This window comes from Brienomyrus brachyistius, chromosome 14, assembly GCF_023856365.1.
Source record: "Brienomyrus brachyistius isolate T26 chromosome 14, BBRACH_0.4, whole genome shotgun sequence".
Classification (NCBI taxonomy): Eukaryota; Metazoa; Chordata; class Actinopteri; order Osteoglossiformes; family Mormyridae; genus Brienomyrus; species Brienomyrus brachyistius.
Window position 1 is genome coordinate 14,353,054 of NC_064546.1, and position 288,358 is coordinate 14,641,411.

Here is a 288,358-nt window from a genome sequence, read left to right on the forward strand (position 1 = left end):
CATTTTACATTTCAAAATATTTAAGCTCATATACGGCGATCATTCTTCAGGTCTCCCTCACCCAGAAACCAGTGCCGCTTCCAAAGGACTATGTGTTGCACTCCCCAAAAACATTTGTATGCTTCTGCAAAGGCCATTTGTTTATGTGTCGAAGCTCGCGTGTCGTTCTTGGCCAGCTTTACCCCACCAAGTCGAACTCAAATACACTATAGTATGTATGACAATGTATGGATGGTGTGTATTTTGCAATGGAAGACAGCTCTCTGTTGTGCAAAGCCAAGGGATGAGAAATCTGGTAATAATGGCATGTACAAATAACTAACAACATTAATCCGTTCATTTCCATAAATGCTTATTGTATGCAAGGTAACACCAAGCTATCTCTAGCTAGCTATCACAGGCCCCTTACAAAGACAGATGTGTGCACAGTTATAGATACCACTTCACTGGAAACATACAGTGGTACCTTGGAATACGACCGTTCCAGAAGGCTGTTTGTGTTGCGATTTAGTCGAGGTATCACTATATTGGACAGTAAATGGTAGCCTGAAAATGGTTAAGCAACGTTTAAACTTTACTCACCCATCTTCCATAACTTCCATAAGCTTATTCAGTACAGGGTCACAATGACCCTGGAGTACATGGTAGGAGGCACGGGGCACAAGATAGGGGGACACCCATCAACCTTCAACCTAGTGGTGACAACAGAATCCCACTAGTTTGGGTATCAAAGTTACCCAAAACAAGCATTATCAGAATAGTCTTTGAACAATGTGAAGGTTACACCATTGACAATGATGATGTTTTAAAAAAACAGTGTGTGGTGCTTTTTCCGCTAAAAGGAATCATTTTAAAAACCCAATCTCTTCCCTTCATCCCCTAGCATAATACAATTTAAGTATTTATTTCATAAATAATGCACAATATAAGGTAGAACTGTAGCCTCACCTCTCCAAGCTGTATATTCAGTCTGGGGCGAGTAAGAGGAGGTGAAATTAAAAATTAAATTCTATAATTTTAAGACACATCTGGTAGGGTGGATAGGCTGTTGGCAATAAATGGATTTTAACATTTAATAATATTCTGCATCTGTATGGGGTGGACAATAAATTATATATACAGCTATTTGCTGCAAAATAGGCATGATTGTTGATGTCATTCAACAAGGAGGTACTTGAAAACAATCTGAGCATTTGAATCAGAATTGAAATCTTTACTACCACACATCCAAGGCTGGTGGAAATTTGTGTTGGCACAGCTTGCTACAATTACAGAAACCATGACAATAGACAATTAACAATGAGGCCCAACGTGGACAGAAATAAATACAAACATGCATCAATAGGCATTGCAAAAATACAGATGTAGCCCAAAATTTGGATAAAAAGCAGACGACATAATGCAAAGAGGAGACTTTTCACAGTAATGTGTCAAACACTAGAAACGTAAGACAAGATAATATTTATTTATCCTAGGGGACGAGAAGTGCAGACAAACATACATAATGCAAAATAAGACAAAGCAGAAAGATATTACAGGTAGTACAAGTACACATAATGTAAACAAACTGAAAAAGTACACAAACAGAACATCCTGAGAAAGGATATTAAGGAAATGAATGAATGAATATGTGCAATTGTATGTACAATTAGCATCAGACTTCGCATCTCTTGTTGTAGTGCCTGACGGCAGCAGGTAGGAAAGACCTCCAGTAGGACTTCTTAGAACACTATGGTAGAAACAGATGCTGGTTAAAGGGGCTCCAAGAGAGCAACAATGACATGGATGGGCAGAATTGTTCAAGATGTTGTTAAATTCTGGGAGTTCCCACCAGAGCCTAGAATTGTTAAATACACTTCAAGCAAATGGTAGCTTTCATACCTTTTCTTCTATTCTTAGGCTTGAAACATACTGGCCTTTAATGATAAGATTTAAACAGATGGGGCCCAAACCCAGGAAAGGGGTAGTGATGTAAAAGGAGGGACCAGAATGGAGACATTACAGTAATCTTGAGGATTCTTATCTGATACCGTTTGATGTTGTTCTGTATTGTGTTATTCCCCTTTATCTGTATTGCTTATCAAAGCACCAGCATCACAGCAGCCAATTCAGTTAATTACAACTCCATCATCCATCCATAATCTTTTCAGTTGGGACTGTAACATGCTTGATTTAGAATATGCTTTTGTCCTGGGGCAGTTGAGGTTAAGAGCCTGACTCAATGGTCCAGGGGTGAAATATCTCTGCTAGCCGTGACACTTAAACTACCAACTTTCCAAGTCTTGTACACTTCTCAGTATTGATTGTTGTTTTATTGTATTGTGTTATTGTGGATATTGCATATATTTATCATTCTTGTCAACCCTTTTGTACCGATACACAATGTGTTTCACTTTGAGCAACAACCATCCTGTGTTTTGTGTTGCAACAGTTTGTGTACATTTCTCTGTATACAGACTGAAACCTGAACTGCACCCTATACTGAAAAAAACTAAATATTACTCTACAAAATGGATTTTACGCATATTGTGCCAAATTATGCTTTTAACTTTTGAGGAGAATTATTCCATCAAAGGTGTGGTTGATGTCTAACATTTGAGATATTAATATCTATCACTGGGAGGAGACCCCGAGGAAGACCCAGGACACGCTGGAGAGACTATGTCTTTCGGCTGGCCTGGGAACGCCTCGGGATCCCCACAGAGGAGCTGGATGAAGTGGCCGGGGAGAGGGAAGTCTGGGCCTCCCTGCTGAGATTGCTGCCCCCGCAACCCGACCTCGGATTAAGAGGAAGATGATAGATGGATGGATGGTATCTATAACAAATTAAAATTCATATTTTTTTTTTATCATAAGTTAATTCGGCAACTCCATAGCCAGAAAACAGATTTCACGCAAAATTCATGGCTTTAAACTACTTTAATATATTACTCCATCCTGAAACTGCGGTCATCAAGTGACATACAAAAGGCTTTGCAACTACAGTAATGAAACATCCAAGGATGTATTGTTTGTTTCAGCTGGCAGGTCCTTGATGTCATCCTACCTGCAACAAGTGGATTGGCTGCACACCTTAACAGACATGGGATGATGGAACCGCAGGAACATTTTGGAATTCCCCTTTTTGCATTTTGTATATTCTTGCTATCGCTCAATAACATTTGCTCAGTTTTGGTTTGTGGGTGTGAAGTGTATGGATAGATTGATGTGCGAAGGTTTGTAGTAGCCTGCTGGTTTGGGGCGTTGCCAGACAGCATGATGCGTTGGATACACACCATATCCTAAGGATCCGTGGGGGTTTTCTCTTTCTCTTCTGCGCTTCCCCCTGTTTTTGGATTATCTAGGCGGGCGTTTAGAAATGCTAAGGCTGTGTAGTTAGTGGTGTAGTGGCAAAATTCCTAGTTGTCGTACCGGGGGGGGGGGCATTTTCAATTCCCAATAAGCATACTGGTTTTCTTCTTGTTTATTCTTCTTATCTGGCACTATCCCATCAAAAACATTGCATTGTCCTGATTAGTTTCCTTTTATTTTGTCTGTAGTAAAAAAAAAATATTATATATACAATCAGGTCCATAAATATTGGGACATCGACACAATTCTAATCTTTTTGGCTCTATACACCACCACAATGGATTTGAAATGAAATGAACAAGATGTGCTTTAACTGCAAACTTTCAGCTTTAATTTGAGGGTATTTACATACAAATCAAGTGAACGGTGTAGGAATTACAGCAGTTTGTGTATGTGCCACCCACTTTTTAAGGGACCAAAAGTAATGGGACAAGTGGGTGCTCAGCTGTTCCATGGCCAGGTGTGTGTCATTCTCTCATTATCTTATTTACAAGGAGCAGATAAAAGGTCTAGAGTTCAAGTGTGCTATTTGCATTTGGAATCTGTTGCTGTCAACTCTCAATGTGAGATGCAAAGAGCTGTCACTATCAAGCAACTCAGTGAAGCAAGCCATCATTAGGCTGAAAAATAAAAACGAACCCATCAGAGAGATGGCAAATACATTAGGTGTAGCCAAATCAACTGTTTGGAACATTCTTAAAAAGAAAGATCGCACCGGTGAGCTCAGCAACACCAAAAGAGTTGCAAGACCACGGAATATATATATAGACACACACACACTTCTAACGTCAGGCAAACCAGATTGATTGTTTTTCCTTTCTCTATTAATTTTATGTCACAGCCATTGAGAGCTCCCTAGATTATCTCGAAACAGTCGTAACAACATATTTTGGTTTGAGTGATAAGCGGAAGTGCACACATGTATCTAGCGTGAACCTTTGTCGACTCTTGATGATGGTATACAGTGGTACGGTTGTATAAAAAATGGACAGTTCAAGCAAGTCAGTCATTAAAGGTCAAGACTGCTTATGTTCTAGATGAACTTCGCTATATCTTGGTTTCCAATAATTATTTTTTTTATTTTAAAACATACATGGATATCAACCACATTTGATAAACCACCAATTATCCTTACAGGTGCTTATGTTAAGCCAGTCACCTAAGGTCATCGGAACTCAGCTGAAAACTACAGTACACTGCAGATACCACTGTACTCTTGACGTCTGAGAACCCCGAGTCCTTCTGCAGGAACTGCCCCTCTGAGAAACCTCTACTGCTCCCTACTTCACCGGACTCTCTGCTCTTCTTGGTAAACACGTGAATCTTCCCACGGCCGTGGGCCTCGAATATTCTTCCAGTCTTCTATATTCAATCCCTTAAGTTTCTGTTGGGGCAAGAAAATTCCAGACACGTCGCTTAGAGGATGACTTGCCACAAAAGCAGGAAACTCTTAGAACAGTAGGTAGGTATAACTTGACCTACAGCTATAACAAAATGCTGTGTTGACGATCTAAAACTGCTTAAAAACAAATACACGTCCTTCATTTTACAGTAGTATTTTTAAGTTTATACTTCTTTTAAGAAACCTCATCTGGATCACATTCTGCTTCTGGGGAACTCTGTGTACCTCAAATTCTTCATTCAAGATTGTAGACTGGTTCTGGACATTCACTCTGGCCTCCAGTGCCGGGTCCAGCTGAAAGAAAGGGACAAGTGAGTGCAACATCTAAGAATATGCCTTTCCCAGCAACTCTTTATGGTAGGCCGGTCCATCTAGGTCAGAGGTCACCAACATGGATGCCCCCGAGGATCACGAGTGACCCGCAGACCTGTTCTAAAAATAGCATGACTCACCAGTGAGCAGAGTCTAAAATTTAATTGTATCCTGTTGCTATTCTTCTTTAATCACATTTGCATTTATATAGATTTGAAAATGACAATATCTAAAAATAAAAAACATTTAAATCATGTTTATTATACATGAAGTTTAGATAAGTTTAGGAGGGCGTTTCAAACTGGCAGCCCTTCGTACGGGTCAGTACCCGTGAAGTAGCTCTCAGGTTCAAAAAAAGTTGGTGACCCCTGATCTAGGTAACTATTATATTTACGTTATTTAGCAGACGCTTTTGTTCAAAGTGACATACAAGTACCAGAAAGCAGGTTCAGCAAGTGTTCCTGAACCCAAACCAGGATAAGCGTCCCAGTGTTCAAGGGCCCAATGTTTATATTCTTGTGTCATATAGTGCATATAATCCAGTATTATTTTCAGTACACAATTATCTAAACGTGGCTGAAGTAATCTGAAGACTCCTTTAGCAAGTAGTCAGGGCAGTCAAAGCAAAGAAATACATCTAAACAATGTAACCAGTTTATACTAATTCCATATTAGGGGGAGAAGTAAAAAAAATGTGGTACACGGTGACATGCAACTGATATTTACGACAAGGGATTATTATTATTATTGTCCTTGTTATTATGGTGGTTAACTTTACTATACACTGCCTACTATTGCTTCTTAAATTGCACTATCCTGTATGTCCTTTGCACATTGTCTTGCTGTTTATGTTTCGACTGTGGTCCCTCGGCCTCGCCATTTCATCTCTCTGTATACTTGGATGTATTGGATGTTGGTTGAAATAACAGTGAAGTTCACTTTGACTTTGACTTAACATAAAGTTTCTAAACGTGCAGCCTACAAAAAGATTTCCCTCCGCTATAAAACGGAACCCACGGTTCATTTATACCACCAACAACTTAGACACGTACCTTCTTCTTTATTTTTTGCTCATCGTATCTAATCTGTGTGAATTCCCGAAGTCCAAAGGAGCCTCCTACAACCAGCAGCTGTCAGGCAAAGTGAGAGACGTCACCCACCATACGGATAACATGGATCCTTAATAGCAAAACTCATCACGATAAAAGGCGTCTTTAAAAACAGCCAACTAACGAGATACTCACAACCATCGGGATGCCATATTTAATCGTTTTGTTTTTATGCAGAGCGGTTATTTTTCTCCACATGGCTTTAGTTGTACCAATTTTTCCTCAGTTATTTTTCAACCTGCGTGGTATATATTACACAGAAATTCACAATGACGATACATGGACAGATAGAAATCTAAGAGAAGACCCTGTTTAACGGGAAGCTTTAGCTGTTAAACTGTAAAACAAATAATACCTAAGTGCATGATAACTAAAATAATATGAACTGTATGAGCAGTCGTTAATCTTCAACAGTATTCAAATATATTGCAGTTAAGCACAGAATTGTCATAGACTGATACATACTGAGGTCGTAGTCAATTTCCATGGATTTAACGTGCGTTAAGGGCGAAACCTTATTAAGTCTTAATCATAGTATTTTGTATTCTTGAGCAAAGATAGAAAGTGCAAAACGGATACCAGCATGAATCCAAGATTGAACGCCTGTGTTCCCCACTTCCGGATTTGCGGCCCGCATGCGCGCCGATGTGGCGCATGCGTATACTGGGTTACATTTTACAACGCTGCACGATTTGTACTGCGCAAATGCAAAGAAAAAAAAGCTCCACTTGAGACCATTATAAACCATGGTGTAAAGTCGTAAAACAATATAGCCTACTTTGGGCATCGTTTTAAGATATAATGTGGTGTACGTCTGCGTGAAGCAATCATAATGTGATTATAATCATAATATCCGTCAATATTTTTAAAACACTCAGAGGAATGAAGAGAATTAAATTGGCTTGCTCTCGAAATAAGTATAAAAACAAAGTACACTAGAGATTTTTTTAACTAAAGAGTACCATTGCAAGCATTTCAAATATATATTTTTATATTTCAGAATTTTTGTATGTATGCACTGACTAGCCACATTGTTAAGAACATCATAATAATGCTACTAATAATACTTTATTTCTCCCAGACCAGTCTGTCTTTTTCATGGCAAGGAGTCACCATACTGCTGGCAATATTCCTTAGATTCTTTAAACCAGGCAACATTTTTTCAGTTGTCTAGTGTCCAGTTTCAGCGAGCCTGTGCCCACTTTAGGCTGCGTTTCCTGTTCTTTAGTGAGAGAGGTGTAACCCAATAAAGTATTCTGCTGTTGTAGTGCAGTGGGTTTAATGTGTTGCGCTTCAGAGATGCTTTTATACTCGCCACTGTTGTAACGAGTAGTTGCATTACTGCAGCCTTCCTAGCAGCTTGAACCAGGCTAGCTAGAGGGCTGTGCGCAGTGGCGGCTTAAGGATTAGAGAAGCGCACTTGTAATTGAAAGGTTGCAGGTTTGACTCCCTGACTAACAAAGCAGCTGAAATACCCCGAGCAAGGTATCGCCCCCAAGCACTGCTCCCCGGGTGCTGAATTAGCTACCCTTTGCTACGTCACATTGTCACATATGGGTTAAATGCAAAGAACACATTTTGTTGTTGTGTGCTCTGGTATGTCAACAATGACAACTAATCACTAAAATAAATTCTATTCTCCTGACGGCCCACAAAACTATCACCCACTGTATGTTTCATGTTTTGACGTGACATGGTATATATCACTATATATATTGTGTAAATTCTTGAGACTGTTGTGTGAAAATACCGGATCAGCAGGTTCTGAAATACGTAAAACCACCCCATCTAGCACGTAAAACTCACCATCAAGCTTGAAGTTGCCATGCTATGGTTTGCTTTGTTGGTGACAGAGATGATCTTTACCAACCAGTATGGCCATCACAACAAACTGAAATGGCATGCCAGACTGTCATACTTAGTTGATTGGGGAGTCTTTTAGTATACAACACGATAAGCCAAAATATAATTTTAAACTGTGCAGAACTTATCTGACAAAGATGGTAAGATTATGGTATGATTTTCATAGCTATTTTGCACTATTATTTTCTTCACCTTACCTTTACTCCTATTGTTGCACTGAGCATGTAAAGGACAAAAGAATTTCCCTCGGGATAAATAAAGTTTTTTCTTATCTTATCTTATCTTAAGCAGGCAATTCAATTTAATGATCTGGATTGCAGAATCTCCAGACTTAAATCCCATAGGACTTTCACGGGAGGAATTGGACAGAAGTAAAGTAACTCAACATTCTACATCTTCTAAAATTGAGGAGCTGGGAACATGTCAAATGATTTCATGCTCATCTTTGTGAAGCTGTGTTTAACACTGCTTTGCTACTCCACATTTTATTGTATTGTGCTATATTGTAACATGCTTTGTCATGCTCAAGTATTTTCAGATAACTATTTGTTGAAAAACCCGTTGTCAGATAGTGTAGGCTGCAGTTTGAGTTTATTACATTTCTCACATTTTATAGCATGAAGCAGAAAATGGTAATTTCACAGCTTTAGGTTTCACTTGGCAGAAGTAGAATTTGATGCAGTCACAATCAAGTATATCAGCAGGTTACAATGCTTGAAAATACATCTTAAGACTTTACAGTTACTCATATAGCATACTTATTGAAAATACAGCTGCTTAGTTTGCAAATCACTGCAAATTACATCAAACGCACAAATATTTAATTTCTTCTGTAGAATGGACATTTTACTTCAAAATTAATTTTATCTTTAGTCAAAACGATGCATTGAAAAATATCTAGAATTTCATGGTTAAGAATTTCCGTAGAGATTCCAAAATTGCCTAGAAAGAGTATTTATGATTGTGCAATGAGTCATTAGATGCACAAAAAATTAATAAACTATTATACATTTTTGCAAATTATTGCTTGCATCAACAGATGAAAAAACGATGCATTATTGTACACAAAAACATGAATGAAATATACCACATCCATGAATATCTGTATAGATAGGTAAGCAGTGTGTATGCTAAAAATGAAGCAAAGACAACTGTATCAAAGTCTTAGTCAATTTTTCCCGTGAAACAATTACTGCTGAAATTTAATGTTAGAAGCAAATTGAAATATTTGTATTGACTTCATGAAAAAAATGAACTACAAAAAGTCATTGACATGTAATTCTGAATCTTTTTCAATGTTACTTTACGTTTACTGTAATGGCTCATACTACTTTTTCAATATTCAGAAATGCATCCAAAAAAATAAATAAAAAAATAAAAAAATTTGAAATGTCACTATAGACACAGTCATACTCTGTGGTCGGACAACATTTCATATCTGTAAACTCCCAAATGTTTATTACACCAGGTTAGTCATGCACAAATACAAAACGACACAAGATCAATCTTAGCTACGCTTTTTATAGCTAGTTTGTTCACTTACACAAAATATTTCCAATGTTCTGAATTTGGTCTAAACTGCTCCCTTTTTTCAAAGAAACAAATGCTATAGAATACATATAATGCATTATGCACAATTAGGCTAATCATTTATTAATTATTAAACCAGGGCTCTGTATCACAAAGCTGGGTTTCTTTCTTAACCAGGTGATTTGCCAGATTTAAGGTACCTCAGTTTAAACGGACTATCTTTGTTACCTTACATATATCCCAGACTACCTTAAATATGACAAGTTCTCCATCTACACAAGAAATTAAGCTTCATGATACAGTTCATTATACATCATTTAATAACCCTCATAATGAAGCATCTTGAACCCACGATCATTCCAAGGCTTTTTTGGTGTTTGTCACAGAAACTACAATGTTACATAAATGAATACATGAGATATACTAATTGAAAAAAAAATGTTCACGTCTTAAAAGATAGGTAAAGTTTTGACAGGACTATCTTTTGCTACTCTGTATATTAGTAAACAGAAATACTATTCCATCAGTAGTGCTGTGCCATGTATTTAACATTATAAAAAGTGACCTTTTCCTGTGGGGACCCACAACAATTTCACTTTGAGTTCACAAGATCATAGCTTTAGTATATGTGTACAAACACTATGTTAATAGGAAAAGATACAGAAAACAAGTTAAGGTTATTTAAAAAAAGAACATTATCTAAGAACCTTGCACTGAATAATACTACGGAATAATTAAAAATCTCCACAATCATCCTATTGGTTCCACTTTTTCAAATTATTAGTGGTTCATCCAACGTCAACCACAGATACAGAGGTACAGTATATGAATGCCATTAATACATTGAAGTTGACTTAATTTCTCAGATATAACTTGTCAAAATTCTACTCCTTTGAATATTGGGTCCTGTACAGCTAAATGGAACATAATATAAATTTGTAAATAATATTGTAAATTTCAATTCTATTGAATTTTCCCTTCAGTGCATTAATTCAAAGCACAGTTAGCAATACATATTTGTTCTTAAAAATAATGACTGGCTTGCACATCTAAGAAATATAATTTCATGAAAAAAAAATGCTAAGAACAAATGTTTAAAATTGTAGAGATTATACAAATTAAAACCATTATTTTGAATACAAGGTCATATCAAAATAACATCCATGCATGCATCTTCTAATTACTTATTTATTTTTTGTCATGGGGGGGCCTATTCCATGCAAGAGAGGAAACAAGGCTCATTAAAATGTGCTTTAGTAGTTTCAAAAATTCACACTGAAATCGTGAGAGTAAGAACAAAAAAAGAAATTTGTTAAATCCTGGACACTATAATTTTATGATTGACAAATTCCAAAACAGTAATACACAAATAGTAATTCCAGTTCACAATTCTTTTACTAGTAAACAGATTAATTGTTGGAGACAATGAAACTGGAAGGTCTACATGTAGTTTTCCTGTTTTTGTTTTTTATAACTTGTCTTTGTCCAGTTTCCTAAAATATTTGAAAGAAATTGTGCATGGAGTGAAAACGCAAACCAGTTAAAAAAAAAAAAAAAGATAAAAAAAAAAAAATCAGAAATTCCCAGAATTGTCTCAGCAAAATTATTGTATATTATTTGTTTTTGGTTTCTTTGAAAAAATCTTTTAGTGTTGAGTAGCATTTTTATGAGAGAACCACAATAGGAAAACAGTCAAAATTTAAGCTAAATTGTATGAGAACTTCGAGTAAACACACAAGATTGAAACCAGGAAAATCAATGCCACATTTTATACAGACAAATGATAATTGTAGACTAGAATTTAAAGAACATCCATTTCTTTATATATAATGACTTACTGGACCAGTTTTCTTAAATTGATTTTGGAATGTGTCAGCTTGGCATACACGTGTGTTAAACTACAAGGAAACCTTTGCGAAACTTTTTTCCCCTTGAGTCAGATTGGTGGCGTCTAACGAAAGAATCCTAGTTTTTCACGCAGCCATTCCTCTGTCAAGTCTTCTGTGTTTCGAATTTCAAATACCTAAGAGGAAACAGACACAAATAAATAAATAAAAATAAAATAAAAACACACACACACACACACACCTGATGTAAAAACTAATTACAAGGTGTATTTCAAAATTATGTGGGGAAAAAATATATAAAAATGACAAACCTTGGTCAGCTCTACAGTTTGGACCAACTTGTTTTTACTGCCAGCATACATCATCTGCTGCTCAGGTTTACACCCTAAAATAAATCAATCCCTGGTCAGGCAAACAAAATCAGACTTATTTAAAATCAAGGTTCAATGTTACTTTGTCATAAGCAGCTTTATACATGCACAAAATGCGATGAGACAACGTTTCTCTATGGTCCCGGTGCAACATACGGTAACATGCAGTAAAACTGCACATCACAAACGCCACAAGGTGCGAACACGCAGTAAGATAAATAAAAAGTGCGGTGGGCTGCAAGCTAAAATTTTTGCTGGAACGAAAATATTATTTTAAAATAGCCTTAGACATCATGCTGTCACAATAATGGCGCATCCTAGATGTACAAGTTTAAACCTTACTTACCAGCTGGACTGGAAAAAATGAAACAGAGCGGATAAGAAACGCGGCCATCATCGTGTTGGTATTTGTAACTGTATACCACAAATGTGGGGATGGTTAAAGAAAACCACACTGCTGTTTCATACAAGTAAGACTTTTACTATCAACTGATACTGTAAATTTGTGTATGTTTTAATAGAAAATCTTAAATGGCAACATTTTATACAATACATATTATTGACCTCCAACTCAGTGATTTAATAATGCAGCTGTATAAAAGGATATCTTGGCTGTCTTTCAGGCAGTTCATCCTTTAAGGCATCAGGAGAAATATCCTGGGAAAAAAAATTAAAAATTATACTCCGTAATATTCTTTCGAATGATATATGAATTTGAAACCAAAAATATGCAGTCCATTTTAAGCTTGACAGAAAACACGAGAGCACACACTGTACAAAATGTCGGTCCAGAATATCAGGAGGAAGCTCGACACACACACACACACACACACACACACACACACACACACACACACAGTGGGCTGGGATTCAAACAATTAATAAAATATCTAAATTCTTATTTTACTGAATGTATATACTAAAACACACATATTGCAGTGGGGGAAAAAAAAAACAATGAATTCCTAACAATACCAATGGCAAGGACTCGTGGAATAAAATAACTTTGCCTTCAGTACAGCTTCAGTCCTTCTTGGAATGCTATAAGTCATGCACTGAGTGCATTGGGATATTGGACTGTTCCACAAAAAAGGCCTATTTTTTCCCCATTATATGACCTTGCCCAGCAATCACCAGGTCCCAAGACTCCCATTGCTGGGCTTCCTATTAGGGTTATCATTATCAATTATGTTATTAGTATAGTATTATTCCGTGCAAGGCTCATCCTTGCTTTTTAAGTCACTCATTGAAGAGTTTATGAACAATGTACTTATTTTTAACTCTTTTTCTGTTTTACAAATATTGCAATATTTATCACAAAAAAAAAAAAAAAAAAAACACACTCATTGTCATATTTGAAAAAAAATTCCAATATTGTACCTCCCTAGTCATGGGCGTAAATGACTGGGGGGGATTGTAACTACCCCAATAATCAAAACCAGCCAATACAACTCCCTGGACCTCCTTAAATGGGTGGAGACTTCAACCCCTCCTCCCTCAATACTCAACCCAAAGTTATGCCCTTGGGCCTCGCTCACAAATACCTTTTTTATTTCTAGTCACAACATGCAGATCACCTTGAACCTGTATTTTTTGTCCAAGTCACAATTAAAGCTTGGGTCTTTTTTTTTTTTTGAAACTTATTTTACTTAGTTTATCGTTGTTTTCAGAGTTCGTAACTGCATTAACGCGAGCCTTGTCATAAGCATTACAACGTATCACTCGATCTGTTCATCATGCAGGACCAATAAAGGAGTTTGGTTTGAATTCATTCAGTCTGAAACGAAAGTTCCCATGATGTCATTAATGAAATGACGGCAGTAACCAACTCTCAAGCAAAGATACAGAAACATTACTCGAGCTAAAACGATCGCGAAAATTAGGGGAGTACCAAGAGGTGGGCTTCACTGTAAGCACACAGAGTACACTGAACCTACGACATAGTTCTATCATCTCCAAAATTCAAGAAGTTTTTTGAAAGCTTAGTACTAGGTGGAAAAAAGTGCAAAAAATACATGAGATCCCAACACCTTGGTTAATGCATTATTACAGAAATATCCATGTTTAAAACATTCAGTGAATCCTAATATTAGGATAAAACAGAAAAGCACAGGAGCACTGGTCGTCCACGAATGTCCTGAAACAGCTGATCACTGTCATCACACTGAAAAGAGAACTTAGTCTACACCATGACTTAAAATTTTACTTAAAAATTAACAACCGTGTAACTAATAAACAGGCTGTGACCCAATTTCACTGACAGAAGAGACAGAAAATCAGTGACCTGAAAGGTATGCGATTCTTTAAGAGTCCCTTAAATTTTACCCAACGTACAATAACATCCGTACTAATAACTTACCTCATGTTCCTCATCAAGGATGACAAGCTGCCGGTCCTTGTCAATTTTCACTGAGAGAAAACACAAGGAGGAAACTAAATTTGCTTTCAATCTGAAAAAGCAGCAGTCAAACAAATCCACAAAACAAAATGTACCAAATTAGTAACAGAGTCAATATTATTTTATTAATAACCAATATAAATAGTGATGATGATGAATCATGGAAATGTGTCACAACACAAGTGCATGGAGCCCTACTGCGTATGGGGTAATGTAGCTGTGATCCAAGTCTGCTGGCCCAACAAAACCCATGATACAACAGAAACGGGAATTCAGACCAGCAGACCTTCTTCCATTGCTCCAAGTTAAAATTTGCAATGCTTGTGTAAACACTGCAGGTGCTTTTGACAGTGGAGAGAGATCAGCATGGGCACTGACTGGGCTGCAGTTACGTAGTCCCTTACGAAACAAGGCTAGATGCCCTGTGTGTTGTAACTGAATTTTGATGATCACAGGATAGTATCCATCTTTTGTGGGACAGTAATCCTCCTGTGGGTTTGTGCAATATGGGATTGCCTTTCTTCACTTCCCACATAGTTACGTCCTGGCCGCCAAACATCCCGTTGGTGGATCGTGATTTGAACCTCCTTAGATCATTCTCAGTCTGTATTGACCATGGCTGACCATGACACTCCACAAGCCTGGCAGTTTCGGAGATGCCGTTACTCAGCGGTCTGACCATAATGATTTGGCTCATGTCAAAGTCACTGAGATCTTTCTTTCTTGCCCATTTCTTCAACATGTCGACTACAAATTCCAAATGTTACATTACAGTCTAAGATAGCAGAGACTGAGACACGCAGTATTATTACTAGACAGTCAACATCATTCCCTTCACATAAGAGCAGTCATGGTTTTGTCTCATCAGTTTATTTTATTTATAATATATACCTTTTTTGTTATACCTTTGTTCTTCAAAATACTTCAGCTAATCATAGCTGAATTCTTTATGCACTTACTTATCCTGATCAGAGTTGCACAATGGCCTGAAGCCTAAGCCAGACAGCATAGGGCACAAGGCTGGGATAAGATTAAGCAACAAATGGCTGAACCTAGAATTCAGGAGTAACAGTATGGAATTCCACCTGACAGTGGAAAAAGTGGACCAACCCTCTTGCCTTGAGTTACATGAGGGCTCATGGGAAAATGACGGTAGTCTAGAAGTACTTTGTGGACTGCAAAAGGAATATGACTGCATACATGACCTGGCATATACTGTGGGGGTGCTGCAGGATTACAGGACACTTATGCTGCTACTGCATGGAACTTCGTCCCTGTATGTATGTAGAGAGAGCAGCATCCACATAACTGGCACAATGTCAATAGCGCTTAGAGGGTTTTGGCCTCTGGAGGAGATGCGTCTCCACTGCCGTTTGTGATTTTCGTGAACATGATAAAGCTCAGCCGTGGCAGGAAGGTCATTTAAAATATGAGGTCATAGAACTCTTTTAGAAAAGAGTGGATCAATCTGTTCACGTGAGATTCTCCCCTTAGTGAAGAAGTTTAAGTGCCTCAGAATCCTGTTCACAAATAACAAAAGGAACATGAAATTGACAAGTAGGACGGTTGGGTGCTTACAGTTTTATGGATAACGAATACATTTCCAACAAAATTATTCCATTTAGTTTGTGATTAACATAGCAATAACCAGCATCCCATCCAGGCTGTACCTCAGCTTTTGTGCCCTGTACTGCCTGGGACAGGCTGTAGGTCCAGGCCATTTAGAACACATTTAATCACATAACTATTGTTATTTCAGCGCACCTATACCTGTATTGCATGAGAGGAAATAAGGTTTAAGATCATAGATATAAGCATTAATATGATAAAAGGCATTCTATTTTGATTCGATGCCAGGAATTACTTACTGATTATTGCAGCATTGTTGGTTTGCTTTCGGAATCTGAACTCCCGTAACTTTTTAACCAAATCCCCATCAACATCACACACTACCAAAGATTCACTCTAAGAAAAGAGAGGAAACAAAAAGCTTTTAGGGCAATGCAAAGCACCACCTAGTTATGACAGAGCAGTCTGTACTAGTGATTCATAGATTTTTGTGAAGGACATAAAAAACAAAAACATTAAATATGCATTCAACAAAACAGCTATACATACACAGCATAATAGAGTGCAGCATTACCGTACTCATTTATGTTTCGCCGTTTATTTAAGCCATTCAGGCTGATGAATTTATACAATGACATGTAGGAAATAAAAGCGGAAAAGGGCTGACAATTAAAATTACAGCCACAAGACGAAACGTCGCTTTCAAGCAAGACATGTTACAAAGCCCAAGTCACGGCGTCATGCTTAAGAGACGCAAACATCTGCAATTATCGGGGGAAAAATTTAATACGAATAAAAATTGAACCGCAGAAGTTACAGGTTTTCATAGGCCTGGGATTTATAGGTGGTGGTTACAAAGGCTGACAAGCTTCCAACAGATGGCCAGAAACGTTAGAAGAAAGAAGTCAACCAAGGACGAATCAGTTTCCATGCTGGAATTATTTCCCAGTTTGTAAGAAACCTTATGATAGCTAAATTGCAAGAAATGTGAACAATCACAAAATTCGACATAGCGGCGACTTAGTAGCTAGCTAGCTATCAGTATGTCCAAGCAATTTATTTTGCTTATAAACTCTCGAGCTGGATAGGCTCCTTATTATCATACATGAGTGAATTCTTAACTATGTAGCTAGTTTCGGTAACATATACATTGCTGTCACCGAATAGCCAAGCTGAATATCATTCAATCGTTTTATAAACTTCGCTTATATTGTGCTGGTGGGAGGCGAGCTAACTATGCACCATATTATGTGTGGGGATGTTGCAGAATATGACAATAGACTGGTGTGGCTGCAGTTTACATATAGGCACGGAAAGAAATACCACAATAAACGACAAATTACAAAACATTCAACGGTACAGACCCACGATTTGTATAAATCAGAAGTCGTACGACTTCATAAGCAGAATGAAATATAAGATTTTTGAGCCGTTCGCTGCCGCTTCCTCACGCCACTCACCATTTTCCCGAAGCGCAGACTCAGACTGCTGAGGGCCTCGATCGTACGGAATTCGCCAAGAGTCTTGTGACTTTCATCTGCCCAATGACAACTCAGTAAACGTCCACGTGTCCTGGTACCAGCAGCAGACCCTGCTGCAAAGGCATTACACGTTTTGTATTATTTATTTATTTTTTTGTACATGTTGTTATTTAGAGAAGTTTTATGCACGTTTAATAAAGTCGAAATAGAACATAATTGCGGAAAGTTCAGTAGTTCAAAATAAACACTCTACAGGCATCGACGATGAAAAGTGCATTAGGCTACGCAATTATTAACAGTAATGAAGTTAGTCTTTTGCATTATTATTTTCTCGGTCATATATATAACTGATTTTGAGAAAAACCCACCCTTCTCCTAGACAATGACCAGCTCTCCAACAAATTGAATGAGTTCTTAACCATTTCAAGCAATAAAGGGCAATTCCCAGCTTTTCTTTCCCAACCATTCTCCAACTCAAGTCAAGTCAAGTAGGTTTTATTGTCATTTCAACCATACAGACAGTATATAGAGAAATGAGATAACGTTCCTCCAGGACCATGGTGCAACACAGAGCAGGACAAAGGCAGAGCAACATCATAAGTGCAGACAGGACAGCATACAACATACAGTGCCAATTAACGGTGGTAACATTCTGGATACAGTATTTAAGTTACTGCATGGTAGCAGCGAAGGTTATTTGTGCAAAAATGCTGTGCAAAAATGCCGTGGTATAGAAGAGTGAGGAGTTGAGGCAATAAATAACAATAAATATTATATACAGATGTACAGATGTGTATGTGTGTGTGTGTGTGTGTGTGTGGGGGGGGGGGGGGGTGGGGTATTGTGTTCAATTCCAGTTCAGGAGTCTGATGGCCTGAGGGAAGAAGCTGTTCCCCATTCTAGCAGTGGAGGCCCGTATGCTACGGAACCTTTTGCCAGACGGGAGGAGGGAGAAGAGTGTGTGTGAGGGGTGTGTGGGGTCGTCCACAATGCTGGTGGCTCATCTGCAACTCAAGAAGACAACTCCCCCTCTCCGCCTTAAATGTTTCATGGTTCAAGTTCTGCACTGTCATCCCTATCCGCAGAAAAAAGGCTATGATCAGTGGCCTAAAACAACTACAGGTCTATTGGCTTGATTTCTGCAGTTATGGAAATCTTTATGTGCCTTGTCTTGACCCAAATAAAAGCTGTAACAAACCCTCTGTGTTGATTTCTTGCAGTTTGCATAGAGGGTGAACAGGTCTGTAAATGATGTTGTTAACCTGGCCCGGTACTCTTTACTAGTGCAGCTTAAGACTTCAGGGACTGTTTGCGGACTCCCGCTCAGCTTTTGATACCATCGAACCTGAGCTTCTGAAGATTAAAGTTTCCCTTCTGTAGATGCTGTATTCCACTTATCATTGGATCACAGACTTCCTTACAGACAGAAGACAACAGGTTCAGCTGGGGTAACGTATATGACACCTTAACCTTCAATACTGGTGCTTCCTAAGTCTTGTCATCCCTTCCCTTCAGTCTGTATATCAACAACTACACCGCCAATGACCTTTTAGTAAAAATCCTAAAGTTCGCCAGTGACGATGCTATTTTATACTGTAATAATTGAATGCATGCTGACTTCCTCCAAAACAGTTTGATTCCATCACACCTGAAAGAGTGAGACTGAAAAGCTTATTAGGGACTGCAGAATAACCACCAGCTGCAGTCTGCACTCCCTACAGGACATCCCCAGCAACAGATTCCTAAAATGTACTTTCAAGATGATGTTGGATATTTGTCAACTTGGTCATCACCTCTTATAACCCCTCCCTTCTGGCCCTGAAGACCAGGACATGTAGACTGATCAACAGCTTCTTTCCTGAAGCAGTATCTCTTCTAAATCAGGACAGCCACCCGCATTAACGTTAGAGGAATCCCACTCCCACAGTGCACCCCCCCCCCCCCCCCCCACACATTTATTATAACACCATCTACGAAACTGCACTATACGTGTTACCTGTCTGATGTCATACTGTGCTCTGTGCCACACACACTCAAATTCTTTTTTACGCTTGTCATACCTGGCAAATAAAGTGTTTGACTTGACCTTGTTTATTAACGATAATGTATAGTTTGCTTGTACAATAAATGCTCCATACAATCAAGTGCTTCAGCTTTAGTGTTAGACACTTAACAATTGACAAAAGACAATCTGTGTTATGATATTGCATTTTAAAGTATGGAAGTTATGCTAAATTTTATAAAGAAGAATTCTTTATATTGTAATAATTGTCTTATTCTAGTGTTGTGGTACCCCCCGCGACCCAGTAGGGTAAGCGGTTTGGAAAATGGACGGATGGATAGTGTTGTGGTGAATGCATGCTGCAAGTGACATAAGGTTCTTCATTGATGCTGCTGTATTAAGAGAAGCATTCACATCATACATCCATCCATTTTCCAAACCACTTATCCTACTGGGTAGTGGGGGGTCCGGAGCCTATCCTGGAAGCAATGGGCACAAGGCAGGAAACAACCCAGGATGGGGGGCCAGCCCATCGCAGGGCACACTGACACACCATTCACTCACACATACACACCTATGGGTAATTTAGCAACTCCAATTAGTCTCAGCATGTTTTTGGACTGTGGGGGGAAACCGGAGTACCTGGAGAAAACCCCACGGCGACATGGAGAGAACATGCAAACTCCGCACACATGTAACCCAGGCAGAGACTTGAACCTGGGTCCCAGAGGTGTGAGGCAACAGTGCTAACCACTGCACCACCATGCCGCCCTTTTCACCTCATACACTACAATGAAAACACAATGAATGTTCTGTGTGGTTATTACTCTCTTCCTGTACTATGAATTGATTTTTTTTATTCAAAAAGGTCTTGCTGCAGACTTAACCAAAGCCTCCTCTGAGGGTCAAGAAATGACATAAATGTCCCAGACCCTTCCCCACTGATTTAGACAGATGTATATTTAAAATAGCAAAAAACATTACGAGACAAACATCCTCCAGGTGCAAATTAAGCTAAAGAAGAAATTGTATATAAGGGAATATATGTCAAATTTATGTATATGCCCTAGTACTACCACTGACTCTTTGAGTTCAACCTAAAACATTCCATCATTGTTTACTTTTACATTGTGTGACAGTTGTTAACATGTTTATTTTCCTCTGCACTTTATGTATATATGTACAACCAAAGTATGGCTAATGTTATTATGCGTCACATTGGGCAGTGTATTGAATATGGTTGGCAAAACAAAGCCCCACTTGACTTAGGATAGCAAAAGGCCATCACCCAATAACTGGATTGATCATCGTCTGCTTTTGTTGTCAACACTGTGCGTGCCGAATTTTGCTTGCGTGCCGTCCTCTGGTGCTCTCTTCCAGTCTTGGATAGCCCTCGGATGTAAGTGTTGGGCTCACCTGCTCGCACTTCTGAAGGAGCTGAACCTTGTTATGTATAGTCACAACTGGATCATAAAGTTTAGTCAGTGGGTGTCGACAGGGTCTGTGGGAAAAAGAGTTTGCTGAAGCCTTCCAGCACTGACAAGGTTGCAGGATGGCACCCCGATTCAAGCAACTTTCACAAAAAGTTTGGTTTTTTGACAGAGGAAGGCGGCTGCAATAATGCTTCAGGTGGCCTGTGTGAGTCACTCTCAGTGTTCTACCGTCATCTATTCTTGTTTCCAGCTGGCAGTTTCATATATTTGTAGGAAGGGTATTTTTTTTCATGTGTGGAAAAATCCACTGATTGGAAACCTCTGCACAGACAATGGGAGTGTTTGACTTAGTGAGTTATAACACAATCGATCAGCAATTTACCTTTAATACACATTCAGTTATGTGCGATCCGACTAGTTTTGTTGTAATAACTACGAAAACAAGTACGACACTGTATCGTTAATATTACTCTTTATACCTTTTGCTTGCATCAGCTAGCGGCTGATTCGCAAGCCCGGAGTACTCCATTACTATGACAGCACACCAAGATAGCGGCCGGAGGCGGAGCATAGCGATGGTGACAACGCGAGAGTTTCTGTTGTGACGTCACACAGAATCCCAGAATTCACAGCTCTAATCAAAACATTCAGTTAGCGCCTCCTGTGGAAGTTGGAGGGGAGAGCCGGGGGGTGTTGTTAGTTTGTTCTTATTGTTTTTAAAATTGCCAGACGACACTGAGGTTAAAATATCGCTATTTTTAATATTTATTTTATTGAAAGCTAATAGCTTAAAACCACTGATCGCCAAATTCAAATTAAAACGTGGATAATTCCAGTTAAGGGCTTTTTCAGGCTTCTGTTTTTAGAGCAATTTGCCAAAAACATTTAGATGGCATTTTTGTTCCTAAGCATTCATCGCCTGTATAGAGAGCGATGTCGTAAACTAAAGGGTAAACGTGTGTAGGTAGGCATAGTGAAGTGAATCGGTTTTATGTCGTCGATGCCTTATTTGACTCAGGCCACACAGTTATAGGCAGAGGTGGAAAGAGCCGGCCCAGAGAGGACAAATCCAGACTAAGGTTTTGTTTCAACCAACCACTTGAGGGACTATGACTCTTTATGCTCAACTGGTTTGTTGAAACAAAACCTTAGTCTAGCTTTGTACTTTCTGGACTTGAACATTACACCTCTGGATATAGACATGATTTTTACATTTTTATGCTTTATTTTGAGACTTGTTTGGAACAAGGAAAACGTGTATACACAATAGTTATACTTGCATATTTGTAAACAGGGAAGGAAATACATAGTTGAACTTTGTTTTAACCGCACTGTTTTAATAAGCGTTTCTGGCATGTCACGCGTGGCTTTGACTTAAAACCGAACATTTAGCCCACTTCCCAAAAATGCTGAGATATTTAGTGTTTATCCCCTTTCTGGGATGTTTTTTTTTTGGTCCATAGCACCCAGCCTTTGCATATTTTCTCCATGTTGAGCAACCTTCTTCTTGAGATTCCCCCAGCAATCTAAAGACATGTGATTAGCTGAACTGACATCCCTAATGCGTGTGTATGCTCTGTGACGGGACTGGTATGCTGTTCATCTTGGTGTACTGTACATCTTGTTATAGACTTCAGGAAAACTGTCTCTTTGTACTGGATAAACAGTTATGGTAACTGAATGGGTAACTACAGTGTTTGCATTTAATACACAGCATCATATTTATCCAAGTACAATAACAACATATACTATGGATACCGTCTTGTGTTAAATTTGTTGAGCAAAGATGGCTTTAATTTTTGGAACTAGCAGAATGATTGTATTGACTCAGTAGAAACAGAGACTATAATGAGTCTTTATTAGATTTGGTTATACTGTATTTTATAATCATAAACTGTAGTTTAAACTTGTGTTTAGCAACATGCCCAGATGCTTCGATACATAAAGTGATTAAAATATACAAGTTTAAACATCTATCGCAAATTCTGCATAAAACATAACATTCATGTCAATTCCATACTCAATTATTCACAATATTTTACATGCTACTACCGCACTCCCTATTTTGCTGAAAAATATAATTCCATTCAATTGGCAAATGAACTGTGAACAAAGCACCTATTATAGAAGGGTTAAGCTTTCTACTACATTCTTATATCTACTCCTTCACACTCAGTCTGGACATGATTGCACTCAAAAGGTAACACTGTTTTTACTTTATTGTAAATGCTTTTATTTTGATTTCTGTGTAAAATGTTACTGAACCAGCTTCACAAATTCGGCCAGCAGAGGCAACTGCTGTTTGTCCAGTTTCACCCACTAGGTGGCATTAAAGAGCCTTAATAACTGTACAGCTTAAATCAATTCTGGTTCCTCTGAGAAAGCTACACAACATGGCCTCTCCTGGGAGTTAAACTCTCAAGTCCATATTATAATGACACCACATGCTGCCCCAATGCAAAACATATTTTCACCAATTGAAATTCATCAAGACACTACAGTAGGTTATGCTGCTATACCTGATTTATCAATAAAACATTTCAAAATGTTTGTATCGCTTGTAGGTGAAGCATTTCAAAACTAAGAACTGAAATCATATATTAACCTGCAAAATCATAAGTTATGCTGAGTGAAGTATATAATGCGTAATATTTTGTGAAGGGAGGTGAATTGCTTTTGCATTGTAGGATATGATTACATAAACCACGCAATTATCAATCGCATGCTTAAAAATGTATACAAATATGTGCAAAAGTAATAGGATAATACTTAAATGCTGGTAATGCAGTAGAACAGAAATGCAGTTTACTTGCCTTACCTTTTCATGAATTTGGTTATAAGCACATTCATTACTCTCATCTTATTAACCCAGTTGCTACATGGATTCGAAGACCACACTACATAGTACACAATTAATTTAGGCTGCGGCAGATATTCTTTCTATTTAATGCATCCTGATATGTGGGGGATGGTGGACTCAGGTGATGGAGAACTAGATCATACAGGGGGCCACACTGTGGAGAATGACGTCACCTTCAATACGCAAGAGGGTTACTTCCTCAAGCCCTCCAACCCGATGCTCATACTCCAGCAAATGAGACCCATCCACTGCTACCTTAAACATATCTTCTTCAACCAAGATCTTAAGCTATGGAAAACAAAAATGATTTCATCCACACATTTCAAATAAAGCAGTATATTTGGCAAAACAAGCTGAGTAAATCTCCATACTGTATATATTTAAAGGTTAAAATGACATTAGAAATTACCCAAAACTACAGTAATCACAGAATCTAATAGTAGCACGATGTACATTTGGGAGTTTAGATACTGAACTGGAGAAGCTTGTTAAAGAATAAATTTGATAAAATATATTATTAATATAAATACATTACAGACGCTCCTCTACTTACGAACGAGTTACATTCCGAACGACCGTTCGTAACTTGAAAAGTTCGTAAGTCTTTATTCAACGTCATTTTAAGGGTATACGCAATTACAAAGAACTAGGATGCTGGGAGTACGCACGCTACGCTGCTGCGCGGCGGGAATAGCGGACAGAAGTCATACTAGGCGGAATTCGCGCACAGAAACAAAAAAAAATTATTGATGCTGCGGACAGGAAACGGGAGCCCATGGATTTTGACTTACAGTCCTCTTCATTCGTATGTTTGAAAGTTCGTAAGTAGAGGAGCGCCTGTATATAATTTTAAATGATCTTTACATAAAAACCTACAACAGTAAAATGGATCAATTGGTTTCAGCCAATAGCATACCTCAAAGCGTCTTTCCTCGTCAAAGGGAAACGGTCCTTCCCGCTCCTCTGGTCCCCACTGTCCACCTAGATTTGTATTGCGGACAATGATCCGTTCATTAAATCGAGGGTTAAAATGAAAAGCTACATCTGCCCCTTTCACAAAGTCAACGTGGAATCTGAAAGGACAAGACATGTTTTAGAGAAGAAAGAAACCTACATCAAACATGAATTGTTTCTAAAACCTTATAAGACATAAAATCATTCTGTTACCATTATGTGCTTTTACCAAGACTCCAGATGAGATAATCACATTAGAACTGAAGTCTTATTACTGGTGGCAAATTGGAACTACGCAAACCCTTGATCCTGGCCTAGTTTTCTCTCCATGGAACTGCATGTTGTTTAACATTCCATCCATACATTCATCCAGTTTCCATGACTGCTTAATCCAGTCCTCAGGAACGCACAGACAGTCCATGTGTTTGCTCCCTCCCAGCTCCCAAAATGTGGACTGTCTGGCAGAGAGCAAAATCATGGGCGGACTGTGGGTCCCCGAGGACCGCCTTGGGAAACACTGCAGCCGATCCATATAAGCAATGATCACAAACACAGGGAAACGCCCTGGCAGAGACTTCAGTACATTGCAGTGCAAAAGTCAGTAATAAACTGGGATTCTTTTTTTGCTTGTGTGAAGTTTGGGGATAGAGAACAGGGTCAACTGGCATCCATGAATTTGGTTTTAAGAGCCAAGCTCAAGGACTGAATATTAATATTGTTACTTTGCAGACCATGGTATTTGAACCGGGGGCGGCATGGTGGTGCAATGGTTAGCACTGTTGCCTCACACCTCTGGGACCCAAGTTCGAGTCTCCGCCTGGATCACATGTGCGTGGAGTTTGCATGTTCTCCCCATGTCGTTGTGGGGTTTCCTCCAGGTACTCCGGTTTCCCCCCACAGTCCAAAAACATGGATAATTGGAGTTGCTAAATTGCCCATAGGAATGCATGTGTTAGTGAATGGTGTGTGAGTGTGCCCTGCGATGGGCTGGCCCCCCATCCTGGGTTGTTCCCTGCCTTGTGCCCATTGCTTCCGGGATAGGCTCTGGACCCCCCGCGACCCAGTAGGATAAGCGGTTTGAAAAATGGATGGATGGATGGTATTTGAACCCACAACCTTATAGGTTTGAGCATAGTACCCTAACGTGTTGAGGTACAGCAGATGTAATTAGTACCAATACGACAAGCGCACACAGCTTAATATTAAACTATGCTATTATTGTTACTGATTTCAAGGACATACACTTATTCATCATGCAAGTATGGAGGGAAGGGTGAATTGGAGTACCTCTTTGCGTTTAACATAGGCTCTCCTACTATCGTGATCATAAGACTTGGCATCAACCCTGCCTGCAGAGGCAACTGAAATGGCATTTCCTGAAGGGCAGATTGAAATGAGAATTAACACTTGAACAGAACAAATATTTACAACTATGATCACTGCGACTCTATGATAAATCACCTGACTTAGTGAAGTCTCAAAATACCATTCCTGAAGAAGACAATTTTTCAATTCAGAATTTTAACCCCACAAAACAAATTAAGAATTATAACTGTATATATTCCTGTTAATTACAAACAAAGCAAAGTTGTCTGATCTCGACATTATGAAAGTTCCTTCACATGAAACCCTGGAGAGTATGTTAATTCTTCACAGAGAACACACACACACACACTTTTAGACACACAAACTATGAAAAAGTATGACTAGGGAGGAGAACCCAGAGGATCCCAAGTGAACACTGGAAGAATATGTACCACGCAGACAGATATGGAGCAACACATGTAAGGCCGTAGAACAATCCATTGCACTTCACCCTTTACAAAATGTTATTTTGCAGAGCAAAACAGCCAAGTATGCAAACTGGCACTGATACTGACATATAGCAACAGTAAATTGGTAATTTGAAATGCTACAGCTTTTCCTACCTTTTAGGTCTTGAGTCCAGAAAGCCACTCTAGGTTCCTTATACGCATATATTAACGAGCCACATGGCTAAGTGTCAAAGCTAATTGTCATTCCAAGCAACACCACACTTTAGAATGCCAAATAAATCATATTTTTAATAATAATCATCATAGCATTTCACTCTTTACAGGTCAACTCCAGCATTTCTTTACTATAAATATACCACTCCAAGACATCAAAAAAAAAAAGTTTATCAATAGTAAAGCAATAAACATAATTATACAGTCCTTCTAATTTTCTAATAATTTTCTAACAATAAAGAACATTTTAAATCCCAACTGCCTTCAAATTTGCCCCCCCAAAAAAAACATTACAAGTAACAAGTTGTAAATGGATATCTAAAATCATTACTTGCTATTTATTTACGCGAATACAAATGTCAAGCTAAAATAAACATCCAAAAATAATTTGGCACATGGTATAATTTTTAAATACAAATGCTCTAAGATTTTAACTAAATATGAATAGCAGGTGTAGCCAGTCTTCGCCATCCATCAGCGTGTCTAGTTTTACTCAAAAGTTAACCTGCAATGACTAACATAGCAAGACAGACAAGCAGTGACGTCTTCATCCGAAACAGAGCTGAAGGAAATCAATGCATTCAAAGGTATGGTGGGTTATGTCTAGGCTGAAAGAAAAGAATACAAGTGTTGGGTCTATTATGGTTTCTGGCTTCGGTGCTCAACACTACAGCAATTGCTTGAGAAAACCGGCATTCAAAGCTGATGACATCCTTATAACCTCCACCAAGTGCGAATGACAAAATGAATGTGGTAAAATCAAACATTAACACATCACTGAAACAGCAAAAAAGACTAGTCTGTTACTGAGTTATCGAGAAGCTGGGATATCAAAAGTATGAAAAACACTCACCGGCATTCCCCCAGGAGCAGGCTGTCCCCCAAATGAAGGATTTGGATATCTTCCCATAGGATCTGGGTTGAAAGACCCGGAGTACCCAGGCTGGGTCGGGAAGGGCCCAGGCACACCCCAGGTGCCAGCAGGTATGGGGGGGTAGCCCGCACCCGGGAAGTGAGGGAAAGCACTTGAATCTGTTACTGCTGGGAAGGTTCCAGGATGTCCAGGCCCAAACGCTCCTGCTGACTGCCCACTGGGATAAGGGGGGCTGGGAAAATGTCCCGGAGCAACTCCAGGGCCGGAAGGGAATGATCCAGGAATTCCAGGTAGGTATGGTTGAGCAGATCCTCCTGGAAACTGCCCAGGGGCATTACCCCCAGCTGGGTACTGATTATGGTAAAAAGGCAGCTGTCCCGGAACTCCAGGCCCATGAGAATTTTGGGAACCAGGATGATATCCTCCAGCCATTGAAGGTGTTCCGGGATACTGCCCTGGGACTCCAGAACCTGGGTGATAGTGTCCAGAACTGGTTGGTACAGAAGGATACTGACCTGCAGCCCCGGGAAAAGATGGAGCTGAAGGTTGCGGTGCTCCAGGAGTGACAAAATGTGGGGCTCCAGGGCCAGCTTTAGGCCAGCCAAGATTTTCCGTTTGGCGGTTTGCGCCGCCTGGCATGTGCGATTTGCCGATTTTGGAAGCTTGTCCAGAAGCATCATCATCAATGGCATCAGAAAGCTGAATACAGTAGAGATTAGCACAGGTTATTCATTGGAAAAACATGGTTATAAATTACCACAGAGACATGTCCATCCCAAAATATGTAACTGTGATTAAAATAGTTGTAACCAAACAAATTCAAAAAAAAAAAAAAAACGTATTCAAAATGATACAACTAACGCCACAATACTGCGCCTGTTTATTAAACATAATGAAATCATTTACATTGAACCATTAACAGGAAAATATAATTTCACTTAATTTAAATCGTAAACGTCGAACTCTTTAAATACTCACCGAGAAGTCATCCATGTCCTGAAATAGAAAAGAAAAGTTATACCAAGAAATAAGACTGTACGTTTATATACTAAATTAAATATAGTAGGTCTTAATCGAGTGAATCATATTCGACATTGTACATATCCACATCGCTTCATAGAGAAATTTTGCTGCTGTTCGGCAGTTATGTAACATAAGACGTGGTGCTGTAAAGCACGAATTATGCTGTACTCGATTAGTTACGAACTGCAAGACGCCAGATAATGTTTTAGCTACAGCTACTTCCTCCTTCCTATAAATTAAATCTAGCAACTAACATATTCGCACGCTGTCCACCTTCATTTCGTCCCGAAGCTACTTATAGGAAACGTCATCATTACACAGTAACTTACCCAAGCAAGATACTTTCGTTTCTAAATACTAAGAATGAAAATGATAAAATAATAAAAAAAAATGTGTTAGACACAGGAAGTGCTTCTTTCACTAAGGAAATACACAGCGCCTTCTGACTTTTGTCGGGTATTCCCACCCTCCTCGTTTACGCTTCTCCTCCTTTGAAATGACGCTAGATGGCAAGAATGCTGACGGAACAGCTGGATAAACGCGCGATTACATTGATATTTCAGTAACCAAGCTGCACAGGCAATAAGCACGTCACCTTTAGTCTCTATGTGGTGTAATCAATGCCTATCCCAGGCAGTTTATGACACGGGGCTGGGAATTACCATGGACGTTAGGCAGAAACATTCCACAAATAGACCCTGGTAGTGTGATGCAAAAGTGCTGCCCACCAACTCACCGTACTGCATATAACATTTTGCTCTAGTGTAAAATATAATTTGAAAAATAATGAACATAGGAGCAATGTGTTCCATTGCATCTGTATAATAAGTTTCTAGATAGACCGGTGGAGTGGGATGGTTGCTCAATGCGTAGTTCTGCTGCGTCAGGGTCACTCTCTTGTCTACTCGATCCCTACCTCTCGATGGCAAAATATATTTTCAAATACAAAATCTTAAGCTAAAAAAAACATACGTTGTAAGTCTGCAGAAAGAGATTGGGTGTATGGGGGGTTAATTCGGCCGTTGGTTGATCAGAAAACTGTAAAGACAAGCAAAATGTTTACTTTATTTAACATCGTTTTAACGTTCTGTACACCTCTCATGCTTTGTGGAGCTTCTCGTACAGAGAGGCCAGTTGGGCGGTAATAAAAGCTGGGTTTTTCGGCACAGTCAGAATGTACGTCCCTAATTGCCAATAGAAACGTGTGTTGTTTAAAAGAAACTGAAAACTAATTGAGGAAAGTTTATTTTTGGAACCATATGAAGACTGCGGAACTTTGGCTCCTTGACAGCTGTATTCTTGTGATGAATTATCTGCTTCACTTTTGCTACTGTTTATACAAAGCGTCTGTTGAATAATTTAATGTAAAATTTAATGGGTGTATTTAAATGCTAGTTTGTCAGGTCACGCTTAATTAGATATACAATTTTGTACAAATGTGAAGAAAAAAAGGTTCGTTTTGCAGTCTGAACATGGAATATGAAATGCTAAACAAATCTGTAAAACAAGGCAGTGCCAGAATTATATCAGCCTAAAGTTTAATCCTGAGTTTTATGTTATGTTATATGACTAATAATGTCTGTATGTTTGCAGCTTTATACATCAAAAATAAAAACAACTCACGTATTTAACACAAAATTCCTTAATATTTTGATGCATCTCCTTTTAATCAATTATCTGATTTGAAGCTTTTGAATTAAATGCAGGATTTTGTACTACCCTGCATAAGACATTCGTGTTTTTCACAATCACGATCGACCATACAGTTCCTGTCGAATTCTCTCCTCCCTCACAGTTACACTGACAGGGTATGTAGTATCCATAACGTCTCACCTGTTCCTGATGCAAATTTAGAGTTTATACTAAACTTCAAGTTGATGAGTACAGTGTATTCTTTTAATTATCTCTTCCGTTCCTTCACATGTTCCCATCTGGATTATCCAGTGCAGTCTTTTCCCACTTTATAGGTGGCACTTTATACATATATATGACGCTGCCTATTATTAAGTCTTGTGTTTACTTCCCGTAATACAGTTTTCGTAATATTCAATGGTCCTTAAATGACTTAAATGAGTATGAAATAGTACAGAAAGACAAAACAAAATTCAGCCATTTGTAGGAATACTTATATTCCTTAGTTTGCAAATAGCAAGTTTGTGTGCAGTCTCATTTCTCAAGGTGTTACCTTCTCATCACAATTTACCCTGCCGTAAATATGTAATTATCATTATTTATGTACTTGCAAACATGAATAAATATATTTAGACATGCGGAACTTCCCGAGCTTGCTGCATTTTCCGGGGGAGGGAACCTGCACAAAACCAAACAAAACAATACAGGAAGTGTAGTTCATATCCCGTCCGACAGGGGGCCTATAAACATCAACATTTCCCAGTATCTATTTGCTTGAGTTATGCTGGTTAAAAACCCTGTTTGAGTATACTCAGTTAGCCAAAATCTGCTTAATTTAACATAGCTGTCGCTTGGTAGTAATTATGAACGGTGCTATGCACGACTCGTCCGGTGTGGTGGATATCCAGTTGAAAAGAGGACCAGCTGGTAAGATATACCATACTACGCCATGCACATTTCAGGGTTCTCAACTGTGCTGCCCGCTTCTTAACTGGGCCACCCACTGCTCTCATCAATCTTAACTTTTGCTTAAGGAATTTAAGTCAAAAGGCAGTAGTATAATTAAGTAAAAGACGAAATAATTTCACTTTTAATGAGACAGACATAGATTAATACGTCTCCATTGCCAAGAATGCATGTATTCGTTTTATTTGGTAACTTGGAATGAAAATAGATCATTACTTTTGCATTGTAGTTAACAAATGCAAAGATTGTGGTTATGAATCGCGTAACTTGATATGCTGAGATGTTCCCATGTGAGTATGCTGTTTTACGTAGGCTTTGGCCTTGTTTGGGTTACTTAGAACTGTTATCAGTAATTGTTTCTAAAATGCTTGTAATGCTTGCAAAAAAACTTTTATATTTTCAGGAGAATTATTCGCCTGTGGGAAATGTAATGTTAGCACATATTTACGTTTGCTGTTCATTAAACCTCTAGGGTTTAGCTTGTTTTGAAAGTGAAACTTATTTTAAACAATGGAAACGGTCCCATTTTTGCTAATACATACTGCCGTAACTTGAATACTTTTAAAATGTTATATTATGCATTAATTATTTCCCTTACGATTCAGTTCCTTATGGATGTGGATGTTGTTACTGTGATATAATGTTTGACCCGTTTTTTGAAGGGCACACACACACCCGAACGTTTTTTGCGACCTCAGTTTACTTTCATTATTCTTAAGGTTTGACTGTGTACTCGAATCAACAGAGTTATATTTATATTTCAGTAAGTGGGATATTTGCATAACATGGTTCGATCTTCTAGTTAGTCGTTATTGTACTTTAGACACCTACGTGGCCCAAAAGCAGTTTTGACAGGACAATATAGTGGAAAATAAAAAAAAATTAAATAAAATAAATCACCGAGAAGGGACTTTATCTCCAGCAAGTTTGATATCCAAAACATACAAGCCAAACAAATAGCAGTTTATCAGGTTATACCTGTATGTATCACTGTTAAGTGCTTCAAATTATCGATGAAAAGTGGCACGCATTACATGTGGTTTAATTCTTTTGCATCGAGTGTTTTTTTTTTCTTTTCTCAAACTTCATATGGTTTAAAAAAATATCTTATTGTTCTCATCTTTAAATTGTCATTATCCTGCCTCCTTCGTAGAAATTTAAAGGTTTGCTGATACCTATCAGTATTGTTAAAAAATATATACAAGAAGGTTTGCAAGATTAAAGTTTGAACACTGGACTGTTTAGCTACGCAGCACAAATATTGGTATCTGTTGTTTAATTCGTTTTGTTTGGACATTTGCCTCCTTTTGTACTGTTCCCAGGATTAGGGTTCAACATTGTAGGAGGTGTGGACCAGCAATTTGTGTCAAATGACAGTGGAATCTACGTGGCCAAAATTAAGGAGAATGGTGCAGCTGCACTGGATGGCAGACTACAAGAAGGTGACAAAGTCTTGGCAGTAAGTAACAATGGAGTTATGGTGCATTGTTTTTATGTAGGTAATTTTTAAATATATAAGTTGATGATAATCATAATGTAATTCAGGGGTAGCCAGCACTGACCCTGGAATGCCGGTATCCAGCAGGTCTAGTTTTTTTGATTGAACTTTGAGTCCTAGCTTGTTGTTTATACATTAAATAATACATTAAGTAAAGAGTTGCCATTATAAAGGAAACGCCAATTGTGAAGTGATACGAAGTATCTTGAAGGCAGGTACTTTTAAAAAGGCCTGGTTAATTGAGCAATTGCCATCCAGTCGCGCTTGAACATGTGTATCATTGAGGAGGACCTACCTTGCAGCATGATATTCATTTTTGTCATGTCAAATATGTTTTTTGGTAGAGTTCTGGGGTGAGTTTCCCGAAACCGCCTTAACGCTACGTTGTTCGTAAATTCTATCTTTTAACACAGAACTTACGAACGGCGTAGAGTTAACAAGGCTTCGGGAAACTGATGTCTAACCCATGTCAGTTAAACCCCCTTTAAAATGTACGGTAAATATGAGAACATATTATGTTATGTTCCACGTATATGCAGTATAAATATAATTTGTTTTGTGTGTGTGTGTGTGTGTGCACGCACACGCTTTTTTTTCCAGATTAATGGACACAAATTGGACAACCTATTGCACAGTGCAGCCGTGGACCTTTTCCGATCAGCTGGGGAAAATGTAGAACTACGTGTACAACAGAGGGTAAGAGCATAATTTTGGTATTTCAGGTAATAGTTTCACCACAAAACTTTTGGAAGCGCTATTTATGAAGGATGTAACGAGGGTTTATAATTTAGTTTGAAGTAATTTTGGTTGCCATGGTATTGTAAAACAAACATTTCAGTACAAAATATCATTTGAGTAAAAGCTTCGCCCTGCTATGTTATAGGGGGCACCTTTAATATACTGTGGGAGGCGGCTGGGGGCTTTTTTCAGGCGTTTCAAACATGCATGTTACCTTTCTAACCATAATTTTTTCCAGCTTTATGAGGATGAAGATGATTTGCATTGTTCACTTGCAAAATGTCATTCGTGGCACTTCAGAATTACTTTGATATATAATATGTCACATATGCACTATGGATTGTTACTCCAGTGTCTGAATATCCATTGTGAACACAAATATTTCAGATACTTTTAATGTGGGTCAGATCTATAGTTGCCATAATTTAGTATATTACTTTTTCAGGTCAGTACAGCAGTCAGCAATGCTTCTGAAACACTTATTACTATCACTTAATTTTTGTATTCTAACAAATATAAGAGAATATTGCTCAAGAAGTCCAATATAGAAGCCACACTCTTTGAGATTTGTATTCAGGATATGTTCTCTACTGCGTTAGGGGAGTTCAGAATTGTTTCTTAATAATGAATAAATAACATGCTTTAAATCTTGCTTTTCATTCTACGTAATGTCAAGGAAATTTCATCTTTTTATTCTAGATATAACCTTTTTATTATAGATAAGAAAATGAAATACAGTATAGACGTGTGGTGAGCTATGAGCAAGTGTCTGCTATCTTGTTTACTCTGTCATCTCTTGCTTTATTCCTGTAGCATACGATGCCACTTGTGAATGGCCCTTCACGCTCCCGACCTGATAATGAAGCGTCTTTCTCTGCTCTGGGATTGCTAGGTATAACTTTGGCATCAGTTGTACTCCTCACGTTTGTCTATATGCGCCTTCGACCACAAATGAAGAGGCATTTTTAAATCTCAGAATCCAAGTCATTCACGAGGAGAGAGGATCTTTTCCAGTGACAAAGTTCACATCCCCCCCCCTGCGTTATAGTGCTACGTTCCATGGGTAGGACTCACTAGGTAGAACTGGTTAGTGTCCCAGGGACAGCGATTGAATACAAATAGTTAAGAAACAAATATTCAATTCCAATCTCGGCACGCCCTCCCTTCCCCCAAATCAATGACATGTCATTTTTCTTTTATAAAGTCCAAGATCTAAGAGAGACCCTTTTTCCTGTCAGTTAAGGTTATTTTTGAAGGTACTGGACAGACAAACATGATTTTGTTAGAAACGGTAATTCAGTAGGTTGTGATGAATATACCACATGTACCATGAACCTGCTACATACTGTAAACACACTATTTTCCCCCTGGTGTTTCACATTAACCAAAACGTTTTGGTTCCATTTTTGTCTGAATGTTGATATGAGTTGGTCTAATAAACGGTGTACTCTGTAATTCATTATGGCAAAATGACACTTGCCGATGTTACCTGATAATGAGTTGAGACAACTGCAGTGCAAATGTAATTTTAAAATAGACCAATTTCATATTGAGATGATTTTTTTATTTTTTTTTTAATGTTTCGTTTTGAATGGTACTTGTTGCCACCTCCTGATTGGTTTTGGTGATTAAGTATAAAAATTCTAAAGTTTTGGTATATTTTACAGGTTTCACAGTTTGTGTTGCAATAAGTCATCCTAGACATTAATATGATTGAGTTAGCATAAAGGTTTGATTCACTTAAATTATGTAATTTAATGCTGTTGATAACCTCTTCTGAATTTGACTTATGCTTGATTCACTTTTGGACTTATTCAAAGGTGTTTTCACTCGCACTGATGTCGTCTAGATTCAGTCAAATGGTAATGCAGGAGATCAGTGATATTGTAATATTGTAGGAACAAATTGTTTAAATGTTCATAAGTACTGAGAGCTGTGTTGTACTTTAAATAATTTTGGAGCTGATCATTGAACTTCTCATTTTTATAATATGCAAGGGTTGGCAGTTACACTATAGCTGAATTTGCAGTATATTAAGTAATCAGGTCTTAGTTATGTAAGACCTTATTACTTGAATCTTGTATGAATGAATTTACTCTTGTCACAGATAAATTCTGTGGTTGCTATGATTATAAAGTGATGTTTATGCAGAAGTAATGCCAATTAAACTGAGTAGACATTAAAGCATTCTTGCACTGAATATAATGAAAGTTAGTGAATTTTGCCATGGAAAAATTACTAGTAAATGAAAATGCTTATCCTTCAAATTACTAGTAAACATAAATCCTCAAAGACCAGACGTAGAAATAGCAGTGAACGAGACCGGGTTAGCATTTATTTTATACTATGTTATACAGCAGATCTTTCAAAATCTTTCCTGCACTCGTGTAACTTATTCATAAATTAAAGTTCTGGTGTTGGAGGAAAAATATAACTGTATCTCCAATCTTGATATTCTTTTGGAAATCTATTGGACCTGTCAGCTATATAGATCCAGTAAATAAGACTGTCATTTGTTTTATAAATGTGCTCTTTAAAGATCAAAGAGCAGGGTTAGGATATTGTATTCGTTGAAAGCTTGTATAATTTAATAAATCACTTTTTTTTTTACAGCATTGCTTTGTTCCTTGTTGGTATTTATTTCACTTTTATCGTACAACTGTAGTTCTGCATCTCTAGTATTTATAACTAAAATGAGCTTGTTAGAAATGTAAATCTAATTTTTATGTGATGGTTGAAATGATTATTGGTAAAAACTACCTAGTGCTGCAGTTTCCTTTTGAAGGAAGTCAATTTATTAAGGGTACTGCCAGTGGGAATATAATGGCAGTGGGAATATAATGCATCAGTCCCAGAGGTGGAAAATTCAGGTCCACAACGTAAAAATCCAGACCAAGATTTTGTCTCTGACTTGATTATCAGGCACTTCAAAAGACGTATAAACTGGTAATGCAAAGCTACTTTAATTAGAGACTCTAATTAGAGGTATCCAAACTGTGATGTGCACTACCCCTCCCCCTAGTGGTGTGTGAAGGAGTTGCAGGGGTCTGCAAGTGAGGGGAAAACATCTCTGTGGGGGGAGTTGAGGTGGGGGCGGACCTATTTCAAAATTGCAGCCTTTGGAAATATTAGCAGCAGAGAGACTTTAAATGTCCAAAATTTCCAGGTACTTTGATACGCTGTGTGCACATCCGTCCTGTTGAGCTCCAAGATAAAGTTTATTTGGTGTGTGGACGGTGGGGGTTAAGGACAAATGTATTGTCTTTGGGGGTTGAAAACCACTGTTCTAGAGATATGAAGGTAGTTGCAGTGCTACAAGAATGAGGAATTGTCTGTGCTGTTGCTTAGATCTACGTTTGTGGTTCTTGTACTGATTTTTCTCAAGTCTTCATTTATTTGAGCCCAGTAATGGGATCAATGTATTACAACAAGTGACATATTTGATCAAGGCTAGAATTTAGCTACATATCAGATTTCCTGGATGAATGTTTGTTCTTCGATGCTACACATTCCATGAACACCTCACACAAGAATCCTGTCAGCTGATTTCAACGTTGGCAAAAAATGATTGTTGGAGGGGTGATTTGAAGGAACAGTTTCTGATCTCAGTGGTAAGTCACCAGAACTCTGCACCATTTATCAAACTTGCATCGCTAATTAGACATGCAGGGGCCATACAAGAATTTATTAACATAGCTAACATACCTATGAGGGAACCACTTCTGGAACAAATGCAAGATTTTGTATAACTATCCTTATTCTCCGTGGTTTCATACATTTTTGCTGCTTTGTCAGTAAATGATAGAAAATTTCAAAAGACTGGCATTTGGAAGATTACCCCTTTCCTGTACATTCTTAATCAATTACTGCACAAGTTCAAGCCATAACTCACTGGGGTATAAAAGCAGGCAGACACTGTGTAACACTGTAACACAGTAACCCTTCTGAAACATGAGTTTGATAACCGGAACATGAAGTGTACTGTCAAACAGAAGTGTTTTGGAAATACGAGCCGGACATTGACATGTGCTGATAATGCTGTTTCAGACGGTTTGGAGACCTGGCAGGCCCACTTTTGGCAGCGGTTGCCAAAGTACCAGAAAGTGCATGTAAACATTGGATGGCTCATTGATTTAATGGATCAGAAACAAGCTGATGAGCAACAGCAAAAGACGCATGATTACGTGTGTGTGTGGTGGGGGGAGAAATACGTACATTTGAAATATATACCAAACTCTAAAAACAGCTGGTGTTTTTTGTTTCTGGAAAACACTGCGGACTGAAATCATTAGCGAAAAAGCTTATATTATAGAGATATTCTTTACATTCTTCCATTCCATTATCACCATTATTATTATTATTCCCGCGATATTTACCAGAATTAGCGGTTCGAAAAATCCTCATCATCATTATTATCATTAATAATTTCAATATAAATGTAGCGACCATCTCTGCTGTCAACAACAGCTGATTCCACCGCACCAGTAACGATTACCTCCAAAGGCCATTTCCCCCAGTCACCAGGAAACTGGTGAACTTTGAACTGGGGATGCTACCAACCTTCATCGAAGGTATCTAGCTAGTAGCATACCGATGCCTTCCATCATGTTGGAGTATTTTTGCAAGTGATTTTAAATATTTCCTACAGAAGCCTGTTCAGCGTAGCTGGCTCGCTGTTCTCCGCTTACATTCGGGCAGACGGTGCAGAATAACCAGCGGTACCGATTAGCCGTGTGACTTAACGTCTTACTCGTTTGTAAAACAACCTGAGCATACCGATGCTGCACAGCGGTAGCCGATGAATTAGGAAAAAACGTATAGCAATACTGAATGCATTTTAGTTCTGTAGTAATTCAGAATGCGTATTTTTTGATAAAGGTTTTGTTATGTGCACCGTATACAGCAAAAGTGGGCCAACGTATATGTTGCCTGCAAGAAAAACAATTGTACAGAAAAATCTACGCATTTGAAGGGTGGTTTATGGAGAGCTGCCTGTTGGAACACCGCAACGTTTTATTAATATTTTTGATCATCTTACTAAGTCTGATGTGTAAATGAAAAGGCGAGCTTGTTTACATGGTTAATTGGGATCAATTGCAGATCATAAAAATACGTTAGAATGTTTCACTGCTTCCCAATTAATGCAGGAAATGAACTCCCACGACAGCCTCTCTGCACTTCATGAAAATGGCAAAATGAAAATCTGACCTGAGATTAGTTTTGTAGTGTTTATCACGGACTTGCTTTTTGTCGAGTTTGGACCGCGTTTTTGGACCGCAGTCAGAGCAATAACATTGCAGGCAGTGAACAGACATTTCTCTACCTCCGACTCTGGATTAAACATGGCAAATCAACCTGTTATTCTCAACGTGTATGACATGGTAAGAAATCTATAACAATGTTGTTTGTTTGTTTGTTTGTTTATCATTCACATCCATAATACATTGCATTCGACTGGAATTTCATTGTCACCATTCAGTTATTTTTAATAGTAATTCACAGTTCAGTTTGACTTTTAAATTTGTTTTTACGTATTTTTAATTTCCTCTTAAAATTAAAATGACCTAAACAATTTTGTGCCATACCAAAGAAACATTTTTTTCGTATTAGGGAATGTAATTTAAACCTATACTACAGCAATATTGATATAATTCCAAAAATTCCAACATAAACTTAAGGGGAGCATAAGCTTTAAAATGTAGTTTTGTCTGAGCATGCTGACCTCCTCCAGATCCAATAATTTACTCTCAATGCCATAATTGCGGTTCTGATAAAAGATAAATATTATATATTCTACATACGGTGATGCAATCCAAATATATATATTTTTCACTAAAATTTAATTATATCCTTCGCCATCCAAGAATCTTTTATTCATTTGAAAACTGCTTATTAGTCACTACTAATCATTAGTCACTACTTGAAACATGAAACAACTGAACTATGCAAAATTTGACGGGGTTTTCTCGTTTCTTTAAAATTGTTACCTTAATCGATATTAATCAAATGCAGATCAAGACTAACTGATTTTTTTCATCAGCAATTGATGTTTAAGATACAGATACTTGTTGCAGTTTGCTTTACATGCAGTATGATAATATCATGGTAAGGATGCTTAGTTGTGATTCGCCTGTATCGTCCAACTGAGAGTTATCAGAGTCTTAATATGGGCTGCTCATTAAGCTTAAACCAATCCAGTGTCCAGCTGCAAGGATTATTATGCTCTAGAAGAGGGGGGTCAAACTCCAGTCCTGGGGGGTCAGGGCCCTGTGTAGCTTAGTTCATTCCCTGTTCCACCATAAATGATTCAGCTCAGGAGCTGTGTGGTAATTAGCACAAGGAGGTGGAAGGAGTTCAATTAGGTATGTTAAATGAGAGAGAACCAAAAAATGTGCAGGGCTTCGGCCCCCCAGGACTGGAGTTTGACACCCCTCCTCCAGAAGAATACGATTTTAATATTGCTGTTGGTAAAATATATAGTTTCCTCCTCCTCACCTGTGACCCTGCCCAGGAAAAGTAGATAGATGATGGATGAATGGTTAAATGTGTATGTTTGTATTTTATGATGTATTATTGCACAAAATATACGCTACAGTAGTGGTCAAAATTGTGGAAAACGCCTATCATTTTTGGCATTATGCTATACAAAATTACTACATGAATATTGGTGGTAATGTTTATAAACAAAGAATGTTTAATCATACATTGGATGATTAAGTACGCAACTGGAGCAACAGTTGAATAAAGTTCTATAATCTCTAAAAAATAGTAAATGTTTCTACAGTTTAGACCACTAGTATATATTAGCTTGCACATTAACTCCACGTTTAGGAGGGGACTTAATCAGTAAAAGTTTTAAAATTATTTTTAGACTGAAGTATCTATGAAATACCCAAATTCAACACTGTAAAGAATTCAGAGCATGTAAAATGCAGACACAGTCAAAGCTGTTCTGTCTGGCGTTCAAATAACCAGCACAATTTAAAAAAAATTGTATAATAAAGTAGCAGCATTTAAATTCATAATAACTTTCTGTTCTGTTCTATTACAAATTTACACTAAAATAAAAATGACATTTCTTTTAATAAAAAGAAACACATTGCACAATACATACGTGAGTTCCTCCTTATGAGTTCCTGGCTTACTTTAGTGTTCATTCTGCTTGTTCTGCTGCTGCTAACCTCACAATCTCTTGTGTGTTACCGAATATCCAGTTTCACCCAGCAGTGGCATTGCAACATGACACAATAATCGTTAGGGTGTGTGTATAAAAGGACTGAAGTACGTGTAAGAAATGTGTCGCGATTCGGTGTTTTCAAGAGTAACATTCAACTATCCAGAAAACTAAATAGATGTGATTGTGCCCCCTCACCAGGGGGCAGTGTAAGAAGCGTTTGGTGTATCACCGTAGCTGAAGCGGTTAGAGGTCTCAACGGCGAAAAGGCTGCAGGGATGGGTGAAATTAATCTGCAAATACTGGATGCTTGCATGATTAACTTCTACAGTGTTGCATAGTAGGCTGGGGAAAGTAATACTGTATGTTTTGAAATAATTGATAATGGAAGTCACCTTGGAATCGTTCATCTAACGCCTTTTCTTTTACTTCTAGCTACATTTATCAGCCAGTCTCTAATCTTAGGGCTGAACGTCTAACGGACTTTGAAAAAGCCTGTAGATTAGTCCTATATAGAATTTTACTATTTAGAATCACAACCCAGTTAATAAGCATTTTATTTTTTGGCTTGTTAGATTATATATATGTAAAGTAGCTCCATATTCTTTAGTCTTGTTTTATATTGTGAACAGTCTCAGGGGTGGTGGAATAAAGTCATTTTTTCGAAGGTATGTCACTGTACTCTGTGCACTACATGTAACAGAACTACACGTTGAAATGGTTTTGAGGCTGGAATTGGCTCGCTGTGGTAGTTCTTGTTTTCATCATCAGCAGCTGCATCTTCATGTTCTTCACACTGCTCCTCATTGTAAGGGTAACCAGGAGGTCACACCTCTGTTCGCAAGTTGACTGGGAATTTTAAACCCTCCAGTGTGTCTTGGGTCTCCTGGGACTTCCACCCAGTGGGATCTGCCCAGATCAGCTACCCCAGGATTTGATTGTGGCACCCTTAGCTAAATCTCCCAAATAGAAAGACAAGCAGTTTCTTTCAAGGTCCTGCCAGATGTCTGAACTCCTTATACTGTCACAGAGGGTGAGGCTGTCAACCCTGCAGAGAAACCTAATTTTGGCACATTGTATAGACTTGCATTTTATTCTTTTGACAGTAGGTGACATTTGGGTGGTGGGTGGCTCTGTAGGTTAGGACTCAGATCAAAAGGCTGCAGGTATAAATCCCTTGGATAGTATAGTTGTTTCACCACTGGGCCCTTGAGCAAGGCCTTTAGCCAAAATGTTTCCAGTGACTGGGCAACTCTTCTCTTTAATCCTACAGTATAAGTTGGCTATATCTGCTAACTCAGCTCCCACTTCCTCATCAGTGCTTGCAAAATTGTAGCCATCAGACTGATTCCCTTGTGAATCTCATGTTCTCTCTTGGTTTTACTCATGAACAAGATTCCATGATACTTAAGCTTCATCATTAATGACAGGGTCATGGACCTGAAAACAATGATCCACCCTTTTCTGAGAAAGTTTACCATTGGATAAGGTCTTCTTTCTAATACTTTGGAATTGATTCGCTAAGGGAGACATGGAGAGATGTGATCCTCCTGTAGTCAGAATACATACTTCTTAAAAACAGGGATGACCACCCTTGTTTGCCAGCCAAGAGGTGCTTTATCTGGCTTCAGTGCAACACTGAAGAGGCACATCAACCACGTTACCCTAACAACATCCAGTACAATCAACATTTCTGGATAGCCTTCATCTATCCTTGCAGCTTTTCCATTATAGAGGCCACTAACCACTAGGCCTATGGCAACTTCAGCTGCAGTGATAGACCCTGAAGTTTCCAGTATTGCCTTATAGTGAGAGCAACATATGCACCCACACCCTGTCCTCCTCCTATTTGGCCTCTACAACCTCCTCCCATGCATAAGCTTTTATTTGCAAGTCTTCGCTATGGCTTTTCTGGCTTTTCCATACCTTTCAATGGTCTCAGAAGATCCTGATGCAAGCAGAAAGTTAATCCTCATCAATTTAATAGCTTTCATTATGAATGCTTTCCAGCAGTAGGTCCTATGGTTGCAAGTATTGAGCTGCAAATTACAGTCCATTCAGACTCCAGAACCCTAACCTCACTAGGCGCATTAGATAAGCTATACCATAGATGTGAGTTGAATCCATCTCACACAGAATCTAAAGCCAAATGTTCCCAGCAACCCCTGACTGCTCATCTGGGTTGTCCTGGTTCATCTGTTCTTCTCCACATGTTCTAAGTCCAAATTGCTATTAATTGGGCGTCAGTCGATAGAGAGTCAAATGACCCACTAAAATGTTGATTTTCTCTCTATTTTTTTTTTGCCTATTGTGCTCTGGTACCATGTACGTGATAATCTCTGTGTTTGAACGCGGCGCTTGTTATGGACAATACGTGGCTTATAGAGAACTCCGGTCATAGGTCATGACTTGGGTTCGGACTTGCGCATTCTTCCTAATCATCCTTCTCCAGGTATTTCCATTGTTCCCCACGTTTTGTGATGACGTCTCCCAGTAGGACCACAGGCGATACCCTTTCAATCATTTTATCCACCTGTCTCCAAGAAGGCTGGTTTCTTTGAAGTGCTGTTTGGTGCCTATACATCAGTCACATAGAGACAACTATCTTGTACTAGGTAAAAAGTCTGCTGTATAGACCTCAGGCTGGTACTAATGGGTGTCTACACAGCTACCAGAGTTGAAGAGATTCCACCCCCAGTCAGGAAGTTTGGTTCTAGAGCTCACAACCATATGTGTTGGGAAGGCTAACTTTATATAGCTGATAGATATGTATAGCTGTCTTATAAGGTTACTGCTATGTTTGTAGCATATTGTATTGCTTCACTGCTATCTGGCACTTGCTGCTGGTCTTTCACTGGAATCTCAGCGTAGCTGCACTTATGCATAGTTGGCTTCTTGACAGCTGTTGGCTTGTAATATGCCCCAGTTGTATGTCATGTTGAAATGGTGAGTTTCTGATGACAGTCACAGCGGCACAGAAGCACAGAGGCTCAGCCCGCTGAGCCACTCACTGCCCGTTAATATGTATCAATATTAGAGTCTTATCAGGTATGATTTTGTTTTTCATGTGACTCAGGCACCCCAACTTCATGTGTTGGAAACTTCATAATGTTCTTGTTGCAATTTCCAAGACAAAACCCAGATTCTGTGCTAGTCCTGAGGGAAATGGTTTAACAGTTCTACCATTTAAAAAAAAAAAAAAAAACGATAAACGTGATATAGCTTAGGCATGACACACTGAAATAGCTTAAATAGAATAAAACATGCCTTTTAACTACCATTATGAATCACCCCTTCAAGGGTAAATAGGATTTTGATGTTAAACTATGAGATTCTCTGGGGAAAAAGAAGTGAAAACTACAGATTGGCCATTTGGGAAAAAGTATTATCATGAGAGAAGCCCGTAACTCTTCTTATCATTTAAAGAATCTTATTGGGTTTTTGAGTAGGTTATAATGAGAGCGTGATTGTAATATAGAATATAACAAGATCAAGAATTTTCAGTTCAGCCCCTTTCCTGCTGTTTACCTTTATTGCCTGCTGTTATGACCTTTACCCCTAGATGGGCTATAACAACATAATCCATGAAGAATGTGACGGAAATCTGAACTCGGTGGTCCTGCGCCAATACTCTTCCTTTGAATGTGTACAAATGTACTTCTGGGGCAATGTCATCTTTTTCAGGTATTACTTGTAAGGAGGGGGCATTCTGCAGAATGACAATATACCCACCACAATATTATAAAGATGAGTATTATTTTAATATTGTATTAGTTTTAAAATATCCATCCATCCTTCCATCTGTTGGCTGTCTATTCTGGTCCAGGTTACAAGCTTTTAAAATATAATATTTTTAACTGTCATTTTAAAAGAAGAAACTGATTATTCGCAGGGTGACTTGTTACATTCTGTTACATTTGGAGCCGTATGATTAAATTAATTTAATATGCTTAGCTATCAGTGTATCAGATATGGTTAAAAAATAGCCAGTAATTGAAAACTTAAATGAGAATTTGGTATTTTCATTCAATGCATATCTGGGACTGAAAAGGACTGAAGCTTCTCAATCAGAAGGCCTGTTAAGTGTAACTAATGTAAGATAAAATAAAAATTCCTTGCCAAAAGAAACAAATTATTCTGTTTCTCAATCTTGTAATTGCTTTATTTTTAGTTCTAACATTACAACGCAAAAAAAATGATTCTGATTTCAAAACTTAAAACAAATTACAAATTTTAATTTAGAACAGGGTGACAGTAACCCTAGGGACTGTAGATACAAGCAAGTACAAGGAAAGAAATTCCATGTGCACAGGTGGATAGTTCAGGTTCTGGAAGTAAAAATCCAGATTTTGTTTCAACCAACCAGTTGAGTCCTCTGCGACTGTGACTCTTTATACTCAACTGCAAGCATGTCTGGAGTGGGACATGGTTTTGTGGTCTGATGAGGAGAAGACAGCGATTTTTGGCCAAAATCTGGAGCGCTATATTTAGAGCAAACGTAACACAGCCCATGCCTCAGTTAACACCTTCCCTACAGTGAGGTTTAGTGGCGGGAACATGGTGCTGTAGGGATGGTTTTTATGTTCAGGAACTGGCTATCATGTCAAAAGTGAAGGGGGAATGGATGAAGCCACGTATAGGGAATTATTTAAAAAAAAACCTGCTTTGGTCAGCAAAAAAGTAAAACTTTCAGCAGGAAAGGCCAAAGCAACACAGGAATGGTTAATATGGCCAAAGTACAGATTTTGAACCTGTAGGCAGTCTATGGAATTTCAGTCAACAAGTGACATCCAGCAAACCTGAATGACCTTGAACTTGTCGGCCATGAATAATGGGGGGGGGGGGGGGGGGGATCATTCCTGAAAAATGGTAGATACACAAAAAAGAGCTTTTATTGCAGCAAATGGTAGCTCAGCCAACAGGAACATGTGTGTAGTTTTTAGGGCCGTACTCAACAAGTCAGTTTGGGACCCCTCACCCACCTAGTGTAGTGACTGTTGGTGGCCAACAGGGGGCCCCCAATACACAAGTGCAAATGTTTAGGAGTTGAATACTTCTGTAAGCCACAATTTTCTTTAAAAGCTTTACCTCAAATTTTACTCTGAAATTGCAATTAAAAAACACTGACAGGAAGAATATGTTTATGTATGAATTATACTTTTATTTTAATTATACAGGCAAATCTGATAACTAAGGGGGGTTGAATACTTTTGTAAGCCGCTGTATTTGAGGTAATTTAAAGTGTTAAAAGTTACTTAACCTAATATTTTGTTGAAATATTGTATTTGGTTAATCGAGGATGAATATCAGATTATTTTTTTTTAGTTCTGTTTTTTTTTCAATTTTCATGCCTTTTGTTAATCTATGGATTTTGTTTTTCTTTTTTTAAGTTTAAGCAATATAATTCAGTTACTGATTTTATACAACTTCAACGTGGTTGTTAAAAAACTGAAGCATTATGAATTGAAATTCTGTTCATAATAGAAAACACACATTATTGGTTTTCTTCAGGACTTCCTCCCTGTACATTTTTCATGTCTGGTAGCAGTATTTGCCTTAGAAACAGGTAATAGATTTATCTGGCAAATAATTACATTCTTACCCTAAGAATTACATTAATACCGTCTGATAATAAATCCAAAAATGGTTCATTTGTAACAGATTTTTGTTAAGCTATACCTTTTTGATCTCTTATGTGTGTGTATATAGTATGTTTATATGTATATATATTATAGCTGTCAAAATTAGCGCATTAATTGTTGCCAATAATTTTAAATATTTAATGTTAAAATAAATGAACAAACTGCATTTTGTTTACTTCCTGTGTGTGGGCTGGTCTATGACATTTTTGCTGTGAAACTAACTAGAGCGGTAGGAAAAAGAAAGTGGAAACGCATGAGAGGCCCATTGTAAAAAAATGGCAGAGAAAATTCCGGCCAACTTCAGGGTCATGGGGACGGTGAATAGTTCCGAACGTTGACATTCACGGCATGGAATCAGGTTCATTTCCATTTCCTACCAAGCACTTAAAGCGAAATAACAGATTAAAAAAAAAATTGTTAATGCATTAGTTCCCATTAATATAGTAACTGCAGAGTTTTTGAAAAACATAGTGGTCTCCTATTTTTTTTCTGTGCCTGTGTGTGTGTGTACATAGTTATTTATATATATATATATATATATATATATATATATATATATATATATATATATATATATATATATATATATATATATATAAGAACTGTTATGCGATCTAATAATAATCTTTTGAAGAATTTGGAAATGTTTGTCTAAATGTTAAATGAAAAATAATTGCCAGATTGATATTTTTACGAGCTGATCCCATACGACGACATTATAGATGATCAACTTTCATCTTACAGTATGTTCACTACCTGAATTGTGAACACCTATAAGCACTTGTAATTTTTTTTCTCTCCTTTCTCTGCAGTATTGGATCAATGAGTATACTTCTACTCTGGGTATAGGAGTCTTCCATTCAGGCATCGAGGTCTACGGTAGAGGTACAATCGAAGGTTTTTCTATGGGGTATATTTTGTTTGTGTTATGTCCCTTACAGTGGCTTTATTTTTCGTGCAGTATGATGAGTTGAGACACACTACACTTCCCCTCTAGATACAGATGCTCCTCACTTTATGATGGGTTGGCATAGTCCTCATACTTTGCATTTTGATCTGTTCCCCAGCTAGCAATACGCTGTAAGATACTTTCTAGTGATGCCCGGTGATGGCAGCATCCAGCTGTAGCGACAGCAAGCGTATAAAACATGTCAGTGTTTGACAATGAATGGTGCCATTTTTTTTCCTGTTTGACCAAATTTTCCCAAAGCCCATTATATCTTGCTAAATGCCCAAGTGTGTCATCCTATCACATCCGTATTCAACTTGCGATGAGTTCGTTGGAACTTACCTCCATTGTAAGTCGAGGAGTATCTGTACAGTCATTCATCACCTTATTTTTCCTAACTGCTTATCCAGTGCATGGCAATGATGAGCTTGAACCTTTCCCAAGAGGTACAGGACACGAGGCAGGGTATTCTCGGGATGCTCGCTTACTGCAGGCCAAACAATTGCATTGTGGGAAGAATCCAGAGTACCAGGAGGAAGTCCATGTGAACATCAGGGGTGTTTGCACACGCGGCCATCTTGCCATCTTCTCACTATACCTACATGCAAACTGAATAATACTGTTGGAATGGTCTTGGTAAATCATTCTGAAATATAAATGCCCCTTTAAAATTCATTGTTTCTTTGCTGCTGTTGATTTTTCAAAGTCACTGAAGTTTGCTGCAACCTTGCACATTTTTGGTTGTCTCTGTATTTGAGATTCGTTCATAGTAACACAGTAATTTCTTTAATATCATGATGAGTTGTTACTGTACATTTAGTTTTGTCCATGGCATTAACAATTCATCAAGATCTCATTTCAACAAAATCCTTTTGTTTGCTTAAGCGCCTGTAAAATATTTCATTAGATTAGTGCATTTAAATATTGAAGCAATTTGTCATTTAAAAAGCATTTCTGTGTTTCCATCAGCTGTTAATATCTAAGTGTGACTAAACTGATGAGGCAAATAATCTGCCTCCCAAGGATTACAAAAATGTAACAAACTGGGATATACATGACATCTTTCTACTGATTTGCCCTATTTGTCCAGTGCCCAGCTCCTGTAACTTTTTATTTGAAATAATCATCTGTAATTTTCAGATAGGGACTCATTACTGGGAATTCCAGGAGAGAGCAGTGTTTCTACTGTAATTTTAGGTTTATCTTTGGAATAATTATCCTGCTCAAAAAACTAGATTCCACAGTGCTGGGTCCAGAGCAAAGTTAGTAAGGCTGCATTTGAATTAGTGTGGAGCCATGATCCCCACAAACACGTCATAGATTGAAGGTGCTGTGTGCTACTAGGCTCCTTTCTCAATCCGGGCCAGAGGTTCCATAACAGTGACAGTATACTCAGAAAGTCCCTTCATGGTACGGTATACACATTAGGTACCTTCGGTACAAAACTCTCTCCGTCTTTGACTCTATGCAGGGTTTTCTTTTGTGATTTTGCCACTTGTAAACAAAGGTGATTTGCATTGCAAGAAAGCCCTCATTTGTCTTAATCAATCCACAAAACATCCCCCCCCCTCCCGATGGTCTTGGTAAGTTTCAGTCAGACTTTCTTATGTGCATGGGATGATTTTTTTTTGGCAATTCTGAAAATCCTTTGAGAATTTTTTTACTTTTGATTTGCTTTTTTTCCCCCCTTTTGATCCAGCCTCCTGGGGAATTGGCAGTAGTTTCTTTTGCAGACTTTTCAATAACAGAAACATTCATCTGTGAATCGCTTATCCTGCTCAGTTGCAGGGAGAGTTCTTTAGCCCGCCTGAAGAAGCACTGGGTGCAAAGCTAGGGTTCACCCTGCTTGGCAAGACTGTAAAATGCAAGCCAATGCACTTGGAGATGTGTACGTGGTGCTTTCTGGTAATCCTTTGAGAAATAGCCTTTTTTTTTTTTTACACCCAGCTCCTGGGAAGTTGGCAGTAGTTTGTTTGCCGATTTAAATAACCTTGTCAACCATAAGGCAAGAATACCAAAATCTTTGGAGATTTAAAGCTTTGTAAATGTGTAAATGCTAATGATCATATTTGGCCTTTTATTTCGACTTTGTGCATTTAGTTAAGGTAGGGCAAAGCTGAGGGTATTGTCTCTAAACCAATCTCATCATTTTTAATTATACGCCACATTAATTCTATTCTAATTGCATGCTGGCCTTTTGGGTTTTGAAATAAAAATGCAGATTTTCCACGTTTTTTTACACTCTGTTTTTTTTTTTACTGTAACAGTAAAATATCTATTTGACTTTCGGTGTTAACTTCAGGCAGATACTTTGAATTACATGCACCTTGACATGTAATTCAAAGTGTCATCTGTAAAGCATGTTACTGCTTACTTACTGTTTCAAATTATTATTTTTTTTTTTTATAGATTAGCAAGATATTTTTTAGATGTTTAAATTTAATGCATGATTGCCCATAGTGTGCGAGCTCCAGCTCTGTAGCAGTAGTTTGTGCATAAGCGATTGCAGCTAAGCTTTTCATTCTAGCTTGCGGCTGGCCAAATGTACCTTTTACATTATATAACGTTTTCTCTGCACACACATTCAAAGATCATCTAATTCTTGTCACGACGGCACCTCTGGGACTTGCGCACATGCCGCTCCGTCCAGCGGACAGGTGGGCCTGTTCTTGGTGCGTAACCTTGGATAGCAACCATCTGCCAAATTTCAGAACCGGTGTTTTGGACAGCCAGCCAGCAGGCTGCGGCAGAGCCCCTCCCTCAATGAGCCACGGCTGGAGGCGAGCGAATCACACGAGCCGCTGCCACACCCAGCATCACTTCCCCCCCCTTAAAATAGCCTGCATGAGCTGGAACTTACTGCCTGCATCACTGGCTGTAGTCTACCTGCTCCAACTGGAACAATCCTTCTCCATTTCTTGATTTTTTTTTTCTGTTGCGGGGTTTACCCATCTTTTATTTTCTTATAGACACGCACAGTTCTGCGGTTGGCATGTTACCCTATTCTCCTGGGATATTTCACAATAAATACAGCCGTGGCTGATGCTGTTTAACACATCGTTGCCTGAGTGCTTTTATTTAGATTTGCCCTGTGACAGCTTTTAATAATTTAAAGCAGCTTCTGTGTATTAGCTATTTGAAATGTGTGTACTCTTAAATTAGTATGTACTGTATAACTAGTATGTACTGTAGTACTGTACTGTAGTACACCATATCTGTTCTCCACTTTTTTTAAGCACATTTTTCACCAGAAATGGGATGATGATGATAAACTCTTGCTCTTCCGTCCTCCAAAACCATCCTCCTTGTCTGAATCCCTCTTCTTCCTCTTTAGAGTTTGCATATGGAGGCCATCCATACCCCTTTAGTGGGATCTTTGAGATTACTCCTGGTAACACTGCTGAGCTTGGAGAAACCTTCAAATTCAAGTGAGTATATCATTCTAATCCTTGCAATTGCAGCCCCATAAAAGCCACAATCCTACAGGTTTTAGAAAACTCATTTAGTATTTTAATAATGAATGTGGTTGCAATAAAATATATTCAGTAAAATAAATGTTAATTCTTTGTTTATAACCCAAACACTTTAAATCAGGAAAACTAAATTAAACATTGGGAATATTTATTCATTGTTGTTACAGGCCAGCTTACATAATGTGGTTCAGGCAGAAACCACAAAAATGGTTCAGTTTCTTCTCAGTTTGCCATCACCCTTTATTTACAGAAGTTTTTCAAGTATTTCCAGCTAGACACAGACACAGGACAGGACAAACATGCCATCTCTCCATCTTGCCTGGCCAAAACAATAACCAAAACCCAAATACAACTCCACCAATAACGACTAACCCACAAATAAGAAAAACAATTATCTGCCCTAACACCCTTATGATACCAACAAACACGCCCACCAAACTCTCTTTCGAGTTCCTCTTACTACTTGTCCTCTTTATTGGTCTGGATTTGTACTTTCTGAACCTGAACTTTCCACCTCTGTTTAGTACATGAATGTTTATTTGATGGGTACGGTCCAGCTAGAATGTTTAAAGTTTTACTAATAGAAAATTATTAATACATCATACTTTGCTGGTGAGGTGTAATTCCAGCAGAAAGTGATAAATGGTACTGCTGGAGACAATAAAGAGGACAAGTGGGAAGAGTAAATCAAGAGAGAGTTTGGTGGACGTGTTTGTTTGTATCATAAGGGTGTTAGGGCAGATAATTGTTTTTCTTATTTGTGAGTTAGTCGTTATTGGTGGAGTTAGTATTTGGGTTTTGGTTATTGTTTGGTTATTGTTTGTTCTTTGCAACAAAGTGTCTGAGGTATGTCTGTATCTCCAGAGAGGCCATTGCTTTAGGCACAACAGACTTCACTGAGCATGATATAGACAAGATTATGGAGGAGCTGGGCAAGGAGTTTAAAGGCAACGCCTACCATTTAATGCACAAAAACTGCAACCACTTCTCATCTTCACTTTCTGAGGTTAGTAAAAACTGACAAATCTACTTAATATTAATGCAATATCCTCTTTCGATTGCCTGAGTTTGAGGTCATGGGGGGCTAATTAATCGGGAAATTCTGCCTAGCTGGGAGATTTTGAGAGGAAAGTGAAGTGGCATGTTGACTTCTGGATGCGTCATATTTTTGGAAATCTGGTGTGTCATAACCATGTGTTTCTTCATTTGGTAGCTGCTGTGTGGACAAGAAATTCCTCGTTGGGTGAATCGACTGGCCTACTTCAGTTCCTGCATCCCATTCCTACAAAGCTGCCTACCGAAGGAATGGTTGACCCCAGCTGCCCTTCAAAGCCATATTAGCCTGGGCCTTCATAAAGAGGAGCAGCTAGAGTCCAGCGATGAAGATCTTCCCTCAGCCTCAGGAGCCAGCGTGGGCCCTGGCTCCTCGCACAGCTGCCGCCACACCCGGGTCTGAGCAGCCAGTAACAGATTCACGGGGTCCGTGCTCTCTTTAGGGATGCTCTTCCATTTTTAGACCTGAACTGAGACTCCAGAGCCCCCCCATCCCTGCACTGGACAAGCAGGATGTATGAACGCCCAAATCAAAGAGGCATAAAAAACAGACTGCAAAGGAAATGCATAATTTTTTATGCACACAAATTTTTTGACCCTGCAGATAATGAACTTTACAAACCTTTATTCATATTCTGACAGGTTTCTCGAGAGGTTTAAAAATCAGTGACAGATGGCATAGACAAACCACAGCTCTGTCTTTATTTTCTCTATCTGAGTTTATTAAAACAAGTGTAGTTTGGTAAAAATTACGAGAATATGTTTACAGTTTCTTGTTTTTGTCAAGACTCGCTCATATGGAGCCTGCATGCTCTCCCAGTCCTTGTGTGAGATTCCCTTGGGTACTCTTATCTTCTTCCCGCTATCAAAAGAAATGCGGTTAGATGAATTGGTGATTATAAATTGTTCAGACCATGGGAACAGCCCTGAAATCTATGATACAAGTCAGTTCCAAGCAAGGTCACACCGCCTTTGCTAAATCCAGTAATGGGGAAATCAGCAGTGTGACACTTTATTGCCTTTGTATCTACATATACTTAAATTGTTACAAGCAAGTTTATCATAAAGAATACATGTTTGAAAACAGTTGTACTCTCAGGTGAAGATACTTATTACTCTCATAATCCCAGACATTACAAAAGCCCTTGGAGTCGATGTTAAGCAAATAAGACTATAAAACTATACCAAAATAATCCTCCAGTATTTTAAATTAACTGAAATTTAAATCATAATTATTTTTATTAATGTATTTATTTCTTTTTAATGTTTCAATGGAAATGTTCAGTCTAATCTTTTACGATATTTTATTTGTGATGCCATTTATGTATTTTCCTTTTGTACTGTACAATTTAAAATAGATTGATATACACCTTACTGGTTTAGACCACCAACAATTTTAGAAAATATACTAATTAAAAACGTGCAAACGGTAATCCTCACTGGCAGTTATTTACTCTGCATTTGAATATCAATAGAATTAACTGTTCAGACACACCATTCAATCAAAGAAGAATGACTGTGTTTGTTTCTTTCATCGTAATAAAAAATTATTTTCCGTCCTGCTACCCTTGTTGTGATCACCCTGAGACCTCGGGTAGCATGACGGCTTTTTATTCCCATTTGAAATTAGACATTTTAAGTAACATGGTTAATGCATCACTTTGTAATACTTTAAATACCTTAGCTGTTCCATAGATATTTTGCGTTACAGAGATTATCTTGCATTATCATGAAAATGAGCAGCGTTTGGATCCCACACCATCATCTTAAAAAAATGTAGGTTTATCATCATTAAGGAATACGGTGGTGAATACCAATGTTTACTAACAGCCATTTACACTTTTGCGGAAGTGACGTAAAAGTGAGAAGAGCTTGGGGGTCAGAGCACATGCTCAGCTATAGCATCCACTCAATCAGTTAAGGTGATATACACAGGGCAACTTTTTGCACAATGTTGCCTGGCACTGTCGCTCATGCTCGGGCACTTTGCCACCGAAAATGGGCAACAAATTTCAATCTGGACAATTTCGATCTCAGTGTGCAGCTTTTTGAGATTTTCCAATCAGACCGCAGACCGACTTGGAGCTTCAATGTCCATCTTTCCAGTGTCAGTCTTCCTGACAATAGATCTGTTCTACTCTTATTGGTTGATGCGAACTGTCCGTTGCCTCGATTAGTTGCCTTGCGTCTCTCCTGGTGGCCCGTTTCTGGCAACATTGCTCAAAAAGTTACTCGTGTATAATTGCCTTTACTCTGCTGGCGACAGGATACAAACTCATGACCAGACATGGAACATACTGGAACATACACATACATAACTCACTGGGCTATAACCAATGGCATAACTTTGAATTGAACATTGGGGTCTTGTTCTGTAATTGCAAATCCCTTTAAAAATGCCATGAATATGCTTATGAAAGTTAAAATTCATTAATTGATACATGTAAATGATTGGAAAATTGTCTATAAACACTGTTTACAAGAGCTTTGCTCTCACCTATACATTGGAATATGTGATCATGAAAACTAACGAATTTCTGTGTGCTTGTATAAATTATGAAAGAAGTATTGATTAATGATGAATTACTCTCCTCAGACAAAACCTGGGCAATGATATAGTGGCTAGCATTGTGACACGTGAATCATAGCTTACAGTAAGTATGCAAAACTGATTTCCACACAAAAATGTACCCTGTCATAGTACACCCTTTATTTTATATAAACATGCAGACACACATATACAGACACACACACACGCAGCTTTGTAATTATGTGTTTGTGGGGACCTGAAAAATGGTCCCCACGACGTCAAAATAACAGGTTTTTATCACATTGTGAGGAACATTTAGTTCTACATTATGTAATTCAAACATAATCCATACACACACATATATTCATATATATATATATATATATATATATATATATATATATATGTATTTATATGTATATAGCATTTTGGATTTTTTTTAAACTTCTTAAAAATGTATACATATTTAAGTACATTTTTCCCCTGAGAACTATTTACAGAAATGGGGAAATATGGATGATATTCGTGCGTTTCTTAATTAATCTGCGCTTTAAAAATTCCCCAATTCCGCCGTTAACTCTTCCGTCTCACACTATTGGTTGCGTCATTTGTCGTTCATTCTATATTCACTAGAGCGCTTGTGCATAAAGCGGCTACATTTCCGCGCTCCTGCGAGTAGCTGATCGCCATTTGTACACATCGCTTAAGGACGCCATTTTGCAGCAAACCAGAGGTGATTTAAAAGGAAGAGGTGGGTGAAAATATACTGCGTTTTTATTTATCTTTATTCGGTGTAACGTGGTTTACAGATATAGGAAGCCTTGCACTGTACCTTACGTCTTTCACTAACCATCTGAAAATTAGGTCAAGGAAATTGTACACTTCCTAGTAAACAAACTGCTTGTTAAATGCCTCGTTGTCTTAGCCAGAGTTTCGATCGATAGTAGGTATTTGGATTTAAAATAAAACCATTAATAAAACCAGTGTCACCATATTACGTTTGTCTGGACTCGTGTAGAATTTAATTATATAAAATCGTACTGCAATAAATACATTTTCGATGTGCATTTTTCGTATGAGGCCTACGTAGATTGTTAGCAAAACTAGTTGTCGCTAAATTTATAGCGCTTCAATTTCATACTTTTTAAATATGGATTTCCTTATTTTTTCAGAAAGGATTGAAAAGTAAAACGGACACAGCAGGTACAGGACAGTTCCTAGTTGAATCGTCGTTATTGATGGTTCTTTAGCGGCATGACGGTTTTTTTTAGTTGCATAAACGTCGGCGTCGAATGAGCCTATCGGCAAAATGCCGTATAGTAACAGAATTTTTACTAACGTTATACAAGAGACTAGATTTGTTATATCTATTATATTAAGGCATATGGCTCTGAGCTAATCTGAGGGCAATGTTCCGGCTCTGGAGGGGGTGGTTCGTAAGATTCAGAGGTTCGGATGACTGGGCCGCGATGCACTCCGCTGATAATATGTAGCGTCTTGTATTAACTGGTCAGAAACGAAAGTCCATTTGCACGGAATCTGAGTGTAACATTTCGGAGTGAAGCTGGTTAATCAGTGCTAAGGATTTGCCCCTTTGTATTGAAATGTGCCGATTTCGGAAGTTCTCTTTTGCTTTATATCTGTAATAGCAGCCAAACTCCGTCCTTTTGTTTCGAAACTGACTACCACATGGTTAAAGTAACGACTAGATTTAGTCTCTAGCAAACCATCAAATAACGAATGATAGCTGAAGACAATATGTGTGTTTTTTTTTTTTTTGCTCATATGCTCATCCCTTGATTTATAATGATATTTTATGTGGTCGTATTATAAATTTGAGTACTGTTATATAGGAAGTGTTTCGTTTCCGCATATTCCATTGTACTAGTATGTGGGATTAACAGGCATGGGTAAAAGCAAAGCTTTGGGGGTCTTCATGGCGTCAGTCATTTATTTGGAGCCCCGGAGCATTTTTCAGGGGTTGAGGGTCTTGCTCAGGATCAATCTCCCAGCCACTTTTGTCTGTAATATGGTGGGCATGTGTGATTCTTAAAATGTTAATGTATGTTGATTTTTATTTCTGTCCTTAACATTTTTCTTGTAATTCAGTTTCCAGTGTGAACCTAGTTAAATGTGGTGGTGATGAATTTGGCTTCGCGAAAGATTTCAAGTTTTCTTCTCTTATTGCTTGGCATGACTGAATAAGGGGAAATATTTCATTATAGGGAACCAAATACAGCCTCTAAAGATATGCGGTTTATCAGTGTTACATTGAAGTCCGTATGACATTGTAAGCACTTAGATTTTGTCATGCAATCTCTTGAGTTTAGGTCATATGGTTGCAGAAAAATTAACTTTAATTATAAAGTGAGCTCTTAAGTCTGACAATTTTAAATATTTTTTAAATTAGTTAAAATGTTCCACCATTAATGTTAGTTATAAAAATGCATTTTTATAGTAAGGCAGTGATGTGTTCTCTGCAAATAATGCTCGGTGTGCTCAGATATCAAGATGATCTGGTGTATGTTAACAATGAGTCTTACGTTTACCTCCGATGTTTCACCACATTTTCATGGTTTATTTTGGCTTTAAGTGGATTACAAATTGCAAGCTTTATGTTGTCGTTGGCATGGAAGAGTGAAGGCAAGTTAGCGCATGGCTGTGAGCATGCACGCGACTGAGGCTATTGCCTGTGCCGCTGTCTGTGTGACGTGTGGTGCATGTGTAGAATGGACCGGTTTGGTATTGGAAGTACATGGGACTGACTGGATTTGTGGTCCAGGCTGAGCACGCTGAAGATCGACTGATTTCTGTCACTGGCCAGTTGATCAGTGTATCTCCAGAAGTAGGACACTTAATTTATTCAAGTTGATATCTGTCCTGTTTGGCTCAGTTTAATTCTTGATTTAGAATTGACAAACCATGTAACAATTTTTCTACTGTTTTTGTCTTTGCATAATAACCCCCCCCCTCCCCAGACAATGAGTGGATGTCGTGTCTTCATTGGTCGCCTGAGCCCTCATGCACGAGAAAGGGATGTGGAAAAGTTCTTCAAGGGGTATGGCCGGATAAGGGAGATCAACCTCAAGAATGGATTTGGCTTCGTGGTAAGGCCTTCAAGCGGTATTTTTGCATGGTGCTTAATAAATCTGTCCCGTCTTTTGAAAATTACTCGCTTGTCAGTGGATGGTAACAGCATCTATTTTGATCAATAATAATAGCAAAAATATCAGACCTAATACAGTTGGGTAGTTTTATAATTCATATGAATACTTTTAAATGCCTCTAGCTTTTGAAAATCCCATTTAATAAGTTCATGTATCATTTGTAATAGATGGCTGTTAGGTCTGGGAATCGCATGATGCTAGATTAGTTTGCTTGCCAGCTGGGATAATGAACAGAAGTTTTCCGTCTTCACCATTAATGTGTAAGATATTCAGAAATATCCTGGCAGCTAGCATTGTATCTGTTTAGACATACTTTATTGCTCTTACTTTCTCATACATTCTCAGTAGTGGTTCTAGATTCTCTCCCTGATTTTGTAATATTGTGATTTTGCTGTTGCCCTGCTGGATGCAAGTTTGTTTTGTGTTGGGGGAAAAGCCTACTGTGCTGAAACGAGTAAAATACCACGATTGTTTCTCCGTATGTCTCTTCTATGTTTTTGCAATGACAACTTTGGATTTTTACTTTATGTAGCTCGGATCGGGGAAGTTAATTCGCATCTTTATCAATGTGCAGCTCCACACCCAGATGCATTATAGTCATTTTAATAAGTCACAGGGTTATTGTGTGGGAGGGGATGGGATGGCATATACATCTTGTGGAGTATTGTTCTGTAAGGCTGAATTTATTTTTTTGTTTCATTGCTAACAGTTTCTTATAAAGACCTGAGCTTTTTGTGAGATGCTGATTATATTTTTGCCTTGTTTTAGGAGTTCGATGATCACCGAGATGCTGATGATGCTGTATATGAACTGAATGGAAAAGAGCTTTGCAGTGAACGGTAACACTATCGATGTAGCAGTGTGAAATGAGTAACGTTTCACACGAGCATAAAATGAGTGTCTTTGTCATGAGTACTAAATTGTTAGAAAAAGTTTTCGAATATTTTCTGTGATGTTCCTTCCCAAATTGTGTACTACTTAAAGTATCATTCATCTTTTGTAAGATTTGCAATCTGCTTATAAATTAAACTTGCGTATTTAGCTTAAATCCGCTTCTGTGGTTGTGTACTTGCAGGGTGACAATTGAACATGCACGGTCCCGTAGAGGAAGGGGTGGCGGCGGAGTTGGAGCTGGGTTTGGGCGGTTCTCTCCACGCTTTGGTAGTTACCGCCAACCTCGCAGCAGTGGTTCCAGGTATGACAACCGTTATTCATTGACGAATAACTGCTAATTAACGTAGTTGTTGGATTCAATAGGTTTTGTGAGATTAAGAATATGCAAAAAATGTATTGATAACAGTATTAAAACTAAGCAACAAATACATCACTAAATGTACATACAGGTTCTGATCACTAAATGAACCTGATGTGGGAATCCAAATTTGATTAGGCAGATATATTCCCAAATGTGCATTTCTCTGGAAATGTGTGGTTATTTGTTAAAACGATGTCTGTTCATTTCAGTCTCATGATCAATAACTCTCAGTTGATTACTACTCTTGCGATCTGGATTAAATGCTTCTTTAACGCCCACCTGATTCGTTACTCTCCCAATTCTAGAAAAGTATGGCACTTCCCCCCTTTGTTGAAGTTTTAATACTAATCAAAAAATTATGCAGTTCTACAGAGAACGGCAACAGCGCCACTCTCGTCGGCCACAGCAGAAATGAGTGGAAAAGTATAGCTTGTCCTAGTTAGCTGTTTAGTTAATTATTTGTGGTCTTATCTTGTTTCCACATTACTTTGCTTTATGTATATCAGCTAGGAAATGTCACCTAATGGGAAGCTGTAGCTTCAACTAGCAAGGGATCTACAAGAATAATCTCAACTTTTTTTTTCAAAGCGGGTGGTTTTTGTTGCAGCTTTATGCAAGAGAACAGAAAGAAACCTTTTTAATTTAAGTACTGAGTTCTTGTAGTTGACTCCATGAATTTAAATGCAAAACCGCATGATCATGAGAATTTTTTTTTTCTGCATAAACTCAGCTTCCATTGTGGTAAATATACATGCTCACAAAATAGATGTGCACCACACAAAATGTCGTTCAGTGTAATTTCAATGCAGCAGGGAGCCCCGATTTTGTTTTGTTGGGATTCATTTGTGCCCCCGATAAATACGGTGGTACCTTGACTTACTAGTGTCCGAACCATTGAGTTTTTTGAGGTACGAGCCGTCTCTGTTTTTGCTTTAAGTTGAGAGCTAAATAACGGGTTACGAGCCAGCTTCAGATACCCCATCGCTAGTTGGCGCAGTGAACGCCGCAACATTCGCCCAGCATCCCGTGTCTCGCTCGTTCACTTTAAGAGGTTAACTCGCAGTGGATGGGTTTTTTTATTGAAAACCCCTGCAGGTGAAAATGTGTCGAAATGGGCACAAATCAGCGAATGAGGTTGTTATTCAGTTCAGTTTTTCTCCTCCACCTTCGTCAGCAGTTGTCTGATCTCCAAGGCAAATGCTGTGCATTGTACTTGATAAACCAGTTTATTGCAGCACATCCTATTGTATTGTGGTTTTACAATACTCGTACATATTTTTCTAATTTAGAAACATGTAACAAAAAAAATGCAGTGTTTTTTGCGGTCCGGAACTGATTAATGGCATTTCAATGGGGAAAATTTGATTTGACATGCGAGTCATTTGAGTTACGAGTTCTGTCATGGAACGAATTAAACTCATAAGTCAAGGCACCACTGTAGTTTTAAATTGTATTAAGTTGTGTCCTCCCAATATCTGTCATGCCAGTGCGCCTATGTCATGGGGAGACTAACTTGCTTGGCAGTTTCTGCCTTGCGCTAGTCATATGCACTTTTGGATGTCATCGTCTCATGAGTTGGCTGCATTTCCAGCGACATATCGGAGTTCAGTATAACTGAGCCAGCAGACCTTCCTCGTCTTAATTACACCAGCACGAGAGAGTAGTTAATTGGGAAACGAAAATGTTCTAAAACAACCAATTTATGACTTGACTCTAACCACCTTAGCCATGATTAACATAATATTTACGTTGTTGAACCTCTGCTTGTAGCATGTGGGTTTGACCTTCAGTTAACTCTGTGAACTCCTTCCTTAGATATGGCCCACCTGTGCGCACAGAACACAGGCTCCTTGTCGAGAATCTCTCATCTCGGATCAGCTGGCAGGTGAGGGGACACGTCCATTTGTTTAACAGCAAATCTGTTTGAACAGAATCTATTTAATGACATACCATAGTTTTTTATATAAAGCAGCTTTCGTTAATGACATGAATGTCAGTTATACGGTAAGGGTTTTTTTTTTTATTTGACACATGGAATCAGTAAACCTATGAAGTCGGATGGATTACATTAATGGAATGATCAATTGGCAGAGCAATTTTTATCTTGTATTTAATCTTTACGTCTGATTATGCACAAAGGTTATCTAACCAAGTACATCTTAAACCTTCTGTTTTTTTAACAGCTGCTCTTGTCTGGTTTCTCTTGTTATGGAGTTGCATGCACGGCCCCCCTTCCCATGCTGGGACCCATGTATCGACTGGGCAGGGGAGGTGTCTGATGTGCATAGCGTCTTCTCCTGGTTGTGCCCTGAATAGTGTCCATGTGGTGCCTCTCCCTACACACAGTTGCCGGTGGTCTATATCTTGGCTGGGCCCCATAGCGGGTGAAAGAGGTCTAGCGCAGGATAGCCTTAGGAGGAATGTAGCCACAGTCTGGAGGGTCTGTGGTCTGGCATCCCCGCCTGCAGTTCCCCCCGTCCAACCACGTCCACGCGCTCTCCTGTTTGGGTCTTTTTCTGTTGCTGGCGATGGGGATGTTGACAGCTGGGTGCGTCCCTCCTACTTGCTGTCTGGTTCCGTACTTGTGGAGGTTGGATTCCGAGACAAGGCTACGGTCATTTCTCAAGGGCTTAACACTGCATTGGTTCCGATTTGCTATTTGGACAAGTGGCTGTTTGCTAATGTCTTCCTGGGTATGGAACGGTAAGTAGCCCATAACTCACATGATTGAGTTTTGTTATACCGATGGGGGGAGGGTATAAAACTAGAATGGGGAATGGATTGCTTGTTAAATGGATAATACTATAATTGGCAAAAAAAAATGCAAATTCTCAGCTGGTAATAATTGAGATTTGTCAAGTGCAAGACAAATGCTTGCATGAAGCTCTAAGTTATGCTCTGAAGGTTAGATGAAATTTTTATTTAACTAAATTCATTTGAAAAAATAGCATTTCTCCATTCCTTTTGCATCCCCTGTCCTTATGAACCTATTTTTGGATTTATTTTAACACTGAACTTTATATTTAATCTCAAATTTTGAAGTTGGACTAAATAGGTAAAACATCAGATTCTCAGTGGCGCATCGTCTTTCTCATAGTATTAATTTCCTTGCTCCACCTGCTTGTTAACTAAGCAGATTGGGGATGTTTGAGTAAATGGCACATTTGATTACTTTCGTGGACTTCAGAAGTAGGGCTTGTTGCATATGTGTTTTGTGTATGTGCTGCCTCATCTCATTTTTAAGGTGGATTTTTCTAATTTAAATGAACCTTTTGGTTATAGAAGGTGTGAAGATTTCTTTGTATTATTCCATCTTAATAATTTAATTTATGGCGCAGGACCTGAAAGATTTGATGAGGAAAGTTGGAGAGGTTACTTTTGTGGATGCCCACAGAACCAACAAAAATGAAGGGTAAGTGTGAACCCTAGGTATTTAGTAGAGGACAACGTGACTGTGTATTAGCTTTTAATATTGCTTAATACAAGTAGAACTGGTTAACTACCATGATCCGCTCAAGACTTGCTGGTTCCAGTACCTTTGCCCATTATGTCTTTCTGTCTAACCAGGGTGGTTGAGTTTGCGTCTCACAGCGATATGAAGAATGCTATTGATAAACTAGATGGAACAGAACTGAATGGACGCAAACTGAAGCTCTCTGAGGATCGCAAGAGAAAGTGTGTATTTTTAAATTTCCATTATGCATTGTATCATGATGTAATCTTGCTATTTATTGACAGTCTATTTTGTAGATGACTGGCCAAAATAAAATGAAATTGCTCTTTTTTTTCTTTTCTTTTTTTCCCCCTTCCCTCTTCTTCCTCCTCTTCCCTTATCAAAGTAGGAGTCGCTCTCGGTCCCGCAGCTATTCCCGCTCCAGAAGCCGCTCCCTGTCCCGGTCACGGTCCAAGTCGTTGAGCCAAAGCCGCAGCCATAATCATTCCCGATCACGTTCCCGCTCTTTGACCCGCACTCCAGAGAAGAATTCTAACCGCGCAGCCCCACGCTCCCTGTCCCGCTCTAGGTCTCGCTCTTGCTCTCCGCCCCCACAGAGGAAGAAGTCTCCGTCCCGCTCGCCCTCCGTGACCCAACAGTAAAGCAGGAGAATGAGGAAGACCGTTCTGTGTCCACTGCAGCAGTCCTCAGCGATGCTGCTGTTGTCTGTTGACGAGTGACTGTGACCTGACGTGCCCATATTTCTTTTCTTTCTCAATTAGCAGTGGTGTCATGTCTGCTAGCATGTGACGGCACCATTGAAGTCTGCAATTTTTTTTTTGTTTCTTTTTAAATTTATCTGTAACCCAAGTAAGCAACATTCTCCCTTAGATTGATGGTAATACTTTGAAATAAGACTTTTTTCTATTCTCAGCATCTTCAGGGGCTGTTATGGTCAACTATATGAATTATTTACCTTCATGCAATGTACCCAAATGGATTTCATCTACCCCCCCCCCCACACCTCATAATTACCTTATTTGTGTGGTTTGAAAGTTTGCTATTAATATTGTATATGCAGGTGAGAAATAAATGTAAATGTACCCACTGTAGGCTTGGCTATTTTAATAGTATATTTATTTTAGTCCATGATAGTACTTGATTCTCCTTGCAAATTGGCTGTTTTAAGTTTCTGCTATTGACCGAACTGGAAAATTTAAGGTATGAAGGTAATTATGCATCCTATTCATTTTAAGACTTTGTATTTCATTGCTCTTTATTCCCACGATGAGACCCCCACCATAAGGTAATTGTAATTTAGTAATTTGGTCAGTGTTCGCCTGTAGTTGTACCAGGTGAACTATACCCTATGGACACTAATTTCAAAGTTGTTTGGGTTTAATTTCAGTTGGTTAATCAAACATTGTGAAAGTTGTGTGGGGGAGCTACATTTAAGGTACTGTGCACCAAATAAAGAACTATCTGCTTTGTCACCGTTTTCTGATGCCTTTTGTTTGCTTAGCTGACATTTTGCAGTTATTAAACATCGTTACTGCTGCTGGACTTTCATTCCATACTGTAAATCGGCACCTGGTAACTTGTTTTCCAAACTTGGATGTTTTGTTCGGTGTTTTATAAATGCATAGTTACTTTTTAACCGTTTAATAGCATTTAGTTGTATCTGCGCTTTCGATTTCATCCTCATACGGCAACGGCGGTTCGTGTAAGTCTTGGGCTTTCCAGTAGATGGTGCTATACACTAAATAAAGCGTCTGCAAGTTCGTGATTATTGTGCGTGGCGACCCCTGGAACCATCCCACACCAGAAAATATACACGTAATAAATATGGATTATTTTCCAAGCGGAACCATAGAACAAACGGTGAAGGGCGGCCACTCCTATGAATACCACTGGTCCCTAATGGCCATCCCAATCAAAATTCATATTGGCGCCGCTGGATATACAGCCGCAATTCTTTTCTTGGGCATCTAGTCAGCAAGACTATTCAAAATTGAAACTGAAAAAACTAATTATAGTATTCCGAGATTTAAAAACTGATTCTAGGGTACTAGCCAGCAGCTGCCTTTATAGCGACCAATTGAAACGGATGTCATTGACAATTAAATATAATATACTTAAATCGGGGCACTAACTACTTAAACCGATTTCTATGGAAAGGATGACCACAAACACAGGCTCCAAACGTGGGTTTACTAAAGTGAGCGTGAAATGTTTTGCTCAGTTGGAACCTTTATTGATTCATTTAATGGTGTTTTGTACTTCAAAAGGATTGATTGGTATCTAAATTGCTCCCAGTGTATCTGCCTGTGCTGGATATGTGCTGGACTGGTTTTCTGTCTTGGGTGTATCCTGCCTCGTGCCATGTGATTCCTAGGATAAGCTCTAGTGTCACTGCACAGGACGATATGTACTGTTGGTCCTTGAAAACAGAAAAGAGTGTCCTTTTGTTTATTATGATAGCTGAAACGTTGCGAACAGAATGATTTAGGCCACCTCAGTATTACCTAGCTATTTTTGTATAATTATAAACTAGAAGAGAATGCTTGACATGAAGTAGCAACACTTACGTAATATAACATACAACAAACACGTATAAACGTCGCAATCCCTAATACAAAGAATAGTTTATTTGATCTTTACTATAAATATTCTTTTTAAAATACCGCAGTGGATATTCTCCATATATGCGTAAATGTTACATACTGCAATGTATATGCAATAAGATTTTGCATACATATTCAATGCAAGCAAGCATAAAGAGACGAATATTTAACTGTCAACTGCAGACAAATAAAATGAAAGAAGAAAATGATATGGGATTTGCAGTGTTTCTAGTCACTAGTTGTAGTGACGTTATTTCCTGCTGCTGGTGAGCGTGTGGTGCTGCAGGCTCCTGGAACCTGGGAAATCCGACATGGAAACGACCAGGGAGATGTGAACGTGGTGTCAGGCTATGTGCATTAAACTGCAGCCTAGCAACAAATCCTAATAACAGCTATCGTGCGTTCTCATGAAAGACACATTTAAGTGACTGTATATTTTCCTCGTATTTTTTTCATATAACACCGCTGTTGGTAAAGCTTTGCTATCCTGCACCATGGCGGAGAGAAGTGGACGGCTTAGCTTTCCCGGGAGCGGGGCGCTCAACAGACCCGTACCGATGAACCTGTTCGCCACTTGGGAAATAGATGGTTCGTCACCAAATTGCATTCCAAGGTAACGCTTGTTTCTTTACTCGTAATGGACAGTTTTCTTGCTTGTAGTACGTGTGTGTTTACAGGGTGGCATCGTTTTCTGGAGTGTGCCAGCACTTGTCTTTTCCTATGTGAACAGATGACCACTTTGCAAGCCTGGAAGCTGCTGCCATACAGGCAGCGGGATTCAGATAACAGTTTCAGCGGTACCGCATGGTGACCGTGGCAAAGTCCTGTACGGTGTGGCTTGTTATGGGTTTAATAATGCATGTTAATTAATAAAACTATTTACTCACTTTTGCCTGACGGCAGCGTTATCTAAATTGTGTTCCTACCTATAACCGATATTTGTTTCCCTATGTTCCTAGTCTTTTTTGCCTTGTTTTGGAAACTAGTCTAGTAGTGTTTTTGAATTTCGCCACGAAAGAGTATTCTGTACATTATATTTTATATAGATCTTAAATAATTCGTGTCTTTTCAAAAGTTAGCCCCGATAACCTGAATATTATGGCAGCACGTTGGAGTACTTTACGTCATAGTTAAATAAAAATGCATGTTCCGTTTAACGCGCCTAGGTAAGTCACATATGGGTCAGACTGAGGGTCGATTCTCCCACCAACCTGTCAGAGTTACTACTTGCCCTAATGACTCAGCAGTACAGTTTAAGTATGGTGATTTTCAAAAAGAAACTATTGCTTTCATGGACACTAATTTGTGCAGCATACATTTAAAATACACTTATTTATATTTCGGAGGTTACAATGAAACACTTTAAAGAGTAGAGCATATATTACGAAGCAGTGTGCTGTGCGTTTGAAACCATTCAAACTTTACTATTTCAGACGCGTTTTGCTAGTTCTTAGCCATGCACACAATTGAAGCAATTAATTAATTATGTATTTAACACTATACTCGGAGTAGAGAGCGAGTTGTTGAGAGCGAATGGACTCACTTTTTGCACAATGACGGTATAATAAACAAAACGTTGTCTGATGCAACTAACTTATCTATTAAATCTAACGTAATTTGTCATTATTATGTATTAATTTCGCTGAATTTTTATAGACACAAGAGTACTGAAGATACTAAATAGACAGATCATAACTTATGTGTAACTTAATAAATGCCTCCACAATACTTAACGAGAAACCTGTTTGTATAAAATTCATGGAGACAAACAAGAACCGCAGTGTTATTTCAAATAGTTGCATTTGCCAAAATAGTAACTGTGTATAATTTGCTTATAAATATAATCATCGTGCAAAATAATTTTGTTGTAATTTTGAGTGTTTCTGAAATAGAATGTAATTATCAGCTTCACTGGCTACTATTATACTATGATACAGTCTCACTTGAACTACAGCAATGATTGACAAAGTAAGAGCAGTTACTGTAATCCATGGACGGGGATAGCATTGGCCCCTAAGGAACTGTTACTGGTGCATTAAAACAGGTGCTTTCAATAACGTGTTTCTTCTAAGGTACTTAGATCTTGTGGTCTTAGCTAGTTATGGCTTTTCTTGTTCTACAGCTTTGCCATTCATTTTCGCTTTCTTTGGGGTGTCATATTTTTGACAGTTATAATTTATTTCAGGTGATGCACTGACTGTAATATTCTAAATTAACTTCGTGTGAATATCCTTTTTGTTGTCTTTGGTTAATATATCTTTAATAAAAACATTTATTTTATCCATTTTGCCTTTGTGAGAAAAAATATGTTGCTTCCTTGTTAAAATATTGTCCTTTGGGGTATTGATACCTTGGGCTCAGCTAGGTGGTTACCTATTAAATTATAGGCAAAATGTTTTGAGGCAACTTGATGAAATTGTTATTTCAGGTTATGCAGAGAACTGTGCCATAAAACGTCAAAGAAGAATAAGGACACTAACATCTAAAAAAAAAAAACACTCAAACAAATGTTAAACTGCATCGTTCCTGTGTTGTGCTTCCAGACTACAGATTAGTATTTTGACATGTAATGAGATAATAGCCACATTCCCAGAACTGTGGAGGGAAACACAGTGCCTAGATGCACCCTGATCATTCCGGAAAACACCATACGAGGAGCATGGGCACTGCAGCAACAATTTTTAAAAACACTCTTCAGAATTTGTTTAGTAGCCTCTGGGTAATTGCAGCAGTCTTTATGGCTGCCTTAGTAGCTTAGAAATCTGTTTTCTGGAAGCATAGGTATGTTGCATTTATCTTCAAAAGCTCTGGCAGGATCTTCCAGCTCAATGGCAGCCATGTGTTGTGTTGTCAGATGCAACAGATTTGTTTTATGAGTAATGTAGTAGGAACTGTTCACACAAGTTTTTTTTTTTATTGGCTCTAAATGCTCTACTGTTACATCCCTGCACGAAGGAAGGCTCTTTTGTTGATGGAATAAAACCAGATTTTTTTTTTTACTCAGACAATATATAAAAATTTACATAATGTTCCTAAATCTATTGGCTATTCTGTATTTGACACGTGATTATTGCGATCTCATACAGGTAACTGTATTAATTTGTAGGTTCTAAAAATTCACCCGAGTTTTATATACCCCACGTTAACAGAGAAGAGTCCATTATTTCTGTGGGAGTAAATAAGTTTGGGATTTGTGGTTGAGGTCTTACAAGGAGAAGTATGTGAGTTCATAAAACCGGAGTTTTAGCAGTGAATAGGGCTGGGAAAGTCTTAATTCCTGAAATCTATCCATTGATCAATGTTGATGTTTTGCATGGGAATATACGTCATAGGCAGTGGCACACATAGACTTTTCCAGGGGCAGGTCCTAAAATGGGGGGGATGGGGGGGGGTTCCCCTCGATACATTTTATATGATCATTGGCACTTTCAATCACTCAGACAAAATCAGGCACCCCCAATATCGACCCCAATCCGATCTTTTAATAAATGTTTAAATATACTTACACATACAGTAGGTGTTGGTGCATTATTGGGCTGAATAAGTCTCTCAATATCGCAGTATTCTTCCTTACAGTGTTTGTACAAGTGCCTAATTAGATTTGATATAATTAGTGACACCATGTTGCTACCTCCTCTTGGAAGGATGACGTTGCAGACATTGCAGGTAGCTGTTTGGCCGCTTTGGAGTTTCCAATTTAAAGAATTTCCACACCGCTGAGATCTTAATTGTAATCTCAAGCCCTATGCCTCAGGCTTACTGCAGCGTGTGACTGCACAACTGACGAAAATGAGGCGGACACGGACAATTAAATAGATCGGGCTGTGGTAGCTGAAACCGATCAAATAAAAAGTGCTGGGATTGGCCCCAATTCCGATCTTTGACATCAGCTCGGGGCATCGCCAGTTTAAACCACAGTTAGCTACCATCTCATAACCTTTTGTTTGTTCATATAGATTAGTAACATAAGCGGATTGCCTGACTAATTAACTATATTAGGCACTGACCCTGAATATCTTTTATCCACCACATATAAGAATGATGAGCATGTAGGTCATTAGGTCCTAGTATTAGTTTCTCATCCTTAGATCCAGCCTTTCACGATGCCTTACCCTCCTCTGGATTGGGATAAAGCGGCCAAATTTCAGGTCTATGCTTTTTACACCATGTATTGCTGTCATTAGTAGGGTTTTAGCAATGCAGATAATTCCACATTTTTTCACACAACTGCACCTACTGAGGATAAGGCTCGGTTTAGTGTTGTTTTCTAGCACTCCGGCATATTCTTAGGAACTGCTTATGTAGTACATGAAGAAATAAATGATGGGCCCTTATCAATTCCCATTTATGTAATTGAGCCCGTCTGTGATGTTAATGGGATTCTACCTGTGTCCACTGAGGGACCCGAGTCTGAGTTTTTCCTCCTCACTTGTAAAAACCCAAGTCTTTTTCTGTAAACGGGCCACTAGCTACCTTCACATTATTATTTCATAGGAATCTGAAATGCATATGAGACAGAATTTTAAGCTCATCTACGCTCCTCAACTTAGTGGAGACAATTGCACTTTGCTATTGCCTTGACTTGAGATGGTGTAAAACCTCAACAATGTCATTTTGAGGAACATGTGTTCTCATATGAGAACACATGTTTCCTCTACGTTTCTCATACGTTCCTCTACGTTTCTCATATGAACTAAAATTAAATCCTTAGTTTACTGAATCCCACAATTGTAATAGTGTTGGTAAATTCTGTCATAATTCTGTTGTTATTGAGGCCCGACGGACTCTACTTACAGAGATATGAAGGTACTAATCACAAACCTTTTTATTCACCTTTGATTGACTGCAGGTACTGTATTGTATATAAATAGTCTCCGGCCAGATCCCAGGGTTGGACGTTGATGCTTGCTTTGTTGTCTACTGAGCCATATATAATCTCCAGTGAGATGGGTTCTGGCATCTTTTAAATAAACCTTTTGTAAAATTTGCAGCCATAATTGTCTTGATTCTTTTGCTCTCTGTTAGGTACTCAAGGCTTCCGAACGCTTCGCCTTTGAGATAGGCCTGGCATTCCCTCTGTTAGCTAGTCAAGGCCTCCGAACGCTTCGCCTTTGAGATAGGCCTGGCATTCCCTCTGTTAGCTAGTCAAGGCCTCCGAACGCTTCGCTTTTGAGATAGGCCTGGCATTCTCTCTGTTAGCTAGTCAAGACCTCCGAACGCTTCGCCTTTGAGATAGGCCTGGCATTATCTCTGTTAGCTAGTCAAGGCCTCCGAACGCTTCGCCCTTGAGATAGACCTGGCATTATCTCTGTTAGCTAGTCAAGGCCTCCAAACGCTTCGCCTTTGAGATAGGCCTGGCATTCTCTCTGTTAGCTAGTCAAGGTCTCAGAACGCTTCGCCTTTGAGATAGGCCTGGCATTCTCTCTGTTAGCTAGTCAAGGTCTCAGAACGCTTCGCCTTTGAGATAGGCCTGGCATTCTCTCTGTTAGCTAGTCAAGGTCTCAGAACGCTTCGCCTTTGAGATAGGCCTGGCATTCTGCAATAATGGGAAGGTGCCCAACCATTGTTCAGAAAGAAGCTGTGTTCCGAAACAGAGACGTGATTGAGCAGATACTTGGTTGGCAGCTGGAGTTAGTAGGCTGTCATATTTTGGCCTGTTGGAGGAGAGAGTGCAGAGATGTTGCTTTGAATCCCGGAGGAACACACAGCCTTTTGTCCCACACCTCATGGGCTACTTGCTTCTCAAGAATTTTGAGTAGGACGGAGTCCAAATATAAGTTTTACTGTGCTGTCTTTTGTGTTTATCAGTTAGGTTGAATTTCTCAGTCAGATCTTTGTGTAAATCTGTGTGTTGGTGTGCATTTCTGTATATACTGCATCATTTGTACGTCTGAAAGACAAGACAACCGACTTCCAATTGAGAGCGCACCCTGATGTAGTGTTCTATGACATATATTTGCAAGAAATTTTGAAAATTTCAGAGAAGTATAAAACAGTAAAATAATCTAGTAAATTGCAAACGTCCAAGTCGGTTTCTTTTATTTAGCCTAGTAACTTTGTAAATAACATTATTTGGATTTTGTAATGAAGGCATGTGATGGGTTAGAGCCATTAAATGTAGCTACAAGCAGCTCAGAAAATAAAAGAATCTCTAACATGCCTTCGCTTGCTAGAAGTGCTCAATACTAATTCAATACTTGGCGTCGATTCTGTGAGCACTTGGAAATCCACTGGATAGATGTAACCCCCATTGTTCGGTGAGAAATGACATCATGACTGTGAAAGCCATAACAATGGTTGCTTTTATGGTCATAAAACCATACTGTCTTTATGTGTTCCTGGTGGATGGAGGCATCGTCAACCTGGAAAATTTCATACCCGTTAGAGGAGTAGCGTTTTACCGTAGTGACACACTGTTTTGACGCACTCTGAATTTCTTAACGTTTACCATCCAAGGGGTTGAATGACTCTGAACCATGATGGAAAAATGCAGCTCACAGCATAATGTGCTTCTCTGTAGAAAGTGCTGGAAGCTGTGTGTCTGTCTTGGTGTCCCCCGCACATGAGATCAGATTAACTACTCTGATCATATGACAATTTTACTGCTCACTAAACCTGTGTTCAGCAGTTTTTTTTCCTGCCACAGACACTCCCCCCAAAGTCATTGAGCTCTTCTTTTGGTATAATAGACAGCATGCAGAACACCTGGCCCTGTGTAGTATTGTTCATAAATGCCCGTAAGCATGAATACATTTCTGTTGCTTAACGAGCTTCAGAAAAACACCTGTGCTTTTCTGTGTATTTTGGTTCCCTCATTAACTAAAGTTGTTTTTATTATAAAATCTATTTGATTATCCAGCACTGGGGCACATATTTTTGGACTATAAGCACCTGGAGTGCCCACAGAAAACCCATACAAACACAAGGAGGTCATGACTTTCCCACATATACAGAATGATGATTCTTTCTATGCAAAACAAAAACATAATGTGTTAGGTCACTAGGTGAGAATCTACACATTATTATTAATGATAGCATTTTGTCTGTACACCAGAATTATGTAGTGGTTTTTGCATACTCACTAAAGGGAATTGTAAGTATATAAGGTGCTTCATATAATTTTATATACCTGTCCATATCTTCTTAAAAGAAAGTCATTGAATTTGTTATAAAGATGGAAGCTACCCAGAATACAAGGAACAAGCTTCGGATTTGTGGTTAATAATAATTTCTTTCATTTTATTTTCACTTTCAGTTTCTTACCTGAATGATCACATCCATCTCCATACCCACCCTCTAACATCCATATGAACCTGTTCCATGCAGGGCCTGTGGGGGTGTGGGTTTTTGGGATGACCTCCAATCCTGCGGACTCACTTAGCTGATTGAGAGGTCATCCCAAAAACCCTAACCCATACCACTGGAACAGGTTTTCCACCCCTGCTTTAGACCTTTTCTCAGCTGACTGGAGAGTGCATTCATTTCACAGCAGTGTACATTTGAAGGTGGGTATGGAGATGCAGGTGGGTATGAAGATGATCATTCAACCTTTCCCTACATTTTGACTTTTCTTCTGAATTTGACAGCATTCCTTATCTTTTTCTATTTAATGCTTTATTAATGCTATCTTCTAGAAAATGTTATGTAATTCTTATGAGAATTGCGCTGGCAGGTATATTGCCTGTGGAGTTTCATTTCCTAATACAAGTTATCAGAGAATAAAGTTAATGAAGCAGATATTCCTTATTGTCTTGCATGTCTTAGTAAAATCCATCCATCCATCCATTTTCCAAACCGCTTATCCTACTGGGTCGCGGGGGGTCCGGAGCCTATCCCGGAAGCAATGGGCACGAGGCAGGGAACAACCCAGGATGGGGGGCCAGCCCATCGCAGGGCACACTCACACACCATTCACTCACACAGGCACAACTATGGGCAATTTAGCAAGTCCAATCAGCCTCAGCATGTTTTTGGACTGTGGGGGGAAACCGGAGTACCCGGAGGAAACCCCACGATGACATGGGGAGAACATCCACACACTCCTTGAAACTCCACACACATGTGACCCAGGCGGAGACTCAAACCCAGGTACCAGTGTGAGGCAACAGTGCTGACCACTGCACCACCATGCCGCCCCCATCTTGGTAAAATCCAGAAATAAAATATTTTATTTCCCCCCCTGGCATTTCATCCAGGGTGTCCTCTTTCTCGGTGCCCCGTGTTTGCTGGGATGGGCTCCAAGCTCAGGGTAACCCTGCATGGGATAAGCAGAAGACAGATGAATAATCCGGATGAATAGACCATTCAATAATATGGATTGACTAAGCCAGGGTGCCTCTTTCTGTAATTGCAGAGAACACATGCTGCATGTGTTCTTCTGTGCTGATGCTCACAAGGCATCACTTCCTAAAAGCTTTTCCATCAGTTTGCAAATTTGAAAATTAAATTAAATTACAAATTATTTTTTATTGTGGTTATTATTATTATTATTATTATTATTATTGGTCATAATTTATTTATACTCGTTTAATTTCTATTCATGACTGCTAGCACAAAGGAAATATGTAATTACTCAGAGGTCAAGGTAGGATTTTCATGAATAGAGCTTACCAGATTTATTATTATTATTATTATTATTATTATTATTATTGGTGACTATCATTTCTCCAGGACATTCTGTCTTGTATCCATTCTGCCTCTTGTTTCCTTGTAAATGTTCCCCTTCTTTGCTTTCTTTGCCAGTAACGAGATTTGACACGTTACCTTAACACTTTGACACGTTACCTTAACACTTTGACCTGTACTTTTCATCTTTTGTTTTTTCCCCAGTTCTCCCGGTTTTCTGCCCGTCCACATTTTGCGGCTAATAAGAGCCGCTGCCCTTTGCTTGTGTTTGTCAGCAGGGATGAGGTGTTCAATGAACAATAGAGAAGTGGCATGTCCATGAACTGGGCTCCATTCTGGCAGGTCATATTTCAGGATGAACATTCAGCTCTGGAAAAACTTAACAGACCACACTTACGTTTTCAACTTGACTCATTTCTCAATTTATGGGTATGCACCTGTGTAAAATGTACATATTTTTTTGCAAACTCCAGCTTGGCTCTTCCCTGCTTCTCATTAATGAAGGGCTTCTTCCTGGCTTTATGGGTCTTCAGTCCTGCTTCTAGGAGCCTGACATGAACTGTCCTAGCAGTGCACTTCACACCACTTAATGTTTCCTGTTCTTTTTGAAGGTCATTTGAGGTCATCCTCCGCTTTATGAGGCACTGCCGGATAAGTTGACGGTCATCTCTGGAATTAGAAGGTTGCTTCTGCCCTCTACCTGGCTAGTTTTTCACCATTCCCAGTGTCTCCTGCTTCACCATGTTTTTGTATACTGTGGTCTTAGAAACATTTTATGTTTCTGTTTATAACAAAGCTATCAGAAAAAAAATAGTTGTACTTCGAGTAGTTTTCTCATCCCGTGAGAGCCATCTCATGAGAGCCACAGACACAGACACATGCATATATAGGTGAGAGCAAGTATTAGGGTCAGCCAGGCATTTGAATTGAATTTTCTACTCAAAAAGATTCCTAACCTTTCAAATTACACATCACACCCTAACTTAGTACTTGCAAAGGTGCTTTTTTCATACTATGACATTTCAGAGGATATGTTTTGCGGTAACTAAAAATAAAGCTGGCATCCCTCATCCACATGGACTCATCTGCTTTTCTCTGCACTAGTAATAATAAAACAGTATCTCATCAGGCCATAGGAATAGAATGGAGAAAAGCCCAACGGAATATTTCCAGTTTATCTTTTCTTAAGTGTTTTTGCACACTGCACACTGCACACTGGTTTCAAAACTTCTCAAGCGGTGTCTGCATTTTGAACTGTAGTCGTTGTCTTTTAATGTGGGTTTAAAATAGCTGCCGATCTGGCTTCTCATCCTGTGAATTCACCTCCTCAAAATTCACATCTTGTTAAATCCAATTCTATTTATCTCCAGTGACCAGTGTGTGAATTATCAGGTTTTACAGTGTTGACAGTGGGCATACTCTGGAAGAGGTTTTCTAATCTAAGGCTCATTGACAAGTTGTCCCTCTTGAACTAATCAAAAAGCAGATGTTCTAAAACGTTTGTCGCCCCATCGTTGTCATTCCATTTAACATTCTATCAAAACGGCAGGTCTTGTGGGGTTTACCCAGTATGCAGTGGTCAGTACCAACCGAAAATGATCCAAGGAAGGCCAATTGGTAAACTGGCGACAGGGTCATGGGCACGCAAGGCTCATTGATGCCCGTGGGGAGCGAAGGCTAACCTGTCTGGTCTGATTCCACAGTAGAGCTACTATTAGCACAAACTGCTGAAAAAGTTAATGCTGGCTATAAGACAGGAGGGTGCTACCCCTATAAAGGGATTATGAATGTTTTTTTAGCAGGTTATTAATCAGGTTGTAACACTTTGTAAATCATTACTAAACTACTGTAAACAAGTTATAACACAGTTTTCTTCTTATTAACGAGTTACTACCATTTATAAGTGGCAAAGGGTAGATGTTAGAACACGCAGTGCATCGCAGCCTGCTGTGCATGGAGCTGCATAGCGGCAGACCCAAAGGACGCATGCTTATCCCTGTTTACTGCCAAATGCTCCTACAAGGGGCATCATAACTGCGCCATGGCACAATGGAAGAAGGTGCCCTGGTCTGATGAATCGTGTTTTATATTACATCATGTGGATGGCCTGGTGCGTGTGCCTTGTTGAGTCCTGGTATCCATGTGGATGTTACTTGTAATAAATATTTGTATGTATATTATTGTATCTGTAAGTGTGGGAAATGATGTCAAGAGGGGAATGATGCAGCTTTCTTGTTAACTGCAGTGCTATTCCAGTAAAAATATTTAACAGCAGTTTATCATCAGACACTTTAATACATTTTCACTTTTTATCTCTGTTGAGCCCTTGAAGGATTATTACCACAACTATTAAGGGATTGAATGAATCATCCAGTAGTTATTTTGTGTTGCCTAACATTATTAACGTGATTTTTTTTTTTTTTATGTGAAGCCGAATCCCTCTTCTGTAGTTCATCTTCTGATCTTTTTATATTGATTTTGAAGCAGTGGCACATTTGACTAAAGTGGCGAGTAAAGTGCTGTTCCATTCCTGTGATTAGACCACAAGCATTAACCCATTGAAAGTCATTTACACCGAATTTACTATGATAATTAGGTTAAGAATGCAGTTTAAACAGTTTTAAAATCAAAGTTGTTAAATGTCTGTTCGTCGTAAGCTTGCTGTTAGGTGTATTTAGCTGTGAATACATTGTGGATAAGAGAGTTGGCACAGGCTGGTGAAATGGCTCAGACAGGAGAAACTGCAGATGTGCACAATACAATTGTTCTTTGTGGCAGTATGAACAAACAAGAAAAGTCTGCTGTTCTTTGTTTTCTTTCAAGTTATTCTGGACAGTGTTTCATTGCTGGGCCTGTATAAAACTTAATAATAGTAAAAGATTATTTAAGTTGTATTTTTAAACATATGAAGGCACTGTTCCAAACTGAAGTAGGTCTTTGGATAATATCTAACAATAACTTATTACAAGATCAGTGCGCTACATGTGTGTCATAAGGCTGAAATAGCACCATGGCAGATCAGTGCGGGGCAATTCTTATCGACTTTCTGTGCACTTCTACATACTTCATACAATTTAAATAGATTGTGGAGATGTACGGGCCAATTGGTATAGTTTTAAACAAAAAATCATATAAGCAGGGAATGTGGCCATGTTGGAGATGCAAAGTGAGCTGATTATTTTTTTGTGTCATTTTTCCTCAGTTTATTGCTGGATAGTTGATAAATTATTGAGACAGTCGAGAACTCATTGAAGCCGCGGTAGTGACTGTAAATCAGTGTCATACAAGAAGGCTGTTTCTGGAATGGCAAAAAAACGTCACACTGTGAAGCTTCATTAGTTTTCGTGTTGTTCCTGAGGAGTTTTTCATTGGCAAAAATTGATGCACCTAGCTCTGATGTTAAATATATAACTCGTTCCCCACTAATGTTGTGTGTTTTATCAAAGTACAATTTTTGTTCGCCTTTCGTTCACCAAACTATATTTTGTTCACCATTGTAATATGATTCCTGCAGATTTAACTCAAGCTAATATTACTTGTTTCATTGTTGTTCAGATTATGCAGTCTGACTCTAAAGAAGCTGGTAGTGATGAAGGAGCTGGACAAGGAACTCATCTCTGTCGTGATTGCAGTCAAAATCCAGGTATTCGTCTTACACAGAAATGCATCCTCTAAATATGGTATCCATGTATCCATGAAGATCTTATTTATTTATTTATTGGATTGTGGTCTGCCCAGCTGGTCTCTTGCCACCTGCGCTCGTTTATCGTTTTGTTGTTAGGTGGCTTGTTTGGAACTTTGCATTCCTACGCCAAGGTTTAACTAGTAGCCAATTTAGTTCTCCTCAACCTGTCCTTTTCTCCTTCTTGAAGCCACTATCTGGGGATATTAGTGCTCTCCAGGTGCATGTAATTAAGACTGTGGGTTGCTTCAGGATACTTGACTGTCAATCCACAATGTGGGGGCTGAAACTGGGACAGATGCCCCCTTCCAGGGTGCTGAAGGAGAAGTGCAGCCACCTGTTAATTGGCTGGGCTGCCAATGGACTGCGGATTCTGCAAACAGTGTCATAACACAATATAGAAATGTATCTAAATCTCTCTAATTTTTTCGTATAGTGAAAACCAGGTTTATTTTCGAAGAGTGTTGTCACTGCAAATGGTTGACACTTCCACAGGGTTCGAAAAGGATCTTGAGGTCTCATGAGATTGTATTGCCCCCCAGTGGAGTGGTGGAGACAGACTTGGCTCTGACGTTCTCATTGCAAGTAAGGACAAGGTGTCTGAATGGCATTTAATAGATACTGAAACCGACTATTCAGCTCCGTCTGCTTTTTCTTACCACGATTAAGCAAACTTTCCCCTTTTTTGCTTATTGGCATATTCTTGGCTGTCCAGTACCCTCACTTCTTGAAGCGGGAGGGAAACAAACTGCAGATCATGTTACAGAGACGGAAGAGGTACAAGAATCGCACTATTCTGGGTTATAAGACCTTGGCTGTAGGATCGATTGACATGGCTGAGGTATGTGTTTTAAAAATCTTTTTATTTTGTATGAGTAAAATTTAACTTTCTCCATTTTTAGACTGAATTGCTTCCACGATATGAGGAAGAGGACACTGTCATGACAGAAGTAAACCAGAAAATATTGTTAAAATACCGATGATACCTTCTGGTTTATTTAAATTATATTGTTATTTTCTAACCAAAGTTCTAACTATAATTAGGAAGTTTTGTCACAGACTTTCTTATCAATTTCTTCTATTACATTTTCACTGCCCACATCTTGTCAGATTGTGTTATGGCTTAGTTTGAGCTCATGAATTGACTTATTTACTTTGCACACTCTGTGTTGAACATAATGACTGGGCATTTCTGAAATGCTAGATTTAGATTGTTCATCCTCCCATGCTTAGCCAAAACAACGTGCTGTTGGACCATTGAACATATCACCTAATGGTTTGACAGTGGAATATGTCTATGAAAATAAGAGCAAGCTAAAATTTGGAATAACATTTTCCTGATGTTTCATGTTGGGGAAAAAAGCTACCTAATTTGCATGGAGAAGAGAAAAATCCAGGACATTGCACAGCCCCTTGCAGATCTAATTGGCAACGGGCAGAATGTAAAAACTGATATTTATATAGATATCTGGACCATGGACCAGACTGAGAATAAACACATCTAATCAGGAAGATCACAGGATGCTGTCAATACAAATAATAAAAAATTAGGTTAAATAAAGCTGCTAAAATATTATGGGAATGTAATATATTGTCCCTGTACTCTCTGATGCTCAAATAAATAAACAAACCTATTTGTCGATAATGTAGTATGATATTTGGGAGTTAAAAAAAATAAACATTTTGTTGTGACATATAATGCTAGCATGTTCTTGACCTGGTTCTTCTGGAAATCATTGTGGATTCTTTTGTTTACATGGTTTTAATGTTAATATAAATTTTAATATTATTGGTATTAAATAATATGAATTGATATTCTGTGAAAAATCTTTGCTTGTAAGTTCCTGTTGCTTGACACCTGCTGGTCAATTAATTGCTGAGGTTTATGATTTGTTAAAGCCTCGAGAGAATTTTTAAACTTTCCCAGACTGGCTTCTCTGGAGGTGGTAATATTGGCCCTTTGTAACAACAATGGTATGAAGCTCCAGGCAATATTGTGCCTCTTTTACTGTGCAGTAACCTTCCCAACGTTGTGCCTCCATCCAGGTGATGCAGTATCCCACTGAAGGAAGTCAGGTGCTGCCTTTATGCAGCAACCAGAAAGACATGCTAGGGAAGGTGGCTGAGATCTGGATTTTCTCTTTATCCAGCCAGCCAATTGATCATGAGGAGGTGGCACTACATGAAGGACTGAAGATAAAATGTACAGGTAGACCTGCTGCACCAATATCAAGCACTGCTGTTTTGTACAGATATTCTCTGTCTTGTCTGACGGTCCTAACAAGCTTTGTGAATCTTTTGAAGCAAATGATATTGACTTTCATTTTATACGTTTATATTTTGACCTCAGATAACTACTCAGAAGAGGAATATGAGAGCTTCTCTTCTGAACAGGAAGCCAGCGATGATGCAGTACATGGACAAGTAAGTAAAAAACTGGCGATGTGAATAGTATTCTGTGTTTATGTTACTTTGCTGTGGGTACTCCAGTTTCCGGCCGCAGTCCAAAAGCATGAGGTCAGGTGAATTTGTGTCTATAGATTGCTTATAGTACGTGTGTGTGCGTGTTTATATTTGTATATGCGTGTGTTTGTTTGTTGGTGTGTTTGTTTTTCTTGTTTGTGTGTGTGTTTGTGAGTGCGTGTGTGTTTGTGAGTGCGTGTGTATTTGTGTGTGCATGTGTGTGTTTTTGATTGTTTGTGTGTGTGTTTGTTTTTGTATATGTGTGTGTGCGTGTGTGTGTGTGTGCATGCATGCATGCACGCTCTGCGATGGAGCAGCGTCCCACCCAGGGTGTCCTGCAATTCCAGGAACAGATGATAATATTAGAATAACCAGAATAAGCAGATCTGGCTACGTTTTATAATTTAGGAAAAATCTTAAATGTTGAGGGATAGTTTATTTGAAATTTGTTCAATAAACCAGCTAAAACTGAATAGTATGAATAATATAAATGGGAATAACTTCAATTTATTTTTAAATGCAGAAATTTTGATTTCGTTCCGATTTCAGTTTTTATTCTCTGTCTTCAGGATTTGGAGGATGATGAGTATGATGTGAGAAAACCTAAGAAACAGAGGAGGTCCATAGGAAGAACCACATCTATCACAAGGGTAGGCCTCGTTTGAAGCACATCGCTCTCACTTATTTATGAATCCCATCCGTATTTTAAAGAAGGACATAACCATGCTCTGGCAGCATGTTATGGTGTATTGAGGTTAAAATTTCTAGATGACTTAATTATTATATTTCTTTATTCTTGATATATTTTTGTCCCACTCTCAAAAGAAATTAAGGAGATTTATCAGTAATGATTTTACTCAGAAATTTGGGTTAAAGCTTATTAATTCTGTGCAGTTCATGGAACATCAAATGTTTTGTGTGTTAGTAAGAAGCATCATATTTCTATCATGAGTCATCGATGATATTTAATTTTCTAAAGACGCATCTGAAAACCTCACCTTACTAATGTTTGAATTTTTAAATTGAGTTCTCCTTTATGAGTCTGGATGCTGATGCTTCTGAATAAAATCTTTACCAAAGAGTTCTTAATGTAAAAAATTAACTGAACAAAAAACTTACAGGTCAGCAAAGGTTAACAAGGTAAGTACTTTAATTATCTTATGTGGGTTCTTTAAATGAAGATTATGCTGACTGATATTGACACGTTATACAGTATCTTTATGGAATTTGAAAATGCTGTTGAAAATATATTATTCTTCAGATAAAAATTAACTAGATTCTCTGAATTTGATTTTTCGGTCCATTTGTTTATGGGTGTAAGGGCCAACAAAGTTTACCAGTCAAATTCATAAAACCAGTGAAAACCTTAATCTCTTTTTTTCGGTGATCAAAAATGCGTCATCAGTATAAGGGTAAAACGAAATATATATATATATATATATATATATATATATATATATATATATATATATATTTTAAAGTAAATTAAAATACTTTCTTAAAAAAAAAACAAGTAAATACATCATTTATAAAATATGAGATCCTAGATTGTGAAATACAAATAATGCTTTCAACAAGATAAATCTCTTTAGCAAAGTCATTTTCTGGGTGCTTTTCATGCATGATAATGTGGTTATATGACGGAATTTATTACATATAAGCATATGAAATCAGAGAGACTAACGAAAATTGTTCAGCACATTTTAATTTCTCCTTTCCTTTTATTCCCTGTTTTTCTCTCGCATTTTTATTATATATATATATATATATATATATATATATATATATATATATATATATATATGTATATAATATATAAATATACAGTGTACTATTTATGTGTCCAACTCTATCGTTGTTGGCTGTAGAAACTGTAGCGCAATATGGACAAAAAAGAAAATGGGCATGAATATTTCCATACATGGAGAAAGAATGTGATTTCATTCAAGACTTGATATTCAGTTTTTCTTTCTTTAGCAGCAAAACTTTAAGCAGCGGGTTGTCGCTCTTCTGAAGAGATTCAGAGTGTCAGATGAGGTTTGTAGTTTTATTTGTCTTGTTTTTTTAGTTTAGGCATTTAGCGTTTTTAAATACAATGCATTTCCATTTTCACTGCAGTTTTATTTTTATCCTTCCGAAGGTGCTGGACTCTGAACAGGAGGCAGTTGACCCCCCTCCAGAGGTCGAAGAGGACGTAGACCTGGAGAGTCTGGAGTTTGAAAATCCCAGTGACAGCTGTCCCGAACTGGATGATGATGACAGTGTCCTAAGCACTCCAAAGCCCAAACTCAAGTGAGTTACATTCTTCTGTCTGAGAGTTTATTTTCCTTCTTGCCCATTACCCTCTGGGTTTTGTTTAGTCAGGGCATGCAAAGCTCCTGTGTCATCCAGAATTTCCCGCATGGGATCAATAAGCCTATATCTAGATGACAGCAAGATCTGTGGGGGGAGGAATCGGTGATTCTGAGAGGCCAGAAGGAAGGGTGGATCATGGATGGCAATGTTTTCGTTTGGTCTAAAATCTGGGTTTGACTCACTCCACGTGCAAGCCCACTCTTCTGCTGCAGAATGTCAGTGGTATTTTATTTATTAAATCATTTGTGTCCATTAATGGTTCTCCAATATTAAATGTATAGTAGAAGATTGTGTCTGATTTTCAATGCCCAGATAGATAGATAGATAGATCGATCTTTATTAATCCCTCGGGAAGGTTCCTCTGGGAAATTCTAGTTTCCAGCAGCAGTACACCAGCATATTACAAGTTATAAAAAATACAATAAAAAAAATACAATATAAGAGGAGGAATTTAAAATACAATTACTAAGGTAAGAGCCAACATAAAGATAAGGATACGAGTAGGGAGGGGGGAAAGGGAAAAACTATTCACAATAAAAGGGAAATAGAGGGATTTAGCAGCAGTTGTGTAGAGACACAACTGAGAAATCTACACAAAATCTACAAAAATCTACACAAATCTACACAAAGAGAGTTGTGTAGATACTACAGTTGCCTGCCTTAAAATGGTGAATCTGTTTATGTAAACACATTTTGATTTCTAAACGTGATGTGAGTTGTGATAAATGTACCTAAAATGGTGTTTTATGTGTGAAAGGCGTTTCCTGTTTAGAAAATGCAACACCCGTCTGCATTATAACAAGTCATACACTCTCATAAGTTTATGCAAGAAAAGGGCAGCACGTTGAACTGTGAGTGTTACAAATTCCAATCTGTAACAGACTTGAGATTAGAGGATAACTGCTGGATTTTGGTTATTCTTAAATCATTCTTCTGTTCAGTAGTAGGGCAATGGAACATACAAGTACCACATTTTGTCTGCTAATTAGCAGGCTTGATTTAACTCATTTGAAATCTTTAAAAATTAATTGTTGGTTTTGCAGATAATACCCCATACATTTGAAAGACTTTCTTTCTTTGGGGCGATGAGCAGATTAATGTGCTGTGAGGGTTGGAGGATGGAACTGAAACAGTTTTAGAATTCTTGGGATTTAACGAATTTGAGAGCAGGATAAAGGGACAAAGAGACTGTGGTAATACAAGAGCTGGAATGTAAGGACTAAAATGAAGCTTCTGGTCTTCTTAAAGACTCACATTCTCTCTCATTTTATTGTTCGCAGTAGTTCTCATTCTGTAGCTCTGTCACTAATGCTAGCTACACTATGGATAGCTATGGGTGAGTTGAGGAAGCTGTGTTTTGACTCTCCTCTGCCCCCCGGATCAGTGTTTCTCAATCCGGATCTCAGGGAGCCCTAGATAGTCCACGTTTTTGCTTCCTCCAAGCTCTGTGCCAGACTGTCCACATTTCGATCGAGCAAAAAAGTGGACCATGTGGGGGTCCCTGAGGACTGGGTGGGAACACTGCCCTGGATCCTCCATGCCAACCCCATTCTCACACTCATCCACCACTAGATTTTATTTTTATGTATTGGCTTTGACCCCTAATTGCTTCCTTGTAGAGAAAGTTTACATACCGTTTACATACTGAAATTCAATAACAAAACATACAAATACAGCCCAAAAATAAGCCAGAAATCATGGATTTACATTTGTCAATGTTCTTAACAGTATAGAATTTTCCCAGAGAGGACTTTGATTGTATTGATGTCCTTTCTAGGGTGGCTCAATCCTAAACTGACTTCAAATACTTGTAACTCCTGACCAGGGTGGTTGGAAAATGGCTTTGAAGCCACTTTTCTATGGTGGTCCGGACCCAGAGACAGATCTGAGCGGTTTCATGAAGAATGCTGGTGTCAAAGACACAGGGTGACACCGAAACAGTAGAGCAATAGTAGAGCTAAAAGACAAATGCCTCCTTGTGTGTACCTCCACAGTACATCTGGAGACAGAGAACATTCTTTAGTTTTGCTATCTGAAGGAGTGTTTTGAAGTAGTGGTTACAGTGTCTTAATATGTTTTTAAGCGTTTTTTCCCCCCCTTTTATGTTTACATCTGTGGGAATGGTCTGGTTAATATAAGAAGTAGGCAACCAGAAGAGGGTGAGAGTGTCAAATTAAGAGACTATACCAGGTTTTGAGTCCACACGGCAATCCATTTACTCTTGGAAGTTTAATTTGTGTTGTCAGGATCAACTGAAATGACTGTTGCTATGTGACTGCTGATTATTAGCCATAATAATGAGCAATTACTTGAACCTGTCCCTTTGGATGTTTTCCTCTTGCGGGCTCATAACGTAGACAGATGACTCATAACATAGATAAATAACTTTTATGTATAAAATCTGTCGTTTTTTTCTACTTGTTTGCTGACAGACATTTTTTGTAGTTATGATATAAAAATACTAAGTAATAAAGTTAACCTTTCCTTACCCATATCAAGGTTCGTGAGGCCACCTTTGTGAAATTAGGTGGGTTATGTTACTAAATTTGTCAACGTTTCTGTACTGTAAAAGAGATCCCTGTTGCAACGGAAATTTGGAGTACAAAATGAATGTAACAATGCAGTTTCATGATCCATTTCTGGAAATCTGTTGTGGTATTTTTATTTGAAAAAGAGATACTTCAGTAAACGTTGGTAGAATATATCTGTTCTACAAAATATTAGTGCTGTGAAAATGCTGTAATAGCTGCAGTATACAAATGCAAATTTCAGTTAAATTAATTTTTATGATGCACCTTTCCAAATGTTGGTTGACCCAATGCACTTTTGGCAAACAATCGTGTCACGTAGTAACACACGACAGTTTAGGGTAATAAAGGGTCTAAATGGAGAGTGAATAGGAAGCAGAAGACAATGGAGGAAACAAAACTACATTTTGTAGGGGAAAAACCTCTAGGGGCCAAATCTAGTGGCTCCCCAAACCCTCCTGGGCATGTAAACAATAAACAGGTGAGAAAATAGTGTGTGTTTTAGTCTAGTGCCATCTTGTATTATGTCTTCTGTGCAATATAACCCCAGTGTTTGATCAGCTCTTTCTTTAGCGGACTGCAGGCTAGTCTTCAGGCCTCGACTGAGCAGTATTATTGCATTGTCTGCTGTGTCCATGGCATGAGCTCAGTCGGTGTCTGGCCCGAGTAAAGGGTGTCCAGCTGTACGGAGGAGAGAGCGACAGTTGGTCAGCACAAATGATTGTCGAAACAAATCGACAACAGGCACAAAAACAGCACTATTTGTTGACATAAGGTTAGTATATAAACAGACCGAACATATAAGGTTCCTACAGTTTATTTATGTTTCAGGCCGTACTTCGAGGGACTGTCTCTCTCAAGTTCCCAGACAGAAATTGGCAGCATCCATAGCAATAGCCAACGCGAACCCCCGAGTCCAGTGAGTTCTGTCATTTGATCATTGATGTTGTTTGTCTTGTACAAATACAAATTTGCTGATAACAAATCCAGTGTCCAGTTAACATCATCATTAATTTAATGTGGAAAAAACATCAGTACATTATTGTTCTGCAGGTGTGATCACATTTCATCAGACAGTTTTATCTGGGGCTGATCTCTTCTTGCCACTCTTCTTTCAGATGGATCCCGACAAGGCAAAAATCAGTGCGGCCAAAGTCCAGATGGACAACAGTTCGGATAACATCTCCTTTGTATGCATTCCCAGATTTTTTTTTTCTATTACGAAATATATTTAGAAGTTTAGAGGTTTGTAACTGCCAGTTTCCTTATTTATAATTTTTCTTTTCTGTGACTTTATAGTCTGTACTGAACCAGCAGGAGCACCAAGAAACTCTGTCTCCCAGCACTGAAATAGATTTGGACAGCATGGGCACCTTAGAAATGCTACCCCCTAGTGGCAGGATGACCAAAACAGAATCACTCATTATCCCATCCAGCAAGTAAGTCCTTGTTCCACTTCCTAGTGCCTCTTGATCCATTGTTTATTCTTCATCTCCACCAATCATTGCATTATGTCAGTTTGCTGTCTCCTCCCAGTATAAAAAGCACGCTGCTTTGTCAGCAGTGTCTTCTCAATTTTAGACAGGAGCCAAAGGTAACTGGACGAAGAGGTAGAAGTACTTCCCTCAAAGAGCGACAGCCGAACAGGCCCCAGAACGAAAGGGCTAACAGTCTAGACAATGAACGTTCCCTGGATACTCGCTGCCACCTACAGGTACCAAGAAAAACAACTCTAGCATTAAATTGAAAATTGGTCTGTTGTTGCCTGTGGTTTTATTGTTTTTTAATGAACTAAATGAATGTTTTGCCCCTGCTTCTTATGTGCATGGGTTCCTCCTCATTAGATACCCAGAAAAACTGTTTACGATCAGCTCAACCATATCTTGGTGTTGGATGACCACTTACCAGATAGTATAATACTCATCAATACGTCAGATTGGCAGGGACAGGTGAGAAACTTAGCATTGTTAATTTTTTTCATGGATTATTTCCCTCTTTAGGCTAGTTAAGTTATTCCTCTCTATTCCATTTTATTTCTGCTCCATTTTCAGTACCTGTCAGATGTTCTCCAGAACCATCACCTTCCAGTTGTCTGCACCTGTACTACTGCCGACATCCAGGCTGCTTTTAACACCATTGTCTCACGCATCCAGAGATTGTAAATAAAGTTTTGAATTCTTCGATTTTATTTACATTTTCATATCTTTCTGCCTTCCCCCTTTCTTACCTCAACACTATAGCGGTTCCCAGTCTGTACCTGACAAAAAGGCTTAAAATAGGGTGTTTACATTTATTTATTATGTGGTATACTAGTTATTGGGCTATTTTGGGATAACAATATGACCATGGAGCGCTTTGTCGGAATCTCATATTTGACCATAAACTGAGGGTGTCTCTCTTTTTGCGTTTTTTTTTTCTCCTGGTCAGCTGCAACTGTAATTCCCAGACACCCGTTCCCATCAAAATCGCAGTTGCGGGGGCACAGCACTACCTCAGTGTGGTCTTGCGTCTCTTTGTTGATCACCTGTCCCATAAGACCCCTGACTGGCTGGGTTACATGCGCTTCCTAATTATCCCATTTGGTGAGTTTCGATGGTACTTAAGCAGCGTGTCTGTTAGTTGATTTACAGTCAAGCGTCACCGTTTTCTGTATACACTCAGGTTCCCACGCTGTCTCAAAATACCTGGGCACTATTGATTACCGCTATAATAATCTATTCCAAGATGCGGCCTGGAAAGACCTTTTCCACAAACCCGAGGCTCCAGTAGGAGGTAAGAGTGACTTCCACCACTTACTCCACTCCTGAATAATCTGCATTTAAGGGTATTTAAGGTGTTTTAAAATGTTTTAAAATATTGGAAGTAAGCAATACCTATGATTTTGGCTGATGAGTTCTACCAGAAAATGTGTTAAATTTACTATTGTGTGTTGAATGTTGAGTAGATGGGACTGTGTCTGTGTTTCCCTCTTATCAATAGTTCAGGAAAGTCCAGATGTGGTATCAAGGATCACACAGTACATGGTGGGTGCCAATGGGGCACATCAACTGCCAATTTCTGAGGCTATGCTTACTTACAAGCAGAAAAGGTGGGTTCCTTTTAATATCCTTTCGATTCCTTGAACTGCAGGTCACAGACATGCATAATTCATACATACTTTTTTTGTGAAATGTTTACAATAGTAGCAACCATTTAAATCAATCAGAATTCGGACTCGAGAGATTTATTTTATAATTTTCATTGAAAAATAAGTCCAGTATTCTGAATTGCATGATAAATAAAAATTTTCAATACCAGATTTCATTCCTATCAGTATTGTTTTGTAAGTATACTTACGAAACGAAATGTTTATATACACATCTAAATGACATATAAATGGATACATTCATCTGTTCATCCATTTTGTTGTACATAATGTATCATGTGAAAGATTCCTTGGTACTAAAGAGAACCATTTATGTGCTGCTCTGTCTACAATTATAGCTCTAGGATTTAAACCTACAGGCTCCGGCATTAATGCAATTGGTAATAAAGCTACAGTTTTAACCATCAATGAGACACTGACCTCACTATATGTCCATCTTATGTGTGAGTAATAACTGTTTCTTAATTTGTTTTACATTTGTTTCTTTTTTTTGCTTTCTTTGAAGGAAAAAGAGCTTTCTTTTTGATTTAGCATTAAGGTATTGTGGTCTGCTTGAGTCTAGTTTTCTTCTTGGTGAATTTTTTGAATCATCTCTCCTTTTTGGCAGTCTTTACCCATTTGTCCTCAAGTTCAACATCTTGCACATCTAGAATGCCACCGTAATCGTTTTTAATCTGAAATCTAGGATTGGGGGTTAGGCCACGATATTTGAAATTATCCTGTTTGACTGGAATAATTAACTTGATTTCAAAATGACATTTAATAAAGTCTTGTGATTGACGTAACTTCTGTACATATCTATGGATTAATCAAATGAGAGATTGTGGTGAAGGCTGCCCTTTTATTCTCTTTTATAATCATTTGTCTTCTTTCCCCACTCTGCTTAAAACTGCCTATTCTGCCTGTCTTGTTACACAAAATTTAAGTACTAGAAATATTGATTGCTAAATTTTGAATTAGATGCAAGTGAGATGTATGTACCTTTAGTAATGGAGTTATATACCATGTATACCAACATACACTGACGTTTCATATTCATTTATATATATATATATATATATATATATATATATATAGAGTATGTGTATGTTTTGTACATACATTATTTTGTGTGCATCAGATTGGTATATGAATATGTTTTATTTGTCTCGTTTTTATACAGCTAAATAACTCTTGAACACACATCAGATGTCATTATGATGGGTCATTCCATTCCAACTCACCAGTTCATGTCAAGGATTTTCTTGGGAGGGGGGAAATCATGTGAAAACTAACATTAAGTACACAGGAAAATTCATGGGACCTTACAAAATCCTATAACTCTACTCCAAATACTTTTTTAGTTATAAATTTTTTATTGGCCCTCAGGGTTTTTGAGATTTTTTCTAGGTGTATTCTAAACCGAATGCTTACGAATTCAAATCGCAAATTATCCTCAGGGGTTCTTCTTGGATGTTCAGTATAAATTTCAACCTAATCCAGTGAAAAATAAGCAATTGGGGAGGCTTAGAATACACATACAAATAATCGCAAAAAAGCCAAATTTAAGGAAACTAATACTAAATACTAATAATTAAGTATTTGGACTAGAGCTATATGATTTTGTAAGGTGCCATGAATTTAAGGGAGGTTTTTCTTTTTCCTTTTTTAACGAAACCCCATGACATGAACTGGGAGGTCTGAGCGAGTTTAAATGGAATGAACCTTCTTATAGTTGTCCAAACAGCTTATTGAAGCCTGGCCTTAAGAGACACTTGTGAAAGTGCCTGAACTGCCTTGCTGATTGCTGCTCTGAAGATCGATGGAGCTTTTATTTCCCCAGCTGGTGCTGTGAAATGATTTCTGGAGGCGGTACATTTCGTCCATAGCCTGTAAAATGGGAATGACTTTGGGGTTGGTTTGAAGCCCAGTCCTTGCATGTCCTGTTCTCTGCTTCTTAGACCGTAGTTTAAAATGCCCTGCTTCTGACAAAATGTATAAGGGTTTATTTTTTGTTTTCTGACAATTGGACCCACAGCGGCGAAATTTGACCCAAATCCCCGGGTTGTATTTTAACCATTGAATTAACATAAATGCAATGCATACTTGGTTATTAAAAGTGGACACGATTAATAGTATCTATCTGGGGATTATTTTGAAATGAATGATTCCTGTAATTCCGGCCAAAGCTTACATTCAATCCAAATGCTCACCCTCATACAAACTATGTCATGTCCCTGCCACTGATGCTGACTTCTGGATGCTTGGCCTCTGGGTCATGCTAGGGTTACAGCAGCACCTGATACAATGTAACGATCATAAAACAGAAATTAGCGAGTAAAACTCCTACTTGAAATCTGCCTTGAAAAGACAGCAGAAGGGTTCTCCAAGTTTGTTTTTGTGTTGTCTGTTGGATTTAAGAAGGCCAGACAGAGTGAGTTAACCCTCACAGCACAACTAAAACCACCCTCAAAGACTTCACAGTCAAAACATGTATAATATGGCAAGAAAACACATAGAAACCCTTTCAAAATTGATTTGAGTGCATTTCGATTCTGAATCGAATCTGATCTGGTTTAGGTAGATTGTTACAGAAGCAGAAACTTTTTACTTAACGGTTTTTGACATAGCAAGGATAAACAAGCCAGTTGCTTCTGAAAAATAAAAGACTTGTCTCGGAATGTTATTAATGAAGGAGAGAATTTAAACATCTATCACACAGCACTAAGAGAGGACATTAGTTGCATCTGCTCGAGTTACAGGCAGACTAATCAAAAATCATGTCATTCAGACCGTTTGGGTTGATATCACTCTGGCTGATGTTTGTGGGAGAATTTGACCATGAGAAAGTAGTTTAAAGGTACGAAGAAGAAGAGAATGTATCCTTAGATATCCTTAGATATTCTGTATTTCTTTCTCATATTTGTTTTCATTTAATTATTTTGTATTTTCTCCTCAGCCCAGATGAAGATTCCTGCCAGAAGTTCATACCTTTTATTGGTGTAAGTATGATCAGTCACATATGCATTAGATAACTGGGCAGGTTTTAATACAACATAAGCACCGATCAGACATGACATTAATACCACTGACAGGTGAAATTAATAACATTTATTGTCTCGCTACAATAGCAGATGTCAAGTGAACAGTAAACAGTCAGTTCTTGAAGCTTAATGTGTTGGAAGGAGGAGAAATGGGCAAGCATAAGGATCTGAGCAACTTTGACAAGGGCCCAATTGTGATGGCTACAGGCATCTCCAAAACGGCAGGTCTTGTGAGGGGTTCCTGGTGTGCAGTGGTCAGTACCTACCAAAAGTGGTCCAAGGAAGACCAGCCGGTGAACTGGCACTGGGGTCATGGGCACACAAGGCTCTTTCAAGCATGAGGGGAGCTAAGGCTAGTCTGCCTGGTCTGCTCCCATAGGAGAGCTACTGTAACACAAATTGTTGAAAAGGTTAATACTGGGTATGATATAGAGGTGTCAGAACACACAGTGCATCACAGCTAGTAGCATATGGAGCTGCATAGCTGGAGACTAGTCAGACGTCCCATGTTGACCTCTGGCCACCGCCAAAGGTGCCTACAATGGGCACATGGGCGTCAGAACTGGACCATGGAGCAATGAAAGAAGGTTGCCTGAATGACATTTTTTGTTTTGTCAAGTGGATGGTCAGGTACATATGTGTCATTTGCCTGGGAGGAGATGGCACCAGGATACACTATAAGAAGAAGACAATCCAGAGGAGGTAGAGTGATGCTCTGGGCGATGTTCTGCTGGGACGCCTTGGGTCCTGACATTCATGTGGATGTTGCTTTGACACGTACCACCTACCTAAACATCGTTACAGAACAAGAATGGCAGTGGCCTCTTTCAATAGGATAATGTGCCTTGTTGCCTCACTTCAGCAATTGTTGCGGAATAGTTTGAGGAATGTGAAAGAGAGTTGAAAGGCATTTACTTGGCCTCGAAATTCTACGGATCTCAATCTGATCGAGCAACTACGGGATATGCTGGACAAACAAGTCCGATCCCCGGAGGCCCCACCTCACAACATATGGGACTTAAAGGATCTGTTGCTGACATCTTGGTGCCATATATCACGGGACACTTTCAGAGACCTTGGGGAGACCATGCCCCAATGGATCAGAGCTGTTTTGGGAGTATTAGGCAGGTGGTATTAATGTTATGGCTGATCAGTGCATGGTTTATAAGAAGGCCTTTTTCAGGGTGTTCTTAGCATGGGGAAAAAAAAACATTGGTAAATGAAGGAAAACTGATTTTATTCTGAATCCTCATTAGGTGGTAAAAGTGGGCATGTTAGAGCAATCCTCTGCGACATCAGGTGAGTTACACAAGGGACCAGGGTGGGATAGTCTGAGCTGTGTGAGAAATCAGAGAGATGATTGTGGTTTGCTGTTGTACTGAGACTTTTCACATTTTTTTTTCCTTGCCTTGTTGTCCAGGAGATTCTGATGATGCAGCTCCGTTTGGATCGGGTCTCCTCTCCTCCACACCTCCACAGGTGTCCCCCGCCCTAAAAGAAGCGTCCCCCACCCCCCCTTCGTCCCCTTCTGTTAATACTAGCTTCTGTTCATACAGGTACACAGCCTCATTTACAATCATTCTCATAAACTTATCTATTTCAGAGTAAAATCATGAACCAGCTTAAAGTCCGTCTATGGATTCCTCAGCCTTGTCAGGAGAAAACGGAAATTGCCTTGTGCAAATCTCTCTTTCACATTGGCTTTTATGAGAAACATCTTACCAACTCCCTTCTGGAGAGCCAATAAGATTTAAATTTTGAGTTACGTCAACAACTAAAACAACTCCACAGAAATCCTGTATTAGCTCACCAGCTGGAAGTTCATGATGACCAATGATACGTTTAGAGAGAAAACTGCAGTCCTGCTGAAGTTTCAATAGCGTTGGCTGTTTTATTAGAGATCAAGTATGAACAATCAATAGGTTTACAATAACTACTTGCCAAAAAATTTATTACATGGCTTTGAAGTTAGATTTTAGCAGTTCTAAATTTGCAGTGGATATTGAAGACAGTTGTTTTCATTTTTACTAAATTTTGACATTGAAATGGAAATTTTATAATATATGTAAATAAGAATACCATCCATTTATGTGCTTTATTATTTATGTATTTAATTGCTCCAGCTGATTTATAAACATCTTGTTATATATAATACACAATAAAAAGGTCTTAAAACAATAATTAACAATTTATTGACTTATTCACAGCCAATAATACAGTGAAGGATTATTTGTTGTACCTGAAAATTCTGCATAATGAAATGTGTTGAACATGCTGTTTAGAATTAACTAGCATTCTGTCCAGGGTGACCTTGCATCGTGGTTTCTGGGATAAGATCTCGGCTTGCCTCCACCCTGTGTTAGATAAGCGGTCATCAGATAACAGAAAGCAATGCAATTTAAGTACAAAGAAGCACCTCTAAGCATTAATTGATTAAATATTCAGCCATTCTATTCTTTGTTTCGATTTTGGACTTCATTTGCAAATATTTTAAATGTAATCTATTAAATATATCCACATGTTTGAAGGTCCCATATTTGGTTATTGTATAGCTTCAGGGTAAAGTAGTAGTAATTCAGTAAAACCATTGCATTCTCCAAGAAGCATGTTTTAAACTCATATTTTGACCTTTTCCGTCCTGTGTGGTTGCAGTTCCTCAGGGGGAGGACAGGGGGAGCTAATGGGTCTTCAAGTGGATTACTGGGTGGCTCCCTTGGACAGAAAGAGGGATGTGGAAAAGAAGGATTCTTCATCCAAGAACACGTTGAAGTGCACCTTCCGCTCCCTGCAGGTCAGCCGGTTACCTCTGGGCGGGGCGGAGTACGGCCCCCTGCCTAGCATGTCCATGACCGTGGTTATGAAGGAGAAGAAAAACAAAGGTATGTAACACAGGGGGGAAGCAGTGGTCTTACAGTGTGCAGGAATTAACTTAGTACATTTTTCATTATTCAATTTTGTTATTATTATTGTTATAATTATTATTATTGGGGCCAGCGCAGTGGTGCAGTGGTTAGCACTGTCCCCGCACACTTCTGGACCCTGGATCTAAGTTTCCGCCTGGGTTCCATGTGTGTGGAGTTCGCATGTTCTACCCATGTCATTGTGGGGTTTCCTCTGTGCCCACGGGTTTCACCCCACAGTTCGCAAACCATACTGAGGCTAATTGGAGTTTCCAAATTGCCCATAGGTGTGTGTGGGTGAATGAATGGTGTGTGATTGCGCCCTGCGATGGGCTGGCCCCCCACCCTGGGTTGTTCCCTGCCTCGTGCCCATTGATTCCGGGATAGGCTCCGGACCCCCCGCGCGCGACCCAATAGGATGAGCGGTTTGGAAAATGGATGGATGGATGGATGTTTTATGGGACATATTAACATTAATGCTGGCTGCACCTTAAACTGTAATGTGTTGCTTATTATAAAGAGATTATAAGCACGGTTGGTGGGTGTAATGATGAAAAACTGTTCATCTAAAAGAAATTTTGTTGATTCATTTTGCTACATCTGTGGAAGCTATACGCAGCAGGAGTGTCAAACTCTAGTCCTGGGGGGGGGGCGAAGCCCCGCACATTTTTGGATTTGCACTCATTTAACACACCTGATTCGACTCCTTGTGCTAATTACCACACAGCTCCTGAGCTGAATCATTTGTGGTGGAACAGGGAATGAACTAAGCTACACAGGGCTCCGTTAACTACTGTATATCAAACGATGAAATGTAGCAACTCTGGTTACGCCAGTCTAACGGCGCTGAGTACTAAACATACACATACTATTGCTACGTCCCAAACATTATGGTGCCCTGAAATGGGGGACTGTGTACAAAAAGTGCTGTAGTTTCTATGTGGTGACCCTGAAATATATGCTAATACCCTGAATATGAAACTGTGGATTATTGGGGAAAATCAAAGAAAAATGTTTTTGTGCCAAAAAACTAAGGTATAAGGAGAGAAAATTGACTGCTAAGAAGATAACTGTGGATTCAAGATTTCAACTTGTAGTGGAAAATGCGTATGTGCATTTAGAAGGAAAGTTAACGAACAAAGCAGCAAGATAGGATGACAGGACTACAGCTTTCATTGAAAACAGAGGTTGTGACAACGGGATCAGCAGCTAATCTTAGTGTTGATGGTAAAAACAGCTTTTGCCTCCTTAGAACAAGCATCAACAACAAATGATCGAGCAGTCAGGAAATACATTGCAGACTGGCACTTTGGCAGAGGTGTGATAAAGGGCCTAGAGAAATATCTTCAAAAGTCCTGACAGTTCAAAAAAAAAAAAGATGAGAATTGTTTAGAAAATAGTATGTTCTGTAGCTTTTATGAATGTGAAAGCTGGATACTGAAGTAGCAGGACAGGATGAGTATCGAGGTGTTTGAACTTTGACACTGGTAAAGACTTGAAGACTATAGACCACAAGGAAAAAAACTAAATGGATGTTTGACAAAAATCAAGCCTGAACTTTCAATTGAAGCACAAACGACCAGACTAAAGGTATCTTACTTTGCTCATAATATGAAATGACCCTGAACCTGAATAGAAACCCAAAACACACTTCAAAATTGCAAGAACTGTCTGGTAAAAAGGAAGGTGAAGGACAACTCAAAATAATGACCTCGGGGGTATTGCATAAGGCAGGATTTCTTCATTAGCCAGATAAACCAAATGTAAGGATTGTCCAGTAGGAATTTCACTTACCTGTCTTCCTATTGAAAACACTTTTCTCGTTTTGACTTAAATTACCCCGCTAACTGGGAAACGCTACTTTGTGCAAAACCCCCTGACCTACTTAGTCTAGAGCCTGATCTTAATTTTAAAGAAATTATATGGAATGAACTTGACGGGAGAGTAAACCTTGGTACCTTGGTAATCCTGATTTTGTCGTATATTCTAGTGCTTTTCCCCCAGATATTTACAGATTATATAAATTTTAAAAAACTTAAAAAAAAAAAATTATTTATCTCAATACATGAAAAGCACTTATTTGACAGGTATCACTGTACTACTTATTATTGTTAATGTTGTGGTTGTAGTTTTTTTTTTTGTAGAATTTTAAATACTTGTATACAGTTTCTAACTTTCTGTCTACAGCTTTCTGCAGGTTGGCCCTTGTGGTTCTCTGTATGTCATGTTAATCATAATTTGCCGTGTTCCTTTCATGTCCAGTCATGTTTTTGCCAAAGAAGACTAAGGACAAGGAAGTAGAGTCAAAAAGTCAGGTGATTGAGGGAATCAGCCGCTTGATCTGCACTGCCAAGAATCAACAGACAATGCTTAGGGGTGAGAAACTGGTTTACAACCAATATAAAAAGGTGCATGAGTATTGTATAAAATTTACTTTAAATAGGTTTTAAAAATAACGTAATACTTCTGATAAAACTAAAACTAGAAATAATAGATCAATTAATTGGTTCCACAAATATAACAGTTTTACTTCTGTAGTATAGCTACCGTCAGTTATTGTCAGCACCCACCAAGATGTCCCTTAACACTAATTCCAATGACAATATGAATTTATTTTATTTGACTGTTAATATATTCAAACTTGCAGGTTTTATATATTTTCTGAACATGATCAACTCAACTTTGTCCTCAACTCAACTTCAACTTTAAGCACGAGCATTTTTATATAAAACAATACATTAAAAAACTGAAAATTGCCATTTAATAAATATTTGACCTCTTTGTAATCCTAAATGAACTATCTTCAAAATTCTTACAGAACATATATCTACATATAGATATTTTTTTGCTTTAAAACACCATTTTATCAGGCTTAAATATAACTGAATCTGAAAAGTTCTTGTGCAGTACATTTAAAACAAATAATTAACTAGGAATAATTTCAAGATAAGTCAGCAGTTATTTCTAAACAGTACTTGGCTCTTGTAGTGGTATAAACAGGCAAAGGTACTGAATGTTCCTTGTAATAAAGACAGGTCGTATGTTAAAAAGTGGAAAGTGTATTCTAAGCATATGTAAATGGCAATTAAAAAATGTATATACCTTCTTGTACGTACAAATGCCTATGTCACCAAAGTAATTGTCTACTTTCTTTTGCAGTACTCATTGACGGCATGGAGTGGAATGATGTTAAGTTTTTCCAGCTGGCTGCCCAATGGTCCTCTCATGTCAAACACTTCCCCATTGGCATTTTTGGACATTCCAAAGGCCCATACTAGCACCTTTGGGGTTCAAACCTGGAACTGAAAGTATCCGTCCATGTGCCAGAAGCTTCTACTCTCACCCACACCTACCTCCTTTTGCCTGACCACTCTCCCTTCTCTCTTAATCCCTGCTTTTTAATTCTGTTTTGTTTTTACTTTTGTAAAACCACACTTAGGCAAAACAAAGAATGGAAGGCGTTGCTTTCTATTTCAAGTGACTACCTGGCTTTTTAAAGTTATTCTCTGCTTATGTTTATATATGTTTATATATTTGGAGGGAAAATATTTCTGTAATGAGATCAAATGAATAATTTAAATCCTAACTAGATAATACCCATTTACGAATTGCCTTTTGTGTTGTCATTAATTTGGAGCCATAATCCAGTAAGATTCCTTCTTTGTAGCAAAATATAAAATTCCCTTTGAACTCCTCACAGTTTGGGGAAAGGACGCCAAATTTCTTTTTGTGCAGCAGCATCTCCATACAGGCATTTGTACTCACTGAAATTATGTGACAAACAAAAAATAAATATAGATCTTCATTGCTGTAATTCGTTTGGACACTGAAGGCCTAAATTTTTCAATCTCTATCACGAGGGAAGACCTAGAAATGACACGGTAACGTGTTGAGATTTCTTTTTGTACAAATGGAATTAGTAACGTGTGGCTTGTTCATTTTGCACCATGGCTCAAAAATGATCAAATATATTTTCCCTCATATAGATTATATTGCCAAACAATATTATCTCAATATTGTTCAGCCCATGTTTAACAATATGCCTTTTTCATGGAAAGATATGTAGCACACTTTTATAGAAGGTGTACCTAAAGTATTTTAAAACTTTCAGTATGGATTCAGTAAATGGAGGGTAAGGAAGGTGGATTATTTTCTAGCCTATTGCAGTCGTTTTTCAATGATATCCAGCTTGAAAGGGGAGAGAATTGTGGATTATTGGGCACAAAACCAACTTGTGGTGTATTTATACAGCTTTAGCCATATCTGCTTAACCTTCACAAAGAACATGACTGATGTGTCTGCTTAAACGCTCAATTTACAAATACGTGGAATCATTTGGGAGACTATAATAGCTCACTAGTTTATTACTGTCATACATAAGATGGTTTATGTGATGTTTGCACTGAAAATTTTGTTTTACAGTATTAAGATGGATTTCGTTTATTTAAAAATAGGGAATTATTTTAAGGATTAACCATTAAAAACCTTGATTTGAGCCCAGCTTTGCACTCCTAAAGAACCTTACCCTTCCCCGCCATAGAATTAAACTCCATAAATAAAACTGTCATATAACAGAAGATGCATGTCATTTGAAAGCACAGATAACTTGCCATAGTTGTTTCATTATTATGAGTGTTTAGCTTTATTGTGGTGTTTGATCTGAAAGCAAGGCAAACAAATTCAAAAACTAAGACTAAATTATAAGTACTAAGCACTTAAACGTCACAAAGAAGAAAACATGGTTTTATACGTGTGATATGCCATAAAAACCTTGGAGTAATTTTAGTTCTATAGATGTTCTTGATAAGACTATTTGCGTTTTATTCCTCTTCTAGGGGACGTCATATAGAATTTCTCTAAGAAATACTGTGTAACTTGAAGACTACTACTGTAATCCTTAAATTGGGAATAATAAAACTACACTACACATCTGCGGTCAGTGGATTCTTTGCGTGTGTGTGTGTGTGATGGAGACAAAGGGGATTAATAAAACCAGAAACGGGAATGCACGATTCTAAATATTCCAAATTTAATATGCATATTAAGTTAATACAAAAGTAATACGTCGTTTGAAATGCTGGCTGCCGATAACGTACTGGTGGCTGAAATGGGCAGCGTGCAGCAACACATACGTGGTACTGGGTGTTTTAGTTACGGCACTTGACAGCTGAGTGAAACAGCAAAGCACTTCGCGATCTCCTCACCTGTCTAAACGTGATGCTTGGATGTAACGTAAACGTTGGTGTCAGCTGAGTTAGTGATGTAGGTGGAGGAGGAGGAGGAGAAGAAGAAGGAGGTTTCGCTCACAACAGGAAGTAGACTGGAGTGTTACAACAAACATCATCGCTGGGCTTGGGGGGTAATCTCTCCCATTCCACAATGCACCAGCAAGCGATCGGAACACGGGAACGCTAAACGTTTTTAATAGTTACACAAAGTTTAGGGGGGGGGACGTCTCGGACATTGCGCAGTTTCCAGAAGTGGAGATCGCCGTCTCGGGATCGCTAAGATGAAAGAAATAAAAGGCTGCGGCATGCGGTCCTCCGTGGGATTCCTGTCCCGGAGAAAGATAACCGGACAGCCTCTAATGAAGGAGGAATTCCAGAGACGAAGATTAGCGGGATGTAACAGCTTATACAAGAAGGATATGCTCGGGCATTTCGGCTGCGTTAACGCCATAGAGTTTTCCAACAGCGGCGGAGAATGGCTGGTGTCCGGTACGTTGGCGCGTCTTCCGTCTTCCTTTCTCCTCGCAGTTAGCCGTTAGCATTAGTTTCAAAGGTACCTGGGCATTTGACTCCTGGCATCTAGACATAATGCTTTAGATGTCGTTGACACGTTTTGTCATTCAGTAGTACGCTGACATTGTCAGCCGGGTGTATAAAATGGTAAATGCATTGCTTTTTATACGTTTTCCATACAGGCCGTGCTCGTTTTAGCTGGCTGACTGGCTTTTGATAATGCAAGTGGCTAGCTAGCTATCTAGCTTATCTTGTATAGCAATATAGTTCGTCAAAGATGCTTCTAACTATTTACTTGGGTAATTATTGTTGGAAAGGAGCAGGAGACTTCAAAACAACTAGTTTTCTGAGACTTAGTTCTATGAATATTTGCATGAATATTTATTGCGTCAGTTAGCAGTGTCCACAAACTAAACCGCCAGTACCTGTTATTACTCGTATTAGCCAGGTGTTTTTGTTCTTAAGTAGCAGTTTACTCGAGCAAGATAGTTTTCACGTTGTATTTGTTAAATTGCGTTTCAGGTAGTAATGTTGTCATTCCTGCACATTGGTTACTCAAGAAGTCTACTTCGGGTTTATTCTTTGGTTTTGGCTGAGTAAAGTAATTTCCGGTTTAAATTATGTTTATGCATCAATATTTTAGCTAACAAGGAGACTAGGATGCGGATTACATTACTCTTTAAATACTTCAGCTCAGATTATCATGTACAGAGGTTCAACATTTCATGCTATGGCGAGCTCGTAATTGGGGTGGAGAAACGGTGTAGTTCTCTTATCAAAACTGACACTTGCCTGACGATTAACACATTAAGTCCTTATGCTTAATAAGACTTAATAATGAGTTACGGTGTTTATTATATTGATGACAGCAGTTATGGAATTTAAAGCGAATACATTGTGGGAATTGAATGCTTTTGTTCACACCCCTTTGCTTCGATGTAATTACCGTATTATTTATTTAAATGTCAAGTTTTAAATAGCTGTTTAGGAAAATGGCATCTAAAGGTTCACCATGTGTAGTAAGTATTCAGCCAAACTAACGTCACATAGCAGAACAACGGGAAGTCCAACAACAGCTTCACTATGACCGACGTTGTACAGGTGTCTGGATTGTGTTCAGATAATACAGTCGTTCAATCACTTATATTCCTCCATTTGAAAAGAGATGACGGTTTTGGACACCACATTCCAACATCCTCTGTTTTGGTATCCTACCATCATCTGAGAGTTGACATTTGCAAATAATAAAGCACAATGACAACATAAATAAAGGACATAAAGGAAATGCAGATATACATAGTTTTACATGCTATCTGTCTGTCTGTCTCTGTCTGTCTCTGTCTGTCTCTGTCTGTCTGTCTATCATTAAAATGTTATCTTAAGTCTGCAAAGATCACTGCTGTCATAAGCTACTCATATATATTTCTGCTTACCTTTGTATACAAAACTGTCTTCTTGGGCCATATTCTCGGTTGACAACGGATGTCACCTTTGCACTGCATTATGGCATACATGTAGATTTCTGTACATTTTCTGGACAATGTAATGTACAGTGCATAGTGTGTGTTAATAGTGTACTACATAGTAAATCAGTTTTTTGGGAATGTGGTGTGCAGTTTCTGTAATAGAGAGTGATTCTGAACATAGCCTGGAACCATATACCATATACACATTCCATGAAATCTTAAGCAGAGTGGCACCTGAGATTAACTTTGTGTTCAGTGTGATTGATATCTAGTCTACCTTTGATCCCATAAGATCATTTTCGTGTTTGTCAGACTATTTACTGACTCTTTATTATCCGTTAATGGGGCTGTAGAACCCCCCAACAGCTGAAAAATGATAGGAATGCCTTGTGATTTCTCAGAATAGCCAATTGTTTTTTGCTTCCTAAGTGACTAAAGACTTAACCAGAAAGTCTGTCCTTAGAAGAATCACTGCTTGTAGCATTATAATAATAAACACATTTATTAAGGCATGTATAATACTGTACATATAAAAAACTGACTCATTATAGCGAAAGTGCTCTTTAGTTTAATATAAAGGTTTCCTACTGCTAACTGCACACTTCTGAACTCACTTTACACCAAATACAAGCAAATAATGGATAAATAAAAGAATGACATAATATAAGATTTTGAAATTTACATCAGAATGAAATGTTGGCTTCTGTTTTTTTTTACTTCGGAATGTGTGAAAGACACTGCAGCTGAGGACTATGTTCTTGCACATACACATATCCAGACATTCCGCATTTGGGCTGCTGACATTTTCAGTGCTTAAAAACATAAGTGGTGTTGCCACCCGTTGTATGAATGGTTTCTTTGCAAAATTTGCAGACTACAGTAGATTGGTCCATGTATTCGCAAATACAAACCACTTCCATGCAATCAAAGTTAAAAAAAAAAAATCATTATTCAATGTTCAAATGCAAGAACTCGTGGCCATAGGTGGAAATTAGCAGGAGAACATTTTCAACTGAATTTGAGGAAGCACTTCTTTACACAGCGTGTAGTTAGAGTATGGAATAGTCTTCCTGCTAGTGTAGCGCAAGCTAAAACCTTGAGTTCCTTTAAATCAGAGCTAGATAAGATTTTAACAGCTCTGAGCTGTTAGTTGAGTTCTTTCCAAATGAGCTTGATGGGCCAAATGGCCTCCTCTCGTTTGTAAGTTGTAAGTAGAACCTTTTTTGGAACCAATTTTTCCATATCAGCATGCCGCAAACTATTTATGTGATAGCATAGCTGACCTCTCTGTGAACCCTGTGCTGTTTACTGTGTGAGATATGTACAGTGTTTTTGGTAGTCCGATGGTCTGTGAAGTTTGTTGTTTTTTTTCTTAACCGAGTTAGCTAACTGGTTAAAAAAGATTGTTTTAATTCAAGATATTGCAGCTACGTTTAGATTGACTGAAACAAATCGACAAAGAAGTGAGATATTTAGACAGCACTAAGATGTTATGCAGGCTGACATTGCTTTGTTTCAGACTGTCTATCAGTCTGTTTTTCCTCTAAACATGCAGACATCGTGTGATAGGCACTTGCCGGATTGTTCTGTTGTTATAATGATAGTACTAAGTAGTGCACTTGTAACTGGGCTCCGCTTAGGCACACTTATGCCTAGTCCAGTGTTTCCCAGCCCTTTTCCTGTATTATTTGCCTTCCTTGTATGTTCCTATGTACAACATTGCCGACTGAATGAAAGTAAATGTCGTGCTGTATTGAGGTTCTAGCAATTCCTCTGAAATGTGCTTTGTGGATACAGTTACAGGAGAGCTGTCACAATTACGCGATTAAATCATTCATATCATGAGCACAGCAGACTATCACGGTCCTTGCAATGTGAGGATTGCATGTGCATGAAATTCCATGTTGATATTAACATTGCACATCATGCAAGCCTAGCGATGCGGGTGCCTTTTTGGCAGGCCTGCCAATTTCCCTATACTTTCCAAAAACATTGAACTTAAGTGAACTGAAATCCCTGAACTGACTGAATGTGTGAATGAGTGTGCACTCTGCAGTGTATTTTTGGTTTATGCTTTGCACTAATTGCAATGTATGTATTTATATTATATTAACCTAGGTAGCCAGTGGTCGGAAAAAGCACACTCCTCTGTAAGGTTCATTTTTGCATACAACTCTATAGCTTTTTATTACCATGGATCTCATAAGCTAGTGTTACTCAGACCAGTCCTCGGGGACCCCTAGATAGTCCATGTTTTTGTTCCCTCCCAATTCCCTGGGAAAATGTGGCGTGCCTGAGGACTGGTTTGAGAAACACTATGATTAAGTATTGCAAGCTCTGAATTGTGATATGCTGTAGTGGACTGTCGCTTTAGAGATCAGAAAATGCTGGGTGTAGGTTTAAATGCAAGAGCCTTTTGCAAGTTAGTGGGTAAATGAAGGAAGTAGCTTGTAGGAAGAGTATCTATCAGCGATAGTTGTGGTTGCTGCTGGCTACTGAAACGAGGAAAAGCTCAAATGTATTTGTCAAAATTTATGGTTCAGCCACATGTTTCTCGAGTTTCTGGATCACCCATTGCTGGATTTGCAGCTTTATTTTATTTTGTATGTCATTAGCAATTTTATTTTGCCAGTTAAATGTACTACATACCAGTACATTGAAACTGATCAGTGGGTAAGTGCTTTGTGAAAGGTGTTCGATTTGCACACATCTGTGCAATTCAGTTCATATTGGTATTTAGCCTAGTTTAAGATTTATACAACTTATTGTAGGTCTGTAAGGTAATAAAATTGAAAGCATGCAGAAGAAAATGTATTGATATTTCTTAAAACTTGTTAAACAGCTTAAATTGTTGAAAGAACAATGGGTCTCTATAAATTATAAGATATCGGGCTAAATTCAAGTAAATGCTCTTATTGCGCTATTATTTGTTATCCAAAATGATACCTCGTTGTTTTTTTACTTTTAAATCATTTTGATCATTATATTTCAGTTTTTACTAGAACCTCATAATCGAAAGAGAAAAGAAAAAAATATTGTAATTATGCATTAACGTAAAACATTTGTCTCCTTTTTTAATGTGTGTATGTATAATTCTAAGGAGCTTTTTTGGGGTTAGAAAGTTAATCTTAAAATCAAGAATCAGTTCTCAATACAGAGTATTTCAGTGTCCAAGGTTTTATTCTGGAAAGCTGATAACTGTCTACCTCGTGCACATACTGCAGATTCTGGGGTCCAATTCCACCTTGGAAAAAAAAAAAAAGTGAGAACTTAAAGGGAGAGAGAATATTTGATGCATCTTTCAAATTGACTATACATCTGCTTCTTTTCTATTGTGATTGTAGGAGGGGATGACCGCAGGGTGCTACTCTGGCACATGGAGAAGGCGCTGCATTCCTGCTCAAAACCTCTCAAACTGAAAGGAGAGCACCTTTCTAACATATTCTGCCTGGCCTTTGACAGCACGAACCGACACGTCTTCTCTGGGGGTAAAACTTCTTATGGTCATGGGGCAACTGGGAAGTGTTAATGCTGAATCTTTAATCGTGCATGAAATAGACTTCACTAAAGTCGGCTGCGCTTCCATGTTATGCATGTTTTAATATTGTATTTTTTTTTCTTGAAGGGAACGACGAACAGGTCATTCTTCATGATGTGGAGAGGTAAAAGATTTCCATGATAGTCTGCATCATTCACAATCTGTTGTTGTAGGCCCTAAGGTTACATCATTTAGAAAATATGGCTTTTAAGGATTATGTCACTGAAGTATTTAATTTGTATTTTTAATTAAACTAATGGAGGATTTCTGTCAAAAGTTTCCATGATCGTAGTATTTACTTTCTGTGTGTATTGTACAAAATTGTTCATTCTGTTGTCTCGTGTATTTTTAGGGGTGAAACAGTGAACGTGTTTTTACATGATGATGCAGTCTACGGATTGTCTGTCAGCCCAGTTAATGACAACGTGTTTGCCAGCTCTTCTGATGATGGCCGTGTACTTATATGGGATACACGTGAACCACCGCATGGAGGTACTATATTTAATTTAGAGAATTCATCCATGTCTTGTATGTGTCAAATGCATACATGTGTATTTTATCTGCCTTTGTAGATGTTTATTTTTTTTGTAAACTTCTAGCCTCTTTTAGATGGTATTGTCTATTGAGTGTAATCTCTGCGTCCACTCATCAGCTTCACAATTATCTGTGCAATGGATTTAGATGGCAAAATGCAAGCTCTACATTATATGCAGATGTTAGGCATGTAAAGAAATCACCCAGTTCGTGATTTGGTTTGATTTGTGATACTGGATTCATGATTTGATTTTCCCAAATTTTTTTGGGGAAAAAAATTCAGCAAAAAATGCAACATTTATTTTTCTGATCTTTATTAACTTAAATATTAATGTTAAGTTTAAAAAATACTTTTGTATCATTTTCTTAACCAAAAATAAATTTCAAACATTTGTAAAGGTTGGAGTAAAATATATAGTAGCATATTAACTAAAATATTCCTTTTATTAATGATGAAAAGTTTATAAGAAATAGGCCTTTTTTAAATAATTAGTTCTCCATTCCGTAGAGTTGCAACAATTGGTTGCAAATTATCGCACCTTCTGCTGTCCAAACAATGCAATTAAAGCTCAGAAAACGAATGTGTTGCGTAGCGTAATAATAATTCGAGCTGTTTTGCTGTTCATGTTTTATTTGCATGATTGGAATAATCATAAATCTATACTGCAAGTTATCCTCACACATGCCTAGCACTTGTCACTTTTTTGGTAACAAAATAAGCCAGAATAAGAGTAGATAATGTATGAGCGCACTGCAGAAGCTTTGCTTTTGTGTGGAATTGATATGATATTAACTGATGAACCCAATTCTGTTCTTTGTTGTAGAACCTTTTTGTTTGGCAAACTACCCATCTGCATTCCACAGTGTGATGTTTAACCCAGCAGAACCCAGACTACTGGCCACAGCTAACTCTAAGGAGGGAGTAGGATTGTGGGATATTCGCAAACCACGCAGGTAAATATTGTGCTACTTGTTGAATTAGGCTAGATTTGTGACACGGGGGGTTAAAATTTCGCTAAAATATTTTAATTAGGGAAAAAAAACTTAGCAAACTTTGCCATTATAATTATTATTCCTTTTATAGACTACCTAATACCTAATATATGTTTAAAAATCTGCTTCCAACACACCATAAAAAATCTTAAAAATGCTCACTCAGGGTGAACATGCAATGTCACACACACAGTCTTCAAACTAGAGCTGTCATGATTATTCAGTTAAATTCAATTACTCCGTTATTTAAAAGCATCAATTAAAATTTTCACGATTACTCTGCAGTATGGTGCATAGCAGTTGAGGGTCTAATTGAAGAGCAAAAGCAACAGTTCTGTGGAAGCACTTCACATTAAAAGTGAAGGAAAATGCAGTAGTTTGTAAGTCTTGCGAAGGGGAACTTAAATATCAGCACAGAATGATTGCAGTGCAAAAAAAAATAACACCTTTGGGTTTGATGGACGTAGATACGTGCCATTTGGCCTCACGGAGTAGCCTGGGTTGTTCATGTCGTCACTTTGACTTGAATTGTTTTGCTTAATTTACTTTCTACGATCCCGGTATAAATTAGATTGCTTAGGAGGAAGATATAAATATTTTAGATAGTAAATATTTTCTAAATATAAGTTTATGGGATAATACTAATAGTGATCAAAAGAAGTTAACGTTTATCATGAAGTACCTTGAATGTAGTTTTAGCCTGACCTGGAAGGAAGATTATTTTTTAGGAAGAGATTTTTCCAGTTTACAATAACGGTTTCTGAAAGGCTTGATCATTCTGGGACCTGGCTCCCATGAAGTTGAAACCAGTACAATTTCAGTAGTGTTTTGTCCACTTTGTCTGCAAGGTCCTCTAGGGATTTGTCTGAAGTAAACTGAAATAACTGATCCTTTCTTGAATTGGAGCGCAGGCCCCGGACATGTCCATCAGGGGGAGCCATTGCTTTAACAATTTCAAATTGTATTTACATGTGGCTGCCGTAGAGAGAACTAGTCCAATTTATTCAGATTTATAAACATATTTAACTTTATGATTAGTAATCATTTGTCTTCATATTAATTAGGCATTTAACACATTATGGATTAAAAATATTGACTAGCTGAAGTATAGAATATTCATTGCAGGCATTGCTACACTGATGATAATTGTATTATGATGTATGAGAGTTTTGCTTGTTGGTTCGCTTTCGTGTTTTATCATACCATACCACCTATTTTAAGTTACTAACCTTTTTCTATGCCCTTTGTCTGATTGTTTGCTTTTATTTTTTTGCATTCAGTTCCCTTCTGCGTTATGGGGGCAGTCTCTCTCTCCAAAGTGCCATGAGTGTGCGCTTCAACAGCACAGGCACCCAGCTGTTGGCCCTGCGTCGCCGTCTTCCTCCTGTCTTGTATGAGCTGCATTCTCGTTTGCCCAGCTTTCAGTTTGACAACCAAGGCTACTTCAACTCCTGCACCATGAAAAGCTGCTGCTTCGCTGGCGATCGAGACCAGGTGAGATGAAGAAATGCTCACTTTTTTTTGTTCCTGTTTTTTAAAAAAAAACATGAGCACAGCAACTTTCCAGGGTATTATGAGCATAATCCTAGGCATGTTAAAACCTTTTGTTGTACGTGAAATACTTGCACTAGATGATTAGGTTTGGGTTGATAAATTGGAAAATCATGAGAGGGACATTTAGTTTAAGGCTAATATTTTTCCATTTCCAATGTGACCAAGTTTGTCTACTTCAGAATACATTCGTATATCCATCGCAGTTGTCAGACTTTAATTGAACCACATAGAATATTATATATTTGCTTTTGTCATTCATGCATTATTCCAATGTTTTTTGGGAGAATTGACCCATATATGAATTGAACTGAAATATTTTTTTAATTCTGACATATAATAATCAAATAAACCTCAAATAAAATTACAACGTCAATGTGACTGTCTTAAAACTTTTACGTTTTGTATGAATTCTTAAATATTTCCATAAATTTCTGTAATGAAAAGATGGCATGGGACATGAAATGGCTTTTTGTTGTAATTGTAATTGGTAAGGCTGAACTCTCTCTCTAAATGTTTTAAGCATTCTTTCAGCACCCCACTTCGCTATAATCTGTTGCATTCTCTTTCTCTTCTAATCCTCAAAGCAAACATATATATAGCAAAGAATTTATCTAAAGCTAGATGCCTTATTTATCATAATATCCTTATTAACAAAGGAAAACACTCCATGGTCTTGTATTTAAAAACAATACTGATATCAATCACATGCTTGTAAACTATTCCTTGACTTGCAAACATTGACCTTTGGTATCAAGTCCATTTTGAATAACTTTTATCGGAACAAAAGAACTTCAGCGTTTGTGTCAACTGTTTGCTTTATTCATATGCCCAGGTCTTTTAAGCTTTATAAAGTTTTAATGTTTATTATTATTTTCTGCTTCATTTACATAATAAGATGTTTCTGCAGTTTTGATTGTAGTTCTGAAATTTCCATGGCTGTAGTATTGGAGGAACTTTTTCTGAAATCTCACCGATAATTGTGATCGCTTCTAGTTCTTAATTCATGTTACAGGATAACATGGAAAACGCTTCTAATTAAAATGTAAGAATGCCATCGCATTGGTAATCAGACTGAATATTTCCTTTAAATTCGCCAATTATTTGATCATTCTCACAGTGTAATGGCTTTGTACAAAGTTTATTTTTTTTCCCTCCCTTTTTTCCACCTCGCAGTACATCCTGTCAGGGTCTGACGACTTCAATCTCTATATGTGGAGAATTCCTAAAGACCCAGATGCAGGTGAGCATGAGTGTAGGCCTCTTGTTATGGTTACTGACATGTTTGTGAAACTGATTGTTCTTCCTCTGTTTTTTTTAGGGGGCCCAGGTCGAGTTGTGAATGGAGCGTTTATGATTTTGAAGGGTCACCGCTCTATAGTCAACCAGGTTCGATTTAACCCCCACACGTATATGATCTGTTCTTCAGGTGTGGAAAAAGTAATCAAGGTGAGTGGTGATTGTAGTCAGGTCCACATCATGATAGGTTGCTAAATGATTGACCTATAATTGATTTAAAGTAATACTATATAACTCATCCTGATATGATTCTCCAAATAGCTCAGAGGATTTAACGGAGCCCCTAAGGGGACATGGGAAGAGGAAAATAATTAATAGAACAAAAGTCTTTTGTCAGATCTCGCAAATGTTTTACGTTGTCTTGCAATACATAAATAAATGGACTAATAGCTATAAAACAAAATGACCTAGACGTATCCAGTAAATTGTGCTTTAAGCAATAGACTATGGGGGACAATGTACACCGTTTAATTTTCAGATTATGTATTTTTATGTGTATTAAACTATTTTAAATTCGGACATATTAACATTGATATCACATTAAGTTAATCAGAGTAAATTGTCCTGAATTTTAAACTTTAACCTGTGTGTGTGTGTGTGTGTGTGTGTGTGTGTGTGTGTGTGTCTGTATTTTGTAAATTCTTTGGGCCTTTTCGAATTTTCAGGTGTGGAGTCCATACCAGCAGCCTGAAAGTGTAGGAGACCTTGAAGGGCGTGTGGAGGACAAGTCTCGCAGTTTGTACACTCATGAGGAGTATATCAGCTTGGTCCTCAACAGTGGGAGTGGCTTGTCCCATGACTATGTCAGTCAGTCCATTCAGGAAGATCCTCGCATGATGGCCTTCTTTGATTCACTGGTGCGGCGGGAAATCGAGGGCTGGAGCTCTGACTCGGACAGTGACTTGAGTGAGGGTGCCATCCTACAGCTTCATGCACGAGGGCGACGCCCACTGAGATCTGGTCGAGATGGAGGGAACATCACTGCCCCCACAGGGACCTCTCCTGCCTCAGGCCAACAGAGTGATGACTCCTCTTCCATAGTGGGACCCCATGGGTCAGAGGGAGAGTATAGAGAGGAACTGGAGGGGGAATCTTGGCGAAGTGGGATAGGCCATCAGTCAATGCGATTGATGGATTTGGTCAACGACTCATCAGATTCCAGTGGGTTCTGGCCTGACCCAATGCCCAGACCACGTTCTCCTAGCCCAAGAAACATCTCCAGTTTGTCTAGTCATAGCAGCTCCCCAATTGGGTCAAGCTCCTCAAACACCTCCAGCTCCACTTCTAGTAGTGAAACGGAAGAAGAGGAGCGCCGGAGAGCCAGAACCCGTCAGCGGAATGCCACTAGGAGACGACGCATGCGAATCCCTTGCCACAAAGCGGATCGCTCGGAGTCAGCGCAAACACTATACTCAGGGGTGGATTCTTGCAGTTACCCAAAGATTTCCCTTGAGGATTCATCATCATCATCTTCTTTGGTTGAGGCACAAGATTCAGTGAAGATTGTGCCCCAAGCGACTTCCTCCGCAGACAGGGACAGGCCTCATATTGAGTCAAGAAACCCATACAACTTAAGCCCCATTCCCTCACCAGATAGACTGGGGGGTGAGGTGAGAGCAATCATGGTGACACAGGAGCGAGAATCTGAAGCATCGCCTCCCTTTTCCCATGATGAAAACTTTGATAAGAGAGAGCTCAGGAGTGGGAAAGCAGATGAAGTGGGAATGATCACTGTAGTCTCAGAGACTGCAAAGGAAGGGCAGGATGTTGATCTGGCTCAGAATCACACCGTTCAGTCTTTAGACAGTGCTTGGGGCTCCCCACGGCAGCTGGAGCCAGGGATAAATGGGCAGAAATGCCATGATGTACACGATAGGGACTTGGACCAGAACTCTGGGTCGTCTACATCAAAAGAGAGCGACGGTAAACTTGACATGCAACTTTTTAACTCTAAAACCCGGGAAGAAAAATATCAAGGATCAGCTGTACTGGACACTTCTAAGGGTCTACGCCTGAAACAGACTCGAGTCCAGCTAGAGGGAGTCGATTCTGATGGCTCACCCCCAGAAAAGTTATTCAAGACGTGATGTGATGAATTCTCGTGGGTGGAACGTGGGTGGATTACTCGTCAGGGTTTTTCAGTTTTTGTTTTTAAAAGGAGACTGGTAACATTTAAAATAAGCACTGCAGACCTTTGACGCTATTCATATAGTTTAATGTAAAGAGAGGTACCCTTTATGTTCCATATACCATTTTTTTTTAGACTACACATGTTGATTTTTCAGTGTGTAGGTCAGTCATTTTGGCTGACCATTAAACTAATGCCTGACTTATTGTGCATTAAAATTGTTGGTGTTAATAGAAGTGCTGGCCATAATTATGGTAGTGCATTTGCTAATCCAGTTTTATAATATTTTTGGGATTATTTTATTGTATTTGCTAAAATAAATTTCTTCAAAACTTAGTTGTCCATATGTGGACTGACATCTATAGCTCCCTTGATTTATGCTGAGAAATGAGGAGGTGGTATGGAATCCTAGCAGGAATTTTTGCATATTAGGGGGTGGTTTGTGGTTTATGCTCAGGCTGTTAGAATTGATCCTGCAAAATCCACTACATTGAAACATATTGTCACGGTGTCCGTTTTGAGTTGTGCATTAATAGTTATTTCAGTACTCTGGCAGTAAATTGTTTTATCACTTTCTGCATTCAGGAAGGGTTTGTTGCTCTAAAGAACTGTTGGATAAATGCTCTGTATTGTCTGCGACTGTTTATGAACAGACATTAAATGTTCTTGAAAACTGAGTCATTTTTATTCATGTTTGTTACTTATTTGAATAGGAGCAGATTTAGTGGTCCTGTTAAAGATGTTCAGATATATAACTAAAGATAAGATATAATGGAAGAAATTTGGCTGCTGATATAATACATAATATGAAATTGCACCTAGGATTTAGCTCGTATGCCATCCCTTTCTGCTTCTTGAGAATAAATTGTATCGCGGTATTATCAGTCACAGTTCCCTGCAAAGAACCACACAATTTATTATTAATTGGCTTTGTTTTTTTTTCAGTTTCCCAGCAAAAGGTTTTCATTTTATATTAAGGTAGGTTACATGAATGTCTCTTCTTTTTCAACATCTGGCCTCTTCGATTCCAAATCCCCGAACATCAAGTGACCAAGGTAATTTAAAAATCCTTGGAAGTGATTATACATGTTACAATGAACTTATTCATTAACATGCTATTTTTGTATAACTGATATTTGTGGCTTAACTACTTGTTAATATATGTCTAGACTTTAACATGTGTACTTGTATTTGAAAAGGGCTGTGAAAAATCCAGGTTACCTTATGCCATTCCTGGTGTAAGAATGTTATATGAATTCTTGTTCATTGGAACAGAAAATTGAATGTGAACTGGAGTCCTCGCCGCAGAGCTTCTAGAAAAATGTCATAGGGACGTAAACTTCATCTGAGCAGTGATGTGCTCACTGGCAACCGAAATGTTGCAGCTACACAATGTCTCCAAATATCACCGCTGGCTCAGAGTTAAGTAAAATGAGAGCTCTTTAATTCCTGCGTAATGCATGGAAATTGTTTAATTTATGTAAGTAATATAGCTTAGTATAGTGGATGTATACATCTGGCCCAAGTGTAGTTGCAGTCATCACCAGCTCCTCTGAGAGCCATTTCTGCTGCCAGGCAACCATTCATTAAGTCCTTTTACATATTGTTCATAGGCAACACTGTATGTAGCTGTATCAGATTAGGGGAAGGACCTATCTAAAGGCAGGGAACACACTCCTTAAAGGCTATCTGATCTCTCTAGTATAGATTAAGTGTAAGTGATGGATGGCAATGTTACTTCATTGGCCTCATACATCCATGAGTTTGAATTCCACCTCCTGTCTGTGTGTGTGGTGAGTTGCATGCAGTCCCTGCATCGTGTAGATTTCCCCCCATGGTCAAAAGACCTGTAGTTAGGCTAACTGGCATCTTTACATTGCCTAGTGTATGATTTGCCTAATTTGGTTATCAAATGCTTTTATTTCTCGAGTGTTGTGATGTGCGAATTGGGGAAATAGATCACAAGCATGCAGTCAATTTAGGTGCAAATTGGTGCTGGTTTCTTCTTGTTATTGTATCATCTGGGTCCAAACCCTGTGTGAGTACAACTAATTCCAAGCCATTTTTGTGTGACTTTTGCATAATTGCTTCTCTTAAAGCTTCATCTTTTGTGATAAGTACTTATTGACACTGTGGCAGCTGGAAACCCTTTTAATTTTAAAGTTTTGGCCTCACCCTGGACTAGAAGAGACATGCATAATAGTAGGCTGTAATATACACTAGGGGCCCATGTAGGGTGTAAGGCTTTCTTCGTTGAAGGAATTTGAGAAGTGCCGTAAGGATAGTCTGCCAGTCCTTGCAGACTTCTGCCGCATGTCACTACTAATTTTTGGTACCAAGAGGCAAATTAGGTTATTGCCACGACAAAGAATGATTGAATTACAGATCCTACCCAAGGGGCAAGCAACAGTGATGGCAGGTGTCGCATTAGGTAAGGAGCAAGCAGTCAAAGCGATGGAAGCTGAAGCCAAGGCGGCCTCTTCAGGAGCAAACCTTCAGGGCTCTGGTCCCCTCTTTGGTATTCCCCTTGAGGAGTTTCACTTAGAATTGAAATATCACGCATCAAACGCAGAAAAGAAACTAAAAGCATGTGAGGGTATGAAACTGCAACGGCTAAATGCCCGTTGGCATCTACTCCAGTTTCTACTGCTGCAACATCTGAGGTTTGATGCAAGAAGACTTATTGATCTGGTATCACATTTTTTTGCAGGGACACATGTGGACTTATTGTTTTTTAAATGTTCTGCTGCTTCATTATGCCGATGTAAAGATGTTTAGACTGTTTCTGCAAGGCAAATTAGTTGGGGGAAAGCCCAACAAGTATTTTTTTCCTTTGTACATCAAGCAGTTTGGACTACGGCAATTAGTCACTAATGAGCTAAAGTACTAATGAACTGGTCCCAGAGGCCATTTGGCAGCAGTTCATAAACCATGATAAATCTAGAAAGAAATGCATGTTTTTTTTTCCCTCACAAGCCCGTGAATTCAATTGCTGATTGTATAATAATGAAAAGAAAGCAATCAACAATTGAATAGTATTGCACTATTCCCAACTGCCTTGTTGGGATCTGAGGAATTTGCTAAGTAAATGACAGGAACGGTGTATGAGCCATTCATCTTGGCAGGACTCGTGTCAATAGCCAAGAATGCCAAAACCCAAAAGCCTGTTACAGTATTATGAGAAACTAGTGCTGTTCAGTCTCTTCCATGACTAATTGTGAATTTGATCTTTTAATCCAAGGTATTGAATTGGGTTACTTTGCAATTCACTTGAAGTCAGACTGTCAAGGTGAAGGTACAGATGTAACAGCCAGTTAATGGAGCTTCTTTAAGGCAACGATTTAGCTGATTGAAAGCCAGCCACAGGTTACAGATAAGCCTGATCTCACCATTCGGTCTTCGTAAATGATCTTATTCAAAGCTTTTCTCTGTGTTCCCTGCATATTTGGTTGCATGTGGCAAGTAGATATGACAATGTACTTAAACTATTAGACCTTCCTGAGTTGCAGTAAGTAAGTAATAATGCGCAGTGAGTTATTTTACATACAATACAAAGCACAAGCTGTACAACTTACAAGTGCAGACAGGGTAGAAAATATTTAATGCAGTTTGTTAGACATTATGAGGGCTGGTTCAATAATTTTACAGCTCTAGGAAAAAGCAGTTTAGGTGCCAAGTAGTCTTGGTTCTGAGAAGCTGGTAACATTTCCCAGAAGAATCAGCTGAGTTGGCTTTGCTATTCATCATGACTGTGCTGTGCCTGAGACCGTCATGTATATTTACAGAAGAAAGGCACTTGGTCCTGGTGTTACTTCAGATTGTTGGGTGTACTCTTCCGGCTAGGTTTCCTGGCCTCTATATCATTAAGTGCAAATTAACCTTGATCGTATAGTTTGCACCCCCAATCACAAATATGAAATTTGTATGTCATACTAATACATGTCGAAATCTTAGTTACTTGAGAGGCTAAGAAAAGTGTTTTACCTTTTCTATCATAGAATGCAGGAAGGGACATTTTTCAGTTGATTTAGAAAAACTCCGTCAAGATCTTTCTAAAAATCCTGTTATGCGAAGCTGAGAAACTGTGCTATTAGGCAGATTGAGTGTAAATGTGTAGTGCAGGATGGGTTTGCTGTGTATAGAAGCATTTGTTCTATGTGCTTCCAGTAGCGGAAAAAAGGGAGCAAATTCTTTCTTGGACTTTGATACAGGATGTCAGGGTTGGCAGCGCAGAGAAAAGTCTCTGCTAACTTTAACTCACAGTGAACTTAAAGTTTTCTTGGTTTCTAAAGATGTAACACATAGGTGAAAAAATTTGGTTTTATGTTTAACAGTAATTAATTCTTAATGTGCAAGAGTTTAATGGACACAAATTTGTATAACTCAGATTAATGTCCTAGGTAATGCAGAATAAGTGTTCAGCTTTACCACTTATTTTTGGTGTCTTTGATTCACCCTGGGTTGGCCAAGAAAAAGTTTGTATTTCCAGTGAGTATTAGTTTAAAATAAAATAAACACCCAGTTTAGTATTTGCATTATGGCACAAAAGGTATCAATGTCCTATCAGTCATATTCGTCATTGTAATTCTAAACTCTTTCTGGTCACACGACTTATTAAAAATTATACCATAATGGAAAAAGGGGGGGGGGATATATTGGATATATACGACTTAGCACTCTTTTAACAAATGGAATGCTACCTCTTTAAAGAAAGAATCCACTTATGCGTTAGCGTGTTTCTGCATATAATTTGTGACATCACTTTCAACTATACCCCATTGTAGGTTTTTCCTTATAAGGAAGGGATCTCCAGTTTCATCTTCCGTTGCTTCTAAGAGGCCGAGGTTGCGTTTAGATTGCTTCTCCCACATTAAATGAAGTCGTTTGAGTTTTACCGTACATGGCAGTGAGACTTGACTCTCGGGTGTCTGCATGACTGTACCTGTCTCAACACAGCAATGTCTCTTCGCAATGTCTTAGGAATGTGACATAAATCGATATGATGATTGAGGAGTCAGACTTGGAAACACTTAAATTTGATGTCAAAGCTATGTTTTTAAACGATAACTAATAAATATATATGTCGTTCTTCTCCGCGAGATATTTGATATCATTAATTTCTGCACTGCTTTCACACCAATGTTGCAAATTCTTTCGGTTCAGGTGTTTTGTAGATACTGCCCCTAGTGGAACTTTAATGGAGATGCAGATATATTGCTGTACCACACTTCTTTCGATAGAATGCAGGCGAATTTTAATATTTCAAAAACCGGTTTGTCTCTAGTTCATAAGGTTAATTGAATTTAACTAGGGGCAGAGCATGCTGAATAACAGTCGACAGAGTAAGATTCATTTAACGGTTTTTTAAATCCTAGTCAGTGTTGCAAGAGTATAATATACAATTCTAAGTAACTCCAAAATGTCTTCCTCGTGAAGGTGGCAATCGTAAATGATCATTTGCTGGGTAAATTGAGTTTTCATTTGTGACTGCTCCACGTCTGAAAATTAAAGCCCCATTGGCAATTATTTAACTGTTGTCCATTAATGTGTGATTTGCGGTGTCACTGACATTGCTTCTTAAAGGTAAGCACGACCGATGTATCCGGAACAATAGCCCATGGTCGCACATTTCCTTGGAATCACATTCGCGCGTATTATATTCGGGAGGCAGGAGATGCAAGAGATATCACTGGACAACTGTGACAGTTTCAGGGCGAAGTTCTTTATTCATTATTATTATTATTGTTATTGACTTTAATGTCGCTGAATTGAGGGTTGATTGCAGAATCTCTCTCTTAAATATGTGGTATAGGATAGGATATGAAAAAGATACAGTCAAACATAACGATTTGATGTGAATAGGATATGATTCTATTGGGCTCTGGCTGTATATGTTTTAGTTGTTCCTAAGCTTTTAAAATGAAAAAATATATATTGCAGTGTCATGCAGCAATTGTAACGTGATTGATGTGTCGATTTGTGAAAGTTTTACAATTTTTGGGCAATTTCCATCAAGATATGAGCCGGGCTGGGGGATTTGACTGAATGCAGCAGTATAATAGACACTTGGACCGTATTTGTTCTGAATCGGATTTTCGTTATACCGCTGATGGATGCCATTCTAAACTTTTATCAATGGCTGCATATATTAACATACTATGCAACTCTGGAGCGGCCTGGTCAGCCAATCTATGTTGTCAACCTAGTATTAAACTCTTATACGGACAGCCGAATCAGCCAGTTAAATGCCAGTTATGGGTTAGGGGGGGGCTAAAGAAAACGATGTTTGGACCAATGAGGAAACGCGATTTCTTTTTTTTTTAATTTCAGGCAAAGTTTTGGGTTTTGTTGCCGCTGTCTGTACACTTACGTCCTTGCAAATTTGTAGCTTCTTTGCTAAAGGAAAACCAGTAAGGAAACGAATCGAGTGGACTGTGGAATTCTGGAAAAAAGGATATTACGGAAGAATAATTTAAAGATATCAGTTAGTTTACCCGGAGTGTCGTACGCTCGGTATAATTGTCACAATATAGTCAGTCTGGGTTTGGAATAGTAGGACAACTACAGAAATAGAGGAATCATCATGGATCATTACGAGGCCGATGAAAATGAATACATGCATCAGGAGGACGACTGGGATCGAGATCTTCTTTTGGACCCTGCTTGGGAAAAACAGCAGAGGAAGGTAAGAAAACAGCTCGGCTGCAATTTAACATAGGAAACAAAAGGTGGTTGGAGAAGCAGCTGTGCATCAGACCCGCGGCAGGCTGTAGGTGCTCCCGGGAATAGAATACGGATACTAATGCTATGAGAAAACAGGCAGCAGCTGATTATCATTTCTGTGGAATATGGCAAAGGAATAAACGTGTTAGTATCTGTCACGTGTAGGCTGGCGATCAAGCCACTCAGGCCTTTATATATGAAGTCTTACAGTCCTATAAATCATTACTATGTCCTAAACCGCACATTTTCTAGTGTCCCTGAAAACATTTTAATTCCATTTTTATTTTAGCGCAACGGATTTCATTGTGTATTTCTGACCAGTGCTAACCGCAGACATTCCTGCTCCCCATCACTGAAGTTTGAACTAAATCGGTCATAGAAAATAATCTTTCCATGAAACAGCCAAGCCAAGTTAAACATTCGTCTGTTTAAAGGCATTCCCTTCTCTTTTGCTTCATCAGTGAAACGTTATTGGATTTTATCAATGACGTTTTGCGTGGAAACTACGACATTTCTTTCTTTAAACGTATTAAATGTATATATTTTTTTGTAGTTTTTTGGCAGCATGCGTTCATCCAACGCGTGTTGAAAGCATGTCATTGACTTTTTATTAGCTTGCTTCATGCACGAATAGCGTTTTTCGTGGACCTAGCGAAAGGGCGGTGCGTTGAATCTGAAGGCTGCAGTCTGGCTTCCAGAAGGGGGGAAATGTCCTGGAATTTGAGTAAGCGATGTGGCTTGGGCTGGGCTTGCATGGGAGAGAACTTGCCCAAAAATGGTAATAATCTGCCCCTCTTGCTGCTGTTGGAATACATTTTCCCCTATTGGTTTCTTGTGTTGAAAACGTCGCCTCCTGATTTCCTGAGTTTTATTGCTGCTAGAAAGCTACCGTAGAATATGGGAGGAAGAAAGTAACAAGGCTTCGCGATGTTAGGATTCCAAAGTACCTTTTAAATTTAATTATTTTGTAATTACATATACACTTAAGATTATGTTATGTGGAATTTCATCTATATTCGCACAGTTTTATAAAAATAAGTACAACTACAGAAAGACTAATGCAGACACCCGGTTTACTTAAGTTAATTTATGCTGCCTTTACGTGTAAATCGGATATAGTCGATTTAGCCGATTAGTCGTTCCACTGCAGTTTTTTTCGGCGATTTTTACGGTTACGTCATTTAATAACAGCTGGTTTTAACGCCCGCAAAATACTAAAAATCATGGTTTCACATGAAATAAATGGTAAACATTACAGTTAAGTGCCGCTACCTGCTTCCAGCCCTGTACCACAAATGGGATAGGAGCACTTGACAGATGTTAAAAGGTGTATTTACTGCATGGCATAGGTTTTTGTTGTTGTTTTCCCTTAATAACTGCTTGGGTTCTGTGCAGGCTGGAATAAATCCTTTGTTTCATCTTCATCAATAATAGCACTTCTGTCTTGAGCCAGAATTGGGGGAAAAATATATCAGTTTTAATGCAGAAGATGGCCTTCTTGGAGAAGGTGGAGGAAAACATGTCGTCTGGAACCCTATGCGTATAACCAGCCTCATCATGGAATTTGTTATAAATGGACCGTTTTAATTTAGATAGTATCTGTATTTATTTCTGCACTGGTCTCTTTGATTCAGTACTTTCTTACCCTGTGTAGTCTCCCTTTCTTGACTGTAATTCACTCCCTTCTTGCTGTAAGGGGACACTACATCAACAAGTTGCTGTTGTGCAAGTTTTATTACCCTAAATGCTTTGCTTTCAGATGCTGATGACTCTTTAAAGTAACCATCTCAGATTATTCCCTTTGGGTTTATGCTCTTTGCAAACAGGCAGTCACGGACACTGAATGTCTTGTAAGTGGTCTGAAACAGGTTCCGCCGACTCGATTTGCATATGGATGTGTTGTTTCATTTCCTTTTTGGGAAGGTTTACTTCTGTACAAATTCTTTTGTGAGAATGTACTCCGAAACCTTCTTTTCAAAGCTAACGTTGTGTTCTTATTAATTTTCTTACTCATATTGTGTCATAATGGTTGAACTGCAAGAGAGCACTGTAGTCCTATCTAAGGTACAACGACTGTTTTCAGAAGTACTGGCCGTCCCCTGGGTGAAGAACATCTCACACATATTCAAACCTTTTATAACTTCACTGCAAAAATTCACAAATATGACCATGACAGCTTAGTGACACACTATTAAGGGAATACTAAGGAAGTAGTATATTAGTTTATAGTGTTGTTGTTAAATAGGGAGAACAAGATATTGTAAACTGTCAAAGGGCCAACAAATGAACTCAATAGAAACAAACAAATACATAAAGGAAGTGCTACCAAATTGGCCACATAAGAAATTTACAAATGAGAGGAGGCCATTTGGCCCATCAAGGTCGTTTGGGGAGAATTTAACTAATAGCTCAGAGTTGTTAAAATCTTATCTAGCTCTGATTGAAAGGAATCCAGGGTTTTACCTTGCGCTACACTAACAGGGAGACTATTCCATACTCTAACTACATTTTGTGCTTCCTGAAATTCATTTTAAATTGTTCTCCCACTAATTTCCACTTATGGCCACGAGTTCTAGTATTTAAACTAATATTGAAATAGTCAATTGGCTGAACAGCATCCAGACCTCTTAGAATCTTATATACCTGGATAATGTCCTCCTTAATCTCCTTTACTTGAGGCTAAACAGATTCAGCTCAGCTAACCTCTCCTCATTAGACATTCCTCTAAGACCAGGAATCATTCTCGTTGCCCTACGTTGCACCTTTTCCAAGGCAGCAGTGTCCTTCTTAAGGTATGGCGACCAAACCTGCACACAATATTCTAGGTGGGGTCTTACCGAGGAATTATATAACCATAGCATCAATTCCCTTGACTTAAACTCCACACACATAGAGACGTAACCCAACATTCTATTGGCCTTTTTCATTGCTGCCCCACACTGGCGAGAGTGGGACATGACACATTTACCCAGGCTAACTAGGGATGCACCGATGTGGAAATTCTGACCAATACTGATATATTGTTGTCTAATATCGTCAATACCACTACTCGTAATTGATGAACCTCTGACCTGTTTGCTGAGCGTGGGGATTTGCCACATTTAATAATAAATTACAATCATGCACTGGGCCAGTAGTTTGAGATCTCTCATAAGCAGTGAATGAGTCGAGAAAATGTTGTCCTCCACTACTGACTGATTATTCAGTGCCATCAGCTCTGGAAATTTTTTAGTAGTTGTGTCTTGCAGACCGCAGAATTATTCAGGAATGGTTTGAGGAACATGAAGGGTTTAAGGTGGTGACTTGGGCTTCCAAATTCCCAGAATCCCAAGCATCTGTCAGATGTGTTAAACAAACAAGTCCGATCCATGGAGGCTGGCTCTTCCAGCTTACAGGACTTTAAGGGTCTGCTGCTAGACCACAGGACACCTTCGGAGGTCTTGGGGAATCCATGTCTCAATGGGATAGAGCAGTTTTAGTGACACGAGGGGGACAATTTAATGTTATAGCTGATGTCAGTCATCTCTAAGGCTAGCATTAATTTTTCCTTGGTTAGCTACTTCATAGTCTTGACAGTTGCTACTGTAGCTAGCAAAAGTGAAAAGAGCATAAACCCAAAGGGAATAATCTGAGATAGTTCCTACATGACTCTTTAAAGTAACCATTTTCTTCCACCAAGCTCTGTGCATCTCCCAGCAGAACAAACTACATGATAAATAGCACCAAAACCCTTCTAAAACACATCTTTTTCAGTTTTGGGAGGGAACCGACACATTCTCACGGTAGAAGAGGAACTGTTTTTACACAAGCCGAAACCTTGATCCCAAACATCCTTGGCAAGTCTGTGTAAATGGTGGCATTTGCAGCTTTCCAGTTTGACTGTTTGGAAGAGGCAGACACAGCAAGACAGATGGTAGTGGGATTTGCTTCAAGATCAGTGCTGGAGGCATGACTTCCTGTCATTTTTCTTTCCTGCATTATCATGACAAACACAATTTGGATGTACAGTCCTCTTCCTTCGTATGTCTGAAAGTTCGTAAGTTGGAAGTTCGTAAGTTGAAGAGTGTCTGTATAGTTGAATGCCTTCATTCTCAATAAAAATGTTCTTCTCAGAGTGGTTTTCTGAGTACTGCTGTCTCCTCCCTTATGCATCATTACCTTTCTGTATATCAATATGCGTAAAAGAGAATAAAAAAAAAACTGAGCATTGGTGGGGATACTGGGCCATTGACCATTCTTCATGAGGTCAGAGAAACGCTGCAGGTTGGGAGATGGCAGTGCGCTCGGGGTGGACATGTAGTGCAAGTATAAGCAAGTTACTCACAAATCGCTCATTCCTCCCTTTTGCCCCCACAGTGCGGGTTTTACGCCACGTTGAGGGAAATGATCCCACCCTCATTCTGTAGTAATTAGTGGTCTGCTTACAATTTTCATGGCTGGCTCTGTGGTTTCCTGTGGGGTGATTGTGGCTGCTGTTCAGCAATGTGGTGCTGAACATCTTTCACAAACGTTTGATGGATCCCTGTGCACCTTCAAAATGGCTATAAAGTTTATTCAAAACTCTGAAATGTAGATATCTGTATTCAGTCATGCTCTGCATAACAACGTTTCGTTCAACGCCGGACTGCATATGTGACGGTGATCCCATATGATTATAACGGAGTTCAAAAATTCCTCTCAAGTGACTTAGAGACATAGCACAACATATTGCTCACATGTTTGTGGTGATGCTGGTGTAAACAAACTCACAGTGCTGCCAGTCATATAAAAGTATATTACATACAATTATGTGCAGTACGTAATACTTGTTAATGATAATATACCACTGTTTTTAGTTTGTCTATTATCTGTACTGTAAATTTTATCATTATTTAGCCTATACCGTGTAGCCTAGGTCTGCAGTAGGCTATACCATCTATATTTCCGTAAATATATTCTGTAATGTTCGCACAATGATAAAATGAGATGCATTTCTCAGGATGTATCTCCCATCGTTAAGCCACGCATGATTGTACATTCTGTACACCTTGCATGCATTACTTTTTCTGTATATGATGTCATATAGCTCTGTGAGTGAAGATCCTGTGCTTGTATCTGGAAGGGCGTGGCCTCAAATCCACTGTCAAAAAGGGGGGTAGCGTGTGGCTTGGCAGGCTGGGATGCCTGTGCCTGTGATTGGGAGGTCGCCTGTTCTAATCCCAGGATCGGCTGAGTGATTTTATTGCTGGGCCCCAGAGCTAAGCCCCTTAGTCCCTGAAGCAAAGAGGGGTTTGTCTGACCCTGCCTTTCCGGTTTTTGGATAAAATTGTACGTTAAATATAAAATGCCAATTGTGAAAAATGTAACTGTAGAAAATTGCAATGCATGCAAGGTGTGCAGAATGTTATATGTGTAGTTGTTCCTTTTTGTGGTTGATGCGCTTAAATATTCTGTACACAAAAGTGCAGATTCTCCGCATGTTGTTGGCATGTGGCTTCCACTTAGTGTGGTACACTCTTAACTTGCGTTTTCCAGAGTATTCATGCACCCATTTGGTTATATCCATCACAGGAGCATATCTGAGTTTTAATGCAGTGCCGTCTCGGGGATTAAAGATCATTCAAGCCTCACCCCATCCCTGCTCCCAAACTAAACCCTTTTTAGGATGGGCTTGCCACAACTTTCCTTGGAAGGTGTGGCAGGCATTAAATATGGGATGAGTTTCCAGAAAAAAAGGAGTTGATGGATTTACAAATTATCATCTGTTTTTTTTTTTTTTTTTTTTATCTGCACTTTACTTACTGTGTCAACTTTTTTTGGAATAGAGGATTGTAAATATAATTTAATTAAAATGTGCTTCAAATATAAGGAAAATGAACTGCAACAATAATGCCTAATATTGCATTAAAACAATTAAGTGTTGATAAATGTAACGGTTGTGAGTCAAGTCACACACAGCTGCTGTTTTGACATGGGAATTGTTGTGATTCATCCTAAGTACAAAAAACTTCATATTTTCATGTACTGCCTGTGCTGTTATCAGGCGCCGGCTTAGCTAACGCAAGTTCATCAGTACTGTGGAGATGTTTGTCGCCTGGTAGCACAATCCTATCAGTGAATCTAGGCGCATGGTGCTAGTAGGAGGTTTGTTGTTTGTTTCCTAGGAGTTAAGTTAACCATTTGTTCTCTGTCACGGAGACCAGAGAAGTAGTACTGTACAACCTGTTTTCGCTAAAGGTGCGTTTTGCTGCTTATCAGAAATAAAGGATGTCCTTTGTATCTGCCAATTCCGATGCGGAGCTGATCTTTTAATAGATATTACAATATACATACGCATTAGGAGTGCAATGGCATATGTGTTTGTATCGATTAATGTTCGGTACGGGACTTTCGGTTCGGTACCAAACTAATACAGCAAATGCGGAACCTCCGTGTGTTTTGTGTTTTTCCCTCGAGCAACATTCGGAAAGCGGCGGATGAAGCCGCTCCAGTGTATACGTCCTAACGTGAAGCTGAAAGTTGTTAATGTTAATACAAGTACAGTGCAGGTATTTTTTAAATCCTGCACCGTAATGGATGCAATGGTTGGGTGGTTCCTGCCTTGTGCCAATTGCGATATAATTTTGTTATGCTTCGTATTTTTTAGGCAATATTTCAATTGTAATATGTTCTAATATGAAGCTGAACGTTGCTAATGTGAATACATTCAGGTACAGTCAATTTTCTAAATGTGCACCTTAATGGATATTTTATTTTTGTTTACTTGAGATAATGTTTATTTTGATTTATTTTTTAATTATTTTAGCTTATTAGTAGGTTGCAGCAGTATTGAATTTTTTTTAAGAAAGACCATACTTTGTTCAGTACTTTGTTTAGTTTAATAAAGAAATAAGATATTTATGTTTTGTTTGTTGTATCCCCACTGTACCGAAAATACACACAGTAGGCATTGCTGCATTATCCGTCTGACTAAAGGCCTTTTCAGCGGTGACTGAAAGGATGGATATTTCATTTTCGATTCATATGCTCCTAATAGTCTGTCTGACGTGATGACAAGGGACGTGTGAAGCTGTTTGCAGCTGTTCTAGTTGTTTGTGTTCTTATGTTGGGTTTTCCTTCATTTTTTTAAGGTTTTGTAATATGGCTCTTGGATTATATTAAACTGTGGCTATTTAAAAATTTTTTTTTTTGTGAAATTTACAGACCTATCTAATAGCCAATAAAAATCTAAAAATGATAAACTCCGCTTTCTCCAGCCCTGCAGTTAGCTGATAACAGATGATGTTGCTGCCATGTTTTCAATATTAATTTTGCTTATCCTGAAGTACCATCTGAAACGATCATCGTGAAGTTTATGCTCTTGATGCTTGTCTAGAATTAGATGTATCCAGTACGTTCGCCTTTTATCTCTGTGTTTGCTCAAAAGAAAAAAAAAAGGTAATTTCCGCTGCAAGTGCTTGCCGCTGTTTGAACGGTTTCCTGCGGCATGCCAACCTTTCTTGATCGGTTGTGAAGATGTTGCATCATGTTGATGTGAAAGTTTTTGGTCACCCTGCAGTGGTTGGGTGGTTCCTGCCTTGTGCCAATTATATTACATTAAATTATTTTATATTGTATTTATATTATTATATTGCATGATATTATAAACAATTTCTTGAAGAATTCTCAGATTAATCAGTAGAATACTCAATAGTGTTAATCGATAGTGAAAACCCTAATTTTATGTGACATCAGTTATCGCCAAATTGTTTTGTGGATGTACATTAGACTATCTGGCTTTTAACGTTCATTACTTGGACCTATAGAGATGGTCAAAATCAGAACACTGTAGAGTGTATAAGCATCGGAATGCATTAAGGACTTGTTTGAGGTCCTGCTTTCTCGTGATTCGGTGATCATAAGAAATAAACAGGGAAGCGCTTTGTGTTTAAATGTAATAAATCGGTGAGAATTCCATTTGCAGAACTCAGTGTGACTCCTGTAATTCACAGACATTCACAGCATGGTGCAACTCACACCTTCGGAAAGCAGGGACACAAATTGAGAACATCGAGGAGGACTTTCGGGATGGTCTAAAGCTCATGCTTTTGCTTGAAGTTATCTCAGGTAGGCAAATTTGTTCCATGTCTACATGCAGAGTTGGGTAATTCAGGTCCAGAGAGTAAAAGTCCAGACCGGGATTTTGTTTCAACCAACCAGCTGAGTACTCTGTGATAGTGACTCTTTATGCGCAACTGGTTGGTTGAAACAAAATCTTGGCCTGGACTTTTACTCTCTGGACCTGAAATACCCAACCCCGTCTACATGAACTATATTTGTGTGAAATGAAAGCAGCCATATCTTACTTTCTAAGCCCACTTTAGACAAAATATTGATGCTGTTCTTCTTTACTCATAAAATGTTGACGTGTACCACTTCGTTTACGATCTTTCACAACCTAGGAGAACGGCTGGCTAAGCCAGAGAGGGGGAAGATGCGCGTTCACAAGATCTCTAATGTCAACAAAGCTCTGGATTTTATTGCCAGCAAAGGAGTAAAGTTGGTGTGCATTGGGGCAGAAGGTAAGCTTATTGCAATAAAAAAATAATAAACTGTTTTCTAGAATCACAATTTTTACATTACCTCTTGCTGAGGAGATATTTAGGTAGAAAATTAGATTTTAAAAGAAACTCAAATCAATAATGCATATATCTTGTTTTGTTTATAATTTATGTAGTATGGACTTAGTTTTGTTTTTTAAGTTATTAATATGCACAATAAATATCAGTCTTGTGATTTTAAAAAGGTTATTTTTCAATTTTAATGATTCTATTTTATAATGATCTGGAAAATATTTTAGTTCAGAATAAATCTTCTTAAACTCTAAAGACATTCCTCCTAGTTTTTGTCTGACTTTCCCATCATTCTCATTGTCAAAGTGGCCTCCCGTAAAGGAAACATTAAGCTTAGTTTGAAAAAGCTGACATAACTTTGACCCATTTTGACCAACTCGGTGCTTGATAGATTCGATCTTCACCTCAGCGGCCATGTATATTTTGGCCACATTCTATCATGGAGTTTAACATTTGAGGCACAAGAATGGAAGGCAATACTGTGCAGCCTTAATTGGTTTCAGTGTTGGATTGCAGTTGATCTGGCCTGTTGTCTCCTTTCCATCCGGGGAGTCGATTCTCTTCACAGCCTGGAAAAAGGGCTATTTTACGGCTGCATTAGAACTGATTACCATGTTTCGAGTCTCTTCTTGGGTCTTCAGTCTTGTACCCGGGGAAGAAAAGGAAAGCTTGTAAAGACAGGGGCGATCATGTAGGTGGGGAGTGACAGTAGGAAGTGGTAAGGGCTGAAGTACAGCAAACAAAGGCAATTTAAAGGATCTGTTATGCTTTCAAAAGTATGGCTCACGTTCTGCATTATTGGATTGTATACTGGTCGATTTTATAACCACTTTTTGAAATTGAGGTTTGTAAAACAGTTTATCTTGCAATTCCTTGTTTTTAACTCGCAGGTTATTTTTCATTTACAAAAGGGAATAGTCAGATGCAATTTTGCTCAGATAAATGTTATGGTTTATACTTTTGTCCTTCTTTTCCAACAGAGATTGTTGATGGTAATGCTAAGATGACGCTTGGAATGATCTGGACAATTATTCTCCGGTTTGCAATCCAAGACATTTCTGTTGAAGGTGATTCTTAGCAGACTATTGTGTTCTTTTAAAGAATTCATACATGGAAAAACATCACCGTAAAGTGCTGTAACTGCTCTTACTAAGTTATGTTCCAGTGGTATACATTTTATATATAATATAGCTTATTTTTGATATTTACAGTATTATAACTGCTATCCTCAAAACTCATCATAAATAGCGAGTTTGAATTAAAGTAAAGTATATAGTTGGTAAACAATTGTCCAGCAATTTTCAGCATATTTATACTACATTTGTGATGGCAGACTGGAGGAGCTCCCTGAAATTGAATTACTTTTCTGGGCCCTTGTGTTCGCAGAGACGTCGGCCAAAGAGGGTCTGCTTCTGTGGTGTCAAAGGAAGACGGCGCCTTACAAAAATGTCAACATTCAGAACTTTCACATCAGGTGACGCTTCCTCTTGATTCGAAATCCCAGACATGAGTTTGAAGAAGGCGTAACGGAATTCTTTTGATCCATGTATCTGCAGTTTTCTTGGAAGTAAATTATGAATTAATGACCCAGAAAAGCCAAAATTCTAGTGTTAAGAGAGAATTTATTTTGATGTGCACTTCTGGGCAAAAAACGAGCCAGACCATAACTGCACAACATTAAACTTTGGCCTATTTTTTTTTTACCCTGGAGTGTGTGTACCTTGTCGATTTGCACAAACGCTCTTCAGACATGCATATAAGTGTGTTATTTTCTTGTTTGACTTTCCTAATATGTCTGTTGTGACAGCGATAAAACAGCCTTTGTTCTTCTTTCTAAGCTGGAAAGATGGCTTGGGATTCTGCGCACTCATTCATAGACATCGTCCAGAGCTCATTGACTATGGGAAACTTCGCAAGGTGAGAGAATATGATAGTGGTTCCTGCGGTTCATGAACACAGTCCATTCCAGGAAAACGGTCGGGAACCAATTTGTACGCGAACCAAGGCAATTTTCCCATAAAAAAGCATTGAAATTCGATGAATTTGTTTACATGCCGACCAAATAATAATATTTAATTAATTTTCTGGTTTTTATAGTAAAAACTTTAAAGAAAAACACAATATACTGTGGTAATGGGTGGACCGAGCCGAGAGAGACATGGAGACGGGCTTGCCAGGGAAATCACGCTCTTTATTAACAGTCCTTAACCCCCTGTATTGTTGTTAATGTTAATGGTTGCGTTTCGCTATTGTCGCGCGTGTGTTTGCCCGCGTCTTGTGTGTACCCGGTCCAATCCTCGCATGTATTTAGTGTGTGTAAATCTTCCACCGTGTGTGCATCCTGCAGTTTTGTGTCTTACAACCCGTCTGTGTATTTGGGTTCGGTGCTCGTTGGGTGCCTGTTGTGGTCCTTCTATTTACAATTGCACGCGGGGCATGCTGGGAAATGCTGGGGCATGCTGGGACATGCTGGAACATGCGCCTCGTCGGTGTTACACTAGTATAAAAAAAGGAATCTGGTCGAGGAATCTGTTGGACAGCCAAACTATGCACGCGAACCAATGCATTTTTTTCACTAAATTTTTGGTCGCGAACCAAATTGTTCGTAGACCACAGTGTTCATGAACCACAGACACCACCGTACAAGTAAAACTTTGCCCACATACACAAAATCACACTGATTTATGGTTCAGTAAAAGCCTAAAGAATAAAAAAAATTTATTCTTTAGGCTTTTACTGAACCATAAATCAGTGTGATTTTGTGTATGTGGGCAAAGTTTTACTTGTACGGTTAAAGATTAAAAAGATTAATCTTGACGGAAAATCTGCACAGGTCAAGTTTTTAACATGCACAGCAAGAATTATTCTGACTACATTTATGCAGTATAAGCATGAACTGCCTCTGTATTTCGACAGGATGACCCCATGACCAACCTCAACACAGCATTTGATGTGGCAGAGAAGTACCTGGACATCCCCAAGATGCTGGATGCTGAGGGTAAGGTGGAAATGGAAGAGCTGAATGGAAAATGGTTAGATTGCTACTCGGGTCGATTTTTACTTTTATATTTTTCACACATTTTTTTTTACCTTTTATATATTTGTATGCCGCTTGTCATTATGACAATAAGCATCATGTTTCTTGTCCATGGCACGTACCAATGGGAGCAGTGGGTCAATGAAGTGAATTTAAAATAAACCACAGTACTAACCACAGTACACTCCTCACTTAACGACTGAGTTCCATTCCTATGACTAGGTCTGTAAGCAAATTGGTCGATAAGCGAGGAGCCACCCCTTACTGATATTTCAGACGTACTGTACTGGTAGTGGGGTCTGTGTCAGGCATCTTTAGATAGTGTTTTAATGTCACCTTTGCACCATTTATAGCATTTTTAGTATCTTTATAAATGTTTATACAGTAGTCTACTGTATACTGTAATAAATAGAAAGAAATTATATTAGAAATTAGCTCTAATGTACTTAAGTTTGCATACTGTAAATATAGGTGATAGGAGATTGTGAATGCTAGTGTACGAAATACTGAGCGACTACGGGAGCGAGACTGAGACTGAGACTGGGTGATGTGAGATGAGATGCTTGATGCTGAGATGCCACACTGCTGAGTCCACAACCAAAGTTTTTGTACAGCGTACAATTCCACCTGTTCAGAGAGCTGGTGGTAAGTCTGGGCGGTCGTTAAACAGGTAGGTCGTTAAGTGAGGAGTGTCTGTAAAGAATAAAATAATGGATAAGCGCCACATCCTGCTTTTATTGTATATTCATCATTGCTTGCATTTTCACCTCATTTTATTTCTACTTTTTTGCAGTCACAGTGAATTCTTTTTTTTAATAAGGTACCAATATTAAAAAAAATTCAAAGAAATCAAAGATCATTAAAGAAACCAAAGTCAAAGAAGTTGCGCTCATGTAGTTAAAAATGAAAATTTAGATGCATTTAACTCTTTAAGCCTCACGACTCCACCCTTGACTTGTGTTCTTTATGCAGACATCGTAGGCACTGCCCGCCCAGATGAGAAGGCCATCATGACTTACGTCTCGAGCTTCTACCATGCCTTCTCAGGCGCCCAGAAGGTATCCCAAGATGCACTGGCCTCCTACTTCCCCAGCTCTCTTCTGTGGTCACTGCATTACTATCTCCTATCAGGGCTGTTCTCTTTCTGCAGTGCCGAGCTCTACCTTAATGGGCCACTCTTCTCTTTCCAAATGGTTATAATTACCAACTGCATGATGGGAAATGTGGCATTCTCACAGCAGTGGGCACAAGCAAGTCTCCAATCCAGATCTTTCCTTATACCATACATGTTTTGCTTGTGTCTCACATCCATTATGGCTTTTCCATTATTCAAACACACTCTGCTTTTAGATGAATGCCCAGTAATAAGCACGTTGGAGTAAGAGCTGCACAATGCATTAGAAAACATTGTATGCATTGTCGTCTAAACATAACACCAGGAAATATCAGGTTCATCAAAGGAACTGTGGATAGATTGTTTGTTGCAGGTATTCATTTTTGTGTTTTAATTTTTTTTAAAGAAAAGCAAAATATATCCACAATAGGCTACAGATTCAAACAATCCAGTACAGGCCAAGATGGTACACAAGAGGGATGGATGGAAGGATGGATTGATAGACAAGGGGCAGGCATGTCATACTAGCTTAATAATGAAAGCAAAGCCATAATAGCCTATGGGACAGTAGTAATGGATTTACTTTGTCCACTACTTTGTGTATAGTATTGGAGACTGTGTGTCCACTGCCTTGCCCTACCCGCCTGGTATTTATCGCCTCTGCTCATCTTATTTCTGCATACTTTTACTCTGCACATATTTCTTCCTCTGTTTTCCCCTTCCCCTCTCTCTCTCTCTCTCTTCCCTGGGCAGATCTTATTAGCACCTTGAGACCAGATGAGAAAGCTGTCATGACGTATGTGTCATGTTACTACCATGCATTCTCAGGGAAGCAGAAGGTGAGCTCCACCTAGACCCTGCCTCTGCTCCCGTTACTTTATCCTCCAAGGAGATGATGAAAGGAGCAGCCGTCGTGGTCGTCATCTTACCCATGAGCCATTGTATAAACACAGCTGTGGGCAAACATTTTGTTCCCTAATGGTTTGAATATGGTCTCGGAGTCATATATTCAAGTTGGAGCAATCTCATAGGTTTCCGCAAAAGTCCACGCTCAGTCTGTTTCCTGCTGTCGATTTTAAAAACTTGCACTTACACTCGGAACAAACCGAAAGTGAGATTTATCTAATGGGTGATATATCCAATGTTTTCCCTTCATAATCGTTTTATTGACAATTTGTGAGTAGTAAGCGTAATTTGATGCGATCTTTCTTCGAGTATTAAAGTTCATTCAAGGTTTGTAATGCACTCATGGAGCAGGTTGGTTGGAACACTTTACAAGCTTATTAAGGACTTTGTGTAGGAAAAGCATCTTTGTCTAAGTAGATGTGTTGCTTCTGTCTGCTTTATTTGAGTAGGATTATGTAGCTGTTTCTGATTACAGGCAGTGCTCAACTGGCATTATTCCATTCCCCAAACCCATGCTTAAGTCAAACTTTACACAAGTCAGATTTACGTTCCCATACCATTCAAGACACCTTTATAGCAAAAAAAAAAACACACAAACCAAATATATACCAGTCATACGTATTAAAGAACATACTGAATAAATGGAAAAAAAGTCACAATTTACTTACAGGTGTGTGTCACCTTATTGTGTTAGCACTTCAGTAAACATTGTGTCTTGTTTTTGAGTCTGGATTTGGATGTCGGTTTCAGTCGAGAGCTGCCTGTATTGTATAAGCATTCAATGAACGTTGATATTTTGGTTATTGAGTAACTAACTGACTTTAAGTTGCTCTTAAGTTGATTTGTTTGCAGTGAGTGCTACTTAATTGCACAACACTAGAATCAGATTCGATATCTGTGGCTGATATATCAATTATGTAACTGCCTGGCAAATATAAAGTATTTTCTCACGACACCTGTCACCTAGTTAATTACCCCAGTCCGCTAACTTTGACTATAGAGAGACTGTAGTAACACTAATATCTGAGGGGCTGAAGACCAGGAAACTGGACATGATTTTTTTTTTTCTTTCGATCACTTACTGAGATTCCTTTCATTAAATAAAACAGCTTGATGTTGTCTTGTACCCTATGAATCCCGAGAAGCAACGAGATTTCAGCGAGTCGGCATTGTTTTACTGTCAGTGATACTGCACACCCCCCTAGTTTACCATCCGCTTTTCCTCAGGCAGAGACAGCAGCCAACCGGATCTGCAAGGTTTTGGCAGTGAACCAAGAGAATGAGCAACTGATGGAGGACTACGAGAAACTAGCCAGTGATGTATGTATGTTTCCTACACTTCAATCCATTTAGACTTTTCTCTTATTGTCCTCAGGTATGATTACCAAACTACAATCATTGTATATATATCTTTTGGCGCAATTCCCACCACTGTACCATATAATCCGTTTTCTTTTTTTCAATTCCATCTCTGGCTTTTCCAACCCTGCTCCATCACTTCCTCATCCTTTCAAAAATGTGTGCTTTCCTAGCTGCTGGAATGGATCCGACGTACCATCCCCTGGTTAGAGAACAGAACCCCAGAGAACACGATGCAGGCCATGCAGCAGAAGCTGGAGGACTTCCGGGACTACCGGCGCCTCCATAAACCGCCGAAAGTACAGGAAAAGTGCCAGATGGAGATCAACTTTAATACCCTCCAGACAAAGCTGAGGCTCAGCAACAGACCTGCCTTCATGCCTTCAGAGGGGAAGATGGTCTCGGTAGGAGGCTCCCTCTGCCACATACCGCATGTGTTCTCTGGAAGATGGTTTGCTTTCTGGTTATGTTTGACATAAATATGTGTGAATGTTTGTGAAGTTACTAACCATAATCGCACAAGTACACATAATTTAAATGTAGAAAACAAGGGTTTGCTGTATAGCCCAGCCATTTATGCGTTTCATGCAGGCAAACTGAGCGAAGAAAGCACGGTGTTCTTGGTCTAAGTTGGGAGCTGGGAGGGGGGAAAAGCATGAACTGTCTGCGGTTCCCGAGGACTCGATTGGGGAGTACTGCTTTCTCTCTGCATCAGGACATTTCCAATGCTTGGGTTGGACTGGAAGGCGCTGAGAAAGGCTATGAGGAGTGGCTGTTGAATGAGATCCGCCGGCTAGAGAGACTTGACCATCTGGCTGAGAAGTTTCGTCAGAAAGCTGCCATCCATGAGGCCTGGACTGAAGGTATCAGATCCATCCATCCATAACTGAATAACCACTTATTGGTTTGTGGGGAGCCTGCAGTCTATCCCAGGAAACCAGTGACCCTGAACTGGATGTTAGTTCTTCAGAGTGCACATATACATACCCATATAGTATGGTTCATTTACGGTGTACTCACACGAGCCAATCTGTTTAGTGCCCGTGCACATTTGACCCCCAAAGTCCAGTTCGTTTGACTAGTGTGATCACTCCGTACCACACCCAGGCTTAACCGTGCCCTGGCCCGCTGGACGGTTGGGCCAGAGCATGATTAGTTGGCACGGATGCAGTATGATCACTAGCCGTGCCCAAATACAGAACACAGACATGACATCAGTGTTGCGAGTGACACACACATGGATGCTATGCATGAACTGCACCCGGAAGGAACAAATCATATGGGCTATACAGGTCACTTACAAAATATTTTATCATAAAAGAAGAGTATTGGGGGGGGGGAAGAGGGGGAACTGCATGGATATGCTTTGCTATATGGATCTAGGGAGGCTGCTGTGTTGACTTTCTTCCACTCATCTGCTCCGTAAATACAAAGAAAAAAGCATAAAAACCTGTGGATACAGATGCTAGTTTGATGATATGAACGTGGCCTGTTTGCAGTATTATAAGATCCTGCTATTGTATAAGATCCCTTACAAAAATTACTGACTTGAAGATATGGAGAATATATTTAACTAGCTGATATTTTAGTATTTTTTATAGCATGATGCGTGCAATTCTCATGTAGGGTATAATTGAGTTTGGGCAGTGGTTCAGACACATTGAGTCTACGGGGCTGATTTGGTAGTTAGGATTAGCAATGTCTGTCATAGTGCAATTAGTACTGGTACTAAAGTAATATAATATGGAACAGCTTTCAAAAAGGCGGTACCACAATACCGTCTCAGTACCAGTATCCCAAGCAACACTAGTTTGCACAAACTGTAGCAAGATATTTGGTAAAACATGGGACTTAATTTATACCTGCTACTGGATTTAAACAAAAATCACGTGTTGCATATTTGATAAATCGACGTGTGTCATTCTGCCTAAAACAGCTCCAAATATGTCACAGAATAAAGACATCAATCATTCCATTCTGTTGTGCAATAGCTTCCTATGTTTTCTTCAGCACAAAAAAGTTGCAGCGTCGTGTTCAGGGCAGGATCTGTAAGTGCAATGTGAGTGTAGACCAGCGGGGGAATGGGGGGGGTGCAATATGGCCTTAACTGATTTTTGCTGTCGGAGGAAATGGAAATGGGGGTGCCTTGATGAAAACATGGGGGGGGGGGAGAGATACAAACTCCACATGTAGAACTTGGGGTGGGAGTTGAGCTGCAGCTGTGGAGGTGTGAGGGCACATTTGGGTTTCCTGCAGGTAAGGAGGAGATGCTACAAAAGAGGGACTATGAGACTGCATCACTGTCGGATATCAAGGCCCTGCTGAAGAAGCATGAAGCTTTTGAGAGTGACCTGGCTGCCCATCAGGACAGAGTGGAACAGATCGCAGCCATTGCACAAGAGTTGAAGTAAGAATCCAAAAAAGAATTAAGAAATGGCACTCAAGAGGGTGAAAAGGAGGAAAATATGGACTGAAATAATTATAACGTAGTCTAAATAAATAGATTTTTCCTTGCTGTCCTGATTAAATTTACCATTATAGCTTTTTCAAATTCATAAAAAACAAAAAGACGTATTTAAAAATAATTGTCTGTTTAAAATGAAGTATCTCTTTTCTTTTTCGAGTGAGCTGAACTACTACGATTCTCCCAATGTGAATACCCGTTGCCAGCATATCTGTGACCAGTGGGATGCTCTTGGTGGTCTTACTCAGAAGCGAAGTGAGGCTTTGCAGGTAAGGAAGGATTAAATCAAAATGCCCTGTAACACATCTCTAGTTTAAGTCTCGCTGGAAAGCACTCTCATATTCTCCTTTTAATCCGTTTCATTAACAGACAACAGAAAAGCTCCTGGAAACGATCGACCAGTTGTACCTTGAATTTGCCAAAAGGGCGGCGCCATTTAACAACTGGATGGAGGGGGCCATGGAAGATCTTCAGGACACATTCATTGTCCACACCATTGAGGAGATACAGGTACCTTTGGGAGGACGGTCTCCCCTTGTTTGTGTGAGGTTCCTTTCCCTCTGATCTCCTCCCACAAATCCCAGTGTGGTTTGTGTGGATTGCTGTGTGATGCATGTGCCGCTCTGCTGATTTATGTTCGTGTTGGTGTCAGGGACTCAGCACAGCCCATGAACAGTTTAAAGCTACACTGCCAGAGGCAGACAAGGAGCGACAAGCCATTCTGGGCATACACAATGAGATTGCCAAGATCGTTCAGACATACCACGTGAACATGGCCGGATCAAACCCTTATACAACGATCAACACTCAAGAAATCAATACAAAGTGGGACAAGGTAACAGCTGGGTGATTGTGTGTTTATGCTGTGGGACAGCGTCTGTGTGACTGTTCTCGGTGCAATTATTGTCTTTAGCAAGATAGACTCAGTTCTGTGTGCCTATAAATGGTCCTTCGCTGACTGCTGCTTCGGCTTGCTGACCTGCTCAGGTTCGACAGTTGGTGCCACAGCGTGACCAGGCCTTGAGTGGAGAACACGCTCGGCAGCAGAACAACGAAAGATTGCGGAAACAGTTTGCTAGTCAGGCCAATGTTATTGGGCCATGGATCCAGACCAAAATGGCGGTAGGTGAAATCGGCCTTATCGATTTTAAGGTTACGATTCTTTAAAAAAAAAAAAAAAAAAACATATTTTAATACTTCCATGAATTCCAAATCTGACGTGCCCCGTATCTTTCTTTTGGGATGGTCTTTTCAGGTTTGAAAATTAATCGCCGTCTACCTTGTTGCAGGAAATCGGGCGGATTTCCATTGAGATGCATGGGACCCTGGAGGATCAGTTGACGCATCTTCGGCAATATGAAAAGAGCATCGTGAACTACAAGGCAAAAATTGATCAGCTTGAGGGAGATCACCAGCTTATTCAGGAGGCCCTTATCTTTGACAACAAGCACACTAATTACACCATGGAGGTAAGAAAAATATGGTCTTAAAGTCGATCGGAAAAATGCATTGAAGGGTCTGCAAAGGTTTCTGAAAAATGTCTAAATTTGGTCTTGCTGCCAATCTTCTAAGTGTTCTTTTTCCTTATTATTCCCGTATCTTTACAGCATGTGCGTGTGGGTTGGGAACAGCTCCTTACAACCATTGCTCGCACCATCAATGAAATTGAAAACCAGATCTTGACACGGGATGCCAAGGGTATTAGCCAAGATCAGATGAATGAATTCCGCACTTCCTTCAACCACTTTGACCGGGTGAGTCCCTGATGATGTGAGAAGCAGGAAAAAGCAGATAAGTGTAGCGGTAGAGGAAGCTGTTGTCAGGCATCATTTTTCTGTGACAAAAATGAATTCTTGTATAGAAATTGAATTATCAAAATTTTGTGTACGCGACGGATTTTATGCAGTCATACCGGCACCATTGTGTGTTCGGTTACAAAACGTTACTGCAGAGAATCTGTAATGCCATGGAAGTTAAATTGAAAAGCGGTAATTGTTCTAAAGCAAGGGGTGTACTTTTCTAGGCGTCTGCATATAATTTCCACTCTGAAAACTATTGTTCATGTAAAAATTCGCCCTTTAATAAGAAAATACTTTGTGATAATTCTTGCATTTCCTCCACAAATGAATGTAGACCATATAATTCTTGACCAGACAATGATTCCATACAAAGCCTTATAAAGAACACCGTTACAGATAGGTTTGGGGGAATGTTTGTGTCCACCGTGCACAAGATCCTCCTAGCATGCTCTGTATCTCAGTCTTCATCGTACCTTGTCAAATTGATGGGCACAACGAATAGGAAACACACATCCTTCCATGATTGGGCAATTATGTTTTCCTTGAAATATGATCGCAAAGCTAATTTTGAAGTTAAAAGAAAATAACTTTCACTGTGAGGCCGGTTTTGTCTGCCACTCTGCACATTAACATCTCTGACTGCCCAGGTTTTGTGCCCACTTTCAACATCTTAATGGTTGTGCACTCCCCACCCCCCCACCCCCCTTCCTCTCCATTTTGTGCATGGTTCCTATGGTCCAACAACCTCGTCCCGATCCCAATCGATCTGCATGACGCACTTGGATTTCCCGCCTACTTCCCCACATGACACTTAACTGGCTTTCACCATGTGCACTGCATGCCCGGCGGTGCACCCCCCACCTCCTCCGCCCCCTCCCCCGATGCACTACAATGGCTCTCAGGACCACTCCGGTACTTTGGGCGCTGAGGAGTTCAAAGCCTGCCTGATCAGCCTGGGCTTCGATATCGCCAACGACGCGCAGGTACTGGACACAGCGCCACCCAGTGGGCTCCTCATTTAACTTTTGTTTTCTTTTTGTCTTCATGTCCCTGATCCTCCATTTTCCCTCATCCTCCTTTTTCAACGTTCTACCTTCTTTCTTGCTGTGCTGCTGGTCATCTTTTGGAACCTTTTCCGCTCCTTTCATCTTTTGTTATTCTTTTGATCTTCTTTTGGATCATACCTGTGTTACTTCCCCTGTTCCCCCTGAACTCCACTCTGCTGTCCGCTGCCTCGTTCTGTTTGTTGTTCAACAAACTGTAGAAGAGAACGGGAATGATGGACGCAGAAGACTTCGGAGTCTGCCTTATCTCCATGGGTTATAATCTGGTAAAGCTATGACTTCGCTGTAAATATTCCACTGTATATTCCCCCATATCAAAGTACTGATAAATGGTGCAGTGGATATTCAGGTACAGTATTATATATGCAGAAATCTGTTTTGAAATTCCATCTCAGAAATTAACTTCTAAGACATTTTCATTAGCCAGTAATGAAGGGCCATTTACTAATCTGAAATTGGCAATGAGCATATTTAATCTGATTTTTAGTGGCTCCTCCAATCAAAAGCTCAATTAATTCTGAACTTAGTTGCAACATAAACTATGATGCAGTGGATTTCTAAAACCAATACTGAAAATTACTCATAAAGGAAATTGCTTGTTGAATTCCATCCGCAGGGAGAGGCTGAGTTTGCTCGCATCATGAGCATTGTGGACCCCAACCGGCAGGGTGTCATCACCTTCCAAGCCTTCATTGACTTTATGTCGCGAGAGACTGCTGATACAGACACTGCCGACCAAGTAATGGCCTCTTTCAAGGTGCTGGCTGGAGATAAGGTGAGTTATTCTGTTGTGTTCAGTTGTGCTTGATCAAGATGACAGTTGCAAAGATCTTACACTAATTCATAAATGTTACTATAAATTGAAATGTACATTGTAACTATGTATTCGAAACACATATTGGTATTGTTGAAATCAGTTGATGGGATTTCCATTCGAAGTGTGAAATTTTCAGTTTTTAAAATAGAAATGTTACATTGTATAAAACTTCTATTTCAGTAACCCTATTGGTCTGTTGCCGATTTGTTTTTTTTTTTTTTTTTTTAGAACTACATTCTGGCAGATGAGCTTCGCAGGGAACTGCCCCCTGACCAGGCCGAATACTGCATCGCTCGCATGGCACCTTACTCTGGTCCCGATGCTGCACCTGGGGCTCTTGACTACATGTCCTTCTCAACCGCACTCTACGGGGAAAGTGACCTTTGAGGCCTTCTGCCGCCGTAATCACAATCACCTCCTGTCGCACTGGGACCATCCGTCTCCTACAGCTCATTTTTTCCCCCCTTTTATCACAGCCATTTTATCAGTGTCCCTTCCAGAGTAGTACACCTCAATTTACTGTCTGCTTTTTCTACAATGCCTGCTCCCATGGAACCTGGAGCAGTGATGAACAATCACAAATTACCAATGATGCAAACCGATAACAGTTCATTAATAAAAGATAGAATCATGTCTTTTTTATTCTAAACACAAGTGATTTTTTTTTTTTCGTCATGGTAAACAATATTGATTACTCACTGACTATTGGGATTTGAAATCTACCAATCAATCAACAAAACAATCAATCAAAAAACTGGGAACACGAGAACACAAGTACGGTCAATCAATGGACATGATTTTATGGTCCCCCCCCTTCCCAGCCCCCCCATGGGTCATATGCATTCTATGGTCCATACCCATGGCCACTCCCACCATCATTTTTAATGCTCCCAACTTTCTACCATCTTTCCCTTACTTTGTCCATGACGTACTTGATCCACATCTAATGCAGGAGGTTCTCCAGGTTGACAAAAGGCTGTGAGATTTGCTTTCTTTGCATTTTTATTTTTTTTTTCTTTCAACTGAAAGTTACATATTTTATACAGGAAAAAAAATATTTTCATCACTTGATTAAAAAATGTAAAACAAAAACCACTGGTGTTTTTTTCCCTCCAGACACTTCACTGGCTCCAGAAATGTATTATTGCAATTAGCCTGATAACACATGAGGGAAATGCCACATACATTTGTCTGAAGTCAAGTTCCATCTTCCCTCTGTTATGAGTGTCACGAAAACCAGAACAGAAAGGCATGGATCCAGAGATGCAAGCCCAAGTACGCTTTATTTGCGCAATCAGCCAAGCTAAGGCACCAGAAGGGAGAGGCGAAAGGCAAGATCGAGGGACAGGCAGGCAAGTCGTAAACCGGGGAAGCAATCCGACACAGGGGCACGGGGACGGGACGTGCCGGGCTCAGTGGGGAAAGCTGTTCTGGAACGGGAAGGAAAAACAGGTAAGGTGAAAACACGGGGCAAACAGATCAGGTTAGGAATTCGGGCGAGACAAGAAAGTGCTTGGTAAGGCTAGAAATCATTAGCGCAATACTTCGCGTCTGGCTGTTCTGCCCTGGCTCTCTTTATCCTTTCTTTCATTACGCGTAATCCTCTGCAGCTTGTGGTGCTCGCCTGTGTGGGCGTGACGAGTGCATGCATGAGGAATATCAAACGTTTTTTTTTTAATGAAATATGAATTCTTCACTGACTAGTCGTCTCAAATCTCGCATACTCGGGACAGATGGCTAACTGACCCATAACCTTCAGCTGCATGATGCGTGTCTAAAAAAAAAAAAGGTAGTTTTACAGTAGTTTAAGTATGTGATGTGGTTTTTCCATGAATTGCAGCATCAATTACACAGAGGTACTTGAACATTTACATTCATTTATTTAGAAGCTTTTGTCCAAAGCAAATCCAAGTGAGGCAAATGGTACATTACAAACATTCAGCTGTGAATTATTCAGTGTGATCCTGTCAGTTGTCAGAAAATGTTAACTATTGAAGGATACAAGATTTGTATTGAACAGTACAAAATGGCCTAGTTCATAAACAGTATATGTTGAAACAGTATATATAAACATTTTTGAATACAGGCAGGGGGTGGCTGATATGCTTCATAATTTTAACGAATTGCCAAGACACTAAACAAAACTGTCAAAGGCCAAATTCAGTGATAAAATGAATCACACTTTGGTTTGCTAAATGTTCATGCAGTTAGGCACAAATTTCAGATCTCATTCACTCTTTTTACACAAACGAACATTTTTATTTATGAAACACATTTCTCCATACATTTGCAGCTATGATGCACTGTGCTGATTGGAAAAATGGGGAACACAGGCAGCATAATTTAAATACAAGGAGTACACTAGTCAACTACTCAAAATTTGTTCACACGTGTTTTCAATCAGGTGAACATGAGTTATGCGAGTAGTCACATCACCTTTGGGGCTGTACTGACATGGCGGTCAAGTTGGTGATAATTGTACTGCTAAAAGGAATGACGAGGGCGGGATCTCGATACCAAGACTACAAAGACCAGACTTGTGGTCTTGGCAAAACTGAGGACATACGGATCAAAGTTCAACACCAGCCTCTCATATAGAAGTAAAGCCATGCATGTTCAGAAAAGGTAACCTGTTCCCAGTGCACCAAGCGGGACATGCAAAAGGCTGCACTGACTAATAATTACATGTCTTTTGTAGAAATAACCTTTGTGCTCCCTGGAAGATGCCATGCTCTTCCGTTTGAGGACATATACGGTGACATTAATAGTATTAATAGTGATTTATTGGGCATTCTGGGCTATAACACAAGAAATCTCATTCCATTTTGTTTACCTCAATTGCCTAAGTGTGCAGTGTAGCAGAGGCGATAGTGTAAGTAACTTTTGGCAGGGATGAGGTGATGTAGTGATGGCAATTTATTTTCCCCAGATACAGTGGAAAGAAAATAACAATATAGGGGAAAAGAATGAAAAGAAATATTTGAGCTAAAAGGACCAAAAGCACTGGCAATACACTGCATTTCACGGCTTTAGAAAGACAAACATCTTTTAATTTACGTATGTGCTAAACTTCAAAGTCACGTTACATACCTGAAATTATAATGTTAAACTTAATATTACATTATTTGGAAAATGGGGGGGGGGCACTAATTCGTTGGTGACAGTGCTACACAGATTATCTGATATGCTTTGAGGACACTAACCACAGCCGTATATAGAAATCAGTAAATGCTTGTACTTGTCGCCTTCTGTGTTTTTTTATGCCCAAATGGATAAGTGAGGTGCTTTGTGAGCCCCTTACCTGCGGTGTATCTCTCATCCACCCCCTTGCGGGGTGTCCTTTGGCCGGGAGTGGGAGGTGCAGCAGCTGAGGCTTGCGATCCTCCAAACATGACGCGATCACGCCGTTTCGTACGAATAAGCTGCAGACTATATCCATTCTGCTTCATCCGCATTTCTGCCTGAAACATCCAGGTAAATTACGGGGTTTCGGAGCTAAAGGGAATTAAGCCACCAAGGGCCATTAATGTGTAAAGGGGTGGCAGCGTCGCACTCTGATACGGCTCCGCTTAGAAAATAAAATAATCTATATTTCCTTTTTATTATTTTGATGTGGGATACTTGGGATGGCCAGGTATTTACTAGGGGTGATCTGCATTTCCTTTAAGGTATGTCTGTACACGGTTCGTATGAGTGTTGGTGGGCATACCTGCAGAAAATAACGATATAACTACGACTGGGATAACATTTGGTTCTACGGTATGCAGTGTGATTACAGTCAAGTCCGTTATTGTTGTGTTGCATTCGTAATCACTCATTAGAAAGTAGATAGCTGGTATGTCCTGAACCGTCTAGACATGACACTCAGTCCTAATTTTTTTGGACGTATTTTCCCGTCACCGACTGAGCGATTCGCTTCACACAGCCATTGCAATTGATAGGGAAAGTGCACTTTGTGTGAGAGGCGAGCCTTTCTTGTTCATTACCTCGTTAGGATAACACAGTATAAATCCAGGTCATAGGATCAGTACTGTTTTATTTCTGTTCTCTCTGGGCGTCTCTGCTGCTAAAAAGGGCTGTAGAGCCGACGAACGGAAGATATTCTCGTGCCGTTGTATTGATTACGATCTGTCCGCAGTGTAATTTATCTTAGTTGGGTGCTATTCTAACCACCCAATCACCTTGTTGAGGTGGTATGTTTCGGCATGGTATTGGTTTAGATTTCTGTCAATCAGGTTCTTGTTTATATAGATGTGCCCGCCCCTTTCGCCACTTAAAGAGTTTGGTGAAGAAGCTTCGGTCTATTCCGCCAGTGGCAGAGAACGAACATGTTTGTTGTACATTGAATTCGTGCTGGGACAAGTGTGGTCAGGGGCGTACCCAGAAATTCTGCCCCCGCCCACCTCGACAAAATGTCACCTTGCCCCCCCTCCACCCAAGTGCCCCTGTCAAGTGCTGCCCCCCTGATTCTCCCAGGATATCCTCGCCTCTGCGACGCCCTTGCGTGAGGTAGCGTGCGTGCAGCCAGCGGTAAGTTCCAGTTTAATCGTTTGCACAATGATGTACTGTAGCTGTTCCTTGTTATTCTCGTTAGACTATGTTGTTTGTTAGTGCGTCCGTACAGCAACTGTAATATGTAATCTAAAATGTATATTAACCCAGTTAAAATACTTCTATTCTGTGACTGTTCCTAACCAGAGGTGGAGACTTCAGTTCCAGACAGTACAAATCCAGACCAAGATTTTCTTTCAACCAACCAGTTGAATATAAAATGGCTCAACCAACTGGTTGGTTGAAACAAAATCTTGGTCTGGATTTGTATTCTCTAGAACTGAAATCTCCACCTCTGTCGCTAACACATTAGATAAAGCCGATTATGTGTTATCTGTACTAGTCGAAGTCATTGTTTATTTCATCAACAATACTACTAATGGGAGGAAGAGCCCTATATGGACACAGTTATATTAAAGTTACCTGTTGATATTCTGTTGTATTGAAACATGTGCAATCGCTGTTTATAGTTTATTGTTAGATAATGAATGTGTATAATGCAGTATATAATGTTTATATTTTTATTTCAGAACTTCACACATACTCAGACACACACTCCCATAACAGCAGCTGATGAATGTCTGCTTTGTGCACAATAAAGGACAGCTGGAACAAAACATTTGCCTCCTTGTTCTAAGCGGACAACCTACAGTGGCTGTCGCCTCACCCCAGGTGCCTGAGATACTTTAACCCTGCACAACTGTTGCATTCCCCATATTTTTTGTAGGGGGGGGAGATTTCACTAATCGTAATGGAACTGGAAGTCTGTATATGCCCTGACATTCGGAGATGAAAACTTCAGCTCAAAACATACTGACCAGGTAAGATGTAACAAACACACGATAACAAGCACTACATCTGTCAGTGTGGAAAGGTGAGACCCGTAATAGCATCAGATTTATTACACTGGTTATTTATGATCCTACAGACACAATGTATTTCGGGAGCTGAACATATTTTTGCAATAACAAAAATGGCTTCTTATCGGGGTTGAGGCAGTGCTTGAGCACAAGGGCTGGAAGATTTCAGGCTCAAGCGAAGCTTTTTCCTGAGTGAAGCTCCTAACTCAATGAACACTGAAAAGTTTATTTATGTGCATGTTCATCTTGCAAAAGTTCATTCTCACTAGGGTTGGGGATTGTTGAATGAAACACCCATTCGCGACGATACATTTTTCTGAAATATTATGGTGCTAAGCTTTCGACAGCAGATGGAGACATTGCATTTTTATATTATTGAGACTTTCCTATATTACTCTAAGTCAATCATGTAGGTGCTTCTGTTGATGTTCTTATGTGTGTTATCAACGGCTTATTATGGGAGGTGGCAGTGTAGAAGTCAGTTCTTTGTCCATACAGTTAAAACAGAATGATGTAATGGAACTGGGGATTTCTGGGAAATGTTATTTTTATGCACTTTAAAGTATTTCAGCATTTCTGTGCCTTTTGCAACAGAGGGAAATGGGGCATTTCAGAACGGATCATCAGACTGTAGGGAGTTCAAGCAGCCCGAACAGGAAAACTGGTAAATAATATGGGGAAATACCTGCCTTTGTGTGTAGTATGATTACCTTGATATAACAGTTTCCCAAATTGTTTATATTAAGTAGAAGGTATTCAGGTTTTTTCCCCTTTGGGTTGTAGGGTGTCATTGTATTAATGAATATTTGTTTCCGTGATTTGGATAGTAGAAAGATATTAGAGAATCTTCTTGAACGCAGCTCAGCTCGGGGAAACATTGGGTAACATCATAGTGAATGTGTAACTAAATAAGTGTCTCATCTATAGACGTATCAATGCACAGCATTGATGTGACAAATTTAAGGTTTTAATTACACAGACGTAATTAACAGACATTTGAATAGCTCTTTTATTTGTATATCCCTAATTTGTCATAGTGGCAGGCTTGCCTCAGAGCAGGGTTGAATACTCCTGCTGTGGAAATAATAAGAATGATTCCGGAAGGCTCAGTGTAAGTACAAGCCACGTATCTGCAGCTGTATCCTATTGCTTAAGTATTATTGTCGAATTTTGTTAATCACCATTTAATGGTCATTTGAGCCCCAGCTCCGCTTTCCTTTCTGCCTCCCTTTTCTTGATATGTGTGAATAAAGGTGCCGCCCCATACTGGTAAACAAGCCAGTTTCAAATGGAATTGGAGAATACCACAGTGTTTTCCTGGTTGCAAATAAGAACCAAAACAGCCCTGAATAACAAATTTCAGTGGTGCCACCTAGTGGAAGATACAATATTTTTATTTTTCAGAAATGTCTTTGAAATATATACTTAACTTAAGTACATTAAACTGAAACCCAGACCCTAATCTGAAAAAGTTTCTTAAATGATTTACAACACTCAGCGTACACTATACTATATAATTTATGTATTTTACAAAGCCACTCATCCGATGCAGTGTCATGTTACGTAAATGAACCTACCAAAAAAGTTGAGTCGATTTCAAAAAGAAATTTGTTTCACTTTGACTTTTAATGTCTACATTACTCAGGGTGGCTCAGTGGGCAGCACTTCCACAGTCGGGGATTTCAATCCTCCCCCATCTCCATTTCTGTGCTCCTCTTGGCGTGGGTTTCCTTTAGGTACTCCGGTTTCCTCTTGCGGTCAAGAGACATGCGCTTAGGTCAACTGGCATCACTAAACTGCATCCTGCCCATGGTGTTCTCTTGCCTTATGCCCTCTGCTGTCTGGGATAAGCTTAGGGTGCCCCACGTCCCTGTATTGGGTGAAGCAACCAAAAGATTGGGCAATTTGTGGTCCACTAGGCCTATGTGAATACATAAACAAATCAGGTATACATGTGTGACGTCATAGAAAAGTCAGATTGCTAGGCAGGTTCATATAGTGCTTCATTATTGGGCACACAAACTGAAATGGGTATTTCGTAGGTAGCCTAGAGAACAAGGAAGGGGCCAAGAGCAAACCCACACTATAAGCAGAGACAAGGTGAGAACGGGACCGGAGGGGGGGGGCTGGGAAGTCCAGTGGTATCAGTCTCATCACTGTGCTGTTGTTTGCAGTTTTTTATTCACCTTATGTAGATCAGCATTGTCACTCTGCGCCTCTGGGGTCATGGATCCCAATGCTGTGTGTTTTTTTTGATGTGAGTTTCCTTCATTATCCTTGAAGCAGGTAAGCAATCAAGTATGAAGGAATGACGGCTAAAGCACAAGTAAGAGTGAGAATGAGCTCCCTCTGAAACCCGTACATGCTGTCAGACGTGAGTCCAGCTGTCGCTTCTCTCTTTACTTCCAGTGATTTGTCATAAAAGATAATTGCTTTATTTTATATTCCTTTAAGAAAAATTCTCTCCGTTTCTCACATGCCGGAACAATATAAAGAAAAACCCTGAATTGTAGAAAGTCTGTGGAAACTACTGTTAAATAAAAAAATTCAAGTTGCCTTACTAGCATTTCAATCCATCTATATGCAAACATCAGAGGTGTAGATTTGGTTGAGGTCAGAAAAAAATGAAGAATGATTTAAAAAAATTAAAATGAGCAGAAGACTGAATATTGGTGAATGTGGTACAGAATTTAGCTTTTCTTTTTGGTGTTAGATTTCACGTTCACGTTTTATCTGTCCTACTCCACACTGTATTAGATACGCAGCTGGAAGACTGAAGAATAACTCAACTTTCACGGTTGCTGATGAAGGTATTTACGAAACTACGCCATAGAAACACTTCACGTGACTTACATAGGGTGTCCGCCCGATTTGCTCGACCTTCGACAGTCGTAATGGCTTAAATTAAGCTCCGGGTGGGATTTCTGTTACTGTATTTGTGTTCTGTTGGTTGCTCTTTATACTACTGAAAAATCATCTCAGGAGAGCATTAAAGCTTGTTTGATACTTCAGCTGGCGTGTCATTTACTCTGACAATTTCTGTCATTCTTTATGAAAGTTGCATTTTTTATTTTTTACTGTATAAGCAAATCTATGAGAATATTGCTGGAATAGTCTTTGATATTTTATTATTATATGAACCATAAGACAGATAAAGAGCCATTTATTGTTTTGGGATGCCATTAGTATGCAGGTCATGAGTGAGATGGGCTTTTCAGAATCTCCTGGGGAAGGGAGGTGTGTACCATGCAGGAATGGATGCGGGGCTTACACTGCATGCGCACTACTGAGAACGCCAGAGGCTTGCGGGCCAGGCTGTTGCTAGGCAATGGCACAGACTGCGCTTATGATACACTGATTCCATCGACTATGTGATGTGAATTTAAAACGATGTTATATGGAGCCAGCCATTTTTAATTTGACATCATACAAGATGAATAAATGAAATGGCCCTCCGCGATGTTTATAAACAAACTGATAGAGACCTGCCACTCATTCCGTATAGTCATGTTTGTTTAATTTCAGCTGTATAGAACAGATGAGTATGTGATCAGGGTTGACATATTTTAGGGATTTATTTTATGAAACATTGGTCACATTTTGGTTAAATTGTTGACTACATATTAGGAAAGAGAGACTGATACATGTAACACAATTTCAGGGGCATCAGCAGCGCTGGGCAAGCCTCAGGCACTGCGTTTGCAGCTATAACGGAAAACGAAATACTTTGAGAGTTTATACACGATGTAGGACAGACTCTGCTGTCTTCTGCATGACGTAAAGATTAATCTTCCAGCACTAAAATGAAACATCTGATGAATAGTTTTCTTTTCAAAGTATTTTAATCATGACACAAGTGGTGCGGATCCATGTTTAATGGCGAAGTTGAGTTGACAGATTAGGTCATAAACTTCAACGGTGATAATTAATGTGTATTACATTTCCAAATGTAAATTTATTACTGTTACTCGGGTAGCTGTATTGATTATTCCGGATGATTCATACTACAAAGGGTTATATTTTGATGTGAGAACGAGTTTCTACATAAATTCGGTGCAGAATTGCTACACGTTACTTGACGTGAACCATATTTTTTCTCAAAATGCAAGAGCACGTTCCTTCTCATATTGCTACTAGCTAATTTCACAGCTAATTAAAATATAGTAGAAAGCCACATACATTATGTGATGCAACCAAAATACTATCAACTGAGAAATGTTTGTTCACACGATCATTCTTAATTAGTGAATTTCTCATATACATCGGAACGACAGATTACCTGTACAGACTGTGAGTCGTGTCTCAATCTGTATATCACATTTCTATCCCTGTTTCATTATAGTAAGGTGATCGTAGGTCCTCTTTTTTGGGACCTTAATACTAAGCAATTTACGATTTCGGGTGTTTAATTATAAATTGTCAAAGATCGCCATTGTAAACATTAAAGGCTTTGAAATCGTGGACGAGTTTTTGGTTGTATTTCGTGTCTATAAATATGTGGTCAGTTCCAGGCAGGTGGCCGTTTTAATTAATTACTCCACTAACTGACGGGACACAAATAGCTACAGAGCGCATCCCGCCGAGGCAGCTGTGTTAGGGAAACGGGGGGCCTTATTCTCAAGTCTGCTCCTAACAGTGGTATAAATGAAAAACAAACAGTAAAGTTGAGACGAGTCTTGCAGTTTCAAGGTCACATTAAAAACAGATATGCACTAGAAAAAAACATTTAAACGGCAAACTGTTTAATGTTTCTATTGACGAGAGGTAAGGACGTCTTGCAGTTGGAATCACACATTTACTTGGCAACAAAATTTTAGCTGATGTTTTAAAACACGTAGTTCGTGGCAAAATGACATCGTTTAAAGACATATGACTGGAACTTTCTCTGCCAAAAGACCGCGATCGTTAAATGCACGGTAGGTCCAAAACCAAACTGCAGACTGGATCACATAGGCATCACCAGCCCCGAATGCATTGCACAGGTATGCTGCGCTTTGCTTGTGGTTCCGTAGGCGGCTTTCCCCCTCGTCGACTGGCTGCTTGACCTCTGACCTATTCTCCCCCCCTTCCCTACGCCTCCTTCCCTGGGATAATGAGTAAGGAGCCGCGGCGGCACCAGCGGCACAGAGAAAGCGCAGAGCGGTTCGGACGGTCATACTGCGGGAGCCCATTTCATGCACATAATACAGCGCTCTTGACATTCACATCTCTTCTACTTTGTGTCTCCCCCTCCTCCTGTTTTCTCCCCCTCCCCCCACACCCTAGTATCTGACACATTCTGCTTTCCCCAGCACCATCCACCTACCTACGCACCGATTTTAGAACTGCTCCTATATTATTATTTTTTTTTGTTTGTTTCATCTTATTCCCCCGCAAATAAACCAAATACTGAGATTAAGCAAGCAAACATGATGGCGGCAGCTCCCATCCAGCAGAACGGGACTCATACTGGGGTGCCGATAGACTTAGACCCACCGGATTCCCGTAAGAGACCGCTGGAAGCGCCTCCCGAAGCGGTCAGCACCAAGAGGACGAACACTGGCGGTAGGTGGCTGGCGACCCACCATGGCTTGACACCCGAGTCATCATGGATTGTAGCCTTTTCCTTTGTTATCGTTTGTTGTAACATCGGAGCTGTTGCGTCTATGCGCACGACTTAAAAATGATACAATGTAAAGATTGTATAAAGAAACATGGCGACCAGCATTTTGCATTCACTGTAAAGACTAATATAGCTTAATAAAAGACAACAGATGTCGTCGCTGGAAACGAGCAGAATGAAGCGGCGCGGCTTTCCCCGAAAGCGGCATTTAGCGTCGAACTTTCCCATAAGTGTAAGGGACGTGAAATGTCAGATGTCAAAATGATAGTCGGCCAGCTGGTGAGCCCCGCAAAATCTGTGCGCTTTACTCGCACATCGCCTTTTAAAATAGTTGCTTAGCGTTCCCGTGCTACCAAACACTGCCACCGCAGCGATCACCAGCAGCATTTTCAGTCTGTTCTTCTCCGGAGATGGTTAATATAGATGCAGCGTGTCGTTTCTACACATCCGATGTTACTAGACGCCGTCGGTCCGTCCGCCGCTAATTTGTGGTTTGTTTAGCTCTAGTGTTGAATGGATAGTTACTGACGGGGGGTAACGCAGGGAGAATTACGCCGGGGTTTTCTTTCGCATTGAGGCGTATGTTGGTCTTTTACCTCCCACCTGCCTCGCTGGTTTTTTTTTAAAGAAACGGTTTTACGCTTCACTTCATGTTATCAAACCCGTGCAACGGCGAACGGGTTACAAAATAATACCTACAGAGGCCCCGCTACTCAACAGAAACCGGAGATACTTGCGAGCGTTGCGGTGCCTTAACGGTCCAGTCTGCTGCGACTGTATAGGGTTTTACAGAAATTAAACCGGAGAACAGATACAATAATATATATAGGCTTTCACGTTTCATGTGCATGTCACCTCGCCTATTCATATGCCTGCTTTTAAAACACATTTACACACGTCTTCTATATTTTACTGATGAATTTCTTCGTTGTCACCGTATAGCTTTGCATAAATTAGGAATTCATTGTGCATCACGAAACTCCACTTTTTCGATCGTGTCCTGTTGCGATTCCGGAAATAATGCTTCAGACAATGGAAACTGGAACTCAAAATCTGAGTAAAGATTGGCTTATTTCTTACTGGATCTTAATGATTGATGTTACGATTGTGTGGTAGTCGCATTGACCGTAACCGTACCGATAACCCAAGGCGTTACGTCTGTGCTGCACGGAGATTTTGCGCACAGTCCCCTACCTTTATATCATGTTGTCTAGATCTTTGCCAGTCGAATCATAGGCCTTGAACGTGATGCTATTCTCGCCATTTTACATTTTTTTCTTTTCCCTCCAGAGGACGGCCAATTTTTCCTAAAAGTACTAATACCCAGTTATGCTGCTGGATCTATAATTGGAAAAGGAGGACAGACGATAGTTCAGCTTCAGAAAGAGACGGGCGCCACCATCAAACTGTCAAAATCCAAAGACTTTTACCCAGGTAGGAACTGTGTTCAATGCATGTCATTATTGATTTTGGTATTGTTATATTCATAATAAAATAACCCTTATTTAAGAACGGTCTTGAAGCCGACACCAGTAGTGGCGCTTTTGGTTCCGGTGTTTTATCGGTGACCAAGCTGAGGTGAAGTGTCTTGGTCCCCTGTCATCCACATGCTGTAGGGGCCCTTTTACTCCAGCGGTACGGATTCTTCCGTTTGTTTCCTGTTTAGTGTAGGGTTCACCATGGAGCTACACGTTTCGCGTTAGTAAACCTACCTCTGCCTTTATTAATCTGCCAAATGAAACCTAATTTTACAAAAGCGTTGAAGGCCGACACGAACATGATTTTTTTTTCGCGCTTCATTCAACTATTCGTAATCGTGAAACTGAATTTTGCATCATATCAATCGAAGATGCGATTTCTGTGATTTGTTTAATTTGGTTTTATTAGATTTTTTTGGACATGGCATAATGATCTGCCTCAGAAATGAGATCCTCTTTTTCTTATATTTTGATACATTTTTAGATAAATGATTAAATTAAAACTTTTCCTTAAACATTTGTAGAGGGATAAATTTGCTAAACTTTTTTGGGGGAAATGCTTTTTATATTATATAAAACTTTATGGGCCGCTAGAAACTATGTGCCTAGCTTGATTCTTGGACAAATTCAGTTTTTTGACCAACAATGCAGCAGGTTATAACCTCAGGCCAGCATGTTACATTGCAGTGTTGCAGATCGGTGCTGTGTCGTCATTTTCCCGCTGCCTGTGCTCAGAGCAGACCGGTCCTCCTGCTGTAAGCTTGCCCATCAGAGGTGTTTAGGACTGAGTTTGCCTTTGACCTTCAGCTGGTGGAGTTCCTCGGGCTTATTGGTATCCAGCTCCTACAGTACCAGCAGGAGAATTAAATTTTTTGCTCTTGCCTGCCATTGTATCACAAACATTTAATTAGTCAAACAGTTTGATTTTATTAACCCTTCCTTGCAGAAAGTACGTTGTGTGTATAGGCTAGTTCTTGTCATGATATGTTTTACAAAATCTAAATGTACATACTTGATGTTCTACAGAGTGATCGGTAAAGTCCATACTGTAGGAAACCAGTCATGGAAGGCTAAGCCTTAATGTAATATGCTCGGACTTTGCGTGCTCTTCTGAAGGTCAGTCAATGGACTAATGGTTGTGCTTTGTTTATGTGCCAAACAAGCACATGCATGTTGGTTTTGGATCATTATTCATTCCTTTTATGAACCTGTTGTGATGTCACTGCAATGTTGCACTGGTAAACTGCGGGGAAAGGGCTTTTTATTTAATATAGCTTCTGATTACCACTGGACTGGTGCATTCTTTGAAACATACATGTTTCTTTTCAAGCATTTGCTGTTATTCACCGATGCAAAGTGCTGGTTATGAATGAATTTAAGTGCACTGCGTAATTACAAGGGCGTCTGAAGGCAGTGCACTGCGTAATAGCGCGACCTGTGATGGCAGCACACTGTGTAATAACGCAAGTTTGACAGTGGCAGGGGATGTAGAAATGTGAGCATGGTGGTCTAGAAGGGGCACATTAAGAAAAGTAACTATTCTGTGTATGGCACGCCTGATATCTGTAGATACAATAGACAAATTACGCATTTCAGCAGGGCCTCCTCTGCATGGTTGAAGCTTTATGCTCTGTGGATACAGGGGGAGTGTCTGGTCTGTAAGGGTCGGGGGCGGGGCGGGGGGGCAGGGCGGGGGGGCAGCACCAGGTCAAAGTTTGCATACCAAAGGTAAGAGGATGCAGAGAGGCTGCAAAAAAGGATTTCAAATGGATAGTCAAAATATATACAAAGTAAAAAAATAAAATAAAATAAAAAGCATTATTCTGGACAGTCAGGATAAGTTTGTATGCATGTTTGCTGTATGTATGCTTTAGCTAGGCAGTCTTTTGATGGCAAATGTAAATATAGGAAATAAGAGTTCTAGATTTCTTAAATGATAAGAAGCCAATAGACTTTTGTGAATAAAAGGTCATTAAAGTTAGTGGCCTGGTTTTCAGTTTTTGGAGAACAAGTTTTCATGCTGCACGCGCAGTATGGTGATTTTGGTAATTATATGTTACTGCTTTTTAACTTTATGTAGTGTGAAAACACTTTTATATTTTAAGGTGTTTCTGCAGCATAGTGTTAATAGTACAACGTTCACCTTGTCATTGTATGCCACTGGAAATTTAAGCTGAGTAGTGAGTGGATAACGTTGTTAGTTCTGGGAAGGCAAAAGATGTTACAACTGAAAGGAAACCTGTTTTGTCTGTTAGGGAAGTTTTACGTTTAGACGATTGTCACGCTTTAATCTGCTGCTCTCTCGAATGAATCTAAGCCTTGTGCCTCAACTACAATAGTAAGGATCATACCGAGAGACCCAGTGCCTTTTGTGCAAAGAAATGTTTTCTGTTCTGTGATCTAAGCCGATCTCCGGCAAGTTCATCAATGGCTGCGTTATACCCAATTAATCTTAACGGGAAAGGCGTTGTCGGCGTCAACCTTGCCTTTCCACTCAAGGTTTTGTGAGATTTTAAGACTAAATATATTTAGTAGTAACCCTTAAAACACTCTTGCGCGTTTGTTGTGATCATTGTGATGTTCCAGGATAACCTGTCTGCAGAGAGATTTCTCTGGAAATGTAGTGATTTCTCATGCAGTTTGAATTATTATTATTATTATTATTTCTTTTTGTCAGGTTTTATGGTCTGGCGGAGTCATTTGTTTTCTGACAATACAGTTTATCTAGAGTCCTTGACAAATGAGTAATATTAACATGGCATGTAGTTATTTTTTATAAACGGCAGAATACACCTAATCTGTGTGCTTGTGATCTTAAGTGTGTTGCATCTTGAGTGATATGGTGTTCCTGTTCGCTGTACACAGATATGCTTGGGTACAATTGAGAGTGGCTATCAGGGTGTCAGTGGCGGGGAGGGGGTGACTGTGTTCTAGAAGGAGTCTGAGCTGAATCATGAATGGTGTGATTGAAGCTGTTGCCTAGGTAACGGGCCCCGAAGATAGCTTTTGGTGCAGTGTGTATGATTTCTGTGCTAAGCCGCAGCCAGAGGAAGCCAGCTGACTCTGCTCTGTCCCTGTAACTGCCTGCCGTCCCTTAACTGTGCTGTATCTCCCTGTGCCTGCTTACCCGTCTGTGAACACATAGATCCTGGCTGACTCCAGATGCTCTGCGCAAGATAGGAGGCACATGTCTGAGTTGAAACTAAGTCTACCCACAATGCACCGGGACCACAAATTCAAACCGTACCAGCATAATTATATAGCATTTAATTAAAATCTCCTGCCAGCATTGTTTTGCTGGAGACTGGCACGCGAGCTGTTGGCATTATGTCGGATTCTTTACAGCTATTTATGGTTTTTGTAGATAGTATTGATATGCATTCAGCTGACGGCAGCTGCATGAGCTGAAAATGTCTTTAAAGAAAATCTAATTAAAGATCCACAGACTGTGTGACCTTTAAATATCGTCTTCATGACTGTAATATCAATGCTCGAAATTTTGCGTGTGCTGGAAATCTGCTGTTTGTATTAAAGGCCGATATGGGCTATTCATTGTGTTATACATTGTATCAGTATGATGTATCCAGAAGCCGCACTGTCTTGCAGAATTGGAATGAGAAATTGCTCATTTTGGTTCAAGAAGATTCCACTTCATGGTTGAATTATATTTACCACATTAACCAACTGCTGTTGAGCCAGCCTTTCCCGGAGCGTGTGAATTGTTATGGTAGTCAGGAGCCGAGCCAGCCTGTTCTAAATTGCAATCTGTTAGATGCATGCTGCACACAGTGATTCAATTACTACCTGCATAACCCACTGTTGACTGCTGGCTGATCTTTGTTGCAAAGTCAGATCTGTTCCCCTGGAGATAAATGAGATTAAGTGCATGTCAATGGTAGGAAGGACTCGAGCAAACGTACATGGTCGGTGCTTTTTGACGCGGTGATGACGTAACCGTGACCCCCTTGATGTATCCGCTGGCAGGACTTCTAACCATCGTAGACTTGGCCAACCAATGAGAAGCCGTCGTGTGACAGACAGGTGACTGCAGCTGTGTGACGGTGATAGTATCTTGTTTCCCTCATCTGCACCCACTACCTCGTCCTCCTTCAGGTTTCTTTGACATGCCGTCATGCCGGCGCTGTGACGTTGACGGCTGCTTCCCTGACGTCCGGGTCCCTGGCTTGAGATTGTAAATTTACGATATGTTGACAAGAATGTACACAGGCAATGCTGTGGAATGCCATGCTGTGCCATGCAGCCTCTGAGCTGTTTAACAGAATTGAGTTACAGCTTCTCACAGATGGGGAAATGAATCGATTCCAAGTTAAGCATGTGCTGTCATAGGGATCTCATTCCTATAGTTATTATAAAGATATCTCCTTGGACAAATTGCAATTCCGTCATTTTGCACCCTGGTGAGATGACCTGCGTAGTGGTCAAGAATGTGCTTTGTATCCATTATTTTCTTGAAGCATTTCTTCTGTGCTTCACTTTCTCTTATTCAACAGGACATTAACTGAAATGTTCTTCGAGGAATGAAATAATAGCAAATTTCACGAGCGTTTCAACCTGAGCCCCTTTGGGTCTGAAATGCAATAACCGTTTGGTTCTTTCTTTTCTGGGGTGTCTGAGTAAACCTGTAGCGTTCAGATTTGAACCCAGAACCAAAAAAAATGGCGATTTGTTGGAAATTCATGTGTCGTTTTGAAGTGTTTGTCTGTGGATTTGATTTCTGTGTGTTTGAAGCTGCCGCCCAAGTGCGGTCCAAGCTTTGAATGTGGTGGGAAGTGCTCATCTGCTGTTGGCCGATCTGCTGAGGTTCCCTTTCATGTTCCGTTGCCTCCGGACCGTGAAGCAGAGCAACATCTGCAGTGGCCTGATTGACAAAGCTCTCCCTGGGATGCGCTGCTGCCAGGCGCAGCAGGTGTTGCCCCCTGCTCCCCCCTGCGGAGGCCTGATCGGGAGCCCCACCACGCCCTTGGAGAAAGTGGCCTGGTGTGTCAGTTGTTGGCTGCTCATTTCCTGCAGGTAATTGGGCAGGGCTGGCCGGGCCCGCTGGGCGTCCGATGGCTCGTGTTGCACGGCAGCTGTTGTCGAGAAAGCGCTGGTCCCCCAGGATGTCAACGGCAGCCTAGTCTGCAGGGCTGAGTCCTCGTGTCTCTGTCCCTCTCTCTCCCTCTCTCTCTCTCTCCCTCTCTCTCTCTCTCTCTCTCTCTCTCTCTCCCTCTCTCTCTCTCTCATTCCATTCAAACGACTGCGTCCATTCTTTGAAAACGCTCATTTTTCACTTGATTTGTTGATAAACCCCCAGTTCAGAAGTGAGACATTGTTACCGCCGGTTCCCGTTTTGCTCCTGCCCGCTTTCTCCGCGGTACGAAATTCATGGGTAGTTGTCACTGTTGCCTTGTCAGTCCAGAATGAGGAAGGATGGTATGACGTGCATCTCAGGAACTTTGCAATTAAACTTTCATCAGTGTCATTACACCGGTGTAGTTTTACTGTCGTTAGGCGGCCCGCTTCTTATCGACATATAAGGGCACATCGGAGGGTGATAGAAAAGAATGAATGGCCTGACAGCTGACTAGACCGCAGCTCAAACAGTTGCTACTCAAGGGGTGGCTAATGGCACATGCACTGAAGCGTAATTAGTGTGCCGTGGCCGGTAATTAAGATGCTTTAGACAAAGGTTAGTCTGCAGACAGCTAATTGATACAGATTTTGTGCTTTGTGATGTGTTTGGGCATCATTACTGAACTGTAAATGCTTGCTACCTTGTGTAAACGGAGGCGGTTCGATTCAGCTGACTTTGGAGGTATGAGTAACGGTTTAATGGACTCTGTATGAAAAAGGGGCGAAAGGCTTAGATTTTGTAATGTAAAAATAAGGAGGCAAACCAAGTACAGACTGTATTTGTAACATTCAGCGTGTTTCTCTGATTAATGCCCCCCCATGCCGTACCCCCGGCAAGCAGGATTGGTCATTTACAGTTTGAAACGGCTTCCAAATTTACAACACTCTGTTCAGTGTCGGGGGTGGGGGAATGCTCCTCTGGCATAGTAGTGAAAATCTGCTTAGTTATTTATTTTTTGAATGAATGAATGAATACATATTTTAATTAAATTTAGCCTCTTTCTGTGCACGCGGACAGAATATCTCGCTCTCCAAAAAAAGGAATATCGCACTTAACGTGTAGAATTGTTTTAGAGAACAAGTTTATTACAGTAAAATACCCTTCCGCTTATTCGCCTTTGGATTTTATAGAGATTAAAGGATGCCAAGTGCGTAGACTGGAAAGAGGCATTGCAAAAGCACTTATCTGAGGAAAATGACATCGTTAGTAACGGGCATTTTAGTCTTACCTTAGATCAGTTAGCATCTTTCAGGCTAAATGGCTGAACCTAACAAGCTGTTGTCTCCACAGACTGAGGGGAAAAAAATGTAATTCACTGATGGATGAACCAAAATAAACAAGGTTTTTTTTTTTTTTTAACAGATTATTGAAATTATTTTCTTCTGTTCTGTTTTGTGCTGTTTTAGGGCTACTTAAGGCATGTTTTTGCCAGCACCTCTGTGTGCGCTGACAAGCTCCTACTGCCCCCTCAAATCTGAAGCAGCCGCAGAAATATTGGCGTTTTTGTAGGATAATGTAAAATATGCTCCTCATATGTGTTTATTTCTGATACGAGAGAAAAAAAATGTGCTTTAGTTTTGTGTAATTGACAGTTCTGTTAAGCCAATGGTTTTGGCCTAAAGTGTGAGTAAATGAGAAAAGCAGTCATTACTTTTGGAATGATTCTGCCTCGCAGTTCTCAGTGATGTGTCCCCAGGAATTTAAACTTTTAAAAACTTTTAATAAAAATAAATGCTGTACCGTCTTTTTTTTTTTTTTAACGTGGTTCTCTGATTATTGGACTGGACTTTCACGGGTCCTGGGCCTTCAGTTTCTCCAAAAATCGTTGTTCTCTGGGGCTGTGGAATGATTCCATTTAGTTCCAATAAAATCCAGATTACAAATTTACTGCATTACAGTTTCCTTTCTGTCAAATTCTAATGGAGAGTTACAGAGTTGCGGATTTTAATGTAGCGCAAGGAGTGCGTGGGGCTGCTGCTTTGGTGCTGCGATTTTCAGAGTCACCCTCTCTTACATTGCATTGGACACCATGATGCTTTACATGCTGTATACAGTCATTTGAAAAGTACATGCAGTTCTTATATTACACATGAAACTGATTATTCTGGGGCTGTTTTTATCGCAGTGATTTATCAGTAGTGGTTTGATTGTAATTAGGGGAAATTAAGATCAATTTGTGCAAATATAATTGTGGTAAAAAGTAATTTAAATGAGATGAGTAACAAACTGAAGATATTAGTTATAATGCTCGGTTGCCTCGTTCGCCTGTTGAATCGATAACTGCATACCCGTTGCAAATCGGGGTGAACAGTTTTGCAGAAATCTCAGACTTTGTTGGCAGTTTTTATTTTTCCCCTCACTGTCACTCCTCGGCTTTCTGCTGCCCTTTCACTTGTATTCTTTTTCAAATTACTTGTGGATCGAGCAGGGTGCATTAGTGTAGTCTTGAAGCACTCGGCAGAATGTCACCACACATTCTGACACGTGTGAGACATGGCCGGTTGGTAGGAAAGCCCGGCCAGGCAGCAAAACACGTACGTTTGTACCAGAGGCCTCTTCCTCACTCAGCAAGTGGTGCTTAAATATGGCCTGGTGGAGGTGGGGCCCTCACACCTGAAGGTTTTTGAGGTCACGGGGTTTTATGTTGATCAGGGCACATTCAAGGCCAAAGGCTTGGCTGCTATGGGTGCTATGACTGTGCCAGTGGGCTCCGATATCACTATACAGACTTTCTCTATTGGTTCTTCCATCCATCCATCCATTTTCCAAACCGCTTATCCTACTGGGTCGCGGGGGGTCCGGAGCCTATCCTGGAATCAATGGGCATGAGGCAGGGAACAACCCAGGATAGGGGGCCAGCCCATCGCAGGGCACACTCACACACCATTCACTCACACAGGCACACCTATGGGCAATTTAGCAAGTCCAATTAGACTCAGCATGTTTTTGGACTGGGGGGGGAAACCGGTGTACCCGGAGGAAACCCCACGACGACATGGGGAGAACATGCAAACTCCACACACATGTGACCCAGGCGAAGACTCGAACCCGGGTCCCAGAGGTGTGAGGCAACAGTGCTAACCACTGCACCACCACACCACCCCATACAGTGCTAACCACTGCACCACCACACCACCCCATACAGTGCTAACCACTGCACCACATAGTTTTATTATTTTTGCACCCTAGGTGATTCTCATGTTAAAGATACGTACACAGTCGTTTTGGACCGGAGCAGGGGGAGATGGTCCTGGGCTTTGACACCCCAGCAATGATGACTTGCTTGGGCTGAATGGCGCTGTTCCTGAGCACGAGGGAACCGCGACGAACGGCGGCGTCTTTCTGCTCCCTGCCGGAAAAAAAAAAACGCGAGAGAAAAGAGGTCCGATCCTGAAGCAACCCATCACAGCTTGTCCCCTCTCCTCACGGGACCCTATCATGCTGCCCCAGTTTCAGAGAGTAATGAGGAGCACGTTCCCCATCTTCAGTACCACTTTCGGGAATTGCATATGGGTCACTCAGAACGCTGTGCCTTTGTTACTCGCTTCACTATAATGTCTCTGAGAGTAACGCGGCCAAGAAAGCTGAAGGTGTTGAAGCAGCGATATATTATTTTTGCTTCCATTTCTAAAATATCAAAGGGTGGATGATTGATTTCTAATTATGTATACTTCCTCATAAATATACAGGCTGTTAATCGTGAATTTGTTGCTATACAGTCAGGCGACTCAGACTCTCCTCCAGTGGTGTTTGTGAGCGCGGCTACGATAAAATGGGTTTGATTTTTTATTTTTTTTTTCCAGGCTCTGACACATTTTGTCTCCTTTCTACTGTAAATAGCTCAGCCTGGATGCATGGCTGGTTATGGCCTTATTCGGTCTAACTAGGCTGAAGTGCAGAGCTGTGCTGTCCAGGCAGGTCATAAATCATGTCTAATGGTGGCCCGTTACAAACAGAGCTGGGTCACTTTACTTTAATTTTGTACCAAACTAATTTCCGCTTCGTGAATCTCTCTCCTTCCTGGCTGTTTTAACTTGGGTTTGATTTACATCGTGATGTGACACATTTTTGGGTTTCGTTTGTTTTGCAATTTAATGCTAATTCCTTTTCCTCTCTAACAATGGAATATCGTTAATGTCTGAAATAACTTTTGGTAAATAGTGCTTATCCGTATACTTTTCATTTTGGTAAATATATTTTAATTTTGGCAGCCGTTCAGTATATTTACTTTAGCTTGATGACAGTATTTACTCTGCCTTGGATTTCCGTTGGTTATTTTATTCCGTCTCCTAATTCGGATACATTTTTTTTTGTCCTTGATCACATTTGAAATTGAAACTCGTTAAATAGTTCTAGGAGGGAAATTCCAATTCCCAAGCTGGTCCTCGGGGACCCCAAACAGTCCTCAGTTTTGCTCCCTCTTAGTAGCTGGGAGGGAGCAAAAACGTGGACTGTGTGGGGGTGTCCCTGAGGAGTGGACTGGGAATAACTGTGACTGGCATCCTGCTTGCCTCTCAGTGGCTGTGTTGCAGCTTACCTTCTCTCTCTTTGCTGCTGTCGTCGTCTTGACATGTAGGCATGTATCTCTGCAGGGACAGGGATGTTTGACGGCAGAGAACATAAAAGGTTGCGCAGATGTTAGTTTCCATATGTGAAATTGCTTCTTGTTATCATTTTAAAATAATTCCAAGTTGCTTAGTGCTGTAAGTGCTTAGGAGCAGTTATTTGTGTGTGTAACGGTATCACGTATCCTAACCTGCTCTGAAATCACCATTATGGTCAAGCTATAGCCTGTCCTCTGTGGCTGAACCTTAGATGAGTTACATTTTTAGGTAATATTGTGCCATAGTAGTGGAATTGAATTTTGGGTTTTGTTTAGCAAAATGGTAATTATGAGCTACAAATAAGGCATCAGGAAAATTATTTGAATTTTGTTGACCCTTCCTGGTCATTAAAGGTAGATGGTTCAGACAGAGTTTTACCCTCCTGAGACCCCCACCCATTCATTTATGTCCATTGTAGCGGACATTTTGTTTTTGCATCTATCTTTTCACTGATGTAAGGAAATGTATTTATTCCTGTTGTACACTAAAGAGGACATGATGTGAATGAATGAATAAGTGAATAAGACCAAATTCAGGTTTGTCCTTTTCTCTTGAATTTGAATTCAGGTGAGTATTGTGATCTGGTAAACGGCAGATGAAATTTCTAAGGTATTCTACCGGAAAAGGATGAGTTTTAGCTGTTGCTTCTGCTTTTGCATGTTCTGGACAAAGGGTGTGTTTTGCTTGTATTTCAGGAAATGAGTGACAGGCCTTTATTGCTTTGCATACTTGGAAACATTTTATATTAACAAATGAAATGTGCCACCCGAGTAAGTGTGAATGTATCATTTTATCTTGCTTTTACCCTCTGGTGTTTATTGTGATTAGGCTTTGCAGTGATGTTATGATGCGTAACTGTGTTGTTAGGTCATACAATACAGTGTTTCAATGTGTACATGCGGCAGTACCATCTATGGTACAATATGAATAGATTTTATTATTGTTTAATATGTGAAATTCAGACTTTGGTGACAAATATAAAATAATTGTCGACGAAATGCATAGGGGTTTCTAGCTGGAATGTTATAAATAATTAAGAAATATTATACATGGATATTAAATATAATTATGTATCTGTACAGTATAATAGCTTTTGCTGATTGATGCCGTTCTGCAGTTTTTGTAAAGTGGCTAAATAAAATCAGTAGAAAAGGCTCCGTTCCTGCCTTTCCTGGGGGGGCACTGTCCTTAGCGGTGTGAGTGTGGATCGTGAGTGAGGTCTGCGCGATACAAGAGTCGGCTATTTTTCCCTTGTTAATGATGGTGGTTTCTCAGAGGTAAATCCCACTGTTTGCTTCGTGATTGTGGAGTTTCGTCTGAAACATGTGGGTTGATTTCTCATTCATATTAATTCGCAAGTGGCAGCGTTCCGCCTCTGCTCTTCAAAGAAGTCGCTTCTCAGAGCCTCATCTCACCTTCTTCCTCCAGCTAGGAGCAAGCGGCACCTCGGAAAGCTGAAACGCTTTGTTATAAATTGCATCCCAGACAAAGCATAGAACCATTGCTTTTCTTATTTCCTCTATGCTTTTGTGGCTCTGCTACTGAACCTTCTCTCTTATCATTTCAGACCATTAACTTCGTAAGTGCACAACTTTTTAATGGTTTCTTAACCCTGTTATTCTCACTGAATAAAATGAATGTCCTTAGTTCTTCCCATCTCAGTGCACTAGATGGTTTTGATCGGGCGAGAATTTCTGCTGTCTGGACAGCACACACTGATGTGCCTCACCTGTTATAAGGGCCCTATTCACTATACAGACGCTACTCCACTTTCAACTTACGAACTTTCAAACATGCGATCGAAGAGGACTGCAAGTCCAAATCGTGTTCATTTGGCTTTCCGTTTCTCGTCCGCAACATCGACTACTGGCCGCTACTCCCACCACGCAGCAGTGTAGCGTGCGTACTCCCAGCATCCTAGTTCTTTGTACTTGCGTATACCCTTAAAATGACGTTGAATAACGACTTGCGAACATTTCAAGTTACAAACGGCCATTCGGAGCGTAAGTAGAGGGGCGTCTGTACGTGTGGGAATGGTGTCTGATTCTACTTAAAAAGTGCTGCAAGTCTTATATGAAAGTTTAAGTTGTGGTAGCAGCAGAACAGGACAAATCCTGCGGGACACTCTGAAATCTGTCTCTGGGTGTTTCCATTTGGAGGTGGCGAGCATCCTGTGGAAGGGCTGCTGGCTGCTGAGCTCATAGATCCCCCCGTTCGCATCTCCTTACTTATGGGCTCAGCTTGAACTACTAACCTCTTGTCACTCACTTTCCTCGTTCTTTGTTTTTCAAAAAAATATATAACATTGTATTTGTGCTTTGCAGAAGGTAGTCGGGCAAGAGGTTCCTGTGAAAATAAAGTGCAGTTGATGGCAGTAGCTGGCAGTGACTCTAATGGCGGGTGACAGTGGGTTTGAGAAGCAGTCGGTGCTCTTTTTTTAATTCGCCTGGCGTAGTATTGCTGAAGCTTCTGTTGAGTCTGTTTATTAGAATATTTTTCTTGCCATTGATTTGATGGCTGTAGAGCTTTGTGCTGAATCTGGGGCTACATCTATGCATTTCACCTGCCTTCTGCCTGATTAGACTGGCGTCTGTATCAAAGATGCAGCCTTAGTGTTGGTTCTCAGTTCGTGTTTAGTGTATATTCACCGTAGCCCCTTTGGACTCTCAGGTCCTGAGGCTTGGCGGAAGCAAAGGCGAGTAGCGTTTTACGTAAATGCCCAAGGTATCACAGTAGGCATGCTCTGTTTTTCCTGCTATTGCTTTGGATGGGGATAATGAAATTTACAGAAACGTAATGGCGCTAATGAATCGTGCAGCGTGCTTTGACTCATCCTCAAATTACCTGCTAGACCACTCAGCTGGTCTCCCACAGGCAGCAGTGCTTGTAACGTGTGTGTGCGTGGCTGCGGGGAGACCTGGAACGGGTCTCTGCCTCACGCTTTGCAGTCTCTCCCACCCGCACCCAAACCGCTCTCGGGATGGGATGCAGAGAGGACTCGAGGGAATCTTCTTCCTGCAGTGGAAATTATGAACTCGAGGGAACCTAATGTCATGAAAAGACCACCTTCATTATCTAATTCTAGTCTAAGTAATTGCATGAACTCTCAAAACGGGATAAATTATTCACATTGTTTGCCGGTAATTGCTGATAGCTGCCATATTTTAAATATTAAAATTTCTACATGCTTGACTGCCCCAAACTTATGTAATGGCATGTGTCCTGATCTGGTATAATGCAGAATGTCTGCTACCACTGACATAATGTCATGCGGTCAGATACGATGGCGACAAAAGACTCGCGCTGAAGGTAAAAGGCAGTGAGCGCTGGACGTTAATGCTGGAAGGAGAGCCGAGGCGCTAATGCTAACCGGCGGCGAATGGGGGCCACGCTAATGGCAGTGTGAGGAGCAAGGCAGCCTAGCAGCGGACACTTGGCCTGCTGGCTCGCTAGCGGTGTGGGGGACGGAGAGATGTGCCATCTCAGATACTGTGTCAATCGGCAGGCAGGCGGGCTGCGCGATCTGTGCCGTGCAGCTGCTGTCGCCCGTCAGCCTGGGAATGCGGGGCTTAATGAGGCTTTAATCATCTGCTCTGTTTTCCTTCTTAAACACACATCTTGCATCAGTGTTCATACTTTAGCCTTACAGCTGAACCCTTTTTTTACGTTTCTTAAAGCTGTTGGTTCACCTTAAAAATAAGTATATTTTTAGTTGTATCATTTTTTGTCGTACATAATACGTATTTCACTCGGTTCCACACTTGCTTCAAATGTTTTGCAGATGTTAAGTTTCTCATTCTAGAAAAACATATGGAATATGATTTCTTCTTAGATTTCACCAGATTTAAGCTAGACTTAAGAAGACTTCATTTATATTAGCAAAATGCAATGTTTTTTGGCAATACAGTGTGAGCTTTGATTGTTTTCAGTGGTATTAGGTATATATAATTATTATTTATATACAATTTTGGGAGCAGATGCTCTTTACATTGATCAGTGACAGCTGCTGCATGGTATTACAGTATCCTGCATTTGTACACAGGTAATACAGAATTACATTTCCTCACATAACAGAACATGTTCTGTGGTTGGATTGTCTCACCCCACATAACCAGGGATGCATGCAGTTAAAATGCATTCAGAGGTACGGTTTCAAAAAGGATATTGCAAACGATCACTTATACATTTAGTCTCAAAGCGACGGAGCAGAAGGCAAAAGTCATCACCATGCAAACATAATTGTCAGAGTTTATAATGAGCCCAATTTACAGGATTTGATAAATGCTAAGATGAAGAGAAAGTTGTCCAGGGAAAGTGGTGTCTAGATGAAGTATTAGCCTAATCCTCGAACCCTTAGAAGCTGCATCTGGGAAAGGGCACCTGTTATGAATTACATCTCTACCAGATGTGGTTGCATCAGAGACAATGATGGATCACTAACTTGGCAGCACCTCTACAGTAACTAAGTTTTTATTTTCTAACACCAAAACTTTTCAGAGTGAGAACATAGTGAAAATGATACCTCAACAGACTAGGCTAAATTTTGATCTAAATTTTGGGCTGCATTTCTGTTTCAGGGTTGTTTTTTGTAAAACAAAATAAAACAAAAAAACAAAAAAAAGTGTTTGAAAATTCTGCAGCATGTTTTGGACCTATGAAATTTGGGTCAATGATACCAACAGGACTGCTCATTGGCTGCTTGCCTGTCAGGTGGTCTCTGCTTTCCCCCCCGTCCCCGAGGTAGCTGACCTCCACGCTGGTTCCATGTACAAACATCTCCATGATTAAAAACAGTCCACATAGCTCGTTATTCCCCAAATGCCATTAAATAGTCTGACATCATATGGAAAATTGAACTAAGGAAAACATGGCAGGTTTCCTGTGAGTTGGAACAATCTAATAACTTTGAGTCTTTTTAAAACTCTGATGGGTCAAAAAAGAGAACTGCTTTACTCTGTAACCACAAAAGGGGGACCATACTTTTGTTTTAATTTCGCATTGCCTCGCTTTCATTATCGTCTTGAAATCCTCCTGCGCTACTGTCATTGCATTAACTGCATTTGTGCTGTAATCATCCTATAAATGGTCTGGCGTGCTTCTCCTAGTTCCACTGCAGAGAGTTAAATGGCAGTTTAAATCCCAGAAACAAGATACATGTTCTAATCTACCTTTGCTAAGCAAAAACTGTGGAACGAAGAGGACTTGGATGTATTAACATCTGCTAAGCTCTTTTCCTAAAAGATGTGTAGAGTCAAGTAGGCTATTGATGCTTTAAATCTCCAGATGGTCTTTTGCTGTCACTTGGTTCTCCTTTAGTTTACGTCTGATGTCATCTTTCGCATTTAATATGTTGTATTGCCGCCGAGTGCCGCAGACATGTGCGTTGACCTGATTTTCATCCATTGGGGAATTTTAAGGCCTTTATCCTGAGATCAACTTGTAGGATCTGATTCAGACTTGATGTGTTTTACACACAGTGGTTTTGGGAACAGTCCACTAATTGAGTTTAGGGTTTGGTAGACTGTGTATTTGTCATAAAAGAACCTTGTATGATTGTGCATTTACTGTACTAACTACTGTACTACTAGGCCAGCATTTTCCACATTACTGTTTTGTGATATTGCTAATGAAACCGAATGATTTGATACAAGCTGGTACAGCTAGCGTGTGCTTTCCCAGGGTAAGATAAACTGTACATGCTTTAGTAAGAGTGTAATGGTATGAAAATGGCTTGATCTGGATCTCTTGAATAGCCTGGCAATCTGTTTGTTTTTGTAGTACATGGCACCCATCTGTGGATGTTTTCCTGGGCTTAGCCCTTCTCTCACTGTGGTTTGCGAGACCATAAGGTGTCTCATATCCCACAAAGCCCTCTTAACACAGCTTGGAAGTAGAACGTGCTGGAAGAACAAAGACTGGGCGGAGTGATTGACAGAAACGCTCAGTTTGACGCATTAGCATTTCGTTTTTGATACACTAGCCGTAAAAAATTTTCGATGCTCAGGATGCGGCCCATATTCCGTCCCAGGAAGTGGAGTGGTGATGTGGAACTGACTGCCTCACGACCAATGGGGGGAAAAAAACGGCATGAATGTTAAAATCACTCTAAAGGTTGTTTTGCTCTGTGACTGTGGCAGCGTGACATGTGATTGTATTTTGATTCCTGTTATAAAGCCCTACTGGCTTTGCACGTGTCACTCAATGTTGGGCTGCAGGAAAGGCTCTCTGTTCTCAGTTCTATACTCAGTAATGCTGGTCAGAGGGAAGGACCTCAGGGACGGAGCCATGTGCCCCCCCGTGTCTCACATGGATGATTTGCCCTTGCTGCAGCCATCCTGCCCCAGCTTGGGGTAGATTATCAGCTTTGGCTCCTAGGTGGCTGCCCGTAGACACAGTTGTTAGTCGCTCCACAAGGATGCTCAGAGACACATTTATATAGAAAGCCCTGCTTTTGAGACTTAACAGAGTTTAGCTGGGTGTCATTGAGCTATTTATACCTTGGCCGACAGATCCAGAGAAACGCCTGTCAGGAAAGGATCTCAATATAGGCTCATTTTTCCCCCGGACAGCTGTGCCGGTGTGTGTGTGTGTGTGTGTGTGTGTGTGTGTGTGTGTGTGTGTGTGTGTGTGTGTGTGTGTGTGTGTGTGTGTGTGTGTTAATGATAATAGAACAAAAAGACAGCGATTAAGGTTTGGCCGAGGATAATGGCTGTCTCCCTTGAATGTTAAGGTGCATGGTGGTGTGTGTGCAGCCAGTCTCCTTTGCACATGTACAAGCACATCCATCGTGGTTTTGGATATAGGGTGAATATTTCACAGCTGTCAAATGCTCGGCGAGGCCTTGCTGACCGAGGCTTTGCCGCTGCCACCTTATCAGCTGGGCGGAAATGCCGGTGACCTTGCTACCGCTCAACAACCGGTGGCGATCCTCTCTCGCTCACTCTTCATATCGCTGACCGACACAGATGGATAATAAATACATCTAATCAGATCTCAAATCTGAACCAATACGGCAAAATGTAAGTGCTTCTTTACTAAAAATGTAAAAAAAAATTGCTTTGCACCAAAGCTGTAAGTTTGTGATGAAATAGACCTGTATGCGTAAGTCCTCTGTTTTACACCTAATGCCGCTGAAGCACTGTTCCACCTCTGGAACACCAGACATTTGTTTCGCTGCGTTTCCCCCTTGGAGTGAGGGTAATGGTTGCCATGGTAACCGCTCTCGTGATGCCAGTCTGCTAGTCTGGGGATGCAGCCACTCAGGTCATTAATGATTTTAATCATGCGGTCAAGGTCACAGCGTGCTATTGAATGTGAGTTAGGTGTGTGCCAGACCAAAATCATCAGGATGATGTATTACATTGTTCCTTAAGGCTGGCAGTCAAAATTCTCAGTTTTAGTCCATTGTAGTGTCTTGCCACCTTCTGGCTACCGTTACTTACAGTAGACCTTCTGAATGACTGGAGGCCACTGTACACCCAAGAATACGACCAAAACATTTTCACATTCTCCTGCAGTCCAGTTAACCACATCTGTGGGACACGTAATAACTCAAGGGTTTGCATTTTTCTTGTTGTTTTTCGAAAGCATTTTGTTTCTGTAGTGACTCGGTGTCGAAAGTTTAACGCGACTCCCAGAGAATTGTGAAATCCTCTGAGCAGCTGCTTAAAACGACAACGGCGCCAGCCTTCAAGTCCGTTAACAGCCCGCTGCAATGCAGGCTTTAAAATGTAGCCCCTTCTGTACCAGTATTGCAAATCTAAAGGAGTTGATTGGAACTTCCGATGCGCGGCAGGAAGTTGGTGGAGTCTGCGTTTTGGCAAGCTTAAGCGTGACGTATAAGGCACGACCGACAGATCATCCACTTTAATGGCCGTCTGTGATACCTAGCACAGTGCCGAAGGGCCCAACTCTCTGTGTGATTCCTTGGACTGGCATTTCCCTTTAAGGAGTGTAGAGAGCCTTTTAGTTTGTCGGACAAACCCCTCAAAGTGCGACTGTTACAGCAGGGTATTGCGGCTTACAATCGCAGCCTTATAAATGTGTCATTTTGCATGTTTTGATGCTTAACTGATGCCTCGGTAGAAAGTGCCAGTCACCTCATGTCAGACCTTGGCAGGGGGGACTCTTGGGATGTGAACTTTGAGAATATGAGTGTGCATCTAACTGTCATATTAATGTCTGCCTCTAGATGTCAGTAAGATCTCCTGATCAGATTAATTAAATTAATTAAAGGTGCAAGCATTAATGGTTTTAGGCATATTCCAATAAATACACCACACTCTATTTTCCCACACTGTAATTTGCTGAGGCATTCTACTTCATCAGCCCGCTTTGACATTTCTGGAGGTCAAAACAGAACTGTGAATATATATTGGGGGGGGAAGCGAAGTGTATTGTAAAGTGTATCGGCTTTCTTAAGTTAAAGAGGAAGCACCTGTGAGAAATGTTCCAAAAATGTTCTTTATTTCAAGCTTGATGCACGACAAGTTTTTAGTGGTTTGTGTTTTGTCCCACCCCCTCCTCCGTAATCTCATTAATGAAAGTCTGCAGTAATTTTTGGCACCGGGCTACTTCCAGAAGGCCCATGACGTGTGACGCGAGTGCGGAGCCTTTTCATATGAATACCTCCGAGTTCCTACTAGCTCTACACATACTGCTACTTGATGGCCTGGGTGTCAGGGACTGAGAGCCCGAGTTGGAGCTTCCCCCGGGGATAGAACAAGGAAACATCTGTCAGGTAGAGAGATTTCTTCTCCAGCCCCCACCCCCCCCCCCCCTCCAAAAAAAAAAGCCTTTAGAAGTGTCAGGTCTCATACCTTGTGGAAAGGAAGACTGAACTAAGACTGCAGGCTGTATTAACACTGATTCATACTGTATGTAGTCTGAACGTGAAGTATTACGCTGATTTATATGCAGATATATGTAAAATGTCTTTGCTATACTATAATGTTGGGTTATAAGAACATTGCATATTAATACAATAATACAGGTGCTGTGACAGTCTTCAGTACAGGTATTTATTTAGTTGTTTCCATGGCCATACAGCACTAAGAGCAAAGGAACAGGCAACAGTCAAAAAGGCCCTGACATGGATGTCTGTAAGTGCGTGACAGATGAGTCCTGTGGTTTTGTTTGGTCTTAAGCGAGGGTAGCTGAGGCTGGAATCTAAGTATACAGGTTATTGAGAGTGTCTGGTGAGGAAGGCTGGAAAGGCGCTGTGTTTTCTGCCGTCTGCAGCCAGCAGCTCTTTTTGCAACTAACTTTATTAACAGGAAGAAGCTTGCTGTTGTGTTTATGGGTAGAGAGAACACTCCGAAGCTAAGAGACTGACATATTATAACGGTGACTAGGTGGCTCTGGCAGTGCTTCAGACCCCCGGGGGCAGCCTTCCGCGCGGACAGTGGGCCGGTGCGACTCTGGTATATTGGGAGTGCATCTGTCATGAGCGTAATAGTTTGGCCGCTGCTGCCAACTGTCAACTCGTTATCTGCTGTTTTTCATACATCCTCACGTGACATGGAAAAAGCATGATTTCTGAAAATCTGCTGCAGCTCAATCAATTAAAACCAGTGATTCTCCCCCCCCCCCCCCCCAAAAAAAAGAGAGAAATAAACCAAGGAATAATTTGTAGTTAATAAGTTAAGTAATGTTCATGATCTTTGTATCAGTGATTGGTTTAATGTTAATCTTAAATTATGCGTATATATTGTTGCTTAATTATGTGAGCTCTGTGGATTGAATGACTTTCAGATGAATTGTACTGGTTCAGCGCATGCCTAAGATGACTGGGCTGATGGTGGTTTAATGGTATATTATGGGTAAGAACACTTGGGTCTGCTGTACTGCTTCAACCCTGGGGATGTTGTTCAAATTATAGTAGCCAATATACACTTCATAAACATTGGTTTAAGTGTGGCTGAATTTTACCGCCAGGGCAGTTTAAGTGGGGTTCAGTCCTGCAATGTGGTATTTGTAATTCTGTGGTTTAATTTGTGTACATTAGACATCTTGTTTTCATTGCAAGCATTCAACACCTTGGAGAGCGAGCGAGTGAGTGATTTGACTGTAGCACTAACATGCTGTGCTTTGCAGGTACCACAGAGCGTGTGTGCCTCATCCAGGGCACAGTGGAAGCTCTAAATGCTGTTCATGGCTTCATTGCCGACAAGATTCGGGAGATGCCCCAGAATGTGGCCAAAACGGAACCAGTCAGCATCCTGCAGCCCCAGACCACCGTCAACCCTGACCGCATCAAGCAGGTGAGCCCTCACCTGGAACTCCGGTGCCTTTGCCACTGGGGCAGGATGTCCACATGGCCTGTGACACCATGCATGCTTGGTCACTTTATTCTGGAGTTAATGGAGCGTCAGGTTTGACTTTTTGACCTTCAGCGTCATTAATTCCCCAGACTGAAACCAGAATTTGAAATAGTGTGGAAGTGGATGGATAAGAAATTGCTTAAAGTCTTATCAGGAGCTTGTCATGTTGTAGACAAGGCTCCTGCACCTTATCTTGCTTTTTGATTTTGCCCAGCCAGTTCAAAAGGATTTTTTTTATTGTGTGTGTGTGTGTGTGTGTGTATGTGTGTGTGAAAGAGGTGATTCTTGTTTTAATGCATTTTAAATTTCTGATGAGTTCTCTTACTCAGCGGGAACAGTGTGTTATTGTGGGAGGTAAGTGGTCTGCCGGATGCTTCATCAGATGGCTCTCACCGTGCACTTGAGTACTTCCCACAGCAGTTAGAGGCTCTCTATGCTCTCCGAGTAAACGCCTCAATGTGGGAAGAGTAGATGTTTTGTTTCTCCATTGGATTACAGGTATGGCACCAGAGTCTATGATCAGATTAGCAGTGTCTACATGCGATTTGTTAAATACCTGTTTCGTAAGTTGGTTTTTGTTCATGGTGGCTTACAAACGTATAGACATTGTAGCTGCATTATAATTAGAGCTGGGTATCATTTGAGCACTAAAACGCTTAGAGTGCCGAGGCCTAAACGTTGCCAAGTCGGTACTTTTCTTAAGAAATAAAGCACAAAATGATTAAATAATGTTTTTTTTTCTTTCTAAGGCAAATTTTGAACTTCAAACTGAACAATGCATTAATTTCACACCTCAAATATATAAAAACACCTAAATATACAAATGTAACTTTAGGCCTTTGATCTGTGTAGCTACTAGCTGACAGTGGAACGTTAACGTGTGATGACACGCGAGGTACAGTGATGCTTCTATTGCCTGAGCCCTAGAAGGCAAATATTTCAGTCAACAGCTCAAGTTTTGTACAGTCCAGTACATACTGACCGTATAGGAACCGGTGCCATATTGGCACTGAGTTTCGGTACACAGATTTTATTGTGCCGTTTACCATGTTTACAATTGGTTAAATACAAACATCCTCTACACAGTATATCATGGATAACTATTGTTGCTTTGCCACTGGAGTACTGGAACCAACCCGCACCTGAGCCGTACCGCAAAGAGACTAGTTTCAGCATAGTTCCAGCTCGCTTCTGTTCTCCACTGCAGATGGGTCGGCTCCATAAAGCCATTGTTGAGTTTGGAGAGCGATAGTGATTTAAAACTGAAGAGAGGCGTATTTACTGTTCACACAGTGACGTTTGTGATTTGCAACCCTGTTTCCGGAAAAAAATTGGGACACTGGAAAATATAAATAAAAACGGAATGCAATTACTTTCAAATTATTTAAACCCGTATTTAATTTAAAATAGAACAAAGACAACACATCAGATGTTGAAACTGAGTATTTCTATTGTTTTTGTTGAATTTCACGCCAGCAACATGTTTCAAATAAGTTGGGACAGGGACATATTACAGTACCACTGTGTTGCATGTTTACCCCTCTGTTGCATGTTTACCACTGTGTTACACCGCCTTTTCTTTAACAAGACTCTGTAAACATTTGGGAACTGAGGAGTCCAGTTGCTGGTGATTTGAAAGTGAAATACGCGCAGAATGCAGTTTGGCATTCTCAAGGCCTTCTCTGAATAAGATGTTGTCTGGATGGCAGCAAACATTGCTCCCAGTGGTGCCTTCCCAGATGTGCAAGCTACCCCCACATCATCACGGATGCTGGCTTTTGAACTGTCAGCTGGTAAGCTGGATGGTCCCTCTCTTCTTTAGCTCAGATGGACGCAGCATCCATGATTTTCAAAAAGAGTCAGAAATTTTGATTCATCAGATCACAGGATTGTTTTCCATTTTGCCAAGAGTCAATCTTAAATGAGCGCAGACCCAGAGAAGTTGGTGGCGTTTCTGGATCATGTGTAGATTTGGTTTCTTATTTGCATGGTTAGAGTTTCAGCCAGCATTTGTGGATGCAGTGTTGAGCTGTGTTCAGACACTGGTTTTCGTTAGTGTTTCTGAGCCCATGCAGTGATTTACACTGTAGAATCTCGTCTGTTTTTAATGCAGTGCCACTTGAGGACCTGAAGATCACGGCTGTCCAATATTGGTTGTTGGCCTTGTCCCTTGTGCACAGAGATTTCTCTGGATTCTCTGAATCTTTTAATGATATTAGATACTGTAGGTGATGGAATTCCCAAATTCTTTGCAATATATTTTGCTGAACAATGTTGTTCCTCACCAGTCTTTCACAGAGTGGGGCACCTCTCCCCGTCTTCACTGCACAAACATTTTTACACTCTCATCTTCCTGACCTGTTGCCAACTTACCTAATTAGTTGTGATATATTCAACCATTTGTTTTTGTTTTAGCTTCGCACAACTTTTTCCAGTCTTTTGTCACGCCGTCCCAACTTTTTTGAATATGCTGCTGGCTCTGGAAAAAATTAAGAGACCACAGCAATTTTTTTCAGTTTCATTCATTTCTCAGTTTATGGGTATTTTTCTGTGTAAAATATGCATTTTTTTTTTTTTGCAAACTCCAGCCTGGCTCTTCCCTGCTTCTCATTGATGAAGGGCTTCTTCCTGGCTTTATGGGTCTTCAGTCCTGCTTCTATGAGCCCATTATGATTTTCCTAGCAGCGCACTTTACACCACTTAATGTTTCCCAGTCCCTTTGAAGGTCACTTGAGGTCATCCTCTGATTTATGAGGCACTGCCGGATAAGTTGACGGTCATCCCTGGCATTAGAAAGTTGCTTCTGCCCTTTACCTGGCTGTTTTCTTGCCGTTCCCAGTGTCTCCTGATTCACTTTGCTGCTGTGTACTGCTGTCTCAGAAACTTTGAGCTTGGAAGCAGCCTCGCAGTGTAGTCTTCTGCCAGCAGAACCAGAAATATTGTTTTTTTTATATAAAGAGGTCTTGTAATTTTTTCCAGAGCTGTATTTATTAAACGATAACATTTCTCAGTTCTGTTTTCAGTTAAATACAGGTGTATATGATTTGCTAATCATTGCATTATTTTTTATTTACATTTTGTCCCAACACGGTTGTACTATGTGCATTTGTTGTTGTTTTTTACTGTGTGCTAGTTCTCGCACGTCTGTGTCGATCGCCATGTTACACAAGTATCAAACGCTAGTGTAATTAGCATTGGCTTGTGTAAATTTGCATTATGTATCCATTCCTTTCAGCGATTCTATAGTACATTTTTAAGTAGGAGGTTGGAAAGGGTTTTCAGGAATGCATCTCGATGTGTGACGCTTGTATATAAACTACATGTGTGCTTTTTCCTTCTGATAATCCATGTGCAGAACATCACTCACCACTATCATTTAGATAAATCTGACAGCGGTGACACAAGCAGCTCCGTTTGCTCACGCTTTCGCATGTGCTACGGCTCGGGTGTGGCTCGGTTCTTGGTGGCTGTGGAAAAGTTCCATGTGACATTTCAGCTAACAAAAGTAGTAATAGGGCATTATACAAGTACTGTCTTGTAGGGCTTATTGGTATATGCAAATGTTCAGTTATGGCAGGTTAAACAGCTGGACATATAGAAGCTGAACTAATTCCTGCCGAGGTGGGTTTACTGTTGTGAATTTTGTTTTGGTGTGAAGCATGTACACCAGCTGAACTCCAAGATCATGGTAGCAGTAATACTGCAGTGTGTTTGACATGACGTTCATCAGTTTTTCCTTTAATTAATTAATAAACAAACAAACAAATAGAATGAATGAATGAATGAATGAATACAATGTCCGGTTGAATCTATGGTGTTTTTTTTTTTTTTAAAGGCTGTCAAAGATAATTGTGCTTCTTGGCAATAAGTAGAGTCTTACTGGGTAAATGGTTAATGATATGTTGTAGGGCAGGCGCAGAAGATGGCAAAGAACAACATAAAAATGTGTAATAGTAAATACAGATGAGGTCACGCTACGCAAACACTTTTTTTTTAATGTCTTTTCCTGTATGTTCGCGTGTTTATAATCATTGTGTTTACACATCATAGTGCCACATCGCTACACTCTGGCCATGAGGGTGGCAGGTGTGGAAAAACGAAATCAGCCTCATCCCCCAGATGGAGCGCCGAGCTGATTAAAGTAGCTTAACCCATTATTAATTAATGCTTTTTTTTTTTTTACATACGGTATATGTGTGGAATTAGAACATAAACTACGCAAGTGTTTAGGGAGAATTACAGTGTGATTTCTGTTGGTATAAGTCCATCTCTGTACAGGTTAATAAACAGTAGGCAATGCTAATAGGCCGTAGCCTGTATAAACATAGCTTCTGTGTTTCAGTTCTTCGTGGAAGTGTGCAGTTGTAATAAGAAAAGCTATTCTGTCCCCCCTCTGTTTCTCTGTATTTTATAAATGAACACAAAAATCAGTAACATGACATGGAGTGATGACGTAAAAATCTCCATCTGAGATATTGAGGAGAACGAGTGGAATCTCCCATCTCTAAGCCCCCTTGTGACTTGCGTAGGGTTAGTCTTGCAGCTGGGCAGGAGCTCTGGTCTCCCAGTTTGAGGTGGTGAGGAGATCAAGTGGAATTGTCCATCTCCAAGTCCTCATTTTCATGCCAGATTCCCATTGCCATAAATTGAGCTGCTTTAGCCATAGGTTTTTTGACGTAGACCTTGGTGATCATTCTGCTAGACATACACCGATCAGCCATAACATTAAAACCAGTGACAGGTGACGTGAATAACATTGATTTTCTTGTTACAGTGGCAAGGTGCCATTATATATTAGGCAAGCGAACTGTCAGTTCTTGAAGTTGATGTGGAAGTGGGCAAGTGTAAGGATCTGAGCAACTTTGACAAGGGCCGAATTGTGATGGCTTGAGGCATCTTCAAAACGGCAGGTCTTGTTGGGTGTTGCTGGTATGCATGAGTCAGTACCTACCAAAAGTGGTCCATGAACCGGCGATGGAGTCATGGTGCCCAACTCATTAATGCACGCGGGGAGCGAAGGCTAGCCTTGCTGGGCCAGTTCCGCAGAAGAGTCATTGAAGCACAAATGATACAATGTGTCGGAACGCACAGTGTTTGTTTGCATATAGGGCTGCGTAGCTGCAGATCGGTCAGAGTGCCCATGTGGATCCCTGTCCACAGCTGAAAGCACGTGAGCGTCAGAACTGGACTGTTTAGCAATGGAAAACAGAGGTCTGGTCTGATGAGTAATGTTTTCTGTTACATCTTTGTGGACAGGCAGGTGCGCGTGCACTATTTACCTCAACAGCTTCTGGCTGTAAAACTCGCCTATCAGTCCATCTCAGACCGGAAACCCACCTCCTTCCCATATGCAGGAAACGCTGTATCGTACGGAAATCGCATCGTTGAATCTGAATGGGGACAAAATTAGCTACCCGTTGTGGTGCTTTATCAAATCGATGTGGAGTGGTTCGGAGTGTTGTATCCCACATTTTCACATGTGAAGAACATAATCAAGAACCACATTCAAATCGTGTTACTTTATAAGCCGTGTTCGAAAAGCTGTAGCCCACTAAAAGATTGACGTAGCTCTAGAAATGACAGGCATACAAAGGCAAGGTTTTTAAGTGATGGGTTTAAGGCAAGGAAGTGGTCAGTATGCCTATGAAAAGCTTTGTCTAAATCACCGCTTCACCAGCATTGTAAAACGGCAGACGTGCCAGAGGTGTGTTTTTCCACTGTCCAATATTCCACTGGGTGGCCTGGGGGTTTATTGGGCAAAGTGAGTCTTTATGTCTTAATGCAAATCTGTAATGACCTGACAAGGGCGTGCTCGGTTCCTTGATGAATAGAAGACTAGTTACATAGACATTCTTTATTGATTAATATAGAGCTCAGTTGACTTTATTAATATTTTTGTAAGATCCTCATTCTTCACCACCGATACAACATATTTGGTCATTTGTGAATCAGAACGATCGACGCAGTTTTGCTTAATGATCTTTTGTGATGAATGTGTGTGAATGCAGTGTTGGCAGTAAAGTTAGATCCTTTTATTGCTAAAAACTGCAAAATGACATTTTGATGTAAAAATAATAATCAGGACAAAAAAATATGGATCATCTATCATTGCTTGTAGTAGTAGTTTTAATAATAATAATAATAATAATGGATTCAATGTTATTCTCTTTTAACATTCAGATTTAAATGAATGTTATGCAATGTCATATGGTCCACAAAAACAGTCTGTCTCTCCAGCTTCCTCAGTAGAAGCATGGTGATCTTGTTTAATGACGGAAGAGAAAAAATAGTTGATCACCCCGGACACTGCAGTGTCAATTTCTCAGCATACGTGGGATTTTTTTATTATTATTATTATTATTATTATTATTTTTGCAATACCCCTCCAGAACAGCAGAAGGCGATAATGGTTGTGTTTCCACGCTTCTCGTGTCTGGGGAAGAGATGACACCAGGATGCGCTATGGGAAGAAGGCAAGCTGGCAGATTTAGTGTGATGCTCTGGGAAATGTTCTGCTGGTGAACCTTAGGTCCTGGCATTCATGTGGATGTTACTTTTATAAATACAACCTACCTAAATATTGTTACAAACCAAGTACACCCTTTCATGGCAACGGTATTCCCCGATAGCAGTGTCCTCTTTCAGCAGGATAATGCACCCTGCCACAATGAAGTTCAAGTTGTTCAGGAATGGTTTGACGAACGTGAGAGAATTCAAGGTTTTGACTTGGCCTCCAAATTCCACAGATGTCACTCAAATTGAGCATCAGTGGGATGTGATGGACAAAGAAGTTTTGGATCGTCTTGATCTTGAAAGATCTGCTGCTAATGTCTTGGTGCCAGATACCACAAGACACCTTCAAAGATCTTGTGGAGTCCGTGCCTCAGTGGGTCAGAGCTGTTCTCGCAGCACGAGGGGGACCGACACGATATTAGGCAGGTGGGTTCAGTGCTGTGGCTGATCGGTGTATCTTAATAGGAAAGGCAGACAGTTTCCCTGCAGTGATACTATGGCAGTTTATTTAATGTAGTGTAAAAATGATGCGACAGCTGCATCAGCGTGTCAGCTGCTGTTTGAATCCTAGACGTGGGGGTCCTTGTTCCCATAAGCGTGTCATGTGTTTCATTTTCTCACGTGCTGACTGAGAATCTTAGTAAAGTGATTTTATGCCCAAAAGTTGTCGTGTTTTACAGTGTCGTGCTAAAAAGCAGTGGAAACCCAGAGTATAAGAAACATAAGACTATCAAAATCTGGGCTTCAGATTGGATTTATCTTCTTGTCATTTTATTCTTTTATTGAACCGGCTGCTTCCGTTAGAGAAGTGTAACGGTTTAGTTTTTTCTCTCCCCAGATATATTTGTAATCTCTTGCAGCACCAAATTCTAAAAATGTTATCAATCAAGGTGTTTTTTCCCCACACTATACGCATGCTAAATCAAATGCGGAAAACATTCCTTCATATGCTTTCACTGTAAAACGGATTAATCTGGGAATAGTGCTTTTGGCTCCTTTTCGTCCTTGATTGTATTCAGTGGTCCTGAGGTATGATACATAAAGGCTTTGCGAAGACTGTCTCCTTTTCCTTCCAGTTTCAGTGTTGCTTATAGGCAAATGGGATCTTGAGCTGTGACCTCAGTCTAGGTTCAAGGAGTTAGAATTAAAAATGATTTAAGCTTATAGTGAGTCACAGTGGACTCCATTACTGAATGTCGTTTTTTCTCCTTTGATTTTCTGGTGAAAGGATCACAACATGCCAAAATGTCATATCTCCAGTTCAGGTATGAACCACTGCATGTCTGCCCTTCCCTCTTCCCATCTCTCTTCCGTTTAATGACCCCATGAGGAATGTTTTATTTTCAACCCTTTTGGAAGACACGTTTCCCAAACCTAATGCTCCTTAGGAAACCCTGAAAGTCACTAAAGAAGACTTTGATCAGTCTTCCAGAGAAACTGAAAATTCGGAAAACTTTCTCGTTTCAACATTTCAATCAAAATTGAATTACTCATCACTATCTGGGGTTATTTGCCGAAATAGGTTAAAACGTATCGGCGCGTTGGCTGCTTAACATTTTCTAGAAGAGTATAGTCAGTCTGGCTCGCCTCATGTATAATATGGATAACGAGTAGGTTCTCCCTCTCAATATTGTGAAATGGTATACTGATCGTTATATTAATTATTTTCTTTTTCATTGATTAAAAAAAGGCCCCACATGCAGATTGTGTTGGCCAGACTGTTGGTAAACCCCAAACCTCAGTAGGTACTCGTGTTCCCCGTACTTAAACTATACACTAAAATCACAATGTACCCCGACCCTCGGTGTAACCCAAACCTACTGGCTGTAGTTGTTTTTGGAACCACTGAGGATGTTGATCCACTACCTCTCTGCACCTGCCCCTGACCAGGCCTCGCCTACTGAACGTCACAAACCTGAACATCTCACCCGGCCTTGCCTGCTCCACTGAATGTAACACAGGACGCACAGCATGAGACTCAACACAGTTTTATTCAGACTTTTCTCCTCCCTCTGCGTCTGTCCTACTTTGGTATGTTCGTACTTATTGTTGTTAAAAAGGAATTCGTCATTGTCCATCCATAGCGAAACATCTGAAGCTGTAATTTCCTGGAGTTAAAAGCCACTTGAGTAGTTTCCCAGCAAACGCCTTGACAGTGGCAGTCGATGCTAAGTGTAATGAGAATAGAGTCACATGCAAACCCCAACAATTGAGGAGCAATTAATCCACTTATTGAAGCATAATTTGCTCATGTAAATGCTCACTTTAGCCTGCTACCCTTCATACAAACATGCACCTAGAACAGGCATGTCATTGTGTCTCAAGAGTGGGCAATTGAACTACCATGTTCTGATTTTGAGACTTTTTTAGAAGTGCCATATGAATGCTTATTGGGATTTGTATGGAATCAAAGGGTTGACCCTTGCCTCCATTTGCCATTCAGTTTTCAGGTGTCTGTTTGTGCTTTGTGAACATGGCTAGCAGCTGATCCTGTGCAGAGCAGGATGTAGACAGACACATGCACATTGCTTCATGTCACCATCACAGTGCACCGTCATTACATTCTTTGGCAAACTTCTAGTTGCCTTTAGAGTGTGGTCTGATCATTGTGACCGTATGCCTTGAATATTACATTAAAGAAGAACTTTGAACTTCTGAGTTAATTGTACATCTCTCTGATATGTTTGAGTGTGCAGCGTTGAATGTGTTTCGCTCACTGGTTGGTGATTTGTGCTCAACTGCTTTGTTCCCAGACATTGCCATCCTCCCCAACTACCACCAAGCCCTCTCCATCTGATCACATGACCACCTCCAGGGCCAACCAGGTACAGTATCATCCTTTCATCCCAGCCATGTCCTCCTGCCACCAGTTCGTTCAGATGAGGGAGTGCGGTTGTCTTCAGGGGACGACAGCTGAAGACCGCAGACATAGGTGTTATGGTGTCCCAGCTATATGGTGAAATGGAGCTGCTGGTGGATCTAATACGTATTAAATCATGTGGATCTAACCTTATTCAATTACGGGACTGCTTATGGAACCTTAATCTTATTAAATTATGGGTGTTTAAAAATGGGATTTTTTACTGAAGGCTATAAAATGAAGTCCCCATGGTTCTGTGCTTAATCTGAGTTTGTATTATGTTTGAAAGTTGGAATGTACACATTTTCCCAGAAGCCTTTATATGTGTATAGGCGTTCTTTGCAAGAGCGGCATAGGAATGTGGTCGTATGCATGATTGGTGTGGCTGTACATGCAACGCTTCTTTCGCACGTGTGTGATGATTCTTAAAGTTTGAAGGGAGCATTTTTTTTTTGCTTCGGTATGATTCAAGAGCCGTGCCTTTGCTGGCCAGCAGTGAGAACTTCCAACATTACCCGGCACACTTTCTGGGCCTCTGTCCGACGCGCCGTCGCATTTACTGCGATGCCATTACTTGCCGTTTCCCACAGTACTGCTTTGGTGACAGATGGAGAATTACTGCAGACTTTGCAACACAGAAGACTTTAGCCTGTGGACATACTTTTTTTCCAGCCTTTTTTTCATTTTCACTACATTTTTTTCCCCAGCTTTTCTGGAAGTTAAAAATATCTTCTGGAATAACGACGTCTAGCCTTCTATTTAGTAATAAGTAGACTTAAACTGTTCAGCTTTACTGAAATTTGCCAAAGACAAACTAATTCTACAGGGAATATGGCAGTATGGAAGTTACCTCTGTTACTTTACCAGATTGTTTCTTCTAATTGTGTTTATTAAAGTATGTTTTTAAATAATACATCAGTGGCATATGTGATAGCTTGTACAGTAGCCAATTAAACAGTGTTGTTGATATTTTGTTAGTTGTACGGAAATCAGAGCTGCAGTGGTAACGTGTTGCTCCCTGTAACGACGTGTCTGCAATTACCAGGCAGCCCGCTCTCATTCCCATGCCACTGAAGCCGAGATCCCTCACAACAAACGATCCCCTTTTCACAATTCCTTGCCAAGACTCACCATTGAAGCTCTTTCGTAGATACTTTCTTCAGAGTTCTTTTTGATTTCTGGTGTTTCATTCGCAATAGCTTAACAGTACTGAAGCTATGCTCTCTGAATTATTACTGAAAGATTACAGTGAGCAGGGACAGAAGAATGCTGATTAAATGTTTGAAATCACAGTGAGTTATTGTCAGACTGTTGGCTCCAACCTGCTAGGAAGCAGATGATGGTTGACTCTGTGCTTCCAGCTCTCTTACTTGTCACCCAGTCCTCTTCTGGCACTGCTCCTCTCTCCTGCTGTTCACAACTAGCAACTGATAATTGCTTCTGCTTGTCAAGAAATCATTTGGCATGATTTCTGGTCAAGAACTCTTATCTTCCTCACGGGACCAAAAGGGAATGGAGTGTTGTTCTTCCACTGTAGTATGCTTTCAGTACTGCAAACCTTTTCAATCTCAGAAACAATCGAAATGTAGTTAGTATGGGGTTTAATGTTATTGTCAGGCAAAGCTAAAATTGCAAGCCAGTTAGTTCATATGGCAAAGAGCCTGAATTGTTTGTCGTCCTTTCACATGAGTATGGTCTAAATAAAAATACAGCATTGCTTGTTGAGTCATGGTGTAACTCATAATTTATTCTCATGCCTTCTGCTATTTTAACAGGCCTTCCTGTGACAGGGTCTCTGCCTAGGCCCTAGGGTAGTAGAATTTTATTTTCTCTCTGAAAGCTGCCGGAATGGTACCTGCCATTCATTTTGTAAAGCAATTGATTTTTATTCAATTAAAAAAAATAAATAAAAATAAATCTCTAGTACTGTGGTATGAAAGAAAAATATTATTTTTATAACTGGTAAATTCCACGAGAACCTTCAAGAATCCACGGTCTCACTTGCCAGTCATTTATTTGGTTTGTCCTTCTCCATCTTCACAGGTAAAAATAATAGTCCCCAACAGCACAGCGGGGCTGATTATTGGCAAGGGCGGGGCCACTGTGAAGGCTATAATGGAGCAGTCAGGAGCCTGGGTCCAGCTCTCCCAGAAGCCTGATGGGATCAACCTTCAGGAGAGGGTAGTGACCGTGAGCGGTGAGCCCGAGCAGAACCGAAAAGCTGTGGAACTCATCATTCAGAAGATCCAAGAGGACCCTCAGAGTGGCAGCTGCCTCAACATCAGCTATGCCAATGTGACGGGGCCTGTCGCTAATTCCAACCCTACCGGCTCGCCCTATGCCAACACTGCCGAGGTCCTGCCCACGGCTGCCGCCGCCGCGGGTCTCTTGGGACACGCCAACCTGGCAGGGGTGGCGGCCTTTCCCGCCGTGCTGTCGGGGTTCACAGGGAACGATCTGGTGGCCATCACCTCGGCGCTCAATACTTTAGCCAGCTACGGGTACAACCTCAACACCCTGGGGCTGGGTCTTAGCCAGGCGGCAGCTACCGGGGCTCTGGCCGCAGCGGCCGCGAGTGCCAACCCAGCGGCAGCAGCGGCAGCAAACCTGCTGGCCACCTATGCGAGTGAGGCCTCGGCCAGCGCGGGCTCCACGGGCGGCTCTGCAGGCACATTCGCGTTAGGTAGCTTGGCAGCTGCCACTGCTGCCACCAATGGATACTTTGGTGCTGCGTCTCCACTCGCGGCCAGCGCCATACTGGCCACCGATAAGACCGCGGACGGTTCCAAGGACGTGGTGGAAATCGCTGTGCCGGAAAACCTGGTAGGCGCGATATTAGGAAAAGGCGGGAAAACACTAGTAGAATACCAGGAATTGACTGGTGCAAGAATACAGATCTCCAAAAAAGGGGAGTTCGTGCCCGGCACAAGGAACCGCAAGGTAACGATAACCGGATCGCCAGCCGCCACGCAGGCCGCGCAGTATTTGATAACGCAGCGAATCACATATGAGCAAGGGGTTCGAGCTGCCAACCCACAGAAAGTGGGTTAACACCTCGATTTACTCCGTAAGATCTCACTTCATCGTTTCACAGAAGGATGTACTGTATTTTGAAGTAAAATTATGTTGTTTTTTTTGTTCTCTTGTTTGTCTTTTCTTTTAATATATAATATGCAAATGAATGAAATTATGTTTAAGATGTGTACATGTAAATAATGTGTTTTATCAGGAAGAACTTTTCTTGGTATGTTTTAGTTCTCTAATTGGCTTGTGTATATTTGTATATTGTTTCTAGTGTGAGAAGATCTTAGCCTGCCAGTTTACCAGCATTATTGTAGTTTTAAAAGAAAAACAACAACTGAATGTACAGGGATATGCGTGTAGTTTTCAGTATTAGTTAGAACTAGGAGTCAAGCATACATGAACTGCTGTTAGGGTTAGGGTGCGGCTGGGCTCACGTCCGGAAAAGAGCGTGGCCAAGCACTGTCGAGGCAGTCTTACTTCTTACATAAGGACGTAGAGAAGTAGGAGACGACCTTCTAGGATTAAGTAACAAAAAAGCAATATAGTTGCAAAAAGCACTGTAAAATATTTTAAGGTTAAAACTGTGGATTATTGTATTTGGTAAGTTTACAAATCAGCAAAAGCACCAGTTTCCCTCTGAAGTAGACCATTGGGGAACGCTGCCTGGCCAGGGACCCCCGCCCTCCCCCTCCCACTTCTGCTTACGGCCATCTGTAAGGAAGGCCTCTACGATTGTACTCCCCCACCCCCCCCCCACCCCACCCCCAACTGCCCTCGCTATCAAAGGAACTGCTGGTGTTCCTCCCTGGCCAAGGACCCTGCCATTACTCCATGAGCACCCTCAACGTTCAGACAGATCGCTGTTGATGCAGTGGATCGGGGATTTTATAAGGGAGAAAATGTGAAAGTGCCAACAAAAACGACATTTTTTTAATTAAGTGCACGCTCGGTGATGCGTGTTGCATTTTAAGAGCTTCTATTTGGATATATATAATTTGTCAACACTAGAAACATTAGTATTTGTGAATGTAGACTTTACTGTGAAGCTACCTGTGATGTTAGCCGTCTGCCCCATAGAGACGGGCACGCAAGCATGGTGCCCCGGCCCTGTGCTGTCGATGCTACTCCGTAATTTGCATGTACGTGGAGCAGTTTTATGTCACCGAAACCACAGAGTATTTTCCTGCATGCTTTTTAAAAAAAGAAAAAGAAAACAAAGGAGAAGCGATAAAAAGAGGCAGTTTATTTCGAAAAAGTGCTAAGCTAGTGGGTGAATCCCTCACTCTTTAAATAGGTCATTTTTTCAGTCTGCCTTCTCGCCCCACCTCAACTTGAACACCCTCTTCTGTCCTTTCTGTTCCTGAGTGCTAACCTGTCCAGGCCATTGATTCCACCTGTCTCACCTGCTCTCTGAGCACTTGTGAAGTGCCCACACCTGCCGTGCTTCACGATGTGCATGCAGTCTTAAATTCAATGGACAAAACAAAAAAAAAAAAAAAAAAACAAATAAATAAAATCCACTGGATCATCTGGTTGAGAAATTGAATTTTAAACCAAGAATTCCTTCCATCTCAACTTCAGCCCATTGATTCCGTCCATCCAGACAGCTCTTCCTGTGCAGCCAGTCAAAGAACAACTCTGCTGCCCGGCGTGTCCAGCCTCTTTCTGAACTGTGATCTGTCTTCATGAACTGTCTCTTTTGTTCATTGAACTATATGGACTCCTCATTTCATATTGATTTGCTGTGCAGTTTCCTTTTGGACATAGAGACAGCCTGAAAAGATAACCTGCCTTTCCCTTGTCTTCTCCCTTCACTCCTAAGAAGTCCTCTCTGTCGAACTGTAAGTTTAGTCCAATTTTCCTTTCAAACATGGGAACTGTTGTTTCATCTAGACGTTGTTTTTCTTAAAGTCTCTAATACGTATTTTAGAGTTATTTTTAAGGGGAATGATTTGCTTGTTAATGAAAGAGAAAAAAAAAGCTGTAGTAATCTGTATTACTTGGTAATGACTATCGTCAACAATTCTGTAGCTGTGCAAGTTTTGACAAATAGTGTATATCGTGAAAATCAGTGGTTAGCTTTGCGGCTATTATATTTACTCATTTTATCATTATAAATGTGCTTAGTTCATCATGTAGCATCACTTGTCTCCCGTCTCATTTTTTCCTTGCATGCCACAAGTCTCAGTTCATTTATAATACATTAACAATAAACGATACCTCAAAGTCTCCCACCGCTGCTGTTGGTCAGCACTGAAACAGCTCATCGGGGCCATTAAGAGGTAGCCATTGCATTGTCTGGTTTAAGGAAAACAAATATCTTTTCAGTATTTTTTTCTTTTTTTTTTTTTTTTTTTAAAAAAAGGTGACTTCCAGCCTGAGATTTAAGTGCCCATTGACACAGAAGCAGTTTGATTGTGTCGCTTCTATCACCATCTTGCTCAGATAAGTAAAAGGAGCTGCTTGTGTGAGCAAGAAAGGGATTCCCGACGTGTTAAAGGTTGAGGTAAATGACCAGGACAAGGAAAGGGACTTGTTAGCGCTTAACTCTTTCATGTGTACGTGAACGGGAACCGATTATGTCGGGGGGGGCGGGGAGAGACGGCCGAGGTGGCTTTGTGGCAGTGAATTAGGCGGTCCGTAGAGCACGCTTGGGTGGGAACGGCGAGCCGATAGCGGTCTGACTGCTGCAGACAGGAGGAACACTTGTGCGCGCCGTCCAGCCTTGTGAGTGGCAGCTGCGCAGTGGCCTGCTTCGCTGTAGAAGGCTGGGAGAGCAGCGAAACCGAATTACCTCAGTCCTGCAGCATTGTGTGTCTCTTAATGCATTCTGTTTCGGGGTCACTTTCAATCAATATTTCATTTACTTACTGAGATTGAATGGGTGCTCTGAGACAGTGCTGTTTATCACACAGATTGAACACCTCATTCCAGATTCCAAATTTCTTCTACAATGTAGAGAGCTGTCCTTTCAGCACCGAGAAATGACAATTAGCGCTATTTCCTCGGCCTCATGTCAGGGCGTTCGTTCAGCTGCACCACACGCATCCTATCAGCTCCTTCATGCACTGCTGACATTCTTTGACAATGCACCTAATGGTGATGATTTAGAGCCTGTCTCCCCTCACCTGAGCGCCCCCTTCCCCCCCCCTCCCCCCACCTTTCCAACCCCCATATACTGGTTGTGGGATCCATTTCTCTCATTAAACCAAAGACAGAAAACAAAGAGTACGTTCTAACCTTTAGTGACTCATTAAGATTCATTGCTCACAACAGGTCTAAGCTCTTTTTTTCTGCTTATCGATTCAAACCTCTCATTGCATCTATAACAGCTGAGAGAATACATAGAACACGCCCCCTGTATGCAGGGCTGGGGCACCTGATTGGTCCGTCAGAGTCAGGTGCTTCTGAGGTCCCAGCCTCGTGTTAGTAACCTTAGTGTCTCACTTTCTATGAAAGTGCTGTTTGATTAATGTTTACGTTGCGTTTGTAAACTGTTCTAGGGAAACTGCTCAACTTACAGAGATTTGTTTTCATTTTATTTTGTGTACAACTTCAAATGTATACAGTATATTTTTCTACTGATAATAAAAAGTATGAAAGCCTAAAGATGGAAGCTTTAGTGATTTAACAGTGCATCGATTACTGCAGCAGTTTGATTGACCAGAACAAAAACCATATCATATTTTTATTGAAATTTGGCTAGTTCTATATTTTTCTCAACAGTTAATTAAAGCAAATCAGCTTGGCAGATGGATATATCTCATCATTGAGATTATTTAACATAAGAAGTTTCACTGGAGAAGCAATGGGCTTGAAGCTGTTGAGTTTGGTTTTTAATCAACTTCAGAGTTAATCATTTTGCTCAAATATGAAACATGTTTGTTTTAGCAGGCAGCTAAATTTACTTCAGCACTGAATGATTTTAATCCTGGGTAATCCCGCAAGGACTCGCACCAAAAGAGTCGTCTTTGAGAATCTGATCCATGTGGTACCTGAAGTGAAGATATGTTTACGGAGAGAGACTGGAACTCTGCATACAAACAGGTGTTACCACTTCCTTGGCTGTTCTACACCGATTCTGGACTACCGAGGCTCGGTTAAGGGTTACATGACCCCAACCCGAGCCGACTTGACTGGACACATCTCCGGGTATTCTTTTCTGTTTGCAGCGTGGAATTCTTCTGTCTCTAGTTGGAATCACCATAATTTGTAGTCTGAACCAAGTCAGGCATTTTTGAAACATTGCGTGATTAGAGACCCGGGGCTCTCATTGCTCTCCTCTTTTACTGTTGAGACTCCTGGTCCTAGAAGAGACACACCACGTCCTTGATTGGCCCGTCCTCTTACAAAGCTCACCTTTAAAGTAAGGCCCTTTGATGTGGCATGGAATCTGAAAGAAGAGGAGGAATCTTCAAATAAAAGTCCACCCTCATTGCTCTAAGTTTCAAATCGCGTCCACTTCAGGAGACTTAAAGGATATGGGAAATTCCCCTAAAGAGCCAATTTGGAGAATCCACTTCTGCTGTTTCCCGCTAACCGTGTTATTGAAGTGCTCCACAAAACGAATGTGGTATGCTATGGTGTCCTGAAATATTATCCTTCCTGTACGTTTTTGGAAATATCAATGCTAAATGGTACTTCTGCAATGTAGCAAACTAATTTCTGTTACTGGATAACCAGTTTTATTATTACTATTTTTATTTATTTTATTTATTAATTATGAACATACTTTAAATTGTTGATATTACCATGGTCATTCAGTAGTTCTCTGTCATCTTGTATGCTGATTTTATTTTGTTCAGTCATTCCATTGTAGTGTTGTTCAACAAAATATAGGGAACATTATCTTCTATGAATATTGCACTAACAAAGACCATAGCAGTTTGCTGCTCACTAGTGATGAGACAGTCATACCCAGCCGATGTTTCCTTTTCATATTGCTGCCGGTGAGTGTCTGTGTTTGTTGTGTCACTGCTGTTTGTGTCAAACACATACATATGTGGCCTGTTATTAATAACTGTGTGTGGCCTATTTATTAACATTTTGTATCCATTTTAATTTTTGCAGTAAGAACGTGAATGATAAGTGTATTGCAGTCAAACAATAAAGCCTTCTTATAGCAACACCTCATTTTCTTTATGTTTCGGCCTGTTGCAGAGTTGCCCGCTTCATTGTGGCGTTGGAAGTTTCGGAATGCCTCATTTCCCACGGAATCCCCTGCAAAATCATTCTAAGCATGCTGCTAATTCCAGGGATTTTTGCAGACAACTGCAAATGAGGTCATTTGAACTCTGTTCTAATTTATGTGCCATAATAATTTTCAAGGTGTAAGAGTTCTTTTTTAGTCTGTGTTAATCCGGTTGCCTGATATAATAGGAGCTGTGATATTACGGTTCTTCATTACCATTCCGAGTGCGAATAGAGATTCTGTCATCAATACAGAAGCTGAAAGCTTTGACAGGTGAGCGCTGTCACAGAGTCAGAGAATGTAATGACTTCCCCTTTATAACCTAAGTGCATTTGGGCTCCTTTTCTGTCCTTGTTAACAGGCTTAGATTTTTCCAATGTGTGCCAAAAACTGGTAGGATAGAACTTGAACTGCATTTTCTCAAGAAAGTATGTGAGGTAATAGAGAGGTATTACCACACTTGTCGCCTTAAGCACACACGTATGTGTGGTAAATAATTGCATAGCTTTTTCTGGATTCTGCAGTGGACGTGTAATTTCTGTAAAATCACTTGATTGTTGATTGTTTAATCAGTTCATGTGTTTTTTTTTCCCCCTGTAAACTGTATCACTAAACTGTGGTGAGATTAAAAATTCTCCCGTAATTACATTTAAAGTATTTTTGTACTGAACTAATATTTTCTGATGGGAAACAAACTTGCATCACTGGAAAAAAAATAAAAGACCTCAATGAGACTGTACTGTACTTATATTAAGTTCCGTAATCCAGTATGTTGCAGAATTGTTATGTATGATAGAGGAAAGATCCCCATCTTATCTGGGTGTTTGAAGTTCCTTCATAAACTCTGCTTTCTATTAACTACCCCCCCACATCTACTGACCAGGATTACTTCGCAAGTCACATGATGGGGAGAGAAGCAGCTGCACTGGGTGGAGTGTGACATCCCCAAGATGCACTGATATGAAGGTATGGCCTGCGTTTGCCAACACAAAAAAAAGAAAACGGACCTAACACAGTGTAAGATGGAATCCAGGAGAGCATCTTCACTTTCTGCAAACTAGAAGCATCTGAAGAGGAGCCAGGCACTCTGGTGCTACAAGGCAGGTACTGGGGAGAAAAAAAAAAAGTTTTAAGGTGTGAAGGTCCAGTTTTCATTTGATGAGCTTCTCCACAGAGATTTGTGCTCCACAGACATTTCTGGGGTCTACCGGATTTCCAATACGGTCATGGCTGACTGAAATAGCTTTTTTGTCATTTTCTGAAGCAATGACTTTTGCAAACTATCAGTCCAAACAACACAGAAGTACTTTAAAGACCAAGGTGATTAAAAATGACTAAAAGGCAAAACTATAATCTTTTGTATACAAGTGAGTTTAGGTAGGTTTGGTCCTGTATCGCAAGCCCAGTGCTCCCAATGGGAACTAACTTGAAGTCTACTGATCGCGAAGCAGCTGACATAGTAAGATAATGTTCAGCGGAATGGTGCTCAGTTTCAAAAATGTAAGTGTGCATGGTTTCCATGGAGACTGGCTTTGCGCAGAGCAGACTGCAAGGCATGAATGCATTGGCGACACCTATGAGACGTAAAGAGGAACATTTGCCAGGCCCAGAGAGTAGGACGTCAATCTCGATATTTACCTTAGCATGGAACAGTGGATCAATGGGAAGCTTTTTTTTTCTCCTCCTTCCCTCCCTGGGGTGGGAAATTGGTTCTCACCCCTGTGTGTGTGTTTGTGAGAGAGACAGATAGAGATAGATAGATATATATTTTGGTTATGTGCTTTCATGTATGTGGTATAAAATGAATAGTTGTAATTGCATATCCCAAATTGCACTGGCATTCTGAATGCCCCATGACCTCTGCTCCTTGGCATGGATCATGTCCTGGGTTGTGCTGGAGATACTTATTGGATGGATAAATATTTTTAATGCTAAGAAGTGGTAGTACCATTTAAAATTATTATATGAGACTACATAAAACTCTGATTTTGATTAGGCACGTTTATTATGTGGTGTAAAGTAAATTGGTGACTATTGTTTTTGAATAGTCAGTGCGGGAAGTAAAACAGAGAGCAAATAATGCACTCAAACCGGCCAGCGGGCTTTCAGGAAAAGTGGCAAGACCCCCCCGCAATAACAGAGAGCCTAGAAGGCCTGTTGAGGTGTATTGCTGCTTTGTTGCTACGATTAAAAGATACTTAATAGGATATCCTGGTCTGAGTGTGCGAGGAAATTCATTTGAAGAATTTGCGTAATCTCATATCGCTGATTAAAATTCCTCTATTAGGACAAACCATCTGGGTCTGCTTTCTAAGCGTAATGCTTTGTGGAATTACAAGGCAAAATGACTTTCACCTCAGTAATAGGCTTACTGGCAGAAACCAGATTCCAAGCGATGACTGTGTCTGTGATTACCTCAGTTTGTAATCTGCAGAAGAGCTCGTCTATCTCTCTAGGCTGAATGACAGCTGATTTCATTAGTTGGCCGGTAATCCTGTTTTCTCTCAGTTGTTGGCTGTGTTTTAAAGCCTCGATATCCGAGGCATCCTCACACTAGGCTGCATCACCCCAAACCATGAATTCTGGGCCCATCCTTTAAGGATGCCTTTTAAAATGCAAACGAAGATGTTACTTATTAAGCAAATAGCACGTCTGTGTGACTGCTTAGCAGGAAACGGGTATAAGCTTCTTCGGTCCCTGTGTCTTCGGGGGTACTGTGTGCATAAAACAGCCTTATGCGTTACCATGGCAACAGGAATAGTAAGTGGCAATTTTCCCAATAGAAACATTATCTAATGGCGGACAGTTGTAGTGAACAGTGTTTCCATCCGATACTTCGCTTCAACCTTGTGAAAACGACCACGTCATATGTTGATACATGTTAGTAATGGGCACCTTTTATCCCAAGGGGCCAAAATGTCATAGGAAAGCAGCGTATGTGTCAATGTATGCGGACCACACTGGTAGCCAGTATAAATAATGCTGGGCTAATTGCATTGCTGTGTCATGGTGGACCTCTGCAGTGCTGAGCCACACTTACAGTAGGAAGACCAGTGCTGACATCTGTCCTTAACTCGGGGGTCATGGGCTGAGGTCACTGCAAACAGATCTCATGTTCACCCTGTGCGCCAGCAGTCTTGCTGCAGGACACTGAAATCACAGATGAGGCTGCTTCCGTAAGATGCTATGTTGTCACCTGCAACAACACTTGCGCTGTATTACAGCGAATTAGAGCCAGAGTTTGCCCTACAAACCCATTCTGCTGCTCCTTTCTAACTCGTAGAAAACCACACGTTTTGAAATCAAAGTAACCCATACCTGAACTGGTAATGCACCGCTGTGACCTTGCCGTGAGGTACATTGCCAGATTTGTGACTGAGGGGAAAATAATCATCTATAACCTCATTCTATATCTTCCCATTAACTTAAAAAGAAAAATCGTAAGGGAATTTCAGAGCTTTTCTCCTAGATGGAAAGGCTGACAATTATAAAATTAGTCTTTGCAAGGTCATCCTGATACACACTCCCATTTGTACATGTCCTTATCTGCAACACACATTCCTCTATAGCAGACATGCATGCCCGGTTTTACACCATCCATTTCTGAGCTTCATGTACCTTGGAGGCTCAGAGACGCTGCACTGGTGGGGGAGGAGGAGGGGGGCCAAGGACGAAGGAACGGCACTAAATAACCTCCATGGAGCAGCGAGTCTTCCGTGCCAGACTGCGTCTGGCTGCTTTGCTGCCGGAATACTAAACAGGGTAGGATCCGCAGTGTCGGCTGCTTGTAGCGCCCGTTTCAGACCGCACTGCTTTTAAACTGATGGCGATCATTTCATTTTTAATTATAGAGAAGAGTCATTACGCTGCAGTTTAGCAGCCAGGAGAAAATTGCCATTATTAATCATGTCTGTTTCCTACCCACCATTTAATTTAGTTCCTCCGTCGCCTGCTGTTTTGGGATTAGGTGTCTTTATATCGCGTAAATGTGCATATGTGTAAATGAGCTGATGTCGTGTGTCTCCATACATGAATCTGTCATAAAAGGTTATGACACAGAAGTGCCAGCATGCAGATCTGCATGTTCATCGATGCATTTCCTATAAAAAGATAATAGAACGAAAAATAATGTGCATCCTGCCTGATCTGTTTCACGAGTGATGACTCCCAGCCACACTGGTACTGTTTTGCAGGGCAACAAGTACTCAGTTTTCGTGTAAGCAAGTCGGGTTAATGAAACATTAACGGGTCGAAACATCTTTGTAGAATACAGATTTTAGACTAAGCGGAGGGAAGAGACAGTTGTAACACCCGTCAGAAATACATTAGTGTTATAATCAAAGAGTAGGGAGTGACACAAATGTGTGATCTGAAAGCTGAGGTGATTTTACCTTGTTGCCAGGACAACATAACCAATGGAGACCAAGCATCTGTGCGCAGCTTATGTATGGGGAAAGTATATTCCGGATGGTAGTTCATAAAAAATAGAAACGGTAAAATTCTGATTGCGCAAATATGTTTAGATTCACTGACTCTTCTGAATATTCAATGACTGCTGATTGGAATGTGACATCAAAGTAATCCATGTAAAGTAAAATCCTGGCTTTGTGCTCTTCTACTATACAATTGCTTAAAGGAATGACATTAAACTATTTTTTTCTCAATAACATTAATAGATGAAAAGCTTTTCTTTTTGTCGAAGAAATTTGTGATTATAAGTTACGACAGGTATACTAGGGAATTCAGTTTTTCCTTTGTTAAGCTTTTATTTGTTTCTTTGCCTTGTCAATACCAAAGAAACCATCAATGGCTCATTAACATGTATGGGATGTGTATAAAGACTGGTACACTGACATGTCGTGTTCCACAGCTTCTTAAGCCTCCGTCTCCCAGCACTTTCAAATTCCATGGAGAGGTTGTCAAATATTATCGTAAGACACTTGCAATTAAAGTCTGGTAATAGAGTTTGAATAGATGTTTTTGCAGGAGAGGCAGACTTAATCGGCAACTCATTTGGCATTAAAGTAGTTCCTGCCTTTTCTTGCTAATAATTAAATATGCAGTGAATGTTTCTTTTGTCTTTTCCTAAACCTACACTGGGGAACATCTGGAGAATATCATCAGCATTTGTCAAGAACTGGAAAAATCTTCTTCCAGACTTTCACACCCACAAAGTTTAATTATAATTGAAGACATTTCAGAACGTGGCTTTCTTACTGGAAAGGGTTCCCCTCATCAGTGCAGTGGTGAGTATCCTCACCTGTCCTTCAGTAGTCTAAGGTTCAAATAGACTTTCCTCCTCAAGGTACATTCATTTGTGAGGGTGAGGTGACTTGCGTGCACCACCAAAGCTTGGACCTGTGCTGTCAGGTGTCTTCGGTTCCTCTCAGAGACACACATGGTAAGCAGGTCCTAGGTGGTGGATAAAATCCACCACCTTTATTGGACCGTGGTGAGATAGAACTGGTAAAATGTAACTGAAACATATTTCGGTACCTTACCAAGAAAACCTTATGGAAGGACACAGCAAAACAAATGATGTAGGACTGCAAGATGAAGGTACACAAAATGTTACTGAAGCAGAGCTAAGGATACTTTGGAGTATGGCTGGTGCTTCTGACATGGTTTGATAAAATTCTTTTCAGTATCTAATTGCCAGTGAAATCATTTCAGAAAAGAATGGATCTCACTGAAATCAGGACGTAAAAACGGAAATTTGCATGCAAGTCAACTTAGGCATTAGGAAACAAATGTAGGGGATTAGGACATTTTCAGACGGGCAAACGTATTTGCTCCTTTGAAAATTGATATTGGAAAGACTTGCACTGGATACAAGTTTATGAATGCAGAATTTGATTCTGCAGGCACCATTGCAGTATTTCAGTTAGGCAGGCGTATGCCCAAAATACTGATGTGGGCTAAGCTGAATCGTTTTATGAGCAGGTTCAGTCTTAAATAGGACATGTTGGCAAGTAATATTCCTGGTTATTATAGACTGGAGTGCTAAAGTCATAAATAAGTAGATGGGACGTATGCCCAGTACAGGACAAGGAACCAAGCCACAGAGCAACTAATCAGCTTCTGTGAATCCAACTACCTCCCCGTTCTTCAAGAAAATAATCCCCCATCTTTACACCTGGACATTCCCTGATGAAAGTCACAGAAATCAAACAGGCCACATTTCTAAATGTCAGACTTAGAAAGCCTTGGATTCACAGAGCAAAGATGTGACCTGAAGCAGACTGTGGAACAAATGAACTACTATGTACTCGGTTCCAAGTGAGGCACGAGAGGAACAGCAAGGCTGTCTGACCTCCAAGAAATGACCTGGAGAATTTAGCCATTACCTTCAAGGAAAACATTAGTAGCCAATTTGTGATGGTGGGCCTATTTGACAGAGAACCAGAGGAACTGTGGATGGAATTCAAAGATTCATCCAAGAGGAATCTGAGAAAAAAATTGGTAACAATGAAAAAGCCAAGGAAATAAAAGTTGATGACAGAAGGCACCGTAAAAATTGCAAAAAGAGACCAGAACCCAAACTCAGGAGCTGAAAATGTCTTAAGAGAACTTAATGAATTTCAGAAAGTTAGCAGGAAAGACAAAAGACTCATTATTGCACATATGCAAAATACTTGAAAAAAAAAAACCAGGCAGAGAAAATAAGAGATCATTGCTCATGCACAATGGGTAATTGAAAAAATTAAGGAATGTCTGTTGGAACCAACACGTGTTTTATTGAGTAGAGCAAAGCCTCTGATTGTGTTGATCGTACCGAACTATGGAATGTTCTCAGGAAAATAGCTATATTATAACATCCAAAAGCTAATATCAGGATGCAATGTGGAGAAAATTAGTTTTTTGCTAAATTTATAGAGTCGCCATACCCATTTAAGTAGAATGCTATATATATATATATATATATATATATATATATATATATATATATATATATATATATATATATATATATAATGAGAGAAGTTGGACTGGAAGAAGACAACTTCACATCAGCACCTTTTATATGCTGATAACTCCCCAATTATTGGCATAAAATGAAGAAGATGTGAGAACTCTTCTAAAGAAGGTCAAACAGAAGAATATTACCACCTGATCAGAAGCTAACTTTAGTGTTGATGATTAAGACACAGAAGTTGTATGTGGGCTGCCTCCTTGGAGCAACCATCAGCGGCAAATGGTCCATCAGTCAAAAAACACATTGCAGACTGTGATGAAGGACACGTGGGGGGGGGGGGGGGAAAGACCACAAGGCTTGGAAAAGTTGAAGATAAGAGACCAGTAATAAGATGGATGAATTCAGTCATTGCTACAATGAACATGCCTTTGGGTTGCTGGAAGACCTGCGCAGAATGGAGGTATCAACATTAATCAACAGTGACTTAAGAGACCCATCCATCTCCCACCTTCCATTATCACACAGTGGAATAACATGATATGGTATCATACCTTCTTCTGCTTACCCAGTGACCTCAGAGGGTTGTAATCATCCCGTCTTTTTTTATAACAATTTTTAATGACTTCCTTTTCATTTATTCTTGTTTTGTTTTTAAATCCAAATTCAGGCATAGTTTTAAAGGAAAGCCAGTAAGTCATAGTGCTGCATAAATAGTTAAGCGAATATATCGCTACTGTATCCTTGTGCAAGCTGCTGTTTGTCATAAGTTGGCTGTTTTACATTTTTATTGATTTCTAGCTTCCCAACCGATGAGAGAAGGATCTAATCTTATTTTCATATTTTATTTCATGCTTTTGCAAAGAATGATTTTCAGCTCAAGAGAAACGTACTGATTTGACGATGTGGGTGATGTTAGACAATCACGTTCACTCCAACATAGTTTGTTCAAAATCTTGGGACTTTGCCAGCCGCGTCCCTTTGGTTCAATTACCTAATCGCGTTTAATTGCAGAGTTTTACAAAAATCATCATGAAATTGTACAATATCGAAAGGATCGCATGCATAATGTCATCAGAAGTGAACAGCAATGTTAACTATATGTTTCATGCTGAGAGAACGAAGTCTATGGAGGAATTTGTATGTCAGCATACTGTCATACAAATGCGTGTGACAGGTGTGACTCCTTATCTCAGAAATTATCATCAGAAATTAACTGATAAATGCATTAATCGATTGCAAATTGTGCCGAATCGTTACCCTTAACACATGTAACGCAATTTCCCTTTTCCCATTTTCAGGAGCAGCGTGATGACGGAGCTGCTGTAAATCAGATCATTGGGGGGGGGGGGGGGGGGGGTTGTCTTTCAGTCTTGTTTTTCACCAAATAATTGAGTGGATTATTTTCAATTAACCAAAAAGGGTTATAAATCGTCAAAGGATCAAACAATTTTTTCACAGGATGTGGGAATATTGTACCTTTTTTTTTTTTTTTTTGTCTAAACTGCAGCTAGTAAGACTTTATATCTGGGACAGTGTAGTGCTTCCAAGCCTAATGCAACAGGCCATTGTGAATGTTATGTTTGCTCTTTGGTTGGTTTTGAGATATACTGATCCTAGAGGAATGACCACTGAGGCAGGGAATGAGTAATGAAGACTTCCTCTTTGTCCCGGTGGCTGCAGCCTGTGGTGACTCATGACAAGTGAGATCGCACCCTCCACTCCTCAATGGATTCCAGACGAGGCATCGCGTCTCCAACAGGGGGGTCACTTCTGCGGGCTCACGTTTGTGATGCTTGGCCCCTATGCTTCCACCACTAATATAAAGATACGCGTTTTTACTAGACGACACACTAATTCACTTGCTCTGCTTTAACTGACTGTTGTTATGTTTCCAGGACATTGTTTGTAGTTGTTTTGCACTGCCAATAGTTTGTTTAAGCATAATGTCATGTCCAATCAAAATGTGTCTTTGCACCCAAATGATGTTCCTATAGGACTGATGCACGTCACAGACCTTGATAAATGGGCAGCAGAGAATGGCATGAGAGAGCTTCTCCATCTCTCTCAACCACCCGCTGCCTTTCCCCTACCCCTGGCACTGCTGGCACCACAAGAGTCTCTGATTGCTGGCCGTTCCCATCCAGTTTTTGGGTACAGCATGAGTGATGTGGTAATTATTTCTTACACTTGGGATGTAAATCCAATCATACAGGAGTGCTTTTGTGCTTGCAGGTTGTCATGTTGATGCATTGGCTGGGATTTATCTGGGACAGAAGCACCATCAGAATGGTGGAAACAAGCGCACTGCTGACAGGCATCATGTAATCTGGCTGTAGGGTGCTGGGAGAAATTAGAAGGGAGGCAAGCCCAGGATGTCCAGAAATCAGTTAGGTGCCAAGTAAGGGGAAAGAACCTTCGGAATATCCAGTGAAAGAGGGAACTAAGGCGTAATGAACAAGAAGGTGGGACATGATTTCTTGTAGACTGAACTGGCTGTATTCTGTAACATTCGGCCCCCCATTGCCTGGTGCATTGACTGACACATTAATATTAAATAGGACTTGCCCTGGGAAAAACAGATAAAAAAAAACAGATCAAAGAAAATAACTGGGCCTAGTCTGATCAGTTGGACAACTGGCTTTCACATTAATTCAACAGTGACTCAGTAAATGAATATTATTAATATTCAGCATCTTGCATTTAAAAACAAGTGATAGGCATACAAAAACAAACAGGTAGAACAACAGTACACATCTACTGGGATGGTTGTATGGGGGAAATTCAAAGACGCTGATTTCACTATGTAAAAAAAACTGTGAACAACCTTTGGTGAGAGGAGGCTTTCACTTGTATATTTATGCTTGTTTCTTGACTGTGACTGCAAGCCCATTGTGGTTATGGTAGGTTTAGTGACTGGAGAGGGAACTCGTGCCAGGATCCGCAAAGATTCAAAGCAATTCTGCAAGGTTTTGGAATAATCTGGTGGGTATATAACTCATTGGATTCATGGATTGAAATTTTATCCTCATGCAGGTTAAAAGTTATTCAGCAAGCCACTGGAGCTGGGTAATGATCGTGTTCAGGGGTTATAATTGGATGTTTTCACAGCAGTCATTTTCCAAAATGCAATGTACATGGAATATGATGCAGTGTGTGATTTTTGGGGTCTTGGTAATGTTGGCAGAGGCTTGTAAAAGGCTGCTCTGGTTTTCCAGTGTTTCTGAGTCTGGAGGAACCTGCTTCCGATAAATAACTGCATGGTAAATGTACGAAGGTTTGCAAGCAGGCGTCTCTAATCAGCTAGCAGATGTATCCTATCTTTCTAGCTATGACAGTTCCCCCTAACTTGTGCCAGGTCAGTGTGCTTCACGGCGTGTTCCCTCCGGCATACTTCCACTCTCGAGTCCACAAGAACAACATCGCCTGGCCTAAAGCCCATGACAGAACAGCAATCCCATAATGCATCAACATCATCTTACCTAAGGCAAAACAACAATCCCACAATCCCCCAACCCCATTAACCTTCAATTTCTCTTCCACCCTGACTAGCAGCTCAGTTCTTCAGCTTTCACACTCAGGGTGTGGGATCATGCCTCATTTGTTTTTGTATTCTGAAAATTCCCATTCCGCTGTCCTGCCGAGGTGTTTGCATTCGAGCGAGTTTGATTTGGCGATCTCTGGTTATCACCCAGCCTCACTGATGCCTAGTGTGCTCTCACACAAGGGAGCACTGCCTTATCACAGGAGAGTCGCCGTTATGTATTGCCTCTCACTATGCCTCTGCTCCGCGGAAGCCTCTGTGCCGCCGTTTCTGCTGGGAAACTAGGTTGTCACAGGCGGACACTCGCTGTGCCGAGATGTCAGACACAGTCACTACCAAAAATCCCCTAGGTGTCTTGACTGCGTTAGCATGAATATTTTATCAATCATTTGCTGATTGCATTTTATCGCTGAACAGTGTCAGATGCATTGACTATGTGTTGGATGTGGACACAAATAACAGGACCGAGGAGGGAAAATTCAGCAGTGAGTATTGCTTGACCATCATCATACGGTCCGCAGTGTCATTAGGGCCCTATTACTGACTCACCAGCATCACACCAGGTGCTCGCTGAATTGTCACTGATTCACCAGCGTCACCCAAGGTCCCCATTATTGACTCACCAGCATCACACCAGTTCATCATTATTGATTCATCAGCATCTTGCAAGGTCCCTATTATTCACTCACGGGCTTCCAAGAGGTCCCCATTACTGACTCACCATTGTCACCCGGGCTCCCCGTTACTGACTCATCTACAATCCCTGTTGCTGACTCACCAGCATCACCTGAAGTCCCCATTACTGACTCACCAGCATCGCCTGAAGTCTCCGTTACTGACTCACCGGCATCGCCTGCGGTTCCCGTTACTGACTCGCCGGCATCGCCTGCGGTTCCCGTTACTGACTCGCTGGCATCGCCTGTGGTTCCCGTTACTGACTCGCCGACATCGCCTGCGGTTCCCGTTACTGACTCGCCGGCATCGCTTGCGGTTCCCGTTACTGACTCGCCGGCATCGCCTGCGGTTCCCGTTACTGACTCGCCGGCATCGCCTGCGGTCCCCGTTACTGACTCACCGACATCGCCTGCGGTTCCCGTTACTGACTCACCGGCATTGCCTGCAGTTCCCGTTACTGACTCACCGGCATCCCCCAACATCTTTGGTTCTGATTCACTAGCATCATGCAAGGTCCCTATTACAGTTTTGCTGTTATCACACATCTGCAGTGATTTTCCCGCAACTATTATTACTTTTACAAAATTGTTTTCTAGCTGTGGAACGATACGTACAGTATGGTGCGTGGTGCCTCTGCCAATTACGACATCTTCTGCAGTGCTATAGTGAAGTAAACTGACTTACTAGTACTGTCCTCTACAAACGGGTACAAAGAACAGAAATAAAACTAATTAATGTGACTGTGCTAAAACCTAGCACTGATTGATTTTCTTTTTCTTTCATTCCGGAAGGTTCCATGTTTGCCCAGCTCTCCCCATCCAACCCAAACACATTCTCCTTCAAAGCACTGCGGGTAGTACATACAGACCACACCTGCACTGACTGAGATCAAGCAGATTGCTATTTAAAAGACACAATGGTAATGTGTTAGTGACAGTCTGTGCCTGCTGACTCTCTGTTGTGCTGTTTCTGGGTATTGCTGCATTCACCTGATCTTCTCTGATGAAGCACTGCTTGACTGCTGCTCGTGCCCATTCTGTTGAGCGAAGGCAGCTGCGAAGTGTAATTTTTGCAAAGATGTGGTGAGCAGGGCTACTCTGTGTTACGGAGAGGGAGAGAGCTCTGTACCATGGCCAGGCTCTGTCATTAATAAGACTGCAATGGGGGCAAAATACTACCAAAAGCAGGCCTGCAGTTGGTGATTTTTATCAGATCTCTTTCTTGCACGTGTGCTGTTCAAATATATGAGAAAATCAACTTATTATAGAAACGGCATGGTGAGATTTAGTGCTACCAGTGTCTGTGGTTCTATTATTTCTGAAATTCTGCATTATCTATGCGTAGGCATGTCACAAATTTGGAGTATTAAATGCCTTCAGTGCTCTTTAGCGAGTCAGAAAAGGGAAGTAATTTCTTTAGGTTGTGCGGAGGATAACACTATTATATTCGACTCACGTTCACTTTTGTGTTAGTGTTCGGTTCGTCGTTTGCATACACTTCTGGAAGGATTTGTTCAGTTCTGTACTAAAGAAAATTAAGAGCATTAAGGGGACTGTATGTAACAGAATTTGTCGGGTCCTGAAGAAGAGCATCCTACTGTAAAACCTTAATCTAGTCATTATTTGTATAGAAGGGAAAATTAAATATTTGGAAAAATATATTTTCTTTGGCATGAATGTTACCTTGTTCATTTGGGATAAATGTTCTCTTCTTCGTGCCTGGTGATTGGGGAGACCACAGAAGATGCATGACTTCTTTCTGGTGTTCCAGAAAGTACTTCTGTTTAGCGGTGTGCATGGGGGCGTTGTGGGCACAGTGTCTGCACCGTAGGATGCACCTGGTGCTGGTGTCTCATGTTCTTTGGCCACTATATGATGGGTCAGACAACCGTCAGACCTAATGAGAAGATGGCTGCCCGTATTGAGTAACATGCTTGCTGAATGGCATCCTTTGGCTTTCTCCAAATATGAAAGTATGCAAGTATGAAAAGGGATGAGAAATGACTTGTCAGTCCATTTAACGTTCTTCAGTTTTTTCTACTTGTGGTTCCAGGTTTTGGAGCAGGTCATGCATCTTTGTGCACCAGCCTTGGATATGAGTGGTTTCTGAACAGTGGCCCGGCCATAAATTCAGCTTTTGTAGAAGACTGGTCACGGAAATGTCAATTCGGTTTTGTGTTCATTTCGAGATCGTATTGTTGTGCGATTTAGCAACATCCTGGTAAGTGTCCATTTATCGCTGCTGCTGGTTCCCCTTTCCCAAAGTTGCAGTTTGTCTGCATTGAACACATGCTGCCATGATTTTTGCGACTGTTCTCCTTGACACGAGTTAATTTTGCAGCTTTTGTAATTGACGCACCTGCAATTGGGGCAGCGATTCGTTTGGCTCTTTGAAACCCTGTTAGTCACTTTGAAAACGTGCATATCAAAGTTCTAAGGGACGAGCCGCCTCTAATATAACCAACAGAGCTGCATTAGTACTTCTGGTTTAGTTACTTCAAAGTGCTTTTTTCTCCCCTCATATGAGGTTTCACTTGACCGTGAATATTTGTTAACATGTTGACTTCTTAGCATCACCTAGTGGATAAAAATGGTAAAGAGGCAGCTGTGACTTTGTCCATAGACAGCTGACAAAACAGATGCAAATAAGTAAATATCATTTGAAGTAATGGGCGCCAGATTTCAGAACAACAATACACATCGATATGAGAGATTTTTCCCCCCCCACGATTTTCCTAACTTCATCTTCACTGCACACAGCACTGGTATCTGGGAAAGGAAGGGCTTGGTTTGACTTCCTTTCCTGTACCAAACTACAGAGATCAGTGTGGGCTGCTCAAACACCGTTTTTCCTGTGGTTACAAGAAAGCCCCCAATCTCTACAGCTCTGCATATTGGTGGGGAGATCTTGACAATTCTTAGCACTCGTGAAGAAAATGCCTGTCAGGATGCTGGCCTGAAACATCCATGTGTGATTTTAGGGAAATAGTCTGCTTTTCAGCACTGGCCATACCGAAGGAGGGAGGGCGGAGATCCGTCTGTGTTCTCCGTCCCTGAGGTCTCTGCTGCGGCACCACTGCAGTCAGAGATGATGTCATTGGCCCAGCGAGCGCAGTGGTGTGGTGCAGAATTGCAATGAGGCTTTCCCATCTCGGGTCGTCTACTGACAGTTTCACCAGGAGGAACTCGTTCATGTCCACAACCTGCAGTGTCAAACCAATAGGTGGATGCAGTAGGATGCGCATGTTCTTTGTTTTAATTACTGAATTGCTGCAGCGGTAAAGAGGCAGAAGATGTCTCCAGCATGCAGATGCTCCTTGCAGTGGTGTCTTTCTTTGCAGTGGAGCTGTGTCTTTGATCACTTCAGGGCAGACAGGGTTATTGGAGATTTATTATACGGTCTCAATCTGAACTATGGCTCTAAGTGAAATTCCTGTCTCGTCTTCTTATGAATTTCCCAAGTGATATGACCTACTTTGGTTTTCAGGTGTCCATTTGAACTGGTCTTTGTTATGAGCCATGTTACCCCGTCTTTGGTTTCTCAAGGGTCTTGCTGTTGACACTGAGGTGGTGAGGGAGAGTCTGTGTAGGGTAGTGGTGTGACTCCTGTCTGTGTTTACCATGTGAACCACTGTAAGCCACTGTGGTACATGCAGAAACATCAAAATGATGTATGGGGTGCTGTGAGTGAGGATGTCATCTGAAGGTGACTGAAGCTACATTCTAGGGTTTGTTGGGGAGGGTGACGGGGAGGGAAATGTTCTGGGGGGGTTACTTTGGTTCTGTTTGGTGCAGCATAACAACCTTACGCCAGCAGACTGGCCCGTTGGCGACTAATTTTATTAGAATTATGAGGACTGTGTAAGAGATTTAAAAAGGAGAGAGATGTATAAATTATTCTGTGTCTATATTGAGGAAAGACTATAAATGTTCTCTGGTGTGTTGAGGCTGTAGATATTGTGGTTGTAAAAGTAAACTTTACATTGGCATCAGAAGGAATTTACTGCAATATAGCATTATAAACTATAGGTAATATCCTGAAAGGATTTGTGGATATGAATACAAAACAGTGAACTAAGATACAATGTGACTAGTTGGCTAAGAGATTGAACTAGAAAACAATGGAAGGTTGGGTGTATTATGCTACAACAACTGCTCAGTTTCTCAACTGGCATGTGACCAGGAAATATAATTATAAGTTTGAACACCCCCCTCCCCCCCCGCAGCTGAAGCGAAAAACAGTCTAATAACTCCAACCAGGATTCCTGCATTTCCCTAACTGGGTTACCTGTGGGCACGGTGCAGGAGATCAATCACCATGAAATAAGAAAGGCATACCCAGAGTCCCTAGATGCTGTTGGCTCACAGCTGAACTGAATACTGGTCAAAACAGTGACGCAAAAATGCTAAATATTGTAACACAGATCTGAGTCAGATGGCTCTTCGCTATTTTATAAATAGTTTTTATTTTAAAAATAATTTTGCATAAAATAAGGCACAAGTGGAAGAATTCAGGGTAGTAAACCTTTCAGATGGTACAAATCGACAAATAACTTCCCAGGTTGGGAAGGAAAGCACACACAACAGTGGAATGCCTGATCGGGGCTGCAAAGTATGTGTTGTAGTGCACATACAGTATGCTCAATGGCCACTTTATTAGGTATTCCTGGTTAATACTGTGTACGACCCACTGAACTACTTCTAGGCTACACAAGTTGTGTGTTGAGAGAGGCCTTTCTACACATCACCGCTGTACTGATCTGTTATTTTTGCACTCATGGCCTTTTTGTTACCTTGTAACAAGAATCCATTCTCCTCTGACCTCTTTAGTTAACAAGTTGTTTTTTGGCCACAGAGGTGCGACTGACTGTATGTTTTTTTTTTGTTTATTGCATTACTCTCTGTAAACTCTAGAGACTACATTGTCTTTGTCTGTCTGTTCTGCACACTGTTGTACGACAGAGCCGCAATAGTTTACATTACAATGAGTTCGCTAAATACTGGAACAATTCTGGGGACGCACGCAGTGTAATAGCAGATTTTTTTTTAAAGCTTCCAAAATGATCAAACGTTTGGGTTGCCATGAAGTGCTCGGATATTTGAGAAAACTGTGAAGGGGCTTTCGTTCAGAAATTATAGCCACAAACAACACGGGCTTCACCTGTTTCAGTGTGCAGAGGAACAATGTTGTCCGCTGCAGTAGCTGCTGTGCTGCAGGACGCCAGCAGGGACTGAGAAAAGCTGCAATGAATAATTTTGAGCGTCAAATAACTTCTGTTTGCCCTAATTTGTATTAAAGTCTCGGCTTCCCTATAATTTTGAGTAGGATCCAGCACTGCTAGTGGCTTGGCTGGGTTCATAATGACTGCCAGCTTTATAGTCCACACTAAATATTTCTATTCTAATCATGCCTTCTCTAGAGCTGAGGCAGTTGTTATGGAAACAGTAGTCAAGGTCATGAGTGGAAAGGACTCAAAATGGAGCAACAGCAGCTACAGAGCAATAAGGAGAGCCCTGTAAAATAAGCATGAATCATTGTTCTCGATGCACCCTTCAATAAAGCATTTACTACGAATGTACTCTCAAATATTTTGGATTAAAAAAAAAAGTGAAAAATGTCAGCCGGGCTGAATTCTACCACGCTGGGGAAGCTGTGTGTCTCGCTCAGCTGTGTGAATTTCTGTGTGTGTGAGAGAGAGAGAATACGAAGAAAGACAGTTTCCTCTAAACGAATTTGTAATAAAGAAATAAAAACATGTAACAGGCTACTACAAACATCTAATGGTAAATAAAACGTGAAATCTGTTGCTCTAAGCTCCGTTCCATTGGAAGCTCCGTACGAAATTTCGTCTATATGTTATGAAAAATGGCGCCCTCCCCTGGATACGGATAAGAAGCGCAGTCAGGTGCGAAGTAAGGTCAAATACAGAATTACGTAATGGTGTGTTGCGTTGTCGAAACACCGTTTAAAATGACAAACACTTTTTATAAACAAATAAATACCCTTAGTGTTCACCTTACGAAATATACGGACACAGTGCACTTTGAGGGATTTAAAACGGCACATACCAGTATGAGTTGGTCACACACTACATTTACGACGTTTAAATTTAAAAGTATAATGAACAATTTGCACATAAACAATCATCCACTAAGCACATTTTTAGAAGAGAAAATACCACCTTTCCTGCTTTAGTTGTGTTGAATTTCCCTTCAGTTTGCACACCTTGAAAACGTACGTACAAACGTTGTTTCGTTGTATGCCGCAGAGTATAGATCAGAATCTAAAAACTGACTAATATGTGAATGTTAAGTTAAATGAATGCCTGAAAGTAGTTGGCTCTGAAATTGGTAAGGCTGCCATTTTATCAAGTAAATAGCATAATATACCACGTTGCATATATAGTGATATATACGGGGCTTGAACTACGAAAAAAAATATATTTTTCCAATATATAGTTCCGGTCATTTGTGGATTGCGCAAGTAAAAGGTGCATCGGTCTCCAACGGGAAGTTGTGTTCGTCTTTATTTTGATTAGTTTCCTTGCAGACGATAACACTTAGTGTGCAACTGGTCTTTGTTACAGTAAGAGTTAGTGTGCAAAATCCCTGGTGGTTTGTAGCTTGTTTGCCTTTTGAGAGCCTGTGAACTGCGTCGCCTTGGCAGCGTCCGCTTCCCTAACAACGGCAGAATCGCAGCATGGCGGACGGAAAGGTAGAGAAAGATCATCGCAGCCAAGTCCGCGTTTTCATAAACCTCATCGACCTCTTTTCGTCAAAGTACATTGGGAAGGTAATATTTACTGTCCCGGTGTTTCATATGTACTTTGTCTTACAGAATGTAAGCCTGCTTCCAGCCTTAATTCATCTCTTACAGCTGAAACAATTTCAGTAGCAAAGGGATGTTTGCTTTGGAGTTTCACACCCACCTACTGAAATTAGCGAACATCATTGCAATGAAATGTTTCGTGAAGCTGTTACCGTGTCGCTCTCACCTGAAAGGCGCCCCGCCTGAGGTGCCCCGTTGGTGTGAAGCTCCTGTCTCACATGTCTAGTTTCTCTCCGACCGTGTTGTTGGAGCGTCGCTGGAGGCAGCAGATTCGGGGGATGAAGAGGAGCCCCAGCGATCACACACTTTCCGAGTCGTCGGGACTGTTTCCGAGCCGACAGCGCAGAAAAGGTCCACTTTTACGGCTGAAGAATACTGTGTGAGTGCAAGGATGAAAAGGCGCATTGATGCTTCAGCCGTCTTTTTCCCGGCATCGCTGTAACTCGTGGCTTATTCATTTTGCAGGCTTCAGACCGGGATGTCCTCCTTGCGCGATTGATGGAGTGTGATGTTATTATTTACAACATTTATGGAAACGCCGATCAAATTCATGAAGCCATTTGGGCAGTTTCAGGTAATGGCCAGTGACTTTGTGTCACCGTGCTGCTTGACCCTGATTATTGATTTTGTTGACAGAACAAAATATCTTTAACGAACAAGCTGATTATATTTTCAGCCCTCCATGCAGAATTGGACAATTTCAGTCGTCCAAAGATATTCATTCTGATATCAACTGTGCTGACCTGGGCCCTCAGCAAGCCAGTCGATCCAGTAAGTGTCTGCCAGTGTTGTTTAACTTTGACCAGTTCTGTCCAGATGATTAGATACATGTGACTAGAAAAAGCAGAGAATGTGTTTCTCGACTGACTTGTAGTGTTCATACTGTTTGGTATCAAAGTAAATTATCTATTCAAAAAACAATCCTTATTGTCTGAATGTTTTATTTAATCATTTCAATGAAGAGAATCACAGATTATTATTATTTTTGCCATTTCAGCCATTCCCAGTGATAAGTCTTGAATGCAAAAGTACAAAAGCTTTAAGTTAATTTCAGGGTGTTGAACTGACAGGTAGGTAACGATAATAAAATAATTGCAAACATTGAAAAACAACATGCTGTTATGTATTCAAATATTTTTGAAAGGTCAGTCAAAACGGAAAAACGTCAGTGACCCTGTTTAGATTAGCAGTGGCACACTTACCAAGCAGCCTACCTCAGATCTGTATCGAGTCATGTTGAAAATTCACTGAAAAGTGTAAACTTGGATCAGCATTAATTAATTGAGACTGATAGAAACCTACACTGTATGTTTGTCAGTGCAGTGATTTGGAGGCTCTGCTCCCAACAGTTTTATTACTTAAAAAAAAACATATTTATCTATTTGTAAAATGTTTATCTAAGTTTTTTCCAGCCCTCCCAAGTGCTGCATGGTTAGTGATGAACACTGTGGGATGGTCAATGTGCAGCATAACCATGCATCTTCACTGTAGGACGATCCAGAGGCTGCATTCACCGAGGATGACTATCGTAGGAGAAGATCCCACCCCAACTTTAAAGATCATATCGGCGCTGAGAAACTCGTCATTAAAATGGGGAAAACGGTACCTTAATCCAAACTAATTTAAGAGCAAAGATTTATGTAGAATCATTAGACCTTCCATTCGCGAGCGAGTGTTGAGATACAACCCCCCTGTGATTCTCAGAAGCCTCAAAACTTATGTGTCTTTCAGAGTTGGGTATTTTAGGTCCAGAGAGTAAAAGTCCAGACAAGGATTTTGTTTCAAGCGAGCAGTTGGTTGGTTGAAACAAAATTTTGGTCTGAACCTTTACTCTCTGGACCTGAATTACCCAAGTCTGTGTGTTTTTAATCGGACATTTTAGATGTTGTTTTATTTTATCATCAGATTCAGTGTTGTTGGCCTGATATGAAATGTGTGTGCGGAGATGAACTCAAAATGCCAAGATATGAGAAATATCGCGGTTTATTAATGTTTCAATGGAACCAACCAAGTTCATTTCTTCGTTTAATTAAAAATCAGCTTCATACAAATAAAGGTTTCACAATTATTACGGCCCGTAAAAGATTAATATTATGCATAAAATCTACCAAATTTAAATGAATTATTTCACTTCATCTAAGTTTTACGGAAGTTTGTGACATTGACTTCCAGTTTCATTAAGGGTTTAAAAATGAGGTAACACACATCTGAGATCCCTTTGTAATCCAGTTCCATAATGATAACAAAAGAACCCACATTTCATAAGAGACAGATGTATATAGACCTTCATTAATCTAATGATCGACAAAAAGTTATGCCACTGCGCACTGTCAGGGCAGTTATTGAACGTGGGATGGTTGAAAACCTGGCAGGTAGAGGATGTGAATGCATTTTACCCCCCGTGATAGAGAGGAGGACGGTGAGAGAAGCAAATAGATCCCCGAGAGTCACCGTGAAAGAATAACAGGCCTCAGTGGTATTTTGGGGTCAGCAGGTTTCAAAAAACACCATCAAACGCCACCTCCGTAACTACAGGGTCTTTGGAAGCATTTCCTGACCCCGAGACACAGACATAAAATAAAGATTTCCGTAGGTCATTTAAATTATGACTGTATGAAGATATTGTGATCAGACCGAAATTCAACGTTTTGGTCAGATATGGCATCGGCATATTTGGTATCGGAACAGAGTAATTGGGAAGTTTTGGTGGAGGGAGGCTGCCTTTACCAGAAGGTGGAGACTTGACAATAGGTAGACATTCTAACAAGTCAGTGACTCAAATCACAGCTCAGAATCCACATGGAAATGGTTCTGGGATGGCAGCATCAAGGTCCTGCAATGGCCGTCACAGTCACTAGACTGAACAATCATCCACTGGAATTTAAAAACCTGTGGGCTGAACAGAAGAGCGTAGTTGGTAAACCCAAACCATGTGACACATCTTGACAGGATCCTCGAAATTCATGCCTTAACCTTGTCAAAGAGTGCAGGAAGAGACTCCATACTGTTTGCTACAGGTGGTTGCACCAAGTACTGATCTGCAGCACTAAAATTCACGAAATGTTAATTTTTGGTGAATTTAGTTTTTGTGTTAAATGTATGTTTTTGGTTGGTTCCACTGGAACATTAATAGACTATGATATTTTTCTACATCTTTGCATTCTGAGTGTTGTAACCCCACATGCTATAATTTTTAACAGTATTTTTAAGTGCTTTTACAGTCAGGGGTGCCAGTACTTCTGGAGCCCACGGTTTGTGTTGTATGTGTGCTGGCATAGTTACTCGCTAGTTCTAGTAGGACTGGAAGGGCTTCGATGGATGCATGGCACACTACCACTTCAGTAAAACTATTTCCTTTCAGAAAAAATCTAGGTTTTCTACCTATGTTGTGGCATCAGGTCTTCAATATGGACTGGAAGAAGATATATTTCACTACTTTTTTAAGGTACAGCATAACTCGTATGTATGTATGAGATTGCATTTTATGAATGATGTTACCTTAAAATGAATATTCATTACATGTGACCTTCGATGTTTAGTCAGATAGGGATCCGATACTAGTAGTCTAATCGCAAAAGAGAGAGAAGTGATTCTGTTGACAGATGAAGTCCTGCGAAATGCAATAACTTCAGTTGCAGAATGCTCATTATATGTGCTCTGCATCTTATTTGAGAAGTTTGCATTACAAAATTGCATTTACTCATTGGTGTAAACAGGCAAAATCGATTGAAATAAAGCCCATGACTAATGTTTTGGCAGCGTGTGATCACATTCATTGCAGGATTAAAATTTTTATTATGGTGTTTTGTAATTTAACAGTACATTGTTTTTGTAGATGTGTTGGTTGGGAGAAGCTTCAAGAATCCCTGTGTTTGGATCTGGCCAAAACATTCTTCCTACAATTCATGTGAATGACCTAGCAGGGTTTGTCATATATACACTCATTATATATGCTGCACAAATGAAGAGATCCATTATCTGAATATAGTACCATAAAAGAAGGAACTGCAATTCTGATGATCGAGCTACTTAAGAAATTTGTCTTGCTTTTTTATATGCAGCGTGATCCAAAATGTCATTGACCACAAGCCAAGGACACATTACTTAATTGCTGTGGATGAATCCAAGAATTCATTGGAAGATATTGTGAAGGTTAAGTCAATCAGTTAGTGAAGTAATTCGTGTTAAATGTGATGCTGCTTGAAATTACTTTAATAAAATGTGTCCTTTTTTATATGCTACTCAGGCATTAAGTGCAGAACTTGGGCCTGGAAAAGTAGCAAGGGTACCAAAAGAAGATATTTTCCTCACAGAAGATCTGACGGTATGTAAAAGTGTTTATGTATCAGGTTTCCAGATTTGGGTCGGTGTTCTGCTTTTGAAATTACAAATGACATTGTACTTGCTCATACATAACTGCTTCATTGATTAAGTGTTTGAAACTATGTTTAAAGAAACTATCCCTGTATACATCACAGAAATAAACGGTTTGTTCTGCTTTTTCAGCAAAGAGACATTGATTCCCTCTTTGTCAACCTGCGCATGGAGGCCGCCTTGTTGAAGGAGAATTTTAATCTTCATTGGGTGTCAAAATTTGGAATTATTGATAACATTGATGGCATTGTGGAGGAATATAAACGCGCCAGAGGATTACTGGTAAATGTTCCAGTTGAAAGGTTCTCATCCTGAAAGATTTTTTGTGAGCAATAAATAATGTAATTATCTGCTGTTATATACTGTTATGCATAAAACATGGAACTGAGCACCATTGAAAGTGTGGAATGATATGTGTCCAAACAGCAAAATAATGTCTTGTGAGTGGTCATGATCTCATCGGTCCTTGTTATGAAATTATTTCCAGCCTGTTCGAGTCGTCATCTTGGGCCCCCCAGCTGTGGGGAAGAGTAGTGTGGCTGAGAGGCTGTGCAAGCAGTACAAACTGCATCACATTAAGCTCAAAGATGCCATAACTGAGTGCATCGCCCAGCTGGTCAGTGTGTCTTACAGTGTAAACATTTGGAATAAGTGCCACTAACTTGGTACCAACAGCATGCAAGTGTTCTGTTGTTCGAGATTCTGTGAAATGCAATGTAAAGTCTGGGTTAATTTCAGGAGAAACAAGTTGCACTGGAAGATGGAGACGGTGATCATGAAGATGCTCAGAGGCTTTTGGAGATGCTGAAGGAGAACTTGGATAAAAATGGAGGTATATAGCAGAATTCCGCCTGGAAGCCGTCAGGAAATACCACATGCAGATAACACAGGCTGACAAAAAGATCATACACAACTTTGGAGTTGGTTTTAATATAACATGTTAGCTGATGTTATGTTAACTTATGGGTGTTTCACTGTCTAGGGAGACATTGATTGTTCCTATTTTGTGTTTTTTAGGTCGCCTGGATGACCAGTTTGTTATACATATTGTGAAAGAAAAACTGAAGTCAAAACCATGCAGAAACCAAGGATTTATTTTGGATGGTTTTCCTAAAACATACGAGCAGGCCAAGGAACTGTTTGGTGGTAAATGTCATGCAATTTTCCATTTCTATCGGCACTTCAAGCATCGATCCTCTTCTGATAACGGGTGTGTTTACTTTCCTTCACATGAGCTGAGGAAGATGAGTCTGATGTTTCTGGATCTAAAATGCCACCGATCAACAATAAAATCATCCCAGGTTTGTCAGAAGTTGGCATAGAAGTGGTTTTAAAAGCTTTGAGACAGAAACATATATTTACAACAGTAATAAAAAATTCACTGCCAGTGTGAATTTGTTAGATAATAAATCTAAATGAAATAGGTAACAGCTACTGAGGGAAAAAATGTAATTAAATGACAGTTACTAATCAAAATGTTGATCACTACAAAGTTGTTACATATGAACATATCATTTTTGGTAAAAAGGTTATATGTAGAACGTAACATTTGGTTTGAATCTTCACTGTGCAGGAATGCCTTCTTTTGGCATATTTTCAGGCAACACGGGTCAGCAAGGCTGTTGGTATTGTTCAGCTTCATTGCCCAGTTTAAAACATTTGTTAGAGAAGTAATGTATTGAGTTACAATACTTTGATGAAGAAATTAATATAGTTACATAGCTCATTACATTTTTAACAGGGTTTTACATTTCAAAAATCCCAACACTGGCCTTTGCCCTTGGTGTTGGTAAATGGCAATTGCATTCTAGATAGTATAGTTGTTCTGGTGTGTGAAAATTCTTCTTTCCTTTATCACAGAGTATGTTTTCTACTTGGAAGCCAGTGATGAATTCCTGACTAGTCGTGTGCTGAATTTGCCAGAGAATGTAGTCCAGGGAACCCACTACGCTCAGGAGAGGTTCCTTCAGCATCTAGCATCTTATAGGGACATCAACACGGAGGATGAAACAGTGCTTAACTACTTTGATGAACTGGAGATTCACCCTGAGCACATCGGTACTGCTGTGATATTAGGTTGAAGGCACTGGCCTGTAATGATGCTTTACTCAACTCTGTATAGTTATAGCGGTAAATGTCATTTTCTTTTTTATACTGTTGGCCATACCCCAAAGCAAGCCAAGAGCACCATCTAGTGGGGTCTAAAGAATACAGCAAACGGTTCATGGAACTTCATTTGGCCTTTACTACTTTTTTTAAATTATTATTATTATTATTATTATTATTTTAGAAATCTCCAGCCATGATGATGTGGAGTATCAGTCAGTGATGGAGAAGGTAGGTTCAGCTCTGGGGGAGCCCAGAAACTATGGGCCCAGTCCAGAGGAGCGAAAGCTACTGGAGCAAAGGGCATCTGAGGAGCGCCTTAGGAGTGTGGAAGCTGAGGCAGCCGAGAAGCAGCGCAGAGAGGCAGAGGAGGAAGCAGAGAGGGAGGCCCGCTGGAAGGAGTGGGTGAGCCTGTGTGACCCAGCTATACTCGGTTTTGCAGAATTAACTGCTGTTGAAATGCCAGCATTAGCATGGAGCGACCTTAGTCACCTCTGTGCTGGGTACAGCCGAGCCCCTCACGCTTTTATTTGCTTGTAATATCAGATTGCAGGGTTAGTTTCTTTTCTAAGGCAGCACAGTAAACTTCTGATTTTTGAGCTGTTTTTAGAAACAATGTTGTCCTGTGTTCTCTCCCCCCCCCCCAGTCCCTGCCCCTCCCCCCCCTCCAGTATGGGGGCGGTGTGGGCTAGGATGCTGTTTCTGAGATCAAAAATCTGACAGTGTAAAGCCCAAGATCAGCACAGTGATTTTTATGTTAAGCTCGGCCCTTATTGCTCCATGGACTATCTGAGTACAGGAATAAAACGTACATTCCCTGTGTCTTAGCCTGACCCATGTCATCGTCTTAGACTGCACACCTGGCGGAGGTAAAGCAGCAGGAGCGGGAGCTGCAGGAGGTCCAGTCCATTCCTCTGAGGAACTATCTGATGAAGAATGTGATGCCAACACTCACCCAGGGACTCATCCAATGCTGCACCCTCAAACCTGATGATCCAGTGGACTTCTTGGTATGTAAACCCTTGGATAGTTTTAGCAAGGAAGTTCACATGGATCATACACATATATAGAAAAACAGCCACCAGAGAGCATTCCTGACACAAAGGGCACATGTATTGCATTTTAAAAAAATGACAATTATGTGAATCTTTGTTTTGTTTCAGGCTGAATATATCTTCAGGAACAATCCTCAAGTTGATTGACCTGTCATTTAAGAATGTAATAAAAATCATAGCGGTTTATGGTGTTTAATCTGTTCCTTCAGAAAAATGTCACAGATTACATGGAAATCTCATTCCCTGTTGAACTGAAAAGGGGTTCAAAACCTTTACAGTCCAAGTAAGGCAGTGAGAGAGAGAGAAAAAAAACTGTAAAAGTAATTCAGAAGTTTCTAGTTCTGAATTACAATCAAAATTCAATCCAGCACTGAGACATTCTTAATTTAGAACACAAGTTAAAAGCTAATCTGCAATAATTGCAGTTGACGAGGGTGTGCAGCAGGCTGCATTAACTTGATTTGCTGCTGCTGTGCTGTCGACACACAATTGTGGCCCTTTTGGGCTTCCTTAGTCCACCTACAGGCGGGACACCTGGCATGCAATTCACCAAACGGGTTGGAACTGGCCGCAGCCATCTGATATCCTCCTTTGCGTAGTACATCTGTACCAGGTCTATCTGCTGTTCGCTCTGTCTGCATCTGGTCTACCTGCAATGACTGATGGTCATACACAACTGCTGTACATAACGTGAAATTGAAATCTTATTATTGTTATTATTTACTACTATAATAGCAAAGTACATAAGTCTTTCATTTTCTTTTGTGTTGGTAAATGGCTGTGCTAAAATAATCTGTTCGTCAATCATCTCTTATACTGTACTTATGTATGTAGCTTATAGTAATGTACTTATGGTTGCCAGGTTGTTTTTCAGATTTGTTATATTTATAATATAATTATTTCTTCATTTAAAACTCAGAACTCAAACTAATTGTTAGGCTAATATAAAAAGAATAGACTTTCTCTTTTTTTTCCAGATAAGATCCTGTCAACACAAACACATGCTGGGATAAGGGTAATCTCGTATTGCTTGACATGACAAAATGCCATCACGAAAATTATCGAGAGAAAAACTGGGTTCATGAATAATGTAGATTTTGATTTTATATAATGTACTGGGTTTTTTTTTTGCCTCAGAAAAACATTTCTACTAATCCCATTGCAATTTTGGCCCTGCTTGCAGGATATGAGTTCGGACACTAGATGGCAGACTTGCTTCAAAATTTAAACTGCTGACTTTATTAGAAGAGCAATTTTAAAAAGCTGTTTAATCCACCTGCTCCTATGCCAGTAATCATTATTGTCTTAATGAAATCATGATATTTCTATATTCTCACTTCAACAGACACAATTTCTTTTAATGATTCACATTTTCAGGTTTAATCAGACAAAAAAAAAGTTTTTTTTTTCCAAATGTGTTTGCCTCTCATCTGAGTTTAAAATAAAATGGACCATATGAATTGATCATTAATGTTCTTATTATTTTCCTTTTAAAGCTTCTGACTGTCAGGCTCCCTCACTGTGGGGAGCCCATGTGATAAATGTGTGGTTAGGTTTGTGAAAAACTTCTGGCTGTAGCACAGAGGAGGGGCCTGGCACCGTATCTTCTGCCTGGCCCGCCATCCCTTCCACAGACGGAGCAGGGTGGGGCCCAGCCAGGGGCGGAATGCGTCCCGCCGGGCTACACCTCATAACGGATTGTCTGTAGCATCGTACTGACAGAAGAAGCAAGTCGTCCACAGATGCTCAACTGCTGGGTACCTGGAAGATTTGTCCCACCTGACTGCGAAGTGCCTCACAAGGGTGTCTGGCAGGGCCCTCACGTGGTTCTGGGTGTCTGGTATGATTCTCAGTGAGGACCCTCACACAGGTGTCTTGGAAGCTCCTGACATGGAACCCTTGCGTGAGGAAACCTTCTGAAAGGTTTGTGGTCAGGTAATGGGTAGCGTTGCATTTGTTTTTTATTAAATTAGAAATGATATCTTAGAGGAACCAAGATTTATCACCTGCAACCGAAGTTGTGATTCCTAAACTGGTATATGATGGGATGTAGGAGGATATGTTGAAATTTCTGGTAGTGGGTGGGCGGGGGGGACGATTTGCTAGGTTCCGAAAGATGGAGATAGGCTGGGAAAAATGAAGTTGTTCGGAAGGTAAGTTGGGTATTCAGGAACTGACGTATCAAGGGTATTGTAGCCTGGAGGGCCACTGCATTTTGGGATGTCAGCATAGTTAGGTGGGTTGTTCAGTTCTGAGGAAGATGGGCTTGGATGATGTGCGTGGGCCACATGCTTGATGTATCTGAGTGCCTTAACTCTGTAGATGCTGGGCTGTTATGGATAGATGGATGGCTTAAATATGCAGCTTCTATGTTAACCTCGCTGATGTGGCTGGGTGGATGCATTAACTCTGGGGGTGTTGGGCTTTCGTCGCTGGATTGATCACTCGACCCTGGAGAGGCGGGGCTGACGAGGCTGGGCGGGTAGCTTAACTCCGGGGCAGCTGGGTTAATGTCACTGATGTAGCAGGCCGGATGATTTTGCTGCCATGACTTTGTTCCATTAGTCGTAGCATTATTTTTCAAGCGTTCTGAGATTTTGCAGAGAAGATTTTTCTGAGTTTCAATCAGAAAGTCGTCCTAGAAAAAATCAAAGAGAAAAGCAATGTGGCAGGCAGTTAATCTTTGTACATAACTTTTGTTTTTGTAGCTCTCATAATAAGAAATAGCCTGAATGAGCCCCTAAAGTAGATTGAACAGCGACACATGCTGCATCACTGAGCCAAATTTCTGGTTCATCGTGCTTTTCCACTCCTTTAACTTCTCCTCATCAGTCCTAAGGGGACTGGGGGGGGCGAACTCCTGCCAGGCAGAGCTGGCCACCCTCACGCCAGCCGTGCCCGGCAGTGGGGAAACCAGCTCGGCTCAGCAGCTACACTTGTAAAGAGATTGATTACAGAGCTGTCAGACAGTGGCAGCTGGGCAGGGCTGCTCCCCAGGAGCAACAGAGGGCATGTTCAAATCCTCTGGCCAAGAATGGCAGCAGCAGCATTGCACTGTGGTGCTGATGTATGGGTTGGGTTAGAGTATCTAAAGGCCCAGCCAACCCACAGCTACTTCTGAGCCAGGACTGCTGTAGCACTCTCTGGTGCATATTCATTTCAAGATGCTCCTTAAGCATTATCCTAGAAGACTCATTTCAGCAATATATACTGTGTGTGTATTATAAATACTGTATGTGAACACACACACACACACACACATATATATGAGGAACATCTGTAGATGTAACTTTAGTGATCAGTCTGTTATTTAAATTAGTTATGTTTTCTTTTGTCTCGATGGCAGCTCTCAGCCCACTCACTTTTAAAGAAACACAACCATTTTGCAACTCTTATAATGAAAATATTTATAATTGCATCTTCGTGCTATCAAAATATAATTGTCAGATTTTGTCTACCTGCAACCACACCACGGAAAGCGTACACAGCCTTTGGGTTCTGTGACATTCGGAAGGATGTCGGAAGGGAATGTAGGGTTACTGGCCAGATGCATTTGCTAGTTACAGTAAGTTCCATATATCGTTATAGTGTATAAATGACGGGAATGCTGCATTCTATGCAGATATTTCCAAGTAGGTATTTTCTGGCATTTCATATCGGAAAAGAAAATCATACAGACAACATGGTGGGCAGCCAGTCTGCTTTGGACCCCCGGAGGTATCTTTGACTCCCCATTTGGGAGTTTTTGGTTCCTCTCCTCTTGTTTTTTCTGGCCTTTTCTTTCCGTCTGTATAAATGATATAAAGGCGGACTTCACACCCTTCTCAAACACCCTGCGGCGACATTGTTGCCAAAGGTGCTATATAAAAATAAATTGCACTGAATTGAGCATTTTGGAGGATTATTTTTGTGGAGGATTTAATGTTGGCTTTGGACAAGCAGCTAAAAACGGTTTCCAATGCTTTAAGGTATGAAGCCTCTTCCTCGACTGAGCTCTAGATGTCACTGTTGTACTCGCAATGGCTGAAAGACATTGGCTGGAGCAGGGGCTGGTCCATTTGTATACTGAGGTGTGGCTTAACAAAGGCTGCCCATTGGGTGTCACTGTAGCTTCACACCTTCAGGGTTGCAGGTCTGGTTTTTGGTCCTGGGTCTGTATGGAGGTTGTGTGTTTCCTCTATGTTCTGGTGGGTTTCTTCTGGGTACACTGGTATCCCCCGTGAAAACACGCACGCTTACGTTTTTACATTACCCATAGTGTGGGCCCTGTGATGGAACAGCATCCGATCCAGGGTGCCTCGTGTTTTCTGGGATAGACTCACCACAGCCCTCTGCTGGACTATTTATGTAAGGTGGATAGGTTACAATTAATATTAGTGCATTTTATTTAATGTCTGATCCTACCTTATATTTTCTGTGATTATGCAAAAGATTTAAGACTAGCGAAGACCACTAAGTATGTTGTATTCTTGTAATATGTATACAGTAACATTTTTTATTAAAAAATTCATTTTTATGTAGCCTTGTAGTAAATCTGTATGGAAAACTGCTGAGTAGTCTGTATAGTGTGTATTACTGGCCTGCCCATATTCTTGCTAACTAAGCATGTGTATAATTAGCTCCAACAATTTTATGTAGACATCGTGAAGTTAATGGATGTGTAAAACCTCATATTTGTGACTAATTAAGACTGGCCATCCTACTGATTTGCAGCCATTATCAGGCTGTTCAGTAACCTGGGTTGATACTGTACCTCGGGGCACTTTTCAGTGCTGTTAGCTACTTTCACAGGTGATGCAGTTGATGTTCGCAGCTGTACATGTAAATGGCGTCCTGCTAAAAAGTTATTAGCATGTGTTTGGTTCTTTTTGTGCGCCATGGGGCACCACACACAATCTAATTAAAATGGCATGACTTTCTGACTTGTACATGACAGCAGTGCCAAGTGAAATCATGGAACTCACTCATACTATGTCTGAAATGGCGTTCCTGAGTGTGAATGGTACCTAAAATTACATGTGGGAAAACAGTACATGTGATGACAGTGAATTGACATGTTTAAGACGTAATTCCAATGATTGCAGTAAGCCTGTCATCACTGCATGTGAGATACTGTGCCCCCCCCCCCGTCCCCCCACACAAAAGGCGCCATGTTAGACCCGACAGTCCCCTGGTAAAGTGTACTATGTTTCTATTAGAGGAAGCCATGCTCAGGGCTGCTGAGGAGTGGTATCCGGACCCTTGTGCCACATCACCATCTGCACGAGTGCACGGTGCCTGCAGTAATCCTCTCTAGGTTGGCATGGCAACGGATAGCAAGGTGAGGTCAGCGCAGGTGTGAAGACAGCGTGGGGATAGTCACCTGTGCACAGATCGGAGCGATTCCAAAGGGCCCGAGGGTGACTGATAGAGATGCCAAGCTTATACTCTATGCTGACACCTCTTTAATGCACTTACCTGTATAAATACGTTCACTCCTTCATTCATAATAGTACTCAGCATGCTACAGTTATCACCTACAATCAGAGTACTGACTGAAATCTGATAGTCAGACAGACAGCTGAAATCTGGCACTCATCAGATAACGGTCAGACTACTGGCTGATATCTTGCACTCATTAAAAATGGTCTAACTCCTGGCTGAAATCTGGCACCTATCAGAGACTGTCTGACTCCCGGCTAAAATCTGGCACTCATCAGAGACTGTCTGACTCCCGGCTGAAATCTGGCACTCATCAGAGACTGTATGACTCCTGGCTAAAATCTGGCACTCATCAGAGACTGTCTGACTCCCGGCTGAAATCTGGCACTCATCAGAGACTGTCTGACTCCCGGCTGAAATCTGGCACTCATCAGAGACTGTCTGACTCCCGGCTGAAATCTGGCACTCATCAGAGACTGTCTGAATCCTGGCTAAAATCTGGCACTCATCAGAGACTGTCTGACTCCCGGCTGAAATCTGGCACTCATCAGAGACTGTCTGAATCCCGGCTAAAATCTGGCACTCATCAGAGACTGTCTGACTCCCGGCTGAAATCTGGCACTCATCAGAGACTGTCTGACTCCTGGCTGAAATCTGGCACTCATCAGAGACTGTCTGACTCTTGGCTGAAATCTGGCACTCATCAGAGACTGTCTGACTCTTGGCTGAAATCTGGCACTCATCAGAGACTCCCGGGTGGAATCTGGCAGTCATCAGAGATGGTCTGATTCTCGACTAAAATCTGGCACTCATCAGAGACTGCCTGACTCCCGGCTGAAATCTGGCACTCATCAGAGACTGTCTGACTCCCGGCTGAAATCTGGCACTCATCAGAGACTCCCGGGTGAAATCTGGCACTCATCAGAGACTCCCGGGTGAAATCTGGCACTCATCAGAGACTGCCTGACTCCTGGCTAAAATCTAGCACTCATCAGAGACTCCTGGCTAAAATCTGGCACTCATCAGAAACTGTCTGACTCATGGCTGAAATCTGGCACTCATCAGAGACTCCCGGGTGGAATCTGGCACTCATCAGAGACTCCCGGGTGAAATCTGGCAGTCATCAGAGATGGTCTGACTCTCGGCTAAAATCTGGCAGTCAGCGGAGTTAGTCAGATAGCCGGCTGATATCTGGCACTCATCGGAGATGGTCTGACTCTATCTGGCACTCACCTAATACATTTAGACTCCCCATTGATATCTAGAATTCATCATAGATACTCAGATTCAGACTGCTGAATTTGGAGAGCTTCTCACTGTCATTCATTTAGGGAATTTTATAATACTTGGAAAATTCAATACAAAATTCAATCCGTTATCAAAAGACTATGGCTGGTGGTAGGCCAGTTTATTTTACTCAGCACTGACAAACACCGCCACTCACATTCCTCCTGGTGTTTCTGAATTCTCTGTTGATTAGTACTGTGCAAATTTCTAAATTTTACTGCAGTTTTTCATTTTGGAGATGCTTTTGACTTACTTGCTCTCCTGGTGAGTTGCCCTGTTTTGAACTTGCCTGAGTTAACAATGGCAACTGATGCTGACAATGAGAATGTACTCGCGCTTCTGGGCCTTAGTGCAGTCTTTGACGTGGTTGACCATTCTACTTCAGACTTGAATTTGATATTGGGTTGTGATTGGCTGAAGAGTCCTCACGCCTGGTTTTGAATAGCTGACCTAAAGGTTTTCCCAAAAACCTGCATACCCATTGGCCATTTGAGGGCAAGATTGCCCACCCCTGGTCTAGCACCTGCCTAATTAACAGAAATAATTCAAGTTTACAAGCCAATCATACATTCAGATCACAGAATGCAGACTTCCTTGTCATTCCACATATAACACCATCTTGACTGGAAGACCTATTACTTCAGCTTACCCACAACTTAACACACAACACACCACAACTATGGCTGCTAGTGCTGCTGTACATGCCCTTTTGACCTCGTGCTTGTCTATTAACGTGTCTATGAATGTTCTGACCCCTAATGCTCTTTCCCTTTCCTTCCTACATGTCTGGGTGGTGCAACATACTTAGTGGTGTGCACTATCTGAGCTGGACTGCTGTTCAGTCCCATGGAAGTATGACATCTTGGGGTACAGCCTTCAATCTGTCAACCCACAACGACTGGCACAGAGAACTGACTCATTGATGGACTTTGGCTTGACTTGATTAAAGTTTGCACCTTGCTTTTAGCAAGCAAACCCACTTTCTCTTTTTCTGTACTGTTAGCATGCCTGGAGGAGTTGGGCAGCCAGTTGACCTTGGACTTCCAGAGGCTTTTTATTTTTCTCCATTTTTGGGAGTTATTGGTTTCTCCATTATTATCTGGCTTTTAAAATTTTATTTCTGTCTTCCCTTTTCCCTGTTTTTGAATTATTCTGTATAAATCATGCAGGGATGTATTACAACACATTCATGTGAAGTGGCTTGGGACGACTATATGTTGTGAAAGGTGCTATATAAAAATAAATTGAATCGGAGACGTTCAGACTGCTGACTGATATCAGGCATTCATCAGAGATGGTTAGACTGCTGACCGATATCTGGCACTCATCAGAGTTGTTGGTATAATTGCCGGCTGATATCTGGCATTCATCTGATATGGTCAGTCTGCCGGCTTAAATCTAGCACTCATCAGAAGTGGTCAGACTGCTGGCTGAAATTTGGGCATACGCAAGATACGGTCGAATTCTTGGCTGCAATCTGGCACTCATCAGACATGGTCAGAGATGTGTACTCATCTTCAAGAATGTCAGAAGTGTTTGATGCAGCCCTGTGCTTTGCAAAGACAGTAAAAATCTGAAGTTAAACGACATTTGCATGTATGTGAATAAGATGAATTACAGTAACGTGAATGAGCTGATATTGTCCGTCTTCTCATTACATCCATAAAGATTGGGAATTTTTGACATTCTTACTACTTTCCTTTCTTATTTAGTGAAAACTCAGGACTGAGTAGTTTTGTTTTCCAAAATCTTGGTCCTTTGCAAATCGGAGAGTCAATTCAGCTCATTTATTCAGGGTTTTCTTGAGATCCTCAGGGCTGTAGGAGTTAATGTGAAGTTTTATAAGTTCCTGAGGGGCACACTCAGGCTAATGCCTAATGACAGTCAGGCAGTTCACTAAAACCCAGGTCTTTTCAAGCTTATTATCTGAATTGCTCATAAATGGTTTTTATATTCTGTTTGAAGAGTTGCACATCGTACTGTAGGTCTAGGGGAGAATCCTATGGCCCTTGCCGGCAGCTCTTAAGTGGTTTTATTATGTATTTGGGGAGGATAGGAAGAGTAGTGAGCCAACAGATGTGCCTAGTTCACACCTGCACACCCCATTTCCTTGGGGACCATTTCACAGTGTTCTGTAAGCACTGCAGAGGCAACCCAGAAGGTACCAAATCAAAGCCTGAGCGATGGCAACAGACCTTCAAACGTTTTTAACTTTACAATAATGTGAACATTATTATGTGATCATGAACATAAATTTATTCCATTCTTTCTTTTCTCTTTCTTTGGGACATCTTTCCCTATACAGGTAGTCCACTCGATGTGTCTGACTATCCCAAGATGTTCTACTAAATTAGCTTCAAGCACAAACCCAGCGCCCTGATGTCAGTAACAGAATCTCCAAGCCGGACTTGTCTCCCTGCTCAATCCATGAACAGATATTGATCTTTGTATTATAGACACTTGGAGGCTTACTCAAGGAGCTTCCAGTTCTTGTTTTACCCCTCTGTAAATCAACTGTAAAGCTATTTATGTGAAATTGCACAATATGGAGTAGCATTTGACTGACTGACAGACCATCACTGTGCATCCTTGGCCTCTTCTACTCTAGCTGGCAAAGCGGACAAGAGCTGGAAGCCCCATCTCTGCCACAACTTGGAGGTGTGCTGAACAGCTGGTCTAACCCTGGCTGCCTGGACACTGCCCCAGCCCTTACTAGCCTTGCCAGGATGCCAGCTGATTCATTCTCTGGGCCCTGTCACAGTGATGTCTTCATTGCTAACCACAGCAGACGCCAGCTCCTGGCAGCTACTGGAGGTGACAACAAATCCAATTATCTCCCCTCCACGGTGCCCAGGCAGGCAAACCAGTATGACAGGGACAGAGGCTGCCATTCTCCCCCCAGTGTGCAGTGTCCTTTGTGACCTGGTACTCCAGCTGGAAGGACAGACATGGAGGGGACCCTGAGGTCTACTGCACAGGGGAAGGGAGCCTGTTCACTAAAAAAAAAAAAAAAAAAAACACACAGCCCAATATTTTGAGGAAACCGAAAGCTCCAGCTACTGCACAGTTTGTGAAATCTCAGCGTATTCATGATAAGGTCTAGAACATTTTAATTCCACCCTACGTACTCGGCTCCATTAACATGCATACATATCCTCAACTAGTATGTCTATGAATTATAGCTCAGAGAGCAGTAGGAAGTGATGCTGTTAAAGTGAGTGCAAGAGCCACCAAATGTGAGACTTCAAGGAGCCTGCAGGAGTGAGCAATGCCGCATCGTGGCCCCATGTGTGCTGGAAGCAAGCATCCCAGTCATGGTGGCCTGGTCATCCCAAGCCTATTGCAGCTAACCCCTGGTGACTGCACACTGAGCTCCTGCTTTGTGCTACGCAAGCACTCAGAGGGGCTAATTAATGCCTCGGTATGGAAATGAGTGTCACAGTAAATTACACAGCTAGCAAGCAGGCGAATTTCCTTTGAACATGTCAAGAAGTTGTACTTGATATGCAAATAGAAATGTACACGAAGGCCATGAATACGGAGTGCATGATGACCATGTTTGTAGAACGCCAGCATGAAGACGACACCTACAGAAAGATCACACAACCGGGTCCACAGATCGAGTACACAAGGACTGTGTCTATAACAAGGCAGAGTGAAGACCACATCTACAGAAAGTCCACACAATCTGGTCTACAGAACGAGCAGGATCACACAATGACTGTGTCTATTGGAAAACGTAATGAAGACATCATCTACAGAAAGATCATACCGTGACTAAAAAAGGTCAGTATTCTCCATAATGTGTCTGTGCATGGAGACCCTATTAGCTGCTGAAGACAACATTTTTCTCAGGAGCAAAATGACATTTTATCCAAGTTAACCCCCCCCCCGCCCCCCTCTCTCTCTCTCTCACACACACACACACACACACACACACACACACACACACACACACACACACACACACACACACATAAGTTGGTCTTCCTATCTAAATGGGGACCGTCCATTCATTTCTTTGGGGAAAACCCGAATCCCAATCACGACACCCTTAACCCCCACCCAGCCCTCAACTTAACCATAAGTAACCAACCCAAATGCAAGACTCTCTGCACTTTTACTTTTCTGGTATATTCACAGATTTTTATAAAACTGAGGTTGTCCTAATGGGGACCTGAAGAAGTTTCCCCAAAAGTAAGGAAGTTTCAGGTTTTACCACACTTTCGGGACATTTTGGTCCCCAAATATGATCTATGCAAACACACACACACACACACACACACAATGTTTATTTCAACTTCATGTGTTGTTAGGATCCAGCACCCGACACAATCAGAATCCCTATTGCTTTTAAAACGCTGCATAAATAGCATTTGGCTTTACACAAGGTTTTATCTCAAAAGCAGAAATATAATGTGTTTCTATGCTATTTATAGCTGAGATGGATGTTTTCATTAACACACAGATATTTAACCTTGTGTGTAGAATATTTGGCAGTGATGTTTGATATGTTGTTCATTAGTCCGGTTGACAGATGTATCCCAGGGAAATGCTTCCATACCATGGTGGCCTTCCAGCTATGCGTACATCAATATTTCAAATGAGTAAATAATTGATCGTCACACCAAACTGGGTGATGATCAAATGGAGAAGCTCGAAGATGGATGTTAAAATGTAAGATGTAAACAAAGATGCTACAAGTAACCCTTATTTTACCAGGAAATAGTGCTCATTAGCGATTTATCTCCGCAAAAAAACATTTATGATTGTTTGTAAGTAATATGAATTATGTCACATTACGATATAAAGTTATCAGGATATCAAGCACTGGTAAAGTATTACTGACATGATCTATCACACATGAATGAGATTTATGAGACCAACAAACGCTTTATCCCGCATTAGTTATCCCAGTGACAGCCACTCCCTTGCCATTCAGAGAGCAAGCGGAAGCCTTTTTAACACATTCTGACACAAAAAATTAAACATGATTTGTGCATTAAAAGATGGTAGTTGATACCTAGTAATTAGTAGCATGCAGAGTTTATCAGCCTGAATATCAGCCAGATATGCATCTTTTTTGTTCTTAGAGATTTTGAGATTCACTTAGAACATGCAATAAGCAATGCAACACAAAGATAATATACAGTATATTAACGCCTTACTGCATAACAGCATACAGTAATGTTAATGTTTATATGTAATACAGTTTTTTTTTTTGCAAAGGACTGAACATGAAATGCATGACGTAACGCATATAAGACTTACGTAATGGTGATTTTGTCTGTCTTTAACTTGCGTGATACCAGAATGTCAATGCTCAGAGACAGGATGATGGTAGCAAACCAGCAGATATACACAGCAGCTGCTGTTTATCCCGTCGTGGCATTTAATTGGATACGACTGAAAATGACTAACTAGAGGTGGGAGAGCAACATAAGTCTGCCAGCTAACATGGACACTGAATGAGTTTCCACAGATATGAATCACCCAGAAAACAGACTGTGATACTGAGCACTTCCATCATAGTCTAAGCAGGCTCTATAAAAAGGAGAGTTTGAAACTGACCTCCTCCTCTTTGGGGTTTTTGTCCAGTTCCACCTTGACCAGCGTCCGGTTAAACTTCAGAGCATGTGACAGTGCCAGCAGGCCTCCGGTGCCAATTAGGTTTTCGCAAATATCAAGCTGCTGAATGTGACGACTTTCAGCGATGAATTCAGCCAGGACCACAACACCTGACAAAGGTAAACCCAGACAGAATGAGAGATCATTTCTTTTGTTTGTTAATGTGTGAAAACACAGCAGACAGTGATAAACTCTTATACCTTCACAGGTGATTCCCGTATGGCCGAGGCCGAGCTGCAGGAGTGAGGGGCTGGAGATGAGGGCCTCCTTCAGGATTTGAACCCCCTGGTTCTCAAGATTATTGTTGCCCAAGTTCAATATTTCCAGTGTTTTTATCGAAGGCTGGAATGGAACATGCCCAGTGTGAGGCTACACACAAATAGGGACACAGGATATTCAGTGACTTTCTAAAGAGAAAAGCACTTCTGCTATAAAATCTGGGAAGGGAGTTTGTGTGCATGGAGGCTTTTCATTATGCTTCAGCATTTAGTAAATTAATTCAACTGTAGTGAGAAAATACCATCCTGCAGATGTGAATAACTTACTGATTTGTCCACTTTCCATTCAACACCTCAGCATTTCATACTCTTTGTGCCCCAAACATTGACTGTAATTCAAGAGGAGATGGACTGGGTATCAACAAAACCCCCCAAACGCCTCACAGCCCTTGTAGGCCCTGATTGGAGCCTCCTAAATGGTCATTCCCCAAACTCTTCACATGGTACACGGGCACCAAGGCAGAAAGCACAAGCGCCAGATTAATGCCACACAGAGGTTAGGAGTTAAGTTTCCTTCTCTATTTCGAGTGCTTTGAAATTATTTATTTTTGTCAGACAACGACAAAATGCGCTTTTGTTGCTTCTGTGTTTCTAGTAATACAAGCTGTACAAAGATAAATTGGACCAAGCAGCTGCCCCCCCTTCTCCCTGCCAGTCTGCAAAATCAGTCGCCGGACACCCCATGAAATTTGTTTCTGGCAATGGGCCTGGAGCTGCAAGCTCAAAGTAATGAAAGACTGATAGAGCTATTGGCGGAAGGCTGTCTTAACCTTTTAACTCAAGTCACATCCTGAAAACATAAATCTTAAAAAAAATAAATAAAAAGCTGTGATCAATGGTGGAATTCACCTATTCATAACAAATGTATTTTATTGTTCTGTTATTTTATTTAACGATGCCTGAGACTCCAGTGGAACAGTTTGTGGTTCATAGTTTCTTTTTTCGAGGCAACGCAGAAAAAAGGTTAATAACAGCCCTTCTAGTGTCATATTCAACAGGATCGGCCTTTGGGCTAATTATGATCATTATAGTCACAAAGACATCCACGTATCTTTCTTAATGACAGTCCACAATAAGTAAAAAACCCCATAACACATATCTATTATTTAATCAAAGTGATCCCATTCAACCAGCTGGAATGGTGAGAACAGGCTTTATTTTTATCCCAGTCTAACCAACCTGGAAGCCAAGAGGGGAGAACAGCAGGCCCTTAATTTCTATCCATTTAATTTCTCTTGCTGGAATGAAAGAGCATGTGCTTCATTCTGACAGTCAGCAGATCTGATTTTACAGGAGGTCCTGGATAGTGTGTCTTTTACTCTAAGCTGAGGTCTGATACTGTGGAGTCTGAATCCAGTGGAGGAATACGGTTGAGAGGTATGGCAGCTGTTCTAGCAGCCTGTGTGGAGTCTGACTCCAGTGGAGGAACACGGTTGAGAGGTATGGCAGCTGTTCTAGCAGCCTGTGTGGAGTCTGATTCCAGTGGAGGAACACGGTTGAGAGGTAAGGCAGCTGTTCTAGCAGCCTGTGTGGAGTCTGAATCCAGTGGAGGAACACGGTTGAGAGGTAAGGCAGCTGTTCTAGCAGCCTGTGTGGAGTCTGAATCCAGTGGAGGAACACGGTTGAGAGGTAAGGCAGCTGTTCTAGCAGCCTGTGTGGAGTCTGATTCCAGTGGAGGAACACGGTTGAGAGGTAAGGCAGCTGTTCTAGCAGCCTGTGTGGAGTCTGACTCCAGTGGAGGAACACGGTTGAGAGGTAAGGCAGCTGTTCTTGCAGCCTGTGTGGAGTCTTCCACAGCTTCTCGCTCCCGAAAATGGTGTGAAGTCTTGGGGCAGCACACTGTGCTGAGTGTCAAACGTACTATGCACAGAATCGATAAATGTGTTTTAGTGCAGTGTTTCCTAATCCGATCCTTGGGGACCCACACACAGTCTGCATTTTTGAGAGCAAAAATGTAGACTGTCTGGCAGATAGCTCAAAGGGAGCCAAAACGTGGACAGGCTGTGGGTCCCTGAGGACTGGACTGGGAAACACTGCTTTAGCGTGAGCAACGCTTTTTCATTGCAGCATTCTCTGGGAATTTCTTACCAGAACACCAGCCAGGTGGACCATGCCATGGTTTGTGAGATGGTTACTCCGCAGCATCAGCTGTTGCAGTCTGCTTCTCTGAGCTTTTAGACCATCACAGATCTCCTCCAGACCTGCTGGGGAGAACAAATCCCATTACAAAGCCACTGATACAATAGAGAGAGGTGTTAACTGTGTTAATATTCACCTGAATCAGTTATCAGATTATTGCTGATGTCCAGACACTTGAGACTCTGGTTGAACTTCAGAAGGTCTCCCAGTTGCATTGAATCTTGGAAACTGTTCAGCTTGTTGTTAGCCAGATAAAGTTCTCGAAGGGTGGTATTCATCTTCAGAATTCCAACTGAGAATCAGACCAGAAAAACATCAGTAAAGTACTTTGAGAAGAAAAAAGAATAACTGTGACTATGATTGTAGGTACTGAAGTATGGTTGTGGACTCCATAGAGGGTCACACCATCCCTCTCTTACGGCTCCTATCATAAGTTCTTTGAAAGAATTACAGACACATTGCAGATGTTTTTTTCCCTTCATGTTTTTATTCCTTTTGGAGAATCCCCTGAAATTACTGCCCTTTGTGATGAACTAGATGTAAGTAAAATAGAACCGCATATTTGTGCATGTCAGTATCAAATAGCTGACAGACATTTCAGGACTTGAGTGAACTGTCCCTAGACATTCTCCAGTCATTCATAAGTGCCTCCTCTCTATGTACTGTGTTTTGCTCTATTCAGTGAACCAGCATCAGTTTGCAGTGTCAACATGTGAAGCATCTTCAGCTACTTGGTTGGAGATGCGTTTTGGGTTTTCTTTGTATCCCGACCTTTTGAAAGAATACAATACAGGTGTTTATGATTTTTATGATTGCTGTGCTTTTCTTGTAGCACACACAGTGGATCATCAAAATGCATTTAGTTGATTTTTGATGAAGTACTTTTAGTTTTCTTTTTGTCTGTCCATATTGTTGTCGTCAAGATTGATTCTGGTGAATCCAATGTGTGGACACCAGATCCTCATTGACAGCCCACTGATCAATAGCTGTGACGTGCAGCCAACATCCTTGAGCTTGGCCCTCAGCGATGACATGTCAAAGCAATGATAGAAGCAAGTTTCTATTCAGTTGCACCTGGGACTTTCTAAGTCTGTCAGGGCAAACATTTTCCTTTCTAACTCAAAGTCACAGCAAACATTTTCTCAACTTTTCTTCATCAGGAATTCCACGAACACTTGATCATCTGGAACACCTTGAGCATCTGAAACTGAGCCAGTGACACTGGCTCTCTTTGGACTCTTTCTTAGTCAAGTATAGACCACACGAAGAAGACCACTCCATTTCCCAGCATTGCTTTTGTTTCACCTATTCTGTAACATATAATATTCATATATAAAAAGCGCATAAACTATATCTCAACTTCTCCATAGTTCAGAACCAACTAATTTCTCATTGTCTGTAACAGCAGCATTATCAGTGAAAGTGACTCCAATATCACAGCTAAATCGGGTTATGAAGTTACTGGCTGCAGTGGTACGTGCAGATCGGTGCAGCATTGTGTAAAGTGACAAGCAGAAGATTAGGACATCTAATCCTGGGTGATTCTTGCTGTGTGGGTCAAGGGCCAAAATCTGGCTCTCCTTCTCCTATCATCTGTTCCTGCTGGTCAGCCTGGCCGGTCCTGTACCTGTGCTGGGCCCTCCCAGTGAGGCCGTGGACAGACACACACGTCAGCGACCACTACGTTTAGGTATGTATTGTCTCTGTGAAAGGAGCAGTATGTAAATCACGTGTGAAAAACTGCATTATGATCCTAATAGCCTTTCCATTGTTAAACAATAGAAATTCTACTCCACAATGAACTGAAATGCAAAGTGAGAATAAGCTTTAAATGTTTGTCCTATCTTGGCATGCTCCCCTGTGACCCTGAACCTATTCTCAGGAGTGCAGGCCTACCTAGAGTGAAGAGGGGTGTTCCACTCAGACTGCTGTTGTCCAAGTGCAGCACTGACAACCTGCTGGTAAGGAGAGATCCTGACAGCAAGCGTGCGGGGCGCTCCAAGAGGGGCATGTCGCTGGCATCCAGCCTCTCCAGGTAGCGGCTCTGCGGGAGAAGCGTGAGCCGTAAATGATCCTGGGACTTGCTCACCTCTAACCCTAAGTCCCCTTTACCTCTGCCTCCAAGTCTGCTCCACCCTTCCTTCTAGACTATCTATTTCACAAGTAGATGGTTTCTTACCAGGGATATATGACATTTCATAGGGTAACTGATTACATGTGTGCTTTTTACCATAGAATTTTCGGTAACACTTAACATTAACCGTCTCTTCGTAATGCACTAATGACGCTTTCAGTGCACCTTCATTTATAATACATTCATAGGACATTCAGTGCAGCTTCATAATGCATTCATAGAGCATCCATAAACAGCATGTATTGATACCTCAATATCCTAACATACCTTAACAGCTGAAATACACATTAAGAACAAACATTATATGATTATACGATTGCAATATTTGCTATTATCATAAGGTTTGCTATTAATGTACATTTAAGCTATTAAGGTATTTTAGGATCTTAAGGTATATGTAAATACTGCTTATGAATGTACTATAAATGCATTATGAAGGTGCACTGAATGTTCTATGAATGCAGTATAAAGGCATCATGAAGAAGCACTTAATGTAGCAACCAAACTTTCTGCCTACTCACACAGTTCAATTTGAATTCTCAGAAAATGGATCCACTTCTGCAAACAGTGTACAGCAGGGTTAAAATGTCGGTAACTGATAATCACAAAGTCTGTAATTATACACTCTTAATACAGTTCTTTGAAGTTGATTGTTATTGAACTGTACCTGCTGAATTAAGTGCGAGAGCGCTTGCCAACCTGAAATCCCGATATTTGCATTGAAAGATATGTCCAGATGTTTTGCTGATTCATAGTATAAAATCATGTCCAATAATGAAGCAGCACCCTAAAAAAACATCACTGAGCATCAGACAAGGCAGGTTAAGGCTGAAGACAGCTGTTAGAAAGCTCCACCACGACAGGTATAAATGTCCACAGAGCCGACAAAGCTGTTCTCTCAAAGCACTTACATTCTCCTCCAGCTCTGTCTCCCGTAGATTGATGAAATCAAACTGCAGTAATTTTAGAATATCTTCAAGAGTCTCACATGAATGGTTATCTAATCGCTCACCTGAAAAGCAATCAGAATTTGTATAATTATGATTTCCTCGCAGCCAAATTGCCCATCTCAGTCAGGAGCCTAAGCTTTCCGAAGGTGGAAAGCAGAGATAATAATGGGCCAGAAGAGACCCAAATGTTTGCTCTGACTTTTCAGCTTTCGCTCCCCGCAGAGACGACTAAAAGCGACTCAGACTTTCCCTACAAAGGAATGAGCTTGTCTAGCTCTAAATCTGATGGTGTTTCCAGGAACTAAAACTCAAAGCACACAGCTTACTGTAGAAGCGGTTTAATGCCCAGTGCCATTGTCCTCACTGTACATGCAAAGCTCTGGTTCTTGTTGTCATGATTGGACCTGGGGATTTATTCCACGATGAAGCCCTCTGTGCCGATTGTATAATTTGATAATCTGACCTGACTTATCTGCAAGTGTACATTAATGGTGTGAAGACCGATATTCTGAAAGAGGTCATGCTGCCATGTAGGTGTAAATAGCATTAGGAGCAATCAAAGGCAGACCACAGCAGTACAGTAAATACTAAAATTCTATCCCTTTTCACACAGGGATTGATGAGACGTCAGTAACAATGTTACCTTGCAGATCTAACTGTGCGCACCGGCCTTGCACTATTGCCCCCTCCTGGAGAAAAAGTAAAAGAGACTCATCATATTCATACAAACATTAAGACTAAGATTAACTTTATTGATCCCAGGAGGAAATTCTGGTGCATGTAGCAGCAGCAACATAGTGCACCAACAAACATACACATAGTTGCAAACAGACAAACGTGGGGCAAATTTACAAAGTAGTACATGGTGCACAAACGAATGAAGCATTCCGAAAAACAGAAATGCGATGCTAAAATAAATATTTAAAGGTGATAATAATAATGAAATGCAATGCTGTTGCCATTTGTGAAGGCCTATGTGGAATTTGCTGGATTTGATGAATAGTGAGATAATAATGAGGTGTTAAGCAGCTAAATGGGTAGCCTAGTGGGAAGCACTCTCAGCTCCCCTCTCCAGGGCTGGGTTTGAATGTTGTCCCCCCCCCAATGTGGGAAGTTTTGTCTGGTTTCTCCCTGCAGCCCAAATACATGTAGCTAGCTGGAGTGAGGTCTTCCCCTGCCATGAGCTGGCATCCTGTCTGGGGGGTGGGTGGGTTCCCTGCTTTGTGCTTTCTGGGGCAGACTTACTGAGACCTTGGATCAGAGATGGGGAGGTCTTTAGTAAAGGCATATGGCGTAGTATGTAATGTGACTACAGGACTGACAGAATTTGTATTGATTATATATTGTCTATTTTTTTCACCTGGGCTCTGACTTGCGATGGACGCTGGGAGAAATGCGTATTCTCATTTTTTTGTTTAGGAAATTTTGTACCATTTTCTCAAAATATTAGAGCATGTATGATGATGATGTTAACCAAGCCCGTGAAGCACGGTGATCCAAATGCAGGTCCTCATGCGTCACACAGAAAAGGCAAGGAAACACCAGGCAGCGTTTGGACCTGAGATGTGACAACCATGATGTAGAATTAATGAGCTGTCTGGTGCAGAGCACAGTATGTGCAGAAACGGGGCTAAAGAAACGATTCTTTCATTTAATTTCATGGAGCTTGATAGCGAGAAGCCTTTAAAACGCTCACGTTGCAAGAATGGCGTAAGTCGCGAGGACGGTGACGTCTGCACCTATGACTGCTCTGCAGTCTGCAGCTTCTGTGACGGCAGTGACACCACGACTGAATGGCAGGGAAAACCAGGGATGACCGCGGAAAATGTGTATTATGCTGGAATGATGAGATCCGGCAACCAGCTCCCATTCCTCAGCAGACTAAGTAACAGGAACAGGACTAGAAGCGGTTTATAGTTCATGAGTTAAAACACAAGAAATATAAGCAGTTTGTACTGTAAACGTTCCCAAGGGTTAAAATCAGCAGCATATTTCCTTTCAGCGTCTTTTCAGCAATAAAGGATAAATTATTTAAAATAACACGACCTTTTATCTCACGCCCTTTGAAGGCAGTAAATTAAAAATGTAAATTGGGGAGCTAATTAATATGCAAATGTATTCATTCCCAGTTAACAATTAGCAATTAAACCAGCAGTGTCTAGAAAGAGCATAGACAAAATTAGTAACTTAATTTATCATTAAAAAAATGAAAACGTACACAAAATTTTAATTGACTTTCAAAATATTTTCACTTTTTCCTTTGTTCATCTACCCCAATTTGAAATTGAAGATACTGCTTTCTAAGGTAAAACCAATAACTGGAGTCATAAAATGTGCCCTAACCCCAGAAAGTATATATTTAGGTTTCTGTGGATGGTGTGTTATGAACATCCACTACTGATTGCTGCGATAACAAGTCGAAGTTCCAGTATGGGTTAGACATCCTTAGCTGACACCATTTAAAGCAAAGGATTTTAGGCTCCCTTCAGCTACTGGATGCTTTATTTTAGTTTTCTGGCTCGAGTATAAAGGAGACACATCTATCCGATTGTCTTAAACCAGAAATGATATGGGCATGCTTCTTAAAATTTACCCCGGAAAATGAAATAACCTTCTCTCTCCCATATTAAGCCACGTCCATTAGTCACATCCACTAATGCATATCATGTCCAGCTGCTGTGAACACTGAGCCCATTAGGGATGCTGAATGAAAATATACAGAGTTCGGCGTCGACCTTTTCATCACTCGCGGTCTTTGTCTGCTGCCTCCCTTCAGCTTGTTGATTTTGGTATCTACCTGAACATTCAGGGTTTCGGGTTGGAAAGGCCCGCTTAATGAAACCCATCTAAGAAGCTTCATCAGCGCTTGTACGTTGAGGCTATCAATGTGTCTGCATCAGGCCGAAAGAGCTGCAGCCACTGTTCGCCCAACTCCGTTATTGTTTTTGTGTCTTATGAAGATCTGACCAAAAGAAGTTCTCTTCTATGTGGTTTTAAACTGTTCAAAGGAAGCCGAAAACCCCAGGGTACAGTAAATGTTTTAAACAGCCTTCCACGGCCTTCCCCCGGGCACTCATCTTCCTCAAAAACTTCATTTAATAAATATGCTTGCTAAGCTGTGATATTACATACTCTTATTATGAGCGTGGTTTTAGATATGTCTCCTTTCAGCTATCGTTTAACTGTACATCTGTTTCTGTTTTTGGAGAGACCACCTATACTAGCCTGTGTTTGAGCTGAATTATGCTGCATGCGTTTAATTCCCAGAAATAGACTGGCGTCCCATTCAGAGGGTCCCCTATTTTGGGTATTTATCTTCCTAACATCGGGACCCTATACTGGCTAAGCAGTTTAGATGAATGTGTGTAATGTCCACTGCTTTCAGCAAGTCATTCACTGCATGTGTTTTATGTAAAAATAAGCATGAGTAAAATATTAACGCAAAATATAGTACAGATGTTCCTCAACTTACGATGGGGTTTAGTTCTGATGAGCCTATCGTAAGTCGAAAAATATCGTAAGCCGAATATGAATGTGATATGATAGACACTTAAGTAACTATATGATACATCGATAAACACTGTATGAGATGTTTGCGCTCGCAGTCGCTATGGAGACTAGAAGTGTGGCTGCGTAGTTGTTGCTATCGCTCAGCGTCAGTACAAAGAGTTGAACGGCATATTGCTGGTCCGGGGAACAGATCAAAAGTCAAAGTTTGGCCTGATGACTGCGAAGTGTGAATCGCTACTGCGCCATTGTAAAACCAAAATATCTTAAGTCGAACCATCGTAAAGCAAGGAGAATATAAAATTATATAATTTTTTATATAAAATTAATAAAAAATGACTGTGGCACCTGGATAGTATTTGTTTACAGCTTTGTCATTTTAATTTTATTAACTGATTAGAGTTTTCTGTGAATATCCTAGTCTGGAGAGCTGTGTTTTGATTGGAGGAGAGGTCGGAATCACTAAGTCATAGAGAAGCTGCATTGGGGACTCACATGATCACTGTGCATGCTGGCATGAGCCGGCAGGGTAACAGGCATTGGATTGTAGTCGCAGTACCATACCTGGAGCTGCTGCAGTACTTTCGATATGGGTTCCACATGGTATTTGACACAACTCTGCTTGTAAGCTGACATCACCTCCATCAAGGTGATACTGTCAACTAAAATAAAAGAACAGGATAAACAGCGGTCCAGTATTTATCTGCTGTGTCCAGAAGGGGATTAAAATATAAACAGGAACCTGAAGATGCGTGTATTTTCTTGATTGCCACCAGCCACATTAGAAAAAGCATACCAATGAGAATGAAGATTCCCTGCTATGTACGGATGTGTGGGGCACGACAGTCTGCTAAGCTTATTGGTGCTTTTACACTCGGTGACAAAACAGTTAAGCACCCAGGAGTGATGGTCCGATTTGGATGTAATTTGGCACACGTGCAGACCAGCGATGGTTATGTACAGTAAATGATTTGATTTGCAAGGAGCTGGCAAGTCTAGTCACCAGACACAGAGGACGCCTCGTAGATGCATTAGACAGCTTTACCAGCACTTGACGGAGTTTTATAGGGGTCACATTGTGGGTTTGCATGAGGCCTGGTGGTCGTACTGTGCCATTTCCTGGCATGAGGGGCATGCAGATGTCACAGTCGCCCGATGTTGGAACCAAGGGGCACGCGAGGGCACCCACACACGTTGTGAAAGTTCCGGTCGCCCAAGACAGACCACACCAAGGGAGTTTCAAGCATTACAGAACTCCATGACATCTGTGCCTGCCATCCAGACACAGGTATTGGATTCTCTACAAAACCTGCACTGTGCCCATACTGCCCACTCTGTTGTCCGTTTGATCTGATATTATAATCACTGCGATACAGTCACATGACCTTTCAGATTCATTTCATATCCACCACTCCGTCTATATGCTTTTGTTTGTCACTGAGTGTGTATGAAATGTGTTCATGTAAGGTAGAGAGAAGAAGCTCCTCGAGAACCAGCAATGCACAGAAACGTCACTGGGCTGCTGGGTTGGTTGAAAAACAACCTTGAGATATATAGGCAAACAAACCATAAATAAAATTTTAGCTTAAATTATTTTAATCATGGTTTCTGTTTTTTTTTTACATAAGAGAAGAGCAGGTATTCAGGTCAGGGGAGTGTTTAATAGAACTTACATTCCTAAGTGTCATATTTATATTGAATTTAATGATGAAATTTTTTGCCTAAAAAATACTCTTCCTGCAGGCAAATAATTACCATGGTAGGCTAAGCATTAATGGCAGACAAGTGTGTTATACATCACTGTAGGACATGACGCACACTCAAGCAAAGAATAATGAATATATCAAATTCTTCAGAACGCATCACAACTTGCATTTAAAAAACAATTCTTAACAACGTTTAGCCGAAGTGGGCGAGGAAACTGTAGCTTTCTCTGCTTACCCAGTTTTGACGGCGTCCTGAGCTCCTCAATACCTGACACCATGTCCTCATCCGGAGGAAAAGATACATGTTTACAGCCTCTGCGTTTCTTTGGAAGGTGAGCTGGAGCCGAGAGCGTGTCTGTTTGGCTGTTCTCACTGTCAGCCATTCTCAGAGTGAACACGTCGCGTTCCAAGCATGGGTCAACTGAAATTCAATGTGTCACGAGTCACGAAACGGACTTACGTGTCAGTTTATCTGTCTGTCATTGCTTGATGAGGAAACGTCCACCTTCAGGTCTTTAAGTTTGTAGAATACGCCCAGCAGTTGAACCACATATATATATTTAACATTCAATCCTGACAGCAATCAAAACAAGCTCCCTTTTGGTTCCAAGTGTTCAGCAATGGCGTCTCTTACGGTGTTAGAGCTGACCTGGCTTCTGTTCGGGACTGTGCTGCCTGAAATGGGATAATGCAACATCCATTATTTATCGATCCGTCTTCCTAGCAGGCATGTGAAATTCAATATTTCCATATCAAATAGCTGTATAAAACAAACAGAAGCTAAGAAGTTTGTTTGCACAACACGTTTCATGTTAAAGGCTCTCCTTAAAAACATTCATTCTACTTTGTGAGTGCAGAGAGGAGAACTCTGAGAAGATTTGCATGAGCACCATGTGTTGCTTAATAACACAGAGACACGCAAACACCCCTCAAAGTATTGTTAATTGTCCCTACAAATATACTGATTACACAATGCTCTTCATATCTAGCTATATAACTGAATAAATATAACAGGCTATTTTTGCTTTTTGATGTATTACGACAAATTTTAGCAGACATAGGCCTACATGTGGCACAGAAGAAGCTAGTGCCTGTTCTCTTATACAGGACATATCTGCGGCAGTTCTGCTGAAAGGGGACTGTTTTTAAGAGGGTACGCACTCATACATTAATGCAATCATGTCAATTCTGTGAAATTTTACCACAAAAAGAATCGTGGGCCCCCAACCCAGACCAATATAATTTTCTTCCAAATTTTTCAAGGCCCTTGTCACTCAGGGGCCCTTGGAATCTTCCTAACCTTCCCTTCTGTACAGTACCCCCGATTGGCTGTCTCTGTCCAATCCTCTGTTCGGACCTCCCGTGCTAGCCATTGGGTCAGCTTGTGATGTCACTCTATCTGCAGTGCAAGTCGAGGTTCAAGGCCTTTCGGCTCATGCATGGTTGATGTTCACCACAGATTTATCACACAAGGGAGAGAAGGAGACATATATATTTCATATTTCTTTAATGTGGCATGAGTGCACGTATCTGTACCTTGAATGGTACGAATCTGTTTTAATTTTGTAGTATATCTGAGACTCAGAATGTCAGGAATGAGGTGCTGGCATAAGGTACTGAAGGACTGGTCTGTTAAGTTGTGACATCCCTGTTGAGGTGATTCAACAAAACAAGAGTGGCAACCTAAAAACTGATAACACTTCTTAAATCTATGTTATTACTACCTTGTAATACCAATTCATTCTTTAGACACAAAAACCTGTCTCACCTTTTTTTTCGGGGGGGGGTTTACGGGTTTTAAATCCCAGTGTGTGTTAGAGTTCTCTTTGGTACATTGTTTTCTTCCTGCATGCCAATTTGGGTCATCTCTAAATCGCCTTTGTGGGGGTGTGTGTCCTCGGCTGGAAGTAGACATTGGGGGTGGGCTACTGGTTCACTGTTAACTTGCACTGTACTTGTTTTGACAAGGTATGTATTTTTTTTTTAGAAGTGCTATATTGTTCATAACTCATGTATCCATCAAATCTCCCGCCAGCCAGCTGACCAAAGTTGACAATCAGTACAAGGTCATGGTGAATGTGTCTACCTGAAGAAGCTCAGGGTACAAGGCAAGTGGACTCCTGTACAGAATTCTGCAATATTGGTTCTGAAAAATGAAAGGACTAACCCTAATAAAATATGAATTCCGCGAGAGATCGGTGCTCCCGAACACGATTTTGCATGCTCTTGACGAGGCTTTGCCCTAGTACAGCGGGAATTTCGGGGTATGCGACCGTGGTACCAATAAACCACAGTTGTGTAAAAACTTGATCCGAAACCGCTTAGTGACATCTGATAGCCTAATGTAGTGTTTTTCCAGTTCTATGAAGCTGGTTAAGGGATTGGGGTGGAAAATACTTCGTAAAAGTAAATTTCAATACATGGACAACGTTTTTTGGTAACCTCAAGGTGGCCCTGAACAATGACAATTGCTTGGGCATGTGTCTTCTGATTTATATCTACCCTAGTGGCAGGGCTCATCATAGTTGCTATTTATTCCTTCCTACCGTATCACAAATTAGCTGACATGGTAACCATGATTTGGTAACCAATCAGCGACTGGTTCTACCGCAGAGAACGTCGCACTGGGTGCTGTCCACAGTGTCGTTTGCATATGGACAGTGGCACCAGGGAGCTGGCCTTGGTGAGCCCAGGGGTACCTGCCCACTGCAGTTAGAGTATGTAATTATCCAGCCAATCTGTTCCACTCAGCAGGGGCTGGACTGCAATCATGAGGCAGCAATCGGCAGATTGGAAGGAAGAGGAGAGGTAGCCATGACAGTTCAACTTTTGCGGAGGGGGGTGGTTAGTGTCTTATATGGCAGGGACAAGAAATAGAGATGTGATTGCTGATACTAAGTATTTTTTGTCACAATGTTGACTTGATGAATTTTTCTTATCTGTCCTTTTCTCTACTGGAGGATGTACTTAAGGTTTATGGATGGGTTAATGGTATGTCATGAGATTCTGGTTTTCATTTAAGGCACTGGCTTGAAGTAGAAGATTTTAGGTGGAGAAGTGTTTGTTCAGAATTTGTGTCTCAGCGGGCATTGTTTCTGCCTCAGAGCGCCGAATTTGAAGTACTGGGTTCTCTTGAGTTTTTGTTGGGTTTCGATGAGAGCTTTGGTTCTGTAATCCGTAGACGGTACTTCATGTGAATACTACCTTTTGTTTGTATCAGCGTGCACAATTGTCCTGTCCAAGGTGTGCCATGCCGTGTGCTTCATGGGGTCCTCGTTCGATAAGTACATATTGAGCTGGTTTTCGTTGGCCTTGACAGCACTGAATGCTGTGTCCTTCACAGAGGACCTGTCTAAGTGAGATAGCAGTAAATATCTTGAAATAAAAATGAAGAGTGAACTGGTAAACTGTCTGACAAATAGGCCTTCGGAAAAGGATAACTTTGCTGAAATTTAGCTGCGTCTCAGATGTTGAACGTCGACAGCTTTGGTTCCTGATAGTAAGTGGAGTCCTTTTTGTTTCACTTTAATTTAACCCAGTTAAGTGATTATGGTCTTTTAATGTAGGTTGGATTGTACAGCACATTCTCCATTTCTGCACTGAAAATTATTTCGTTATTCATGCTTACAGCTTATGATGCAATGTGCTCCTGATGATTCATCTGGACAGAAGATTTTCAACTAGGATTTAATGTTACACCTTGAGGTTGCAATATTAATTGTTTTCTTTTTTCTCTCAGAAAAGCCCCAGACTACTAGGACTGAGTGACGTGCAATATTAATATTGATATCATGTTATGCACATGCAGTTGTCATATTGCAAGGACCATAGGCCGTGAGAGTCGGCTGGGTTGAGATTAGCCTTAGGCAGTATGTAATGTTTCATACCATGAAATTTACGATATTTATCAAAGTGATGTTATTTTGCAGTACAGTTTAGGCATTTTCGAAATTTTGTTGCAAAAATTTGCGGGGGCTTCTCATGATAAGATTTGTTGAATAGAGACCTTTAATAAGTTCTGCTAAAACATTTTTACTTTGTCACAGGAAACAAATTTTAGCTAACTTTGCAATCGTAACAATCGCTCCTTGTAAAGATTAGGATTCATGCGCTCTCCAAATCTCAGAATCATACTTGCTTTTGTACTTGCTGCTGCACCCATTCATAGATGGTGTGGTGAATTTTTGAGCAATTTAACAAAAAAATTAGTCAGGGTGCGAAAAGTAAACAAATAGTGGTCACTAAAGAATATCATTCTTCTGCTATATGGAAATATTTTAGATTTTACAGAAAAAATATAGAACAAAAGCAAATTATTTGTCAGCACAACTTCTACCGGCTTATTCTACCGGCAATTCTACCGGCTTATTCCATTAAACAGTTTAATTTATGACACTATTAATACTGTGAAACAGCTTAGTAAAATGTAAGCATGCTGCTCTGTCCAGACCAGGTAGTAGCAGGTGTAGACCCTCATTTGTCCAGATGTTTGAAGGTTTTCTAAAAATCTGTATGTTTGTTCACTGTACAGTGTCCTGCTTTCCAAGGTGTGTCTTATCTTACATGGTGTTCTTCCTTGGCCTTCTCCCAATGGCCCCCGTTTGATAATTATTGTAAAATATTTGTTGTCTGCTAATGAATAACGTGCTCCTCTTGGCAGAGGAAAGCTCTAATACGTATGGCACTTGTGCTCTCGTTCTGGCTAATAGCTACATTCGGCTGAGAAGGAGCTGGTGATGGCTCTGCATGGGGCTGAGAACCTTGGGCAGGCGTGGTCTGTGTCACTCTTCATTCAGCGTGTCTCCATTTCTGGGAGAGGCAAGTCCCTCTGTGATGCCTGTGCTGAAGCAGGAAGTAACAAACAGGCCGATATTCTGCCTTCATTTGAGCTTTGCTGTCATGGGATCACACACACGGCCCAGGATCTCTGCAATGTTACTCAGACTGCCATAGTTCCACTTCTCCCTGTGCACGCATCTACCAGAACCATCATACTCACACCAGAGTGTTGTGTGCTGCTGTACCTGGCCGAAGTTCTACACGGTTATTAAAAGTAAATGGCAAGAGCTGCAAACTCATCAGAGTGAAGATCGCACAATTTTAAATAATCCTTTTCTAGTTTTTTCTTTTGTTTGTTTGCTATTGCAGTTTATTCCAAATTTCTGTTCTTCTGACTCTGTCTCAAGGAAGATGTATTAACACCTGATGTGTGTAATCTGAGTGACATTCTGCTCTCTTGGGATTTTGATAGACTCTTATGGGGAAATGTGACGCTACCCATGTGATCCTGAGAAGGGTGGGGGCGGAGTCACTGGGGGTGGGGTTTCTTATCCCATTTTAGACAACAAATGCCATCTGTGGAATCCTTGTGGAGGATTGATCTCTGTGCCTTTTCATTTTATTTTTATTTTCTGGATCCCACTGCCTGTGTAATGATCTGTTTTATGATCATAACTTCTGCTGGTGAATGTTTGAGATTTTTCTGGATTGCTGCAGCATTCCACCTTTGTCCCCTTTTGGCTGTGACGTGCAGGCTGTCCAGTAGAGGGCAGTAGTACACAATGTTGGACTGAGGGAGGCAGTCACCCAGATCTCACAGCGTTTACTTCTATAGCAGTTGCTCATTGCCTTACAGTTTTAACTGGCAGGCTCTCCCATTTATTTGCGATTGCTTCTGCTGGGTCCACCTACTGGCAGATTTTGGTAAAGCACCAGTTGCAATTAAATCTGACCCAGCCCTTGACAAGCTGTCAGTTTTCAGCCTTAAGAAAAGATATTTTCCAAGAAAGAGGTTAACTTTGTTTAAGCCAGTGAAAATAAGCTGTTTGTTAAACGGGATCTCTTATATTATGAGAGCACAAGAAAGCTTTTCTGGATTGGCCCAGGGGCAACGGCCCTCGCTGCTGCAGCCTCTTGACGGCAATTGGGTGAGGGGTCCCAAGGTGATATTTTGTCATGGAGGCCAGAATTTCTAGATATGCCCCCCAGAGAGGCTTACAATGGCATCAGAAGTGTAAAAGATATTACAGTAGGCAATATTATATTTGTTATATTAGCATGCAAAAATTGTAAATGATAGTAGTTTTATGTGTGTGTTCTTATTATCTTATTCTGCTTTTGTGCCTGACACATCTTGCCTTTTTGCTTTGTTTGTGCATTCCTTCATGTGTTTGCTGTCTGATTATGTTACTCTTCTCCGGCAATTTGGAACTAATGGAAGTGGCACAAAATTTGCGGTTTCTCTGAAAACAGATTTGAAAGCTGCAAGGAGCCCTTTTATTCCACTAAGACCCTCTTTTTTGGAGTGCGTGTGTAAATATTGGAACCTTTAGTGTTCTGGTGACTGTGGAACACTGGGGCAAAGATGCACATTCCTCTTGGTGTTGTGCTCTCCCTGCACATCTTCCTGCTTGTTCTAATCTCAGAACAGCACAGGGAACAGAACCAGACAGGCATTTATTGTCCCACTAGGGGGTGCTTGACAAGACAATGTTAAACACTCTGCTACCTGCAATTTTCTGAGACTGCGGTCTACATGATGAAATGTAGATATGCATTTAATTTCTGCCTTTGCTGAAGAGAAGCATGCAGCAGTAAGCTGGTTTTGCATCCTGTTTTGCGAGGCTTGGATTCTGCCCTAGTATATGTGCAGCTGTAAGCGTGTGTATCAGAGGTTTATGAGGTCTTTCTGCATGTGTCACAGCTCTGTCTGCTGCCGCTTCTCTGGACGAGGGCCTCTCCAAGGCGAAACTGCCAGACCACGGCCACAAGCCAAATTGAAAGACTTTAACTCGGTTTACCCTTGGCTCCATGGACAGGATTTAGTGGTCTTCGAACAGACATGTTTATCAGTGCCGGGCTGAGGATGACTCTCTCTCTGTCTCGCAGCCTGATCCACTTGTCCCGTGCACCCACTTCCCTTTTGGACAAGCAGGGACCACTAAACGAGGCGTGAAGACCTTCTGTGACGTTGCAAGAATGACAAGGGCTGTGGTCTTAATTAAAGTGGTACATTTTACATTTCTACGTATAGAGAAAGATGCACAATGATGTGAATCTAAGGAGGCCACTTGTTACAGCTGTTTTACTAGCTCCTATGGGTCGCTTTTACATGGAACATTAAAAATTTAGTAGCGACGGACGGGAGTCTCTACTTCGTTAGGTCACAGCACAGCAGGGACATGAGTACTCAGAAATGAACCGAAGGTACGTTTCTTATCGTGTGTTGGTCTGTCATACTATGGATAAAAGTGGCTAATAAACTGTTTGCTTAGCTGTTTAGTTAACATTAAAAAACAGACGTTACCCTATTTATTACAGCGCATGATAACTGTGAACGGCACATGACATCACGCTGCCATTTTACACCCTTTCCTGTAAATAGGGTTTTTTTTATTTATTATTTTTTTTAATGGTCACTTTGGAGACGGTACCTTACTGGATGAGCCAGCTTCCCCTTTAAGGCAGCAGTGTTCAAAGGGCCCCGATCTTTTTCTAGGCTGCGGGTGTCATTACCTGGCGGCTGTGGTTCAGATTTCACCAGTCCCGCCAAAACAAAACGGCAGCTTTACCCGCCCTTCCTTTTGATTTGTGGGCAAAGTGCGGTAGCACGTCAGCTTGTCGAGGAATGGGGCAATGGCCGTGTCCATCCATCTGTCACTTAGGGCTCGAATAATAGAGTTTCTGTCTTAATGTGAGGGTAATTACAGTCTCGCTTCCATTGCCAGCCCTAACCTTGTACTTGAGAGCCTCTGCAGAGCAGGCTGGGCCAGATGGCTTGTGTTTGATATCTGATCTGAGATCAGGTCAAGTTGAAGTTCAAGCCAAAATGACTCCTGCACCTCTATTACAATAATGGGTATAAAGAGCGATATTCCCAGGCAAAGGAACGGTGGAAGAGATGGTAACCTGTATACTCGCAGCAGAGGCTGTGTGGGAAGCCCAGGGGGGTATAAGGGAACCAGGCTTCCAGCATGTGTGATGGCTTGGCTGATAGATTCCACGCAAAGCGTGATGCTGCAGAAATGCTCTCTGTTCCTTATTACAAACGCATCTGTCTCTGTGCAGTATGTATAGTTCAGAGAGTTCAGGTGGATCGTTTCTGCATGTCTGCGTGCAGCCTGAGGCCTGACTCTCCTCTGGCCCCTCGCTGCTGTGCTTCTTGCTCTCATCTGCTCACACTAGAATCACTCTCCCTCTTGGGGTGACCCGACCCTGGTAACTGTACCAGTGGAAACAGATGACAGTCCAGCTCTTTAATGCCTGCCTCGCTAATTATTCTCGTTGACGTAAAATGTATCAAAAATTGATAAAAGGTGTACTGAGCTTACTGTACAGTTATCCCTGTGGTGGGGGCAACATGCAGTCTATATAACAAAACGTATGCAAAGGTGGGTATATATGAGCCCCTGTTCGGTGTGATCCATGCAGTAAGACACTGGTCATGCTCCCCAGAGTGAGTTTCTGCAAAGCCTCTATCTGTCTTTGGTCAGACCTAAATAATCCAAGCAGCTGATTTCATTTGTACCATGTTTTAATCTTGCTTGCTTGCTGCAGTGCCACAATTTTAAAAAATGTAGTAATATCTAGGCACACGTTTCCTCGTTCCCAGCCTCTTCTACGAGGGACGCCTGGAACAGATAAGGAGTGAAAATATAAGTCTAGAAAGCATGCATAATAAGTTTATCTAATAATTGGTCAAATATGAACAGGATGATATTTACAGCTGTCAATATACAGTTTTTGCAAACAGATTTGGATTCAGGGTATTATCTGTCCAAGTGTCCTGCTTTTTCAGGCAGAAAGCATGTCCCATACGTGCTATGGAAACAGGGCATACTGGCCTGCCTCTGTGCTTGGGGGTGTCGATGGTAACATTTTGGTGGTGCTTCTTTTGCCCTGGCTGTGGACAGCTATGTCAGACATCTCCTTTGAGGGACGCCATCATTGTGAGGTAAATGTGACTATTGCCTCATTAATGCTGCGACAGAGTTGTGGGGGCTGACTGGGGGGCATCCCATTTGTTCATAGTTAAATGCTATATAACTATATAAGGCAAGACACCATAGCTCCATGTTTTTATCCAAATCGAGTTATGGCAGAAATCAGCTCTCTTAAGCTCAGTCTTATCTTGACGAAATATCCTGGTAACACCTTATTTGGATAGTTCACCCACAGAGGGTATACATTTCAACAACTTACTCGTTGAGACTCAACAATTTATATAACATCGGTTGAGTGAGTAGTCAAATTCAATTAAAGCGTTCTAAGAATATATAGGTACGTTCATGAATTGTTACATATTCTCTATATACTGTATATTCTGTTAAACATCTACAGACACAGTGAAACAGCTGAATTGTTGATTCTCAAATAAGTTGTTGGAATGCTACAAATACTCTGTAGGCGGACTATCCGAAAAACGTGTTACCAATATCTTCAGCTATCCTTGGTTTTCATTCACCTGCCTACGAGGGCTGGGTGGTAAAATGATAAGGATAATTATCTCAGTATATTTTTTCCTCAATATCAATATAACAACTGCGTGATACAACTGCAATATAATTTAAAACCCAAACCGTCGCCAGTGACAGATCTTGCGTCACAATGAACTGACAGCACTTTCTCTCTGATTCTTTGTCAGATCCGGCGATGGAGCAGAAATGCAGACACAGCCATGAAAACACAAATGGGGGATTTATGGAACAAATAGGAGAATGCAGTAGGGCGGGCAGGCAGGCAGGAGAAAGACAACACAGTCAGAACAACAGGGTAACTCACCAGGAGAGCAGGTAAGTCCAAAGCGACCGGTCCCATATGGGCAATCCAGTGAAATCCAAAACAAAAGACCACAGAAAAAAATCAGTCCATGAGAAATCCATCCAGACGGTAATAATACAGAGAGAATCCAGAAACGCTATGAAGAACGTGAGCGGCGGCATTTTGTCGGCACTAAACTATTCCGGTTTTGTTAAAGATGTGATGCTGGTTGGCGAGTGTTTGCCACCTTCTGATGATAAAGAATAGTGTAAAACCACAATTAACCACCTGGTTTCTTCAACTTTCACTCAGGTACAAAAATCAGGCTTTAAATTGAAAAGACATGTCATGATAATTATCGATATCGGATGGTATGAATTTTTTTTTATCGTGATAACATTCTTGGCCATATCACCCAGCCTTGCTACCTAATACACATATGGGTGAACAGTCAAAAACCTTTGGTCAGTGAGTGTTATAGTAGTTACTGTGTTTTGCCTTTTTAGGCCAAACACAGTAGACCAGACGTTTTCTAACTTTTTTTAAACCATTACAGATTAGAAATTAAGAACCCCCCCCCAGTCGGTTAAGGGCTTCGTAAAACTGTTTTCTGGATCCTAGGTTGAAACCCATTGCTATAGTTGATAAGGTTTGGGATCAATGTTGGTTGCAATGTGTGAACTACACTGAATTACATTTTCCTGTTTTAGTTGCCTTTTGGTTAAGATCTGGTGGCAGCTTTATTTCCTCAAACAGATTATTCTAAAACAAATTAGATGGGACAGATAAATACATGGAATGAGGAGATTGAGGCTATATGTGTTTATGGGTTGAAGGGAAGTGTATTGGTGACCTCACTGTGACTTTAATGATGTGGGGACTGTGGGACTGGCTCCCTCTGGGTCATGGGGCTCCTCTCCCAGACGCTGCTATCGTGTTTTTTTTCCTGCTGACCTAATTTTTGTGCTGAAAAAGGGCCACTCTGTCCTGTGTGTGAGGCAGGAGTTTATCCTTCGCTTGCTCTTTGTAAACAAGGATGGTCAGAAGTGGACAGAGGTGTGCTGAGGCAATTGTGCGAATTACTGCCATCTCCTGCTAATTATTTCTGAGGCCACTTGGCTAAATGCAAACCCCTTTGAGACCAGTACCCCCCCCCACCCAGCGGCTCTGCCAGCGTATGCTATCCGCACGAACGGCGCGACTGCTCGGCGTAATTGGACACTCAGCCCCCAATTAGGGCCGCGGCCCAAAAGGCGACCATGGCAAAAACAAGGCCGTTTAGCGGCGTTTCTGTGGGGCTTCATTAGTTGGCTGGTGGAGACTTTCCCAGGGGGCCAGGGGACATAAACACAATAACAGGCTGGCTCCATTTTGCAAGGCCCTGGCGCCTACATAGAGGAGAGCTTGTCAGCCAGTGGTGTGTTAGCCTGACACATACATGCGGTTTGTTAATAGGAACATTCTGCTGTAAAGTGAATGATCACAAAGCGTCGGAGTCTCTCAGTGCTGGGGAAGGTTTTCACTCGTCTGTATGCGACTGTCTGCCACCCCCCTCAAATGCAAGCATTGCTGAATATTCTGTCTGGCTGTTTTAACCTGAACAAGTGAGCCATGAATCCCATCCAGTCCTTTGATGAAGAATTGTTCTTTAGTAGGCCTGTCCTATGCCTGGTGGACCATCACGTCAAATTTGTTTAGGCGCGTTGAGACCCTCCTGTGCTGGTGCTGTGGAAGACATTGCTTGCTTAGGTAATCAGGGTGACCGGGAAAGAGCTACACATTATACTTTGTTTTCCTCGCAGTTCTGAAGATCTTGTGGAATCTTATATTTGTTTAGCAGTGAGGGGAAAGGGGTAGGCTTTCAGAGGCAATGATATTGGTGTGGTCTACAGCAGGTTGGGCATTGGAGACAGTGCTGTTGATGGTGCTTTCCTCTGTGGATGCATGTAGTGGATATTAATGCATTAAAAGCCAAAAATACTTTATTCTTGGTCTGTGTGTATTAGAAAACAGAGTCTACTTACGAAGAGCTGGGCAGCAGTTACTGAATTGGCTGCGCTTTGCACTCACAGCCTGGGTCAGACATATAAATGACCAGACGCTTTATTACCTAGTTGCCCGAGGCCTTCTTGCCAGACCCGTTCTTGCCGGAAGCATTTATAGATGCTCCAGCCTCTGGGGGCCTCGTATTCCTCCATGTTTGTGGCCGCACAAAATAAAAGCTTTGAGGGTAAGTCTCTTATCTGTATGGATAAGTATCCCAGCGGTGTGATTTTATGGCACGATATTTCAGGAATGTTTTTTTGGTGGTGGTGTTCATTGCCACCTTAGAGAGTGGGGGGGTGTCTTATGGTCTTCTTTTTCCAAATATATGTGGAGATTGAGGCTGGCCTTTGCTCTCCCCCTTTGTGTGTGTGTATGTAAGATGACGCTGTGATTCACCAGGTGTATGTGGAGAGCTGGGGGTCCGTGTTTTGTGCATGCGGGTGTCCAGAGTGCCGGTGGGACTGAAGCATATCCCTGCTAATGAAGCCCCAGTGATGGGCTGCTCCTCTGGGTCATGCAGCTCTAATTGGGCCTTAGCAGCCTGCTAATGGCCAGGCTTCTGTGACCTCTAGTGGCTACTTTACAGTCGCTAAACTGAAATTTCACATTGGACCTAGCAAAACAAGGGGGACCACTTTATTTTCCTTAAGGCCTGCATTAGGCTTTTGTTGATGCGATGGCCATTATTTTTCTTCTGCGATGGTCCTTAATCGGGGGAGGGGAAGGTTGTTTAGGCTTCTCCACACCGACCTCTAATCCCAACACATGCCCTAGGATGCCTGGTGTGGCCAGTCTGCTTCAAAGCAGTCCAATAAGCCGCCTGCCTGGACCTGCCGCTCAACCTATCCTTAGACTCTCCTCTCCAAAGACATGTCTTCATTCTGTGGAAAGGTTTGTCATATACAAAATGTGGTACACTCCATTAAGACGACCGAGTTGATTAGGTTGCGTTAGATGTAAATTTCCTGTAAGTAACTGGTTAACAAATGCTGTGAGAACAATGGCTTTTCTGACATTTGGTGCTCTTGGAATAATGGTCATATTATGTTCCTGGAATTTCATTCATTCTGCCCAGGTGTTATGGAGGGTTATTGGGCCAACATGTTCTGCTGATTAGGGTTAGATAATAAAAGTCAATGTGTGTTATGTGTTATGTCTGGTCTGCCACCGTCACTTGGTTCATGGTTTTCTGTTAAGTCCCAAAACTTGGATTAATGGTGGTACTAGTGATAAGTTTCTGGACGTTTAGGGGAGTGTGGCATCGGACTCTGATGGTGTCACAAGTTCATTTTAGATTTTAGATTTGTACGTCTCATGGTACATGGGGGAAGAAATGACAGGAAGTCAAGTATCTGACAACATGTGCTTTGCTATGTGGCGCAGTGGTGTGCATCTCTCCCTCACGGCTGGGGCTCTGGAAGCTTGTCCATTTCCCTCTGGACCACGCACTACCTCCAGATTGCCTTAATGCCATCTGTACCTTGTGTCTTGGGTGTCCATGGCCTGCACCTTGGGGAGCTCTGGGTGGCCTTTGGTGGTGCTTCCCCACATGGGGTCCCACGGCATAATGTCTGCCAAAACCGCCCACTATCAGGAGGGCCAGAGCAACAGGACCGACTAAATGGCATTTCCAGAGCACGTCAACAGCTCGTCCCTCAAGTGCTCCAGGCCTGGTAAATTGGAAGCAAGGCTTGGTTGCCAGCATAAATAAGTCCCTTTGATAGTTAGTGGAAGAAGTTATGACACTCTGGGGTACGGGAGAGGGACAGGGGCACTGTGGTTTTATTCCTGCTACCCAGGCACCCCGGCGCCTCTGATCTTGCTGCCGATTCAGGGCACGCTCCCTTCATTACTGCCGGCCACTGGGGACTGGTTTCTTCTGCAAGATTAATGAGTACCGCGGAAATTCTCCAGCGCATCTCCATAATTAAGTCTTTGTTTATCAAAAAACAAGTTATATTAGGAGCAGGAAATTCGCAGTAATTATTCATAATCCTAACAATTCAAGTGTAGCTACCTCATTTGCCTGTGTAATTCTGCTTTTTAATTTCTTGCATACATTTGCATATTAATTTAGCCCGTTGGCTGCAGTAGGACTCTGACAGTCTTTTTCCGCGTGATGTTTTTCACAGGACGAAACTCAGTTGGGTGGCATTTCAGCTGGGCGTAATGATAAATTATGAATTTTTCTAATTTGCTGCATAATGAAGTAACCCCTTCTCATCCGCCCACCCCTTGCCGGCGGCCTATCAGACGCGGGCCTGGAAGCCTGATCCTGCCTGCGAGGCCGTATGGTCATTAGAGGCAGTGATGTCTGTGTGTGTCAGCGGCTGTTTCATACCCTTGGGTGCAAGGTCCCACACTCCCCTTGTAACCTCTTTTCCACTTGGCAAATGCTGTCAATCCACTTTTACAGTTCTGTCCATTGCCACTAGACAGCTGAAAGTCCCCGCTGCACCAGTGTCCGGTACTCCTGTGGTAGTACAAGGTGAACATGTCCGAAGCCTAATTTGTGCATCTTCTGAATGCCTAGAGCAGGGCTATCAGAGCACGGTGAATATTAACCACTCCTGATAGCATTACTTGTTCATGGCGTGTACATGTAGGTAAGAAGGGCCAAACTGTGTGGAGGCTCATGGGAACTTACATGCTATATGTAAAGATGGAACACATTTGCTGTAATTACCTGCTCGCCGCCTGAATGGATCAACTGCATAGTCACAGGTGTTTGTGCAAATTACGTTTTTAGCCAGATTGCTTACTCCAAGAAGTAGTTTTATTTATGCGCCGAATGAATATCGGACGCTAGCTCTCCATTTGAATGGAACAAGTCGTGTCAGCACGTGTCGCATAATAATGAAACAGCTGAAATGTGTCTGTTAACCCTTTCTGTCCTGCATTTATCAAGGGCCGCGTTAAGAACAAAATATCAGTTTATGGATCTGTACCGCACTGAATTCCCCGATGTCTGTAAATGCAGTACTTGTCCAATTTGTGGGAAGTCCTAAACTGGTTTCAGAAATAGTTCCTTGTTCCTAAATGCAGCTCTTATGATATAAGCCATTACTTGCGTGTTTGTGTGAAGTATCTTCTTAAAACCAACTAGAAGTGTTGCTAAAGTACCATGTATTTGTGATAAACACACATGCAAGTCCGTATATGTAGCCTATGTTAGATGTTGGTATACATAACAGCGGTTTCACACACAGACATTCCTGGCAGCATATCTTTGCATAATATGCTTTAGCTGGAGACGTAATTGAACACTGGCCGTCCTCCATCAATATACAGTTGTGTGTCTAAGTCTTGTCCTGTTATACCATTTTTTTCTTTTCTGTACTTCTTCGTATTTATCAAATTATCATTTTATACCTAGCAGATGAAATCTGTATGAAGTCATTTATAGACACGTAAACCATCGAGAGTTTAGGAAACCAAGAGATGATTACTGCTGCCTTTCTCAGCCGACCACATATTTATGTGCGAGTGTGGAGAAAGGAGTAGTAAGTGTTTGTTATTGAGGGGACATGCTATAGAGTAAGATATTTGATACAGGTGTCTGCAGGTACGAAGAAATGTTTCTGAGGTCAAGGTTAGGCAGAAATATATTGTGCCTTTTTAGCATCTGTGGTTTGTGCAGGCGATGATTGATAGGTCAGTGTCTGAAATGGTTAGTAGGTATAAGGGAGACTGAAATGAATGACTGAAATGGTGGGTTAAGTATTTAATATTACAGAACGTACCAATTGTTTGTGTTAGAATTGTTTACTGACTTTCAAATGAAGTATAAATGGTTTATGGATCTGGGTGTGCAATTAAATGCTTGATGCTTTAGGTGTTTAATCCGGAATTCTTTATCAGTCAGTTGTTAATACTTTACGGGAAGTTAGTCCAAGGATGAGGGTGAAAATAGAGTTTTTGGGAACAAGTGTCCCCAGAGTGAATAATGTGAATGGTGACATACTGTAGGTAGGGGTTGTGGTCAGCTGTAGGCCTGCTTATAGGCAGAGTCCCTGTGCCTAGCAGGACTGCTATAGTCCGCTAACATGGAGGAGCAAAGAGAACATCCACGTGGCCTGTCATGTACGCCGAACAAACAGTCTGCTACGTGACGCTGAAATGAACAACGAGCAGAGAAACCAGCATCTGGATGCACTAAAGACTTATATATTTGATTTTCCTTGCTAGACTTTTTTCGGAATGTTCAAATTCAATCTGGATGCAAGAACAAGCATCACTGTTCAGGTTAAGGATTATGCTCGTGTGCGAAGGTATAGACATAAAGCTGTACCTTACTGTATGTACATGTGTCTTTCCTTTTGATTGTGTCTGCTGATCTGCGCTCACAGCTTTGACCTCTGTGAATGATCATTTTCTGTGGTTTCACATCACTTGCAGGGGCACATCATACAGGGTTCAACAAAGAGGTGTATGGCACGGCTTAGAGTGAGGGGACAGCCAAATGGTCACTGTTATAACCTTTCATTTGAAAACCCGAATCCATCCATCTGCTCTCATCTGATCTGGTGCAGGGAGGTGAGACCACTATGCAGTGGACGGCACTGGCGGCTTTAACACCAGATTGAGGCAGCAAATCCCACTGGATCTGACAGTTTTACACTTTTTTTATCTTCATTCTAGCATTTTAATCAGTACATTGTTAGATTTCTGTGCAAAATATATGCTTTATACTTATTTATACTCTGTTGTGAGAGGTTAGGCCCTGTGCAAAACTCTGTGCATGTCTTTGTGTATGTACAGTATGGCAGTTGTTCATCAGCTAATGCAGTGCCAGTGTTTTAAATTCCATATATACTTCAATCTCGAGTTATTTGCAGTGTTGGTCCCTGTTTTAAAGTCTAAGGAGAACATGGATACAGTGAGCACATTATGAAACAGAACAATTTTACTGCTTAAATATTTCTTTCGAAAGCAATTAAGCAGCTCGTACAGGTTGCTGAAGAACACTAAGGTACGATTTTTATCTTAATTTTGGATCAATCTGTGTGCGTGTGGGTAAAGTGACTCATGTTTCACAGCTGGAAGTCTTACTCCTGATTTCTGCTTTGTGTGACCACAGCTTGTACAAGCAGTTAAGGACGACTTCAGCGAGGGGAGAGAAACGAAGGGGTCTGACGCTCGTTCTTTTGTGCGGCTCTTTCTGAACATTTACATCGCGTTGACATTCGAGGAGTTGACTCTGGGGTCTGTAATTGTATTCTTGAGCCAGTTCTGCATTGCCAACCATGAAAATGGAATGTTATCATCCCTGACCAATATTTAATGTAAGAAATGAATTGGCAGACATTCAAAAAAGCAGCTACAATTCAAATCAGGTGAATGATACATGTCGTTCTGCTTAACCCTCCTCCCTGAGACACTTTTCTGTAATGTGATATTGGATTTTTAGGAATGTAGCAAGTGCTTTGAGGGATGCAAAAGCTGATCTTAAAGACCTAATTACTAATAAGTATAACATATATGTTCTTCTTTATTATCCTGTGTACTAGAGACTGGCTGGTTAATCAAATGCTGTGTTCCAGCCATTGGTATCTGAGGTGGGTTATCGGCTGGTGGCAGGGACGGATTATGGGTTGTGTGGCCCCTGGGCAAAACGTTTGCGAGGCCCCCCCCCCACCACCACCACCACCACAACCACCACAATTCAAGGGCCCTTGGCAGCCAAACGCCCTCCCTATAGGGTCAGGGGCCCTTGTAGGCAGAGGATCAAAGAATGTAGGCCCTCTAAAATAGACAAACGAAAATACATTGTTGATAAGCGTTGCAAATTGTTTTGGGCTAGGGGCCCCACGGGCCCCCTGCACCCCAAGGGCCCCTGGGCAGCGGCCCCGCTGGCCCGGTCCGTAATCCGTCCCTGGCTGGTGGGCGTCCTGCAGCTTCACGCACACCAGCATGACTGCCTGATGGTTTAGCTGGTGCGGTCCCAATAGCATTGTTTCCTCCATGTCACGGAGGTTTGATACTGGTCTGCTGCTGCAGTTCATCTTCTGCAGGCTGTATGTATGAGTATAAGATCCATCCTCTGGGGTCAGAAGGCCGGTGGCATGTAAGCCTACAGCTGTTGGCTGCCCTCTATAGAGTTAAAATTATTACTTATTCACTTAACAAGTATGACTTTTCCGTGGAGGCTAAGTGCTTGTGGCGCCCTATTGCTGCCTGTAGTAAGGTACTCCAAGACTGTGCACCAAAGCCCAGGAAATGGATATTTCTTCCATCTTTAGGTCGACACATCCTTGTTTTTTTAAAAAGAGAGGAAAGAATGAAAGTGAGACGAAAGCTATACATATGTTAAAATCACATCAGTAATAAAGATTAAGTAGAAGTTAATAGCATCCTCAGTCACGCTTGTGGAGGTAATCTCTCTTTTTTAAATCAAAATTAGATTTGGAGGAACGAAACAAACAGAGGGCGAGACTTTGGAGTAATATTTTAATCAAATTGTCATGACTGAGTGGATACAATTAGAGATCCTGTCAGTCACTGGAGTCGGGGCCCTTTGTGGCTCAGCTGTCTCCATGGCCCAGCAGCGGGAAGTTCTGCACTGGGATTAGATGTGCCCTTTCCCAGGGTCCGTGCATGTGACCCCTTTGGCTGCTCCGTTTGTCATATGGTTACTGTTTGGTTTTGCTGGGGCCAGGCAGTGCTGCTGGACGGGCTCCTTTTTCAGGGTGCAGTGAGGGGCGACCCGGCGCTCGGCGGTGGGCACCAGGCGGCCCTGCTCCATCTGAGTGTACATTATGGCAGTGATGCATCATACCATGTCAGACTGTCTGTCAAAGGTAGACTGAAGAGATGAATGGCTATTGACGAATTGTTTTTGCTCCCCATTTTTTCGGTCCGGTGCACTGACACCTATGGAATGAGCAGGGAAACGATGAGCATGTTCATATCTACAATGACGGCTGGACGCAGATTTCCCCTCTAACCCTCTATACAGTCAGTAAATGCTGCGCTTCCTGTCAACTAATGGTTTATATCCAGCATCAGGCTTTCCTACCAATCGCATCCATTCTGTGTAAATGATCATGTGCTTTGGTATCACTGAAAAAAAAAAACTTCCCGTTAGCATCTTGCCAAAGAGCTGAAACTCAACTGTATTGAGCTGCACTAATGCTACTGAGTAATGCGAACAGTTGCACAGGCTTGTGCCGAAAGTTTAGGCTCTCTATAAAAACCGTCATCTTAGAAAGGTGACAGGGAAGTGTTTATTTCAGTGTATCATGTGCTGTTGATCGTTTACTTGGTTTTGCAAACAATGCACATGATATTGAAACCAGTGCTATTTTCGTGTCTGAAAAAAAAAAAAAAAAAAAAAAGTCTTATCCGTGCCTGAAAAAAATAAAATATCCTGTAGTATTCTGATCACATACTTAAATACTCTTAGCACTTCATCTCGGGACTCATACTGTATCCAAAGAAGGGATGTGACACTGGGAGTGCATGTTGAAGGAATGCCGGCCGGGGAGAGCGTTCATCAATTCTGCTGACATTTTAAGTCGCTGTCTCTCCCTTCCGTCTCCTCTATGGGAAGGTGAGGTGTGAGGCTGCCCCGTGAAATATACGCCTGCGGTGTGCTCCCAGTCGATCGCATTTGCATAAGTAACCTCTTAGTGGTTGCGCTCCGCTGCCCAGGTGCTGCACTATTTGCATATCGAACCAAGAGGCTCCCCAGAGTCACTTTAGCCCTCGGCGGATGTTGAGTGAGCCCACAGGCTGCAGCCTTGATGAAATGACAGCTGTAGGCAACGGCATGCTGGAAGGGTGGGGGTGTGGTCCGAATGTAGGACAGCACCCCTTAGCCTGTTTACCTTCGGTCTGACTGGATCTGAGGAAAAACTCATAAAAAAATTTAATAAATAAATCGTAACCCAGTCTATTCAAAAATATGAAAATCCTCCATGTTTGTCAGCCGGAATGATATAGTGTTCAGCCAGGTATCTGACCTTGAAATGCAAGTGTTTGTAACGAGGCTTCGTTCTCCAGCCATTTCTGCATATTCGTGTGTTTCCAGTAGACACTGTATGCAAGACGGTAGCTTTTTCAGTATCCCCCCGAAAGAAAGGTAGAAGAAGGAGACCACCTTTTAACAAAGATTTTTTTAAATGAATGTGAGGCCAGACTGCTGATTGCTGATGATAATGCAGCATATTCTTCACAAATCTCGGATAAAAAGATGCATGGGGTAAATGGAAGTTATTTTATTTTTATTGAAATACCCGTTTACCATCTGCTTCAGATGCAAATTAGTGACAGCTTAAAACAGCTTTAGTGTGCTTTCCTTTGCTGAAGGAACACCCAGCGCCTGGGAGTTAGGAGACCTTCAGTGAAGGATCCCGTGCAGCATAAAGAGGAAGAGGTCGCGTGGTCTTCAATTCTCATATATAGAAAGTGCGAACGTTCACCACGAATGCCTCTCGCTTCGGCTGGATAGCATCGCGGCACGGCCCTGGAGCGCCGGCAAGTTTCTGCGGGTACTGTGGTGCGAACACGGGCTGGACTGGCGTGGCAGCTTAATGCAAGGAGTGCGAGTGCATTACTAATAGAAAAACCACACAAGGACCCGTCCACACAACAGCGGGTTAACATAACGGTTTCCCCTCCTGGCCCCGGCCTCGTGTTTGATTGATACTTTTCAATTACAGTTTGCCATTTCCCAAACATTCAAAATGCTTTTTTCCTCTTTGATAGCTTCAGACATTCGGGTCTACATGAGCTGCAGAACCTGTTTAGCTGTTGCAGTAAATTGGTTCCATGTACGACATAATAGTGGTGACAGGCTTTTGCTAAGGAAATCAGTCCTGCAAAGGGGCATGCCAACGATAAGACATCCAGCTTTGAAATTCTATTTCTTGGTATCAGAATTAAATCTGGACTTTATATTTCTTTGCCAGCAAGCACTCTGTAGTTCACTCCTGTTGCTACTATTTGATTATAGGCTGACAACTAATACTTACTGAAGATGCAGCTTCCCCCCATTTTGGGATTTGCTCCCTCTCTTGCCTTTCTTCTGTGATTAGCTTTTTGCATCTGGCTGCTCGCTTTGTTTTTCTCTTCCTCTTGCAGCAGAGCAGCTCTTCGCTCGGCACCGAGGAGCTCCCATTCTTAGCTTTTGGATTACCGAAAATAGGCCGAAACGGAGGCACTGGCGGGCTGGACAGTAATTCAGCAAAATAAAGTGCTTTTATTTTCGTTATTTTTATCGATAAGATGTCGATAAAAAAAAGGAGAATGAATACCGCAGCTAATGACCCTTATTGCTGCAGTTCTGACTGCACCCATAGTCTGTTAGCACTGTTATGCCCGAAGGATGCATTTGGCACTACCAATGGCAGCAATTTAGGGTTATTTGTTATACAAGTTTGCTAAAAGTAGGTGAATTTCAATTTCTATTAAAGCCAGACAGCTATTCTCACGTTGTTTGACTCCTATCTGTATTTGTCTGGGTGTGTTGTCTGTGTGTCCCCACAATGTGATAAAAACCTGTTATTCTGACATTGTGGGGACCATTTCTTCAGTCCCTACAAGGAGAAGCTCAGTGTAATAAAATCTGTAACTGCAATCAAAAAACTAAAAATGCCAAAAGTCTTGTATTGGTTGTCTTTGTTGGGATTAGGGTTTTTCCCCATAGAAATGAATGGATAGTCCCCACCAAGACATGAATACAAACATGTGTTTCTGTGTGTGTGTGTGTGTGTGTGTGTGTATAATTTGGAGGCAAAATGTCTGAAGGCTAGTAATTTTATTTGGCCGTATGTTGACTTCTGAGTAATTGTCTATGTGTGTTACTATCAGAGATCGTAACTGTATGTGTGTTTGTTAAGGTAACCGGCTGATGTTCACCCAGAAGTCAGGTTTGGGGTTAAGGTTAGGATGAGTGTTGGCTGCTGGTGGTCTTTCTGCCATGCCGCCCCCGCAACGAAGAGCCTCATCTTGTATAAACTGATCCTACCCGGGTAAAATATGCACATAACATACAAGCAGATTCTGTAATAATTATCTTTGCAGTCTCACAGATCAATTATATGTTTTCCTATGTCGGGCTGGCTTTTGTAGCTGTTAAATGGGTTGTTTGCAGTTGCGCAAGTTACTCAGCAACTACAAGCTCCACCCTTCTGTAAGGTGGTGTGCTTTTGCTGAGACGACTTTAAATGTTTGTGAAAGAGATGAACGCCTTCAAGTTTAGTCAGGCTCATTTATGATTTTCTTGCATCTTTGCTTCATCTTGATGGGAAGCATGGACCCTGTCTAATATGAAACAATTAAAGCCGAGGTGTGAGGTGTTGTGCCGCCTCCCGGCTCAGACCGATACCTCTGAGGATTACGGATTCCAGGCATGCCCAGGAGGACGGCCTTGTGCTGAAGCTGACATTGTGAGTGTCAGCCTCAGATCACTCTAATCACAGGGAGGATATGCATGATGAAACGGATAAGGGACTTTAATCAAAAAAATGCGCTGGTCTGGAAACGTGACACACTCCGACAATCACGCCTCATCCCTGCCAAGACTCCTCCTCATGAATATTCATGCTTCCAAGGTACTACACTAAAACGGGCCTTTGTTTGTTCAGCTGCATGTCACCCCGACGAAGTCCCCGGCTCAGCCCACGGCCCCTAGGAGCTTGGCCCGTTGAGTGCGTGCGCTGAAATGCACATGCTGGTCCTCCCCTCTGTTATGGGGCTGAACTGCAGTACCTTCATTACAAGATGGTGAGTGTTGGTATTGCTCACGTTTACAGAATGGCATGTTTACACGTCCCCTAATGTGTCTTTCTTAAATGTAGGAAGATCCAAACCTGTTACTTACGACGTATAGAACAGGGTTGTAATTTCATTGTGATAATTTAATCCTCCACAAACTTGAATGCCTTATCGGTGATAAGGCTGTAGAAAATGTCATTCCCTAAGACACGTATGTGGTAAAACTGGATGGGGAGAGTTTGTTCATTGTGCTTTTTAAATGGCCAGCTTTGTGGGGAGAAAAAGATGTAGATTTGAACAATAAGCCATTTCATTACTGTAATGGATAAACATGTAAAACTTTAAATGGTGTTTCAGCAGTTAAGGCATTAATAAATTTTATGTTATCTGTTTAATAATGGGGGTATGTTAGTAATGAAAACAATTACTCACCACGAGAAAGCAACGTATTCAGGGATACAGTATTTATTTACAATAAAATGTGGGATATCATGAAACAGTACAAAAGTGTTTAAAATTCAGAATAAAAAAAGTTTTCCATGACTATTAATGAGCAGCAACATACCTGCCATTGGTCTTTCCTCAGATGAAAACAAAATACAGATGGCACTTAAAATATTTGTAAGAATGGGCACAATATTAAAGAACTACAAACTTGAATTTGTCTGAAAAATATATGAAAAATATCAGGCGTGCTAATCTTGATGTGGTGATCTCAAATCTGGCACATCCCTGAAGTATCAGGCTGGCCTATGGCGGGATGTGACACTGGAAAGATGTGCCGCTCTTGAAAGGCCCTCAGTCAAAGGGGTGGAAGAACCTGCTTGTGTCAGTGCAGCACAGGGTGTCCACCTTAGGCTGACCATCAAAACAGTGGTGAAAAATACCGCACTAAACATGAAATTACTCCTTAACGCTGAATATGAGTCCAAGTGAGTTTCGATCTGTTAACAAGCAATGTCCTCGACCATGTGAGAGGATCTGGATGTGTCCGTTGCTGATTTACGCATGTTTACATGCATGTTTGTGTTATAAGCTGTTTATAGCCATGTTTGCTTTATAAGCATTTACTGTAATCGTTTGCTTTAATTTGTAAGTGGCATATGATAAGTGTTAATTCTATGCTACTTAGCACAATAATGCAAAAGTGTGATCTTGGTGTGATCAAAGCACAGAAATTGTGCCATTGAAATGGTATAGATGTGAGCGATGTAAAGTTCTCATTACATGATTTAATGTTATAAGCATTACAAGCAGTTTGCTATAGACGCAAATCACGCAGCTGAAATCTCCCAAGTTAAATAGTTCCTTAAGAGAATCCTTAAAAGAAAGCATTTCTTTTAAAGCCATTTAAGTTAGTGCTTTTGTTTCTGACGCTTTCCCTCATACCATGACTAGTAAATTACACAGGGTAGTATCTGCAATGAAGTGTATGTAACCCAAGGCTTTAATACCTGATGGGGTCTCACTGGAAAACCAAACTATCTCAAAGTGTCCTGCCTCAGAGGGCCTTCAATAGATATTGTGGCAATAAAAAGTTTGGCCAAGGAGAGGTTTTTAAATATTATTGATCAACATCTGATTTGATCACTTTTAGCATTTTTAAACTAAAATTGACACGTTTTCATGTTTTCCTTTTGTGAATCCAAATTTCTTTTTTACTTAAATTTTATGACCTGAACAATAATATTTTTGTTGATAGAGGAAGTTTAAGCCCTTTAATCTTAATGCTCAGTTTGCTCCTTGTGACACTGAAGTTCGTCTTTCGTCATACTCTGGCTGTTTCTACTATGCATTGAGGTTTCTGAGGGGAAAAGTAGGGGCTGTGTGCTGTTTACAGGTCTTCATTTTGTCCTTTGACTCGGGTGTTCTTGTTTTTTAAATTGTGTTTTTAGTTTTAAAGAGGTTACTAATCATGTGATTTGATGCTGAAATCCTTTCCGTCTGCGGTGGACTGAACTTAATAGTAAATCTGTAATGTAAATTGGAACCTAATCATCAGACTTTCAGGGCATAACAGTGCACAAATAAGTCTGCCATTGCCTGCAACCTTGTCGCTTATTGTTTTTCGTTGCATTCGTACAGTTGTGTCATATTAGAATTATGTAATGGAAATTTGCACTAAATTAGAATGTATCCATCAAACCAACAATATAATCCCAGTGCAAAAGGTCAACAGACATATAGACGTATATGTTGCTGCTTAGTAAGCTGGCTAATGCTAAGAACTTCTTTGTTAATGGGCTTTCCCATTAAAACATTTGAACATTTCAATTTGCTTGGAAAAAGGTCATATTTTCCTGCTGTAATTGTGGACAGTATTTGAAATGGACAGATGCACTTTAGGTCGTCAGCAGGAATCTTTAAACAATAACAGTTAAACAGATAGGAATCTCTTTAGATTGCACAGTATATACAGTACAGATGCCCAGGCCACATTCAGCAGACTGTCCCAGACCTGCCACAAACTAAGACAGCAATGAAGGTGCTTTAAGCCATATGAGTTGTGCGTTTAATTCTTACTTTCCCATCCCGGTCAAATGCATGTGTTCAAGATGCACTGCTGCAAAAATGGCTGCATGCTTTTGTCTACATGCAGTAGCATGACTGTTTATTTGCGTGGCAGAGATACTGTAGGGTGGCATTGAATAGCTTGAAACATGATTGTGGAACCTCTAAGCCGGAATTCATGAGTGTATCAGTGTGAGCCCATGCAGAAAGATGCCCCTTCTTTACATCCCGCAATGGCACTAACCCTTTGAGACTGGTCCGCTTGGCATGCTGCATGCTTTTCCCGTTGCAAATTTATCTAGTGTGAAGGAAGCCTGTGCATCCCCTATGTGATGCCTCCTCTCTTCTCTGCCATTAAAAATGCAAAACTGTTTACATGATTATTTCATTCTAGCTTGAATTACGGGCACAGCCAGCTACTGGTGCACCTTCCAGAACAAATCCCCCAAATGCAGCGGATCGCCATTTAGAGAGCAAGCGGCTTGTTAACTTTCTGATTAAATTTAGCAGGCCCTTTAAGAATGTATGGACAGAGGCCAGCTCTGGCAAACTGAGTCCTACTGGGTAAACAAGAGGACTAAGAATCTGCAGGTTGCTGCTATAAGTCTTACAGGCCAGGGTTGGGTACAGGGTGCTCTATGTGATTTAAAGAAGTTTATCAGTCAGTAAGGGCCCTTTATATATGCTCTAGGTTTGGAATAGTTAAAGAGGACATTCCAAATGTACTTTTTGGGAGAAATAGAAAAAAGAGGGGCTAGAGAAATAAACAGTCCACTACCTGGAAGCTGGCTAACAGCCTTTGGAACATCAGCTTGGGGTCTGATGCACTGATACAAAGAGAGAGGACAGAGAGGAGCATGCATGGGGGTATGGAGATCAGGGTTTTTTTAAAGGCTCCTCTGCATTGATGCTTCAAGGTTTTCTTGCACGTGCCTTAGAATGGAGGCCCTACAGATATGCCTGTTAGTATATGCTTTGACCTTCTCTCTATAGATAACGACTGTGATTGAAAACCCAGGGTGACTCCTTACAGGTAATTGCTCTTAATTAATAAGTGACTATGGTGGTATTTGCTGATTTCTCCTGCCGGGACTGGTTAGTTTCTGTAGCTCTGATATCAAAGCTGATGACAGAACTTTGGTCTGCTGAAAACCCCGTGGTTTCCCAGGCTTGACCTGGTTATTTACACACAGTGATTTTGTGTCACAGAATAGTAGTACCTGCATGAGGAATGCGCTCAGATGGGATTTAGACTTTACTTTTAATCTTGAACTGAGGAGGAAACATGGAAACATGGACATGGAAATTTAATCTACCCTCATCTCAAGCAATTCCCACGTAAGCAGGTAAGATGGCAAGAATGCAACAAGTCATCTAACAAGGATGCACCTGCAGAAGGCAGGAAAGCAAAATAAACTGAAACAGAGATTTGTGGGACATAATGACTTTTTCATTAAGCATCCAAACAGTACTAAAAGCTTAAATTGGGTAATTTTGGAAATAAGCAAAGACTCTTAATTATGACAAATATAACACAATATTTAGTATTTGAGCTCTAAATAATTCATTGCTTTTGTTGCAGTTTATTTGTAGGTATCCAAGACGCAAACAGAAAACTAATTAACACTGATATGTGATAGATGTGAGTTAACTGAGTCTTGGAATCAACATGCATTTAATGCTGTGTTTGTTGTTTTTGTAAAAATATCATTTCTGTCTATTTTTGGTGGATTGTATAAGAATGTAGTGCTGGGCCATGCTGCCTTTTTCCTGTCAGAGCTAATGGAGGGACAAAAAACGATAATACTTACATTAATTGCACTTTCATAATGCATTCATTATGCATTCATGGAACATTCAGTGCACCTTCATAATGCGTTCATAGGTCATCCATAAGCAGTATGTAATTAGACCATAACATCCTAACATACCTTAACAGCTTTGATATATATTAAGAACCCTTATATGATGTTTATCATATAATGTTTGCTATCAATGTATATTAAAGCAGGTATGTTAGGATGCTAAGGTATAATTACATGCTGCTTATGAATGGTCTATGAATGTATTATGAAGGTGTATTGAATATTTAACAAATGCATTATAAAGGCATTATTAAGGTGCAGATAAATGTAATACGTCACCGGAAAAACCGTGTATCCCTAACATGAACTGTGTCTGATACAGGGGTATACAAAGCAAATGGCTTTTATCTGTTTTCTCCATATTAGTAATGTACCAAAACAAAAAGTGCTTTTCTGTGCATTACACTTTCGCTTTGTAAGTGTGTGTAGATCACAGTAAGCTCTGTGTGTTACCGGATGGGGAGTGCGCTTCAGACCGACCTGTCCCGAAAGCCTGCAACTCACACTTCTCTGTCACGGGGCCCTATTCCATCCACCTTCCTGCTCATAGACTTCGGTTAGTTCATTTTTATGTGAAAACTGTTTTACAGGCAAGCTTCCCTGCCATTTCGCCCCATTTTGTTCTCTGTGCCATTTGCCTTCAAAGGTTAAGTTGAGCATGTCGGTGGGCATGGATGTACAGATCGAAGGTCTGTTAGGTGGCTGCGAGAGCCGTTCTAGCTAATGCTACAGTGAGCAAAACGGAAGCAAATACCCAACTGGTCCGCATGCTCAGTTTAACTCATGTGTGGGTCACCTGGCTGGAAAGGCAGGAGTTAAAACTCGGTCTTTGTACAGTCCCCTGTCTATGGATGCCGGAGGACGTTGTCAGTTTGGTTAATCTGTAAGAGCACTGGCACCCAGATCAGAATGTTCTAATTATAACATTCAGAACATTTAATTGGATCTTTCGTTTCTCCTGTGTGTCTTTAGGGCCATTTAAATGTGCACCATGATTTTTCTCCCAGGAAAACACAAGTTATTTTTTTTCCGCTAAATTTGTTCGCAAACGAATGAAGCGTGCTTTGTTCTTTAGAACTGAGCCCATTTCACTATTCTCTTGTTGAATCCGCAAACACTGCATGTCTGAGCAGCTGGAAGATGCCAGTTGCTGCTTGCCAAAGACAAGGAAAGGGGGGGGTAACAAGGTCTCAAGTATGAAGCGCTGGGAAAATATCAGTAAATGTACTGCTACTCCCTCCAAGTGTCTGAGTAACTTCATATACATGCGTGCGAACATTTGGACATTTGTTCCTCTGCCATCAGAATGTAACCCAAGGAAACAGGATGGTTGGTGCAACTCATAACAGTATGACTGGGTGTTGCGCATGTTTGGATTGGCACGTAAATTCACCCGGAGCTTATTTCAGCTCCTGTGTTAGTTTGAGCATGGGGTACGGCTTGACCTGGGGATGTTTAACTTGGAAAAAGCTACTTGTATTTAGGATGGTGGTGGAATTATAGCCGCATATCACTGCAGATTTAACATCTTGTTTAAGTAGAGTAACTGATCTTAAGCTGTGACTAGTATTAAAAATTTTTATTTCTGTGACTAACCTAGTACAGGCTCTGTTAAGCTTTCAGCAACTTATGAGGAAAAGTGCAGTTGGAGGTGCTATTATTAAATGGTGGTCATGACTGACTTAGGAACTGTCTTCTGACCGTTTAGCTGCTGTCTTCCTCTGGCTTGTGTCACTTTCCTTGGCGTGGACCAGTGCTGGGTACAGATGTGGTTTTTTGGCACATTTGTTTTGGTCAAATCTAATTAATTTGCTCATCATTCATTCTCTCTCCCCGTATTACAGCTCAGAGGGATTGTAGCGGTCTGGTCTGACATCGCAGTTCACCGCAGCCCCTGGATGTGTATGAATGGTTGGTCATGTAAGAATCAGTGTGCAGATTTCACTTGACTTGCAGGAAAAACTACTGACCAACTTTGAAGGGGAAGTTCTGTCAGCTTTTTATTTTTTGCTCCTAGTTTAGACATTTATTTATATTTATATATATATATATATATATATATATATATATATATATATATATATATATATATATATATATATATATATATATATATATATATATATATAATAATGCTTTAAGTACACATGTATCATATGCACTGCAGCACGCATCTACATTCACATCTAATTAAATGTAAATGTGTTCCGCTTAAAATAGCATTAAATGTATGGTGTAAAGATAGTACAAGAGGCACCCGGATCCTACAGCTGTTCTGTTGTTCACACTGCAACAGTGTGTGTATGCTTCATTCAGATTAAAGATCACAGCTTGGACAACACCCCCCCCCCCCCCCCCCCAGGTCTACCATTTCAGGGCTGGGGCTCATCTGAGCAACCTGCAGAGTGTGTGCAAAGCAGGTGATGCCTGAAGAGTGAAGGAGAGGAGTTGCTCCTTTCTATGCCTTGTTAAATCCATCTCCCTTTAATTAATAGTGTTTTTACGAAGACGTCTGAACTGTGTCATTTCCATTATTAGAAAACCAACGCGATTAATGAATCATTTTCCTTCCTGATCCATTATAACATGCTAGCTGATCTCCTCTTTCTGCATGGCTGACTGATACTGTCTCCTGCTGCCCTTCCATCAGATTTAATTTGGCCTCCTATTATATTACACTGTTGCGACTCAAGTGTCAATTTTTGTCAGGCAATTAGAAGCTATAACCTGTGAAGTTAAGTTTGATAGGCATTGTAATTGGATTGTTTCAGCAATGGCTTTGAATGCCTGTAGTTCTTTCTGTTTGCATTTAGCCTCCCATGGCATCTCTGCCTCCGTGCAACTTCAGAGCCAACCACAGCGTAGCGGCTCCGCGGCTCCAGAAACGCCCGTCATTTCATATGTTCTGCTTTTGTAGCAGATGCTTACAGTATTTCTTCATGTCGTCGTCACCCAAAATACACATGCATACACCTAAAATTCTGTTCTTCAGCACAATGGGCCCCCCCCCCCCCAACATAATTCCCATTAGTTCAATAATTGAATACCCCCCAATGTTCTGTTTATAACCTACTTGCAAAAAAAGTTTTTCGTACTTTTTATTTAAAAAAAAAAAAAAAAAAAAAAACATGAATTGCACAAATGTCTTCTATTGCGCTTGAACCGTAATTTTAAATTGGAACAAACACAGTATTCGTTGTGTAGTTCCAGTAAAAAAAATAAGAAATAAAATCTTGACGACCCCCCTGCTGTCTTCTGTCACATCGCTTATGGCAAAACCTACTTTCCTTGGCGCACACCAGTAGCACCAGTACTGGGTACAGATGTGGCACAGGCACAGTTCCCCTAAAGATCTTTACATACTGTAACTGGGAAGGGGGAGAATCTCCTGCTGCCTTTTTACTAAAAACAATGTACGTTCCACAAACTAAACCTTTTGGGGAAAGGATAGGACCACAGCGGCAGACACTGGTGTCTGCATTAAGAGGCACATGAGTCCAACAGAGTACTTCTCGCATGTAATAATTACCCACAGCTTTTCGCACTTGTGTGAAATGAGTTTTCTGCAGGAGTCCCTAACAGCTGATACTCCAGGTATTACTATCAGATCCACCAAATTACACTTGCATTCCACTGACTAGGATGCTTTTGGCCATGTCTGTGGGGTATGTACCGTCTCACTGATTGGTCTTCCCCAAGAGTGGAGATCGCTGCTTTCCTCCCATCAGAAGGGGGAACCTGGCGCTAAGCAGCCCCCCCTTATTCAAGCCCTCAGGGGGCAGAGTGTGGGCCTGCAGTCCCGAGGGAGTGCGTTCAGTGAAATCTGGGAGTTTAAAGGAGATCTGCTTGTTTGATGGCAGTCAGTGAATGTCTGTCCTCAAACTCCTGAGCCTATGAGGCGAAGCCCTGTCGCTCATGGCAACCCCGGGGGGGTGACAGTGGAAGGGGCTCCTGGGACTGCAATGATGTCATTGAAACCTGAGCATGAATGTTTGAGATTTGCTGAAGTGAGAAGCTCAGGTTCTTTAGCTTGCTGTTGTTACACTGCTGTTAAGCCTGTTAGTCCTTCTCCTATATGATATGAGTAAAATCATTCTGATGTAGGTTTTTATTATTGAAGGAGTAATTTTGTAGCCATTTCACTTGCTCTTTTAAGGATATGTGGTGGCATGATGGGCAGCTTCCTTGTGTTTGTGCAAGACCTCCTGCCATAATTTCCCTTGAGTGTGTGTCTGTAAATGACCGGATGTCCAGGGTGTCTCCTACTGCTTTTCCTGTTCTTACTGGGATATGATCCAGTATCCAGTACAGGATGAGCCTAGTGGTGACACTGTACTGGACAAGAAACTGGGAAGAGTGGTCAAACTTAATCCTTTAAACTTGTTTTAAATTTGTTTTTAAAAAATAAAATCGTGTTCGATTTACTGAAAACCTGCAGGCTTTTTTTTTTTTTTTTTTTGCCATAAATAAACTCAAAAACATATCAAGCTTGTCCTTGCTAGACAAATGTTGGAATTGTCAAAACAACCTAGCCACACCTTGGACAAAAGAGGCTGGCTTCCCATAGCTGTGCTGGGTGATTCCTCATCCGTCACATGCCATCGTCTCTGCTCTCATCTCTGTACACCAGTGGAGGGCAGGAGCACCTTTCAAGCTGCAAGCGCAAATGCAGGAGCAGCAGCAGAAGATGTGCTGTTAGCACCATAATATTCTTTCTAAATGTTTATTTATCCCCCTCCCCCCCAACAGTAGTATTTCACAGACAACAGAAAAGTCCATAAATTACACTTTGAGGTCACTTCCGATGATCATTATATCCTGAATATTTCTTGCTTTTTACATGTGAGATGGGGATGTTTCTGTTTTGTACAACTGTTTGCAGCTGGAAAGGTATGTAGCGTTGAGGTCAGTTGTATCTCATGGGTCGACATTAAACAGCCATTAATGGACCTTTTAGATCAGACCAATATGCCGACAGGGAGAGGTAAGGCTAAAATTGAAATTCTCAGTGCAATTTTCTTTCTACTCACCATGGAGGCATTTGGTTTGTTTGCTTTGGTCAGCGACATCACTGTGAGGCATCATGCCATGTCCTCCCTTTTCCAGATAATCTGAAAACAAATAGCTGTGAAGATCGTTTTGCATGATAATAAATAGAATATGCCAGTCAAATTAAGAATGTTCTGACAGTTTGGACATTTTTAAGGACTGAGATACTTGGGTGAAATTTGGAGTCGTATGAAACTCATTTTATAGGTCACTGGTCTCATTTGTTAACAATATCTGGAATTTGCACACGATGTGACCAGTATCAGCCGTCCTGGGTTGGCCACAAATTTAAAATTGTGGTGAAAATAACTGGAAGGAGTGTCTTCAAACTTCTGACCGATACCTGAGTGAATCTCTCAGTAAGAACAAGTATGAATAGTCATGATATAACAACATGCCCCCTTTAGCAGTCCCTGGCCTGCACAGGTTATAACTGCTGTGGAATGAGAGATCGAAATGCCAGAGCTTTGTGGATCAGCTATATGGGGGTTCATAGGACCTTAGGAGTCCGGCCATATGTGGCTGGATTTAAGTCCCTTTTATATGTTCCTCTCTTTTCATTTGCAGAGGTGTAGATAATCATACCTGCAAAATATGGAATTTCTTCTTTGCATATGAGCAAGTGTCTCTTTAAAGGATTCTGTATTTAGCTCTATTTCGAGTTTATATGCGAGCGGTCTGCTGTCAGTGTTGGAGCTGGAGAAATCCAGTTTGCTTATCTACTGAGGCTTAAACGCTGTCCTCATGGCTCTGTCTCTTTGCAACATCAAATTATTGCTGTAAACATGAAGAGGAAATCAGGGTTGTGGCTTCTAAAAAGACCTTGTATATTGGATTGATGAGGGGCAGCTTCAATTAGAATCAACATAGCAATTATTACAGCTTCCCAGAACCTGTTTGGTATGGAGGCCCAAACCAGTTGGCACTGTAAATACTTGTTCATTACTTATAACCCCTTGTTGGTGCAATTTTATGGAGCTCTCTGTTTCTTTTCATCATTAATCTTTTTTCCTGGATATGCAAGCCACAGCTGGAATTTTATGACATCAGCAAAACTATGTTAATCTGTCTTTGTGAATTCTACTGCACTGAGACGTTGGGAGAGGTGGGCGCTTTGTCTAAGATGATGCATGATTTTCTTCTTAAAATGTGATGGTCCTTGCGGTTATACAATGACTAATCTGCCATATGTTGAGTTAAACGGAGGTAGCTCATTGTAAATGTGTTTAGCATGCAATACGCCTCCTGTTCGTATGATGGGAGGGGTCGGTACTGTTGACACTGCCTTAGAAAAACACCTGGAAACAAGAAAAATTAAAACAATACATGAATTCAGAACTTAGATGGAGGAGGTCAGGCAATAAATGGGCAGGCGTGAATTGGACATTTTAATGGGAAGTGGACAAACACTTCTTCAGAATGACAGCCAAGCTCTGTTTACTAATTTATCTGTGTCATGTGCTGAACGCAGATACTGTATGCTCTAAAACGCTGATGTCCTTCAGCGGCAAAGCAAGGCAGCGGCACACTCTGGTCAAATTCGTCCTTATTCAGATGTTTGACTAGCTGGAATGGTTTCTAAATGAGGGTGAATGTTTGTTTTGGTTTTGTTTAAAAACATTGCACTGAATCTGCATAGAACCGTGTGCTTTGCAGTATGTATAAAATGGTTCTGGTTTTTCTAGTTTTAAAGTTGAAGACTTTAATGTTTGAGCAACTATTTGAGGCAGATTCTGAATTATTGTCTGGTGCAATTATTGAAGGGACTTGATCTCTGTCCGTAGAAGAACTGGTGCACATCTATCAAGTTAGGACATTGACAGAATGTGAAATTTTATTCTTATTGATCAATCAGAGAAAAATATGAGAACACTCTGGAATACTGGCGATCCTGTTTTGTTTGAAATTTTTTGTTGCATATGCATAAATAACTGTAAAACTTATATAGTCACTTGTATTGTCAAGACTTTGTTATAGATGTAAATGGCATTGGTGACCTGCGATTTAAATTCTGTGGTTAAACAATCCTTACATTATGCATTTGCATTATTTAATGGAACTTATTAGTTATGATGAAGTAATTGATGAAATTGTCTAAAAAAGAGAATCTGCGTTTTGGAATGGGGAGGTAAATTAGATCTGGTAGATGTTGGAAGCTCATTCCACCAGTAGGGGGCGAGTCCAGGAATACAGGCATTAGAACACACTGTCACTGCTGTATGAATGGACTGATAAAGTGAGTCTGTGATTAACCAGCACCACGGTTGTTGACTTGATTCTTAACATGCCCAGAAGCCAGTGAAAATGAACAACGTTAATGAAAGGGGTTATTTACCATCCTTTCTCCAGCAATGCACTGTGCTTTATTTACCATCCTTTCCCTGGCAGTGCACAGTCTGATAATTAGCATTCTTTCTCCAGCAGTGCATAATGCTTTATTTGGTATTCTTTCTCTTGCAGTGTGCGGCACTTGTTTTCTTATTTTAAATATCATTCCCCAGCAGTGAAAGTACTTTCTTTGCCATCCTTTTTTTCCCTAGAAGTACATAATACTTTATTTTGCATCATTTCCCTTACAGTGCATCATTTAGAATCATTTGTCTTGCAGTGTGCAGTGCTGTATTTAAAATCTTCTCAACAATATGCGGTTTTATACTGTATAGCAACCTTTCCCTGGCAGCGCACAGTGCTTTATGTAGCATATATATAATATATATATTTTTTTTAATAGAAAATGCAAAATAGCACTGCATACATTTCTCTATCAGTGCCCAGTGCTTTATTTAGCAAACCTTTTCTATAGGAATGCAGTGCTTCATTTAGCATCATTTCTATAGAAATGCTAAGTGATTTGTGTAATATAATTAACCCATTGCAATGCAGGCGGTTTTATTTAGCATCGTTTCCTAGTAGTATGCAGTGCTTTATTTAGCAACATTTCCTCAGCAGTGTACAGTGCTTTATTTCACCTTTAGTATCATTATTCTAGAAGTATGCAGTGCCTTATTTTGCATCCTTTCCTTAGCAGAGCACAGTGCTTTATTTAGCATAATTTTCCTATTAGAGCACTGTGCTTTATTTAGAATCATTTCCCTTGCAGTGCCCAGTGCTTTATTTAGCATCCTTTCTCCAGCAGAGCGCACTCACTCCTCTCCAGGGCTGGAGTGCATCATTCTGTACTCTCAGCTGTTCTGGTCATTCACAACAAATACCATTTCACCACCGAAAACAAAAGCAAACTTAAAATAGTCAAGTGGTGAACTTTTTTATGGTTTTGGAGCATAAACGTCTGGAAACGTCTCATTTATCATGGTTGTTTCAAGCGGTTTATTCATTGGTGAATGTTTCTGTTCACTTTATTTGTGAGGGTGCAGTTTCTGCTTTTTAAGAAGCCATTGAAAGATATGAAATACTGCTTTAAATATGTCGAATTCATAAATTCAAAAATGATTTGGAAGCATTTGTTGTGCACATGATGTGCATGTAAGAGACTGTCTTCATATCCGTTTTTAGTTCATTTATCCATTTTGAGCTTTTTATGAATGTAGGTGGTTTAACTTTATTTGTATTAAATTTCATCATACATATACATCCAGAATTTTATATATATATATATATATATATATATATATATATATATAAAATATATATATAAAATATATATATAAAATATATATATAAAATATATTTGGTGTGTGTGTGTGTGTGTCCTTGTATCATACAACTTTAAGCAAAATATTAGACCCGATTTGTGAATAAAGTCATGTGTAGGGCACTGGCAATATCTTTATAATGAAGTACAGATATGATTAAACCTTGTTGCTTTTTCAGTTCTGAATGAATGCATGAAGCATCTTTCTGGCAGAAATGTAAACTAAAAAGATCTCACTGATATATAATTACATTATTATATTATATAATAGCTGTAGTTTCTTTAAGCATTGATTAATTGAGATGAATTTGTGAGTTAAACTGCAGCACTCTATTAAATGTCTTTGTTCCGTCCAATTGGAAAACTGCTCACAATAGTAGGTGTTCACTTGGGACTTGAACTGACAACAACAGTTACTACAGCAGAGATTTTTTTTAACTGCTTTACACTGCTTTAGCAAAAAGGTGTAAAACTGGGTCGCTGAACTGTTGCCAAGACTGGCCATGTGAACACGGTGCTTCTCCCATTGTGTTTTTACAATATGAATATTATTAAGCAGATATGTACTTTGAGGCCACTTATAGAACAAATTACAATCAAATGTTGTACCTGTAAACATGAAACAGATTCACAATATATTGGCACCACAACCATCAAATTGGACATCGAGGTTCAAAAGAAAGCCTTTAATAACTTGCATTACCGTCTGTAGGACAAAACAGACAGACAGGTTTGGGGGAATTGAGTACCAATTTAAAGAGACCTGCACAATAAGAAAAATGCACATGAGGAATTAAAAAAATCCAAAATCAACCATTTATTTACTTTAACATTCAGATGTTACTGCTTACATGAATTAAATAAGATATACAACTAGATTTAACCAGTAAATCAAAACAAGCAATCTATCAAAGACAAAAACAAATAATCCATGAAAAAATGCAATTTGTCCTATATTTGCCCAAATTTAATCATTTCATCATTTTACAGATGTGTGGACATCAAAAGGTCGGGAACTTCTATTCCGAGCTGCCTGGCATTTAAAAATTTTTTTTTTTGCAATGAACGATTCCAAGCTGCACTGTTTCCTTGCCTTTCCCCTCAGTTTTGATTTTTAATTGTGAATTCTGGGAAATGCGCAACATCATTGCTGATTCTCTTGCATTGTTAAAGATAGGGATACTCAATAAAAAAAATCTTTCCTTATACTATTCCATCAAAGTATAGTGTAAACATTACCACTTTAAAATTAACAGTAACACATTAACTTTGACAGAATTTATTTTAAAGCAATATAAAAACATATAGATATATCGCATTTGAAAATATATCGATATACTTTATTAAGTTGTTACGCCGCCCATCTCTACTTTGCCGTATTGAAACGGGCAATGAATGCTTCTAAATATAATGTATGCGTTTCATTTCACGTTGACATCTCACAGGCCACGCAACACGCTTCTGTGGGCTGCACTTTGAGAACCCCTGATATAGACCTAATTGCTGTTAATTAGGATAGAAATGCAGAGTTTAAAGTGTAAACGAGACATTCAAGCAGCTGAAACAGCAAATTAATTTCAGGACTTGTCTGCTAGGGCCGCGCGACATGACGTTGTTACTAGTAAAGCGTATTGCATTTATAGATACCAGTGTATGTAAACATCAGTTACTGTATAGTGGTGGATCGTGGCTAGGCCTTATCGTAAGTTTCTGTGAACGACTGCTTTAACCAGCTTTTGAGAGTATGTGACCGTTTATAAACCATAATGAAATTTGAAAATTTCTATTTTTCAAATTGCTTTATACATTTGGTAATGTTCCTGTTCACGTTCCGTTTTTTAATGCTTTCATGTTTTTATTTCGACTAAAAAAAGGTGGGTAACATTTCACTTAAGGCCATGTTTTTAGCCATTTATAAGCACATTCATAATGCATTATAATACATTCATAAAGCATAAACATGGCGATTGATATTTATAGAAAGGCATAACACATTATCGCGATGTTTATTATAAATTTTGACGGGCCTGTGAAGCTCTCATCTCTGCACTATAGATGCCTTCATGATGCAGTACAAAGCATCGTTATTGCTTATACCGACTGTCATAATGCATTATAAAGGTATTTGTAGTGCATTATAGAGTAGAGCTTCATAAAGCATTCATAATGCATAATACACTTGGCTATAATGTGTTTTGATAAATATTTATAGTCATAATTCTTTATGAATGCATTATTGTTTGTTTGTAATGTGTTTATTAATTGCTAAAACGTAGCCTTAAGCAAAGATTTAACTGCCACATGGTAATATATGTGTATTGGCGGCTGTTAGACAACTTAATATCATCATCAATCCTGATTTTTACCTTTTTTTTTTTTTTTTTTTTTTTAAGATATGTCTCTGTCCGGCTCTGTTGTCCACCACTCCGATTGCTTGTTACACAACTAAGTAGGTGGTTGTTATGCTAGCATGTTAAGCATTTTTAGGTATTATAATACTGTATAAAGTTAAATGTAATATTATATTTTCAAACAGGTCTGCATTAATTTATTGTTTGGGGAAAGTGACAGTATATTGTTTGGTGCTTTAAATGTGCATGACAGACATCAAACAGCATTGTCATTCCGAGAATAAAATAAATCATATTTACTGGGCCATCTGTCTCTAATATCACAGGATTAAAATAAGCTGGCGGTGCCTTGTTGGAACTGGCATATTTTGAAAGCAGTAGACTGGGTACTGCTGGTACATCATAAACAGGAATTCGCTCCGTAAATATTTTTTTTTACTTTTGAAGGAGGTGTAGGTTTTGGACTCTGTTGCAACCAGGATTTGGCCATTAAAATTTATAGCACTGTTTACAGTCTAGTATGCAGTACAAAAGACTTCATTATCTATAGGGGTTAGGAGCATATACTTTATCAAAATTACTAATGTCTCAAAGTGGAAAACAGTTACCATATATACATAAATACATATTTATATAAATCATAATTGGTGTCTTGCATCTATTAGCAATAATACTATAACCACAGGGAGGCGAAGTGAATAAGATTGATTATCGTGTTACAATGGCACCAGTCAAGGGCGCCATTATATATTAGGCAAGTGAACAGTCAGTTCTTTAAGTTAAGTTGTTGGAAGCAGAGAAAATGGGCAAGAATAAAGATCTGAACAACTTTTGAGAAGGACCAGATGATGGCTAGACGACTGGCTCAGATCATCTCCGAAACGACAGATCTTGCGGGGTGTTACCGATATGAAGTGGTCAGTACCTCCCAAATTTACCTCCCGGAAACCATCGCTCTTATTTTGGCTGTTTTAGTTGTGGCTCGTTGCAGTCGGTCATAATCTGCAAATTAACATCAGCGCAGGAGAAAGAGACCAAGACTCTCTAGTGTTGCTGTTACACCAAACTTCGATATGTTGCTGAAAAAATATCCAACATGACTCATTTGAAACAACATCGTCCGGGTGTGTGACTGAAGCAAGACACAAAAACGCACCTGTGCAAGTTGGTCACCCTTTGGCATTTACGATGCTTCTGTAAGAAAATTTTGACCAAATTTGGATTATAGGGGTGTTTATCTCTACAGATGTGCGAACATACTCAATAGTAGAGAACATAGTATTTAGATCATTATAATTGTTGTTATGCAGCCTTATTTTTCACTTATTTACTTTGCAGATTTATTTGTACACGGCGCAAATAAGTGGCCATTAGGTTTTCTTATTCATTCTCATCGATTTCAGATACACATCTTTGATTTAAAATTGTTCTTAATTAGGGGCCAAGCACTATAGGTGCAAGGCACGTATTGTAACCATTTCAGAACCATTTTCACAAACCAGATTTTTTTCCATTGTTTTTGTAGTTTTATTAATAAATAATTTCAAACCAAATTCAGCTTTCGCCGCTGTACCCAGATTGTAGCAATCCGTGAATGCAAAACTGAGGTTTGTACCAAATCCTGAAATTTGTGTACCGTAGCCGTAACATCTATACCGTAAATATGATGTACAAATTCAGAGAATGCAGTCATAATCTGGAAGCCAGGAATAAATAATGTCCAAGTGCCAATGATTAAATCTGTTTAATCTTATGCAATTGCATTCAGGGGTGACTGAAGAAGTTGACTTTTCAACTGTTGTGTGAAACTGAAAAAGACAATGTGATTTTTGAGGTGTAATGTATTGAATTTGGTACAATTCGGAATGCATGTTATATTATGTGTTGAGTGTGCAGCAACGCTCTTTCTCTTGTAAATTGTACACGGTTTTAAAACAAGATCAAACTCGTAAAGGCTTTATATTATCATAATTATTTTACGATATTAAATTTGCACCATTTAGCACCATTTAACAAGTGCTGCAAATGTGACTCTGGTTAGTATCTATTTCCCGTTGGCAGTGATTCGCTGCCAACGGGTCATCTGTAGATCGTTTGTCATCGATGTCACCGAAGGTGCAAAATGTTCATCCATTACCTGTCCTTGACGGCATGCGATTTTATCAAAACCATAAGAGTCTTGTTAGTTTCTGCACGGATGTAGTTAAATGGACTGCTTGCTGCTATGTTCTTTAGTGAAGTTCCCACTAATCTCTACAGGTAATACTAACCACACTAACACTATCTTGATAAGATGGTTGTCATATGCAGCCTTGATATGGTGACTTTTGTTTTTATTCTTTTGTGACTTTTTTTTTTGCCTTGTGATCAGTCTGCAGGCTGAGGCCGCTGATGGCCAACATTTCAATGTACTTCGCTGAGTAACAGAGCCATGTGTTACTCTGTGATAGGACTCTGATGTGTAATCAACACGATGGGTCCAAAACTGATGTTCCAAAAGACACTATGTGCCTCTTGTACATTTGTCAGTATCTTTGACACCTGGAAAGACACACAAGTAACAATGATGAAAGGCAAAGGGAAGGCTGTGAATAGGCTGTGAAGCTGGGGATAGCAAACGTGTGATGGTTTTGCGAAACGCCAGACAAACAGTACTCTAAATCTTCTCCAACATTCTCCAGTGAGGTAAATGTTTATATTATTTTTCATCAGTTTTTTTTTTCTTTTTGGTGCAATTAATGGTAATGAAACTGTATATTGGGAAGTTGATGCGTAGGCCCTCTTGCCACTGTGTTTGTACCATATGCTAAGCAAGAAAGCTCCCCTGATAGGGAAGGAATGGTTTAAAAAAAAAAAAAAAGAAGCTAAACTCGACTCCCTTAAGGGTGACTGGGGGAAGGTGTTGTCTGGGACTGTGAATTCCTGCGATCATGCCTTAAGGACATCGTCGCTCATAGCATCAACTCCAATATGGGTCACCGATTGAATGGAGCCCAGAGCTAGCCTGGATCAGAACACAGAAAGCCTGTCTAAGCTAGTGATAGAAATTTGGAATATACTTAAAAGTGTAGCTGTAGACCTTCAACTCAGGATCCACATAAGATGTTTGTTTTCTATCCCTTTGCTTTCTAAGACATACATCATATGTAAGTTGAAGGATGCCATCGTAACGAGCTATTAACAAGCTACTAAGTTGGAACATGTTACAAGTTGTGTACATCAACACTGCTCAAGTTGGCTACTGCAGCAAGAAGGAAAAGTGTAGATATTTATAACAGAACTGGAGCTTGTTCAAGCAGATGACAGATTGAAAAATGTTGTGGGTGGTTGAATTACGCAGGGAATGTCGTTAGTGTCAATAGCACTTACCCACTGTCTTTCAGTAGATTACGAAAAAAGAAAATCTAAAAGTGCACCGTATAGAAAACTGAATGTTGAAATGAATTAGTGTCCATTTGTCTAAAAGCAGTTGATTCTTGTGGCAATATGCCACTGTTTAGTCAGTTCTTTATAAAATCAATTTCAAACATTTATTCAGTGAATATTTAGTTTTAAAAAAGACTATATTAATTATTTACAGATTTTTCATACTCTTAACAATATTTAATTTAACATCAATATCTTGGCCTGCTGTCAATGTCATGACCACTTAATAGTTAATCATACTTTAGTTATCCGGGATATATTTTAAGAGAGTACTAAAGATCAATTCATGTGACATTTTCTTTTGTGTTAAGATAATTTGAACAAAGGCCAACGATGTCTGTTGTATTGAGTTTCCAGGAATGATGCATGGTTTAATGGGCTCGCTGTCCTTAACCTGGAAAACTGCTCATCGTTGTACAGCTGGCAAACACAGCCTTGCCTGCCTGCGTGTCGCTTTTATCGACACTTTGCGATACTCAGGCGTATGGTGGCCGTCAGGCTGCTGCTAATGCATCTTGTGGGCTACAAATTCCGGGTATCCATTGTGTCTTGGGGCTCTTTCAGTCTCATGGCTTATGGCCAGCAGTTTGCAAACATCTTGTTTTGTTGCAAATGAGGAATTATTACATAGTGATATAAGAATTATTATATGTTATCTGGACGTCATAATACAGAATATTTTGCTGTGAAGGTAACAGAATTCTCAAATGCAACCTCGTCGTTTGAACAATGCTGGTTTTCCTGAAACTGTAAAAAAAAAATATATATATATATATATATATATATATATATATATATTTACTCTTTCGGTGGGGGGGGGGTGCAAGATATAGATGTCATTCTTTTCATGTTCAGATATTTTGGAAATTTGGAATTTATGTATGTATATTTATTTAAATATTACATGTCTGTCTGTCCATCCATCCATCCTGCCCCTGTTTATGCAGCACTAGGTTGCAGGGAGTGAAGCAGGGGAACACCTTGAACTGGGATGCCTGTCCATCTAGGGATTCTCCCGCTCAAGCACTCTCATGCCAGTGCACATTATAGTCCTGTTCAAGTTGCACAGTTGGGCTTGTTTGCCATCTGTCTTTTTTAACAGCCTTTAACTCTTAAGTGTGCCGCTTCAGTTCAGCGAAACGCTGAGTGCTTGCCCGACTGTGTGCCGTCGACTTACAGTAAGTGTGGTGTTCAACAGCGTATTGTCCCTGGTCTCTGGCTACTAATTAGACTGGTAGTGAAGGGTATTTGCTCGCTGTCAGAGAAGCTGAGAGTGAGAGAGCGGCATTTGCTGGCTTCAGCCAACTGTAGCCACAGTACCATCTGATCATCAGCACATCAGCATGAAGCACATATACTTGCGCTGTATGAAAAGAGGTGGATCAAATAGTCATGCACATTTGTTTTAAACTTTATTGTCCATATTTTCTTCCTCCCCTAGTGCACAAACCCTGTCTAAGATAACATTTAGGGATCCTTGATTACTCTTAATAATTTATTAATAATTGAACTATGAAAGTAGTGTTTTAAATGACCATATATATCTGGCTGCTTGAATGGCTGTTGTGAGCAAATGGGCTATTTCAAAAATCCCAACTAGAAAGACATCAACTTATGTTTTCAGAAACGCAACTTACTGTACTGCATACAATTAAAATCTTACTGTGGACGAGCTAATTTATACATAATGAATAGCTGGCAAAGGCAAAACAGATGGGCTTCTTACAGACGGCACAAAGATGTTTTCTGTTTGAAAGTCTTCTGATCAAATGCCAGTGGTAATCAATTAGCGTGTAGGTAAGGCGCAAGCCACATGAAACGAAGGGAAGCGGCGAAACGCAGCGGCGCCTCGGCTGAAGCGACTTGCCTTGTCCGCGGTAATGAGGCGGCTTCTCAGCAGACCGTCCATGTGCACGCTCGCCGTAACGGCCTCCTGCCAACAGCAACCTTTTTGTTTTGGATTCTACTCCAAATAGTAGGCAAAAGATTCTGATTTCCAAGAACGGCGCATCTCCCGTGAACATCCACACTCGGGTAGAATGCTCAGTGCGACAAGCTTTCAAAAGAGAAAGATAACAGTGCAAATGTTAAGTCGGATACACGCTGGGCTGCTGCTTCTCCCGTTTATTTTTGTCACCAAACTAGAAACAGACTTGCTTATTACAGCTTTATTCCCCTTATAGAATTAAGCAATAATTATGTATCTTTCATTGCACGAACGTAAACCATTTTAGGGTGAGTCATCTAGTCTTGCCTGAAGTGCTTTGGTAAATACACATTGTAAAGGTGTACAGCGAGAAAATCCATTATGGTATTTTACTTGAGCGTTGTGGTGTCTTTTGTAAACCAATGGCCTCATTCTGGAATTAGCGTATAAAAAAAAACTCACTGATGTGTTTCTCCAGGAACACATCACAAATGTCACAGTTCAGTGTTTACGATAAACCTGCAATCTGCCTCCGACTTCACTAATTGGTTGACTTTGAATTCCTTACAGTTTAGCAGGGGTAATAAATGAAACGTTCTCTCTCAGGCTGAACCAAGCCCACATCATGAATGTGACAAGTCTTGTCTCAGTCCTCATTACCACAGTAAAGTAAGGTCTAACATGTCAAGATGTGAAAGCCCGGAGTATCCGGGGGCTGTTTTGGAGATGTCTCTGACCGAGTAACAGCTTTCTTAGGTGATGTTTTCCTACCCATAGTACTGAGCATGTTTATCTGTAAGACAGGTAAGTAGAAACAAGGTTTAAAAACACAGATTGCTGGAGACCAAAGGTGGGTTTGGTTTTTGTTGGGTGGTGGGGTCTGTTTACACGTGAATGCTGAAAACCTTTTTTCATTAATGGAGGTCATGCTATGTGGGTGGAAGGCTGAGCTGAATCGACACTGCACTGCGTTACAGGTGAATGTTAAGAGTAACGTTAATTCTCCGATTGCCGTCTCTGACTTCACACACCTACCTCTTACAGAACTCCAGTTTTAATTGAAATTAGTGACTTACTTTTTAAGTTTTTCTCATTTATTTAGCGCTCTAAATGCATTCTTAATCATATAAAAATTAAGGAAATAAGAATAATTTAAAAAATGGGAAATTTTAGCACTTGCGGGAACGGCTAGTTCTGCACGTCATTCTGCTTCAAAGAAAAAAGATAAATGATGATGCCATTAAAAGTGAACTAATTAAGGAAGGCTTCTTTTAAGAACTCATTAACTGCAACCTCATTTACATAATGATGCATATTAATTAAGTTTTAATGAATCTGAATTTCCACCAAGCCGCTTTTCTTTGGCTGTGGAACAAATTGAACAAATTATTTAAAAGTGTTCTTGAATCTACTTTTCACACCAAAGGGGAGTGAAAGCAATCATTTGTAGAAAATCGTATTTTTTTAAATGCAGGCCCATCTGTTAATTATTTTCTAAATGTAATCATTTACCCTTTGTTTTCAAAACCTAGGAGATTCATTCACTTTTTAATCAAATTATGAGGTATGGGATTCAAGGGTAAATATTATAGAACCTGTACAGTCTAGAAGCTCCATTAAGAAATGGTGGCATTGTTGTAGAGACAGACAGTGTTGACAAATGGTAAGTGTGCGGTCTGGAGGCCATCTTGTGGAATCTATGCAGCTGTCCCGGTCGACTGGTTACAGCGTAGCTGCGGAGGAGGGAGGTTTCCTGCATTTTTGCGGAGCTGAGCATAGCACTCAACCAGCAGATCAAATAAAAAGCTAAGCTGTAAACTGTTCTGTCAAGCATGAACTGCAAATTGCACAGCGTATGCATAAATGAAGATGTCTGTGTGACGTAATTATCCCACTGTCAGTTTTGCTAATCTCGCCTCCTTATTTATGTGGAAGTGCTGAATCTCAGGTGTCCATAATAAAAGAAATATTTATAAAATGCATGAACTCAAAGGCAATGTGGGGATATTTTTTCCCCCGTATATTATGCTTTTAAAGTTTGTCGTTCTGCGTGTTCAGGAAGACACTAGCTCTTGCATGGCAGTGCGCGTTCACATATCCAGCGAGGATGCACACGCAGTTTTGCTGAACTGAACATAGCGGGGAAGCTTTTCGGGTTGATTTCTAAATTTAGCTTCACCATCAAGAATTTTTTTATTTGCAGAAAAGGTTCCTTTGGCAAATGAGCTTCGTTTTCTGCTGAGTGTTTGTATGTAACCACGTCCATGATTTCTGTATGGTCCCACCCTCTTTTAAGAGTCTGTATAATGTGTGTGGGGGGTGGGGGGGGTTGACAGTGACTGACTTCCTCTGGGGGTCAGGAGTCAAGGGCTTAGATGAGATGAGCTGGCGATGCAGTGTACGTGAGAATGGAAAGCAGATGTTGGTTAATTAGGGGAAATGTGACTGACAAGATGCATAAGCGGCATCAACCAGCTGCTATGAGCGACTTCATTGTCAGCCTTGTACACCAATCCCAGAATGCCCTTGGAGGATGCAGCCAATGCTGGCAGTCGGCAACACGTAACTAAGCCTGACTGCACCTCCGCTCCCTTGCTCGCTCTACTTGCTTTGGTATTTTGTGCTTTGTGTCCTGTGGTCTGGAGCTTTAGCTGAGACACGTGGATCAGGCCCGGGCAGACCAGGCCTGAATCACATTCAAAACAAGACATTGTGTTTTTTGTATAATTGCGACGCCATCCATTAAGATTGAATAGAAACTGAGCTTAGCAAATTAATTAAAAATAATTTGTGTCAGAGAAGCAATATCAAAAACAATGTAATAATTAATTTCCAGAACTTTTCTCTGACTTCCCCTATTTACAGTACAAGCTTATTCTGGTTAATTATTGCACAATTTATGGTGAAGAATGAAGAAAAAATTATACGTGCCAGGTGTGCGTGTTTTGTATTTGATGGAAGCAGAACCCTTGGACATTAAGAGGTTGGTGTCAGCTGTACTATATACTCCTTCGGTATCAGTGTGATCAGCTGTTATTTTTGAAAGCGTTCCATGATGATTTATTTTCCATGTTTGTTGGTTGGCTGAAATGCTTTCTAGGACTCTCACTTGCCAGAAAGCACCAGTGAAACACCCTTATGTTGTGCTATAATTGCAGTCCATTTAAGCAGATACCATTGCATGACTTTCCTGGGGCGCTCCAGTCCTGAGGGACTGATCTGTGAACAAACCAAACAATGAAATCCTTTGATCTCTGTTTAATGTGTGTGCTGACAGTTCAACATCCCTGAACTAAAACCTTCATGGACGGTGAATTTCCCATTTTCACAACCGGTCATAATACGGCATAATTGGTCAGAGGTGCATCCTTGATTAGTCTCAAACACTTGCACTCACTCGTGGCTCTGTAGCCTCACCTTGTACTGGTACTCGCCTGTACTTCATAGCTTGTTTTATATATATTGTATGTTCAGTACAGTATTACCGTACCTGTCTTCCATCTGCAGCTCCTCTCGCACCACCTCTTCTGTGTTTACGTGTCTTGTTCCTGTGATTTCTGTCTTTCGTTAGCTCCCTATTATTGTAAATACCTTCTGCTTATGAATTTCTGGTCAGTGAGGTGCAAGTGAAATTGATGAATTTTCAGACATTAGGCTCATTCGAACAACAGATGGTAATTCAATTTAGATGAGAATTATCTGGTCGTCTGTGTCAGAGTGTGTGAGTGATGCCGTTCTCGAGCTCATGTCCTCCCCTGCTAGATGGCACCTCCCAGACTGCAGGTAATGCAAGAGTAACATATAAATGTTCTCGCTGTGTTTTTTGGGGTTTGGTGTCTGAGAGTAATCTGCCCCCATTTGCACCAGACATACACTTTTAATCACTTTATGGTATTAAAAGAATGTTTGAGACTCATGAGTTGTTTTCGATGGATAGTCATACAAGAAGAGTTGTCATTTGTGGTGCTGCATGTTTAATTAGAAATCGCTGCTGTTTTGTGTAACGCATCAAAGAGTCGAGGTGTTTTGCAGATATTAAGAATGACTGCTTGCTTTGTTGTACATACATAGGTATTTATGTTAAAATGATAATGAAACATTTCAGACATATTGTTTTATTTTTTACTTAGCACCATGCTAACACCACATGCTAAACTGGCATTTGCTCCCGTTCATTAGGGTTTCTCAATTGCCCTTTCATAAGAGTTAGTGTAGCTCGACTGATAGTATATTATTTTTCTGGCATTGGTGGATGAAGTGTAGAGTCTAAGCCAAACCCCCCGAAACACAATACTGCCAAAGCATGTGGGTTGTGACCGTTTTGTAAGGTTCTCCAATTAGTCGCAGGTGGGTCAGTCCATACATGTTATCTCCAACCTGGTATGCTCTGCAGGGCCCTGTGCTGTAGATAACTGCTCGTAGGTCTTGGGTAGACATGGGTCACTGTTTATTTTGAAACCCAGGATCCACTCCTTATGTTTTTGTTGTGTTCGGAGCTGCCTGCCGCTTTTGGCCGAGTCGTCGGGCTCTCAGTGGAACAGAACAGCGACTCCTACTGTACTAACGGAGCTTCTATCAAAGGGACATCTGATTTCCAGAGATGGGCTTGCAGTGGCTCCTCATGGTTAGTAGCTATTCGCTTTTTCTTGGCTGTTTTTACAAAACCATGGTACATGTGGCGGTGGAAAGTTCAGGTTCAGAAACATTCCAGACCAAGATTTTGTTTCGACCAACTAGTTGAGTATAACGAGTCACATTTACAGAGTACTCAATTGGTTGGTTGAAACAAAATCTTGGTCTGGATTTGTACAGTCTGAACCAGAGTTTTCCTCTTGGTGCATGTGCATATAACTTTACTTTGTTCTCTTGGGTGGCCACATGCACCCACAATGCCACAGTAAGGGCCTGCCTGCTGGACGTTCAGCACAGCTTGAGTGAAGTCAAGCTTTGAAGATTTAAGCAGAATTCTGTAACTGAATTTACTGTGCAAGTTACGTCCTGCCCGTCAACTGTACGTGACTCTCCTTTTGAGTCTTTGCATCTCATGACCTAATGTCTGGACTCCCAAACTACCCCAGCAGTCTGCCCCTCCGCTGCGGCTTCCATGTCTCCCTGCACCCAGCAGACTGGACACCCCAAGTACTTCAGCTCCGAGGACGGAGCTTACTGTCCAACACGTGGAGGATAGTCAAGTGAGAAGCCACTCAGCCCGCCAGCTCTCCATAGCGTGAAGTCGCTCGGTATGCAAAATGAACTACCTTCAATCCCATCTGCAGTGTTGCTCTGCAAAGGTGGGAGAGATGTTCAGTAATATAATGGCAGTAAGTTGTGGTGGTCCTTTGTTGATCAGTGTCTAAATATACAGATGGTTCTAATGGTGGATTAACTAAAACCAACCATCAGTCATTTTTTGAGCACATTTAAAAAGGATTCTAATGAAAATCTAGCTCTTCTTCATGATTGGTGTTAAATGCATTGCAGGAATCATTAGATAACTGGTGTCATGTGTCAGCATAACCAGCTGGCAAAGAAAGCAGTTCAAGTCCCACCCTAAAGTACCCAAGTACCAAAGAAGTACCCCAACTGGTTTGGCACTTGCAGTACTGGAAGATTTGGTACTGGTACTCGACCGGAAGTCAATGGAAAAGCGAAAGTTACGAAAGTACCATATGAAAAGTACAGTACTTGGTGTGGTGGAAAAGCACCCTCTCGTGTTTGAAAATGCGCTAATATTTTTTTGGATTAGAAAACTTTAGTGGCCTGTCTTAGGGCAATGAGCAGTGGCCTGTCTACTTTATACTGCTTTTTGTACATTAGCCACATGTGAATGAAGGACTGTCGATATTCTATCTCTGCTTTTTCTATTCATCAATACATAAACAATCCTAGAATTCAAATCATGGGTGTGTGGGCTTTCCTAAGATTAGATTAATACTCCTTTCAAATTACTGTTCGCTCATAAATTTTACCCTGTATTTTAATTCATTTTTTATAGTACAATGTTATTTTGCTTTTCTGATAACCTGCAAAGTATTTTCCACATGTCTCACGTGGACTTCCTTTATGGTTCAATAGTTCTTTGACATCTGTGACGCTAGTCCAGCCACCTTCTGCAGACTCCGCGATGTTTCCCTGCAAATTCTAGTGCTTGCTGTTGTTATGCTGATCTTTTTCTATAGATGTCAATATTCCAAGGGTGTGAGCTGCAATACTTTAAGGCGATCCTTAATTTCCCTCCGTGACTTTGACATCACCACCTGTGAGAACGTTGTCAGAAAGACAATGCCACAGTCAACCTGTCATCTATATTGTACAGTACATCTGGGGTAAAAAAAAATGGTGCTTTTGCACCATTTCTTCGAATGTTTTCCTCAGTGCTTCCTCCAGTACACCTCTTAGACCAAAAGTGACATTCGTGTTTTCTTTTCAGTTAATTTGTGTTCCTGCTGTAACTATAACTTTCAGTATTTTGCTTCAGCCTTAGGTATTTGAGTGAAATGTGTTCTAACAAGGAAAATAATCAGATCCAAAGAAATCCTGCAAATGACACATGTGGGCTTATTCATAATCAAGCAGTGGCACTATAGACACCTTTAAGTGCACTTACTGAAATATGTATTTGCAATAAACTGTATTTGCAAAAAGTCATGCGCCATTTTGATATTTTGATTAACACTTGTAGGGAACATAGGTTTTTAATGCTGTTGTATTGTGGGTGAATATGACTGTCCTAGTATTTTTTTACATTGTTGCTAGCTACTGTAAACATTTATCTTTCAGGTACTGTAAAGATTTATCATTTAAAAATGCTTTGCAAATTGTAATGTTTGTGCACATGCATGCCTGAGTGCGAGTAGCAGAATTGGAGTTTGTATTCGAGTCCTAAGTAGGTCAAACTATGCAAGTCACAAAGCACAGAAAACTTGTGGTTTGTAGAAATCATCATAGGGAAGCTTACTTGTCACAAACTTGACACATTTCTTGTTTTCCAGAGTTACAAAAAAAAACTCCAAAGACAAGCATTGTTTCATTGTTCTGAAATTTCCCCTTTGCTATGCATATTATGCTACTGAAATCCACACTTACCTTGTCAATGACATCTGGGAAATTGCTACATATTAAGAGGAAATGCCTGTCTTTTGAGAAGGCGAACATGACTGCATAATGGATAGCTCTCCCTTGGGCTAAAAGCTGCAGATGTTTAAAATACCCTGGTTTCAGGTAGAGCACTGAGATCATAGTGCCTGGATAAGTTAGTTTGTGGTAGGATACTGGGATTGGTGGCTGTGTGTGTATACAGTAGTACAGCCAAAGTCTACTGTCCAGTGTTGGTCTGTCTAATTATATTAGTGCCTGGGCTACATAGGAAGGGTTTGTGGGAGGTTAGCATCTCGCACACTGCAAGTTATTGACTTAGAGGAAGGCAAAGTTATTTGTGGCATTTTTGTTTCATATAGGTGCATGATTACATATGACAGTATTCTTGTGTCTGTGTCATGTGAACAGAAAATATAATGTTTCTATAAATGTGGATACACTGGTGCTAAAATTGTGGGCTGTGAACTCGAACCCTTGTAACAATGAAATGTGGTTCGAGTCTGCAGGCATTAATGGGTAACTTAAAAGCCATCTCTAACATGGTGGAACATCTGACAGTCACATTAACAACGTTGGAAATATTGGCAGCAGTAAGCGTGAAACTGGATGGTTGATTCCATGTGTGTGATGTTTTCCGTTTATGGAACATTTAATTCCCACTTTCGTTTTGAACTTGTGAGACCATTCCTACCTGTTTTTAATGCCTTTTGGATGATTTAACATATAGATATATGGGATTATACATAGATTGGTCATTACATGTATTTTTAACTATAAAGCAGATTGTTTAAATCTAAAAACCACATCACAACATACTACAATGAAATGTAGTAAATCCGTAAATTGCTTCTGTGATCTATATTTTTCCCTTTTCGTAACTAGATATTGCAGTTTTGTGGCCCTGTGCAGATGCAGCTTTCCCTTG

At 40.5% G+C, this 288,358-nt stretch overlaps 12 protein-coding genes across 25 annotated transcripts; 8 read left to right on the forward strand and 4 right to left on the reverse strand.

Annotated features, from left to right (window-relative positions):
* Positions 1-3,659: 3,659 nt before the first annotated feature.
* On the reverse strand, positions 3,660-6,848 carry LOC125707978 (cytochrome c oxidase assembly protein COX16 homolog, mitochondrial). 2 transcript variants are annotated; one of them, XM_048975428.1, is made up of 5 exons: positions 6,754-6,848; positions 6,310-6,412; positions 6,118-6,195; positions 4,979-5,047; positions 3,660-4,735 (listed from the first exon to the last, which is right to left on the reverse strand). In XM_048975428.1, the coding sequence occupies exons 2-5, from the start codon at positions 6,370-6,372 to the stop codon at positions 4,637-4,639; spliced, it is 309 nt and encodes a 102-aa protein (XP_048831385.1). In that variant the 5' UTR covers positions 6,373-6,412; positions 6,754-6,848; the 3' UTR covers positions 3,660-4,636. The 2 variants fall into 2 exon arrangements, with proteins under 2 accessions (XP_048831385.1, XP_048831384.1); XM_048975427.1 differs by having other exon boundaries at positions 6,640-6,806.
* Positions 6,849-9,467: 2,619 nt separating this feature from the next.
* Positions 9,468-17,314, reverse strand: gmfb (glia maturation factor, beta). The gene is made up of 7 exons (XM_048974824.1): positions 17,213-17,314; positions 16,052-16,148; positions 14,145-14,194; positions 12,391-12,442; positions 12,132-12,212; positions 11,726-11,799; positions 9,468-11,590 (listed from the first exon to the last, which is right to left on the reverse strand). Exons 1-7 carry the CDS (start codon positions 17,213-17,215, stop codon positions 11,519-11,521), a joined length of 429 nt encoding a protein of 142 aa, XP_048830781.1. The 5' UTR covers positions 17,216-17,314; the 3' UTR covers positions 9,468-11,518.
* Positions 17,315-22,503: 5,189 nt separating this feature from the next.
* Positions 22,504-28,997, reverse strand: lgals3a (lectin, galactoside binding soluble 3a). Of its 2 annotated transcripts, none has more exons than XM_048975095.1 (6): positions 28,697-28,997; positions 28,323-28,340; positions 27,324-28,043; positions 25,770-25,858; positions 24,445-24,601; positions 22,504-23,816 (listed from the first exon to the last, which is right to left on the reverse strand). In XM_048975095.1, exons 2-6 carry the CDS (start codon positions 28,335-28,337, stop codon positions 23,661-23,663), a joined length of 1,137 nt encoding a protein of 378 aa, XP_048831052.1. In that variant the 5' UTR covers positions 28,338-28,340; positions 28,697-28,997; the 3' UTR covers positions 22,504-23,660. The 2 variants fall into 2 exon arrangements, with proteins under 2 accessions (XP_048831052.1, XP_048831053.1); XM_048975096.1 differs by lacking the exon at positions 28,697-28,997 and adding an exon at positions 28,622-28,682.
* A 1,711-nt stretch (positions 28,998-30,708) lies between these two features.
* Positions 30,709-35,816, forward strand: LOC125707770 (synaptojanin 2 binding protein). Its single transcript, XM_048975100.1, has 4 exons — positions 30,709-30,926; positions 32,288-32,424; positions 33,064-33,159; positions 34,015-35,816. Exons 1-4 carry the CDS (start codon positions 30,863-30,865, stop codon positions 34,168-34,170), a joined length of 453 nt encoding a protein of 150 aa, XP_048831057.1. The 5' UTR covers positions 30,709-30,862; the 3' UTR covers positions 34,171-35,816.
* Positions 35,817-37,732: 1,916 nt separating this feature from the next.
* Positions 37,733-52,242, forward strand: LOC125707769 (deubiquitinase DESI2). The gene is made up of 5 exons (XM_048975099.1): positions 37,733-38,582; positions 46,830-46,902; positions 50,301-50,394; positions 51,304-51,445; positions 51,653-52,242. Exons 1-5 carry the CDS (start codon positions 38,544-38,546, stop codon positions 51,893-51,895), a joined length of 591 nt encoding a protein of 196 aa, XP_048831056.1. The 5' UTR covers positions 37,733-38,543; the 3' UTR covers positions 51,896-52,242.
* Positions 52,243-54,655: 2,413 nt separating this feature from the next.
* srsf5a (serine and arginine rich splicing factor 5a) lies at positions 54,656-63,370 on the forward strand. Of its 2 annotated transcripts, none has more exons than XM_048975097.1 (8): positions 54,656-54,773; positions 57,001-57,129; positions 57,958-58,028; positions 58,265-58,384; positions 60,260-60,329; positions 61,783-61,856; positions 62,012-62,119; positions 62,284-63,370. In XM_048975097.1, the coding sequence occupies exons 2-8, from the start codon at positions 57,004-57,006 to the stop codon at positions 62,537-62,539; spliced, it is 825 nt and encodes a 274-aa protein (XP_048831054.1). In that variant the 5' UTR covers positions 54,656-54,773; positions 57,001-57,003; the 3' UTR covers positions 62,540-63,370. The 2 variants fall into 2 exon arrangements, with proteins under 2 accessions (XP_048831054.1, XP_048831055.1); XM_048975098.1 differs by having other exon boundaries at positions 62,287-63,370.
* A 1,400-nt stretch (positions 63,371-64,770) lies between these two features.
* pacs2 (phosphofurin acidic cluster sorting protein 2) lies at positions 64,771-98,149 on the forward strand. 3 transcript variants are annotated; one of them, XM_048975081.1, is made up of 25 exons: positions 64,771-65,114; positions 76,682-76,769; positions 77,304-77,393; positions 77,524-77,649; positions 78,855-79,017; positions 79,159-79,232; positions 79,841-79,921; positions 81,249-81,308; positions 81,412-81,563; positions 84,986-85,073; positions 85,273-85,344; positions 85,454-85,593; positions 85,736-85,868; positions 85,999-86,103; positions 86,206-86,312; positions 86,582-86,736; positions 86,816-86,926; positions 87,134-87,242; positions 87,805-87,837; positions 90,238-90,280; positions 91,579-91,621; positions 91,743-91,878; positions 92,975-93,201; positions 95,485-95,598; positions 96,382-98,149. In XM_048975081.1, the coding sequence occupies exons 1-25, from the start codon at positions 64,996-64,998 to the stop codon at positions 96,498-96,500; spliced, it is 2,688 nt and encodes an 895-aa protein (XP_048831038.1). In that variant the 5' UTR covers positions 64,771-64,995; the 3' UTR covers positions 96,501-98,149. The 3 variants fall into 3 exon arrangements, with proteins under 3 accessions (XP_048831038.1, XP_048831039.1, XP_048831040.1); XM_048975082.1 differs by having other exon boundaries at positions 81,252-81,308; XM_048975083.1 differs by lacking the exon at positions 87,805-87,837.
* A 230-nt stretch (positions 98,150-98,379) lies between these two features.
* On the forward strand, positions 98,380-111,149 carry dcaf5 (ddb1 and cul4 associated factor 5). 2 transcript variants are annotated; one of them, XM_048975089.1, is made up of 9 exons: positions 98,383-98,939; positions 103,774-103,917; positions 104,055-104,091; positions 104,320-104,459; positions 105,326-105,455; positions 106,775-106,988; positions 108,222-108,288; positions 108,367-108,494; positions 109,010-111,149. In XM_048975089.1, exons 1-9 carry the CDS (start codon positions 98,732-98,734, stop codon positions 110,429-110,431), a joined length of 2,490 nt encoding a protein of 829 aa, XP_048831046.1. In that variant the 5' UTR covers positions 98,383-98,731; the 3' UTR covers positions 110,432-111,149. The 2 variants fall into 2 exon arrangements, with proteins under 2 accessions (XP_048831045.1, XP_048831046.1); XM_048975088.1 differs by having other exon boundaries at positions 98,380-98,939; positions 108,222-108,494.
* A 4,940-nt stretch (positions 111,150-116,089) lies between these two features.
* Positions 116,090-139,438, forward strand: actn1 (actinin, alpha 1). 4 transcript variants are annotated; one of them, XM_048975086.1, is made up of 22 exons: positions 116,092-117,157; positions 125,166-125,280; positions 125,616-125,735; positions 126,767-126,853; positions 127,173-127,260; positions 127,625-127,703; positions 128,703-128,784; positions 129,796-129,881; positions 132,071-132,163; positions 132,376-132,606; positions 132,918-133,065; positions 134,459-134,609; positions 134,827-134,935; positions 135,036-135,176; positions 135,319-135,501; positions 135,654-135,788; positions 135,956-136,135; positions 136,274-136,420; positions 137,368-137,448; positions 137,730-137,795; positions 138,146-138,304; positions 138,575-139,438. In XM_048975086.1, exons 1-22 carry the CDS (start codon positions 117,056-117,058, stop codon positions 138,731-138,733), a joined length of 2,742 nt encoding a protein of 913 aa, XP_048831043.1. In that variant the 5' UTR covers positions 116,092-117,055; the 3' UTR covers positions 138,734-139,438. The 4 variants fall into 4 exon arrangements, with proteins under 4 accessions (XP_048831044.1, XP_048831043.1, XP_048831042.1 ...); XM_048975087.1 differs by lacking the exons at positions 129,796-129,881; positions 137,368-137,448 and adding an exon at positions 130,691-130,776 and having other exon boundaries at positions 116,090-117,157; XM_048975085.1 differs by lacking the exon at positions 137,368-137,448.
* A 9,039-nt stretch (positions 139,439-148,477) lies between these two features.
* LOC125707765 (RNA-binding protein Nova-1) lies at positions 148,478-185,438 on the forward strand. Of its 5 annotated transcripts, none has more exons than XM_048975090.1 (5): positions 148,480-149,301; positions 150,650-150,793; positions 170,671-170,837; positions 180,164-180,235; positions 182,314-185,438. In XM_048975090.1, the coding sequence occupies exons 1-5, from the start codon at positions 149,166-149,168 to the stop codon at positions 183,319-183,321; spliced, it is 1,527 nt and encodes a 508-aa protein (XP_048831047.1). In that variant the 5' UTR covers positions 148,480-149,165; the 3' UTR covers positions 183,322-185,438. The 5 variants fall into 5 exon arrangements, with proteins under 5 accessions (XP_048831048.1, XP_048831047.1, XP_048831051.1 ...); XM_048975094.1 differs by lacking the exon at positions 148,480-149,301 and adding an exon at positions 149,726-149,938; XM_048975092.1 differs by lacking the exon at positions 148,480-149,301 and adding an exon at positions 149,993-150,416.
* Positions 185,439-205,372: 19,934 nt separating this feature from the next.
* On the forward strand, positions 205,373-226,765 carry ak7b (adenylate kinase 7b). Its single transcript, XM_048975364.1, has 22 exons — positions 205,373-205,851; positions 206,284-206,409; positions 206,672-206,824; positions 206,911-207,019; positions 207,122-207,216; positions 207,937-208,047; positions 209,807-209,890; positions 210,281-210,369; positions 210,507-210,597; positions 210,692-210,769; positions 210,952-211,101; positions 211,307-211,435; positions 211,558-211,651; positions 211,837-211,965; positions 212,055-212,120; positions 212,680-212,877; positions 213,110-213,330; positions 213,777-213,935; positions 214,089-215,903; positions 222,994-224,474; positions 226,287-226,435; positions 226,525-226,765. The coding sequence occupies exons 2-19, from the start codon at positions 206,317-206,319 to the stop codon at positions 214,125-214,127; spliced, it is 2,088 nt and encodes a 695-aa protein (XP_048831321.1). The 5' UTR covers positions 205,373-205,851; positions 206,284-206,316; the 3' UTR covers positions 214,128-215,903; positions 222,994-224,474; positions 226,287-226,435; positions 226,525-226,765.
* On the reverse strand, positions 216,096-237,421 carry si:dkey-288a3.2 (protein phosphatase 1 regulatory subunit 37). Its single transcript, XM_048974208.1, has 11 exons — positions 237,266-237,421; positions 235,889-235,986; positions 232,461-232,506; positions 231,779-231,879; positions 231,535-231,654; positions 230,630-230,777; positions 228,870-229,025; positions 228,683-228,795; positions 226,517-226,658; positions 226,260-226,426; positions 216,096-216,618 (listed from the first exon to the last, which is right to left on the reverse strand). The coding sequence occupies exons 1-11, from the start codon at positions 237,411-237,413 to the stop codon at positions 216,226-216,228; spliced, it is 1,632 nt and encodes a 543-aa protein (XP_048830165.1). The 5' UTR covers positions 237,414-237,421; the 3' UTR covers positions 216,096-216,225.
* Between the last annotated feature and the right edge of the window lie 50,937 nt (positions 237,422-288,358).

Coding starts and splice junctions, on each gene's coding strand:
- si:dkey-288a3.2 (XM_048974208.1), bottom strand. CDS start 237,413: ATGGCTGACAGTGAGAACAGCCAAACAGACACGCTCTCGGCTCCAGCT. Junction 231,655..231,778: donor AGACAGAGCTGGAGGAGAAT/GTAAGTGCTTTG, acceptor ATGTTTTTTTAG/GGTGCTGCTTCATTATTGGA. Junction 230,778..231,534: donor TCTCGCACTTAATTCAGCAG/GTACAGTTCAAT, acceptor CTTCTCCCGCAG/AGCCGCTACCTGGAGAGGCT.
- gmfb (XM_048974824.1), bottom strand. Junction 12,213..12,390: donor GCCTGAAAGACAGCCAAGAT/ATCCTTTTATAC, acceptor CCATCCCCACAT/TTGTGGTATACAGTTACAAA. Junction 11,591..11,725: donor AAACTGTAGAGCTGACCAAG/GTTTGTCATTTT, acceptor GTTTCCTCTTAG/GTATTTGAAATTCGAAACAC.
- ak7b (XM_048975364.1), top strand. CDS start 206,317: ATGGCGGACGGAAAGGTAGAGAAAGATCATCGCAGCCAAGTCCGCGTT. Junction 211,102..211,306: donor AACGCGCCAGAGGATTACTG/GTAAATGTTCCA, acceptor AATTATTTCCAG/CCTGTTCGAGTCGTCATCTT. Junction 213,331..213,776: donor AGGCCCGCTGGAAGGAGTGG/GTGAGCCTGTGT, acceptor TCATCGTCTTAG/ACTGCACACCTGGCGGAGGT.
- srsf5a (XM_048975097.1), top strand. CDS start 57,004: ATGAGTGGATGTCGTGTCTTCATTGGTCGCCTGAGCCCTCATGCACGA. Junction 57,130..57,957: donor AGAATGGATTTGGCTTCGTG/GTAAGGCCTTCA, acceptor GCCTTGTTTTAG/GAGTTCGATGATCACCGAGA. Junction 58,385..60,259: donor CCTCGCAGCAGTGGTTCCAG/GTATGACAACCG, acceptor CTCCTTCCTTAG/ATATGGCCCACCTGTGCGCA.
- dcaf5 (XM_048975088.1), top strand. CDS start 98,732: ATGAAAGAAATAAAAGGCTGCGGCATGCGGTCCTCCGTGGGATTCCTG. Junction 104,092..104,319: donor ATTCTTCATGATGTGGAGAG/GTAAAAGATTTC, acceptor GTGTATTTTTAG/GGGTGAAACAGTGAACGTGT. Junction 108,495..109,009: donor GTGTGGAAAAAGTAATCAAG/GTGAGTGGTGAT, acceptor TCGAATTTTCAG/GTGTGGAGTCCATACCAGCA.
- pacs2 (XM_048975081.1), top strand. CDS start 64,996: ATGGCGGAGAGAAGTGGACGGCTTAGCTTTCCCGGGAGCGGGGCGCTC. Junction 86,104..86,205: donor CGTCAGATTGGCAGGGACAG/GTGAGAAACTTA, acceptor CTCCATTTTCAG/TACCTGTCAGATGTTCTCCA. Junction 95,599..96,381: donor TCAACAGACAATGCTTAGGG/GTGAGAAACTGG, acceptor TTTCTTTTGCAG/TACTCATTGACGGCATGGAG.
- lgals3a (XM_048975095.1), bottom strand. Junction 25,859..27,323: donor CTGCTCCTGGGGGAATGCCG/GTGAGTGTTTTT, acceptor TCTGCCCTTCAG/GAAATGCCATTTCAGTTGCC. Junction 24,602..25,769: donor CCTATGTTAAACGCAAAGAG/GTACTCCAATTC, acceptor TTGTCCTTTCAG/ATTCCACGTTGACTTTGTGA.
- LOC125707770 (XM_048975100.1), top strand. CDS start 30,863: ATGAACGGTGCTATGCACGACTCGTCCGGTGTGGTGGATATCCAGTTG. Junction 32,425..33,063: donor AAGGTGACAAAGTCTTGGCA/GTAAGTAACAAT, acceptor TTTTTTTTCCAG/ATTAATGGACACAAATTGGA. Junction 33,160..34,014: donor AACTACGTGTACAACAGAGG/GTAAGAGCATAA, acceptor TTATTCCTGTAG/CATACGATGCCACTTGTGAA.
- LOC125707769 (XM_048975099.1), top strand. CDS start 38,544: ATGGCAAATCAACCTGTTATTCTCAACGTGTATGACATG. Junction 38,583..46,829: donor TTCTCAACGTGTATGACATG/GTAAGAAATCTA, acceptor CTTTCTCTGCAG/TATTGGATCAATGAGTATAC. Junction 51,446..51,652: donor TCTCATCTTCACTTTCTGAG/GTTAGTAAAAAC, acceptor TTCATTTGGTAG/CTGCTGTGTGGACAAGAAAT.
- LOC125707765 (XM_048975090.1), top strand. CDS start 149,166: ATGATGGCGGCAGCTCCCATCCAGCAGAACGGGACTCATACTGGGGTG. Junction 149,302..150,649: donor CAAGAGGACGAACACTGGCG/GTAGGTGGCTGG, acceptor TTTTCCCTCCAG/AGGACGGCCAATTTTTCCTA. Junction 170,838..180,163: donor ACCCTGACCGCATCAAGCAG/GTGAGCCCTCAC, acceptor CTTTGTTCCCAG/ACATTGCCATCCTCCCCAAC.
- LOC125707978 (XM_048975428.1), bottom strand. CDS start 6,372: ATGTGGAGAAAAATAACCGCTCTGCATAAAAACAAAACGATTAAATAT. Junction 6,196..6,309: donor AATATGGCATCCCGATGGTT/GTGAGTATCTCG, acceptor TTTGCCTGACAG/CTGCTGGTTGTAGGAGGCTC. Junction 4,736..4,978: donor TCTTGAATGAAGAATTTGAG/GTACACAGAGTT, acceptor TTGCCCCAACAG/AAACTTAAGGGATTGAATAT.
- actn1 (XM_048975086.1), top strand. CDS start 117,056: ATGGATCATTACGAGGCCGATGAAAATGAATACATGCATCAGGAGGAC. Junction 134,610..134,826: donor GCCATTGCACAAGAGTTGAA/GTAAGAATCCAA, acceptor TTCTTTTTCGAG/TGAGCTGAACTACTACGATT. Junction 136,136..136,273: donor ACACTAATTACACCATGGAG/GTAAGAAAAATA, acceptor GTATCTTTACAG/CATGTGCGTGTGGGTTGGGA.